At 43.6% G+C, this 288,358-nt stretch overlaps 1 protein-coding gene across 1 annotated transcript; it reads right to left on the bottom strand.

The window, feature by feature from the left end:
• Positions 1-94,912: 94,912 nt before the first annotated feature.
• LOC126262525 (UDP-glucosyltransferase 2-like) lies at positions 94,913-221,708 on the bottom strand. Its single transcript, XM_049959198.1, has 7 exons — positions 221,596-221,708; positions 170,062-170,340; positions 161,905-162,156; positions 151,063-151,383; positions 117,257-117,479; positions 107,605-107,824; positions 94,913-95,694 (listed from the first exon to the last, which is right to left on the bottom strand). The coding sequence occupies exons 2-7, from the start codon at positions 170,338-170,340 to the stop codon at positions 95,397-95,399; spliced, it is 1,593 nt and encodes a 530-aa protein (XP_049815155.1). The 5' UTR covers positions 221,596-221,708; the 3' UTR covers positions 94,913-95,396.
• Between the last annotated feature and the right edge of the window lie 66,650 nt (positions 221,709-288,358).

Raw genomic sequence — 288,358 nt, 5'->3', positions numbered from 1 at the left:
GACGGTTGAGCGACGCTCAGCCGTAGGCACATTTGAAGGCATGTGTTTTCGGAGCTCAAGTCGAACTTGGCGCACTCTGTCGAGTAGCGGATACTTCTCAAAAGTTTTTCTTCAACATCTTTAAGAACTGTGCCATACAGCCATAAAGCGTCTATAACCAGAGCGACGGGGACTTCAAAGGCGAGCTCGGAAAAGCGCACCGTTCCAACTCTCAGAGCAGCGTGATCAACTGCCACCACACTCGCGTTCCTGTCAGAAAGGCAAAAGAGGAATCCATCGACAGATCCGCGTAGCAGCCTGTTACGCACCGTTTCATCTATGAGCTCTGGGTAATCCATGCTGCAGACAATGGACAGATGAATACCTAGCAGATCTTGTGAGTGTAAGTGCACCACGTCATGCAGAGAACCTTCAGTTTCATAAGTTTTGGGTCGCGTGTACTGTGCGTTGAGCCTAAGCACGAGCCGGCCGCTGGTGGCCGAGCGGTTCTGGCGCTAGAGTCTGGAACCGCGCGACCGCAACGGTCGCAGGTTCGAATCCTGCCTCGGGCATGGATGTGTGTGTTGTCCTTAGGTTAGTTGGGTTTAAGTAGATCTAAGTTCTAGGGGACTTATGACCTCAGCAGTTGAGTCCCATAGTGCTCAGAGCCATTTGAACCTAAGCACGGTCGTCTCATTTCGGTACGAGAAGAGCCATCGTGCTTCGAGTCGATTTAAATAACACTACTACATAACGCCGCGCACAAGTAAACAAAACACTCGCTAGCGGAGCGCCGCTACACAATCCAAGGCCGACTCCGAACCCGGCCTCCGAGGCGGGTATTTTGTGGGGCTTGTCAGCGAGTAGCGGTTTCGTAAAAGTTCTAAATCGTGTGTAAAGTTGGTCGGAAGTCACTAGGTCCTCTCATTCTCAAATACTGGATGAGTAAAATACGAATATTCGCACGTCGTGGACTACAAATCTTTTACACCCGCATCCCTGTGATAGTTCAGTGGTTCTCACCCCCACAGAGATTGTTTCCAGACAGTAAGTGATATATCTACGAATTTAGATTGAAATCAGCCCATTGTTTTAGGAGAAAATACATATACACATACACACACACATATAGATATGTACATCCTTTTAAAAGCTGTGTGGATAAAGGGAGACGTCTTTTCTAGAAATCCCGAAAAATCTTGACCTGTTTACATTAAAATCGTACATGATACTCTAATAAACATTCAGGTGGACGTAGACTACTGTGTATAAACATTGAAACTCTCTTCGGGTTTGCTGCCGAATCCTAAAATCAACTCGATTCAATATTTCGGCGATCCAACTGTTCGCAATCTTCAGGAGAATGCTGCTTCTGCGGATGGAGTCTCGCTGAAAACTGACACCAGGCTGCAAATCGACGTCCTCTTTAGTCCTCCCTGCCGTACAAGGCACAAGCGACGAACTCCAAGACTGGGCAGATGGCACCGTCCTTGGTAGAACACCGGCGGCAAAGATATGCTGCACTCAGGGACGATTTTCGAACACTCGGACTGGCCGTCCTGAAGAACGTTCTATTTCGACGTGGGACAGTACAGGATTCCACGTCCTGATAAAAGGAAACCCATTGTTTCTGTTAATTAATATACATCTAAATGAAACACATATAAAATGTGATATTACTAAAGTTATTGTAAATGTTTAAGATCTAGACAGGAACAAATGAAACACCTCAATGTAAAGCAAAAGAAAGGATTAGTAGTTCCGATATTTATTTAAAGCCAGTGTTAACTTCAACTATGAATAGAAATTAAGAAGAAAGGGACTTTTTATCATGTAAATGATTATATCCCTTGTGATGTACGATAGTTCTTATGCTGGGAAAGTAAACTGAAAATATTGCCTACTTATGTACAATATATGTAGGGTAAAAGAGGGAAGGTAGATTTTTACTAAGAACATTGGCACTGCAAACTGTGTAAGGTATATTGGAATATCTAATGTAAAGAACATGTATTTTGAAGAACATTATGAGCGACCTTTACTAATTCCTCCTACAATTGCAAATGTATGGGAAATGTAGAAAGTTCAGCTTTTTTTGTTTCAAACACTGTAAGCAGCGTTAGTATTAAACAGAGAAAATATGCTTAATTATCAAGAATGAAAAGAAATAACTTACAAATGGAAGGAAAGAGCCAATCATCATATAAATGTCACTTCAAAACATTTTCAAAGAAGTGATTAAAAATAATAAATTATCATTAAATTAAACCAATACAAAAATTCATTTAAAGAAATAATGAATAAAGACTTTGGAGTTATTTTATGATTTATAATTTAATGACTGAAAAACCAAAGGAAGATTAATTTTGAATTGTAGATTTACACATGAAAATTAATCAAGCCATACATTATGTTAATTATAATAAGTTAATTGAATCTGTATCTTTAGTTCACCTGGAATGATTTAAGTATTTATTATCAAATCATTACTACCATAAAAAGAAAAATCAAATTACGTGAAGAATACTTTTGACTACTTTTGAATGACTTGGTTGAAAGTTGTTTACTGATGGCTTCAATTTTCATAAAATATAGAATGTAATAAATTGACATATTATACAAACACCCACAAAGATTTGATGAAGAGTGATAAAGGAACAACTCTGCAATAAATTTAATTAAAACGAGTGCTCTTGTAATGACTGAATGACTCCAAATATCTAAAAGCAATCATAAGAATCTTGTATCAAACGATATGCTTAAAATTATTATGAAAAGTTTTATAACAAATGAAAAAACTATATATATATATATATATATATATATATATATATATATATATATATATATATATATATGTGTGTGTGGGGGGGGATAATTTTTACAAATGTGCAAAATGTATTTTACAGAACAAGAAAGATACTTTGGGCAAATGGTAAAATAGCAAATATTGTGAAGAACTATATCTTGAAAATATTGTGATAACTTATATGACAGAAGATATCATAGCTGAGGCTAACTCAAAAATAACATAAGTACAATAACTGCTTTTACATTACAATATCAAGAAAGTCTAATGAAATTTACATAAATTGTTTGGAGAATATCTCTTTAAAATTAAACATCTTGTTAGTCACCAATGCTGCTCCAGTAAGTACTTATGAGATAGTTACAAAGTGATATTTTAATGAAGAACTAGCAAACCTGGTTAAATAAAGAAAATGTACAAGTTTTCCTCTCAGATTAATAATTGCCTCAAAAATAAATAATATGTGAGAAGTTGGATTCAGTCCAGCTCTAATGTATTTATGTGAGTTGCAAATGCTGTTAGTTTATTTGAATGCTTAAAAGAGTACCTGTTTCATAGTAATTTTATTGCAAACTGTGGAGGATGTATTTGTATAATAATGACCTTTCTAGTTAATAATGATTAATCAAAACAGATCTCTGTGTATTGCTTCACATTTGAGTGTAAACACATTTTTTTTAAATTTAATTATATTTCAACAATCAAATACCCATCAGTAACTTATTTTGGTGATGGAATCTGATGAAGTTTTGTTTATTTTTCAACTCTTGTGGTTTACACTCCTGCAATGATCTTCAAAAATAAAATCTTTTTTCTTGAAATGTTGGCAAATCATAGCAGCAATAGTGCAGCAGTCACCTTATGGAATGCTCAGAGATAGACATCTATTTCTTTCTAAATGACCCTGTTAGTCTTCGCATTTCCTCTCTTTCTACCTGCTATTAACCCTCTCACTACCATGGTGGTGGGATTACTTTATACTCACCATAGGAATGTATAGTAATCTAGTCAGTTAGTTGATATTTTGAAATTTTGGACAAAATGTTTATTGGTTTTAATGGTGACTTCTACTAAATTATATAAATGTTTCATTTACCAGTTAAACGTAATCCAAAAATGCATACAACATTCCATAATTTCACATTGAGCACCCAAGTTACTCAATATCTCGCTAAAAATGTTGTTGTCAGTAGAAGTCAACAACAATAAATGAAATTTTTATTTTAAAAATTTATGTTGTGGTCATAAAGCACTCTCCCTCCTTGTTATTAAACATTATTGAAAGTGTTATGGCTTTGCTAAGAGTGTGCTAAAAGATATTTTCAGGTTCAGCTCCCAACCTGTATATCAATAGCTCTTTAAAAGTATGTTGTGAATGTAACTCAACAACTGTTAACTAATTTTGTTTTCTAATTTTTTTAGGGGACACATGAAATACTACACTCCATATTGATAATGCAAGTCTTGGGAAAGGCTTTATACTGCCAGGGTTAAGCTATTCTTCTTTATAATTTCTTAAAAAATTAATCTACAGTTGCATCATGTTGTCTCAACGTAACCAGGTCCAGACAAGAACTACTGCCTTATCAAAAGTCTCCTCATAGGTCACAATTTTTTGTTAGAAAGATCAAATATTCTCTATTGGCCCGCTTGGAATAAAAGTAGAAAAATTGTGACATTTGCTGGACATTTAGAAAATTTCCAATAGAAACTGGGCTTGAAATCGTTCTTGGTAGGGTTACTTTGATTTTATGCAAACAGTGGTGGACACTGAAACCATTTGATGTTCATATTTTGATTATCTGTTGTGAGCCAAGAGCATGATAGCAGATAGAAAATTCCTGCATTGTTTCACAGACATACAGATCACATCTGCAACTTGTAATGTGCTATTATGGCCGCTCGTAGGGGCCGCCCTGTCTGAGGCGTCATCTCTCGTATTGCGCGGTCCTTCCCGCTGGAAGTTCGAGTCTTTCCTCGGGCATGGGTGTGTGGGTTGTTCTTAGGATAAGTTAGTTTAAGTAGAGTGTAAGTCTAGGGACCGATGACCTCAGCAGTTTGGTCCCTTAGGAAATCACACACATTTGAACATTTGTGCTGTTATGTTTTGTGTGAAAAATAAATTCAATGAACTTTCATAAACTATTTCTGTGAGAAACAATATGTGTCTCTTTATACTGGTGATATGCATCGTTGCTCCGAGATTTCATAAATTTGTCCGTTTTTCGGGAGGTGTAGAATATAAGAGAACAAATTCTCTGTTGGTTCGTTAGACACATGTAATATTAGAGCTACATACAATGCGAGATAAAGTCCCACAATAATAACGTCAGTTCGAAATGTGGCATGGCGTTCTCAGCCTCATGCAACACTGGCACCCAGGAATGACGATGATGTCGAAGTATTCTGGCGAAATTGTAGAGCTACACCTGTAATGTGTGCTTATCGTCATCGATGTGAGTTCCCTTGTGACTCCATGAAAGGTGAGCAGGACTGTAATTTTGTTTCACGGAATAGTATGTTAAGTGTTAAGTAATTATCGTTCATTGGTAGACATTCGTATTATAAAACGTGAGACAATTTGTAGATGGAGGGCTGTCCGTATTTTCTGCAAGAGCGATACGGGAAAAAAAATGTATGACTGTACGAAGAGCCGGTTCCCAGACACACATCCTGAATAGTGAATACCGCAGACGACTTCGTACAGAGTGATGGGACACGTTGTCCTGAAGTCGATCATTTGAGACAAGGCAATGAAACAAATGCAGTGTAGTGTAACGAGTTAATCCCGATAACTTTTCGTTTGGATGGACATTACAGCCATTAACAAGCACAAACTTGGTCGTCAGATGCTAACTGGGACCGGTGGGTGCAGATGCCTTCAAGCTACTAGGAAGAAGACGAGAGACAGAGAGCCGGCACACGTGTGTAGGCGCTCCCTGCATAGCGGTGAACAGCAGCGGCTGTCAGTCCCACGACAGGTTTGGGACATTTCCTAGCTGTAATCAAAGTAAGCTTGCATACGCTTCCCGTTGTGTCAAATCGCAATGGAGGGCTCAACTGCGGCCATAGAAACCAACTGAATCTCGTCCAGCCAGGGGAAATAGCGGTGGCCGGGGCGGGGTGCGACGCGACTGCGGGAGCCATCACGCGCCGACTGCAGGCCGCCTCGCGCATTCCTCTTCCCAGGGGGGAGGCGTCGCTCTCCATACAGGAGCCGCGGAAAGAGCGAGCGCCTCAAAATGCGCTCGGAGTGCGCATCTTACGGTTCCACGCAATTGCTTCCTGAGGCGGTTACTCCTTCACTTTTGCAGATGCCGTTATGTGCTTTCAGACGCACATCGACGCGAATTGACATAAAGGCGAAAGAAAGCTAGCGAACGTATCAATGAAGTTCGCTGCTCTATGAAATACCTTAAATCTATGGTCGAGTTCTTCAGGGGATTAGAAATAAATCGCAAAAAAGTTATGGACGAAACAAAAGGCTTAGGGCTGTTGGACGAAGGCTTTGCGCAGCATTTATAATTAGCACTTGTATGACGTAATTTGGAGGTCGAAGTGAAACATCGCAAGGCGCTGCCCGGGTATGGAGCTTCCCCTGAGGCGTTATACTAAGATACCTGAGTTGTAGTCCCTAAAGCGGCAAGTTTCGAAAGTCCCTTTTCTCTTTCACACGCCCTGAGCACATGGGCGTTTTTCACGATACTTTTAGTTTTAGCGTCAGAAAGAATCTTACTGTGTACGTGGCGTGGACTGTTAAGGAAAGTTCTTGTCAGAAACTTTGTAGGTAAGTCATTCCGGCTGCTTTTCATAACGTGAATTTGTGTTGCTGGAAGTGAATAAGGTTTGTGTAACGTGGCGAAACCTGAACCTGTGCTCATTTTCTCAGTTTCGTACCACACACTGACAGACAGAAAATGCAATATGAAACGTAAAAAGCTGTTTGAACTACAAGAATTTATCAGCAATGAAGAGAAACATTATTAGACCTTGTGAGCAACTCACCGAAAGAGAAAACACGCAAGCCGACAGTTAATGATCCAATAATGGAAATGCCGTGTGGCCAGGGCCTCCCGTCGGTTAGACCGTTCGCCTGGTGGAAGTCTTTCGAGCTGACACCACTTCGGCGACTTACGTGTCGATGGGAATGAAATGTTGATGATAAGGACAACAGAGCACCCACTCCCTGAGTGCAGAAAATGTCCGACCCCGCCGGGAATCGAACCCGGGCTATTAGGCATGACGTTTCGTCGAGCTGACCACTCAGCTACCAGGGACGTACATCGTCTAATAATGGTGAACAGAGACAATTATGTAGTGGTGGGTAAGACAGCCATGCTCAGTTGGTTAGCGTACAGACTATTTTAGCCAGCTATCTTTTAACAGACAACACGCGTGAAAAACACTTTCTTTATCACAGTTACACTTGCCTTGTACGAAGTGATGCTGCTGTAGTCAGGGCGTACTGCTGATGCAACATGAGTCAGGAAATATAAAACACGTTGATGATTTGTAATTTGTTACAGCGGTACACCAGGTGGACCACGGTGATCACTAACACAGGCAATCAAAGAACACAATCTGTTTATGAAGAACAGGTGTGTAGAAACTTGCTAATACTGTAGACCACGAACCCATCAGTGTGGCTGCGTCAAGTTCGAAAGCAAATAAAGAAAATTGTTTGACACAGTTTTTGTAGTAGACAGTCACAAAATTGACTCTGAATTGTCATTCCAATTTTTTGAATTGTTAATGTTTACTATGGATAACGTTTCTTCACATATTGGTATATAAGTTAGCCCAAAAATGTTAGCACATTTTAATACACTATCTACCATGAACCATGGACCTTGCCGTTGGTGGGGAGGCTTGCGTGCCTCAGCGATACAGATGGCCGTACCGTAGGTGCAACCACAACGGAGGGGTATCTGTTGAGAGACCAGACAAACGTGTGGTTCCTGAAGAGGGGAAGCAGCCTTTTCAGTAGTTGCAGGGACAACAGTCTGGATGATTGACTGATCTGGCCTTGCAACACTAACCGAAACGGCCTTGCTGTGCTGGTAATGCGAACGGCTGAAAGCAAGGGGAAACTACAGCCGTAATTTTTCCAGAGGGTATGCAGCTTTACTGTATGGTTAAATGATGATGGCGTCAAAAATGGCTCTGAGCACTATGGGACTCAACTGCTGTGGTCATAAGTCCCCTAGAACTTAGAACTACTTAAACCTAACTAACCTAAGGACAGCACACAACACCCAGCCATCACGAGGCAGAGAAAATCCCTGACCCCGCCGGGAATCGAACCCGGAAACCCGGTCGTGGGAAGCGACCACGACATGCGGGCGATGATGGCGTCCACTTGGGTAAAATATTCCGGAGGTAAAATAGTCCCCCATTCGGATCTCCGGGCGGGGACTACTCAGAAGGACGTCATTATCAGGGGAAACAAAACTGGCGTTCTACGAATCGGAGCGTGGAATGTCAGGTAGGTTAGAAAATTTAAAAATCGAAATGGATAGGTTGAAGTTAGATATAGTGGGAATTAGTGAAGTTGGGTGGCAGGAGGAATAAGACTTTTGCGCAGGTGAATACAGGGTTATAAATACAAAATCAAATAGGGGTAATGCAGGAGTAGGTTTAATAATGAATAAAAAAAATAGGAGTGCGGGTAAGCTGCTACCAACAGCGTAGTGAACGCATTATTGTGGCCAAGATAGACACGAAGCCCACGCCTACTACAGTAGTACAAGTTTATATGCAAACTAGCTCTGCAGATGATGAAGAAATTGATGAAATGTATGATCAGATAAACAAATTATTCAGGTAGTTAAGGGAGACGAAAATTTAATAGTAATGGGCGACTGGAATTCGAGAGTAGGAAAAGGGAGAGAAGGAAACATAGTGGGTGAATATGGATTGGGGGAGAGAAATGAAAGAGGAAGCCGTCTGGTAGAATTTTGCACAGAGCATAACTTAATCATAGCTAACACTTGGTTCAAGAATTATAAAAGAAGGTTGTATACATTGAAGAAACCTGGAGATACTAGAAGGTATCAGATAGATTATATAATGGTAAGACAGAGATTTAGGAACCAGGTTTTAAATTGTAAGGCATTTCCAGGGGCAGATGTGGACTCTGACCACAATCTATTGGTTATGAACTGTAGACAAAAACTGAAGAAACTGCAAAAAGGTGGGAATTTAAGGAGATGGGACCTGGATAAACTGAAAGAACCAGAGGTTGTACAGAGTTTCAAGGAGAGCATAAGGGAACAATTGACAGGAATGGGGGAAAGAAATACAGTAGAAGAGGAATGGGTAGCTCTGAGGGATGAAGTAGTGAAGGCAGCAGAGGATCAAGTAGGTAAAAAGACGAGGGCTAGTAGAAATCCTTGGGTAACAGAAGAAATCATAGCTAACACTTGGTTCAAGAATTATAAAAGAAGGTTGTATACATTGAAGAAACCTGGAGATACTAGAAGGTATCAGATAGATTATATAATGGTAAGACAGAGATTTAGGAACCAGGTTTTAAATTGTAAGGCATTTCCAGGGGCAGATGTGGACTCTGACCACAATTAATTGATGAAAGGAGAAAATATAAAAATGCAGTAAATGAAGCAGGCAAAAAGGAATACAAACGTCTCAAAAATGAGATAGACAGGAAGTGGAAAATGGCTAAGCAGGGATGGCTAGAGGACAAATGTAAGGATGTAGAGGCTTATCTCACTAGGGGTAAGATAGATACTGCTTACAGGAAAATTAAAGAGACCTTTGGAGAAAAAGAGAGCCACTTGTATGAATATTAAGAGCTCAGATGGGAACCCAGTTCTAAGCAAAGAAGTGAAAGCAGAAAGGTGGAAGGAGTATTTAGAGGGTCTATACAAGGGCGATGTACTTGAGGACAATATTATGAAAATGGAAGAGGATGTAGATGAAGATAAAATGGGAGATACGATACTGCGTGAAGAGTTTGACAGAGCACTGAAAGACCTGAGTCGAAACAAGGCCCCAGGAGTAGACAACATTCCATTAGAACTACTGACGGCCTTGGGAGAGCCAGTCCTGACAAAACTCTACCATCTGGTGAGCAATATATGAGACAGGCGAAATACCCTCAGACTTCAAGAAGAATATAATAATTCCAATCCCAAAGAAAGCAGGTGTTGACAGATGTGAAAATTACCGAACTATCAGTTTAATCAGTCACAGCTGCAAAATACTAACGCGAATTATTTACAGACGAATGGAAAAAGTGGTAGAAGACGACCTCGGCGAAGAGCAGTTTGGATTCCGCAGAAATGTTGGAACACGTGAGGCAATACTGACCCTACGACTTATGTTAGAAAATAGATTAACGAAGGGCAAACCTACATTTCTGGCATTTGTAGACTTAGAGAAAGCTTTTGACAATGTTGACTGGAATACTCTCTTTCAAATTCTAAAGGTGGCAGGGGTCAAATACAGAGAGCGAAAAGCTATTTACAATTTGTACAGAAACCAGATGGCAGTTATAAGAGTCGAGGGGCATGAAAGGGAAGCAGCGGTTGGGAAGGGAGTGAGACAGGGTTGTAGCCTGCCCCGACGTTATTCAATCTGGATATTGAGAAAGCAGTAAAGGAAACAAAAGAAATATCCGGAGTAGGTATTAAAGTCCATGGAGAAGAAATAAAAACGTCGAGGTTCGCAGATGACAGACAGCAAAGGACTTGGAAGAGCTGTTGAACGGAATGGACAGTGTCTTGAAAGGAGGATATAAGATGAACATCAACAAAAGCAAAACGAGGATAATGGAATGTAGTCGATTTAAGTCGGGTGATGCTGAGGGAATTAGATTAGGAAATGAGACACTTAAAGTAGTAAAGGAGTTTTGTTATTTGGGGAGCAAAATAATTGATGATGGTCGAAGTAGAGAGGATATAAAATGTAGACTGGCAATGGCAAGAAAAGCGTTTCTGAAGAAGAGAAATTTGTTAACATCGGGTATAGATTTAAGTGTCAGGAAGTCGTTTCTGAAAGTATTTGTATGGAGTGTAGCCATGTATGGAAGTGAAACATGGACGATAAACAGTTAGACAAGAAGAGAATAGAAGCTTTCGTAATGTTGTGCTACAGAAGAATGCTGAAAATTAGATGGATAGATCACATAACTAATGAGGAGGTATTGAATAGAATTGGGGAGAAGAGGACCGGTTGGTAGGACATGTTCTGAGGCATCAAGAGATCACAAATTTAGCATTGGATGGCAGCGTGGAGGGTAAAAATCGTAGAGGGAGACCAAGAGATGAATACACTAAGCAGATTCAGAAGGATGTAGGTTGCAGTAAGTACTGGGAGATGAAGAAGCTTGCACAGGATAGAGTAGTATGGAGAGCTGTATCAAACCAGTCTCAGGTCTGAAGACAACAACAACAACAACAACCAGTAACAAATAATTCTGTTACATTCAACGTGTCTTGCAGCCTTCATATAATTGATAAATTATATTTTTATTAATATATGTAAAGATAAGAACGTTTTCTCCTCATAATTTATCGAACCAGTACAGTTATAGGGCACACTTTCATCATCAGTGGTCTTGTCTTTTATCAGTGGTCTTGTCTTTTATTCCTAGCCTTTTACATCAGTTTTTGTGGCCGCTCTATTACTTTTCATGGTCTATAACGACTATACTATTAATATACATGAGGCTAATCATGTTTTCAAGGACTAATGATATATAAATGCACAGTCCATTCCCTAAAATACAGCTTCATATTTAGCGATGCTTCCAAAATCTCGCTCCATGACCACAGCCATTGCACTTACAGGACCTCCACCGGAGGTCATATATATATATATATATATATATATGTGTGTGTGTGTGTGTGTGTGTGTGTGTGTGTGTGTGTGTGTGTGTGTGTGTGTTTGTGGGGGGTTGGGGGTGACGTGTTAGTGTCATGGACAACTCCCCAAGTGTCCAGGGTAGAGACCTCGGTAAGGTCCAGGTGTGGATCACTGGGAGGTGCACTATGTGATCAAAAGTATCCAGGCACCCACAAAAACATACGTTTTTTATATTAGGTGCATTGTGCTGCCACGTACTGCCAGGGCGTATGATTCGGAGGTGGATACGTCAGTGTTAGGTTGCAGGTGGAGCTGCCTGCTTTAGAGTCAGGATACTGTTGACATTTGGCGTTTCTAACAGTTATCTAGTGATAAATTCTCCCCAAGTTCAGTTCTGTGAGACACAGTGACATCTGTGGCATGACCGTATAATGAAACTCGACTTGATAACTGCACAGTGGTAGTCACTTACCTGTTAGACCACCACACACCTGTGAAGAGAAAATGCGCTCGTAAAGGTGGTAAACATGTGTGGAAGCTATAGTTCCGTCAGTAAGATGTCAGGATCTAAGAAAAATATTTGTTGTCTCCATTACCGTACCACAATGGAAGAAAATAGATTTCAATGCATTAATACAAAAAATAGGACACTATTCCCCTAACCAGCTAGGCAGTAGGAATTACACACAGTTTGCCTACATTAGTCTCCATAACACAAATTAGCGTCTAACGTCATGGCAAGGTGTGCATGATGTGGCGTTACTTATCACAGTTTTGCCGGCCGAAGTGGCCGTGCGGTTCTGGGCGCTGCAGTCTGGAACCGCGAGACCGCTACGGTCGCAGGTTCGAATCCTGCCTAGGGCATGGATGTGTGTGATGTCCTTAGGTTAGTTAGGTTTAACTTGTTCTAAGTTCTAGGGGACTAATGACCGCAGAAGTTGAGTCCCATAGCGCTCAGAGCCATTTGAGCCATTTATCACAGTTTTACTCATTTTGTCGTTTGTTGTCTTCAGCAGTACTAGTAGCGACGAATTTGCTGGTTTCAACACAAAACTGACTGATCTCAACATTAAGTTAACTGCAAAAATTGACTGATTTTGATAGAGTCTCGACTGATTTCGGTGCAAAATTAGCAGATTTTGACACAAAATTAACTGATTTAGGTACGAAATTCGTTGATTTCGACACAAAATTCACTAATTTCGACATAAAACCGACTGATTACGGAGGAGGATTATTGATTAGTAGTGGCGGGAATTGCTGGATGGATGTTGGTACGCCAGGAAATAATAGGCTTAGTCATGGAGTCTAATTTTGGAAGTTTTCCCTTGGTAATGCGGAAGACGACCCAACGACAGGCAGTGCCAAGATGTAGGTGTGGTGTCACCGCCAGACACCACACTTGCTAGGTGGTAGCCTTTAAATCGGCTGCGGTCCGTTAGTATACGTCGGACACGCGTGTCGCCACTATCAGTGATTGCAGACCGAGCGCTGCCACACGGCAGGTCTAGTCTAGAGAGACTCCCTAGCACTCGCCCCAGATGTACAGCTGACTTTACTAGCGATGGTTCATTGTCTACATACGCTCTCATTTGCAGAGACGACAGTTTAGCATAGCCTTCAGCTACGTCATTTGCTACGACCTAGCAAGGCGCCATATTCAGTTACTATTCTGAACAGATAATATTGTGAATCATGTACCGTCAAGAGCGACGTTCATCATTAATGGATTAAAGTTAAGTATCAAACTAATTACGTCCGCTTTCTGAATTCTCATTTCTTGTCATGTTCCAGACCTCACGTCACTATAGTTCTTCCCTCCTCACGCCAGCCTGCGTGAGCTAAAACGCGTGCATTTCGGCCTCCACTCGTAAAACGGTGTTGGCTCTTCTGCTAACACAAAGTAGGGACTCCTGATGTTACATGTAATGTGTCAACAAGACGGAGGTAACTGCTACACACCGTACCAGCTGGGTATCCAAAGCGCCAATACAACAGAATTTCATAGGGAGAGGAACAAGCTGTCAATGTGTTGATCAGACTAAATGAAGTAATAAGCCATACAGCAGACGTAGTCTCGATTATTCAGAGTACGAACACTTGTAAAATACGTCAACAACTACTTGTCAAAGGTGAAGGTAAGAAACGTTTCAGTTACAGCTGAAGCGGCTACAAGGCTGACCTGTCAGGAAAAATGTGCCATGTAAAGTCTTCATCGCCTCGTAATAGCAGTGCATGCATGACATTTTTTTATATAAATGTTACTCTTATCCAGAGGTTCCATCTGCCTGCCGTTAGTTTGCAGCCAACCAACACCTGTGTCAGTCTGTCCTCAGTTTATGGAGACTGTCTTCGACCTCTGATGGATCAGCGAGTCCTGCCAAGGGACTTCAGCTGGTGCAAGGCTATGTGTGGGGCCAGTGGGTGTTTTCTGGGGCACAGTCTTCGATGTCCATGAAAGCACTCTTCTAACTCACTGGCCTGCGCTGCTAACAACGGAGGAAGTGCAAACAATAATGGCCGAGCTATGGGCAATGTGCCATGATGTTGTCAGGTTTTGAGTACGTGCCTCCACCGCTTCACCTGCAGAAGCGGTGTGGTGCACAGGAATGTCGATGCAATCGATCAAGGCTATGTCCCGACTGCCCGCCGCCAATGCTGGCCGCCTTAAATTACGGCACAGTGTATTTGGGAACAAAGGATTCTGTGGCGCACAGTGGGCCACCACCCACTGAGCCACAGCTTAGCCCTCCGTCAGAAGTGACGGTCTGTGTGGCCTGATCGTGACCTCCACGACCCACTACTGTCACCTAACGAAAGGGGCGAACGGCTCTGTTATTCCTATTTTTTCCTTTCTTGTTTGCTTTTATATCAATGGTAAGGCGTCGTGACTGTCTCACGAACTTGGAAGAGTCACTTGTTAAGTCGCAGAAGTAGGTGGATTTGTCTCACTTTGGTGATAATTGCAGAGAGGTTGCAACCAATGAGGTGCCCGGATTGTGATTTGGATGAACAGGTGTCGCGTGTTTGCAGGAAGTTGAGCTATATGTAACGCATATAGGAGAGTTGGGCACAAGGCACATTACACTACACAACAATGAATTTGCTAACGGGTTAAAATAAAGCGAGTGTTATCTAATAGGGTGCGCTGATTCCCGATTTTCCAATCAGAAATGTTATAGATCGTCTGGATTTGAAGTTGTAGCTGAAAGGCATATAATATTAAAAGCCTGTGACGGGTTAATATGTAGCTGCATCAGCGAGCCGTGTCTGATGTGCGACTGTGTGAGTGTGCGTGTATGTATGTGTATTCTCGAGGTTGCTTTATGCGTTTGTGGAAAGGTAAGTATGCAGTAGTAAAAACAAACAGGCACACTTGGACAAGTTCTGACTAGTCCACGACAAGTCCTAACTTCTCTGCGAGCTGTAGCATGCAGGCAGGTTTCAACATGTTTTATAAAATTAGTTTCTATGCAGTTTCTCCTGTTCGTCTATCACTTTCATTCCGATGTGACCAGAGAATAGTTTGTCCTATTGTGGTTTTGTGTTCAGTTAATCAGCAGACGCTGTATAATGCATTTAAGTGATTTTGTATAAGACGCTCCGGTAATTCGGTGAATTGTTGGACTGCTTTTGCTGCATTTGTGGCAAGTATACGAGGTACGACCAGCTCAAGAACGTGACCAGAAAGCTACGTATAGCTTACAGACGTTAGTTCGGATGAGAAATCGTAGATCAGACAAAATCCTGGGCTCCCCATCTCTGTTGCACCGTTACCCCAGCCTAACCCACTGGTTAAACAGTAGGCGAAGTCGAATGCCTCTTGCTGTTCCCATGATTTGGCGGTAGCAGAGAGATCATCATTCGAATTGCAGTTTCTGTTTGACCAAAACATCTGAGTATAGCATTAAGAACCAGTCAAAAATCGTGTACCCGGGTTGTCAGTCTTCTCTATAGCCTGTGGCGCATGGTGCAAATTAAACAATAGCAATTCCTCCTTGACCCGATAGAATGAACAACGAAGCAAGTGATACTGAAGGTAATGACAGTGACACTGGAGCTATGGAATACACCCCTGATCCCGACAATGACACTAAAAAGCCACATCATAAACAGCCAAGCCGTACAGACGACCTGGTTTGCGATATGCCCCTGTCGCAAGAAAAGTCTGAACTGTTGGGTTCCAGACCGGAGGGGTGGAACTAACTCGAAAGAGGTGCTACAGTTACGCGTTTTCGAGATCGCCATATGAAATTCGTAGCAAACTGTGGTGTTGGGTGCGGTGTTCGCTTTTATCGTGACGTGGCAGGACTCAGGAAGAAACTGGATAACAAATACTTAGCAGAAAAATGGAGACTTTTTATTGACTCTAGCTCAAGCAGTCTCAAAAGCTGCGCTACTACACAATGGCAACCAGAAATCATCAATTCCTATTGCTCATGCCGTGGGAATGAAGGGAACCTACGAAACAACGAGCACTCTCTTGATGCTGCTTAGGTATTCTGACCATAATTGGAATATCTGCGGTGATTTGAATGATGCAGCTCTTCTGTTAGGAATGCAGTCTGCGTACACAAAGCACATGTGCTTTCTTGCCTGTGGAATAGACGAGATGAAAAGAATCACTGCACAGTGAAAAATTGGCCACCCAGAAATTTACGTCTAGTCGCACGGCACAACGTTCAACGTGTACTTCTTGTGGATCGTAATAAGATTTACCTACTTCTACTTCGTATCAAACTGGGTCTTATGAAACAGTTTGTTCGAGCGATTGATAACACAAATCATGGTTCTCGGTACCAAAGTGCAAGTTTTAAAAGATGAAAACTGACGCAAAATTGGAAGCAGGAGTCTTCTTTGGACCAGAAATATGAAAGTTGATTCGAAATCCACAATTCAGATTGGAGCTCACGGATCGAGAACTAGCAGCTTGGCACTCATTAGTGCTTGTCCTCACAACTTGCCGGGGGTCCAAAGAGCAGAGAACCATGCACAAACTGTGAACAACTTCCTAACTGCCCTCCAGCACCTCGGCTGCCGAATGTCACTAAGGATACATTTGTTGCAATCGCATCTCACCTTCTTTTCGTCAAATATGGAATCCACCAGGAAGTGTCCACCATGGAAACAACATATCAAGGCCGCTTCAGTCCGGAAACGATGGCAGATTAGTATGGGTTTTTGCAGAGCAACAGAAGATGTTCATAGGCGGAAAGCAAGAAGCTCTACACACTTTAAAACCAAGACTATGTCAATCTTAGTGTAACTAGGGGTCCCTAACTCATTTCAGAGGTAAACAACTCTATAATTCACTTCTTAGTTATGTTTAGTGTTTTCATTCCAAAGTATGGACGTTAATTTCCCTAAAATTCCTCCCATTCGTGATTCAACGTAGTTAATAGCATTATCCTTGATAACCTTTACACGTACATAGCTTTTTTCTTGAGATGTGAGAGCAAATCCGACCGCAGTTCTGTATTCAGCGGATGTAAATTTCTATAATGAACGTATCTTCAACCCAGTAGCAGTGATTAGAGTACATCGTGTAAAAATTGTGTGTTGTGGTGTAATTTTGCTGTTTTATTGCACGGAGACTACACAAATGCTGGCAATACGAACAGCTACTATGCAGGAGGAATTACAGAGGAATGCGAAGGCTGATACAGTCATTTTGTAGTAAGATGAAAACAAGATGCTGGATATGTTCTTCAGAGGACTGACAGTAGATATTTCAGGGAAAGTGAGGAAAGAAAACCCGAATCACTTAGCTTCTGCTTTGGTGGTGGCTACACTACTTGAGGATGTAGGTATCGTAACATGAGCACGGGATAATAGGGATATTTTTTCGTCCCAGGTGAAATGATGTAACTGTTACAGACATGGGTGCACAAGCCACCTTAAAAAGCAGTGTCGGCAACCCCGGTATAGTGATTGTAGCCGGCCGAAGTGGCCGTGCGGTTAAAGGCGCTGCAGTCTGGAACCGCGAGACCGCTACGGTCGCAGGTTCGAATCCTGCCTCGGGCATGGATGTTTGTGATGTCCTTAGGTTAGTTAGGTTTAACTAGTTCTAAGTTCTAGGGGACTAATGACCTCAGCAGTTGAGTCCCATAGTGCTCAGAGCCATTTGAACCATAGTGATTGTATGTCAGTACAGGAGCAAGGAATTTTCGCGGGTACATACAGGTATTGCCACATGTCATTGACGGATGCTACACCAATCTGGAACTTTACTTTCTGAACGCACGTAACGAAAAACTGGGCTTTTGCAGTACTCAGCGTAACATTATATCAGCTGGGAACGACCACTGCTAGTGCTACCTCACCACGAAGTCCATCTGTCATGAAGGTGGTACGAAGTGCACTGCAGACGTATGCACCAAATGTGAATTCAAGTGATAAAGTGCCGAAAGGCACTGTGCAATTACTCTAGATTAGTGTAATTATCGAGATCCTGATTGTCATAAGAAGTTGTATGTGTCACACTGGTGGTGATGGTTTGGATAAGGCACTCAACAGTGAGTTTATCAGCGCCCGTACTCAGCTAATAAAAAAATGGGATTCGCAGCCACCCTGAGAATCTCTCACTCACACTGTCATACAAAATAGCAAAAAGCGGATGCCTGAGGATAGTGTGTTAGTAAAAACATTGACTATAACAACACATCTAAAATAGTGGACCAAGATAGTGCCTAATTGGGAAATACAAGATGAAGCAACCACGCTAGAAACACATTAAAAACTTCTGCCAAAGACACCGTTCAGAAACGGAGAAATAGGAGTCGCATTGATTTGTGCACAGAAGTGTAGCACACGAAAGGGAAGCAGATAGGCATAAAATGATTCCGATGAGTACAGAGAATTTTTGGATGTATGACATGGAGTTTACCAAATTGGTTATTATTGCTGCCATGTTACAAACGAAGTCATAGCCTCATACAAAATGTACTGCCGATTTCTTTTTTCAAAAGACGTTCTTTAACATGTCGTAAGCTAGACTGGAGACAGCACACTGGAAAGCTGTATTACATCAACTTGGCGCAATATGGCGTTGATCTCAAAGACTGAAACATACCACGACATCACGTTTACAATATCCAAAACTTCTAAGACCACGTAACTAATGAGGAGGTATTGAATAGGATTGGGGAGAAGAGAAGTTTGTGGCACAACTTGACTAGAAGAAGGGATCGGTTGGTAGGACATGTTTTGAGGCATCAAGGGATCACAAATTTAGCATTGGAGGGCAGCGTGGAGGGTAAAAATCGTAGAGGGAGACCAAGAGATCAATACACTAAGCAGATTCAGAAGGATGTAGGTTGCAATAGGTACTGGGAGATGAAGAAGCTTGCACAGGATAGAGTAGCATGGAGAGCTGCATCAAACCAGTCTCAGGACTGAAGACCACAACAACAACAAGACGTAACATCTGTTTCTTACAATGTGCATCATATCGTTAATGTAGAAATATAACAACATAGCAAACGTTATGAATAAATGCATTATGAATGTACAAAAAGAATGTAGCCGCGTGGTTTGAGGCGTCACGTCACAGACTGCGCGGCCCCTCCCGGAGGTTCGAGTCCTCCCTCGGGCATGGGTGTGTGTGTTGTTCTTAGCATTAGTTAGATTAAGTAGAGTGTAAGTCTAGGGACCGATGACCTTAGCAGTTTGGCCGGCCAGAGTGGCCGAGCGGTTTTAGGAATTACAGTCTGGAACCGCGCGACCGCTACGGTCGTAGGTTCGAATCCTGCCTCGAGCATGGATGTTTGTGACGTCCTTAGGTTAGTTAGGTTTAAGTAGTTCTAAGTTCTAGGGGACTGATGACCTCAGAAGTTAAGTCCCATAGTGTTCAGAGCCATTTGAACCTTAGCAGTTTGCTCCCTTAGGAATTCGCACACATTTCAACATTTCAACATTTTAACAAAAAGAACGTATAGCACGCTAAGCACAATGTCCAAATATTCCATCTAGTGACTCGAGTGTGAATACCGTCATTAAAAATAAAGACATTCTGCATTTTTTGCAAGTCACACTAATAAAAAATGCTTATTTACTTGGAAAAATGCGATGTATCGAAATACGCTAATGATATTTTTACGTATTGGTACCTGTAGGTCAGTTAGATAAAAAAATATATTTATATACCTGGGGAGTTGTGCACGAAAAAAGAAGAAAAAGAACATGGCTATTATATTTTAGCATAATTTACAATATTTTAATGTGTGTTACAAAATTCATTTAAAATGCACCATTCGTGTAACATTCTCACCCATTCGTTCTTTGTTCCCCTGCATCCTTCCAGTTCTTCATTCCTCCACCTCTTGCCTATCTAGTACTCACCTCTCCCCCCCCCCCCCCCCAACTACATCCTCATCTTACCTTTCCCTGCCCTCATTGTCCCCACTTACCCCTTTTCCTGTGTCTGTCTCTCCCAGTCCATCGTAGCACAGTTTGAAAATTTGTTATTTATGATGAGGTTTTGTTATTTCGACATGGCCTACGTAGGTGGTAAGTTGCTTGATTTGTTTGAAAAATAATTTAAAAAATGGATATCCTCTTCCTTTATAACGATGGCCTTCTATTGCTATCTCTCCATGGAATATTTGGACATTGCTTCTAGTGCGCAGTAAGTTCTTTGTTTATGTCCCTTAATAGGTATTATTCATAATGTATGCTGTGTTACTGTATTTCTTCAAAAAATGGTTCAAATGGCTCTGAGCACTATGTGTCTTAACATCTGAGGTCATCAGTCCCCTAGAACTACTTAAACCTAACTAACCTAAGGACGTCACACACATCCATGCCCGAGGCAGGATTCGAACCTGCGACCGTAGCGGTCTCGCGGTTCCAGACTAAAGCGCCTAGAACCGCTCGGCCACTTCGGCCGGCTGTATTTCTTCACTGACGATATGACGCTTACTATGAGATCTCTGTCATCCGGCGCCAAATTGAAATGGTACGCTTGTCAGGTCGTATAAAGGTAATTTCTTTTGAAAGGAACAGTCCAGCAGTTCGGCTCGATCACTCAGTGAATTTGAATCAGAAACAGGCTTGATAGCCACCAGCTGTGAGATGAGGCAGGATGAATATCAGTGAATAATGCGCCAATCGCTAATGCATATGGTGCGACTGGTCAGAAGCTCTGACTCACTCCCTCATTCTCCACAGTAAGAGCTAAGTGTCGAGTCTCAGAGTCCAAGTGGTAAAATACCTCAGCGTTTGCATCAGCTCAGCAGCGCACCTGGGCCATCAGACGCACCACCTCAACTACTCGTACAACGATGTTAACCAGTATCACACAGTGTCTTCATTTATGATAGCCATCGGTGGCGGCAGGCAATAGGGTGGTAACCTTGCTAGACTACACTGGCATCACGTCATTAAGCAGTCATCATTTGGAGTACGCCAGAGCGACGACAAGGATGAAGATCACGTTTTTTAAGATTTTTCGTTTTTCAGTGTACTTGAGTGTACCTCATTTGGTGACGTTCTTGTGATGTTTATTATGTTGTTTCCTCCAACAATTTCTTTTATAAATGTATGTTAATCAATTAGACAGAGTCATATATTTAGGAGAAATATCGAGATGTTTACAGTCTTCGCCAATTGCATTTTATTTTAGCCTGCTCTGTCGACGGCATTTTCAAGAGCGAATGAACCTTGTGTTTGCTGAGTTCACTTCGCCTCTGACAGTTTTCCACGGAAATTGTTTCCCTCAAATTAACAAAGAAGCCAACTTGTACAGAAACAAAGATGAGAACTGCCTGTGGGCAGAGCAGAGCAGAGATGCTGGAGGCCCCTAGGGGGGGGGGGGGGGACGCCGTTTCCGCCGCACTGCCTCTCGCCGCTGCGAGTCGGCCGAGTCTTTTAATTTAATTAGAGAGCTAGGCGCGTGCTCTTTCTAAGTAAACATATGTTTTTACTGCGGCCGTCGCAGCAGCCGTCCAAATGGAACACCAAGTTTGCTTTACAGTCTCCTCGAGAGAACAGCTTTGTTTCCAGGATGGTGTTGGGAGGCCTGGAAAGGGAAAGATGGTGCCAAGGACCGCAGTTTGAAGGGCGCAGGCGCGTGCACCCGCAGCCATGCGCCGACTGCGTGACCCGCAGCGTCTCGCGGGCCGGGCCTCGGTGCCTTTGACTACGCTGTTACCCAACTGCGCTTCGTCTGGTTGTCCTCGTAACTTCGCAAAGATCATACGATGAACTCTCCACACTTCTGAGAACTGCAAGAATTGAAACAGTCTCGTCCAGATATATAAAAAATCTACATTTAGGGGTGAGAGTTGCTGACCGAGCCCAGAAAGTGGATTAGTGACTGGTACATTATTCATAGACCTTCTTCCTGCCTCATATTACATTTGGTGGCTATTGCTTCACACGAGCAACATTGCAGTCAAAATCGGCTACTCGTCTTGCGCGTCCGTGAAATTTCACCCACACAGCTGTATACTTATTTCTTATCAGCTAGCAGAGGGAAAATAGGGAAGCAAAACACTTTGAGATCTTAAGACAATGTAAACGCAGACATTAAAAATTTGAGCACTGTCAGTAATATACATACGTCACAGTTCTTAGTTCAGATCAAGTAAGCTCCCCATCAGTTTTAAATAAAACAAAAAACATTTAATATACCATACATAACTTCTTACACGATATCATCCTCATTCCTAATGACGTCGAGAGAATTCAACAAGGGGCTTGCGTAAGACTTCTGGGATTGAGGAAATCAGGAATCTCTCAATGAAAGTATATTTCACTAACTCCTGCAGAAGAAAAAACTCTGCCTTTACGATCAGCACATGCGATGAATACACGATACACTTTGTGTGCTTCATTTCTTTACGTAGTGAGATATACTGCAGTGTTAAAACACTTGACTCTCAACCAGGAGGGCATTCGTTCAAATCACCGTCCGGCCATGGCGATTTGGACTTTCCACAGACAAAAGCTATCTGTTGGACATGAAATGAAGTGCACCATAATACTACCCATCACAGTGATACCGCGTAAGCGAAGGATTTAGGTTTGACGTCCCATTAGAGACAGAGATTGAAATTCTGTTGTCGAAGGACAGGTAGGCAAAGTGTGGATCTCTTTTTGGAAGAAATAAGCAATTTACCTCAATCAGCTTTGGGATTATTGATCAGAAACAGGGTTCATATCCGGCAACAGAGGATTGAGACAGGAAGAATATGAGCGAATAATGCACCAGTCACTAACGCACTTCGTGGCATTAGTCAGAAACTCTGACTTGCACTACGCCGGGGCGACAAAAAGACACGAACGAAATCAGGTGTTTAAAATGTTTGAGTACGCTCTTTTATGGGCACGTATGGCAACATGAAATGATCTGATATACATGCTATTCCTCGATTCCTGTAACACAATGTGTACAGCTTGCTGCGGTGAAGTAATGAACTAAGATTAAGACACGGACGTGCGTTCGGAAAAGATCTGTTTGCTGATGTTACGAACTCGAAGTCACCTGATGTTTCCAGTTCCGCCGCGCGGGATTAGCCGAGCGGTCATGGACTGTGCGGTTGGTCCCGGTGGAGGCTCGAGTCCTCCCTCGCGCATTGGGGGTCTGTGTTTATCCTTGGGATAATTTAGGTTAAGTAGTGTGTAAGCTTAGGCACTGATGACATTATCAATTAACTCCCATAAGATTTCACACACATTTGAAAATTTTTTTGTTTCCAGTTCCCTCTCCATCAGTTGCTGTGAGAATTACGCTTCTAACGAATGGAATGCCATTCACAGTGTCAAGTGGCATCGCTACATTTGATATTGCACACATTTTGGATTTAACTGGTGCCAATATCGTGTAGACTTCTTTAAACTGTAGAGGTATGTATTTTTCGTCTTATGAACGAATCGTGGCTTTGCAGACCTCGGCTACAGTTTCAGTGATGGCAGAGCTATCTCAAGAACGTGGGACATGGCATATCCTACGTGTTCACAATCTTGTCACCTCCAACTTTTCTCCACTTACTGGGCACATCCATGTCACTGATATCACAATCCAAGATAGTAATCCAGTTAGTCAGCGATAGCAGCAGAATCCAAGATGGGTGGCGTAGGGCATAAGTAAGCCTGCAGCAGTGCTAATCCAAAATAGCTGGCTTACCTAATACTTACAAAACTCCAACCTTTCTCCTTGAGGTATCAGCATTGCTATGCTTTTTGGAGCTTTATGTTCCACCTCGTGGTCAAATTCGCTCAACCACATACCCACTGTGTCAGCCTGCCCCATTAACTACACTCCTGGAAATGGAAAAAAGAACACATTGACACCAGTGTGTCAGACCCACCATACTTGCTCCGGACACTGCGAGAGGGCTGTACAAGCAATGATCACACGCACGGCACAGCGGACACACCAGGAACCGCGGTGTTGGCCGTCGAATGGCGCTAGCTGCGCAGCATTTGTGCACCGCCGCCGTCAGTGTCAGCCAGTTTGCCGAGGCATACGGAGCTCCATCGCAGTCTTTAACACTGGTAGCATGCCGCGACAACGTGGACGTGAACCGTATGTGCAGTTGACGGACTTTGAGCGAGGGCGTATAGTGGGCATGCGGGAGGCCGGGTGGACGTACCGCCGAATTGCTCAACACGTGGGGCGTGAGGTCTCCACAGTACATCGATGTTGTCGTCAGTGGTCGGCGGAAGGTGCACGTGCCCGTCGACCTGGGACCGAACCGCAGCGACGCACCGATGCACGCCAAGACCGTAGGATCCTACGCAGTGCCGTAGGGGACCGCACCGCCACTTCCCAGCAAATTAGGGACACTGTTGCTCTTGGGGTATCGGCGAGGACCATTCGCAACCGTCTCCATGAAGCTGGGATACGGTCCCGCACACCGTTAGGCCGTCTTCCGCTCACGCCCCAACATCGTGCAGCCCGCCTCCAGTGGTGTCGCGACAGGCGTGAATGGAGGGACGAATGGAGACGTGTCGTCTTCAGCGATGAGAGTCGCTTCTGCCTTGGTGCCAATGATGGTCGTATGCGTGTTTGGCGCCGTGCAGGTGAGCGCCACAATCAGGACTGCATACGACCGAGGCACACAGGGCCAACACCCAGCATCATGGTGTGGGGAGCGATCTCCTACACTGGCCGTACACCACTGGTGATCGTCGAGGGGACACTGAATAGTGCACGGTACATCCAAACCGTCATCGAACCCATCGTTCTACCATTCCTAGACCGGCAAGGGAACTTGCTGTTGCAACAGGACAATGCACGTCCGCATGTATCCCGTGCCACCCAACGTGCTCTAGAAGGTGTAAGTCAACTACCCTGGCCAGCAAGATCTCCGGATCTGTCCCCCATTGTGCATGTTTGGGACTGGATGAAGCGTCGTCTGACGCGGTCTGCACGTCCAGCACGAACGCTGGTCCAACTGAGGCGCCAGGTGGAAATGGCATGGCAAGCCGTTCCACAGGACTACATCCAGCATCTCTACGATCGTGTCCATGGGAGAATAGCAGCCTGCATTGCTGCGAAAGGTGGATATACACTGTACTAGTGCCGACATTGTGCATGCTCTGTTGCCTGTGTCTATGTGCCTGTGGTTCTGTCAGTGTGATCATGTGATGTATCTGACCCCAGGAATGTGTCAATAAAGTTTCCCCTTCCTGGGACAATGAATTCACGGTGTTCTTATTTCAATTTCCAGGAGTGTATTTTAATGCAGTGTGGTTTGTATTCACTTTATTCTTTTCTGCCATACAAGTAACAACAGCAGCTCATCACCCAATAAATAACAGCCAGCATCTTTTTCTCTGTGGCCCAACAGTTCTGTTCAGCTGCCCTGACATGCCGTTGATGGTTCTTTACCACCCATATCTTGAATAGGAACACATCGAGCTGCTACATTATTGCCTCACACAATAAAATAAATTTCTTACTACTAACTACTAAAACCTGTAAACACAAGTGCCTAACTAGATGTTGACGTCTGTTACAGATTTTGAAATACTTCTTCACAGTTGGTTAACCACCCAAATTTCACCCCTTTTCTGAGCAGTCTATTCAATGGTTCGGCAATTTCAGGAAATCCCCTCAAGAATTTCTTATAAGAACTACCGAGCCTGAGAGAAGACTGAATCTGATTTCTTGTCTGCAGCGACAGAAAATTACGGACTGTAGATATCAAACACGGATCAGTTCTGACTCACTCCAGAGTATTCACATGACATAAGTAACCCACATTTTGTTCCTTTAAAGTGATAGCAGTTACGTTGTTGTCTGTTGATGGAATATTTGTACGTTGTGCCTAGTGTGCTGTGTGTTTTTGTATATGTCCCATAATAAGTTTTATTCATAAGGTAAGCTATTTTGATACATTCCTTCACTAACGATATGTCTCTTATTATAAAAAACAGATGAATGTGGTAAAGGATATTTACAATGTTTTGTACATTGTAAACGCCATGTCTTGGTATATTTTGATTTTTGAGATCATCGCAATCTCGCGCCATGTTGAGGTATTACGGTTCTCAAGTTTACTGGCTCCATTCCGGCGCGCAACTCCTCAAAGTAACACCTTTTGCAAATACACTTAACGGCAGTTCCTCATGAGAGTGTACATTTTTCTAGTATTGCTCACTTGCACGGGCTTTCCCAAGTATATTGTAAGTACTTGTGGTATTTATATATAAGCTTCCCTAATTTTGTCTTTTGGGTTAATTTTGGCCACACTAATCTGATGTAATTACTCGAAACGGATCACAAATAAAGCATTTAGAGATAAAGATGTTTCCAAGGAATCACTACATGGTGGATTACAATTTGCCACTTTGGATGTTCTGAATGAGGGCAGGTCACAAGATGCTTCTGGCCACAAACAAGCCATCGATATATCTGATTTTTATGAGAAACATTTAATTGGAAAATATAAGTCTGCTGGGGAAGCTCTGTTGCTACGAGTTGCAGATCTATTCAACACAGAAGGACATATCCCTGCAATGCCAGTGATGTACCATAGAATACTAATGGGCAGTAATACTACAGTGTATTGAAAACCTTATAGAATACTGAGGAATTTGCAACCAGTAGTGGATGAGTATGTTGTCCAGCAGTTGACTAATGGTATCATCAAGCATAATGACAGCTGATGGAGTGTAAACTGTCCTGAAAAAATTGTGCAAATGGCTCCGAGTACTATGGGACTTACAGCTGAGGTCATCAGCCCCTAGAACTTAGAACTATTTAAACCTAACTAACTTAAGGACATCACACACATCAATGCCCGAGGCAGGATTCGAACCTGCGACCATAGCGGTCGCGTGGTTCCAGACTGAAGCGCCTAGAATCGCTCGGCCACCACAGCTGGCTAAAAAAAAATTTGCGAGTATGTCCGAAAGAACAGATACCATCTTCATATATCTTTGATATTTGATACCTGTATTGGACAGTTTTTACTTGCTTCCTATTGAGGCATACTAGGACTGGAATATTTGCAGGGATTCAATCCTGCAGCCACCTTGATTCCAAACCCTATTGGACTTTTTCCTTATTGTATCCTATTGGTGGATACTGACAAAGTTAGGTCGTTGGGCAGGAAACCCATCACGCTGGAGATACCTGAAAAATTAGAATTTCAGCTTAGTTGAATGCTATGTCATAAACGATTGACAGAGGGATTGGTCTGGTGCGAGCAATAGCAGTATTGGAAACAATAAACTGATCAGTCGGGCATTTGAGTTTTAAAACACTACATAACATCTAAGTTCGTTCTCTCAGCAAGAGCAGAATGAAGAATAAGCAGACGGAGGAGAAGGAAGGTTCTACCACTTGATGTAATAGTAACAATAACAGATACCACCACCACCATTCTGCTTCAAGGCAGAGTCCATTTGACTGTACTGAGCAGCAGTAAACACCACACACTTAAACCAGGCTCCAGTCCGTAGTAGAAGTTGTCATGGATAGATGTTCGCTGAAACATTCGTGCGGCCCATGTGCTCATGTCCTGATGTCCACACGCAGCTTCTCAGGCCAGAGAGTCAGACAGCACCGGTTGCCACAGTGTATGTATTTCTCAGGGACCACGCCAGGCCATCAGCCAGACTCAATCCACCAAAGAGGGCTGCCTGGCCGAGAAAGCGTCGCCCTACGAAACCAGCCACATATTTGTCACTGTAATTACAATTAAATATTACTATTGCAGCCCCAACCTGGTGATATTCAACAATGAGGAAAGTACTGGAAATACCTCGTCCTGATGTGGCTGTTTGTGAACATAATTTTCCACGTAAAATGCTTCATCCCCTTTAAGGCTATCAGTGCATTGAAATCACAGTCCCCCACGTTAAATCCATACCTCCCTTATGACCGGACAAAATCATTTAATTGCGCCCACCGGAACAACGCCCACAGTAGCATTACACCCCAACACAAACTTTATAAGTCTGCCAGTCACAGCGAATCTATCACAAATCCTTTGCTAAGCTCAATACTTCGCCAGTAACTGCAATAACTGAATGCTTGTTATACCAAACAATACTGAGCGAAAATCTGTTTTTCTTGCGAGTGGTGGCAGAGTGTCTTACAAAGAGATACCAGCTGTTACAAACACAATCGCAACGACCATGTTACATTGATCCTGCATAAAAATCAATCTTTGTTCTACACGAACACACAAGCGTCACTAATGATACCCAAGTTAAAAACTATATATGCTTTATATATTGAGGTAAGGTATTGCTTCCGGATGAAGTGATATTCCACACAAATACTGTGGCATTGAATATATATGACGATCGCGTCGTGTGATTAACAGACCAAACGTGAGGGTACACATCGCCAGCGTTATGGGTTCATAATAAAATCAGCCTCATCACCGAATTTAGAAAGTGATTCGGCTAAGGAACTTGGTATTAAGCCGGTATTTACAACTCCCTCATGCCACTGCTACAATTTCCCAAGCTACCACACAATGTTTGAAATGCATTTTATCTTTATAGCATACAGACAGTGAAGCAGAAGTTCTACAATATATCCGTGGGGTTATAGGCAAAGGAGTATTGTGGCTGACTGAGAATGATCACATATATTACATTGTATGCTATGCTACGTGAGGAATCACTTAAAAACGCGATGCTGGATTGAACTTGAAATGTACAAAATAGTATGACCAATATACAGGCACTTCAAATCAATAGTGTTACGCTTTCGGGTAGAAATGCTGTCTGCAGTTTGGAGTCAAGTCTCTCCATTCAACCATATACTTGGTTTCATCCTATGGAGATGCCGTTTAATAATTACAGACACTGGTGAATCATATTCGTGGCACTCTCGTATCTCTAAATGAGTCACCTTTCTCGAACTTATGTGCTAAATATCAAACACAGCAAAGCTCAAACGTAATCTGAGACAGTCCCTCTGCTTCTTGAGACTTTTCCTCAGTCTCTTCCCCCACCCCTACCTCCTGTCTCTGCAGCTTTGTCCATATGATCATAAAAATTTAAGTTTGAACTGAGTGGAAGTCGATGTCTGCTATACCTACCACGTTCTGCATCCTGTGGAGAAACAGTCCGAGCTGGGTTAATGCAACAGGACCGTGTTTTGACTGCTTGTTGGCAATGCGAACATTTTGTCTGAGCTCCAGCTGTTGTGTATAGTGTGTAAAGCCAGTGCCAACAGAAGCTTTCTTCCTAAATATGAGCTAGTAGAAAATACAATACATTCTGTTATTGTGGTGTTTCTTATCGGGAAAAACAGGAAGACTCCACATCATATGAGAACAGGAAGAAGTACGTGGATTTTACTGCTGCATTGCAATCCATTTCCACACTACATGCAGGTACTGCAGTCTGAAGGAGATCTGCATCCTTAGTGTGCGATCATGTCTGTCACGCAAACATTCCCTCTATCCTCGTTATTTTGTACCATTCAACAGAAAGAACTACGAAATATAAGGCCTCCACTAACATAACGCAATACAGAACTCACTAAGATGTTACCAAGTCCTTCTCTTCAGATATGTCGCTAACAAATATTGTCCGTGTGCTGACATCGAGCATATGTGGCTGTCATATTAGAATTTACAGGTATTGGTCCATTGTGGCAGGTGACCAGCGATCGAAGTCATTTCATTGCCTGTATGGTAGGAGGACCATAACCCACAAACTATCAAATGTATATTGAGCAATCAGTAAAGGAAACAAAAGAAAAATTCGGAGTAGGTATTAAAATCCATGGAGAAGAAACAAAAACTTTGAGGTTCGCCGATGACTTTGTAATTCTATCAGAGACATCAAAGGACTTGGAAGAGCAGTTGAGCGGAATGGACAGTGTCTTGAAAGGAGGATATAAGATGAACATCAACAAAAGCAAAACTAGGATAATGGACTGTAGTCGAATTAAGTCGGGTGATGCTGAGGGAATTAGATTAGGAAATGAGACGCTTAAAGTAGTAAAGGAGTTTTGCTATTTGGGGAGCAAAATAACTGATGATGGTCGAAGTGGAGAGGATATAAAATGTAGACTGGCAATGGCAAGAAAAGCGTTTCTGAAGAAGAGGAATTTGTTAACATCAAGTATAGATTTAAGTGTCAGGAAGTCGTTTCTGAAAGTTTTTGTATGGAGTGTAGCCATGTATGAAAGTGAAACATGGACAATAAATACACTCCTGGAAATTGAAATAAGAACACCGTGAATTCATTGTCCCAGGAAGGGGAAACTTTATTGACACATTCCTGGGGTCAGATACATCACATGATCACACTGACAGAACCACAGGCACATAGACACAGGCAACAGAGCATGCACAATGTCGGCACTAGTACAGTGTATATCCACCTTTCGCAGCAATGCAGGCTGCTATTCTCCCATGGACACGATCGTAGAGATGCTGGATGTAGTCCTGTGGAACGGCTTGCCATGCCATTTCCACCTGGCGCCTCAGTTGGACCAGCGTTCGTGCTGGACGTGCAGACCGCGTGAGACGACGCTTCATCCAGTCCCAAACATGCACAATGGGGGACAGATCCGGAGATCTTGCTGGCCAGGGTAGTTGACTTACACCTTCTAGAGCACGTTGGGTGGCACGGGATACATGCGGACGTGCATTGTCCTGTTGGAACAGCAAGTTCCCTTGCCGGTCTAGGAATGGTAGAACGATGGGTTCGATGACGGTTTGGATGTACCGTGCACTATTCAGTGTCCCCTCGACGATCACCAGTGGTGTACGGCCAGTGTAGGAGATCGCTCCCCACACCATGATGCCGGGTGTTGGCCCTGTGTGCCTCGGTCGTATGCAGTCCTGATTGTGGCGCTCACCTGCACGGCGCCAAACACGCATACGACCATCATTGGCACCAAGGCAGAAGCGACTCTCATCGCTGAAGACGACACGTCTCCATTCGTCCCTCCATTCACGCCTGTCGCGACACCACTGGAGGCGGGCTGCACGATGTTGGGGCGTGAGCGGAAGACGGCCTAACGGTGTGCGGGACCGTAGCCCAGCTTCATGGAGACGGTTGCGAATGGTCCTCGCCGATACCCCAGGAGCAACAGTGTCCCTAATTTGCTGGGAAGTGGCGGTGCGGTCCCCTACGGCACTGCGTAGGATCCTACGGTCTTGGCGTGCATCCGTGCGTCGCTGCGGTTCGGTCCCAGGTCGACGGGCACGTGCACCTTCCGCCGACCATTGGCGACAACATCGATGTACTGTGGAGACCTCACGCCCCACGTGTTGAGCAATTCGGCGGTACGTCCACCCGGCCTCCCGCATGCCCACTATACGCCCTCGCTCAAAGTCCGTCAACTGCACATACGGTTCACGTCCACGCTGTCGCGACATGCTACCAGTGTTAAAGACTGCGATGGAGCTCCGTATGCCACGGCAAACTGGCTGACACTGACGGCGGCGGTGCACAAATGCTGCGCAGCTAGCGCCATTCGACGGCCAACACCGCGGTTCCTGGTGTGTCCGCTGTGCCGTGCGTGTGATCATTGCTTGTACAGCCCTCTCGCAGTGTCCGGAGCAAGTATGGTGGGTCTGACACACCGGTGTCAATGTGTTCTTTTTTCCATTTCCAGGAGTGTAGTTTGGACAAAAAGAGAATAGAAGCTTTCGAAATGTGGTGCTACAGAAGTATGCTGAAGATTAGATGGGTAGATCACATAACTAATGATGAAGTATTGAATAGAACTGGGGAGAAGAGGAGTGGCACAACGTGACAAAAAGAAGGGACCGGTTAGTAGGACATGTTCTGAGGCATCAAGGGATCACAAATTTAGCATTGGAGGGTAACGTGGAGGGTAAAAATCGTAGAGGGAGACCAAGAGATGAATACACTAAGCAGATTCAGAAGGATGTAGGTTGCAGTAAGTAGAGTAAGTAGAGATGAAGCAGTTTGCACAGGATAGGGTAGCATGGAGAGCTGCATCAAACCAGTCTCAGGACTGAAGACCACAACAACATCAAATGCAAGAATGTGTCTCTGTGTTATTTTTTCGTAAGCAGTTTGACACATTTTTTTTTTTTTTTTTTTGCTCTAACACTTCCAAGCAGTGTATGATAATGGTTTGAAGACTTCCAAACATTTTGTTTTTCCACCATGACTTCTAGGTCAGGTGCTAAACCAACATTAATAGGTTTCGATCCATTAGCTCTTACAGTAAGGTGGACATCACATAGCGTAAACCATGCTGCTCCCTCAACATACTGGATGGTTGAAATAAAAGAAAGAGGCAGTGTTTCTTATTGACAGAAATGTGGAAGATGTTACAACATATGGAAACTGGAAGAATTTTTAGCACTGATGATCGTTTCAAAACAGTTGCCTGAAGGTGATGACCTCTAAATTTAATCTCATCTTTCACAATGATAGGGTAGCAGATGTCTACGTGTTCCATTTTGAAGAGATGAAGAGCATTGATTCATTGTATTGCAGGCATGTACGTGATCACTGTTTCGGTGCTGCCCATCCCCAGAATGTCTTGGTCCCACAAGACTCTCATCATCTCAGACAAGTGGTATTAGCCATTACGTGGTAATCAGCAGCATACCAGTGGAAGGATGGGGTGGAAAAGTCGCCATCAAGATGAGACAATGTACTGTAATAAGCACTATAGTAGATACTGCGATCAGTTGTAGCAATTTTACCAGTATTCCCGTGATTTCAGCATTGAACAATGACACAGCAGCATGCTTTCCAATTTGTGTAACATTGCTACACAGCCCCTCCACTACTTTGTATGTACCATATGCTAGATTGTGAATGTCGACAGGTGACTCTTCAGTCCATCCATTCATGTTTAATTCATGAACTTATATACCAAAGTATACCAGAGAGAGTGCTACAGCGATTCAGTAAGGTTGTCTATATATTTCTGGCTCTTAGATTATAGTGCATAATTTACATTTACGATTGCCCATCTTTCCCTCTGTGGGTAGGAGTCACAGAGCATTCTTGCATTCTTAGAATAAAGTTGGAGACTGAAAGATCTCTATGCATTGTCTCTCACCACCCATCTCTCAACAGTCACTGATTTAATTTACAGCTGACCACAAGTAGGAGGGTATTATATCCACTACATTCCATGTCTGATGAATAAACAGATTGAGGTGAGTCCACAACTGCTGTTCAGTGAATTTCTCGTCTCACACGTGGCACCCATCGAAGTGCACAAGATCTCTCCAGATTCATGAATGTCGAGGAGTAGGCACCCATTACCTTTGTTTGGTAAATATGAGAATGATGTAATAATATGGCGTATGGTGAAGAATAAACGTGTTGTTTATCCATGATGGAGCTCTGGACACGCATAGTTGAAGCATTTTACGTTAATCAACAGTGCTATCAATTCTAAGTCTTGTTCTAGTGTCTGGGGTCAGTACCAAGAAGATACTGGCAAGAGAGAAATCATTGTAGAACACAAACACATGCAGTCCGAAGGCTACACTGTTCTGCTTTTAAACATGCTATAATGTGGTTTCTGAAACATTAGTCATGTGGAGTGCAATGCTCTTAATCCTCTAGTGTAGGACATGTATGTCCATCACCTGACATACAACCCCCCCTGCAAGTTTCTAATCCACTCACTATGGTGATAACTTTCAGATGATAAAAACACTTCCTTCTACACCAAAGACAAATCCATAGAGTCTTTGTGATGCATGCACAATAAAACTTTATGGAGGCATATAGTGCCCACTGTTCACATCTGATTATGCTTCAGAAATTATAATGTGCCCACATCAGCCCTCTAAAATAATCACCAGCACTGGAAAATGCGTCTTATGAGGATGCAGTAACGTACATAGTAGTGGTGTTTGGCATGTGAAACCACACACAATGCTGCACTAATTCCTTAAACAAGACAACTGTCAAGTAAAAGTACACATAGGGTTTGCAGTAACTCACAAACAACTGTCACTAACTTAGAATCACTTCAGTTATTAAACTGAAGACTCCATTTATGTTAAGATTTGACAGAGAAATGGAGTATTTTGCACACATCTTCGTCCATCTAGAGGAGGGTGCTCAATTAGGTTTTCCATCAATGGATGTGATTCATCACATGTGCATTGGTAGCCCTCTGCTGACTGTGATATAGAGATGTTTGCTGTGAATGACTGCAAGTACATATATTTTATACAAGTCGACTGCAAGTTATACAACACAACTGATGGACCTCGAGAGAATAACGGAAAAAAGGGTTTAAATGCGTGATAAATGACCTGTTCCAACATCTCCCTCTCTTTAGAACGCACCATAAACCTACCATTAAATCTTTACAAACCTCTCAATTGATCACTCCATTCACTTTCTATGTTCCTTTAATGCAGATCCATGTACGTTTAGAACCAGATGGTTGTCTTTAAGCACAAAGCAGTCAATTCGCACATATCACTACTAGTTCGACAGACATACTATACAATGTTGTCAAAAATCATACACAACTGTTCTGTAAATTATTTATTAGCTGACAATGTGTGGCTGTCAATGGAAGAGAGTATAGCGAAGCACATTGCAAATACTGTTTGTTAGGGTAATATACCTAAACAGTCCCTCACAGTGTCAAACATGTGACCCATTCTGTAGTTGTATATTGCAATCAGCCAACTGATAATACGATGCTCTTTCACTTAGGATACTTTATAAAAATCTATAACGTGGTTGCCAATAACTTTGGGGTCAAACCTGGCCTTTGATCTGGCATATATAAATATATTACTCTATATGTGGTGGTCATCCACGTTAAACATTATATTCTAGCCGTCTTATTGCTTTTGACAAAAGATAACTGTTTCGTGGTTCCCAATGCTTCGATGTCAGCTTTTTCTCTTATTCCTCTTGCTGTCACAGACTGTTTCCCATGTACAACAACTTCCCTGCACTGAGCAAAGTACATGCATGTACGCTCTCATTCATCCTCAATTTCAAACCATTTTCCCTCAGTACTGTCCGATGAAACCACCAGCATTTGCTAAATACACTACTGGCCATTAACATTGCTACACGACGAAGATGACGTGCTACAGACGCGAAATTTAACCGACAGGAAGAAGATGCTGTGATATGCAAATTATTTGCTTTTCAGAGCATTCACACAAGGTTGGCGCCGGTGGTGACATCTACAATGTGCTGACATGAGGAAAGTTTCCAATCGATTTCTCATACACAAACAGCAGTTGACCGGCGTTGCCTGGTGAAACGTTGTTGTGATGCCTCGTGTAAGGAGGAGAAATGCGTACCACCACGTACCCAACTTTGATAAAGGTCGGATTGTAGCCTATCGCGATAGCGGTTTATCGTATCGCGACATTGCTGCTCGCGTTTGTCGAGATCCAATGACTGTTAGCAGAATATGGAATCGGTGGTTTCAGGAGGGTAATACAGAACGCCGTGCTGGAACCGAACGGCCTCGTATCACTAGCAGTCGACATGACAGGCATGTTATCCGTACGGCTGTAACGGATCGTGCAGCCACGTCTCGATCCCTGAGTCAACAGATGGAGACGTTTGCAAGACAACAACCATCTGCACGAATAGTTCGAAGACGTTTGGAGCAGGATGGGCTATCAGCTCGGAGACCATGGCTGCGGTTACCGTTGACGCTGCATCACAGACAGGAGCGCCTGCGATGGTGCACTCGACGACGAACCTAGGTGCACGAATGGCAAAATGTCGTTTTTTTCGGATGAATCCAGGTTCTGTTTACAGCATCATGATGGTCGCATCCGTGTTTGGCGACATCGCGGTGAACACACATCGGAAGCGTGTATTCGACATCGCCATACTGGTGTATCACCCGGCTTGATGGTATGGGGTGCCATTGGTTACACGTCTCGGTCACCTCTTGTTCGCATTGACGGCACTTTAAACAGTGGACGTTACATTTCAGATGTGTTATGACTCGTGGCTCTACCCCTCATTCGATCCCTGCGAAACCCAACATTTCAGCAGGATAATGCACGACCGCATGTTGCAGGTCCTGTACGGGCCTCTCTGGGTACAGAAAATGTTCGACTGCTGCTCTCGCCAGCACATTCTCCAGATCTCTCACCAACTGAAAACGTCTGGTCAATGGTGGCCGAGCAACTGGCTCGTCGCAATACGCCAGTTACTACTCTTGATGAACTGTGGTAACGTGTTGAAGCTGCACATGCCATCCAAGCTCTGTTTGACTCAATGCTCACGCGTATCAAGGCCGTTATTATGGCCAGAGGTGGTTGTTCTACGTACTGATTTCTCAGGATCTATGCACCCTGATTGCGTGAAAACGTAATCACGTGTCAGTTCTTGTATAATATATTTGTCCAATGGAAACCCGTTTATCATCTGTATTTCTTCTTGGTGTAGCAATTTTAATGGCCAGTAGCGTATTTTACTTAGTAGGGGATGTGTGACAGATTCACTGTGATTGGCAGACTTCTAAAGTTTGAGTTGGGGTGTAGTGTTACTGTGGGCATTGTTCTGGTGTGTGCAATGAAAATGACTATGTACGGTCGTAATAGGGGTATGCATTTGACACGGAAGACTACGATTTCATTGCACCGATAGCCATAAAGGGGATTAAGGATTTCACGTGGAAAATTAATTCCAGTCATAAGAAGGATATAGGTTGTGGTGTCACCGCCAGACACCACACTTGCTAGGTGGTAGCCTTTAAATCGGCCACGGTCCATTAGTATACGTCGGACCCGCGTGTCGCCACTGCCAGTGATAGCAGACCGAGCGCCACCACACGGCAGGTCTAGAGAGACGTCCTAGCACTCGCCCCAGTTGTACAGCCGACGTTGCTAGCAATGGTTCACTGACAAATTACGCTCTCATTTGCCGAGACGATAGCATAGCCTTCAGCTACGTCATTTGCTACGACCTAGCAAGGCGCCATTATCAATAGATATGTAACTTGTGATGCCTGTACCGTCAGACCGATGTTCTACAATTATGGATTAAAGTTAAGTATTACATCAACTACGTACTTTATTTGCTACTAAAAATTCCCTTAACTGTTCCAGACCTCACGCCTGTCTGTGTGAGCTTAACGCGTGCCTTTCGGCTTCCTCCAAACCCCGTGAATTGGCTCCTGCGAATTCACAACATTGGCGACGAGCTAAATGTTGTACCAATTGATCTTGCCTAAATTCATTGTGTCATGGCTTCGCCACAATCTCCAGATGTACTGTCCGAATTTTATCGCTTGCAGAATCAGCAGACGCAGGCCTTATTGGATGCCCTTGGACAGCTTGTCCAGGGTCAACGTGCCATGCAAAACGATGCGGCAGCCGCCGCTCCACTGCTACCGCAGCCACAACATGCAGTTGCACCACCTTGTCGTCCTTTTGATGCGGCACTGGAAAGCTGGACAGAGTGGTCATGCCAACTTGGATTCCATCTCGCTGACTACAGAATTCAAGGTAACGAGCGGCAGCCTTTTTTGTTGGCCTAACGTGTGATAGTGAAATTATTTCCCCGACGCGACGTGGCAACACTGTCCTACGGTGAAATTTTGTCGGCATTAGATGCACATTTCAAAGAATCAGTCAATGTAGTTGCAAAAAGGTATACGTTCTTTCGTACAAAACGTATGGCAGGTCAAACTAATCGGGAGTGGATTGCAACTTTGCAAGGCCTTACTTGGGATTGTGCTTTTGAGTGTGAATGTGGACTCCCTTATTCAGATACTATGGTACGTGATGCAATTGCACAGAACGTTTCTGATGTTCGTATAAGGGAACAGATTTTGAAACTAGTCTCTCCCTCCCTTCAACAAGTGATGGACATATTGGATCGGCAAGACACACTTGACTTTGCTCAGGAATCATTTGAACCTTCACCAGTTGTGTGTCACATAAACTGGCCCCCCGGGCGAGCTGCACGGAACAGTAAACAGCCCTCGCGCCCGTCCGCGCAGCTGCTGCCAAGCTCTCCGCTACGTGTGCTGCGCAAGCACGCAAATACAGTGCTAAAATCATGTCCGCGGTGTGCTACTAGACATTCGCGTGAGAATTGCCTGTCACGCCAAGCTATTTGCTTTTTCTGTAATAAAAAAGGACATGTTCAGAGTGTTTGCCAGAAAAAGCTCAGAACGGACATTCGCAACCATTCCAGGCCCTTTGCTTCGCGCCGGAATCGAACCAAGAATACTCAGGCTTGTGAACCTTCGCCCATAGAAATTAATGTAGTTAATTCCACTCCGCCCAGTGCCACTCTCTCTAACAGTGACTGTGTTCGTCCCACAAATAGTGTGTGTCGACATCGACGGAAATCACGTCAAGTCGCAAGTGATTCTGTACCGGTGTTAGTTCACGTTGCACGAGACAGTCGCTCTTGTCGTCAGCAGGACAATAAACTTTTTGTAGATTTGGTCATAAATGGCACCGTGATACCATTCCAGCTCGATATCGGAGTTGCAGTTTCTCTGATCAATCACGACACGTACAAACAGCTGAGCACACCTCCGTTGCGTGCCGCAAATGTTCAGTTAACTAGCTATTCCGGTCAGAATATCCCTGTGTTAGGACAGTGCAGCCTTCTTGCAACATACAAGGGACAAACAAGACTTGTGTCATTTTACGTCCTTCGTTCTTCTTCTGCAGTGAACTTGTTTGGTTTGGATTTATTTCAGTTGTTTAACTTGTCTATAGTCAATCAGGTCCTATCAGTGAACCAGACTGTGCCTTAAGACAGTGTTTCTCGTCTATGTGAAGAATTTGCAGACATTTTTGCACCGGGCCTTGGTTGCGCTAAGAACTATGAAGCACATTTGGAACTGAAAGTATACGCGCAACCAAAATTTTTCAGAGCACGCAATGTCCCCACGCATTGCGTGATGAGGTCGCAAGAACATTACACGATTTGGAATTACAAGGTGTGATTGAACGTGTGCAGGCTTCTCTCTGGGCATCACCCTTAGTAATTTTGCCAAAACCTTCCGGAAAATTGAGACTTTGTGTGGACTTCAAGGCAACGGTGAATCTGTGGTGTCACCGCCAGACACCACACTTGCTAGGTGGTAGCTTTAAATCGGCCGCGGTCCATTAGTGCATGTCGGACCTGCGTGTCGCCACTGGCAGTGATCGCAGACCGAGCGCCACCACACGGCAGGTCTCGAGAGACGGACTAGCACTCGCCCCAGTTGTATGACGACGTTACTAGCGACTACACTGACGAAGCCTTTCTCTCATTTGCCGAGAGACAGTTAGAATAGCCTTTTGCTAAGTTAATGGCTACGACCTAGCAAGGCGCCATTTGTAACATTGCTTGTATCTAAAGAGCCTCACTTGTATCGCCACAATCTCCAGATATCTCATCAAGAACGATGTATACAAAGGATGGATTAAAGTTAAGTATTCGAGAAACTACGTACTTTTCTTTATAGCATTCATTACGGATCCTGTTTCAGACCTCACTCCATCCTTCGTGAGTTAGCGCGTGCATCTTGGCCGCCTCTTTCAATTAGTGTGCGTAGTGTTGGCAAGTCTGCCGACACAACATTTTTGACGACGAGTCAAAAAGGGTCTTGTTCTTTCTAATTGCTTACATTTCCTTGTGTCATGGCTTCGCCAGATGTACTGTCCGAATTTCATCGCTTGCAGAATCAGCAGACGCAGGCGTTATTGGATGCCCTTGGACAGCTCGTCCAGGGTCAACGTGCACTGCAAAACGATGCGGCCGCCGCCACTTCATCGCTACCGCAGCCACAACATGCTGTTGCACCCCAGTTTCGTCCGTTTCAAGCGGACGAGGAAACATGGACGGAGTGGTCACGACAGTTTGGCTTCCATCTCGCCGCCTACAGAATTCAAGGTAATGAGCGGCAGCCGTTTTTGCTTTCGTGTGTAGGTGTGTCCACCTACCGTGTGATAGTGAAATTGTTTCCCCGACGCGACGTAGCAACTCTGTCCTACGAAGAAATTTTGTCAGCGTTAGATGCCTATTTCAAACAAACAGTCAATGTCGTTGCAAAAAGGTATACGTTCTTTCGTACAAAACGCATGGCCGGTCAGACTAATAGGGAGTGGGTTGCAACATTGCAAGGACTTACTAAGGATTGTGCTTTTGAGTGTGAATGGACTCCCTTATTCAGATACAATGGTGCGTGATGCAATTGCACAGAACGTTTCAGATGTTCGTATAAGGGAACGGATTTTAAAACTAGTTAATCCCTCCCTTCAACAAGCTCAGATCTGCCAATCACAACCATTCCAGACCCTTTGCTTCGCGCTGGGATCGAACCAAGGACAATCAGGCTCGTGAACCTTCGCCCATGGACATTCATGTAGTTAATTCCACCCCGTCCAGTGCCACTATCTCAAACAGTGACTGTGTTCGTCACACAAACAGTGTGCGTCGACGTCGCCAGAAATCTCGTCAGGTCGCAAGTGCTTCGGTACCTGTATCAGTTCAAATTACACGAGAAAGTCGCTCATGTCGTCAGCAGGACAATAAAATTTTTGTAGACTTGGACTTTGAAGGCAAAGTGATACCATTCCAGCTCGATACCGGAGCTGCAGTTTCCTTGATCAATCACGACATGTACAAACAACTGGGCAAACATCCGTTGCGTGCCGCAAATGTTCAGCTCACTAGTTATTCAGGACAGCAGATCCCTGTGTTAGGACAGTGCTCTCTTCTTGCAACATACAAGGGACAAACAAAACTTGTGTCATTTTACGTCCTTCGTTCTTCTACTGCTGTGAACTTGTTTGGTTCAGATTTATTTCAGTTGTTTAACTTGTCAATAGTCAATCAGGTCCTATCAGTGAACGAGACTGTGCCTTCCGCCAGTGTTTCTCGTCTATGTGAAGAATTTGCAGACATTTTTGCACCGGGCCTTGGTTGCGCTAAGAACTATGCAGCACATTTGGAACTGAAAGTAAACGCGCAACCGAAATTTTTCAGAGCGCGCAATGTTCCCCACGCATTGCGTGATGAGGTCGCAAGAACATTACACGATTTCGAATCACATGGTGTAATTGAACGTGTGCAGGCTTCTCTCTGGGCCTCACCCTTAGTAATTTTGCCTGTTGCTGAGGATACAGCATTCGATTCTTCCGAACTTGCTTGCATGTTTATTGATGCGGAAACCGATGACGTGGTCGAATCGTTTCCGATTCATTTTCGTCGTGTAGCTACAGCCACAGCTTCTGACCCTGTCCTTGCTACTGTTTTGCGTTTTGTTGCTACGCAATGGCCCTTGTCAAAGTTGCGGATCGAGGATCCGTTGGTTCGCCGATTTTTTGCTCACAAGGAGAGACTTTTTGTACGTCGTGGTGTTTTGTTGTTGCGTTCTGATAATGATCAGTCTAGGGTTGTGGTCCCACGTTCGTTACAGTCCTCTGTCTTATGGCTTCTTCACCAAGGACAGTGGGGTATAGTTCGAACGAAACAACTTGCTCGTTAGCACTGTACTTGGTTCGGAATCGATGCTGCCATTACGAATATGTGCTCTTCTCGCATGCCGTGTGCCGAACAACAATCCGCCCCGCCACGGAAATTCTTTGCATGGCCGAAAGCCACTTCCCCTTGGCAACGCTTGCACATCGATTTTGCTGGTCCATTCTGAAATGCTAGATGGTTGGTTGTGGTCGATTCTTTCAGTAATGTTCCTTTTGTTGTCCGGATGTCTTCCACGACGTCATCTGCCACCATCCAGGCGTTATCGGCTATCTTTTGCATTGAAGGTCTTCCACAGACTATTGTTTCCGACAATGGCCCACAGTTCATGTCCGCAGAATTTCAGTCATTCTGCAAGGCCAATGGTATTCCACATCTGACATCCGCGCCGTTTTCGCCTCAGTCAAAAGGTGCCACTGAACGACTGGTCCGGACTTTCAAGTCACAGATGTTCAAGTTGAAAGAGTCGCATTCTCGGGAGGACGCGTTCTTGCTCTTTTTGTCCTCGTATCGCTCTCAGCCCCGCGATGGTCGCTCGCCGGCTGAGTTGCTCCACGTTCGTCCTCATCGAACCTTGATGTCTTTGCTGCATCCGCCGCATCAGGTTCCTGTGCAGCGGCAGACGCCTGTTTTTGCTCCTGGCGACGTTGTATATTATCGCAACTATCGCGGTTCACGGCGTTGGCTCGCAGGGCGCATTCTTCGCTGCCTCTGCCGCGCGATGTATTTGGTTTTGGGGGCCTCTGGTGAGGTGCGTCGGCATCTCAATCAGCTGCGCCTCTGTCGTCGCACGGGTTCTGCCGCTCCCCGTCTGCTTTCAGCGACGGTGCCGTCAGGTCAGCGCCCTGGGGACCCACCTACTGACTCGCCTCATCCCCAGGTGTTGCCGACGCTGCCTTCCATTTTGCCCCATGGCGACGCGCCGCCGCCGGTCCTCCCGCCGGCGCCACCCGCAGTGGACGCGTCGCTGCAGCCGCCGGGCGCCTCCCTGGGTCACGCCGATGACAATGGGCGATCGCATACACCACAACGGCCCCCAATCGCCAGACAACTGAATGTCTTAAATGTCATTTGCCTTCTACTCACTGAGCTGCATAAAATTGATTGCATTTTCATTAATTTTCCTTACTGGAAATTAGTACTACTTCTTGCTCTAAACGTTTTTGTAATACACTTCCACAATTTTCTGTCATGTGTAACTTATATCTGCTGACTGGCAGGAGGCGCACACCTACTGGTATTGTTAGCTGGAGTCAGCTATTACAGTGATGGCAGGTCTGCCCCAGTGATACGTGAAGTTAATTAGTTACGCGCTAATGGCACTGTGAATAGTTTAACCCCCAACAGTATATGAATAAGTTTTAAATGATGAGAAGAAAAACCACTCCATTCAGTTCATAATTAAATGAAAATGTATACTACCTATGTTAACTTCGGCGTACCCATGAGATACATCTTCAAGTAGGACCACGTACAGTCAGTATAATATTCACTGCTTTATTTCACATAACTAAAATATTACAAGCTGGTTTCACTCAGAAGAATAAATGGATAACTTGCTCAGCTGAAACACTAAAGAGATGATTCAGTTAAAAGAACGAGTACATGGTTCAACTGACAGAAAAACTATTGACTTATTTTACTTGAAAAGAGAGAACGAATAATCCAGTCTACATGCGAAGCTACAACGGTGTCGAATCTTTTCATTCAATTTCTGCCACCGACTACTCTCACTCGAAAAACCTAAATGCATAATAATCTGACAGATAAAACTACACCGACTGACGCGATGGATTTTTTTTATTGCTTCCACATACTAGTTTCATTCAAAACAACGAATGAGTAGTGTGGCCATCAAACGATTGTTTTCATTCAGTTGCTCCCACAGACTGGATTCACTCAAAACAATGAATGAGTAGTGGAACCAACTGAATCAGTTGTTTTCATTCGGTTGCTCCCATAGATTAGTTTCACTCAAATGAATAAATAAGTAATTCAACTGATATGTATAACTACAACCAAATGAGTGGATTGTTTTTCAACAACCGAATGAATCAACTATTTCCATTCGGTTGTTCCCGTCACTACTGTGGCCTTTAGGGTCAACAACTCCTAACTTTGATTGCCTTCTAGTATAGAGTTTTACTGATGAATAACTTGTACGGTTGGGTTATCAGACACATTTCAACATTTTCAAATTATTATCTGCACAGAAAATCAGAGGACCGTGCAGTAGTAAGATGGTGAGATTCTACTTTCCAGGAATGCAAAGAAATATTCGTGACCACTTCCAGGATTTCTGAAGATGATGGCTTAGAAGTGACAAGGCATACAGAGAATAGGCACACGTCAGTGGAGAGAGTCTGCTACCGCGCGCCATGGAATTTGAATCCGCGCCAGACGTCATGGACGTCGAAGACCCCTAGAGGTCTCTGCACCATCGCGCCGTAAGCTGTGGCGGCGCGCGCCTCCTGGCCCGCATTTAGAGTGAGAGCGCCACAGCAGAACACGTGGTCCCAGCGGCCAATAGCGGCGCCCCCGATAGAATACTTAAGCGCCTGCCTCTCGCTCAGCCAGCCCCAGGGCTCTGTCCTCTCCCCTCTCCTGTACACGGCAGATATGCCCCAACCCCCCCCCCCCTCCAGTACACCTCTTGCAATATGCTGATGACACCGCGTTCCTCGCCCTCGCTCCTACCCTCCAACAGTCCCAACGCCTTCTCCAGAATCACCTTGACCTTTTTGCTGCATGGTGCAACCAGTGGCTCCTGAAAATCAATCCTTCCAAGACCCAGGCAATCATTGTAGGTCGTACCACTCTCTCCTTCCTTACTGTCTGCGCCCGTCCTGTCCGCCTCACCCCCACCCTCACCTACCTTGGCCTCACCATTGACCGTCACCTCACCTGGATCCCTCATCTCCGCTCCATCCAATCCAAAGCCCACAACCGCCTCCGTCTCCTCAAACTCCTCTCTGGCCAGACTTGGGGGTTGCACCCCTCTACCATCCTCCACACCTACAAATCCTTAATCCATCCCATCCTCTGTTATGCCAGTCCTGCCTGGATATCGGCCCCCCCCCCCAAATTCTATAAGTCCCTCCAGATCCTTGAGCGTCATGCACTCCGCCTCGCCTTCCGTATACGCCTCCCGTCCCCCACACGGATCCTCTATGATCTCTTTCCTTTCCCCCATCTGCTCCTCTTCCTCGAACATATCCGCATCCTCTACACCTCCCGCAGCCTTGAACCCCCTGACCCCCTGGTTGCTCCTCTCCTCTCCCATCTCCACCCCCTGCCACGTCTTCACTGTTGTATCCCCCCTACCCTCCATCTCTACACCCTACATCTCCTTTCCCAAGGTGGCTTCCATCAACTCCCCCTCCCGGATGGTGCCTTCTCTCCCTCCATTTATCCCTCCTATCAACTCTGATCCTCACCCCCCTCCTTTCCTCCGTCCTTTCCCTGGCCTCTCTCTTCCTCCCCCCTTCCATCCTGTGTTTTATCCCCACCTACCCTCTCCCTATCTCCTTTCTCCCCCCCCCCCCCGAGTCCTTTTGTACTCCCCTCCTCTGCCTTCCCCACTCCCTGGCACGTCTGCTCAGCACCCCCACCCCTCTTATGGATCCTCATCTTCCATTGGCTCCTTTCCCCTCTCCACTTTTCCTCTCCTTCCCCCCCTTTTTTTCCCGTCATCTGACCACTTTCCCCCCACCTGCTCTCAGGTGTGGTATGTCATATTTGTGCCAACTTTTTAGTGTAATGTTTAAGTGAGTGTTCAGTGTTTTGCGTCTTTCCACAGTGTTGCGAACAGAAATCATGCTGTCGTTGGGTGTGCATTTTATATCTTTTGCGAACAGAACCCAGACTGTCACCGTGTTTTTTAATTGACTGTCTATTATTTTTCTGCTTCCTGTGTATTTTATTAGCATTATCAACCCTGTGTTTTATGTTTTAAGCTCCAGAATTTTCTGCCATTTTACCTTTAAGTCACCGATTTTATCGCCAACTGTTATTATTTTTTATTATCTTCATCTTTTTACAACGGCGTAGTAAGCTGCTGCCAGCCCGCCCCCTTTAGGGGGAATCGAAACTCAATAAAGGAAAAAAAAAAAAGAAAAAGGCTCAGCCAGTCAGTCTAACATTGCGTACGTCTCTGGACATATCGCCTCGCCTTAGACAGTGTATTTACTTTCGTGTTTTGTTTACGAGTGGACGTGGTTGTCTAGTTAGGTTTTCTTGACTCTGTTGCTTCGTTTTGTTGTTGTCGTAAGGTCCTTAATTGGTCGTGTTCGTCCTATTCCATTGTGTTTTTGTTCGCGGGCCGCTTCGCTGGTCACGCCGCGTTTCCGCGTTTTCCGTCACTTCAACTCCGCGACTGTTCTGGTCGCCGTTTCAACAGAGAGAAATTCTGCAATCTTCAGCTCATATTACACTTGCCCAATATTGACACTGCAACACAGGAAATGTCAGTATAGATGGAGAAGAAAGTGTGTGAAATTCATCATTGAAATTGCTGCAGTTGTTGCCCAGAAATGTGCAACGACCGCTGCCCTCTTTGAGTTGTCCATCTTCCGGTGTAAACTGCTTTGTTGCGACTTTACAGAGTGGATGAACTGTCTACATGTTCAAATACGGCTGCTTCTTTGTGGTGCTCTGCAGCTACACCGTGGCACATATCATGAATCGAAATTTGTAGAAACGCTCCAGCTGCTGATACGCGGCATGTTGTGTGCACCTTGCAGTTTTCATAAAGTAGTCTTCCGAAAACTATAAGGTACTTATGTTTCACCATGTGTGTGATATGCTGGGGGGAGGCCGCTGGCGTTTTTCCCTGACCGTAGTCAGGGATGAGGCGTTTTAGTACCTCATGAAAAAGTGGTCTGAAGTCACAAGAGGGACTGTGACAGTGGTCTGCCCAGCAGCAGAACCAGCTGCGCCTGGCTGCTAAGCTCACTTCAAGTGGCCATTCACAGGACGACCGGACGGTCTATGCCCCCTGGTGAGCAGGTCTCCCCCACAAACTCGCCTTTGTGGTGTAAGATTTTGTAGCGACCGGTTCCCGGTCCCAGTGCATTGGCTCCGCCAGTGCGCCACTGCCTGTTAGCCGAGCCAGCTACTGGGCACCTCAAACTTCGGTTTTTTGCTATGGTGAAAGCTGCCACGTGAGTGATGGCCCACCACATAGTCATGGTGCGCCCACACGCTGTCAGACGCCCGGTGGACGGGTTGCCGGACTCGTCAGCCTATGAATGGGCAGCTCTGCATGGGGAAGGACGCAGGACCGAGGGCGCACCCGCCACCTCACTGTGGAGCCGCCCTAATGAAAGCGGGCGGCGCCTAGGATTCGCGGCGACGCTGATTTAGTGACCCTCTGGTCAGGCTAATTTACAAGCGTTAACTGCCGCTGGTGGCGGCGGCGGCGGCGACCGTCACAACAACAGAGCCGGCGCCGTTGCTCGCCCCCCAACTGCGCGCTGATTAATGGCGGGCCGTCTTCCCCCTAATGAGCGGTCTGTGCAAGATGGCTCCAGGAGGCAGAGCCGCCGCGGGCCGTCAGGGCGGCCAACTTGCAAAACGCTGCGCATTAAATTTAATAGGACACGCAGCCTGCCGTGAATCGTCCCCGTTAGCTAACGATTCTGTGCCTCGTAAACTGTAATCAGTTTCATTTTCTTCCCGAGTTCATTTAACGTCTAATTATGTCTCCGAAATAAGCCTTTGCTGTTATGCCGTGATTTCGGAAATAGACTGCTGCCATCATTAGCACCACTACGCAAGACTTTTTCTGCGCTTCTTATGTCTTGTCATTTAGTTTCAGTTCCGGCATATATTCCACCCTCAATCACACCCCTATTCTGGAGGTACTTTGCGAAATATTGGCGCATAGAAGGAATGACTTGCGGTCTTCACTCCTGTGCGAATCGTATTTTATCTCTACTCATCTACATGTCTTCTTAGCCAAGGGCAGTAATGCACGCTCCACTCGTTGGTATCTGTTGCGTACGACTTCACACACGACGGTACTGACAGGGGCGCTACAGAGTGTTGCAGAGACTGTCGACGTAGGAAAGCTGGACAGCAGCGGAAATGATTAGCGAACAAGAAAACACGGTGAACAATAGATTTACACCCGGTCGCAGTGGCCGAGCGGTTCTACGCGCTTCAGTCTGTAACCGCGCTACCGCTACGGTCGCAGGTTTGAATCCTGCCTTGGGCATGGATGTTTGTGATGTCCTTAGGTTAGTTAGGTTTAAGTAGTTCTATGTTCTAGGAGACTGATGACGGCAGCAGTCCCATAGTGCTCAGAGCCATTTGAACCAGCCAATAGATTTACTTCATTTGTATTTCGCCAAGCATAAGAAAGGTCGCTACAAACGATGGAGTGATAAATTTAGTGCAACTCATGCAATAGGAAAGGATGAGGTTGTCTGAAGTAAGGCGTGAACGATGCTAACGGATTACTTTTGAATACATCGTGGGAGCAGACAGTGATCAATGTTATTACTAATAGTTACTATTAAAATCAGTCTTGATCACAAATTTATTTATTCTGGTGACCGGTTTCTACCACGACTGTGGTCATCTTCAGACCTACAAGTCAAATACAAAGTCTAATCAGAGGGCTATAAACATTAAAGAAAATCACATAAAACTACAAAATTATAAATCGGTAAATTACCAAAATGCTGTATGAGCAGAAGCCTCCTTCTGGTGGTAAATCGCTGCTAGATAGAGCAGTGCACGTCTTACTTATCTACTGGGGGCTCCGCCCACTTTTGACATAATGATGTCATCGCTAGCCAATGGCTTAAATAACAACGTAAAATTTCGTAACTAAAAGAACAATGAAACAATGAAAATTAAAAATACATGGGAGATAGCTGGTTCATTAGTTATTGTCGGATAAAATATGTAAAAATATTAAACAAATGAGATAAATAAAAATCGTTTCGTCAGTAAATGGGTTGCCCTCTCTGGGCCTGTTGGAGAACCATGTAGAAGCTTATGGTTGCCACGGTAAGTACAGACGCCATTCCAAAGATGTGGCAGCAGGCTACTCTCCAACGAGGTTGTCGTAATACAGATAGGCAAACACTGTCGCATCAGACGACCGTGTACCATGAACAGCAGCATGTTGTTATTGAAACGATAGACGCTGTACCAGCCCGCATTACATTAAGGAGGCTGCAAAAATCGTTGACTGACATGTTGTAGTAAATACTGCACGATGTAATATCTGGGTGTAACAAGAGGCATCCATTTTTATAGATTATTCGATGGATAATAATTAGTTCTTGCAGATGACAACTGAGAAAGAAAGTAATCGAGAGGGCACAGTACTTATGCATATTCTTAAAATACTGCCTATGACGCTCCTATACAAACCGCAAATTTTACATGTCACAATATTAACCGGCATTGCAATGTCTTATTTTACATGCCAGTCTTATAAACAAATGTATAGTTAAAGTATAAATATAGTAGTAGAAGACTAAGAATAAAACAATGACAGTGGAAGGTATGGAATTAACAGGTATCTGTGACAAAGACTGAAGCAGTTGACATACATTATTGGTCAATAAAATATATACAAAAAGTATATATATAATAACAGATTATATTAACTTTTGATTCTTTGTAAAAAGTAAAGGAAAGGAAAAACTGAACAGTGGCTAAAACTTATGAGACAGCCTATGTTATCAAGAATAAGATCACTTACACGTAAGTATATAAAAAATTTATGAAAAAATATAGAAACATAAATCGTGTATATACCAATAAGTCAGAAAGTAGAGTGAATTTATAATACAGTACTACAAGCCTTAGCATCAGAATATGAAAAAGGATTTGATCCCCCTCTCTCAAAAAATCATAGAATGTTTACTATCCAGTACGTTACCGCAGATTTACAAACTTGGATGTGCAACACCGTCAAACTAAATATTGACAAGGACTCTTCACAAAGGCCTATCGGACATACGAGGTGCATTCAAGTTCTAAGGCCTCCGATTTTCTTTCTAATTAACTACTCACCCGAAATAGATGAAACTGGCGTTACTTCTCGACGTAATCGCCCTGCAGACGTACACATTTTTCACAACGCTGACGCATGATTCCATGGCAGCGGCGAAGGCGTCTTTAGGAGTCTGTTTTGACCACTGGAAAATCGCTGAGGCAATAGCAGCACAGCTGGTGAATGTGCGGCCACGGAGAGTGTCTTTCATTGTTGGAAAAAGCCAAAAGTCACTAGGAGCCAGGTCAGGTGAGTAGGGAGCACCAGCAGCAGCGAGTACTGTTTGTATAAAGCGTTTATTTTGCATTTTGTTTACGACCTTCCACTAAGGAAGGGATTCTATTTGTGTTTATCTGCTCTGCATAGAAACTAACAGTTCTTGATCGTTAGGAGAGAAATTTATTTTGTACTTATTTGCTGCGCTTAGCTTTTAAATAGTTTTTCTGGGAAAACCTAGCGTAGTTTTCGCGTCTCGTATTTCAGTGAGTGTTTCTTGATTATCAGAGCAGCTCATCAGAAGATTATCTTGGGAATTTGTCACCGTATAGAGTAGGGTAAACATAGTCATGTGTAAGGACTGTGGTTGTTGTGAGCGGACGCAAGGAGAATTGGCCACTCTTCGGGGGCAGGTGGAGGCTTTGTCTGTTAGGCTCATCGAGCTCGAGGCGCAGGCGTCGGCTCGTAGTGGCGTTGGGGCAACTGTGGTGAGACCTATGCCTACTTCGGTGGCCTTGGAATCACATGGAACCCCTGATGTCGCTGCGTCTTCCGGCAGTGAGCATCTTACCGGTCAGCCATCACTCCAGGGTGGATGGCGGACAGTGGTGGGCTCGCGCGTGCCTGGCCGAAAGGCGAAGGTGGGATCTGGCCGCGTGGCAGCTGCCTTACCCCTTTCCAACAGGTACGGGGTGCTTCCTAGTGGTGATGAGATCGTTTCCGAGCCACCACAGGATGCCTCGCCTGTTGGGCCAGTGGCCGATTCTCCGGCAAGGTCCCGACAGAGGGCGGGCCTATTACTTATAGGGAGCTCCAACGTTAGGCGGGTTATGGAGCCCCTCAGGAAAATAGCGGGTAGGTCGGGGAAGAATGCCAGTGTGCACTCGGTGTGCTTGGCGGGGGGTCTCGTCCGTAATGTGGAGGAGGCCCTTCCGGCAGCTATTGAACGCACTGGGTGTGACCGGCTGCAGATAGTAGCACATGTCGGAACGAATGACGCCTGCCGCTTGGGTTCTGAGGCCATCCTTGGTTCCTTCCGGCGGCTGGCTGATTTGGTGAAGACAACCAGCATCGCACGCGGAGTGCAAGCTGAGCTTAATATCTGCAGCATAGTGCCCAGAGTCGATCGCGGTCCTCTGGTTTGGAGCCGTGTGGAGGGTCTAAACCAGAGGCTCAGACGACTCTGCGACTATAATGGTTGCAAATTCATCGACCTCCGTTATTGGGTGGAGAACTGTAGGGCCCCCCTAGACAGGTCAGGCGTGCACTACACACCGGAAGCAGCTACTAGGGTAGCAGAGTACGTGTGGCGTGCACACGGGGGTTTTGTAGGTTAGAGGGACCCCCCCTTGGGCGAAACGATAAAATACCTGACGGCTTACCAGAGAGAACATCAGCATCGTTGATAAAGAACGTCCGTCCTCAGAGACCAAAAACAGGAAAAGTTAACATAATATTGGTAAACTGCAGGAGTATCCAGGGCAAGGTTCCTGAATTAGTATCGCTTATTGAAGGAAATAGTGCGCATATAGTATTAGGAACGGAAAGTTGGTTAAAACCGGAAGTGAACAGTAACGAAATCCTAGACACAGAATGGAATATATACCGCAAGGATAGGATAAACGCCAATGGTGGAGGAGTATTTGTAGCAGTAAAGAATTCAATAATATCCAGTGAAGTTATTAGCGAATGCGAATGTGAAATAATCTGGGTTAAGTTAAGTATCAAAGGTGGGTCAGATATGATAGTCGGATGCTTCTATAGACCACCTGCATCAGCAACCGTAGTAGTTGAGCGCCTCAGAGAGAACCTGCAGAACGTCGTGAAGAAGTTTCGTGATCATACTATTGTAATAGGGGGAGACTTCAATCTACCAGGTATAGAATGGGATAGTCATACAATCAGAACTGGAGCCAGGGACAGAGACTCTTGTGACATTATCCTGACTGCCTTGTCCGAGAATTACTTCGAGCAGATAGTTAGAGAACCAACTCGTGAAGCTAACGTTTTAGACCTCATAGCAACAAATAGACCGGAACTTTTCGACTCCGTGAATGTAGAAGAGGGTATCAGTGATCATAAGTCAGTGGTTGCATCAATGACTACAAGTGTAATAAGAAATGCCAAGAAAGGAAGGAAAATATATTTGCTTAACAAGAGTGATAGGGCACAAATCGCAGAATATCTGAGTGACCACCATCAAACGTTCATTTCTGAGGAAGAGGATGTGGAACAAAAATGGAAAAAATTCAGAAACATCGTCCAGTACGCCTTAGATAAGTTCGTACCGACTAAGATCCAAAGCGAGGGGAAAGATCCACCGTGGTATAACAATCATGTACGAAAGGTACTACGGAAACAAAGAAAGCTTCATCATAGGTTTAAGAGTAGTCGAATCATAGCTGATAAGGAAAAGCTGAACGAAGCGAAAAAGAGCGTAAAGAGAGCAATGAGAGAAGCATTCAACGAATTCGAACATAAAACATTGGCAAACAATCTAAACAAGAACCCTAAAAAGTTTTGGTCATATGTAAAATCGGTAAGCGGATCTAAATCCCCTATTCAGTCACTCGTTGACCACGATGGCACCGAAACAGAGGACGACCGAAGAAAGGCAGAAATACTGAATTCAGTGTTCCGAAACTGTTTCACTGCGGAAAATCGTAACACGGTCCCTGACTTCAGCCGTCGCACGGACGCCAAAATGGAAAATATTGAAATAAACGATATCGGAATTGAAAAACAACTGCTATCACTTAGTAGCGGAAAAGCATCCGGACCAGACGAGATACCCGTAAGATTCTACAGTGATTATGCTAAAGAACTTGCCCCCTTTCTATCAGCAATTTATCGTAGATCTCTGGAAGAACGTAAAGTACCTAGCGACTGGAAGAAAGCGCAGGTCGTTCCCATTTTCAAGAAGGGTCATAAATCAGATGCGAATAATTATAGGCCTATTTCGCTTACGTCAATCTGTTGTAGAATAATGGAACATGTTTTATGTTCTCGTATTATGACGTTCTTAGATAATACAAATCTCCTTCATCATAACCAACATGGATTCCGCAAACAGAGATCATGTGAAACTCAGCTCGCCCTATTTGTCCAAGAAATTCACAGTGCCGTAGACACTGGCGAGCAGATTGATGCCGTATTGCTGGACTTCAGGAAGGCATTTGATACGGTTCCGCACTTACGTTTAGTGAAAAAAATACGAGCTTACGGAATATCGGACCAGGTTTGTGATTGGATTCAGGATTTCCTAGAAGAAAGAACACAACATGTCATTCTTAACGGTTCAAAATCTGCAGATGTAGAGGTAATTTCGGGAGTACCGCAAGGAAGCGTGATAGGACCTTTATTGTTTACAATATACATAAATGACTTAGTTGACAACATCGGTAGCTCCGTGAGGCTATTTGCAGATGACACGGTTGTCTACAAGAAAGTAGCAACATCAGAAGACTCGTACGTACTCCAGGAAGACCTGCAGAGGATTAATGAATGGTGCGACAGCTGGCAGCTTTCACTAAACGTAGATAAATGTAATATAATGCGCATACATAGGGGCAGAAATCCATTCCAGTACGATTATGCCATAGGTGGTAAATCATTGGAAGCGGTAACGACTGTAAAATACTTAGGAGTTACTATCCGGAGCGATCTGAAGTGGAATGATCACATAAAACAAATAGTGGGAAAAGCAGGCGCCAGGTTGAGATTCATAGGAAGAATTCTAAGATAATGTGACTCATCGACGAAAGAAGTAGCTTACAAAACGCTTGTTCGTCCGATTCTTGAGTGTTGCTCATCAGTATGGGACCCTTACCAGGTTGGATTAATAGAAGAGATAGACATGATCCAGCGAAAAGCAGCGCGATTCGTCATGGGGACATTTAGTCAGCGCGAGAGCGTTACGGAGATGCTGAACAAGCTCCAGTGGCGGACACTTCAAGAAAGGCGTTACGCAATACGGAGAGGTTTATTATCGAAATTACGAGAGAGCACATTCCGGGAAGAGATGGGCAACATATTACTACCGCCCACATATATCTCGCGTAATGATCACAACGAAAAGATCCGAGAAATTAGAGCAAATACGGAGACTTACAAGCAGTCGTTCTTCCCACGCACAATTCGTGAATGGAACAGGGAAGGGGGGATCAGATAGTGGTACAATAAGTACCCTCCGCCACACACCGTAAGGTGGCTCGCGGAGTATAGATGTAGATGTAGATGTAGAATCACTTCAAAGTTGTTATCACGAAGAAACTGTTGCGTAACGTTAGCTCGAAATGCGGGTGCGTTGTCTTGGTGAAACACCACACGCGCAGCCCTTCCCGGATGTTTTTGTTGCAGTGCAGGAAGGAATTTGTTCTTCAAAACATTTTCGTAGGATGCACCTGTTACCGTAGTGCCATTTGGAACGCAATGGGTAAGGATTACGCCCTCGCTGTCCCAGAACATGGACACCATCATTTTTTCAGCACTGGCGGCTACCCGAAATTTTTTTGGTGGCGGTGAATCTGTGTGCTTCCATTGAGCTGACTGGCGCTTTGTTTCTGGATTGAAAAATGGCATCCACGTCTCATCCATTGTCACAACCGACGAAAAGAAAGTCCCATTCATGCTGTCGTTGCATGTCAACATTGCTTGGCAACATGCCACACGGGCAGGCATGTGATCGTGGTCGTCTGTCAGCATTCGTGGCACCCACCTGGATGACACTTTTCGCATTTTCAGGTCGTCATGCAGGATTGTGTGCACAGAACCCACAGAAATGCCAACTCTGGAGGCGATCTGTTCAACTGTCATTCGGCGATCCCCCAAAACAATTCTCTCCACTTTCTCGATAATGTCGTCAGACCGGCTTGTGTGAGCCCGAGGTTGTTTCGGGTTGTTGTCACACGATGTTCTGCCTTCATTAAACTGTCGCACCCATGAACGCATTTTCGACACATCCATAACTCCATCACCACATGTCTCCTTCAACTATCGATGAATTTCAATTGGTTTCACACCACGCAAATTCAGAAAACGAATGATTACACGCTGTTCAAGTAAGGAAAACGTCGCCATTTTAAGTATTTAAAACAGTTCTCATTCTCGCTGCTGGCTGTAAAATTCCATCTGCCGTACGGTGCTGTCATCTCTGGGATGTATTGACAGTGAACGCGTCCTCATTTTAAAACAATGCGCATGTTTCTATCTCTTTCCAGTCCGGAGAAAAAAAATCGGAGGCCTTAGAACTTGAATGCACCTCGTAAAACGATGATGAATGTAACTGCAACAGGTATGCTGACGCTGACCTAGAAATCAACGCCAACATCCAGCGGCAACGGCCGAGTAACACCACAGCACAACGACAAAGGTTGAAATGGCTCTGAGCACTATGGAACTCAACATCTGAGGTCATCAGTCCTCTAGGACTTAGAACTACTTAAACCTAACTAACCTATGGACATGACACACATCCATGCCCGAGGCAGGATTCGAACCTGCGACCGTAGCGGTCGCGCGGTTCCAGACTGAAGCGCCTAGAACCGCTCGGCAACCCCACATCGACAAAGGTATCGACCTGCATGATACCCACTACTAACAAAGCCTACCATTGCACGACCTGTCGTAGCAGCAAGAAAACCGCTAGTGGTCATACAACCCGAATCAACTATCACAGAGATTTTTTTCCATGGCTCGACCTCGGCACTTTTTTTCCTCTGCCCTTCAAACCGCTAGATTTCGTTCCACTTCCGACCCAATCTATCTCCAGATGAGCGCGTATTGAAACTAGTAATAAGTAAGACTGTTAGTGGATGTGCAACTGGCGTTCCAATAGGTTTGAGCAACTTACAGATTCAATTAAAAGGAACTGCTGAATACTAAATCCAACTCTGAATTAATACAAATACGATGCAATTTTCAAGTTAAAGGGTACACAGGTTGCAAGTTGCTGAGATGTAAAAGTGCTGTGCCGCTGTGAAACGGCGGCACTCACTCAAATAGCAAACCGGTCCAAGGCCGCCCCTGCAGGCCAGCGTCCCGGAGGTCGGAGGTCTGACCTCGCGCACCCACGTGCCGCTCTCCACACTCTCTACAGCCACACCCGCGTGGGAAGACTGTATCACAGTTGCCAGCCCGACAACCGACGATTTCTCTTTCCACTACAAATCGCTGGGAAGAAAGTGTTACAACTCTCGAATAACGCCCACTGCGTATTTCGTAGCTGTCTGAAGGTTGGAACACCGATTGCTATCTCGCTGCTTGTTGGGCAAACCAAAAATATGGTGAGCCGCCGCTGGAGTTCTCATAGTATGAAAATTTCTCACGCTGTGGAAGCACAAACTGGCGGAGTCACATGCTTTAGTGCCCTGTAGGAGGAGAGGATATGTCACGCTTGCGAACACTTCCGGGACTCAACGGAGCTTCCTGACTCTGTTCTGCTGACAAACTAGAACGGTCACAGGCATCCTGTGAGTTCTTAAAATTTAGCGGCCATTCAGAAGCTTAGGGAAAGACCGCTGTAAATACTCACGAAGATCATGCTTTGTAACAAAAATTCTTGAAGCCGACAAGATGACAGCCATATCTTCCAATCCAACGTCCTGGAATGGTGCCATTGAGGTAACGTCGGCCAAGATTAGAGAAATTCCTTGAACACGTCCTACGTTACCTGAATGACACCGTTCGAGGACTTTGGATTGGAAGAGAAGGAACAGAAGAGGAACTTCGTCGCCGGTGGCCTTCCACGACTCCAGACGCGTTACGTAAAAGACTGTCTTTTTAGGTCCTATATGTCTGACCCTCTTGGAAGTTTTCGGCATCTCATTGTTGAAGCTGAGAATTCGTTAACGAGCGAACAGACGCTTCGTGTGTGGCAGGATATGATTCACCGTTTTGATATTTGTCGCATAACACGTGGTGCTCACAATGAATGCATAAAAATGCGAAATTTTCTCTGTCCAGGGACGCTGGAATTGCGTTTCTATCTTTTGTAGTTTGGAACCAATAAATGTTTGCAATCTGTTCCTTCTTTCTGAGTAGTCCTTTATTTCACACAAGCTAGATTTTTTTGCGCAATATTAGATTTGCAGAGAAGTATAACCGACTACCGTCGATGATAGCATTTAACATTGTATGTTTGAGCATTTTAAGATAATGGAATAGGCATGTGGATGTATATAAATATTATAATAATACATTATAAATATTATAATATTATAATTTTACATTAATTTTGCATTGACGGATAATGTCCTGCATGTTGTCAGGTTTTCTACATTTCTTACCTTTGTGTTGTACACTCCTATAAAATCATCTCGTTACCCTATTACTACAAGTGTAAATGTACGTGTGTGTGTGTGTGTGCGTGAGAGAGAGAGAGAGAGAGAGAGAGAGAGAGAGAGAGAGAGAGAGAGGGAGGGACACCGAGAATGAGAGTGTGTGCCCGGTTAGGACTTTATAGTAACACTACCAAATTTTAACATTCTACCTCTTTTCACTAGACTCGTCTCCATGTTGTTTAGTAAGTCAACGATGTCTGCATCTGACTGTCATCGTGTCTAAGTTTCTGAAGACAATTTGTGAACCGCTGATTAATGGGAAAATACGTCATGTATCACGTCTTTGCCACCAACCTTAGTGCAACAGCAAATTGCTTTCGGATTCTGGAACAACAACGTATTCCAGAAAGGTGGATCTCCGCGTGTCTTCTGCGATCTTCACATCACTCGGATGAAGGACACTGTAAGCAGACGGATTTGTTTTGTATGGCTGGGACAAAATTATCGAATTCGGTAAACAACAAAAGAGCAGGTTAAGCATGCATTTTAATATATCAGAAATGTAGAGACAATCTACATTGATCAGGTGTGTCCTATGAACACAGGCGTCCTTGAAAAGGTTGAACTTGATACAGGTCAAGTTGAGAAGACATCAATTAGTAACTGAAAGATTGTAAAATATGGTGGTGAACACTTGAGCGAGAATACACGTCTGGAAACTATGGTAGGGGAACACGGAAATAAACAGAAAGGTCAAACATTATAATCAGATCAAGATACATGTTGTCGCGTAGAATCAAGAACCAGGTACAAGTTACGAGAGCGTGTCCATGAAAACGAGTTAGCACTTGACTCTGAAAGAACGGTTATTGAGCACACAGTACAGGTGTTTTTTGTTTTTTTTTTTAACTTGGAGAAACTAAATATCTCGAAAAAATGCACATCATAAGGAAAAAAAAAACTGTCCCAGATGAAGAGTTAGTATTATCAAATGTGACATCTACATGTGCTGTAACTGGCTGTCCCCTACCCTCCTCCCCCTCCGCCAAAATGGTGGGTCAGCTTCTTGTTTTCAAATTGGTTACTTTGTTCCCCGGCCCCCGCCCCATCCCCCACACTAGTTCCATCGCAGTTACGAATTTTACTGCAAAATATGGCTAGGGTGTTACCGAAACACTTCTTTGCATTCGTGATACATGACGTTGTAATCGACAAAATTCAATTTTTCCGACTTTTGCAATTAAGAACCGACTCATTTGATTTTCTCTCTTAGAGATAAAACATCCATTACTTCAAATTGGGGTATTTTGCTCACAGAGGCTCCGGCGCTGTTCTGAGAACGGCCGTGTCGCGCGTTGGCGGGCTTTGCGGGGGGAGGGGGGGGGGCGTGTTGTGTGTGTGTGTGTGTGTGTGTGTGTGTGCGTGCGTGCGTGCGTGCGCGCGAGGGGTCACCGGCTACCCTAGTGTGTGCACCCCGGCAAGGGCGGCTGTCACTATTACTGGGAACATTTGTCCCTACAATGCTTGTGGGTTGTATTCTATCGGTAGCCGAACTCACTGAAGTCGAACTCCTCGATGCTGTCCGCACTCACCATAATCAAAGTACTCGCCGGCCGCGGTGGTCTCGCGGTTCTAGGCGCGCAGTCCGGAACCGTGCGACTGCTACGGTCGCAGGTTCGAATCCTGCCTCGGGCATGGATGTGTGTGATGTCCTTAGGTTAGTTAGGTTTAACTAGTTCTAAGTTCTAGGGGACTGATGACCACAGCAGTTGAGTCCCATAGTGCTCAGAGCCGAGCCAACAAAATATTTCTTCACGGTGAATGTAGCTTATCTACCTGATTTTCGGAGGTTTGAATGTAATAATTTCGGTGTGCAATCAAATTCGCAAAACTAAACTAAATTTTGAGAAAACATACAACTGCTAGAAAAAAAGTTGTATTTACATCGTAAATATAATGTAGTATCAAACGACTTGGTTTTTCATTACAAAAACCGGAAAAATTGGATTTTATAGATTACAGAGCCATTTATCACGAATGGGAGCAGGAAATGGGTAAACCCTAGGTATCTTTTGCATAGAATCCGAATCTGTAATAAAAACGGGACGTTCGTATTTCCAAGTAAATATGTGAGCCACCGCATTGGCGGAGGAGGGTGTTAGGTGTTGGCCGGTTTTAACACAGACAGATGTCCGCTTCGAATATTTTACTCTTCGAGTGGAACAACAGTTCCTTACCTGTACATTGCGTATTTTTGGGGATATTTTCTTGGTGGAAGATAAAACAAATGCTCTGGATAATGCAGACGAGGCGATGTATGTGCCTCAGCTGGGAGTCCTCCTGCCTGAATGTTGTGACAAGTTGTGTTGTGGTTGCCGTCCTGGCGGTGGTCTTGAGTAGGGTGAGTGGTTTGATGCGGCTGTCCACGCTAGCCTGTCTTGTGCAGGAGTCTTCATATCTGCACAAGTAGTGCAAAAAAATGGTTCAAATGGCTCTGAGCACTATGGGACTCAACTGCTGAGGTTATTAGTCCCCTAGAACTTAGAACTAGTTAAACCTAACTAACCTAAGGACATCACAAACATCCATGCCCGAGGCAGGATTCGAACCTGCGACCGTAGCGGTCTTGCGGTTCCAGACTGCAGCGCCTTTAACCGCACGGCCACTTCGGCCGGCACAAGTAGTGCAACCGGCACCCATATCAACCCACTTCTTTTGTACAAGGCCTGGTCTCCTACAATTTTTCAACCCGCAGCTTGCCATCCATCAACGAATTAACTTTTCCTCGTTGCCTGATCCTGTGTCCCACTGACCGATCCGCTCTTTCAGGCTAGCTGCCCGCATCTCGTGGTCGTGCGGTAGCGTTCTCGCTTCCCACGCCCGGGTTCCCGGGTTCGATTCCCGGCGGGGTCAGGGATTTTCTCTGCCTCGTGATGGCTGGGTGTTGTGTGCTGTCCTTAGGTTAGTTAGGTTTAAGTAGTTCTAAGTTCTAGGGGACTTATGACCATAGCAGTTGAGTCCCATAGTGCTCAGAGCCATTTTTTTTGGCTAGCTGTACCATAATATTTCCCTGCATTTCCACTTAATCTCCTCACCAGTTATTCGATCCACTCATATTAACTTCAGCATTTTCGTGTGGCACCACTTCAAAAGGCCTCTGTTCACTTCTTGTGCACGAATTCAGACAAACAGGTTCATAAAAGGACACTTTTAAATTGATTTTCAATCAGATCATTCGCTGTGGCCAATTTGCATTTTATAGCTTGTCCACTTCGGTCATCATCAGTTATTTTGCTCTAGAAGTAGTAATTCTGGTTAGCTAGTTTTAGTGTTCCATTTCCTACTTCATTTCCCTTAGCGCCGTCTTGTTTGATTCTAATACAATCTATTGTCTTTGTTTAACTCTTTTTACTTGTAGGTAAGTGTTCTCTCCCTGTATTTCATCTCTGACACCTCCTGAAATTGAAAGACAATGTCCTAGGCACGATTGTCCTACGCTTTTCTAAGTCTACTTATCCTACAAACACGTTTTTCTTTCTTTAGTTTTTTTTCTAAGGTGATTTGTAAGGTCAGTACCGCCTCGTGTAGTCCAAAATTTCTACGGAACACAAACTGATCGTCCCTAAGGACGCCTTCTACGATACTGGCCATTCATTAGTAAAAAATTCGTGTGGATGTTTTGCAGTAACCATGACTTATTGCACTGATGGTTCCATTATTTTCACATCCGTGAACGGCTGTCATCTTTCGAATGAACATTTCTCAAATAGCGAAGCTGGTCGGCTATTTGCGTCTTACTGCCCTGAACCTCTGTGGAGAGTGGTTTAGGGACAGGGAATTCACGAGGAGGCGACAAGATGTTAGACGCCCATGCCTTATCACAAAAGCTAGTGGTGGACATATTACGTGCTCCGTGAAACACGATAAGTGGCGATCCGATGATACAGAGCAATGCTGGTGCAAGCACAAGTTTTTCTGATCACAACGTTCAGCGCACATTGTTGAACATGGGACTTGGCAGCAGACGCTCCTATGTGTTTCCGTGATGAGAGCGTCAGTTTTGTTTGCTGCAAGCACGTGATGTTCAAGGTGGGACCGTGGATGCATGGAAACCCGTCGCCCTGCCTGATGCATGACGTCTCTTGTCACAACGGGCCAGTGGTCGAGTCCAGATATGAGACCGTGTCACGGTCGCAGGCCTGCGGGGGCAGTGGCACGCTACGGTAATCATTGACCTGGGGTTCCATGCCGCCTGTGGCAGCGATCGATGGCACGATGACAGCTGTGGACCATGTGAGCATTACTGCACACGGCCTGCGCCCCTTCAAGCTTGATATCTTCCGCGACGGCAATTGAATCTCCCAGCAGCTTCACTATCCGTATTACAAACGCATAATAGTGCTACGATGATTTCGGGGTATTTGATTAATATACTAGTCTGATCTGACACCAATGGAACACAAGTGGGACATTATAAGGTGCAAGCTATGCACGCAAAGACCACTCTGTAGCAATTTTCCTGAATTGCTTGACATCTGCTGCGACATGCCTCTGGAAACCTATGGAGGACTTCTCGAATCCATGCCATGCCGGATAACTGTTGTATTGCGTTCCAAAGGTGGACCGACATGCCGTGTAGGGATGGTCACGATGAGTAGACCATTCACATTTTTAATACAAACTTCTTCTGGCGGAAATACATGCACAAGATGCAAATAATGTACAGTTCGTACTTGGGTTTCTGCTCCTGACGTCTTCTGTTCTAAGCCCAGTGCGTCGCGCCGGCCACGGCCGCTTCCGCTTTCCCGTCGGTGCACCGCCTGCCAGGCCACGCAGCGCGGGCGGTGACGTCACGGCCAGGGTGACGACTCGCGGTACCTGTGCGGTGTCACTACACGCCTGCCAAAGCTCAGAATATTATTTCCGAGCCGTACTGCGTTAACAGCCAATGAAAAGCAACCCTGTGCACTTTCCAGTAGATTGCACAATTTTATTAACAATTAGTTCCCTCCGATAAAATTTCAATTAATCTAAGTTCGAATACTGCCTCAAATACAAATACGTTTACCTAAAAGCAATGTAGTTGCCAGTTCCCGTTATATGTCTTGTGTACGCAATTAGTTTTTACAGATTTAACAACAGTTACCACACTCGAGTCCACAGTTTAATTAGAAATGAGCGTATGGGTCACTGGATCGGAGGCTCCGACCGGGAAAGATCGGGTGCCAAGTGCGAGTTTTATTTCATTCGACGCCACATTCTGCGACTTGCACGCCGTTGATGAGGATGAAATGATGATGAGGACAACACCGAGTCTCCAAGCGAAGAAAATCTCCAACCCGGCCGGGGGCTGAACCCAGGCCCGCTTGCATGGGGGCGACCACGTTGGCACCCAGCTAAGCAGGCGGACACTGTCTACATGATAAATATCTAATTTCTCGGATTCACTTACTATCCAGTCAAATGCACCATCGCTCCACTTCACAACATCTACGTCAGCAGCCACTCTTTCTGGTACATTACGAGGTAAGTCTCATACGTTACCAGCTCGTAACCAATTTATTAACAACAGACTATATTTGAGGTGTGCCTTCGGTCTTGGTTTCCAGATAAGGGTTCAAATGGCTCTGAGCACTACGGGACTTAACATCTGAGGTCATAAGTACCCTAGAACTCAGAACTACTTAAACCTAACTAACCTAAGGACATGACACACATCCATGCCCAAGGTAGGATTCGAACCTGCGACCGTAGCGGGTTTCCAGATAAGGGTAGCATCGCTCACCATAATCAGTGTCAATATAATTCTTCAGGCTGCGACTTGCCATTTGACCTTCTTTTTCTAGTCTCGAGTTTTAGTTTCTCATTGGTTAACATATCTGGTACACCACTGTCCTCGAAAACGAACTTATTTAAATTGAAAAGTACCACTTAAGCAAGACCTCCTAAACCGTGAATGGTTATTGAGATAACACAGAGATCGAGTAGATAACAAAGAAACAAAAGTCAATAATAATTATAATAATATTTAAACATCAACCTTTTTACAAAACAACTTCCTATGTTTCTTACTTCTTTTCTTTTCTTCTTTTTTTGTTCTTCAAGAGATTACTCCCAAAACTATGCAATAACACGAACTTCTCACTTTCTTTCTGAGTCCAGCATCTCACTCTCAAATTTTCAGGCGAAGAAAAGGATAAGTCGTGGTACACAGAATGGAAAGTAAACATCGACACCATGGTCGTGATGTCAACTGATAATGTTTGCAGTGTTACGGTATGAAACAGTATGTGTATAGGGTGCGTAGTGTGTGCCGTGGCTGGGAATTAGAAATCAATGAGGAACTTTCTACATTATTCAGTAAATTCTTTCAAAACGTTATTGTACACTAGGCATAAACTGAATGAGGTATCACTGCTTTACACAGTCTGGCCTTGTATTCGGGAAGATGTAGTCTTCACTCTTTATTCGACCATCCCCATTCATGCTATCGTTGTTCCCCAAACTTTTTTTTATCAGTCTTCTGACTGGTTTGATGTGGCCCGCCACGAATTCCTCTCCTGTGCAAACCACGTCATCTCAGGGTAGCACTTGTGACCTATGTCCTCAATTATTTGCTAGATGTATTCCAACCTCTGTGTTCCTCTACAGTTCTTTCCCTCTACAGCTCCCTCTGGTGCCATGGAAGTCATTCCCTGATGTCTTAACAGATGTCCTATCATCCTGCCTCTTCTCCTTATCCATGTTTTCCACATATTCCTTTCCTCTCCAGTTCTACGCAGAACCTCCTCATTTCTTACCTTATAAGTCCACCTAATTTTCAACATTCGTCTATAGCACCACATCCCAAATGCTTCGATCTGTTCCGGTTTTCCCACAGTCCATGTTTCACTACCATACAATGCTGTCCTCCAGATGTACATTATCAGAAATTTCTTCCTCAAATTCACGCTTATGTTTGATACTAGTAGACTTCTGCCCTTTTTGCCTGTTCTAGCCCGCTTTTGATGTCCTCCTTGCTTCGTCCATCGTTGGTTATTTTTCTGCCTCGGTAGCACAATTCCTTAACTTTGCCTACTTCGTGACCATAAAGCCTGATGTTAAGTTTCTCGCTGTTCTCGTTTCTGCTACCTCTCATTACTTTCGTCTTTCGTCGATTTACTCTCAGTCCATATTATGCGCTCATTAGACTGTTTATTCCATTCAGCGTCTGATGTAATTCTTCTTCACTTTCGCTCAGGATAGCAACGTGATTAGCGACTCGTATCACTGCAATCCTTTCACCTTCAATTTTAATTCCCCTCCTCAACCGTTCATTTGTTTCCATCATTGCTTCTTCGATGTGCAGATTGAACAGTAGAGGGAAAGATTACATCCCTGTCTTACTACCTTTTTAATCCGAGCACTCTGTTCTTGGTCGTCAATTCTCATTATTCCATCTTGGCTCTAGTACATATTATATATTACCCGTCTGTCCTTATAGCTTACCCTATTTTCCTCCTTGCACCATTTTACATTATCGAACGCTTTCTCCAGGTCTACAAATCCTATTAATGTGTCTTGAACGCTTTCTCCAGGTCTACAAATCCTATTAATGTGTCTTGATTTTTCTGTAGTCTTGCTTTCATTGTCAACTGCACCGTCAAAATTACCTCTGTGGTGCCTTCACATTTTGTAAAGCCAAACTGATCGTCATCTAGTGTATCCTCAATTTTCTTTTCATCCTTCTGCATATTATTCTTGTCAGCAACTTGGATGCATGACCTGTTAAGCTGATTGTACATTAATTCTCGCACTTGTCAGCTCTTGGATTCTTCGGAATCGTGTGGATGATATTTTTCCGAAAGTCAGATGGTATGTCGCCAGACTCACACATTCGGCACACCAACGTGAACAGTCGTTTTGTTGCCACTTCTCCCAGTGATTTTAGAAATCCTGATTCTTAGAAATTCTGATTCTTCAGCAGCATCTTTTAAATTCTGTTTATAATACTGGATCCCTAATCTATTCTAAATCGACTCCTGTTTCTTCTTCTATCACATCAGACAAATCTTCCCCCTCATAGAGGCTTTCAATGTACTCTTTCCACCCATCCGCTCTCTGCTCTGCATTTAACAGTGGAAATCCCGTTGCGGTCTAATTGTTACCACCCTTGTTTTTAATGTCACCAAAGGTTACTTGAACGTTCATTCATGCCGAGTCAGTCCTTCCGACAATCATTTCTTTTTCGATTTAATCACGTTTTTCATGCAGCCATTTAGCCTTAGCTTCCTTGCACGTCCTATTTATTTTATTCCTCAATGATTTGTATTTCTGTATTCCTCAATTTCCCTGAAGATTTGTTTCTTCACAGCCACCTTCTTTGTACCTATGTATTTTTTCCGACTTCCGTGGCTGCCCTTTTTAGGCATGTCCATTCCTCTTCAACTGTACTCCGTACTGAGCTATCAAATCTGAAAAATCTGCTGCTAAATGTCGCAGTAACAAAAGTGATGTTCTTACAGGAAAGATAAATGTGATCGTCTCTCTAAATTTCGAGCACACCACCGTTTGAGCCATGGTGCATAAAGCACAACTATGGTCGGGTCAAGAAGACGAGAACCAGTCCAACGGCCAGAATCGAGAACTTCAGTGACAGTGACGGGAACGGCGTCACTATAAAATATAGCAGTACCCGTCGAATCTTGAGGCGCTACATTAAAAAAGGTCTGAAACACTGGGGAGAGAAAAGGGTGGTAAACGATACTTTCTGCAATAATATAACGTCTGCACTAGAATCATAATAAAGTGACATAGCTAAGATTCAATGAGACTGACAGACTAACAAGGGTGTATGCCTGATTCATCTACCAAAGCGCTACAAAAGTAAAGTCCATCCATGCCTCATTCCGTCAATCAATCTATTACTGAGCCCATAGACGAATGCGACGGAGTGGGACTAGTCATAAGCCCTGCAGAACCCTTTAGTCGTAATTAGTTGCGCGAGACAGCGCCATTCGGTTGGATCCGCTGTGATCCGCTGTGTACACCTGCCGTAAAGCAAGTGTGACTCCGCAGCAGGGTGAGTATGTGGATGAAGCACAAGATCTGAATCTGCCCGCGCTGGACCTCGAAAATAAACCGGCGTGACCGACAGTGAGGTAAGAACAGGCGCAGCAGGTGACAAGACTGGAACAGCGTGGGGCGACTCCTGCACTACGACATTCAGCGGTGGGAGCTCCGGAGCGCGATCCTTGGAGACAGGGAGGCGACAGTGTTCGTCAGATTGCGATATCATGGGGGGGGGGGGGCGAAGGGGACGGACCAGACACAGTCATCCCTGACGCGACTCCATAAGGTCCACGTCAGCGGCCTGTAGAACGTCCGAAACCTTCGCCCCCACAGCCACCTCAGGATGACTGGAAGCCACTGTGCAGTTTTTGTCACCAGGACAGACACTTGAAGCAGTACAAGTTAACATGGCAGATTCCCACATTGGAAGCAATAACATCCTCGGTACGCCGTCGCTTATGTTGCAGCACTTGAGCTTTGGTACGAGGAGTAGGGATGTACCCGTGGTCTAGGGGCAGCCGGCACGGTAGCTCAGCGTGTTCGGTCAGAGGGTTAGCAGCCCTCTGTAATAAAAAAACTGAGCTAATCGATCAACAACGAACTTAAACGGATGTCTTACGATGTCCGCCCCGAGCAGATGCAACGAACAAAAGTGAACAAAATGAGAATTAAAAAAAAAAAAAAAAAAAAAAAAAAAAAAAAAAAGGTAGCGTCTTTGATTCATAATCAAAAACGTCTTCGGTCCCGGGTTCGATCCCCGCCACTGCTTAAATTTTGATAAATAATCAGCATTGGCGGCCGAAGACTTCCGGCATAAGAAGTCAGCCTCATTCTGCCAACGGCCTTGTCAAAGAGGGCGGACGAGCGGATAGAGGTTCAGGGCACTCTCTTGTCCTAGGGGTGGGAAATTGCCCCTAAAGGCCGAAGAATCAGCAATGATCAACGACATGAGGATGCAGAAGGCAATGGAAACCACTGCATTAAAGACACACACGTAACGTGCATCCACAGGACATGTGGCCTGTAATTGAAGAAGTGTCATGATGATCCCTCCATTGGCAAAAGATTCCGGAATAGTCCCCCATTCGGATCTCTGGGAGGGGACTGCCAAGGGGGAGGTTACATTGACAAAAAGATTGAATAATCAACGAAAGGATAACGTTCTATGAGTCGGGGGGTGGAATGTCAGAAGCTTGAACGTGGTAGGGAAACTAGAAAATCTGAAAAGGGAAATGCAAAGGCTCACTCTAGATATAGTAGGGGTCAGTGAAGTGAAGTGGAAGGAAGACGAGGATTTCTGGTCAGATGAGTATCGGGTAATATCGACAGCAGCAGAAAATGGTATAACAGGTGTAGGATTCGTTATGAATAGGAGGGTAGGGCAGAGGGTGTGTTACTGTGAACAGTTCAGTGACCGGGTTGTTCTAATCAGAATCGACAGCAGACCAACACCGACAACGATAGTTCAGGTATACATGCCGACGTTGCAAGCTGAAGATGAACAGATAGAGGAAGTGTATGAGGATATTGAAAGGGTAATGCAGTATGTAAAGGGGGACGAAAATCTAAGTCATGGGCGACTGGAATGCAGTTGTAGGGGAAGGAGTAGAAGAAAAGGTTACAGGAGAATATTTGCTCGGGACAAGGAATGAAAGAGGAGAAAGACTAATTGAGTTCTGTAACAAGTTTCAGCTAGTAATAGCGAATACCCTGTTCAAGAATCACAAAAGGAGGAGGTATACTTGGAAAAGGCCGGGAGATACGGGAAGATTTCAATTATAGTACATCATGGTCAGACAGAGATTCCGAAATCAAATACTGGATTGTAAGGCGTACCCAGGAGCAGATCTAGACTCAGATCACAATATAGTAGTGATGAAGAGTAGGCTGAAGTTCAAGACATTAGTCAGGAAGAATCAATACGCAAAGAAGTGGGATACGGAAGTACTAAGGAACGACGAGATACGTTTGAAGTTCTCTAACGCTATAAATACAGCAATAAGGAATAGCGCAGTAGGCAGTACAGTTGAAGAGGAATGGACATCTCTGAAAAGGGCCATCACAGAAGTTGGGATGGAAAACATAGGTACAAAGAAGGTAGCTGCGAAGAAACCATGGATAACAGAAGAAATACTTCAGTTGATTGATGAAAGGAGGAAGTACAAACATGTTCCGGGAAAATCAGGAATACAGAAATACAAGTCGCTGAGGCATGAAATAAATAGTAAGTGCAGGGAAGCTAAGACGAAATGGCTGCAGGAAAAATGTGAAGACATCGAAAAAGATATGATTGTCGGAAGGACAGACTCAGCATACAGGAAAGTCAAAACAACCTATGGTGACATTAAAAGCAACGGTGGTAACATTAAGAGTGCAACGGGAATTCCACTGTTAAATGCAGAGGAGAGAGCAGATAGGTGGAAAGAATACATTGAAAGCCTCTATGAGGGTGAAGATTTGTCTGATGTGATAGAAGAAGAAACAGGTGTCGATTTAGAAGAGATAGGGGATCCAGTATTAGAATCGGAATTTAAAAGAGCTTTGGAGGGCTTACGGTCAAATAAGGCAGAAGGGATAGATAACATTCCATCAGAATTTCTAAAATCATTGGGGGAAGTGGCAACAAAACGACTATTCACGTTGGTGTGTAGAATATATGAGTCTGGCGACATACCATCTGACTTTCGGAAAAGCATCATCCACACAATTCCGAAGACGGCAAGAGCTGACAAGTGCGAGAATTATCGCACAATCAGCTTAACAGCTCACGCATCGAAGCTGCTTACAAGAATAATATACAGAAGAATGGAAAAGAAAATTGTGAATGCGCTAGGTGACGATCAGTTTGGCTTTAGGAAAAGTAAAGGGACGAGAGAGGCAATTCTGACGTTACGGCTAATAATGGAAGCAAGGCTAAAGAAAAATCAAGACACTTTCATAAGATTTGTCGACCTGGAAAAAGCGTTCGACAATATAAAATGGTGCAAGCTGTTCGAGATTCTGAAAAAAGTAGGGGTAAGCTATAGGGAGAGACGGGTCATATACAATATGTACAACAACCAAGAGGAATAATAAGAGTGGACGATCAAGAAAGAAGTGCTCGTATTAAGAAGGGTGTAAAACAAGGCTGTAGCCTTTCGCCCCTACTCTTCAATCTGTACATCGAGGAAGCAATGATGGAAATAAAAGAAAAGTTTAGGACTGAAATTAAAATACAAGGTGAAAGGATATCAATGATACGATTCGCTGATGTCATTGCTATCCTGAGTGAAAGTGAAGAAGAATTAAATGATCTGCTGAACGGAATGAACAGTCTAATGAGTACACAGTATGGTTTGAGAGTAAATCGGAGAAAGACGAAGGTAATGAGAAGTAGTAGAAATGAGAACAGCGAGAAACTTAACATCAAGATTGAAGTTAAGGAATTCTGCTACCTAGGCAGTAAAATAACCAATGACGGATGGAGCAAAGAGGACATCAAAAGCAGACTCGCTATGGCAAAAAAGGCATTTCTGGCCAAGAGCAGTCTACCAATATCAAATTCCGGCCTTAATTTGAGGAAGAAATTTTTGAGGATGTACGTCTGGAGTACAGCATTGTATGGTAGTTAAACATGGACTGTGGCAAAACCGGAACAGAAGAGAATCGAAGCATTTGAGATGTGGTGCTATAGACGAATGTTGTAAATTAGCTGGACTGATAAGGTAAGGATTGAGGAGGTTCTACGCAGAATCGGAGAGGAAAGGAATATGTGGAAAACACTGATAAGGAGAAGGGACAGGATGATAGGACATCTGCTAAGACATGAGGGAATGACTTCCATGGTACTAGAGGGAGCTGTAGAGGACAAAAACTGTAGAGGAAGACATAGATTGGAATACGTCAAGCAAATAATTGAGGACGTAGGTTGCAAGTGCTACTCTGAGATGAAGAGGTTAGCACAGGAGAGGAATTCGTGGCGGGCCGCATCAAACCAGTCGGTAGACTGATGATAAAAAAAAAAAAAAAAAAAAAAAAAACCGAGGAGTAGAAGGGGCAGAAACTGCGTGCGGTTTTAACGGGTGGAAATGGTCCTCAGATAAACTCAGATGGGGCTGTGGATTGCCACTAGAGTCAGCACCAGATGGAACGAGATCTGTTACCGTCAGTTTACGTCGATATTGAAGAGAATTTTTGAGAACAAACATCCCCTTCGGACAACTGAGACCTTGGTGATCACTCTCATTACATAAGGAGTGTTTCCCCACCTGACCACTGTGAGTAAGACAGACCCGATAACCACAAACCTGAATATAAACTGGACACACATTTCTGGAAGCCAAGGACACCACAATTTAGTATTATCCTGCTGAATCGCGCCCAATCATCGAACCACGTGTGGCTGAGGCTGAAGACCACGTGAATGCGTCCCAAGTATTCATGTTTTCTTTTGTGATGCTCTAAATGTAGCATAGATAACAGAGCTTGATTCCAGCTATTTTTGCAAAACGCCGTAAGTTACAGTTTCGTGGCACAAACAGGTTTCAGAATCGACGCCTGACTGACCGCCTCGGCAGACTTGAGGCCGCAGTTCCACCTGAAGCGCTGTACAGGCGGGACGTGTTTTCTCTTCGGCTCCGCCGCAGCATTTCAAGTCGTAGCAGTTGATTGTTCACGTGGCGTGTTGTGACTTTTGTGAGTGGTCATTCGTCGTTGCAAACGTAATTTTGTTGATTTACGTGTGTTTCTGCTAGGGGTTCCGAACGCATTGCTGTTAACATGTCGTCCACGTTAATCCCACGTAATGGTACTGTTCGTTTCGATTTTGACAAGTCTGCCCGTGATGTGCAGCCCAGTCGCTCGAACGACTGGTTACTGGAAACGTCTGCATTACAATCATAATAAACTGACATATCTAAGATTCAGAGTAACAGTGGTGTACACCTGATCCATCTACCAAAAAGCGACGAAAGTAAAGTCCATCTACCAAAAAGCGACGAAAGTAAAGTCCATCTACGCCACATTTCGGCCATCGATCCACTGTCGGCTGCAGCACAGCGACCACTCTGGTGCTTCGAGGACAAAATTTGGCAAAAGAAAAAAACTTGTATTCCGTACTAATTTTTATTTTAATTTTCAGTAACAAATAATACGAACAGCAATAGGTAGGCATAACTGTAATCAAGTATTTGCGGTCTTGAGCCAGATTTTCAAAGTGTTAGGTTTACGTGCGGAGCAGCTTGTGGGAAAAGTGTCTTCATTTGCGCTTTTACTCGCTCTGAAGTATTGGGTACCCTAGCTCCGCCCTCCTCCATCATCCAGCCTCTGGAATTCCCCTCGACAGCGTCCAGGCACTTCTGGTTTTACCTTCAACGAGAGATAACGCCACACTGGTGGAAACACAAGCCCTTATGCTGACATTGTCTTTAAAATTCCTAGTGTGATCATCAATATGGAAATTATTACGACGACCAAAGGCAGGCCTTCTCCTACTTACAGTTGTTACACGTATTATAAAGTAAAGGAATCTAAGGAACCGTTGATACCAGGATGTGTTTACGCCAAGAATAGGATCGCTGCAAAGGAAGCATACATTCAAAGAATGGAGAAGAGTTTAACATACAATATATCCCTGTGAATCAGCCACTGATGGTACAGCTCGAGAAGTGAAGAAGCAAGTTGAGTGGATGAAAAGGAGAGCTCATGAGCTACCTGAAACACACATCGATGCAATGGGAAATCTACAAAATAAAGGTTATGACTCTCACAATGATGTCTGTCTGAAAACGTCTGAAGAGGTGCTTGTGATTTCAGTTGAGTCAAGCGCGGGGGAACCAACAAAAGCTCAAGAATTCTTATGCGACCAATATTCGTGAAGTTCACATAAGAATGGGAGATGGCAGCATTTTTCGTCTAGAAGACGATATATTCTAAGTGAGGATAATCTTTTTAGTGTAAACAAAGGAAAAGAAAGGTTAAAAACATCTTCCCATTTTTTTAAAGATGGAACGCTTAAGATTTGTAGCAAGAGATGCACGTGTGCATACATACTCGCACTCTTAGGAGGCCCGAGTGGCGATACAAAATTTCGTTCTGCTATATTTACACTGCTCCCTAATAAAAACAAAGACACATATCTTCGACTATTTTGTCTGATTAGACAACAAGTTCATCACTGGTTTCCTAGAGAAGTCAACGGTGATTTTTAGGCAGCTGCGATATAGATCCTTCAAGGGAATTAATTGGATGTTATTTCCATGTGAAGAAGAATTTATGGTGAAGTCTAACTGGGGATTAATGTCAGACCGAATACTTACGACTTCACGTCAGCGTGTGTGCAACTCGGACATTTATAAAATCACAGGATGTACCTAACCGACGGCTTGAGATTCATTTACAAGTTCCTGCTAACGAAAGGCTGCCTCAATGTTTTGACTATGTCATGGACAAATGGCTACAGCATGAGAATATTCCCACAGAAACGTGGAATTGCTATGGAAAAAGGCACCGAACGACGAATTCTGTTGAAGGGTGGCACAAGAAAATAAATAATATTATTAGAAACACTTACTGCAGAACGAAATAGTTGGTGGACTCCTTGAAGAAGGAAACGGAGTTCACAAACTGCATGTACGTGCAGTTCGAGATGAATCTTGAAGGGAAGAAGAGAAAGAAAAATACTACAAAGGAATTTGTTTCTGTGCTGACCATGATATTGCCTTCACGTGTATCATTTCTTTGATGATGATAATGAAACTTGCCACATTTCATAAAGGCTGTTTACACTGAAATAACTGTGAACGCTGCCCTACACTCTGAGACACCATTATAAATTCTGCTTCAGTTTTGACCAATTTCTCATCCACAAAATTATTATATGCCGGTTATTTCTGTCGAAACGACTCACACGTTTTCTCCTCAGTGTCTAGTTTATGATTCATCCCTGCCACACTGATTACTAGATTAGTTTATGCATGACAGTATCGGTTTATTCAGACAATTCTTTACATACAGCGTCCTTACGACGGATTGCTTTCACCGTACCTGTTTAATGAATATGTGATAATCGATTTGTTTCCAAGCTTTTCGCAGTCTGTAGCTCTGATGTTTGTGTGGGTGTTTCAAATCTTTTGTGTGCAGTACGGAGTTATGAGATTACCTTTGAATACTGTTTTTCAACAGCGAATTATTGTATTCTTCTAGATAAAGTCAATATTGGGCAAGTTGGTTTTCAGTGTCTCGTTTCACTTCCGATTTCAGTTTAGAAATTTCTTCTGAAACATAGTGTTGCACGCTACCAATCTAAGGTTTTACATTTTTAACCTCAATTTTACACACCGTTTGTAAACTAAAGCTTAGATTGTCGTTGCCCTTTTCTAATTCAGACTTTAAGTCACTTAATGTCTCATTTCCCACCTGATTTGGCATCTGAAGACAGTTTCTTCTGTACTTATTCTGACATTATGTGCCACCAGTACCACTAAGTACCGACTCACTCGGCTTCAGTACAGCTGGTTGCAGTTTATCGTGAGATTCAGCACCAGTTTAGTCACAGTGCTGCACATGACAGAGTACAAACCTGGATAGTTCACATCCATTCTAACTCCTACACAGAACCTACTGTGTCCCAACCATCGACCATTCTACTGTGAAGTTCTAGAAAATCGCCCTGTAGTTGCAACATTACTTGGAAACATAGCTTATGATGTCTTGCATGCCTCGTTCGTCTCCAGTGCGTCACCAGCAGTCACTGCTGGTGCAGGATTTCGTCTCGCTGCGTGTTCACGGGTGCCAGAATTTCCAGCAGGGCTCACCGCACTTACAAGTACACGACCGAACGGTGATTTGATGTGCCACTTGCTATACTGCACTGACTGTCGTCAACCTCCCTTTCTGGCTTTAAAAATAGGAGCTAAAATCCAGCTGTGCCTTCTCACAAGGGGACCGCGCCAACTCGTCATCATCGATTTCATACAAATTCGTGGCATATACTTGTACACGTCTTGGCCAGAAATGAAAGTGAGAGAAGTGAGATCTCCAGGTGGCCAAACGCTTGGAAAGAGTACAAAACCTTAATCCAAGGATCATGTGCTGTAATCCGTCTGAGGGAACCACTTTTTTTACATTCCTTCTTTACATCACACTGCAAATCAACTGACATTATGCTCAGTATTTATTAATATTTTCACAAAAGTCAAGCGAATAAAATGCAAAGCAAAATGCGACATTGCAAATAAATTTCCAGGAATTCATATATAAAATTAATTTCCTCATTTTGCAAGTTGCTTATACGTGCGTTGGTGACGTTTATCGTAAAAAACTTAGGGAAGAGGTAATTTTCTCAGCATCTTGAACACGCCGCATTTCTTACAGTTACGTGGTCGTTTTAAATTTCTTGTAGAAGCAAAAACGTGGTTTACATTCATGAAAGGTTCTCTCTTATTACACAGTTTGGCAGAAAACCACGCTAATTATTGGCAAAGATAGCTGCTGATGTAAAGTAGACTGTATTTTGATGCAGTCTTCAGGGGGATCTACATCTACATGGATACTCTGAAAATCACATTTAAGTGCCTGGCAGAGGGTTCTTCGAACCACCTTCACAATTGTCTATCATTCAAATCTCGTATAGCGCGCGCAAAGAATGAACACCTATATCTTTCCATACGAGCTCTGATTTCCCTTATTTTATCGTATGGTGATCGTTCCTCCCTATGTAGGTCGGGGTCAACAAAATATTTTCGCATTCGGAGGAGAAAGTTTGTGATTGGATTTTCGTGAGAAGATTCCGCCGCAACGCAAAACGCCCTTCTTTTAATGATTTCCAGCCCAAATCCTGTATCATTTCTGTGACACTCTCCCTCATATTTCGAGATAATACAAAACGCGCTGCCTTCTTTTAAACTTTTTCGATGTAATCTGTCCTACCTGGTAAGGATCCCACACCACGCAGCAGTATTCTAAAAGAGGACGGACAAGCGTTGATTAGGCAGTCTCCTTAGTAGGTCTATTACATTTTCTAAGTGTCCTGCCAATAAAATGCAGCCTTTGGTTAACCTTCCGCATAACATGTTCTATGTGTTCGTTCCAATTTAAGTAGTTCGTAATTGTAATAACTAGGTATTTAGTTGGATTTACGGCTTTTAGATTACACTGATTTATCGTCTAACCGAAGTGTAACGAGTTCCTTTTAGCACTCGTGTGGATAACCTCACACTTTTCGTTAATTAGGGTCAACTGCCACATTTCACACCATTCAGATATTTTTTTCTAAATCGTTTTGCAGAAGACGGCTGCTCAGATTGTCTCCCAAATCACTTATATAGATAAGGAACAGCAAAGGGCCTTGGGGAGCGCCAGGAATCACTTCTGTTTTACTCTATGACTTTCCGTGAATTACTACGAACTATGATATCTCTGACAGGAAATAATAAATCCAGTAACATAACTGAGACGATATTCCATAAGCACGCAATTTCACTACGAGCACTTGTGTGGTACAGTGTCAAAAGCCTTCCGGAAATACAGAAGTACGGAATTGATCTGAAATCCCTTGTCAATAGCACTCAACACTTCGTGAGAATAAAGAGCTAGTTGTGTTTCACAGGAACGATGTTTTCTAAACCCCTGTCGACTGTGTGTCAATAGACCGTTTTCTTCGAGGTAATTCATAATTTTCGAACACAATAAACACAATATACGTTCCAAAATCCTGCTGCATATCGACGTCAACGATATGAGCCTGTAATTTAGTGGATTACTCCTACTACTTTTCTTGAATACTGGTGGGAACTGTGCTACTTTCCGTTCTTTGGGTACTGATTTTCCGTCGAGCGATCGGTTGTACATGATTGTTAAGTATGGAGCTAATGCATCAGCATACTCCGAAAGGAACCTAATTGATATACAGTCTGGACCAGAAGACTTGCTTTTATTAAGTGATTTAAGTTGGTTCATAACTCCGAGGATATTTACTTCTACGTTACTCAAGTTGGCAGCGGTTCTCGATTCGAATTCTGGAATATTTATTTCGTCTTCTTTTGTGAATACATTTCGGCAGGCTGTGTTTAGTAACTCTGCTTTGGCAGCACTGTCTTCGATAGTATCTCCATTGCTATCGCGCAGAGAAGGCATTGATTGTTTCTTGCCGCTATCATACTTCACATACGACCAGAATCTCTTTGAATTTTCTGCCAGGATTCGTTGTGGAAACTTTTATAGGCATCTCGCATTGAAGTCCGGGCTAAATTTCGAGCTTCTGTAAAAGATCGCCAATCTTGGGGATTTTGTGGCTGTTTAAATTTGGTATGTTTGTTTCGTTGCTTCTGCAACAGTGCTCTAACCCGTTTTGTGTACCAAGGAGGATCAGCTCCGTCGTCTGTTAATTTATTTGGTATAAATCTCTCAATTTCTGCCGATACTATTTCTTTGAATTTAAGCCACATCTGGTCCACACTTATATTATTAATTGAGAATGAGTGGAGATTGTCTCTCAGGAAGAAGTCAAGTGAATTTTTATCTGATTTTTTGAATAGGTATAATTTAAGCTTATTTTTCGAGGATTAGGGGATTACAATATTCAATCTCGCTAAGACAACTCTGTGTTCACTAATTCCTGAATCGGTTTTGATGCTCATTATTAACTCAGGATTATTTGTTGCTAAGAGGTCAAGTGTGTTTTCACAACCGTTTACTATACGCGTGGGCTCATCAACTAACTGCTCGAAATAATTTTCAGAGGATGCGTTTAGCACAATTTCGGATGATGTTTTGTGCGTACCTCCGGAATTAAACATATCGAAGGTAAATTAAAGTCACCACCAACTATAATCGTATGAGTCGGGTAAGTGTTTGAAATCAAACTCAAGTTTTCTTTGAACCTTTCAGCAACTGTATCATTTGAATGGGGAGGTCGGTAAAAGAATCCAATTATTATTTTATTCTGTTTGCCGACAATGACTTCTGCCCATACTAACTCACTGGAAGTATTTACTTCAATTTCGCGACAAGTTAAACTACTTCTAACAGCAACAAACACGCCACCGCCAACCGTGTTTAGCCTATCCTTTCGGAACACCGTTAGGTTCTTCGCAAAAATTTCGGCTGAGCTTATATCCGGCATTAGTCAGCTTTCAGTGCCTATAATGATTTGAGAATCAGTGCTTTCTATTAGTGCTTGGAGCTCTGGTAGTTTCCCAACACACTTACGACAATTTACAACTGTTATACCAATGGTTCCTGTATCTACGTTCTTCCTTTGTTCAGCCTGCACTCTTTGTGACTGAAGCTCTTCTTGTGTTTTCCCGAGACCATCCAACCTAAAAAACCATCCAGTCGACGCCACACAGCCCCTGCTACCCGTGCAGCGACCTCCTGCGTATAGTGGACACCTGACCTATTCAGCGGCACCCGAAACCCAACCGCCCTTTGGCGCAAGTCAAGGACTCTGTAGCCTACACGGTCGCAGAACCGTCTGAGCCTCTGATTCAGACCGTCCAGTCGGCTCTGTACCAGAGGTCCGCAATCGGTCCTGTCGACTAAGCTGCAAATCGTCAGCTGTGGTTTCATCTTGCAAGCAAGACTAGCAGCCTTTACCACTTCTGTTAGCCGCTAGAAACCAGAGAGATTCCCTTCTGATCCAAATCGGCACACATCATTGGTACGGATGTGAGCAACCACCTGCAGTTGGCTGCACCCTGTGCTCTTCATGGCATCCGTGAGGAAACTTTCCACACCTGAAATGACTTCGCCCGGTATGCACACGGAGTGCACATTGGTTTTCTTACCCTTTTGTCTTTCTCTCTCTCGATGAAATAAGAGCAATTCTGAATATCTTTGATGACGTTGTTTATCTGAGCATAAAAATAGACTTTTCGTGGTTTCATTAGTGGAGTGCATTTGGGGGAATCACTTTAATAGTGTACCATGGAAATCCTCAATCCTGAAATACGTCATCGTGTTGTGGATCTGTTTCTCGTCCCCATGAGTCAGTTCTTACAAACAATTTGTTCTCGTTGTGGGGCGGCGGATTTTTTGTAAATATTGTTGTTGCTGTATAAATGTTTGAATGTTGAATCAGTTCCTATTATTTAGAATGTTATTAATGCTGTCTTTCGCCGTTCTCAACACTGGCTCTCTAATTACTTTTAGCACCCAGAAAGCGATTTAACAAAACGTGAAGCCTGTAATTAGAATTCCTAGTGCCCACTTCATCTGAGAATACAATTATAGCTGCAGCTTATAGCTCTGAGGAATTAGGAGATTGTCCGGGATTTATAATCAAAAACGATTTTCCAAAATAGTTGAGTATATTCTGAAAGTCACTGATACAAACACAAGTATCCCTACAACCTAACTAACAGAGCAGTTCAGAGTCTAATGCGCTGGTGCAAATATAAATGTCCGAATTAAATGTTTAAATGAATGCTCGCCATAATTTGATGAGAATACTTCATCAAACGCCACGCTAAATAATGGTAGAATGTCTGTCCCGCGACGGCACGTGAAAATACAATACGCAAACTGAAGCTAGAAAATGAAAATCATCCCAGAATTAACACTTCACTTGAAATGATTTCATGGTTACGCGTATCTCTCGTAACTTAATACGGCACCCGAGGCTGTTTGTAGCAGTGATACCGATGCGACGCGACTCCCGACACAGATGGCGTGTTATTCAGCGTCTGGAGAGAACTGGGGCCTTCCTTCCTCGCGCAGCGTTCTTATATATAAAACCGCGGTGCGGACGGCTAAGGGAACGCCAGATCAAATCGGTTCTCCCGACTAGCCGCTGGGCTAGTAACGCACCACTTCAAGTTACATAATAAATTATAGCTTCTTTTGCTGATGGCCGATGAAGCTCTTAATTTAAATGTGCATTCAGCACGCAGGTAAGTATTGATAATAAAATTTTGACGTGGCTAAGTAAAATATTTTGGGCGAGAGAATTAATTTAATTACACTGCACGCAGTAGATGAGCTCTGAACTGGCCCTTTTGAGATCCGCTATCGCTATAATTTTATAGGTATTCAAAAGAAACTTTTCACATCTTCATAGTCATAGCGGACCTCCAACCTATTTAAATCTAAACATCCTAGCCTTATTTATTAGCCTACTTAATCTATCTTGCTTCCTTCAGTTTTGAGACGAAAACCACAAAATCATGAATTTCCACTAAAATCTTAATTTGTGAAATCCAAAGTACGGTTTTTATTAAATCATTATGAAAGATGAATCTAAATATAAATTTTTAAGTCTCTAGCTCTTTTCTGTTGCGCCAATGATTTTTACAGAAAAACGCTGATATTTAACACACATTAATTTAGTATTACTTCTGACATGCTAGAAAAGTTTTAGGTTATTTGCTTGATTTTTAAAGTATTGCGCAACATTTATGATGTCAGAGCTAGTTACAACGGACTGGCTGGCACACAATGGAAAGACTGATGTGAGTTTATTACGGCGTGAGTAGGCTGCTTCCCTACATCGTGCATACAGGGCTTCACGGCATTAGTCAAAACGTTTTCGTGTAAGGCTCTAGTACGTTACTCAGATTTTGATGAGGTAATGACGACTTTAGTGCATTTTACCGCGTAGTCACCCAGTGTTTCTTGAATCGTCGTTCTAAAGAGACCCTACTCTCTTATAGGGATACCGAGCGAGGTGGCGCAGTGGTTAGCACACTGGACTCGCATTCGGGAGGACGACAGTTCAATCCCGTCTCCAACCATCCTGATTTAGGTTTTCCGTGATTTCCCTAAATCGTTTCAGGCAAATGCCGGGATGGTTCCTTTGAAATGGCACGGCCTATTTCCTTCCCAATCCTTCCCCAACCCGAGCTTGCGCTCCGTCTCTAATGACCTCGTTGTCGACGGGACGTTAAACAGTAACCACCACCACCACCTTATAGGGATACGTGGACTGTTGACAATAATTTGTCAAAAAGGTTTATAGCATCTTGTGCTGTATCGAGGGCGGGGTGGGGGGGGTTGTCTACATTGTTGCACGAGAACTACTGTTGCCCTTCTCTGGTCCATGTTTCGGTTATAAATCGAATGTTAGCAGCAACCTGCGAGTAGAATGTAAGAGACTGGTATCGATCGATGAATGAGAATTCATCAGACGCTTTGACTACAATGACTTCTGGAAAAATTATTCGCAGAGTCCTCCTGAACTCTGTAAGTACAATCAATTCTTTTATTTTCATTCGTTTTCTGAAAATATTAATAAATAGAATGTATTGAGCACTATTCGTTTTGTTTACAGTGTAAGTGACGTAAAAAAGAAGAGAACAAAGTGGTTCTCTCAGACGTCCTGGAACCCAAGACCCTCTGATTCTTCTATGCTGCTGCAGCCTTATCACTTTTTTTAAAAAATGTGAATTTGGAACCAGGGTGGAATCGTGATGTTCATTTTGCGTAACCAGGGATAAATAGGATTTACCGATGCCTGCTGAAAACCTGTTCCTGAAGTGGGATCGAACCTAGCACCAAGTTCCCAGACAACTTTTTTTTAACCATTTTCTTTCCTCGCGATTCTATCAACCTAACTACGGCGCTTTCTATTTACTGAAAATGCACCAACAAACAGCTAAAGGATAAAACGGTGCCCAAACTTGGTTTTTCCCCTATGTATAACGGAGAACAGGCGAAACACCCCTCCGTGATAGAGAAGAGAAATGATAGAGGTCATTATACCACAAAGGGCAGCTCGAGCTCTCTGTCTGATAAGGTTCACACCAAGCGACCACCTTTACCAACATTCTGTCCCGCAAACGAGAGATTTATCGTCTTAGCAAAAGTGTCTGATATTTTCAAAATTGCGTACCGTCCCTATATGTAGCAATCACGTATTGCTGAAACGTGGAAAAGACATCAAAAATGGCTCTGAGCACTATGGGACTCAACTGCTGTGGTTATCAGTCCCCTAGAACTTAGAACTACTTAAACCTAACTAACCTAAGGACATCACACACATTCATGCCCGAGGCAGGATTCGAACCTGCGACCGTAGCAGTCGCACGGTTCCGGACTGCGCGCCTAGAACCGCGAGACCACCGCGGCCGGCGAAAAGACATCCCCTCACACGAACTACAAAAACATGTACAAAATGAACAATTAACCACACCATGGAATTTGTCTTCGATTTCGGAAAGGAGACGGTATCCTGCCACAGGGTAATGTCTTTAGTGTAAGCAGAGGCAGAAGTCCTGGTGGGAAAACCAGGTTGATTCTGCAACCAGAGCCAGTTCGCCAGCTTACCACTGCAGGTACGTAAATGCAGATGCGTGTTCAAGGAACCAAATCAACAGCATGTAGCTGTGTCACTAAGTCCATTGGTAGGTAATAAGTTATTAATTACTTGGTACCAAGAGGAAGCCACTTACATTCTGTGAATCGGGAGACTAATGTTGTTCAATACAACCTTCGAATGCACACGCGGTGAGAACAGTTCAGGGGGATTGAACTAGACCATCCTGTCCCCATGAACAAGCAGGAATTGTAGCGTGACTATTTTCCGTGTCAAGATACCACATAGAAATATAAAATTCTGAAATGTGACGGAATTTGAAATGATTATGTCAACAGCCGAAAAAAGAATCACTGGCTGTACGAGGGTGAAGTCTTGTCGTGGTAGTGGGTAATTTACAGGTAAAGACCAGTATCCTGCCTCCGACATACAATGCAGCCCCCTTCAGTGCACGGCGTCGTCAGAATCTCGTAACTATATGGTCTGTCCACATAAAGCAGCAAGACAGGTACCTCAGTCTCCTCGCTACCATTTTGGGAAGGAGGCAGATCTCCGAGATATGCCTTACACAAAATATAAGTACCCACTATCCGTATTTTCTTCAAAATGATAAGCGAGCGTCGCTCACATTTCAGTACAGCACCCTAAATTTTATCAGTAACAAATTTCCAATTCAAACTCCCCATCTTCAGTGGACAACGCCCAACGACGACCCCCAGAGATGTATGCCGATTCACAAAGCGTGCCGAAGAAAGGACTGAGTCCTCGAAGCAGCGTAGGTTCAGGATTTTGGTTCAAATGGCACTGAGCACTATGGGACTCAACATCTGAGGTCATCAGTCCCCTAGAACTTAGAACTACTTAAACCTAACTAACCTAAGGAGATCACACACATCCATGTCCGAGGCAGGATTCGAACCTGCGACCGTAGCGGTCACGCGGTTCCAAACTGAAGCGCCTAGAACCGCACGGCCACACCGGCCGACTCAGGATTTTGAATTTGTCTTCATTTACCGAAGTATTACAGAAACAACCAAATGTGACTTTTAACAAGGGAACTTCCTCACTTCGACGAAGAAGGACGACCATGTCATTGGCATACGCCGTAACTGTGAGGCCCCTCCTGAGAGTTTTCAACCTGACAGCCCATCAGCAAATTGCCGCCACAACGGTTCAAGATAGCACGACAAATAAAGAGATAGAGAACGACTGACCTGAGGTATTCCACGACGGAGAATAACCGGCGGCGTCAGATGTCCAATGACCAACACTGACGCTGCAATTTTCTCGTAGAAGTTCAAAAGAACTGCATGTGCAGAAGAGGTAAAGGCAACACGCTACAACAGCCTATTGAGATACGCTGCCTGACGCGATCAAACGTTTTAGCAAAATATGAGAAGGCAAAACCACAATAAATAGACGTAACGGTTGCCATCGAAACCACATAAACACATAATGCCACCAAAGTCAAAATTGTACTGCCTGGGAGGGCAACATCGATGTTTACCAATCACACAGCCAAGCGATAAGGACACACTGCTATTCGCAGCTTGTGCTAAACTTTTGTGGCCAAAACCGAGTAGCACGAGGGAAAGAAATCAGTTGCTGTTAAACGCCCATGATGCTTCAGAACGAGAACAGGTATCTGTACCTTGAAGCTCACAGGATTTCCACCACAAAATCTCGTTTTAAAAGGAAATAAGACCAGAACTCAAGTGACGCCCAAAATTTAAATAAAATTCTTTCTAAAGGCCGTCCAGACCAGGGTATTTATGTTAGGAGGGATGAGCAACCGAGTAAAAAACTTCATGCTCCTGAAAATCCGCTAAAATCTTAATATTCTAATCATGCGTAGTCAGTTCACAGGGAGTCGCAAAACTAGTATCGGAAGAGCTGGCCTCGGTGTCATCTGCTGCATACATATGTGTATACTATTGATCTAAAGTTCGAGGCAACTCGCATTGTGCAGTGAGGGAGGCAATACGAGACCGACGCTGGAGACTTTGATGGCGAAACAGATCGGACAAGCATGTCAGATTATTGTTAACTGGAGAACGTGGCATATCCATCAAGTCTTTAATCTGTTGCTTAATAACCACCAGCAGCTTAGCTGAGTGTCATCGACCCTCAAAGGGGCATCACCTGTTCATTCACAAAGAACGATGTAATAAATCTCATAAGTGTTCCGAAGGTCTCTCGCACTTTCAGCACAGCAGCATCTAATCGTTTCATGGATTCTCAGCTTTGCATATTGAGACCATCATCGCAATAAGGATGGGTAATGCTCTACCGAGCATAGTCAAACTCTAATCAGCAGCAATCATGGCATCAACGGACCCATCAGCAAGACGGGAAATGAGCATTCACTGAGCACGGAAATATTTAAAGGGCTTTGAGGTGTCACTGATAGGCGCTGCAACAGTACAGTGGTCAGTTACAGACGCAGAAAGAATCTGATGACGGACAACATCGGACAAATAAAACTTGTCAATTCTGCTACCATACGAAGCAGTGAAAAATGTGAATGCCACCAGCGTTGTAAATTTATGTTCCAAACACTCTTAAAACGCATCGTATGAACCAATTCACAGAGATCGCGACTAAAATTAGAATGAGGCTACTGGTCAATGCGATGCAACACGCAGTTGAAGTTACTAACCAGGAGAAGGTTCCGAGGATACTTATGGAAAAGGTAAGGGAACTCCTCTCCGTAAAATTTCGAACACGCCACCGTTTAACCTGTGGCAGAAGGTGCATAGTCCATAATCAGGGTACGGTGTAGAATATAGGGTGCGTAGATAAAGTTTCAACACTAGTCTCAGAACACAAAGTTTATTGAATACTTTGATACATCGGACTAAAATTCTTCGAAATAGGTGCGAGAATCCACACACCGCTGCCAACAAGATTTCCATTGCTGGTAAGCTCAAATGGCTCTGAGCACTATGGGACTTAACTACTGAGGTCATCAGTCCCCTAGAACTTAGAACTACTTAAACCTAACTAACCTAAGGCCATCACACACATCCATGCCCGAGGCAGGATTCGAACCTCCGACCGTAGCGGTCACGCGGTTCCAAACTGACGCGCTTAGAACCGCACGGCCACACCGGCCGGCTCATTGCTGGTAAGCTCCCTGACAATGCTTAACCACATTGCTGTTCAAAACTGTCGTCGAAGCCTTATGGACGGCTGCGATGCTGTCAAACCACTTCCCTTTCAGGCCTCTCATCGCCCGGGGGAACAAAACGAAGTCACTGGCGGCGAGGTCGGGGCTACAGGGTAGCTGCGGCAGCGTTACCTCGTTGAACCGTGTCAAAACTTCAGTGACGGCGAAGCAGGTGTGAACGGTCGGACTGTCATGGTGGAGCAACCAGTCGTCTTTCTTCTCCGGCCAGAATCGATCCCTCAAACGGCGGATCACTCCAGTCTGACCACTGACAGTCTGTCTGACAGGCACAAACTCTTCGTGCAACATGCCTTTCGCGTCAAAGAAAACAATGAGCATGCTTTTCACACGTGACGCTCATGCGGGCTTTCATCGACTTTGGTAATGCTGAGGTGTGCCACTCCAAACTTTGCCTCTTCGATTCTGGATCGTATTCGAAGACCTAGGTCTCATCACCACTGACCATTTTGTCCAAAAAATGTTCAGTTTGTAAACGATCAAACCTTTCAAGCGAAAGACCCAGGCGCCATCCCTTCTGTTCATCCGGGAGCGCTTTAGGGACAACTTTCGCGCACCCTTTTCTCACCATTAGATCTTCCGTCACTAGCTGAAACACTGTTTGGTGATTCAAACCCACCTCATCTGCAATTACTCTGATGCTGAGATATCAGTCACTGTTTAAAACGTGACGCACGTTGGCCAGATTTTGGCCGTTCTGCTCGTTGAAGGTCTTCCAAGGTGTTCATCATCCTCCAAGTCTTCACGGCCACCTTTGAACCTCTTGTGCCACATGAAAATCATGGCACGTGGCTTGGCGTAAACTTTATAGGCCTCTTGAATAACCTGTAATGTTTCTGTACCAGTGTTGTTGTGTTTTACCTAGAATTTGATCGAACACCGCTGCTCAAAGAGGCGCTGCGTTTTGATAGCTCCGATTTCTCGACGACGTTTCGAAACAAACGCTCCCTGCACTCGGATGTTTTCATACTAACGTTTCACCAGCGAATGCCGATGTTTGGCTTGCTTAGCCAACACCCCCTACCACCTGGCGCAGGTGCTGAGACCAGTCTGAGCAAGCAGCGCTACTCAGAAAATAATCAATCTTGAAACTTTATTTAGACACCTTGTACAACTGATCCCGCGACTTCAAGGTCTGTGACAGGAATGCCTTCACGATAGGACAGAATAGTGCCCGTTGAATCCTCAGGCGCTACATTATAAAAGGCCACCAAGCGACTGCTGAGAACATAAGGGAGTGCGAGTGAGGCGAACTAGTTCCACTCCGTGCAAAACACTTACACCATAATTTCTTGCGCGATCCGCTGCGACGTGCTGTGTACGCCAGCAGTGAGGTAGAATAGCCTCAGCAACCGAAAGGGTAGAGGGGTCAAACACAAGATTGGAATCTGCCCGCCCTGGACAAGGAAAAGTAAACTGCTCCGCTGGATAATCCAGCATGGCAGACATGGACAGAACATCAGGCTCACCAGGTGCCAAGACTGAAACAAACTGTGGTGACTCTCGCAGTACAAGATTCAATGACAGAAACTCCGGAGGTTGGATAACCCGTCGATGGTGGCAGAGACGAAGACATGAAGACGTCGTTACGTCGTTGCTCGTCAGACTGTGATGTCTAAGGTGGTTTAGTGTGGGGAGGGGAGGTGGGGGGGGGGGAGGCGGCAGCGATGATGACTGTCAGACATACCCTATCCCTGCTGCGACTCTGTAAGATCCGCTCCACAGCACAAGAAACGCCTGTACTTGCCGCTCACAGAGTCTTCACTGGATGACACAAGTGTACTAGGGAATTTGTGCACCGAGAGAGATACTTCACACAGGAGCGGGTAAAATAGGGGACTCCACATCGGAAATGACTGCATCCTGTGTACGATGTGGCTTATGTTCCATGCCTGCAAATGGTTTCCTGCCTGCCAGACATAACCATTTGCAGTCAATGATCGACTTAGTTGGTCCACATCACTGTGGAGCCCCCACCAGCTCGCACAATGCCTTGTTGACAACTCTGGTCCACTGTTTCGTGGGGTCTGTGCCACGCTCACCAATTGAAATCGACACTCATCTGACCAGACCACGATTCTCCAGCCGTGTAAGATCCAACACATATGGTCACGAGCCCAGGAGAAGCGCTGCAGTCGACGTCGAGCTGTTACATACTCTGCGTTTATACTAATACTAATTATCAGAGACTGGGATATTTGTGAGAATATGGAAGGGAGCGATAATCCGACGAAGGGTGAATTTGGAGGTGAGCTCTACATCACTTCTTCCAAGTGTCATAAACAAATATATTACAACTTCTCACATTCGCCTTGCAAAGTGACTGCAGTGAGAAAATTAGGAGCTAATATAAAGATTTTTGCCAAGAGTCTGTTGTTTCCCTGATAAATAAGAGACAACATTCTTCACTGTCACGTGGTGTGTGGCGGAGGGTATCCTGTACCTTTGCTAGCAATTCCCTTTCCTAGTCCATTCGAAAATACAGGGGGGGGGGGGGGGGGGACAAACTGAAAATGTGTCTCCTTATGAGAGCGAATTTCTCTTAGTTGTCTTCGTGGTTCTTCCGCGAAATGTATGTTGGCGCCAGTAGAATCCTTCTGCTGTCAGCTTCAGATGTCACTTCTCAACAGCGTTTCTCGAAACGAACATCGCCTTCCTCCACGGGTTCCCATTGAAGCTACATGGCAAGTGTGGTTAAACAGGTGGAAAAAAATTACTCATGATGCAAAGTAACTCTCATGATAAATTTAATTAACCAGCCCATCATTTTAATATCAATGGTGTGCTACCTGGTGGGTGGAAGTGATGGCTAGTGTGCCTTGGATGTCACTTTGAATTGGAGCGGTAATCAGTTGTTTTTTTCGTTGCAACGATATCTCTTAACGAAATTTCAAATCCCATCTACACAGGGAGACATAACCATCGTAATAAAATCCAATATATTACAAAATTTATAAAATTATACGTAGTATACACCTCATATTTAAAACTTCTCTGTACTGTTAGCATAAGAGAAGTCATATGTGATAAAGTGTTCGAGAGTTCGAAAGTGATGAAGCTACCTGTGGTAGAGGTAGATCATAGCACTCCACCATAAGCCAAAAATGACTTTAACATACGAGTCCTGTGAGGCCGGACATAACATATATTTTGCTAATTACAACAAATGTTTTACCTGATGAGAGAATACTTAGACAAAATACAATCTAGGCCATACCGTTATAGGATTTTCACAACAAGTGAAAATGCGTGCATGCCAAGATTTATTCTGTACTCGGAAACAACTCATATAAAATTGATAAATCATCATGTTTTGCGAGAAGTTCTAGGTCTATGTTCAACAACATCCACGTCTCAGATTGGGTAAAGTGGGTTTTTCAAACTGAGGAGTCTGTGTCGGGGATAAAACTGCTGTATACATCTAAGCCGCTTCTGCTTGTCTGGCAGTCCACCGCGACCGCGGCATGAGTGGTCTCGAGGCTTCGGTGACTGGAAGTCACGGATTGACTTGCTCTCCGTCGACCACTGGGTGTAAAGAATGCTCCAACCTGTTGGCGCTTGCTCGTGGCAGAGAGGGCTAGTGAAGCGACCAGTATGCCGGGCTACCGGTGACAGAAGCAGACGTGTGTGTTGTGTGTGAAGATACGTGACGAGTGTTTGTGCAGGACGATTATTCCTCCCATGTAAATTGATTGTTTTGTTTTGTTTAAGGGCACAAAAATAATTAGGGTCACAACTTTAGACTATTAATATAAAAACGAAGTTATAACTTGATCTGATGGTTAAATATTCTTCGCCGTATTGCTAAGACGTAAAAAGTAAAATGCAATTTACAGTCCGCAAATCGTTCGCTGAAGCAGCTCATAACTCAGGCAGCAAACATTTAGCCATGGCTAAAACGACACTGCCCGAGACGCAAGTTAGCTGAAATTATCTCCTCGCTGCGAGAGGGCCCAGAGGAGGTCGGCCGAGCTGTTGGGAGTTGTTTAATTCCCTGGAAGAGAGAACCAGTAGTGATGCCAAAGCGACATCACTGGCTGACAGACGGCAACACGGAGGTCATCGGAAGGGCAGGACGACTGCGGCCTTGGCAACAGCGTCAGCAGCCTCGTTTCCCTTCAGATCGCAATGACCAGGAACCCACATAAAGATCACAGTGGCTCCCTCAACAACGAGCAAGTGGAAGCTTTCTTGGCTCCTTTGCACTAAGGAAAGGACTGTGAACAGTACACAAAGGCTATAAAGGAAACTGAAAAAAAAATCGGTGCGTATGACAGTGAAAGACGTCCTAACTGAGCGCTGGAAAGCATCTAGACATAACATTACTATAAATTTCGGAGGCACCACCAGCCCAATCCGTTCTAAAAATTTAAGATAAGACTGACCTGGAAGGTTTTGAATATTAAGCTTTTTATGATAGTAAATAGATTATGCACTTTAGCAAGAACAATTATTTACAAATGTATAAATGAGCCACTTCATAGTCCTTAAGGAGAATCTGAAATCAAATGAACTTTTAACGAATGAAGGCATCAAATATTAATATTTAAAAACAAAATAACAAGCACGGTACTAAATTAGATTGTGGTAAATAATGTACAAGAGGCACAATGTTATCATTTATGAAACAATTTTTTCCATTCGTCAAACAACATGTATATTAAGGTTAGAAATTATTTAACTACAATTAACGGATGCGTGATCAACAAATTAAATTACTGCATCTTGCATCAGTGAGATCTTATAACATGACTCAGTACGAAATGGATGAAAAAAAAGCACAAAGCAACAGGAAAGCATATGCTCTATCATTGACACTGGATTGATGCAACACAAAAACAAGGATTTAGAATAACAGCTCACTACCAGTCCTGACGTGCGCTACCGTGCCGTGCCACTCAAGGAGACAAACTGTGGGAGGCAGGCCACGGTGGGTTCAAATGGCTCTGACCACTATGGGACTTAACTTCCAGGGTCATCAGTCCCCAGAACTTAGAACTACTTAAACCTTACTAACCTAAGGACATCACACACACCCATGCCCGAGGCAGGATTCGAATTTGCGACCGTAGCGATCGTGCGGTTCCAGAGTGAAGCGCCTAGACCCGCTGGGTCACTGCGGCCGGCTAGGCCACGATGGGGCTATAGCAAAGAGATCGAAGCTTAGGATGGAGCCCAGAGGCACCCCGATTTCCTGGATAAATGTGCCTCACAATTGAAAACCCACACGTAAATTGAAAACTCGGTCTCTTAAAAAACTCCTGAAGGAAATGGGACAGGTGGCCTTTCAAGCGCCCCTTGTGTAGCGTACAGGGGATACATCCTCCAGCGGGTTTCGTAGGCTTTCTCAAAATCAAAAAACACGGCCATTGTCTGCTATTTCCGCAGAAAATCGTTCATTATATAGATTGCAAAGTCACGAGATGGTCCACTGCAGAACGGCGCGCTCAGAATCCACACTGTGCAGTGATTAGTAAATTGCGAGACTCGCTTCAAAACGAATTTGATGAAAGAAATGGGGTAGTGGCTAGATGTTTTTCCTTACCGAGGCTAGGTATGGATATGACTGTAGCTTCGCTCCAGCGCCTGGGATACATGCCATCTGCCCAAACGCGAATGTACACATGAAAGGGAAACTGCCTGTCCGCAAGAGAAGCGTGCTGTAACACCTCAATGCGACCATCGTCCGACCTTGGGGCGGAAGATCGGCCTGTCTCTGTCATAGCAAAGGCAGCTTTGCAGTATTTACGATTCTGGGATGAGAAGGGCATCACTTCAAGCCCCTCCACTCGTTTCCGATGGAGGAAGGCGTTATGATGGTGGGTAGAGCTCTAAACAGAATAGCAGCCTAAGGTATTGAAAATAGCAATGGGGACCACAGTGGCATCACCTACTACGCTCAGGCCACAAACTGGGGAATGGGCCTTGGTCTCAGAAACCTGTCGGAAGTTGCACCGCGTGACAGAAGAGAAGAATAAGTAAATGAAATGCAGCTAGCTTTTTTGCTGTCCCAAAGAATACAACACTGCGCGTGTAACTGTTTATAACAAACAGAGTTCGCCATCGCAGCATGAGAGTTAATAACGCAGAGATCTCATCTCCATCTGTGAATTGCATCGTGAAACACCAGTACACAAAGAGATAAAGATGATCTGTGAGGAATGGAACATTCTGCGGCGGTAAGGATAATTTTTGTACGGTAATCTACCTGGTCATCACAAATGGGGAAATATTGTTCACGTAAGATCGCCAGGGAGCAGTAAAGCCTCCGATGGGCCTTAGAAAGCTGCCAATGGGGTTTAGACGTAGGTGGAGCAGTAGTCAGCAAATGGATAGCACACACAAAATGGTCGCTTGAGTACATGTCAGGGAGAATGCACTACTCGAGACGACAAGCAACTGCAGAACGAGAAGTCCATATGGGAATAGGTGTGCATGGAGTCTGAAACGGGCGTGGGTGCTGCAGTGTTGAGACAAATGAGATTCAGTTGATAGAGAAGGTCAGCCAAGAGGCACCTCTGCGTTACAACAATACTAATATGTCATGTCAAAACACAGCCAAATGTGTTACTTGTGGTATGGATGCTAACAAATGCTATTGCCCACCTCCTTCAATGCAATGGCGTCCATGCAGTGCCATTCCGAGAATGTCCCATGTACCTCCGATGAGCAGGTCATCCAAAAGATATGGCTGAAAGGAAAAGTACGTTACCCTGTCGGACGCAGGTTGTGGGATAGTCGAAAGCCCTGCATTTTATCATTTATTGTACCTTTCTTGCTATGCCTCACTCCATGATGGACATGGCTGTGCAGACTTTCGACCTCAAATTCGGCATTACAGTTGTAAAATCACCCAGAATCGTGGGAGCATTTCTGTCTCCTTCTCTTCCAAATGTGCAACAAACCACCGAATCATCGTCTCACCATGCTTCACGATAAGGAGGATGGAGAGGAAAAAATGAACACTCCCACAAAGACCTTACGTACCTTCAGCCAAACTAAATCTGAGTTTTCAACCGCAAAGGCTCTAAAAAGTCAAACGAAGACAAACGGTCTTCTTCTTCACCAACTCAGAGATCCTCTTCAACACTGTCATCACGTGATACCCTCACCCAGTCGACCTCCATTTTGCCAGTGACCACCGCCAACCATTTTTCTGCCATACAATCCGCAAGCTGACCAAGAGAGAATGCCGACGCCTCTGTAGATTACATAGAACAGGGTCCTTCAGGCTCTGCGTCCTGCAGCAGTGAGTCCTTAAGGCTAGCACTTGGCAGCTGCCGCAGTGACGGCCCTTCATTATTCCCCTTCTCCTCCTTCTCCACCATGACTCTCGTCTGTGGCATTAGATCCAACAACGAGTAATTATGGTTGCTCTTGGAATCACAGTGTCCACTTGTTTTCTGCCTCTAAGAATCAAAACTGCATCCTCGTGACTGCTTTAACCTCCCGCATTTCCTTTCAGTCCACTTTGACCTTCTGCCTGAGAATGGCATTCCATTTCATGCAGCTGTCATGCTGATCACCAGGATGATATTCATAGTCAAACCTTCTACTGAACACGATGCTCAAAGCTGTTTTAGTCCACATTTTCCTTCCTTACTTCGCCTTTTTTCTTTACAGAGTCTACACCTGTCCGTCATTTGGTGTCACCAGGGTTGACTTCGTCCAGCTTATTGGTCAACTCCCTCACCCCTTTTTGTTGCGTGTTCACTTTAATGCACACCATACCCTTTGGGGCTCTTCCGGAACCTGCCTTAGGCACTGGTAGCAACGCATTTGGTTTGGAATGTACGGTCACACTGTGACGACTTCATAACCAACTTTGACGTTTGATAGAAACACTACTCTACGAAACGTGACAAAAAGTGTGTGTGTAGGCACTTAGGTTTCATCAATCTCTTCCATTAAGCGACAGACTGTTTGACTCCTGTAAATTGTTAACAACTAATATGATAGGGTAGTGTAAATGGAATATTTCCCACTATTTCTGATATCCAAATTGCCTCAGCCCCCCCTTTGTCTCCAGCATTATCGGATAGGAACATAGCATTCCGAGGCGAGATGAAAATGGCCATGTGTTTGTTAGGAGACGTTTTTTCACCACACAAAAAGATAGTAACCACTTGAGGAAGACTGAGACAGGAAGCGTGTCTCGACTTTCACGATCAACAGCATACCTCCACTTGATGCTTTACTTCAGGTCGCAAGATTATAGGAGGCCGACAGTGGTATTTAGTATCATGATCTCTAATTAGGACACTGTGATCTTTTATGACCTCCGTGGCGGCCCCCGCAAGCCAGAGAGACGTGCAGGAGATCCCACACGGCGGCTACTATACGGTGCTTCATTCTGTACCTTTGTGGTTATAGTTATTACGTCATGGGAAGCGGACTAGGAAGTCAGGTTGATACGTGAAGTCTAACCAAGTGGGGGAGCCCCCTCTCTTGGAAAATGTATCAATAAAGAATACACATCAGTGTCTTACTAACCTTCATTTGAATTTCGTGTTGTGAGATCATTCCTCTCCAGCACTGCCTGAATCTTCTTCCCGCCATTTTTGTCAGCGTGTTGTGGGGAGGGTGGGAGCGAGGGTTGGGGATGGGGCATCTTCTGGTGGGTGGCGTTGTGCACCAGCTCAGTGGATCCCTGCACGTCAAGGTGAGCACACACACGGAAATCTCCCAACAAGACAACAGCCCATTCTGCAGCTGTGTAATTATGTAATTAGGAAATGTAGCTGCTGGATGTGTGCATTTCCAGCCAAATAAAAAGATCCAGCCCCTGAAAATCGAATTTTATGAATAAACAGTATATCCTCTGCTGTGTAATTGATATTGACTTCAATATCGTATCATGAGATCGTTCCTCTCCAGCACAGACTAAATCATTTTCCCGCCAGTTTCCAGATGTGGGAGAGTGAGGGGAATGGGGGATGGCTGGGGGATTTTCAAGTGGGGGATGGGTTAGTTTACTGATCAATTTATTTAATTAGTCAATTATTTGTTATCAAATGTGTGCCTGTATTAGCGAGGCGGAGGATGAGGGATTGGAGATTTCCAGAGGAGGGGGCGAGATGGATGGAGCAGGACTGATTACCCTAAGGCGGTCTTAAATCAACCCTCAGGGGATCATGAAGCACTTAGCAGAGCTGTAGGTTAAGGGGAAGGGAAGAGGTTGCATGAAGAGCACTAAGCAGAACAAGATCATACATCAATCAGCTGTCACAATTTAATTAATTTGCTGATAAATCTGATATCAAAAGTGGCGCACAACGTAGTTTACCCCACTGCTGACTATCAGTTGGTCAACAAGGGATTCATCCGACATCCAGAGCGAAAACGAATAGCGCGGATGATTTACCGACTCACGACCACGCCACATACTACTGCCCATAGGTTTAATCCACACTCTTCTACCGACTTGCCTACAACTATGAGACGAACCAAGAACTGGACAGGCTTAAATTGAAACGGTAAGTCGGTTGGAATCAGTCGTATTGTTGTACTCAGAGCATCCTCGCTTTTGAACTTTCCTATAATTATCGTTTCTTCAGTCACGTTGTTCGTCAGCTTTTAACAGCGAGTCTTGTTCCACTGCATAGTTTTGGTCGCAACACAGGAAATTACCACCAACTCACATCAGTTCAATCTTTACAACACGCCGAAGATGTGATCACTACCGATAACGCACTGAATTATCGTTTTCGATTATTCGGCATACAAGTTTTCTGGGTAGGGTACCGCGTCATAATGTAAAAATTACTGCTGCTGTAGAAAAACCAACGTTTCGGCCACGATTGCAGCGGCCTTCTTCTGGGTCACTGGCCGCTGCAACCGTGGTCGAAACGTTGGTTTTTCTCTAGTAGCAGTAGTTTTATACATTATAACGCGGTACCATACCCCGAAAACTTTTATGTCGACTGACTCTGGCCGCGGAAGCCTAAGCAATTATTTTTTCACTTATATTTTTCCTTTCACAAAATATCAATATTCAATACGCAATTTGTTGCTGTTATGAAAACATAGTAAAAGTAGTAAAGATAGTAGAACTGTCAAACTTAAAGTCACATTTTTTCTGAATAAATGTGGCAGCAGAACTGTCTTTTGTTGAGAGTTTCGTGCATAAATACCATATAGATCCCCGACCTTTTCGGTGAATTTACCAAAAATTTTCGTTCGCACACTCTTTGCCCTGACATTACAGGAAAAAAATTTCCAAGGTGCACTGGTTAAGGATATTCAGTTTGACGTTACAATATCACATTCACTAGAAACTACGTTAAATATTTTACATGTTTCATATAAGTTTCATTGTGTGTTTCAACACATAAAATTTCAGACATTTCTGTTTCTCAATTTATTACGCAGATTTCTTGGACAGGAACCTTTCTGCAGTCCATGGAAGAGATTTTTTTTCTAATTCGCAGAAAACTGAAATCTTGTCAGGGGCATAAAGTGTGTTTCAGTCTTTACTTAGAGATGTTACGCTTACACAACATTTGCAGACGAACAGACAGATCACTCTGAATTAGATTAAAGATTCTATTTTTAAAAATTCATTTGTCGTGGTAATGATTTTATTTCCTGGGCAAAACAATTAAAAACAGAAAGTGTGAAGCTTGATGCTGCGTCGAAAAGTCTTGCATAATACATTTGACGGGCTGCATTTCCAAGTTTCATTTACTTATCGGTGGAAGTTGGTGAGTCAGTATTACAAAGTGTTTCCTAGGCAAATGCAGCCACCCGTCCGAAAACATGACTGTTCTTGGGAACTGCTGTTGAAAATATCTCAGGTGATAACTCAGGAACTGTAGCTTCAACTCTCTACCAGAACAAGTCCAACCAGCAAGTAACACTGCACATAGAATGCAAGGCATCTCCTCTGGATGTTTTAGCCGCGACTTTAGCCGGGCCGGAGGACCAGCGCTGCCTCCTGTCGCTCAGTCACTCTTGACCTCCTTCCGCCGCGCCGCGCCGCCTCTCCAGAGAGCCCCCAGCAGGCAGCGCAGGCCGGCGTAGGCGGCCGCCAGCGCGAGCAGCAGCGTGGCCAGGGCGAGGGCGGCGACGTCGAGCAGCAGGTGCTGGTGCCAGGGCAGGGCCAGGGAGGCAGCGGCCGATCTCAGGTGCGGCGCCCCGCGGTGCCTCAGCACGTACTCCACCCAGTAGACTGCCTCCTCCAGAGGCGGCCGCGGCCGGTCCCGGAAGAGCGCAGACAGCTCCCTCATGCGCTCTCGGTAGCTGAAACAGCGCCAGTACAAGTGACGGCGTTCTACGAAAGAGAGGAGGCAAATAACTTTATATCTACATCTACATGTACATGGTTACTCTGCAAATCGCACTTAAGTTTCTGGCAAATGACTCACCTAAGCACCTTCACAATAATTCCCTATTACTCCACGCAGGCTGTTTAAAATGAACCAACGGCCTTGCCGCAGTGGATACACCGGCTCCCGTGAGATCACCTAAGTTAAGCTCTGTTCGGCGTGGCCGGCACTTGGATGGGTGACCATGCAGCCGCCATGCGCTGTTCCCATTTTTCGGGGTGCAATCAGCCTCGTGATGCCAATTGAGGAGCTACTCGACCGAATAGTAGCGGCTTCGGTCTAGAATACCATCATAACGACCGGGAGAGCGGTGTGCTGACCCCACGCCCCTCCTATCCGCATCCTCCCCTGAGGATTGACACGGCGGTCGGATGGTCCCGGTAGACCACTGGTGGCCGGAAAACGGGGTGCTATAGATCTCTACGTGCGAGTTCCGATTCTCCTTTTATTATGATGATCGTTTCTGCCTGCATAGGCTGGCGTTAACAAATCATTTCTCCATTCAGATGAGAAAGTTACTGACTAAAATTTGATGAGAATATTCCGTCACAGCGAAAAACGCCTTTATTTAAATGCTGTGCACCCCAGTTCCTGTATTATGCCAGTGATACTCTCTCCCCTATTTCTCGATAAAGCAAAACGTACTGCTCTTCGTTGAACTTTCTCGATGTGCGCCGTTAATCTTATTTGGAAAGGATCCCACACACTGCATCAGTACTCCAAAAGAGGACGGCCAAGCGTAGCGAAGGCAGTCTCTTCAGTAGAGGTGTTGCATCTTCTGTTCTGCCAATAAAACGCAGTCTTTGGTTTGCCTTCCCCACAGCAGTTCCTATGTGTCCTTCACAGTTTAAGTTGTTCGTAACTGTAATTCCTCGATATTTAGTTGAATTTACAGCCTTTAGATTCCTTTTATCACTCATGCTGATGGTCTAAGACTTTTATTATTTAGGGACAACTGCCAACATCCGCAACATAGAAAATTCTTTTGTAAATCCTTTTGCAATTTCTTTTGATCTTCTGATGATTTCGATAAACCATAAACCACACCACCATGTGTAAACAACATAAGTCGGCTGTTCAGATTGTCTCCTAAATCGTTTATATTGATGAGGGACAGCGGAGGGCGTACAACACTACTTTGGGGACCGCTATAAATCATTCCCATTTTATTCGATGACTTTCCGTCCGCTACTACAGACTGTGATGTCTCTGACAGGAAATCACGAAACAAGTCGCATAACACAGACGATATTCCACCACCACGCAATTTGATTACGAGCCGCTTGTGATGCACGGTGTCAAAAGCCTTCTGGAAATCTAGAAATATTGCCCGCATCTCGTGGTCGTGCGGTAGCGTTCTCGCTTCCCACGCCCGGGTTCCCGGGTTCGATTCCCGGCGGGGTCAGGGATTTTCTCTGCCTCGTGATGGCTGGGTGTTGTGTGCTGTCCTTAGGTTAGTTAGGTTTAAGTAGTTCTAAGTTCTAGGGGACTTATGACCACAGCAGTTGAGTCCCATAGTGCTCAGAGCCATTTGAACCCATCTAGAAATATTGTCGACAGCACTCAACACTTCGTATGAGTAAATAGCTAGTCGTGTTTCACGAGAATGATGTTTTCTAAATCCGTGTTGACTGAGTGCCAATAGACCGTTCTCTTAGAGATAACTCACAGTGTTCGAAGACAATACATGTTTCAAAATCCTGCTCCATTTCGACGTTAATGGTTGTTGTTGTGGTCTTCAGTCCAGAGACTGGTTTGATGCAGCTCGCCATGCTACTCTATTCTTTGCAAGCTGCTTCATTTCCCAGTATGTACTGCAGCCTACATCCTTCTGAATCTGCTTAGTGTATTCATCTCTTGGTCTCCCTCTACGATTTTTACGCCCCACGCTGCCCTCCAATACTAAATTCGTGATCCCTTGATGCCTCAGAATATGCCTTACCAACCGATACCGTCTTGTAGTCAAGATGCGCCACAAATTTCTCTTGTTTCCAATTCTATTCAATACCTCCTCATTAGTTATGTGATGCACCCATCTAATTTTCAGCATTCGTCTGCAGCACCACATTTCGAAAGCTTCTATTCTCTTCTTGTCTAAACTATTTATCGTCCACGTTTCACTTCCATACATGGCTACAGTCCATACAAATACTTTCAGAAACGACTTCCTGACGCATAAATCTATACTCGATGTTAACAAATTTCCTTTCTTCAGAAACGCTTTCCTTGCCATTGCCAGTCTACATTTTATATCCTCTCTTCTTCGATCATCAGTTATTTTGCTCCCCAAATAGCAAAATTCATTTACTACTTTAAGCGTCTCATTTCCTAATCTAATTCCCTCACCATCACCATTCCGTTATCCTCGTTTTGCCTTTGTTGATGTTCATCTTATATCCTCCTTTCGAGACACTGTTCATTCCATTCAGCTGCTCTTGCAGGACCTCTGACAGAATTAAAATGTCATCGGCGAACGTTAATGGTATGCATCTGTAATTTGAAGTGCATTAGGCCTTCTACCTTTCTTCGATATTGGTGTGACCTGTTCAACTTTCCAGCCTTTGTGTAAGAATCTTTCGTCGAGCGAGAGATTCTGTATGATAGTTTAGTATGGAGCTATTGTATCAGCATACCCTGAAAGGAATCTAACTGGTGTACAGTATGGATTGGGAGACTTGATTTATTAAATTTTCTAATGCGTACTGTTACACTGTACTGTGTATTTTCCTTTAGTTATTTAGCGTTGTAAGGGAAATTGCAGTTTCCACTAGTACAGTGGAAGCTGCAGCTTCCGCTAGAACGCTGGAACGAACAGTTTCTGCTAATATGACGAAACCAGCGGTTTATACTAGTATGTTGAAGCCTACTGATTTTACCAGTACATTCCAAACCGCAGTTTCTGCGAGTCAGACTGAATCAACATATTCTTCAAATGGTTCTGAGCATTATGGGACTTAACTTCTGAGGTCATCAGTCCCCTATAACTTAGAACTACTTAACCTTAACTAACCTAAGGACATCACACACATCCATGCAGGAGGCAGGATTCGAACCTGCGATCGTAGCGGTCGCGCGGTTCCAGACTGAAGAGCCTAGAACCGCTCGGCCGCACCGGCTGGCAACACATTCTCCAAAGGCAGTGGAACCCACAGTTACTGATAGCAGCATGGAACCATCCGTTTCTACTAGGTTGTTGGAACAGGCAGTTTCTGATATTATACTTGGTGATGGAGTTTCTGCTAACATGTCGGAACCCACAGTTTGTGTTAGTACATTGGAACAACACTGCCTTCCTGTACAACCTGAGCCGTGTGCGAGGTCAGCGCTTGCTACTTGGCCTGCTGCCTGTGGCTGTGTGGAGAGCCAAGATGCTGTGATGGAGGGACGGTAGAGGTGAGTGTCGGGCGGAGCCCTGGGGACCACGGAACCCGGGGCAGAGCGCAATCGTTTGTGCGCCAGCGTGGCCGGCTTCCCCCGCGTGCGCACGTTCCAGCAGCGGGCCCCGTGCGCTGGTGCACGACTCTGGGGCGGCCGTCTGACGAGCAGTCGGGGCGAGAATCTGCCCGGCTCGCTTGCCACACTCGGTCGAAGTCTGGGATCTGCCGCCATCTGTTTTGATAGTGAGCGTTCTTTGACATTTCTATGCCACTCGTTCCGGCCGGTGCCTTTTGTGTGATTACTGGCTGCTTCGTGTTCAGTTCCGCCACCCGTTTTGTAGCCCTGCTTTGATAATGCCTGTTTCTGAACTTTTGTCACGTATGATCAACCCTCTTCCTCGTAGGCAAACTACTGGACCTATTATAGCTGATCACTCTTAAACTAAAACGGCAAATACTGCAGGGAGATAATTCTTTTAGTGTTATTCACTTTTTAATATTTTAAAGGGTGTTGTGACCTGTATGTGTTCTCTTATTTTAACTGTTCAGCTTTTGTATATCAAGAAGAGAGTTCTGGTACCGCGCGCCGCGGAATTTGAACCCGCGCCAGACGTCATGGACATCGAAGAACCATAGCGGTCGCTGCACCGTAACCTGTGGCGGCGCGCGCCTCCTGGCCCTCTTTTAGTGTGGGGCCGCCACAGCGGAACACGTGGTCCCAGCGGCCAATAGCGGCGACCCCGATAGCGTACTTAAGCGCCGGCCACTCGTTCATCCAGTTCTCTTTGCCCCCTTCTCTCCCCCGCGTCCTTTTACGTTTCCCTCCTCTGCCTCCTCTCATTCCCTCTCGCGTCTGCCCTTCTCCCCCTTTATTAGTCCTCTCCCTCCTTGGTTCCCCCCCCCCCTTTTCGTTTTTTTTCCTCTCCTCCCTCCTTGTTTTTCCCCCTCCTGCAGGTCACCCCCTCCCCCCCCCCCATCTGCCTTTGGCTCGGGAGTGTCGTCTTTGTGCTGCCACTTTCGTGCAGTGTTCTACAGTGAGTGTTCTACAGTGCGTGTTTTACAGTGAATGTTCCGTGTTGTGTTTTTTGGGACTTGTTGCGAACGGCCATCATACTGTCGCTGGGTGTGCCTTTTATCTCTTGCGAACAGAAACCAGACTGTCGCCATGTGTTTTAATTGTGTGTCTACTATGTTACTTGTCTGATTCCCGTGTCTTTTATCTACATTGCCAACCCCTTTTGCTTTCTGTTTTAACTTTCCGCAATTTTACGCCATTTTACACTTTAAATCATCATTTTATCGCCTGTTTTTCCTTGTCTCTTTCTTCTTCCTTTATTTAAAAAAAGTCTGTAGGCTGTAGAGCAGCGTAGTAAGCTGCTGCCAGCCCGCCCCCTTCGGGGGGAATTGAAAATCAATAATGAAAAAAAAAAAGTTCATCCAGTCAGTCTAATCTCGCTTACGTCGGTTTACAACTCGCTTGCGCTAGACTGCTTTCTTCCTGGTTCGTGTACGAGTTTGTTTCCTTGTGACTCTGTTGTTCGGTCTTGTTGTATTCTTTCTGTCCTACGTTGGTCGTGTCCGTTGTTTTCCGTTGTGTTGTTGTTCGCGGGCCTCTCCGCGGGTCCCGCCGCGCCTTACGTCAGTGCTACCTCGCGACCGTCCTGGTCGCAGTTACAACAACCGTTGTGCGGAACCATTAGTGATTTTTAACTCTTGTGAAGTTTTAGTTAATAACTGCGAGAGTGATCCTTTGGACGTACTAAAGTTCTCGATACCTGTTAGCGTATTTAACTCAGATTCTCTAGCAGAACATTTGTTCACGGTTAGTAATCGGTAGCAGTTGCATTGCTCCCTGGATGGAGGTTTACATTGTCCGGCATGCCTGATTAATATGAAATTTTTTGGAGATCACGGTTTAGGTTTGGATGCTGTTAAATTTCTCCTGCCAGCTTCTGCTCTAGCCTTGAGTAGCTGTTTTCTGACATGAACCAGTTTCATCCCAGCTTTATTTGATCCTAAAATTGTCGGGCTTGGTCTGTAAGACCCACTATTATTTCATTCACTGAATTTATTTTCGTATGGTTGCCGGTTTGACTCGAGCGCTTTGTTAGCTTCCTGTAATATCCGAGAGAAAGCGTTCACTTCCTCAATGAGGTGTTATTTGCTTCCAAAAAGCGCACGGGTCTGCTAGACCCAGCCCGACCGTTGACCTTATTGATTTCTGCCAGTGCTGTCTCATTTTTATTTTGGTGTAATCTGTCATTTCATTACTTTTCGAACTATTTGTGAAGTCCCAAAACCGAATTATCATTATAATTAGTTCACAGTTTGAAATGGCAAGACAAAATTTTAATACGGTGAAATGTACAAAATTTCATATGAGTGTGAAATAGACGATTCTGACAAGAACCCAGACTGCGAAATAAACAGTGAGCATGACAGTAATAGTGAAATAAGTGGTGGTGAAGAGGAAGATGTTCAGTTATATTCCCCAGCATCGATGCACCTACTGTTGTTGAATCAGGTACACCTCCCATAACTGACTCAGATGCATCACCTATGCGATTTTATAAAGGAAGGAACGGACCAACTAGCTGGAGAAAAAGTTTTTTCCAACAAAGTGTTCGAACAAGACGTCAGAACATAGTTATCATCCATTTTCTTGGAAGCCTTCGAGCTGTGATGGATCTACATTCACCGTTCGAATCAATCTACTGGTTGATTTAGTTCTTGGATCAACTAATATCTATCGTCATTCAGTTCGAAACAAATCTTCAAGTGTCTCAAATATGCGTAGGCCTAGAAGTTTTGATGAATTGAAGTCCTATTTGGGCCTACTTTACTTAGCTGGAACATTGCATGGGGATAAAATGAATATCGAAGGCTTTTGCAGTACAGATGAGAACGGATTACAAATCTTTCCAGCAAGTATGTCATTGAAAAGGTTCAGATTTTTGACTCGTTGTATTCAGACGAGGAAAGAAAAAGCACCAGATAATCTTGCTGCCATAGGATTCGTTCTTGATATACCTGTCTCTAACTTCAACGCGTATTTTGCTTCATCAGAAAACGAAATGCACGTTCCGTACAGAGGTAGGTGCAGGTGGTTCACATTATATATGCCAAGTAAACGTAACAGTTGTGGGATCAAGGTTTTCATCCTGGCTTGGAAGTGTGTGCGGGTGCACAGCCACGTGGACCGTAGAAAAACAGTATAAGGCAGATGATGTTGTTTTGCGTCTTTTAAACTCAATAAAAGGGTCTGGAAGGAACCTGACAATAGATAATTGGTTTACTGCTTACTCAGTCATCAAAAAAGTACTACAAGAAAAGAATATTACTATTGTTGGTATGTTAAGAAGATAAGTCGGAAATTGCAGCTGATCTTTTATCCAAAAAATCTAAAAAAGTGTACTCAAGTAACTTTAGATTTTAGGAAGACCTCACATTACTCCCATATGCACCAAAACGAAACGACTCAGTACTGATTATTTCCTCAATGCATCATTCTGACACACTGGTAGTGTCAGCGGCGAAAAGAAGAAAACCAAGTATAATAATGTACTACAAAGGGCGACTTAGATGTCGTTGATGCTACGTTTGGTGAATATACTGTTGCTAGAATGACTAGACGGTGGCCTCTCCGTCTCTTTTTTCAGTCGTAGAGCATTGCATCTCTCGGCTACAGTATATTCAAAACAAACAAAAACATTTGAGTTAGAAGAGCATACCTCACAACCCTAGTAAATTGAATCAAATTTACTTTTATTTCCAGTTTACATAGATTTAGTACAACATAGAAGTATGTTCTTCGGCTTTTTTACAATTATTTTATGATTCAGAAAGTTAAAATAATGTCAATATAGGGTTAAGTAGTACCTGAACAAAATAAAAATATACTGTTTGTCACTTCTTATACGTGTTTTATTTAATGGGTCCCACAGACCCACTCCGACCATTGTTGAAACTATTTGTCGCCCGACCGCTCTAGGGTTAAAAGAGGTTTTATGTATGTCGCAGTTGATCTCAGGCCTTGTCGCTGTGGATCGGGTGCCCTAGGCCCACCACGGAGTGATGTGTGCCACCCGCAGGCCACATACACGTGATTTACTGTCGCATAACAAACCTCTTTCCGTACATTATTTTGCCTGAAATTTTGGAAGGATGAAGAGAATATATATATTGCACTGTTTAATAAGGAAATATGTAATACTGGAAGTGAGTAAATTTCGTTAAGAAGATTAGATTCCTTAATGTAAATGAACTTTGTTTTAGAGTTGCACTCTTTTAGTAAGAATAGATCTAATGCCTTAAATTAGTAAATTGCTTCTTACACAACTTTTCGAACATGATGCAAATTGGTTTCTTGGTGTAAATGAGCCTAATTGTAGAGTCACACTATTTTAACAAGAAAATATTTAATGCTTGAAATTGGTAAACGTCTTCTTGTATTTCTTCTTGTAATACTTTTGGAACCTAAGACACAATTTGGATTTAGGCCTACACTGTGGGTTAACTTTTCCTAATGTTGCACTCTTTCAATATGAAAAGAAACAAAGTTTGATTCTTGCAGCTAGTAAATGATTTTTGCCAGAAGAAAGTAACCAAAATTTGTAGTACATATATTTGCAGAATTGTAGTAATAAATTTGTGAAGATGTTATTTTGAAGAATCCAACGATGTTCAACTTGTTATCCAGTGCTTACATTGAGACCTGTGTCCTCTCATTAATTAACGTCCTTGTTAAACCCATACCACCATGGAAAGCACAGTATCTGCTAGTGTATTGGAATCTGCAGTTTTTACTGGCACAAAGAAACTTGCAGTTTCAACTAGCGCAATGGAACCCTTAGTTCCTGCTAGTGCATTACAGCACGCAGTTTCTCATAACACAGTGTCTTCCAGCACCCTGAATCTCGCTGTTTCTGCTAGCCCACTGGAAACACAACATTCTGATACTATATAATGGAACATACAGCTTCTGCTAGGTTGTTGGAACCCACAGTTTCTGTTGAAATATTTGAGATTCAGTTTCTTTTAATACGTTGAAACCCACAGATCCTCTTAGTACACTGGAATCTGCGGTTTCTTTCAGTAAGATGGAACCCACAGAAGCTGCTAAGACTCTGAATCTGCTGCTTCTGCTAACAGAATGGAATCTTCAGATTTTTATAGTACAGCCGAAATTTCAGCTGCTGTAATGGAAGCTTCAGTTTGTGCTAGTACATTGGAAAGTGTAACTTCTGCGAATACAGTGGATCCTGCAGTTTCTTCTTGTATGATGAAACCCACAGCTTCTGCTAGTACGATAGAACCCGCAGGTTTTATCTACATCCACAGTACTGAGTTTCTTCAAACGAGTAAGTGCAACTGTGTTGGTTGTATCATTTCCAGAGACAATCCCAGAACATGATGACAGGTGTGGGAACACTTCAACAACGCATGCGATCTTGAATTTCAACAGAAGACACAGGAGCGACATCATCAAGGTCATACTACTCCTTTTTACGTCCCACAACAGACTAAGAATTTTCATTACTTCCTTCACACAAGCCGCACAAATTTTCTTTTCATTTTTTTAATGAGAGATACGGAAGTGCAGCATAGCCTGAGTTTTTAAAGAGAATGTTTTTGTGCCATCAAGTTATCCAAAATTCACCGTTGCTACAAAACAATGTCGTACGAATCGCCTGAGAAGGTTAACCAATCTGAATACCACCGGCACCGCCCCAGGTCGGAAACGTTGGACCACAAAGCTGATGGTATGCAGATAAGAAAATAGTGTTACGTGTAAATTTACGTCATATTTAGATGCCAGTCTTACATTGTGTAGCGGAGGGTACTTCTGGAGCTAATACCATCTGTCGCCTTCCCTGCATTCGTAAATAGTCAGTGCAATGCACAGCTGTCGATAAGGGTCTGTGCTAGCCCTGACTTATCCGATTTTCTCGTTGGGTCCACAACGCGAGATGTGCTTGTGTGGGAAGAATCAACAGGTTTCCACATTCTTAGCGGATTTCTGAATTTCAAAGGTAAGAGTTTCTGTGTTGCATAGTAACATTCTCTGCACGACGCCTCTCGTTTAGCACCAGCCAGCGGAGTATGTTGAGCAACTTGTTAATGCTCTTGTCCCTACTAAACGGACCTGTGACGTAAGTCTCGGTCCTTCGTTGAATCTTCTTCCTCTGTTAGTCCAACCTGGTAGGGCTCCACGAACGGTGAGCACCACTCAAGAATCTGTCGAACCAGTGCCTCGTGAGGCATTTGTTTGGTGGACGCATCACACTTCCTGCCGATTCTTCCCACCAATCGCAGCTTGCACCTGCTTTTCACACAATCAGTTTTATGTGAGTGTTCCAGTTTAGATGGTTCCTAGATGTTTTATGGTTGGTTTCAGTGGCTTATATGCAGTAGTGTAATCGGACAGTAACATACCTATTTGTCTTCAAATGATCAGTTTGCCACATTTATTTACCCTCAGCGTCAACTGCCAGTATCCTTTACAGTAATCTGTACAGTCATCTGCAGCTGCCTACACTGTTCTGGCTTTGTAGCCCATAGACAACACAATTGTCTGCAAACAGTTTAATGGAGTTTCTGATATTATTAACACGATCATTTATATACAATATAATGAATTATGGTCCCATAGCCGGCGGGGTAGCTGCGCAGTCTGAGGCGCCTTATGACGGTTAGTGTGGCTTCCCGCGTCGGACGTTCGAGTCCTCCCTCGGGCATGGGTGTGTGTATTGTCATTAGCGTAAGTTAATTAAAGTTAGATTACGTAGTGTGTAAGTTTAGGGACCGAGGACCTCAGCAGTTGGGTCCCGTAGAACCTGTCATATTTTTTTAATGGTCCCATAGAATAGCGCGGTGTTACCACGTACTTTCTTTCCAGTTTGTCAGTTCCGTACTGTGGAGAACGATGTTTAGAGTTTCGTTTGCTAGGAAGTCCTGAATTCAGTCAAAAATCTCGTCCGATACGAATTGCACCGTATTTTGTTATATCTGCCAGACACTTGAGCGTGAATAGCAGTGTATTCTTGTAGATAGGCTGTTGGCGCCTGTCTCGGGATCTTCAGCTGACTGTCATTTACAGATTTTCTAGTCGTTTCGCCTGCATGAGTGACTGGCATCGCCAGAGGTTCATCCTCTAATTCTGGTGGCTGACCAGTTTCGAACCCGCTGCCAGAGGTAATACGTACAACGACATCTGAGAGCTTTTCGCTGATCATTACCGCTGTGCTTCTCGCCCTGCTACCTGCAACGATCGTTCGCTGTGGCACATTCCTTTGCCCAGAGACTTTCTTACACCTCTTGAAACTATTGCTATGTTTTTGAATTTCTACTGCTTCCGTAAACGAGTGGGCGTTTAACTCTTGTCCACAGTGGGAACCCCTGTGTCAGTAAATTTTATTGTGCGTTCGGCCTCAATCAGTGGATGCTCTGCAGTAGCTTGTTTCCTCGCCTGCCCCAACCTTTAATACTGTTTATTTTCGGTGAACCTGGTTCTAATGGATCTTCCAGGCATTGCATTACAAACTTTCCCACATGCACTCGGTATGTGGTATCTTCCCAACATTCCCCTTTTACTGATTTGAAGCACTCTTTGATCTTCTCGTTCTTTATAGCACGTTTGCGAAACATACGACCGATTATTTGTCTCACTCTGGGAGCGTGTGGTAGAATTGCCACCCCTGACCAGTAGCACGCCTCAGTGTAAATAGGCCCTGGGGCCTCATTCTGCAATGCCGTGTCATTGCAAGAAACAAAGGAAGAGCAACAGCTGTAATGATCAGGAAAAAGCCCTGAGACAATGTCAGCCAGTCGATGCAGCGAAATGACAGGAAAATCGTTAAACAAATGTTGGCAGAATGTCCTGAGACCGAAACTAACAGGCAGCAGGTTAACAAGTAATCAATAAACTATCAACAATTTCGTAGTATCATATCAGCAAACTGCAAAATCATCAAACGTTAGCGTCACTGTGATGGCAGCCTTATGAGTTAGCGATGGTGCCCCAAACACAGAGTGAAGTAATCTGGAGTCGTCGTCGAACTTGGCCACAGATTCATGAACTCGGTGCTCTGTCAGCTGTTACGAGGGCAGGGTGGAGGCCACACGAGGTCGCCGTTAATAGTGCCGTCACACTGTGTCACTGGCGAGACAGCCCAGAACTTCGAGCACACTCACGTGTCACGCGGCCAGATTTAGTAGAACGCGCCAGCTCGTCACGCGTGCTAGCCGCGGTGGCCGAGCGGTTCTAGGCGCTTCAGTCTGGAATCGCGTGACTGCTACGGTCAGAGGTTCGAATCCTGCCTGGGGCATGGATGTGTGTGATGTCCTTAGGTTAGTTAGGTTTAAGTAGTCCTAAGTTCTAGGGGACTGATGACCTCAGCTGTTAAGTCCCATAGTGCTGAGAGCCATTTTTCGTCACGCGTGCTCACCTGGTGTCGTTGATGAGGCTGTCCAGAGCGTCGCGCAGGCTGTGCTCCGTCAGCTGGCCCACGGTCAGGGTGAGGGCGACGCCGCGGCGGCTCATGGCGGCGGCGTTGTGGCGCTGGTCGGACCTGACAGGCACCACCAGCAGGGGCACCCCCGCCCACACCGCCTCCTGCAGGCCCAGCTGCCCGCCGTGCGTGATGAACGCCACCGTCTTGGGGTGGTCTGCCACACAAGTACAGTCACAGGGTATCATCGTCTCTCACTCTTGACTCGAAGGTGCCGAATACTGTCGACATGCGTACTAGCATTTCAACGCTGGACTCAAGTGATATTTGTGATAGACACCATCGGGGCTGAGAACGAAGTGCACGGATTGAAAAGGGTGTAAGACTGGGAAAGCAAAAGAGAGCCTAAAACTGAGGGTGAAAAGATATCAATAAGACTCTTTGATGACATTGTTACCGTCAGTGAAAGCGAAATTGAACTATAAGACCTGTGGAATGGAATGGACAAGTTAATGAATATAGAATTCAGCTTAAGAGAGAATGAAGAAAGAGGAAGTCATGAGAGGTAGCAGAAATGAGCTTATTATTCTAGTGATAAACTTCGTATTTACATAGAGATCATGAAGTGCAAGAAGTGAAGGAATTCTGTTACATTAGAAGCAAAATAACATGATGTACGAAGCAAGCGGGACATAGGAAGAAGGCTTGCCCAGGAAAGAAGGGAATTCTTGCTTGTAAGAAGTATATTAATAACAAGCATTGGCCTTAATTTGAACAAGAAATCACCCATTTCGTGGGCAGGTATTAGCGTACCTCTAACGAGCCGATCATCGGAGTATTTCCGCACCCCTCAGTTACAGTATTGTAAAATTAAGTGCAACAGAACCTAAATACGAATGAAAAAAGATTTTGGCCGTGAGCAGTCACACCGAGGTTGACATCATGTACTCTACTCGAAGAGCATTCCTACTACTCCCCAAATAGATTACTGAAATTTATAATATTTACGAAAGGAATGCTAGCTAGTTGAAAAACATGTGACATTTATGACAACGACATTTTTATTTCCAAAAGACATGAACGACATGGGACATAGCTCAACATGACATGTCGATTATATTTAAGCTCCCGTTTAATAAAATGAAGAGTGTATCGATGCGCTGTTGACAAAAATTCGAAGAGGGTGGTAAATTGAATCTACTTCTCACTTTAACTGTGGATAATGGGCTAGTACTGCAACTAATTCATTTGAAGTGTCTGTGAACTGCCAATCGGAAAGCTACCACCATATCTTTAAGACAGTGATTGCTGCTGTTGTAAGGGCACGTTGCAGTTGTAAAATTCGCTACTGCGAACTGCTCGCCATAAGCATCTAGAGGTCCAGAATGTGGTGACTGTAGTGAACCTCTGCGTCGGCTCCAAAAGCGAGTCTCCACCTCTTTCTCTCATGTGAATCTACCTTCGCGCCCTGAGTCTCGATCGAACTCTCCATGTTCAAGGCCACCGCCCGAATCCACTCACCGATTCTCCGACTATCCTTGACACTCCTCACACTCCTCTCAAGTCCGAAGAACAATCCACACGAGGCATGCACAAAGAGCTAAAAATCACCAGTCGAAAACGGTAGCGCACCAGTCGGCTATGTCTTTATGGATCGTGCAGTCTCCCTCGAGAAGATGTGCAAAAGCCGTTCCTCCAATCCTAACACATCTCATGGCGTTGAACAGGCAGTCACAGGTATGATTTCGGGCATAACAACCAGCGGCCCAATTAAAACACTGCTGTTATGTGCACTAGGGAAGGAGCGTGGCTTGGGTGCCTAATTGACCCCGAAAAAACGCAATGGGTATCCCGGCAACGTAGTGTTGGCCGTCATGCAATGCTGGCCCATTTCTGCCACTGAGGCGAAATCTTTTCACGAGCCTAGCTATGTTAATGGCATCTTGAGAATACCCGCAGAATTGGAGGACTGTACTCTCCCTGTTCGAAAACAGGTGGCCGGGTGTCGGGCCGTCGTCGTAAAACGTTCCGTTGCTGACCTCTGGGACAGTGTGACGTAGCCTGCTACAAAAGTGAAGGAAAGGCGAATCCAAAGGACTTCCAGTATTTCTAAGACTATATTCCGGGAGCACAATATTGTTTGGTGGTGAATAATGGACTGTGGGAAAACTTGAAAAAGAGGAGAATCGAAGCATTTGTTAATGACTGGTATTGAAAGATACTGAAACTCAGGAGGACCAATAAAATAGAGAATCGGCGAAGAGAGGAACATATGGGAACCATTGACTAGGAGAAGGGGAAGGATGATCGGACATGTGTTAAGACATCATGGAGTAACCCTCATAGCACTAGGTAAGCTGTAGAGGGTAAAAACTGTAGGGAGAAACAGATATTGCAATACATACAACAAATGATTGAGGATGTAGGTTGCCAGTGCCACTCTGACGGCACAGGAAAGGAATGTGCGGCGAGCTGCATCAAACCATTCAGAACACTGGTGTCTCAAGAAACAATCGCTACCAAACATTTTATAGATAGTCTCTTAAGGAAAGTAGCGCTATCAATAGTATCACAAGATAGTGGTTACTTCTTTATGGATATTTTAGCTTTCTTTTCATTGTTACATCACACACGATATATCTCTCTTGCCTTCATGCCCTCCAAAATTATGGAAAAAATATTTCCATCTCAAATTAAACAAAAAGTAATCGAATCATTAGTCCTGCCAAATTTTTATTACTGTGATGCAGCTCAACATGGTACATGTAGTGGAAGACGAATCGAGGGAGCTACGAACGCTTATGTAATATACGTGTGCAACATTCGTACTTTGATCAAATCAGCCCTTCCTAAAGTCAGGTTCGATGCGACTGGATATGCAATATGATTTTCGCATGCAATACCATAACGGATAAAAGAGGAATCTTGGCTATATTTCCGCATAATATGAAATCTTCCTTCGTCTCCTTCTCTATTCACCCATACGACTAATAGAACCAACTACCCTGTGACATTTATCCTGATTGAAACTAGTCTGCATTCAAAGGGAGATTAGAGCTTTCCCTCTTATCATCGCCGTAGCATCTCTTTCTGCACATGCAGGCTGTTTCCTTTCTGTCAAACATGATACCAGTACCCTTTCCGCAGTATACAGTACATATATATGCTTTCCTCAACCTATCTATTTCTGTTTTGCTTTCTCCATCTCATCCAATAATCCCATTATTTATCGCCCTTTGTCTGATCCGTCAACTCTCCACCATTTACTTCTTCTCCATTGTTACCTCACATTTCTGTTAGATGTTACTATTCATATTCCATTAGAAAGTAATGAGGTAATTACTTCATCTTAATAAGATAGACATTCCGGCCATAAGTTGACAACAGCGTGCTACAAGACACATCTAGCCAAATAACTTTCTTACATAGGCCTGTAGGCCATGTCCTATGGCTTTGTCATCTAATTTTCCTATTGCAGTCATTTGCATCTCTGATCTGTGGTTTTGGAATTCGATACCGCCCTGAAATTCGATGCTTATGGAGCGCCCTTCGTGTTGTTTTGGTGCTGACAGTGTTCGCGAGTGCGACTTACAGACCTGCAATCCTGCATGACTGTCTGTCACGATCACTCAGCTTACAGTTTCGTCCGTCTTGTGACACAGAGGATTACCTTTTCTCCTCGCTCACTGTTGTTGTTGTTGTTGTTGTGGTGGTCTTCAGTCCTGAGACTGGTTTGATGCAGCTCTCCATGCTACTCTATCCTGTGCAATCTTCTTCATCTCCCAGTACCTACTGCAGCCTACATCCTTCTGAATCTGCTTAGTGTATTCATCTCTTGGTCTACCTCTACGATTTTTACCCTCCACACTGCCCTCCAATGCTAAATTTGTGATCCCTTGATGCCTCAAAACATGTCCTACCAACCGATCCCTTCTTCTAGTCAAGTTGTGCCACAAACTTCTCTTCTCCCCAATCCTATTCAATACCTCATCATTAGTTACGTGATCTACCCACCTTATCTTCAGCATTCTTCTGTAGCACCACATTTCGAAAGCTTCTATTCTCTTCTTGTCCAAACTAGTTATCGTCCATGTTTCACTTCCATACATGGCTACACTCCATACAAATACTTTCAGAAACGACTTCCTGACACTTAAATCTATACCCGATGTTAACTAATTTCTCTTCTTCAGAAACGATTTCCTTGCCATTGCCAGTCTACATTTTATATACTCTCTACTTCGACCATCATCAGTTATTTTACTCCATAAATAGCAAAACTCCTTTACTGCTTCAAGTGTCTCATTTCCTAATCTAATTCCCTCAGCATCACCCGATTTAATTTGACTACATTCCATTATCCTCGTTTTGCTTTTGTTGATGTTCATCTTATATCCTTCTTTCAAGACACTGTCCATTCCGTTCAACTGTTCTTCCAAGTCCTTTGCTGTCCGTGACAGAATTACAATGTCATCGGCAAACCTCAAATTTTTTACTTCTTCTCCATGAATTTTAATACCTACTCCGAATTTTTCTTTTGTTTCCTTTACTGCTTGTTCAGTATACAGATTGAATAACATCGGGGAGAGGCTACAACCCTGTCTCACTCCTTTCCCAACCACTGCTTCCCTTTCATGCCCCTCGACTCTTATAACTGCCATCTGGTTTCTGTACAAATTGTAAATAGCCTTTCGCTCCCTGTATTTTACCCCTGCCACCTTCAGAATTTGAAAGAGAGTATTCCAGTTAACATTGTCAAAAGCTTTCTCTAGGTCTACAAATGCTAGAAACGTAGGTTTGCCTTTTCTTAATCTTTCTTCTAAGATAAGTCGTAAGGTTTGTATTGCCTCACGTGTTCCAACATTTCTACGGAATCCAAACTGATCTTCCCCGAGGTCCGCTTCTACCAATTTTTCCATTCGTCTGTAAAGAATTCGCGTTAGTATTTTGCAGCTGTGACTTATTAAACTGATAGTTCGGTAATTTTCACATCTGTCAACACCTGCTTTCTTTGGGATTGGAACTATTATATTCAAGTCTGAGGGTATTTCGCCTGTCTCATACATCTTGCTCACCAGATGGTAGAGTTTTGTCATGACTGGCTCTCCCAAGGCCATCAGTAGTTCTAATGGAATGTTGTCTACTCCCGGGGCCTTGTTTCGACTCAGGTCTTTCAGTGCTCTGTCAAACTCTTCACGCAGTATCTTATCTCTCATTTCGTCTTCGTCTACATCCTCTTCCATTTCCATAATATTGTCCTCAAGTACATCGCCCTTGTATAAACCCTCTATATACTCTTTCCACCTTTCTGCCTTCCCTTCTTTGCTTAGAACTGGGTTGCCATCTGAGCTCTTGATATTAATACAAGTGGTTCTCTTCTCTCCAAAGGTCTCTTTAATTTTCCTGTAGGCAGTATCTATCTTACCCCTAGTGAGACAAGCCTCTATATCTTTACATTTGTCCTCTAGCCATCCCTGCTTAGCCATTTTGCACTTCCTGTCGATCTCATTTTTGAGACGTTTGTATTCCTTTTTGCCTGCTTCATTCACTGCATTTTTATATTTTCTCCTTTCATCAATTAAATTCAATATTTCTTCTGTTACCCAAGGATTTCTATTAGCCCTCGCCTTTTTACCTACTTGATCGTTTGCTACCTTCACTACTTCATCCCTCAGAGCTACCCATTCTTCTTCTACTGTATTTCTTTCCCCCAATCCTGTCAATTGTTCCCTTATGCTCTCCCTGAAACTTTCTACAACCTCTGGTTCTTTCAGTTTATCCAGGTCCCATCTCCTTAAATTCCCACCTTTTTGCAGTTTCTTGTTTCAATCTGCAGTTCATAACCAATAGATTGTGGTCAGAATCCACATCTGCCCCTGGAAATGTCTTACAATTTAAAACCTGGTTCCTAAATCTCTGTCTTACCATTATATAATCTATCTGATACCTTTTAGTATCTCCAGGATTCTTCCAGGTATACAACCTTCTTTTATGATTCTTGAACCAAGTGTTAGCTATGATTAAGTTATGCTCTGTGCAAAATTCTACAAGGCGGCTTCCTCTTCCATTTCTTCCCCCCAATCCATATTCACCTACTATGTTTCCTTCTCTCCCTTTTCCTACTGACGAATTCCAGTCACCCATGACTATTAAATTTTCGTCTCCCTTCACCACCTGAATAATTTCTATTATCTCGTCATACATTTCTTCAATTTCTTCATCATCTGCAGAGCTAGTTGGCATATAAACTTGTAATACTGTAGTAGGCATGGGCTTTGTGTCTATCTTGGCCACAATAATGCGTTCACTATGCTGCTTGTAGTAGCTAACCCGCACTCCTATTATTTTATTCATTATGAAACCTACTCCTGCATTACCCCTATTTGATTTTGTATTTATAACCCTGTATTCACCTGACCAAAAGCCTTGTTCCTCCTGTCACCGAACTTCACTAATTCCCACTATATCTAACTTTAACCTATCCATTTCCCTTTTTAAATTTTCTAACCTACGTGCCCGATTAAGGGATCTGACATTCCACGCTCCGATCCGTAGAACGCCAGTTTTCTTTCTCCTGATAATGACGTCCCCTTGAGTAGTCCCCGCCCGGAGATCCGAATGGGGGACTATTTTACCTCCGGAATATTTTACCCAAGAGGACACCATCATCACTTAATCATACAGTAAAGCTGCATGTCCTCGGGAAAAATTACGGCTGTAGTTTCCCCTTGCTTTCAGCCGTTCGCAGTACCAGCACAAGAAGGCCGTTTTGGTTAATGTTACAAGGCCAGATCAGTCAATCATCCAGACTGTTGCCCCTGCAACTACTGAAAAGGCTGCTGCCCCTCTTCAGGAACCACATGTTTGTCTGGCCTCTCAACAGATACCCCTCCGTTGTGGTTGCACCTACGGTACGGCCATCTGTATCGCTGAGGCACGCAAGCCTCCCCACCGACGGCAAGGTCCATGGTTCACTGTATACGGTATAAATTTTCGTAAGATGCTTCTTGAAGTAACGAACACTCCGTTCTTGGTCACGGAGATATGCAACATGGAGCACCGATAACTTGATCGTATTCGATTTTTCTTAGCTTCCACATAATGTACTCGCAACTACACAGAAGACTGTTCTTATCATGGCTGACACACTGCACAGATGTCGTTCACAGTCACACACAACAGCGTAGCTTCATCTGCATTTACGTTGTAGGATGCCTTTCTGCTGATATTTCCGTGTTCCCTCCCCACTGTCGCAGCAGTTCTACACATCATCTCACCTACTCCTACCGCTAGACTGTCTTCTGGACTGTCATGAATGGTCGTACAAACCCTGATGTTTCCATATACATTCTGCAAGGTGCTTATGGTGTCTGGTGTGGGGTTCTGCGTGTACCACTGTCAGTTCCTCCATTTGCGTCGCTCCCACGAATGGTGCGTGGGAGGAAGAACTGTTACTAAGTCTCGTATTGTGCACTAAGTAGTAAAAATATATCTATATGGTCCCCTCGCGAGGTATAGGTATGAGGAAGCAGTAAACTGACTCTTCTAAAAGTTCGCTTTCGGAATTTGAAAGTAAACCACAAAGTGACGCGCAATGCCTTTCTTGTAGCATCCGCCACTGGACCTGGACGAGCACTTAAAAAACGCTTTCGGGTTTATTATACGAATCCGTGGGTCTCTACTTTGCCTAACAATTCTGTCTGGTTAATATCCTATACCGAGGAGAAATATTTGAGCACTAATAACATTTGTTTCCTATACGTTTTGCATGCCACCCCACTAGTGCTATGAGGGTACTTGGATGTCTTACCAAAAAGCTTTCTTTCCGTACACTAACTTTTATATGCATGGAGTTTGGTTTAAGTTTCCCTCGGTGCTCCAAAGCTGTGTAGCAACATACACACATAACATATATACTGATAAGGCAGAACATAACGACCACAGCCCACCGCGAGGGTGAATACCTACTGGTGGTGGTGTGAGTAGCTGACGCAGTAACCGAACAGTGTTACCGGACGAGACGCGAATGAGTAATCATTATAGTAAAGGTACTGGCCGCGATAGCAGAAATCCACTCATATAAGCAGTTTCGTCGAAGGACACAATGTTGTGGTTCTGAGGCTGGGAACGAATATCTCTGAAACGGCGAAACAGGTCGCCTGTTGGAGTACTATTGTCGTGAGCACCTATGGAAAGAGATCGAAGGAAAGTGGAATAACGAATGGGCTGGACGACCACGTCTCATCACAGAACATGATGTCGGAGGGTAGGCAGAGATCTGTGGCGTATCTGACCAGTACACTGCTGATGCAGGCGCAAGTGTTACGGAACACCGTTCAAAGGCCATTGTTGAACATGGGGCTCCACATCACACGACCCCTGTGTGTTCCCGAGTTGACTCAACGACATCGTCACTTTCGACTGCAGTGGGCAGAGCATCACTGAGTTTTCACCATGGATCAATAGAAATGTGTCGCCTGTCGCATGAGTCGAATTTCTTGCTGTACGAGGTCGACGGCTGAGTACTTATACGCTGTCGTTCAGGCGAATGGCTGCACGAAACGTGCACAGTGTCACAGATGCAGATTGGTGAGGGTAGAATTGCGCTGTGGGACACCTTGAGTTGGGGTTTCATAGGATCTGTGGTGATAACTGAAGGCACCATGACAGCGCTGAACTACCTGGAGACTATTGCGGACTGCCTGAAGTATCTTCCAGGAGGATAACTGTCTGTGTTGCAAGGTCAGGACTGAGCAACACTGATTTAAGGGGCATTACGATGAACTCGCATTGATGTCGTGGTCAGAAAATGTGACTGAACTGTACCCATTTGAACATAACACGTATCAGTTGTGGGCCGGTAAACAACTATCCCATAATTTGCAGGAATAGCTTTACCTATGTCTATTGTCTTCGCACAGTGGACCAGCACACAAACAGATGTTCATAATACTTCGGCTCATCGGTGTACGTACATCGATTTTTAAATAGAACTTGTAATCCTGGCTGCTACGAGCTGACAGGTCCCTGTATGCACAGGGGGACAGGGGTGAGAAAACAGCTGATGCACAAAACTGGGCTATATCTGTGGTATCATACAGAGATCGCATTGCCACACCAAAGTTGGCACCGTCAGTGGGTGTGACACACAGCAATGAGGGCCCACTGCAGTCTGCAGCGATGTATGAGAAGGGCTAGTGAGCTGCGCCCTCACACAGAGGTCAATGTAGTGTCCAGCTAGCAAAGGCTCTGCCAAGTTCGAGATGTCAGCTAAAGCTATCGACATCTTCATCTAGGACTAACAAGTAGTTAAAGCTTCAGATGATACTGTATGGTTGTTAATGTCGAATATTGTAGAAGAGTCTGTTAATAAGTGGGTCAAGTGATAGATTGCTAGTCCGTGAGTGTGGTGAATTGTGGAGTACTGCTGTGGCAAAGAAGTTTGTCGAAGGAAATCTTTTACATACTTGTGTAATGAAGTGATCTAATATTTCACGTGTTCTGGTCTGACGACCATTGTCCCAGAGAAATCAAAGAACCCACAATTGTGTCTGGACGAATGTACTCGTAGTTCCGCCTGGTAACAACAATATCCTGTACAGGCCTGTGAGCAGGGCCGGCACACGCGCAGCGCAGCTGTCGGACTCACGGAGGACGTCGTTCTGCGGCAGCCAGTCGGAAGTGCGCACGTTGGGCGGCAGCGGCGGCAGCAGCGCGTGGTCGGCCCTCCAGAGCACCTGCTGCGGCAGCGACGCGAACGCCCGCAGTATTCCGCGCAGCTGCTCCCCGGGCAGGCTGTCCACGCGCAGCAGCGTGCCCATGCTGAAGTACACCACGCCGCGATCGCTCGAGTCGAAGAACTGCTGCAGCTCCTGTTACCACCACAACACTGAGACTGCACCAACCACACCCCACGTAACGAAGATACAACAATTATCTACATTAGCATTGTTTCTCTTGAGACACATGACGGGATATAATCTCGAAACTTTCTGTTTACCTGGAAATGAGGCGGCGAAAATTTCGAGAATTTGTTACTCTTTCGCGACACATTCAGTTACAGGCAGCTGTTCTAAGAGTCCAAGTACATGAAAGGGACGCAGTAACTGGGAATGAAGTTTGAAAGGATCGCAGGCTATCCCAAATGTTTCTGTATAGCAGCCAGAGGTTAAAGAGAGAAAACAACCAACGAGGAATTTGGAAACACTCTAAAGTTCAGATAGGAGAAATAAAACATTTGAGCTTTGGAGATGAAATCGTAATTCTGTCAGAGATTGCAAACCACTTGGAAGGTTAGTTCAGTGGAACACATAATGGCTTGGAAAGAGATGGGAAGATGGATGGCAGCAAAAGTTAAAAAAGAGTATAAGAGTGTAGTTCAATTAAATCAGGTGGTGTTGACGAAATCAGATTTGGAAATGGGTCACTAAAACTAGCAGATCAGCTTTGTTTTGTGGAAGACAACAACGTAAAATGGGACAAGTACAGACATTACAATATGTAACCTGTCAAAAGAAAGAAAAACTTTCCTCAGAAAAATAACACATTTGCGAAAACTTATTACATAAAAGTGAATGACGAACAGTGGAGAAGTGTGACATAGTTATCTCTAAGCGTTTGTCTCCAGTGTCGTCTTGTGTTGGAGTGAAACATAACCTTTTGAAGGCATACTGAATCGAGATAGAGGGGAAAAGACCCTTACGGCAAAAACTGACTTGTAGATCCTGCACTGAGGTACAAGGAAAAAATAAATTTATTATGGAGAGACGAGAATGGGGCGAAGAATTTTAGGAGACCAACACTTCACTACAGTAAACACGCTTATATGGTGTAAGTGGTTGTAGATACCCAGATATGAAGGAATCTACTCAGGATGGACTAGCATGGCCAACTTCATTAAACTAGTCTTCGAAACTGAAGACCCAAACAACAACAATTTTGTTACAACTATCAGAGGCATCAAATGCAACAAGCTCATCCAAAGAGCTTCGAATAAGCGATAGACGGTGTTGACATGCTACTTAAAGATCACACCAAGAAAATTTTATACAAATTTGATTTGCGCAGAATAGTTACGTTTAATGCTAAAACACTTTATACAACGAGTTCTACGAGGTGCATTCAAGTTCTAAGGCCTCCGATTTTTTTTTTCTAATTAACTACTCACCCGAGATCGATGAAACTGGCGTTACTTCTCGACGTAATCGCCCTGCAGACGTACACATTCTTCACAACGCTGACGCCATGATTCCATGGCAGCGGCGAAGGCTTCTTTAGGAGTCTGTTTTGACCACTGGAAAATCGCGGAGGCAATAGCAGCACGGCTGGTGAATGTGCGGCCACGGAGAGTGTCGTTCATTGTTGGAAAAAGCCAAAAGTCACTAGGAGCCAGGTCAGGTGAGTAGGGAGCATGAGGAGTCACTTCAAAGTTGTTATCACGAAGAAACTGTTGCGTAACGTTAGCTCGATGTGCGGATGCGTTGTCTTGGTGAAACACCACACGCGCAGCCCTTCCCGGAAGTTTTTGTTGCAGTGCAGGAAGGAATTTGTTCTTCAAAACATTTTCGTAGGATGCACCTGTTACCGTAGTGCCCTTTGGAACGCAATGGGTAAGGATTGCGCCCTCGCTGTCCCAGAACATGGACACCATCATTTTTTCAGCACTGGCGGTTACACGAAATTTTTTTGATGGCAGTGAAACTGTGTGCTTCCATTGAGCTGACTGGCGCTTTGTTTCTGGATTGAAAAATGGCACCCACGTCTTATCCATTGTCACAACCGACGAAAAGAAAGTCCCATTCATGCTGTCGTTGCGTGTCAACATTGCTTGGCAACGTGCCACACGGGCAGCCATGTGGTCGTCCGTCAGCATTCGTGGCATCCACCTGGATGACACTTTTCGCATTTTCAGGTCGTCATGCAGGATTGTGTGCACAGAACCCACAGAAATGCCAACACTGGAGGCGATCTATTCAACAGTCGTTCGGCGATCCCCCAAAACAATTCTCTCCACTTTCTCGATCATGTCATCAGACCGGCTTGTGCGAGCCAGAGGTTGTTTCGGTTTCTTGTCACACGATGTTCTGCCTTCGTTAAACTGTCGCACCCACAAACGCACTTTCAACATATCCATAACTCCATCACCACATGTCTCCTTCAACTGTCGATGAATTTCAATTGGTTTCACACCACGCAAATTCAGAAAACGAATGATTGCACGCTGTTCATGTAAGGAAAACGTCGCCATTTTAAGTATTTAAAACAGTTCTCATTCTCGCCGCTGGCGGTAAAATTCCATCTGCCGTACGGTGCTGCCATCTCTGGGACGTATTGACAATGAACGAGGCCTCATTTTAAAACAATGCGCATGTTTCTATCTCTTTCCAGTCCGGAGAAAAAAAATCGGAGGCCTTAGAACTTGAATGCACCTCGTACATAAATATGTGACGTTAACGAACAAAACCACGGCACACACTACTGCAATAAAAGGTAATTCCGGGGAGCTATAACATCAAAATTAATGGAACTCGTACATCAGTAAAAATGGAAATGAGTGAATACTGCAATAAGTCCCAAATTCAGATCTTAAAGAAATATTTATCTGGAAATCCTGGTCTTCTGTAAATTCAATGTGTGCAACACAAGTCCTCAGTTCAGTCTATCACAGTTCAGTCCGGCATTGATACTAACGAGAACAGACAGAACGTCGAAATACTGAATTCTATATTCAAGAAAACAGTGTTGTACAAGAGAGTCGTACTACTACACTATGTGATCAAAAGTATCCGGACATGCTGGAATTCAATATGCTGTTGGCCCACCCTTAGCCTTCATGACAGCTTCCACTCTCGCAGGCGTACGTTCAGTCAGGTGCAGGAAGGTTTCTTGGGGAATAGCAGCCCATTCTTCACGGATTGCTGCGCTGAGGAGAGTTATCGATATCAGTCAGTGAGGCCTGGCACGAAGTCAGGGTTCCAAAACATCCCAGTGGTATTCTATAGGTTTCAGGTCAGGACTCTGATTAGGCCAGTTCGTTACAGGGACGTTGTCGTGTAACCACTCTGCCACAAGCCGTTCATTATGCACAGGTGCTCGTTCATGTTGAAAGATGCAGTCGCCATCCCCGAATTGCTCTTCAACAGCGGGAAGCAAGAAGGTGCTTAAAACACCAATGCAGGCCTGTGCTGTGATAGTGTCACGCAAAACAAGAAGGGGTGTAAGCAACCTCCATGAGAAACACGACCACACCATAACACCACCGCCTCCGAATTTTAATGTTGGCACTACACACGCTGGCAGATGATTTTCACAGGGCATTCTCCATACCCATACCCTGCCATTGCATCGCCACATTCTATACCGTGATTCGTCACTTCACACAACGCGTTTCCACTGTTCAGTCGTCCAATGTTCACGCTCCTTACGCCAAGCGAGGCATCGTTTGGCGTGATGTGTGGCTTATGATTAGCCTCTCGAGCATAAAATCCAAGTTTTATCACCTCCCACCTAACTGTCATAGTACTTAAATGGATCCTGATGCAATTTGGAATTTCTTTGTGATTGTCTGGATAGATGTCTGCCTATTACACATTACGACCCTCTTCAACTGTCGGCAGCCTCTGTCAGTCAACAGAGGAGGTCGGTCTGTACGCCTTTGTACTGTACGTGTTCCTCCACGTTTCCACTTCACTATCACATCAGAAACAAAGCACCTACGGATGTTTAGGAGTGTGGAAATCTCGCGTACAGACGTATGACACAAGTGGCGCCTAATCACTTGACCACGCTCGAGCCGGCCGCGGTGGCCGAGTGGTTCTAGGCGCTTCAGTTCGTAACCGCGCAACTGCTACGGTCGCAGGTTCAAATCCTGCCTCGGGCATGGATGTGTGTGATGTCCTTAGGTTTGTTAAGTTTAAGTAGTTCTAAATTCTAGGGGACTGATAACCTCAGATGTTAAGTTCCATAGTGCTCAGAGCCATTTGAACCACGCTCAAAGTCCGTGAGTCCCGCGGAGCGCTCCATTCTGCTCTCTCACGATGTCTGACCATTGAGGCAGCAGCAGGTGGCAGCACAATGCACCTAACATGAGAAAGTATGTTTTTGTGGATATCTGGGTACTTTTTGTCACATAGTGTGTATGGCTGTATAACTGGTAAAACAAATAATAGACACTGAAGCACTGCATCTAATGAAAAATAGTTAAGCATTCTTAAATTTCATTCTACAGAAGCACCCATGGAATCCATTCGACATTTTAAATTACTCTCTTACGTAGCTGAAATCCAAATTCCAAGCCGTCTGTGCCATCATTAGCAGAACAATGGGCCATAAAGTACAAAAAGAAACCATCTTGAAATTCTACAAAGGAATGGCGGTTCCGGTGTTATCCTACGAAAGCAAAAGCTGGATTAGGACAGAAAAAAAAAAATCGAACAGCAGAGATGAGGTTCCTAAGACGAAGGGCTGCACAAGAAGGGATCTGATTAGAAACGATGATATTACAACAGAATTAAACATTTTCAGCATGGATGAAAAAATTCAAAAATACCGTGAAGATTGGAAACAGGACGTCATGAGATTATCCAGTCACAGAATTCCTCAGAAGATCTTGAACTATAACATGAATGGGAAAAGAGATATTGGAAGGCCTAGAAAAATATGGGAATGATTCTGTTTGTGAATTCGTAACAGGCAACAGTCTAATTCTTGAAGGGAAAATGATGATGATGATGGTGTGATGGCCTAGCTCATATTAGTCAGGTATATCTCAGAAATCTAAAACATTGGTATGACGGGCAAAGAGCGCACGTTCCTTCTCTCTGAAGTCAGGTGAAATGACGCTTGTACAGCACTTCAGTGTAGTATCATAACCTTCATACGTTTATGCGAGCTTTCAGTATATTCTACACTTGGCTTTACAGTGTTCTTGGAGGAGAGTATACTTCTCTCAGAGAATCATTAATGCTTCTTTTTCTTATTTTTTCTCATATATGTTTTTATAAACAGTACATACAGGTAAAGAAATAAATTTCGTTTTCATAGATCTCTGAAAGGGTTTCGAAACTGATTTTTTTAGGAAAAGTAGCGTATCTTTTAATATTCTTAATATATTACCTTGTATATTTTTACATTTGCTTGATGAATTTTCTTACGTTTCGAAAGCACGAGTGACTGGAACTATCAGACCTCATCCGCCATTGCTGGTGGTGGACTGTCCAAGAATGGCGGGCGAAGCTTTGACAACTCCAGCCACTTGTGCTGGCAAAATATCAGAAAAATCATCAAACAATCGTCGGCCGGAAACCCGAGACAGACGCCAACAAGCAGCTTGTCAACAAGTGGTCACGAAAGCCTTAACAATTTCGTTCTTACTATACATAATTGATTTATCGTGTAGTATATCACCACACTGACACTGGCAGTGCTGTGAGCTGGGAAGTGCCGTTGTAGAGGGCCATAAGGAAAGGCAGAGTTGCTCACATAGTAATCTCGCTTAGTGTGCTAAATGTCAGTTCTCTTTGAATGTGGATAAACGAAATATAACGTCCATAACAAAGAGAAACAACCAGAGAGTGTACTATCACATCTTTAGCGGTAACATTCCAGAGCCTCATTGCAATAATTAGGGTTAATGAAGAATGGAAGAATTAGGTTCATTGGGAAGGTTGTGAGGAAGTGAGATGCATCTGTTAAATGAACGACATAGCAGATGTGTACTCTAAGGTTTCGAATCTTCAGCAAGTAGTCACAACATCACTCATAAGGACCACATACGAGATGGTGGAGTGAGAAATTCTGGATATATACTTCAACATTTCGGGTCTTCAGCAAGTATTCACGACAGCACACGTGAAATTAATTCAGAAATTCTTGGTTGTATTGTAACGGGGCGGTACAATCCATACAAAAATGCAAAGCAGATATCAGGAAACCTAAACCAAATGGGCCTCTCTGGAACAAAGAAGTTGCTCTGGCGAAACAGAAAGAGATATTTCGGTCGGGCACAGATGGTGACGCGAATCTGTTGTTGTTGTGGTTTTGAGTCTGAAGACTGGTTTGGTGGAGCTCTACATGACAACTTATTTTGCACAAACCTCTTAATCTCTGAATATATGCTCTCAACTCCATCCATATGCAACTACTTACTGTAATTGAGCCTTCACCACACTGCAGTTTGTACTGCACACACACATCTATCCATTACCAAAGTGACAACTTCTTCATGCCTCAGGATATATGTATAGTGGCTGTGCTGGTGTGAGCCCAATGATTTAGGAGTACCATCCTGCTTGTCACCTCCAAGGTTAACCTACTCCCTCTCACCCAATCGTCCAGACCTATTGCGTTACATATAGAGAGCTGTTATTCTACTGGTCGAAGAACAGATAAGGCTGTTTATTTAGGGTCTTTATCGATATAATTTATTGCCCAAGTTATTATCGTTATTTCTATAATTTATTCCACAGTTAAGGTGGGCTATTAGCCAGTCGACTGGGTGTGATGTATATTTAGGATACCTATGACTATAATTTATTACCACTCTCTTACACACCCCACTCCCCCTCTCTCACCCCTTTATACTACTGATTGCCTCACTTGTACATGCAAGAAAATTTTTTAAACAAAGTACACTCATTAAAGATAACAATTATGCTTTGTACATGTTGTGGTTCATTTTTTATTGAAATTACACTTTTGCTGCTTTAGAAATTACACTGTGGAAGTGTAGTAAAGCACACTTTTGCTACATAAAAATTACACTATGGAAATGTTGGGATTTATTTGTTCTAACTAAAGTACAACTAGTTAAGTAACATTCTTTTAAAACATATTACATAATAGCTCTAGACTCCACATTTAAGAATTACCACTGGTGCTTTTTATTTGGTCGTGGTGTATCACTCAATGTTGTAGAAGGGAAGGATATGATTACAAGCCTTTTATTATATGAACATTCGCTTGGTCTTACCTGCCACTGACAATCAGTGAGAGCAAACACTTGCCGGACTGTCCTCTCCCATGCTGTGGTCACTACGAGTGATGCTATATGTTTGCCGTGCAAGTGTTGCACCAGGTGTTGAGCCCATTTCAGTGCACACCACACCACCTTGCCACAAGATCACAACACATATACCACCCTGCAGTGTCTGTGAGACATCACGACACAGTCTTCGGGAGCTATGACATCGCAGAAATTCGCGCACCCTGAAGTGCATGCTGTGATGCGATTATTGTCTTGTTATACACTGAAGAGGCAAAGAAACTGGTACACCTGTCTAACATCATGTAGGGGCCCTACGAGACACGGAAGTGCCGCATCACGACGTGGCATGGACTGAAATACTGTCTGAAGTAGTGCTGACACCACGAATCAGTAAGAGTACGAAGGGACGGAGATCTTTTCTGAACAGCACGTTGCAATGAATCCTAAATATGCTCAATAATGTTCATATCTGGGGAGTCTGATGGCCAGAGGAAGTGTTTAAACCCAGAGGAATGTTCCTGGGGCCTCTCTCTAGCAATTCCGGACGTTTGAGGTGTCGCGTTGTCCTGCTGGAATTGCCCAAGTCCGTCGGAATGCACAACGGGCATAAATGGATGCAGGTGATCAGACAAGATGCTTATGCACGTGTCACCTGTCAAGAGTCGTATCTAGACTTATCATGGGTCCTACATCACGCCAACTGCACACGCCCCACACCATTACAAAGCCTCCACCAACTTGAATAATCCAGTGCTAACATGCAGGGTCCATGTATTCATGAGGTTGTCTCCATACCTGTAGACGTCCATCCGTTCCGTACAATTTGAATCGACGTTCGTCCGACCAGGCAACATGTTTCCAGTCATCAACAGTCCAATGTCGGTGATGACGGCCCCAGGCGAGATGTAAAGCTTTGTGTCGTGCAGTCATCAAGGGTACACGAGTGGGATTTCGGCTTCGAAAGCCCATATCGGTGATTTTTCGTTGAATGATTCGCACGCTCGCAGTTTTTGATGGCCCAGCATTGAAATCTGCAGCAATTTGTGGAAGGGTTGCTTTTCTGTCACGTGGAACGATTCTCTTCAGTAGTCGTTGGTCCCGTTCTCTCAGGATCTTTTCACAGCCGCAGAGATTTGATGTTTCACTGGATTCCTAATATTCACAGTTCAGTCGTGAAATGGTCATACAGGAAAATCCCTATTTCATCGCTACCTCGGAGGTGCTGTGTCCTATCGCTCGTGCGTAGACTATAACACTACGTTCAAACTCACTTAAATCATGATAACCTGTCAATGTAGCAGCAGTAACGGATCTAAGAATTGCGCCAGACACTTGTTGTCTTATAAAGGAGTTGCTGACCGCAGCGCCGTATTCTGCCTGTTTACACGCCTCTGTATTTGAATACGCGTTCCTATACCGGTTTGTTTGGCGCTTCAGCGTAGTGTGCTTTTACATAAAGAGGGTGTTGTTACGTTTATACTCTACTTCAGCACAGTACACTCTTCAGCAGTTTCCACGCAGGGTGACGTATCACACCATCAATTGTAATTGAATTATAATTTCCATTGTATCCAACGGCTAACAACGGCGGTCAGGTGGAAAATGGGATCAGGTGAATAGCATAGATTTCTTGTATTTCACTAAGAGTATATCCTTTTGTCATTAGTGATAACTTTCCTCATTTAAGTTAGTAATAAATAAATATAGATTGCTTAGTGTGTTTCATGTCGTAAATAAGATCTGTAATTACACAGAAATGGGGCAGAACATCATGATGATCTTGTACAACAGTGTTTAGGTCGAGGGAAAGAGACAGCGGAAGACGAATTTTTGTTGCCTGAACACTTAAAAGATGCAGGAAATTTGCTGAAAGAGATTGTCTATACGACATACATCAGTTATCGTTTACTGTACTGCTGCATTGTAAGGAATCCTTACGAGATAGCACTGATAGATATTTGTAGGACAAGACAGATTTTCCACCTACCTATTACTTATCTGCGCTTGCACTCCCTCTACTGCTTGCTGCAGATAAACAGCGTATGCTCTATAAAGCCTTCCCCACAGGATTCCATCGTCAATGCGAAGAATGTTCTGAAAATCTGATGCCGAACACCCACACGTCAAGTTAAGGTCTGTCGAGATGAGTATTTCTCGTGTCTCCATTATTTAACTCCCATTGCTCCTTCCTTCAATAATGGCTTGAGGAAGAGATTATCGTCAGTAAAGTTATGTATCGCCTCTAATTTCTCGATGTGGTTAAATTTGCAACTCGTGTGTTGGATAAAGTAATACGTTTTCGAACTCTTCCTGGAACGTTCTCTTTTCTTTCAACAGTAAAACCTCTACCTGACGTACAACAACTCTCATATAGCGTCGCTCAGTGTTGGGTCTCATACAGCTATTCTTATACGGCTCGCTAGAAGTCTGAGACTGACGAGTAATACTCAAGGTCGGTCGAAGAAGTGTTTTGTAAACCGCTTCTTTCATGGATGAAATGCTTTTCCATCAATGTATCTAGCCTGTCATCTGTTTTCCCCCACTTTGTGGTGACTGTGGTCATTCCACTTTAGTTCGCTCCATACTGTTACTCTCAGATATTTTACAATTGTTACTGTTTCTAATGATATTTGTCAATAATCTAAACGTACAGAACTGGATTTGTGTTCCTATTTACGTGCTCTACGCCAGATTTAGTTACATTCACAGTCACTCCATATCTTCATGCAAATCTTAGATTCTGCGCAAGTTTCCATGTGATTCCATACGGACTTCTGGCGTTGTTGTGTCCTTATGGACAAACACATCATTTGTGACCAACATCAAGCAGCTGCCGACATTGTCCACCGGATCATTTATGTTGGTGCGGCCTCTTCGTGGCGATTTTATCAGCGGTGGCAGTTGATCTGTGTGTACCCTTTTACTGCTGTATAACAATCAAGTTGCAATAGTAAATTCACGCGTGTTTTTTGCCATGTATTATGTATTTTGACAAATAATTTAATAGTTATTATAATAATTATACTTCATTAATCAATAATTTTATTTTAACACAAGAAGCATTTTTATAGTTTGCGATCTGTGATCCGTAAACATGCTTCAGTAGTTACATATAGCAATATGTCACCTGCAGATGTTTTGTTCATATGCAGTTAATCTCTACCCGAAAATACTTACTTAAGTAGGTGTATATTCGCCAGTGTATATTTGTTAAAGTGACATCACCCTCCACTTATACACAGCATATCTCTCAAACTTCCCACATTTCAAATACCAGGAACGATAATTACTGTATATATGATATGACACCATATGGCAGGGCATCTCAAAGATCTTACACTCGTATTCTGGCATCGGACGTCAACTACCGTCGCCGGAGGGCAGTACGATCACATGAAGTGGAAGTGTTGACTCCAGAGCTATGCCTATGCGCACTAGCAGTGGTTTGATTAGCGGAAGCAAAATCGCCGAATACAGTTCAAAGAAATCATCGTAGGTTGGATGTATGTGAGCCTAATGTGAGAGCAATTAAGGAATGGTCTTGTACGTTTCTGGCAAGTGAAAGGGTTTTGAAACATTCTGGCAGTGCACATCGTTGTGTTTCAGAAGAGACAATGGACAAGCATTTTTCAGTAACTTGCGTAAGTCAATTCGGCAGGCGTCTAGGGAGTTTAATGTACCCCGAGCAACATTTCATCATGTATTACACCAGCGTCTTCGATTGTATGCTTGAAAAGTGCCAATTCTACAACATCTGATGCTAAATGACAAACCATGCCGACAACCATTTGCTACAGATAAGTGGTAGCTTTTTGGAAATAAGTTTCTTCTCAGATGGAGCAATCTTTCACGTATGAAGAACTGTTAATCGGCATAATGTTCCGATTTGCGGCTTGTAGCATCCACACACCGTTATTGAACACGCTTGTGGTAGGCTTATACTGAACGTGTGGTGTGCACCAAGGCACCACAGGATTGTGGGACCGTTCTTCTTTGCGGGAAATACAGTGAATGGGTCAGTGTACCTGGAAATGTCGTAAAAGTCTGTATATCCTGAGATGCAAGACTGGCAACCCAACAACTTCTTTCGACAAGATGCAGTTGTGCAATATTGATTAACCGCTGATCGGAAGCACAGGATACGAAATTACCCATTCGCTGGATCAGACCCACAGCGTAGCCACCACGTTCCCCCGATGTTACCCGACTAGATCCATTCTTGTGAGAATTCGTGAAGGACTGTTTGTACGAGACAAAAGTGGACAATATTTCTATGTTAAGATATCGTATCACTGACGCGAATGCAACAGTAACAGAGGACATGTAACAAAGAATACTGCAAGAAACTGAACAGACTTAATATATTTTGTGCTACAAATCATTCACATGTTGAGGTTTACTGCTGATTATTAAATAAATTATTTGAGATGCTCAAGCATGTGGTGCAATTTCGTTATCTTAACTGTTGGGATTTTTGTCCTGCGCCTCTCAAATTTGGGAATTTTGAAAGATACACTCTTTATTGCAGCTTGACAGCTACTTTGTATCATTCAGTAAAGTGATTCCTACTGGATAGCTGTATGTACGAGGCCTTTTCGGGAAATATGTTCCGATCGGTCGCGAAATGGAGACCCCTGTGTAAATCTGATGTAACTTCGCACATGTGTGTTGGGTAGTGTTTCTAGCACGACTGTCTATCGCGGCACGTCGCTCTTTTCAATTCTGAGCGCACAGTGAACACGTCAAAATTCCTACATAATTGCGCCTCCCGCCATGTATGAGAGCCTGGTGAAACATTTCGCCTAATGCCGTGCACCCCACGTAACATAACCCTCATGCGTTTCGTCCTTCATGAAAATTCTTGTCTGCACTCTTCAGGGCGCGTTGAAGATGCTCCTGCAGCGTTCCCGATGGAAGGTGTTTGATCACCCATAACACAGCCCTTAACTGACTCGTCCTGAGTGTCATCTCGGCACACATGAGCCGCTGGCTATGAAGACAACATTTTGGCACAGACAACGAGCTGGATGAAGGGTATCAGACGGATGCCATATTCCTTGACTTCCGGAAAGCGTTTGACTCGGTGCCCCACGGCAGACTCCTAAGGTACGAGCATATGGGATTGGTTCCCAAGTATGTGAGTGGCTCGAAGACTTCTGAAGTAATAGAACCCAGTACGTTGTCCTCGTTGGTGAGTGTTCATCTGAGGTGAGGGTATCATCTGGAGTGCCCCAGGGAAGTGTGGTAGGTCCGCTGTTGTTTTCTACCTACATAAATGATCTTTTAGATAGGGTGGATATCAATGTGCGGCTGTTTGCTGATGATGCTGTGGTGTACGGGAAGGTGTCGTCGTTGAGTGACTGTAGGAGGATACAAGATGACTTGGACAGGATTTGTGATTGGTGTAAAGAATGGCAGCTAACTGTGATATAGATAAATGTAAATTAATGCAGATGAATAGGAAAAGGAATCCTGTAATATTTGAATACTCCATTAGTAGTGTAGCGCTTGACACAGTCACGTCGATTAAATACTTGGGCGTAACAGTGCAGAGCGATATGAAGTGGGACAAGCATGTAATGGCAGTTGTGGGGAAGGCGGATAGTCGTCTTCGGTTCATTGGTAGAATTTTGGTAAGATGTGGTTCATCTATAAAGGAGGCCACTTATAAAACACTAATACGACCTATTATTGAGTACTTCTCGAGCGTTTGGGATCCCTATCTGGTCGGATCGAGGGAGGACATAGAAGCAATTCAGAGGCGGGCTGCTAGATTTGTTACTGGTAGGTTTGATCATCACGCGAGTGTTACGGAAAAGCTTCAGGAACTCGGGTGGGAGTCTCTAGAGGAAAGGAGGCGTTCTTTTCGTGAATCGCTACTGAGGAAATTTAGAGAACCAGCATTTGAGGCTGACTGCAGTACAATTTTACTGCCGCCAACTTACATTTCGCGGAAAGACCACAAAGATAAGAGAGATTAGGGCTCGTACAGAGCCATATAGGCAGACATTTTTCCCTCGTTCTGTTTGGGAGTGGAACAAGGAGAGAAGATGCTAGTTGTGGTACGAGGTACCCTTCTCCACGCACCGTATGGTGGATTGTGGAGTATGTATGTAGATGCAGATGTAGCTGTAAATCAGCGTAGAGATTTGGTAGAAACCACGGGCGGCTCACTTCTATGAGAGGGTACTGGGAAGTTGATACAATGTTACTACAAATGTGATATCGGAACTGCGACTATGAAGAGCAGTAACTGTAAGGTATAGCTTACTATTGCAAATAAAATGTTTTCGATTTTTGCAGTAGTTTCCATTTACGACCGATCGGAACTTACTTTTCGATTAGCACTCGTATTTTCAAAGTTCTTTGATAATTGTGATTTGCCTTGTTATGTGATACCATCATGTGGCACCCTACCAAATGTATCAGTATCAGCTGTAAAATGTCTCATCAGTGTTACATATTTCATGGCAGAAGTTTGACAGCTACATTGCATCCTTGTGCAGTAAAATGATACATACTCTTAAAGCTCAAATCAGTTTGCAACTTTGCTAATAGTTGTGATCTGCAATCGGTGAACTGTAATCAACGCTGTGTATTACAAGCAAATGTGTTTTTTATATACTTACTAATACATTACGTACCAAAGCACCGGCTTAAGGAGAAAATTTACAGCTGTGTATGTATTAAAGCGTCAGCCTCAGTGCCTTATTCATGCAAGATGACACAGCCACACAACCTAGGATACGTCAGACAACAGTTAACTGTCGAGTAGGCGCGCCGTCGTTCACAACACGAGTGTGCGCACTGCGTGCTTTGTACACACGTAGAGAATACCTGTCTGTATGTTATCAGGATAACAGTTAAGTGCAAAATAACAGTTTAATCTTACTTTATTTAAACAAAGCTTAGGCGAACTTACTTATCATGAGCTAAAGCACTGTTTAATCAAACAATAATAACATTATCTTACCGTCTGGAGTTGCTAGGCTCCCATTGGGCCATGTGCCAGACAGGGAAATCCTCACCGGATATGATGGTAATTATGGAAAGAAAACACCCGCGATGCACCAAAATTAGCGGCTGCTGCTTTGTAGCGCGATATTGGCAAATCAAAGGATAAAGGAGGAAAACCTTGAGAATAATTTACCTGGTCCTCCAGGTTGGAGGTTGTGCAATGGGCCAGCATCTAATTCACGTGAAGAAATGAAAGCCCTAATAATACACCTTCGAAAAAATGGAATCTTGCACAGCAAACCGGCGAAGAAAGAATCAAAATTACATTTGGTTGCTGGAATGTGCAAATTATCTCCATAAAACTGAATACATTACCAACAGGAGTTGACAGGTTAAAAATGCATGTTGCCAAACTCTTTGAGACCAAGAGAACGGTCAAAGGAGAAAAAGAACTTGGTAATTATGTACATGTTTTTGAGTGGGGTGGCCAAAGCGGTAAAAACCAAACCAGGATTCTCCATTATGATAAAGAAAGCATGGAAAAATAGAATCACAAATTGGAAATTTATTAATGAACGTATTACTGTGCCAGGGAAGTTGCAATTATTGGTGTACATTCACCCACGAATGATGGAAGAGGCCAGGAGAAAGATTTCTCACTTGTGTGGCCACAGTGTCCGTAGTTGCTTTACAATTCTTGAGGATATTTTTGTTCTGCGCTGCAGCTCCAGAAGCGCGTGATGTATTTTACCAGACTCCTTCCGCTTTATTGAGGTAAAACATCATCAGTGGTCTGTGATTAAGGGGGTGGGGATGTAATGGATTTTGGTCCAAAAAATCGATCTTTCTAAAATATTATTTTCTTGATGTACATAGTTTAATCTATGTTGGTGTGAATTTTATCGTGATAGCAGCTTTAGAAATGCCTTTAAATTGTTAAACTGATTAACTCTGCACTGCCGGCCACTCCCACCTTTCCCGACATTTGGCAAACTACTTGCTTCAGAGGAATTTTTGTCTGTTTGAACGTTATTTGCTTTCCATATCTTTGGCTGACATCTAAATCTCTAGCTGACATCTATATCTTTGCCTGAAAACTTTCTTGCATGTAGTTTATTTAAGTTTTGAAAATAGTGACACATATTAGTAGGTTGAATTCGCAAACCTTTAAGTGTAAGACAAGATTTATGAATAATGGTGTTGGAAAATTGTGTTTACGAAACGGCAAGAAACGTATGCAGTAGGATGCTCTAAAAATTATAGTGGCTCAAGTGGCGGCATGGAGGCTGCTGCAATTGTGAGGATGTTCTCCAGATCTGAGGACCAGTAAGGAGTTAAATACACTAAATACCTTGGTGATGGGGACTCCTCTTCGTTAGGAGCTGTAACAGATAAAAATCCCTAGAATACAAAAATACAAATGTTGGAATGTGTTCGCCACATCCAAAAGAGGCTTTATGGTAGGTTTTGTCGCTTGCTGAAACAGAAGAAAGCTGAAGTACTTGATGCAAAACCACTAGGAGGAAAAGGCAGGCTTACTCTGAAAGAAGCTGACTCTCTTCAGTTATTTTATGGGAGAGCTATCAGGAAAAACACACATAATTTAGAGGCAAAGAGGCCTGCTGTGTGGGCAGTTTTTTTCCGCAAACTATCCACTGACCAAACACCAATGTACAATCTGTGTCCGAAAGATAATTGTTGTAAGTTCAACAACAGAAATGAGACGTATACACATAAACACTCATTACCGCTACCTGTTACGAATGCAATTAAGCCCACATTCAGGTTTCTTGCAAATCCTGATTTATTGAGGAGGTGTCTTCACGGAAAGACACAAAATGCAAATGAAAGCCTCAACAATTTAATTTGGATTAGATGCTCAAAAAGGACATTCTGTGGACTTGAAGTACTCATTATAGGTGTCTACGATGCACTTTTATGTTACAATAACGGAAAAATGGCAAAATTGAAGTGCTGAAGAGTGTTGGTATAGATCATGGTGTGCTTACAACAAAAGCATTTTACACCATCGACGAGAGCAGGGTCAAGAAAGCTAACAAATCAGTGTCTTACCTGCGTACACATGCCAGGCAGATCCAAAGAGGAGACAAGATAAACCTGGAGGATGAGGAGTATCAGTATGGAGGATTTTAAGTAAGCTTATTACACGCAGAAGTATGAGAAGAAAATCTTGAGCCTCATTTTCTCTGTCTTACATTTTTTACGTTATTAGAAGCCTTTTCTCAGAAAGTATATATACTAATGCTATGCAATTTTTAGGAACTGTTCGCAACGTGTTGCTGTCTTCCTAGAACTAAAAAATACGACATCCTGCAATTACATTCCGATTTTTAGATGATTGTATATAGAAATAAAGTTCATTTTTGATGTGCAAAATTAAAAACTCTCTTAATGATATAAATTGTGCCATAAATTAATAACTTTAGTTCAGTGGGTTTATAGTCTTCTCAGAACACTACAATAAAATTTTCACCTGAATTGCATGATTAGACTTTGAGTTATGGCTTTTTATAGAAAAAGACAATAAAAAACAGTAAAAATTCAAATTTCTGGCAAAATATTAATCCTGCATATTTTATTACAGTGTGCCGTTAAAACACAGTTCTTTTGCTTTACACATGCAAAATTTTAGATTTGTAAATTTATAAATATGGCTGTAATGATTTTTAAATGAATGTTTGCATTTTCCGTTTCATTCCCCCTTAAGCTATTTACTTTTTGGTTAAGTACAAATTAACATATTCTTAACGACCTGTTATCGATCTAAAAGCAAATCAAAATTTAAATAACTTAATTACATACCAATGATGATCCTTTACCTCAATAAAGCGAAATGCGTCTATTAAAGAAATCACACATTTTTGTAGTTGAGATGACAGGAGGAGAAAAATATGCTGGATAACTCTTAGGGCGACCATAGAAAAAATTCCAGAGAGGAGGGTACTGATTATCATAGGGTATATGAACGGAACTGTAGGAACTAGAGAATCATGTCCGATAGCAGAAAACATGAACAGACACAATATAATCACAATGGAGAGCGATTGATTGAAATTTGTGAACAGTTTGATATCAGAATTACCGACACATTTTTTAAATACACAGATATTCGTAAATATACTTGTCAACAGAATACTAGATAATTTCGTTCTGTAATATATTATATTACCATTAGATAGACAGGTAGTTTCAAGGAAGCAGATGTTAGATCTTACAGATGAAACCAGTGTGGATCACACCATTATCTAGTAAAAAATGAAGAGTTTTTGGCCATGGAGGAATGCAAAGAATGACCTTAACAATATTAAAACGAATTGTGCTTGGAACGCTCAAAATCTACACGTTAATATTGACAGCTTACAATATGAAAGTATACAAACATCCTTTGCTGGCAGAATGGAAAGAACATTGGAAAAAAACATTTGAAGAAAGTAGAGAGGAAATATATGGGTACATAAAATCCATTACTATAAATGTATCAAGAGTTGTGCTGGACATAAGCTGATACAACCACAGCCTTTCAGCAGAATAGCAGTTGGAAAAAAATAGAGGTGACAGTTAAAGAAAAGAAGAATGCATTCAACCAGTGATTAAGTGGTAGCCGGCCGCGGTGGCCGAGCGGTTCTAGGCGCTTCAGTCCGGAACCACGCGCCCTCCCGAGAGTTAATGTCAGTCTAATGTTTGGTTGAATGTAATGTATGGACGACTTTCATCCTGGTTTGAGAAGAAGGCGAGACTTTTTGACAAAATAATACAGACAATTTAGATGTGAAAACGTAATTGTTTACTTTGGTACAATGATCAAGTATACGTTTTTCTTTCTAAATCACCCACCTGTAAACACGCTCTTGTATTATGATAAACATCCTTTATGTTTTTTTTATACATGCTCTTACGCTGTACTCTAAAACAACTGCTTGAGGGAAACTTCAGGATTGTACAGATACTAAGATTCACATACAAAATATAATATTTTTTTTAAATTATTGCTTTTCCATGTATTATGCCTACACATACACGATTTTCTATCATTGTGGAACTAGAGGACAGCATCCCTCTTCTAAACGTATGAGCTAGACTGGAAGTTGCGAAATGTTCATGTGACTGCGAGTGTCTACATCTTCGATGTTTACATTGTATAATAAAGCTCGATAATCACAATTGTTTAGTCATTTGTTGTAGCAGAAAGTGTCAACACGTCTCAGTCCAAAGTGCAAACCTCCCGCAGCTATTAGGGAATAAGGTGAGACCAACTGACGAATGCTTTGGTTTGCGTCTGTCATTGGAGAACCTGGACAATTTTTCTACTGACGCTGGTTACATAAATTACACAGAAAATGGCACACTTCTTAGAAAGAAAAGTTTAAATACGTTTCCCTCCATTACCGAACTTCTTTGTGGTAACACCACGGAGGTTAAAATACGTGATCAGGCGCTTTGTCAAGAACAATTAGAAAAGGGAAGATATTTAATATTAAAGAAGGATATTTATCGTATGTTTCATAATTATCTATGCGGTAAGTCTCCAAGTCTATCTTGATGAGACTCGGTGTCAAGGCAAAACCGCCATTTTTCCTGCATGGTAACAGTAATGTGACAGCAAGTGGCGTATTGGAAAGAAATTGGCAACGAAGCACTTGAAATCATTTCGAGAAAATATAAAAGTCCTTTTTCTGTACCGTACAATATGATGTTGGCCAACATTAAAGGAGGTGTCCTAACAGATCAAAAGACAGGAATATTGCAACAATTATATGTACCAGGATATAACGCAATATTTTACTGGAATTTTTAAGAAATTGGATTTGCATGACTACCTAACACCAACCCACGATTTGTGTTTGCCAGAAGACTACTCAATGACAACAACGTGATTCTAAACAATGGTAAGAAAATTAAAATAAACATTTTGATGTGAATGAGCTCCAATTATAAAACAAATCTATATAACGAATTTATATATCGTATTATAAGCCCAGGAGTGAATAAAGTTATCAGTAACCAAATCGTAGATTTTATAAAGTGTCCTGATAAGTGTCTATGAGAAAGGTTTTCATCTTCGTTAGCTAAGCTACATAGCATTACAAGGCCAGAAGCTATTATTCATGACCATGGTATGAATGGTGTGTTAGAGGCTGTGGAAAAACATCTAGGTGTATCAAATGTTAACAAGCAGTCTTTACAGTATTCACCACTGTAGTCTGTTCCACTGACTTCTATGCTGTGTAAATTATCAGAGAGCTTACCAAACACCTATTGCATTGTATTGAATAGTGTTATGCAACTTGTCTACTGAGGCCACAAGAACACGCAGAAGTTGGCTGGTGTGTAGGTGAAGTTTCTGGACAATGGAGATTGAGAAATTTATTATAAAGTACCCGTATGTTCCGTCTGCGTAAAGTTTCAATTATTTACCTGTAAACTACGTGGATATTGATAATACAGGCTCTGAGAAAGACAATGTCACATTCAAGTTGAAGAAACCTATGTCTCTCAACCTTGGCCCCTGATCTGCACAATACTATGAAATATATGTATATGTCGTCAGGTTAGAACTAGTGTCCATCAATAATGTTCCTCCATGGGCCTTAGGAAACAGGATCAGTGTACTGAACGGACTGAAACCATTACCTACCGTATAGATTATTCCGTACAGTACAGGTCATATATTATGTGTACGGAAACGAAAACAAGAAAAAGAGCGGATCAAGTCAAAAAACGAAAAGTGGAGTATATGTCGAAAACTGCAGCCATGAAGGAAAGTCATAAACAGTTACTGGAGAAAAGGCAGGCCGCGGCAGGTGAAGTAGGGCTTACAAATCACTTTAAATACATTGCATGGAAAAACCTAGATACAACTCAGGAATACGACATACCCGTATTTATAGTAAAGAGCAGTAGGAAGCACTTATATGTGGTTATATGATAAATTCGATGACGTTTATTATGTTAAACAATACACGAAAAATGTATTTATAAACCTGGATTCCTATCTGGATCTGCTTAACGTCACTTGCTAGTGAGTCTGCTTCTAAAATTCGAATTTTTTTCCGTCTTAAATAAATATTTAGAGTTTTGTGAACAAAATGGTAGTTAAGTGAATCGATTCGGACATCGGGAACATCTTTAAAAACAAATTTAAATATATGTCGGTATGCGGCAACGACCGTGTTTCCGCTGCGGTCGGATGTCAAATGGCGTCATTATTATTTTGCCACCTCGAAAAGATACACTGCGTAATCGTTTTTTGAGTTTACAGACCTGTTAGCACACACGTTTTCCGATGCTCCTTTGTTTTCCTTTGTATACCTATGCTTCTCGGGGATTGTTTGTGTTCAGACTTCTGTACGTTCTTGAGTTGTTGGTGCTTTGTCATTCTCGGCATTAGTTATGCCTCGAAAAAGTGTTTTCGAACGGGAAAACGTAAATTTTATGGTAATAGGTTTACTTCGTTGTAAAGCAGAGACTGTGTAATTACATCCATAAACCAACTGGATGTTATGTCGACTCCGCCAAGTGCCTCAAGACAGAAGCTAAAATATTTGAGTACCCAGAGTGATATTTGTATAAAATATGATCAACACACTATAACGGAATGTGTTTCCATAATTGCTGAATTGAGTGCTTTATGTTCGCTTCTAAAGAATGCTGTTGTGTGTGCGCTTTGTGGAAAAGGTGGTATTAAAATTGTCTAAGATTTTGAAGGCAGGAAAGGTGTGGCTAGTAAGTTAAAAGTGTTTTGTGATTTATATGGGGTAACTAAAACGGGATTGTGCAAAGAAAGAGTTTATAACACAAATGTCTGACTTTCATATGGAATGAGATGTATTGGGAAGGGTAGAAAGGCAGCTCAAACATTTTGTGCTATCATGAATTTGCCGCCACCTAAAATATTTGAGAAGTACACACAGTTACTTCTTGAAAGTCTTGGTCAAGTGAGTGCCGTGTCAATCAAGATAGCATTAGAAGAAACTGTGATATGCAATGAAGGTGACACTGATATAGCTGCAGCCTTTGATGGCACACGGCAGAAGCGTGGTTACCTATCACCGAATAGTGTTGTCAGCGAAACATCCCTAGAAAATAGAAAGATGATTGACATAGAATGTATGACAAAGTACTGCCATGGTCACAAAGGAAATCACCAGGCTCATATTTGTGTTCAGAATTTTTCTGGGTACAGTGGTGGAATGGAATCACAGAGAGTTCTCAGAAGGTCAGAAGAGAATTATGGTGTACGGTATGTGAAGTACCTTGGAGATGGAGACTCGAAAGGGTTTGCAAAAGTGTTGGAAAATATGCCTTATGGAAGAACTGTAAAAATTGAAAAGTCAGAGTGTGTTAGTCATGTACAAAAGAGGATGGGCACACGTTTACGTAATCTAATAAAAGATGTGTAGGGGATGGTGATGGCAAACCAATTGGTGGGCGGGGTCGTCTTACTAAGAAAGAGTTATAAAAACTGCAGCTCCATTGTCGTTTAGCCATATGAAGAAATTGAGACAATAATGAGTCGACGAAGAAAGCAGTAGGGGCTACCTTTTTCTATAAAGCTTCCACGGATGACCAGCCACAGCATGCTCCCTGTGACAGTGGCGTAGACACATGGTGTGGATACAAAAAAGCAATAGGAAATAGTGAGACTTATGCACTCCATTACTCCCTGCCATTTGAGGTATTGGAAGCAATTAAGCCCGTATACAGGGCTCTAAATGACACTAAAGTATTTTCACGATGCTTACATGGAAAGACACACAATGTTAATGAATGTTTCAACCACTTGATATGGGAACGAATGCCTAAAACTGTGTTTGTTGGTTTCAGTACCACGAGATTAGGTGTATTAGATGCAGCTATTTGCTTTAATGATGAGGCAGTTAGCAGATGTGATGTTTTAGACCTTTTGGCACTAACTCCTGGTTTCAATATGAGACAAGTACTGATGGCAATTGATTCCTTGAGAGTGGCCGAAGGTGAAAAATGGGCTCTTGAGGCAGCTAAAGAGGCCAGAATAGCAAAGAGGAGCAAGAAAAGAAAGAGAGAAGATGAGAAACACACAAACCAAGAATATTATGCAACTTGAGGGGTTTAAGAATAACAGAGGTGAGTAACAGATGAAATAAACCTTTAAATCGAAATTCCCAAGAATCAAATTTTGTGACATGTTTATTTTATGCAAAAAGAAACTATTTGAGCTAGCGGTCTGAAATTTATTGTGATATTACAGGCTACCATTTAGAGAAAAGTAGACTACAGACACCAGCTTACTGTCACCAGGAGGGAAAATATACCCTTATTAATTACAAAAAATTACCTTAGTTTTGATTGACTAATATATGTATTTATTGTATAAAAACTATTGATTTAAATCATTTTATTGTACTCTACGTTTCAGATAACAATGTCATAAATGTGTGCACAGAGTTTTAAGCATCTACGAAAAGTAGTTAATAAGTCTACAGACTTCAAACATAGACTGGCAGGAAAAATTTTAAATTACTGACCGACATAAATGGTTATATAATAAAGTTTATATCAAAGCTATTTTGATTATTATTATGCCAAAAACTTCATCCTTAAAACACTTTCATTGTCCTAAAATTTCTTTGTATTCAGAGTCCACATTATGTAGTTGGACCCTCATAAACTTTATGAAAATTCTTACTGTTTTCCAGCCGTTCATTGGCAAGTTAGCTTAACAACATCTACATCTATGTTCACTGCACAAGCCACCATATGGTGTATGACAAAGAGTACCCTGTACGCCTAACAGTCATTTCCTTTCCTGTTAAAATAGTAAATAAAGTGAGGGACAAAGAATTGTCTATACGGCGGGTTACATTGTCTCTAAATGTGGTGGACTGGATATTGTGCATTTAGAAGCAGAAAATTCGTTTGTGGAACATGTAATTGAGGGAATGACGACATTTAATGACAGCTCTTCGCAGAAGTCGTAAACTTAAAGGTGTACAGGGAAACTGCACAGGAATGTGAGGGAGAAGAGTTGCCAACGTACACCCAAGGGAATGTAGAATGCTTTAACGACAGTGTAATGTAGGAAAGAAAACGAAAGTTAAAATTGCCGAACACTGTCGGCTTGAAGAATCGCAAGAATAAACAGAGCTAACAAAAATGGTTCACATGGCTCTGAGCACTATGGGACTCAACTGCTGAGGTCATTAGTCCCCTAGAACTTAGAACTAGTTAAACCTAACTAACCTAAGGACATCACAAACATCCATGCCCGAGGCAGGATTCGAACCCGCGACCGTAGCGGTCTTGCGGTTCCAGACTGCAGCGCCTTTAACCGCACGGCCACTTCGGCCGGCACAGAGCTAACAGTTAAGGTGGTAAGTTAGATAGTTTACAGGAAAGAATTAATACATGTCAGCAGTCGAGAACATACATTTTACGTATGCATCAAATTACTGGTTAGAAAGAGAATTAGATGATTGTGATATAGATTTAAATTATAGGCTAATATAGTCAAACTACGCGGAACAACCATTTGCCCTACACAGATTGCAAGATGACACTGACTGTAACCAAATATAATGTAGTGTACATAGACTGGCCGAGAAATGCAATTCTGTACGATAGCGCACTAAAAAGAAGTGGGAGTAACCATATGGAGCAAACTAATGTGGAATGAGCACATAAACTGAAAGGTTGGAAAGAAATAGATAACAGCAGAGATTCAGTGCAGGAATCCTGGGGGAATTTAATTCATCCATCAAAGAAGGGGATTACAAAATGTTTCCTTGATCGACTTTATTGTATTGCTCATCAGTCACAGACTCATACTAGGCCACACTTACAGAATAAGTACACGATATCCAACACAGAGCAGCAAGCATGCGATCGTTTAGTTTGGAGTGATAGTGTCACAGAGATATTAAACAGCTCCAATGGGAAACGCCACAAGAGAGGCGATGCGCATCACGGAGAGGTATACCGTTGAAAATCCGAGAGGTACGTTCTGGACATGCATCACAGCAAGTGACCACAACGGGGAAATACGGCAAGTTAGAGCTTACGGACAATCTTTCATTCCCTGTGCCATTCTGAGTTGGAAGGGGAATGAGATATGTTGGGGCTACCAGACTTACTCTCCATCACACACCATAAGCTGGCAAGCAGTTGCTACACATCTCATTCTCAATACAGTCTACATACAGACAATATAACCGTGTAAGAATAGCTTTATTGAGTATACAATGTTGTCTGTTGTAAACAGCTGGAGCCCAACTGCAGGGTGCTGAGGAAAATTAGCTGTGTCATTGTCAATGGGTCCATCAATCAACTACATGTACAACTACATGATTATTCTGCAATTTACAATTAAATCCCTGGCAGTGGGTTCATCGAATCACTTTTAAGCTACATCGCTACCATTCCACGCTCGAACACCCCACGGCAAAAACAAACACATCTTTCCCTGCGAGGCCTCCTATGTTATTTCTCCTATTTTATTATGATGATCATCTCCCCCTACGTATGAGGGCGCTAAAAAAAATATATTTTCACTCTCTGAGGAGAAAGTTGTTGATTGAAATTTCGCGAGACGTACTGCAGCAGCGAGAAACATCTTTGGTTTAATGGCTGCCACCCCAGTTCGTGTATCATATCCGTGACACTCTCTCCCATATTTCGCGACAATACAACAGGAGCTGCCTTCCTTGGACATTTTCGTTGTCCTCCGTCAATTCCTATCTGATGTGGATCCCACAAAGCACAGGAATACCCCCAAAGAGGGCGGACAAGTGTGGTGTAAGCAGTCTCTTTAATAGGCCTGTTACATTTTCTAAGTGTTCTGCCAATAAATTGTAATCTTTGGTTTGCTTTCCCCACAACATGATCTATGTGATCATTCCAGTTTAAATTCTACGTAATTTTAGCTCCAAATAATTTAGTTGAGTTTAGACCCTAGATATTTGAATAGTTTATCGTGTAACCAAAATTGCCGCTCGGAGTGGCCGAGTGGTTCTAAGTGCTACAGTCTGGAACCGCGCGACCGCTTCGGTCGCAGGTTCGAATCCTGCCTCGGGCATGGATGTGTGTGATGTCGTTAGTTAGGTTTAAGTGGCTCTAAGTTCTAGGGGACTGATGACCACAGCAGTTAAGTCCCATAGTGCTCAGAGCCATTTGAACCATTTTTGAACTAAAATTTAGCGAATTCGTTTTACGAAAAAAATATGTGTTAGGCTCTATGGCACCAAACTGCTGAGGTCATCGGTCCCTAAGTTTACACACTATGTAATCTAACTTAAACTAAGTTACTCTAAGAATGACACACACGCCCATGCCCGAGGGAGGACTCGAACCTCCGACGGGGGAAGCCGCACGGACGGTGACAAGGCGCCTCAGACCGCACGCCTACCACACGTGGCGAATTCCTTTTAGTACCCTTTCTGATAACTTCACAATTTTTCATTATTTACAGCCAACTGCCACTTTCTACACCATACATACACTCCTGGAAATTGAAATAAGAACACCGTGAATTCATTGTCCCAGGAAGGGGAAACTTTATTGACACATTCCTGGGGTCAGATACATCACATGATCACACTGACAGAACCACAGGCACATAGACACAGGCAACAGAGCATGCACAATGTCGGCACTAGTACAGTGTATATCCACCTTTCGCAGCAATGCAGGCTGCTATTCTCCCATGGAGACGATCGTAGAGATGCTGGATGTAGTCCTGTGGAACGGCTTGCCATGCCATTTCCACCTGGCGCCTCAGTTGGACCAGCGTTCGTGCTGGACGTGCAGACCGCGTGAGACGACGCTTCATCCAGTCCCAAACATGCTCAATGGGGGACAGATCCGGAGATCTTGCTGGCCAGGGTAGTTGACTTACACCTTCTAGAGCACGTTGGGTGGCACGGGATACATGCGGACGTGCATTGTCCTGTTGGAACAGCAAGTTCCCTTGCCGGTCTAGGAATGGTAGAACGATGGGTTCGATGACGGTTTGGATGTACCGTGCACTATTCAGTGTCCCCTCGACGATCACCAGTGGTGTACGGCCAGTGTAGGAGATCGCTCCCCACACCATGATGCCGGGTGTTGGCCCTGTGTGCCTCGGTCGTATGCAGTCCTGATTGTGGCGCTCACCTGCACGGCTCCAAACACGCATACGACCATCATTGGCACCAAGGCAGAAGCGACTCTCATCGCTGAAGACGACACGTCTCCATTCGTCCCTCCATTCACGCCTCTCGCGACACCACTGGAGGCGGGCTGCACGATGTTGGGGCGTGAGCGGAAGACGGCCTAACGGTGTGCGGGACCGTAGCCCAGCTTCATGGAGACGGTTGCGAATGGTCCTCGCCGATACCCCAGGAGCAACAGTGTCCCTAATTTGCTGGGAAGTGGCGGTGCGGTCCCCTACGGCACTGCGTAGGATCCTACGGTCTTGGCGTGCATCCGTGCGTCGCTGCGGTCCGGTCCCAGGTCGACGGGCACGTGCACCTTCCGCCGACCACTGGCGACAACATCGATGTACTGTGGAGACCTCACGCCCCACGTGTTGAGCAATTCGGCGGTACGTCCACCCGGCCTCCCGCATGCCCACTATACGCCCTCGCTCAAAGTCCGTCAACTGCACATACGGTTCACGTCCACGCTGTCGCGGCATGCTACCAGTGTTAAAGACTGCGATGGAGCTCCGTATGCCACGGCAAACTGGCTGACACTGACGGCGGCGGTGCACAAATGCTGCGCAGCTAGCGCCATTCGACGGCCAACACCGCGGTTCCTGGTGTGTCCGCTGTGCCGTGCATGTGATCATTGCTTGTACAGCCCTCTCGCAGTGTCCGGAGCAAGTATGGTGGGTCTGACACACCGGTGTCAATGTGTTCTTTTTTCCATTTCCAGGAGTGTATATCTCGTCTATACAACTTTGCAATTGGTTTTGATCATCTGACGACTTAACTAGACGGTAAATGGTAGCATCATCTGCTCTGATTGACTCGTAAATCGTTTATGTACATCAGGAACAACAGAGGGCCTAAAAACTTCCCTGGTGAACTTCAGATATTACTTCTGTTTTACTCGATGACTTTCCGTCAGTTATTACAAACCGTGATCTTTCTCACAGAAAATCACAAACCCAGTCAAACAACTGAGACCATACTCAACAGGAACACAGTTTAATTAGAAGTCACTTGTGAGGAACGATGTGAAAAGCATTCAGGAAACATAAAAATATAGAATCAGTTTGATCTCCCGTGTCAATAGCACTCATTACTTTGTGAAATTGAGGACCTAGTTGAGTTTCACAAGAACGATATTTTTGAATCCGTGTTGGCTATTTGTCAACGAATCTTTTTCTTGTAGGTGATTCATAATGTTCGAACGCAGTATATGTTCCAAAATCCTACCGCAAATCGACGTTTGTAATATATATCTATAGTTCAGCGGATTATTCCTATTTCATTTTTTGTGTATTGGTGTGACGTCTACAACTTTCCAGTCTTGATTACTAAGTCTGGAGCTATTGAATTAGCATTCTGTGAAAGGAACCTGACTGGCATACATTTTGGACCGGAGGCCCCTGCCTTGTAAGCTATTTCTGAGTTACTGATGTTGGCAGTTGTTCTTGATTCGAAATCTGGATACTGACTTATGCTTTAATGGCACTGTCGTGAATAGCATCACCATTGTCATCACGCTGTGAAGATATTGATTGTGTTCCCGTACAACCAGAATCACGTTCGGTTTCCTGCCCGATTTCGAGACGGAGTTTCATTGTGGAAATTATTAAAATCATCTCGCACTGAAGTTTGCACTAAATTTCGTGCTTCATTAAAACTTCACCATTCTCGGGAGTTTTAGGTTATTTTAAATTTGACATGCTTTTCTCGTTGCTTCTGCAACAGTTTTCTTAACCGTCTTGTGTACCAGAGAGGATTGGTACCATCTATTACTAATTTATTTGGTACGTATCTCTCAAATGACGTCGATATTATTTCTTTAAACGTAAACACATACATAGTTTGGAAGGAGAAGAGAGTGTCTTTTAGGGAGGTGTCAAAAGAATTTTTATTTTCTTTTCAAATAGACGTATTTCGCGTTTATTTTTGGTGGTTTCTTATGATACGGCACTCAGTGGAGCTGCAGCAACGTTGTAAACACTGACCTCTGTGTCTGTCATGATTCCCCTGTCTGCTCAGGATTATTTATTGCTAACAGGTCATGTATGTTTACGCAACCATTTACTGTATGGGTGGGCTTCTGAACTAGTTGTTCAAAACAATTTTCTGAGAAAATGTTCAGCACGATTTTGGATGACATTTTATGTCGACAGCCGACTTTTAAAAAGTATTTTTGCCAACTTATCAAATATAGACTGAAGCCACCACCGACTATAATTGTATGGGTGGGCTACATATTTGGAAAGAATTTGAAGCTGTCCTTTTAACTGTTGAGCAACTGTCTGAGTCGGGAGGTCAGTAAAATGAACAAATCATAATTTCTTTTCCATTTGACAAACATAACCTTTACCCATACTCACAGGAACTATCTACTTCAGTGTCGCTATAAGGTAAACTACTTCTGATAGCAATAAACACTCCACCACCAAGAGTATATAATCTATCCTTTCGACGGAGCTCATTTTCGGCTCTAGCCGGCTTTCCGTACCTATTTTGTGCTATTTTGTTAGCTCTTTGAGCTCTGGTTCTTTTGCATCACAGCTTCCACAATTTATAGTTACAATATTGATTGTTTCCATGTCTGCTCACTGTCTAGTAATGATTCTCTACCGTTCAGTAATAGTCAAAACAGAGAGTTACAGGTGTTGTGTATCAAATGTCTTTTAGTAGATCTGATGCATGTAATACGTACTCTAGTAATAAAATGCACTCTTCCCCCTTCCACACGACTTAGACTTTGTTGTAGAGGATAATCACGATAGTTTGCCAAATTTATGTGTATGTACAGATCTTATTTAGACCACGAAACGCATTAAGCTTTACATAGTTATTACTAACTTAAGCGAGAGAAGTGACAGTAAGTTGTACTAGTGACAACAGGATATGCTCTTAATGGAATCGGAGAAGTCAGTGTCATGCCGCTGATACCATTTGCCAACTCACCATTGGTGTCAGCTGATAGATGCAATAAAAATATTGTTACAGCTGAGAAAATAGTCTGAAAAATGGTTCAAATGGCTCTGCGCACTATGGGACTTAACATCTATGGTCATCAGTCCCCTAGAACTTAGAACTACTTAAACCTAACTAACCTAAGGACATCACACAACACCCAGCCATCACGAGGCAGAGAAAATCCCTGACCCCTCCGGGAATCGAACCCGGGAACCAGGGCGTGGGAAGCGAGAACGCTACAGCACGACCACGAGATGTGGGCAAAACAAAATAGTCTGAATCTGTGGATTAAAAACCAGATGACATTGATTCTAGTTACCACTAGGTGTTCTGCCTAAGCCTGTGTGGCAACTGGTGTAGGCTGTTCAGAGTTTAAGTAAAGTGTAGACAGAACACCCATTCATTTTATTTCTCACATTTGGTTTTAACTACGGTAGAACCACACTTAAACATTAAACAGACTGTTTCTACCATGTGCATTCTTTATCCTGTTATCTAATTTTAAACAAAAATTGTATGAAGAATTATGTACTGTTTTGTACTCTTTCCCACAGTCTGTTTTAACAGAAAAAGGAACGTTATATTACTTGCAGATTGGAACTATGGGAGAGACTGGTCACTAAAGCTAATATCCTCACAAACCCTGCAGCAGGAGCAGTCTCTCATACTCCGTATACTAATGACCTCAACCAGTTTACCCATTCAATTTAAGGGACTTCAATTCCCAGTCGAGGTTTCATTGGCAATAATAACATACAAGCCTCAAGGGAAGTGGAAGCAGAAATGGCCAGAGAGGGGAAAGGGGGAAAGGACATAGAAAGATTCTGGAGGATTAGGAGGAGGAGCAGCTAAGTAGGAGGTGGAGAGATATAAAGTGGATGAGGATGTGGACAGAAATAGGGCGTGGAGGCCATAGACAGAGAGAGCAGGGAGAAAGACATGAGCACTTACATCCGACTCACATATATATTTGGCGATTGTGAAACACTGCCAGCTTTGTTAATTACGTGATAAATTATAGCTATAAGGTTCCTAAATAATTTCTTGTCTGCCCTCTAGCCAGTTGCATAGCACCTCACCATTTGTATGTACAGCTATGTCTGGAGGGTAGGGAGAGAAGGAAGGGGTTGAACTGGAGGGTAACAGGTGGGAGAGGGCGTCAGAGACAATTTGGGCTTATACCTGTACAGCAATCATACTGATGTGTTCTATCAGCCAAACCCTTCTTTTAGTCAGGTTGTGCCATAAATTTCTTCTTTCCCCGGTTATTGTGTATCTCCTCATTTGATCTTCCAATCTTATCTTCATCAGTCTTCTATAACACGAATTTTTCAGAACCTTCTATTCTCTTCTTGTCTGTGCTATTCATCATCCATATTTTACTTTTTTTAGAAGGCTACATTGTATACAATTATTTTAGAACGGACTTCTTAACATTGAAGTTTATATTTTATATTAGAAACTTCTCTTTACCAGAAAAGCTATTCTTGCAACTGCTATGCTGTTTCCGTACTCTCTCTACTTAAGCCATTGTCACTTATTTTGCCACCCAAATAGATAAACATATTAACAATTTTAAGTGTTTCGTTTCTCAGTATAATTCTATCAGCATCACCTGATTTAATTCACCTACATTCCATTACCAATTTTTACAGTTTCTGGTGTTCATCTTGTAATCTCTTTTCTATATACACATATTTTTAATGTTCTTGCAAGTTTTTTGCCACCTCTAATGTCGTTACCAAAAATCTTCAAAATTACTCGATGGGTTTACTTTTGATTTTTACTTGATACTCTAATAAACATTTGGGATGATATACACTGTATATTTGTGAAGTATATACATCGTGTATAAACATTTACATAATATATAAAGGAGAAACTCAGTTAACAGAAATCTTGAAGTTCCTAACCTAATGCTTGCAGTGTTTAAACAATACTCTAATAAACATGTGGACTGATATACAGGGTGTTACAAAAAGGTACGGCCAAACTTTCAGGAAACATTCCTCACACACAAAGAAAGAAAATATGTTATGTGGACGTGTGTCCGGAAACGCTTACTTTCCATGTTAGAGCTCATTTTATTACTTCTCTTCATATCACATTAATCATGGAATGGAAACACACAGCAACAGAACGTACCAGCGTGACTGCAAACACTTTGTTACAGGAAATGTTCAAAATGTCCTCCGTTAGCGAGGACACATGCACCCACCCTCCGTCGCATGGAATCCCTGATGCGCTGATGCAGCCCTGGAGAATGGCGTATTGTATCACAGCCGTCCACAATACGAGCACGAAGATTCTCTACATTTGGAACCGGGGTTGCGAAGACAAGAGCTTTCAAATGCCCCCATAAATGAAAGTCAAGAGGGTTGAGGTCAGGAGAGCGTGGAGGCCATGGAATTGGTCCGCCTCTACCAATCCATCGGTCACCGAATCTGTTGTTGAGAAGCGTACGAACACTTCGACTGAAATGTGCAGGAACTCCATCGTGCATGAACCACATGTTGTGTCGTACTTGTAAAGGCACATGTTATAGCAGCACAGGTAGAGTATCACGTATGAAATCATGACAACCTTCTCCATTGAGCGTAGGTGGAAGAACATGGGGCCCAATCAAGACATCACCAACAATGCCTGCCCAAACGTTCACAGAAAATCTGTGTTGACGACGTGATTGCACAATTGCGTGCGGATTCTCGTCAGCCCAGACATGTTGACTGTAAAAATTTACAATTTGATCACGTTGGAAAGAAGCCTCATCCGTAAAGAGAACATTTGCACTGAAATGAGGATTGACACATTGTTGGATGAACCATTCGCAGAAGTGTACCCGTGGAGGTCAATGAGCTGCTGGTAGTGCCTGCACACGCTGTACATGGTACGGAAACAACTGGTTCTCCCGTAGCATTCTCCATACAGTGACGTGGTCAACGTTACCTTGTACAGCAGCAACTTCTCTGACGCTGACATTAGGTTTATCGTCAACTGCACGAAGAATTGTCTCGTCCATTGGAGGTGTGCTCGTCGTTCTAGGTCATCCCCAGTCGCGAGTCATACGCTGAAATGTTCCGTGTTCCCTAAGACGCCGATCAATTGCTTCGAACGTCTTCCTGTCGGGACACCTTCGTTCTGGAAATCTGTCTCGATAAAAACGTACCGCGCCACGGCTATTGCCCCGTGCTAATCCATACATCAAATGGGCATCTGCCAACTCCGCATTTGTAAACATTGCACTGACTGCAAAACCACGTTCGTGATGAACACTAACCTGTTGATGCTACGTACTAATGTACTTGATGCTAGTACTGTAGAGCAATGAGTGCATGTCAACACAAGCACCGAAGTCGACATTACCTTCCTTCAGTTGGGCCAACTGGCGGTGAATCGAGGAAGTACAGTACATACTGACGAAACTAAAATGAGCTCTAACATGGGAATTAAGCGTTTCCGGAGACATGTCCACATAACATCTTTTCTTTATTTGTTTGTGAGGAATGTTTCCTGAAAGTTTGGCCGTACCTTTTTGTAACACCCTGTAATGGAGAAAAACTGTTGGCAACAGTCTTCAAATTTTTTGACCAACTAATTTAAGCTATTAAGCTTTTTACATGATAGCTGAATAAACATTCAGATAACAGTATATTTTTTGAACAACAGTCTACAAGTTTTCTGTTAAAACCGACTGTATTATGCTGTGCTGAAAAAAAAAGTATGGTTTCATTTTCTTTCTCACCGTCCACTTTAACTACAATAACAGCACATTTAAACATTTTACAGATTATTTCTTCAATATATATTCTTTCTCCTTATATGTAATTAAAAGAAAAATGTATATACAACACGCCAGTGGCAGTCTTAAATATTTGATTTGTTAACATATACCAAAATATCCATTCGAAAGCTTTTTCTGTTTTTCGTTTACTTATTTCTATGTTTCCTTTACTGCTATCTCAATATACAGGTTACAACCCTGTCTCCCTTCCTTCTCAGCTGCAGCTTCTCTATCATGTCATATGATTCCTATACTTGCAGTCTGTTGTGAATAACTATTCAATGCATGTAGTTTAAACCTGACAATGCTCAAGTCTATATTGTCAAATGTTTTCTCTAATACTGGAAGTGTATATTTGTCTTTCCTTGTTCCATCTTTTAAGACAAGAGATTGCTAAAAGCTGTAATTAATGGGATGGTGAAAGAAGAGAACGACAGGAACAAGCCTCAATATGAGTGTGTGAGCCAGCAGTCGATGGTAGTGGAAGTACCAGTCGTGATGAAGTAAAGACGATAATGGATAAAAGAAATCTCACACGTATCGAGTGGCACAATAGCCTGTTACTCCGGAGGTGAGACAGTGGCACAGACCTCTGGCAGGGGCTTAGCCTCTTGTATGTGGAGACCCCCAACCTCGACCACGCCAGGCGAGAGGGGCACGGGCTGGTTGACGCTGGAGTGGCTGTTGAGCAGCAGCAGGCTGGTGCTGTGGACCAGCTGGCTGGTGGGCGGCGCCCCGCTGCCCAGCGCAGCCCGCTCCACGGCGTCGATCACCCGCTCAGACAGCCACCAGTTGGACAGTCTCGCCAGCAGGTAGAACGCCGTGTTGGCCGTCCTCTCCCAGAAACCCAGTGGTGCCACCAGCGGCAGGAAGAAGTTCTCCATGTAAGCTGGATGGTCAGGGTCCCCCATCTGCAACACACAGCTGCCCAATAATGCCACCAGCATGTCTCCTGACGTTTATTATCCAGCAACATTCATTTGAATTCCAACATTTTTAATCTAGGTCTAACTGTGACTGTTGTGAATGTCAGTAACTGAAATATCCATACAGATGTAACAAGACTCCTTTACTGAATTTTACGCAGTGAGACTCATGAGATTTTTTTCCAAGAACGATTTTGTTTTCAGTTAGTAAAATCTAGTTGATTTATTAACACTATTTTGCTGGGTAACATTTGGAACTATCTGGCGGCGGAACACAAAACATAAACTGTTTTAGTTAATTTTGCTTTGATTGGATAGGATGCTACCAATATAAATAATTTTAATGGTCATGAGCTGCTTTCCCAATCACAGACTTGAATGATACTGGCATACATTACATGCCACGAAGTGACGAGTATAAAGAATAGATAGCTGTGCTGAAAAAAGTGGATGATTATAAGCACACTAGACACAAAATTAGCCACCCCCTACCACCCCGATCCCCAGCGTTTAACACACACTCTATGCATTACAATGACCTCCAATCGGCGAAAAAGACATTCGACAGTCTTATTAATATGTTACATATTATTTCTTTTAATTCAGAACGCAAAGTAAACCAATGATCAAATATCCCCATTGAATTTATTATTGATTTAAGCAGAAAAACACTTTTAGAATATGAAAAACCACTTTAAAAATATATTGTCTCATATCCTACAGAAAATGGGAGTTGCTGATGATGATTATGTAGATAACCTTCTTTTAGATAATATAATATTCTTGAAACAGAATGCCCAAAGTGGTAAGAAACATTTCCTGATAGAAGAACATGAAAAGAGTTCCAATCCAGCACAAAGAAAAAGACAGCTGAATATCTAGCCCAGTCCATTATTACAAAAGCAAGAACGCAGAGAGGTACAATAAGACACTGATGAGGAAACTTTTTTGGTGAAAAATACCGAAAACATTTTGCTAAACCGAAAACATTGTTTCTCCAGACTCAAAGAGAAGGAAAGTTGATTCTGCGATACAGCCTACAGATGTTATGGAAGAGCAGGAAGAAAATGCTATAGGAGACCAGAGTGAAGTACTGGACGATAATGACGGTATCCTTGAATTTCCTGAACTTGCAAATTTCAACTACGGAATGGCGTCTAGAGAGACGTGAATCAGTTTTGCGTACTCCTTTTGATCGACATTGAGTATAGCGGAGAAATGCTAATGCCAATCGACATTTTCTCTTACAAAACAAACCTCAAAATGCTTATAACTGATATTACAATTCCTGGTAGAATTTAACGTACTGAACAAAAAGGAACTGTGTTCACTACTGACGAGACCGACATGAAAGCTTATATTTGCATGAATCCTGATATGGGGCACGACATTCTGCCAACATTCAGAAGGAACTAGTCTACAGAACTGTTCCTAGCAGTTCCATATCTTGCACAAGTAATATATCTTGTTAGGTTTGAGGTCATTCGGAAATACTAGGATTTTGCTAATAATGCAATCCAGTCTGCACAGATGATGCTGCCTTCAAAATTAGACCTGTCATATATTTTTAAATAAAAACTTTCATGCATCTCTGACTAACACAATGTTTCAGTTTGTTGACGAACATGTGGGACTATTCATTCAAAATAAACCCATAAGTTGGGATTTAAACTGTGCTGTGAACGTACTCTTAAACTCTTAAACAGGAAAAATAGTGTCGGGAGTAACCGAGTTTGCAACTCTTCAGCTAACTAAAACCTCATTAGGACTCATCCCGACAACTTTTTTGACTCTCTGACTGTGCTATTTAATGTGGCTGAGAAGATTAAATAACTCGGAGCAGCACGCACCAAAAGTAAATTTATGCCAAAATCATTGCCTCTCGATGAAGGTATGTAAAGAGGAGAAATATGGTCTCAGGAGTAGTAGTTTGACAGCCTTGATGTGGGTGGGTAATAAAGCTCCGTTTCTTCTGAGTAATTTTATATCGCCAATCCCAACAGAATCAGCGAAATGCGCTTCTCTTTTCTGGCAAAATTAGTGTTTCTTGTCCAGCGAAGGTACACCTTTACAGTCGGCACACGGGGTCATGTCTCACAAGGAGGTTAGATACGAGATTGATAAGAAAACAAGAGTATGTACTACTTGAAGTTCCTTTTTGACCTTCTTTATATTATAGTGCACAAATCGTATGTCATACTTTAAAAATTACAGTCTAGTGATGTGAATATCTAGGAGACTATAAATTAATTGGAATTCAGGCATTGTGTTGCTCGAAGTCTATTGGGAAACTTCTCAAGCCGGATCGTGAAACGTTGTACTGCACTAGACAGGTAGGCGAACGAATATATGAGACAAGTACTGCATATACTAAAGACTAAATAATGAACTGCAGGAATAAGGAGAAAACGGAAACTCCATAGGCAGCTAGTGTGAATCTGTAGTCACCAGATAGAGGATAAATCGACGTGCGAAGCACCAATCGGCCGTCACCGAGTTTCTGAAGTGCAGTTCAAAGACACCTCTTTGTGATAAGTAAACATTCACGGCCGGAAATGTCACAATTAATAAAATTTACAGGGTTATTATGCCGTGGTCGAATGTATTTCACCTTAAAACCTGACGTTTCGTCGCCGTCTGTGAAGTATACCTTTTCTAAATGTCCGATTCGCACCCGGGATCGCTACTGACAATAACAGAATTCCGCTTCTGCGAGCTTCCACGCAGGGGGGCGTCATCACGTGTTTGAAATACGCTCGCGCATTTGGCTTTTGTCGACTGCCGTCGTTCGCTGTTGCTCTCATCCCACGGTGAAAGATGTGTACCAGTCTTCTAATGGAATTGGTGTAATTAATCTCTGTACCAAGTTTCACTGGTATAGACGTATTACTTTCGGAGGAAACTGTACTTGAAACTAAAAATTTTAAAGTTTTCATATATTTTTTCAACCTACATTGACAATTAAAACTGTCGTCACTGCGGGTTTCTGTGTGCTGGAGATTACGTTAGGAGGCCCTCTTTTGAAATCTGTCCTCTTCTATCATTTGTAGGGCACTTTCCTCTGCGTGCCACACCCTCAGCTGGGCAGTTGACATACGCACATTCTTCGTGTTCTTTGGAGGCACCATGGGTATCACTGAAAACTTTCAGATTGCTGGATAATCCATGACTGAAACACAATACTCCAACCATGACACCAGCCTTTAGGGGTTTGAGACACACAAATCCTGTTTCATCCAAGCTATGCCACATATAGTTACTGAAACTTTCCTTGGGATTTTGAGGTTTCCCATGGACGAATTAAGCAAGCAAGTCTCTGTAGATAGCTTTTAAAACATATGCATTGGTAGGGGATGGTTACGTCTATATTCGTCACCAGCGGCACTAGTGTGGACTACATCATGACTCAGGGTTCTTGGGCAGAGAGAATTGTAGGGATGTTCTGTTACCTTTACACCTATTCCTTCTGTTAAAAATGCTTATTTCGCCCATATTTACGATCTGCACGAATAAAATATAACTATAAGAACAATAAGATTATCTCCTAAAATCATTGCGAAAAGTAAAACGAAAACACGGTGCTGAAGTGATATTCAGCTGATACCTGCTTTCGCTTAGCACCTGGTTGGTCAACTTGCAAAACAGTATTCAAAGAATAAATAAAGACAAAGAAAATCTGTAGCAGCCAGTATAAACAGCTTAGTTGACAGCAGACAGAAAGGAGAGTGACGCTGTTTAGAAAATGCTCTTTCTTTCCCTTTAATATACACCAATACACGAAACATCCAAAAACCACACATATTCTGGTTCAGGAAGGACTATAGTGTATGTTAACACAATAACAAAATCGTTATTCTGACGGATTTTCACTTCATGATTCCCTTAAGGTGTCCTGAATGATTCAACCCTTTGAGCGCTGCAGACGTGGATTCCCGCCGCGCACCACCCTTTCGCAGGGGCTGCAAACGTCGCTAGCAGCTGCTGTGGTATTTCTAATGGGCGCTGCAGACGGCATTCACCGTCACGGTGTGGCCGTGCCTAAGTCCTAATGACGGCTTTTACTGCCATACCGTTCTGCTACCTGAGGAGCTTGTAATGTGACAATGTGCCTTTTAGTGAAGGCCAGACATAGTCAAGGCGCAACTGTAAGGAAAGTGGACGCTCTTGCCATCTGTGGGCCAAAATCGAAGGCAAAGCGGAAGTGTTTCCGCCTGGTGGCAGCTAAATTAAAGAACGCTATGCAGGAGACAGTGTTGGCTTGTGCTGCATTCTGACAGCAAAATAACAAAAGAATTAAACTAAATAATATTGTTATGTGTAGTAATAATATAAAATTACTTTAATATATGAAAATGACTGTAATTGAATATTGTAATGCTTTGGTACGTTTAATCGTAAATAAAGAACTTGGCGTAATGTAAAATAATGTTTAGCTGTGGAGGGAATCCCCGAGAATGAGAACAGTGTACAGGTTGGCGCGTAATATTGGCGGTAGAAGTAAGTTGGCATAGCTGTGAGGCAGGACAAGTGTTAAGTGACGTAAAAGTGTCTGCCGGTGTGTGCTACGGTAACGTTGCTAACAGACTATTTAGAAGTGAGCTGAAAACAGATATGGTCTATGTTTATCGTATGGCTACAAGCTAAATGGGCACTAAGGCTTGTAAGACGCGGTATTTCGACGGAGATGGACTGTGAGCGCCAAAATAGTACGGTTTCCCGCTCTGGGGTACATGGCACTGCATGGTGCAATGCTGCGTTAATTGCGACGAGTTGCTTGTGCCAACGGCGAGGTGTGAAGTGACCAGTAGCCGCATGCAATGGCGTATTGTGATCTCAATAACTGATGAGGTGCATTGGTGAGCTCACTTCGGTAGCAACAAACTAGAAGTTATCGTACAAGAGTATTATTATAAACTGGTGGTTATACCGACGCCATTACCAGTACATTTATATTCTGTGAATCAGTTTCTGTAATCGTCAAACCAAGTTCTCTACAGTGTGTAAAGTTTGGAGACAATAATAATTTTGTAGTTTAAATTGTATTCCCCGAGTGTAATCAATTATATAAAGGAAATAGCTCCAGTGATTCCTATGTGCTGCAACATCAGTGAAAAGTTATGGTGCGTGAGTATCGGCGTAGCTATACTGCAAGGGAAAATAGTCGGAATTAACGCCGAAATGGCTAGCAGATGGAACATGCCAGGTACTGTGCCACCTTAATTACTGTCCAGCTCGATGTGGTGGCTCTTCAGTACATTGCCATAGTCAAAAGTTACTCGGTTCCGTCCGAGCAACGTGATTCTCAATTAGTGTTTTCAGTAACTATATTGACAAGCAGATCTATATTGTTCTTTAATTAAGCGTTCAAGGAAATTGCTGCCACCACAGTACACATTGTGCCTTCAGCACAATGCAAGGTCAATAACATTAAATTCAGTAATTATAATTTGTGTAGTTTACATTAACCTAAAACAAGTTCAAGTGTTTATCATGTGTTTTTATGTATTGTGAAACGATTTCAGGCTGTGGTAGTGTTTTAAATGAATAATGTCATCCTGCTAGGCAATATCAAACATACAGAATTAACTGCTCCCTGTTCAGTCACTTCAAGGGAGATTATCAGTGCTATTAATAATCAAATATAGACGTAAAAATAAGTTGGTCACGTGCCATTATCATTATTTATTCCAAAAATTCCTTGTTATAGTTGGATCACCATAGGGTGTCGATCCAAACCTATGACACGTGAGAGCCGCTTTCCAGAAGTCCGATGCCGCATGGTCTAATCATAATACAGTAAATTCGGGTAGTGGCAGCGCAAGCTGCGGACGTCTATAGCCGCTCAGCGGAATTTCTGTCGGATTTCACATTTGCTGTTCAACATTCATGGTAGCTGGTCCCTGTGATCAACTGCATTCTGCTTCCGTGGTGCCGTTTATCTTTCTGCCTATTGATCAGGATTTTTAGAATGCTGTCACTTTTGAGTTAGACAGAGCAACGGCTCGTCGGCGTGGTTGCACTGACGGATACTGGAGATACTCCCAAGAAGTGAAAGTGATACTGGGTGTGGCATCTTCAATTACTGCAGTGATGATGATGGCTCTTCAGAGAAAGCTTCACCGAGTAGAGCTCATCAGGATAGTTCTTCTTCAGATCCTGAAGGTGAAGACGAATCGATCTGTAAAATGTCACACCTCAGTGGCAAATTTGATCGGTAAAAGAGTGATATCAGTTCAGCACTGTGTGCATTTGATGACTCAATGCCAACTAGTGCCTGATTCAAGAGTTTCATTATTTTTCATGCTATTTCAATCAGAAAATCTGATGAAATTTATAGCACTTGAAACGCACTGATTTTACACTTTTGCCATGGCAAATACGTCAGAATAAGCTCGTCCTCGACTGTCCACCTGGAAAAATACTAGTTCTGAGGAACTGTATATCTTCGTTGGTATTGGGCTTTTCATGCTCCGTGTTAAAATGTTGGGAATAAGGGAATGTTGGTCCAGAGATGTATTTCTGAACATTCCAATTTTCGGCGCAGATATGTCCCGTGACCGTTGTATGTTGCTTTTGAGAATGTTGCATTTTAGTGACAACTCTGCCAAACGTGCAGATGACAGTTTGTTTAAGATTAGAAAAATAATTGATACAGTTTGTATGGCATTCCACAGTCCGTTCAATCCATATAAAAAGCTATGTGTTGATGAAAGCCTAGGTCACTTATCCTTTAAAAAATTCATTCCTTCGAAACGAAGTAGATTTGGAATCAAGACATTTGTGTTTTGCGACTGTAAAACTGGATACATCTTGGATTTCATTGTATACACATGCACAGCATCAGAAATTGAAGTCCATAATTTGGGGAAACCCGGCGATACAGTGGCAACATAATGAAGCCATACTGTGAACGTAGACATGCTTAGTGTGTCGAGAGTTGGTATAGAAGTGCAGACTTCTTCCTTTGGCTTCACAACCATTACAGCAGCATGCGGTTCTGTATGTAGCAACAGGCGCAATTTGCCGAACTACAGAAGAAATTGAAACGAGGAGAAACTGAATATATGTCAACTGATACAATGCTTACCATCAAGTGGTGCGACAAGAGAGAAGTGTTGATGTTGACTACCTGTAACACTACAGGAATGCGTGACACGGGAAAGAGAAACAGGAGGCGCGAAGTCATGAAGCCGCAATGTGTCGTCGACTATACTGCAAGTATCCGCGCAGTAGACCTCTCTGACATTCTATTAAATTCAGTTGAATCTGTGGGTGGATAGGTTAAATGGTACAAAAAGCTTCTTTTCATATTGTGGGCGTTTGTGCGTTGAATGCTCACACTTTTCACAGATCGGTCACAGGCAGAAAAATACCATTAGAAGTCTTTCATTTGTGTCTGGTACGAGAACTCGTGGAAGAATTTGCTACAGAACAAATAAGAGGCAGGAAAGGAAGACCTCTGATCACGAGAATTGTCTGCGCTTTAATGGAAGGCACGTTTCAAATGTCATCCCAAGTGAACAGCATAAGAATCGCGTACTATTCCTAGGACGTGCAGTCTGCTCGAAACAGTATGTGTTACACAAAACGAAATATGAATACCAACCATGCAGCGTTCCGTTACGTGTTGTAACACGTTTTGAATCATACCACACAACAAAGAACTTTTAGCTGAGTTGCTACATCTGAAAGATGAAATAAAAGCCTTCCTTCTGAAATAAGTATTTAAAACTTAAAAAAATAAAAAATAAAATGAGAAATAATTACGAAATCACTCCCATTGCCTGTCCACAGCCCGGAGGAGGGAGAATGATGGGAGATATAACAAGAGCAAAATAAATAAATATGAATAAATAAAAATAAAAATTCACACATTAAAAATATCGTTTTGCGTCTTCCCAATTCCTAGAACTCCTGAAGATAGACGTTCACTGCGGACATTGTGTCACAGACACAGTCCCTTTGACTGTTCAGAGATGTCACTACTAAACCCAACCAAATATGTAAAAAGCATGTATGAGCAGCGCCTACTAGATGGAGGGGGTCCGACAGCCGATTATTTCTAGTCATTCCGGGAAGCAGGTACACGGCTCATGTTGTCTGTAGTTCAACCGTGCCTAGACGGTCAATAACGCGGTTCGATCATGTCAGCATTGTTACTTTGTCCCAGGAAGGGCTCTAAATAAGGCAAGTGTCCAGGCATCTCGGAGGGAACCAAAGCGATGTTGTTCAGACATGGAAGAGAGACAGTAACTGTCGATGACATGCCTTGCTCAGGCTGCCAAAGGGCGACTATTGCAGCGGATGACCGCTACCGACACCTTGTAGCGCACTACAGATGGGCCCAACAACATGCCGAATGGACCGCTCAGTATTGGCATTACCTTCTCTTCATCGATGAGTGTCGCATATGACAGACAATCTTTGGAGAGGTGTTTGTAGGCAACCCCATCAGGCTGAACGCCTTAGACACACTGTCCAGTGACTGCAGCAAGGTGGAGGTTCCCTGCTGTTTTCGGGTGGCATTATATGGGGCCGATGTACGCCGCTAGTGGTCATGGACAGCGCCGTAATGGATGTACGATACGTGAATGCCATCCTCCGACCGATAGTGCAACGCGATCGGCAGCATATTGGCGAGGAATTCGTCTTCATGGACGACAATTCGCGTCCCTATCATGCACATCTTGTGAATGACTTCCTTCAGGATAACGACATCAGTCAACTAGAGTGGCCAGTATCTTCTCCAGACCCGAACCCTGTCTAACATGCATGGAATAGACTAAAAAGGGCTGTTTGTGGATGACGTGTCCCACCAACTACTCCAAGGGATCCACGCCGAATTGCCATTGAGGAGTGGGACAATCTGGACCAATAGTGCCTCGATGCACTTGTGGATAGTATGCCATGACGAATCGAGGCATGCATCAGTGCTAGAGGACGTGCTACTGGGTATTAGAGGTACCGGTGTGTACAGCAATCTGGACCTCCACCTCTGATGGTCTCGCCGTGTGGAGGTACAACATGCAATGTCTGGTTTCCATGAGCAATAAAAGGGGCGGAAATAATGTTTATGTTCATCTCTATTCCAAATTTCTGTAAATCTTCCGGAACTCTCGGTACCGAGACGATGCATAACATATTTTGATGTGTGAAAATAAATGAAAACACAGAAATATCTGAGATTGTAGAGTCTGCCCAGATGAGTTACTGTGCTGACAAACATGTGAAACATTCAGTCTGTGCTGACATAAGACATTTATGGACAAAACAAAAAAAGAATTACTCATATCGATCATTTGAGCTCGTGAATAACGAAAATCTTGAAAATTCTGTAGAAGAAAGCTCTTTCAGTATTTCCACAATTTTCCAGTTCTCTAGGCAACTTTTCCAAGCTTTTCTGTCGTTTAAACCATTCCTTAATAATTACGAATGCAACGAAAACAGAATCATCCAAATCGGTTCAGACGTTTTTGGGTTTTAGTGAGACAAACGCACAGCAGTTCATTTTTACGTACAGAGATGTTATATACAGTATGAAGATTAACTTTATTAGATGATGGTCAGTTGTACACGCTCGCCTGTCTCTGAGACACAAATGTTCATTAGGAATTAAACGTGACATTAGATAGTGTAGAAAGTTTAGTATTTCCTTATCGAATTCATAAACATTAGTTATATATCATCGTTTATTTCTAATGCATGATAAAAATTGCTGCCCATATAAAAAGAATTCGGAAGCACTGGCTTCTTGGCATTGAAGTTACCCTGGGGATAATTTATTGGGTTAATGAGTTCAAAATACATAGTGATTAGCTTCGAAAGAGTATCTTGGCATCCAGACGCTTATCTCGAAAGTTTTCTGCGGGCGAATTATTGCACTAGCACAGACGAGCGTCAGTGTTTGTTCGTTGTGGGTTCTCCTCCATTTGCGTCTAGGTTAAATAGTAAAAGCTGATAATGAAGTATCAGTATGTCAAATAAAACTCCGTATGATCTTATTATGTTTCGAAAGAACTTATTGCAGATGAAAGAAAGCCTTTGATGGGTAGTTACATGTTATCAGCATAGGCTGTTTCAGTGTACATTATGTCTGTTGAGCAGTTCATCTCCAGATTCAAAGCTATGGAATAAATGTCCAGATACACTGTGTATACTTGTAACGTCGGTGACGAGACTAAGACTTCCAGACAGTCGCGTCTGCCCTGTCTCCAGAAACACTCGGCACAGGGCGAGGTCAGCCGAGCGAAGAGCTCAGGCACAGACGACAGTCCTCGGAGACAGCTATCGGCGCAGGTACGCGAATCAGGTGGCCTCGAGTGTGCGCTGGACACGGCCAGCCAGACACACAGCTGCAGCAGCCAAAGTGTAACCAGCGATATGTGGTTAACCAACTTTTAACTATAACTAACCGTATAAAAAACGCGTTTTCGAGCTCTTATGAGTTTGCTGGTGCTTTGTAATGACATATATTCACACGCCGGCTCGCTTCGCGGCTGTACTCACCCTGTCGCGGGCCCATGGCGGGGCGACGCAGGAGGCGATGGCGACCAGCGGGGCGCGGAAGCGGTGGGCGAGGCCGGCCATGCAGTCCCCGGAGAAGACCTCGACCAGCAGCAGGTCGAACTGGGCGGCCGAGGCGAGCAGCCGACGCACCGCTGGCGAGGCGTACGCGGCGCGGCAGTAGTCGGCCGTGAGCGACCACAACTGCACCCAGTCCCGCACCCCAGATACCAGGGTGGCCTCCTCCACCGGCAGCTGCGCAGGAACCGCGGCGACACTGTACTCGAGCGCGGCGTGGTACCAGAGCTACTCCAGCACATTCGACGAACAGCACATTCCGTGACAAAGACAAAATTCATCATGCCATACTGTGATGCAGGATGAGCAAAGTAAAACAGGCCCAGAAGACATTTGTAAGACTGTCTTGCAATTGACCCTTTTCAATGTTTAAAATGGCAGTGCCCACGAATTGCCTATATTTATAATTTGCTTGTAACCAATAATGTCTGCAACTGTGGTAAAAGTCAAATCTTGCAACATAGCTACACTGATTAGCCAAAACATTGTGACCACTGACCATCGAGACATTCGATGCAGCTTGGCAGCGTCGTGTCAACCTAGCAAAGATAAGTGCTGCAAATGCGGAAATCAATTGACAGCTTGGACAAAGGGAAGATTTTCATTAAGCAGAGCCTGTAAACGAGTATCTCGTAAATGGTGAAGCTGGCCAACTGTTCGTGCGCTACTGTCGTGAGCATCTACAGGAAGACATGGAAGGACAGCGAAACTGCTACTAGGTTCTAAATGGTTGGACGTCCACGACTCTTCACAGAATGTGTTGTTCAGAGGTTTGTCTGCTCTGTAAAATAGGATACATGCTGATCCGTGACGTCTCTGCCGAAGGAGCACAGGTGTTTCAGAGCACACTAGTTCAAAATGGTTCAAATGACTCTAAGCACTATGGGACTTAACATGTGAGGTCATCAGTCCCCTAAACTACTTGAACCTAAATAACCGAAGGACATCACACACATCCATGCCTGAGGCAGGATTTGAAGCTGCGACCATAGCGGCAGCACGGTTCCGGACTGAAGGGCCTAGAATCGCTCGGCCACAGCGGCCGGCAGCACACTAGTCATCGTACGTTGTTGAACACGGAACTCCGCAACAGACCACACCTACATGTTCATGCATTGATCAACAACATCGTCAGTTATGATTGCAGAGGGCATGGGTCCATCGAGATTCGATCATCGATCAATGGAAATGTGTTGCCATAATAATCGAAGACACACTTAAAGCTGCGAACCACCTGCAACCCTTGATGCTTGACGTCGGCAAAGACGTCAAGCATCTTTCATCAGTATAATTGTCTGTGTCTCGGTGCCAGAACCGTGCTACGGTAGTTTGAGGAGCATGATAGTGAACTCATGTTGATGCCTCGGCATCCAGATTCACTTTATGTAAATCCTATTGGAACACATTTGAGTCGCCATCAGGCGCCATTACCACTTACGTAAATCAGCGGTCCGTTATTTACGTGAATTACATGGCCTGTGCGTAGAGATCTTATGCCACATAGCTCCAAAAACTGCCGGGTCCCTGATCAGCGAAATCAGTCATGTATTTCGTTCTAAAGATGGACAAACAAGCTATAAAGCAAGAGGTCATAATGATTTCGCTCATCAGTCTACATCCTTCTCTGTATATTATAATTGTTTCTTCAATCCTGTTATCTTTATTACGGATGTAATTATGTAATTCTGTCAGCACTCTTGGTAGCTCTACGGAGCGTCTGTAACACGTTGTTCAGTTTGTTATATTGCATCATCTTCAGTCCATTGCGTGTCAGAATCAAACAGGTGTTGTGTTTACTTGCAGATTGTCCTTATATTCTTTGATTAAATGTTTCATTATTTTGTGTGCTTTGTCTTGTGTTCTACTTGCATAATCTTCGAACTCTGTAATATACCCCCCCCCCCCCCCCCCCCACGGTTTCTTAAATTTATCTGTTCATCTTCCTTCATTCTGGAGCTTTTGAGTAATATTAAGATTCCTCACCCCCCACAATTACACGACACCGGCCAGTAGCCATGGCAGCTGGGTAGAGGGGCTCACACCTTCAGGTATCCCGTACAGAGAGTATGAACCTTACAATGAGAGTTTGTTGTCAATTACTCCCTTTTGAACTTGAAATACTTTACGATTATTCGTCAGCACCAATTTGATCTGGAATTTCAAAAGGTAGGATGTAAACACGAGTAGTGTGTAAACCCAGTCCCGAACTTGACACAGTCACTTTAATCACCTCTCCCAACAACTTCTGAAATCCTTCAACGTGTTATTTCGGAGCTCAGCTTTGCAAACATTGCATTTTGCCAGAATAAAAAGGTAATGCCGTTACATCTTCAGAGGCAACAGTAATAAACGTCAAAACTAGTCACTGTCTTACAAATTCTAGGTTCACTTCTATCAAAGGGAAACCCAAACCTCAAACTGTTCCACCACATGTCTGACTCCTTGAGGAGTTGAAGTGCTTACAAGCTGTTGGGTCCTGCCACTGCACTCGTGCCTCTTGATTCAGTACGATAGCTTTCTTCCGCTAGCTGCTGACTGAATTCGATAGAAACAATAGTACGCCATCCGTTTTGCACAGTGACTCAACGTTCACGACGGCCATTGCGTAGAGAATAGCCATATTGCTTTAACACATGAACTTTCCTTTTTAATTAGTAATTTTAAGAAAAAGTGTATATTCCTGATAAAATGGAAGTTCGTGCAAGGTAGGGAAACATCATATAAAAAAACCAAATGTACTTTTATTCTATATATTTCTACTACATACAAATCTAATATTAAAAATACAAATATGATATTCAAAAGTTAATAGCAAAATGAAAATTTTGAGCAGGATATGTTCCCTCAGAACTCCCATTTCCTTTACTTTTGTATACCTTTCTTTTATTCATAATTAACATAAGATTTAAAAACAATAATCAATCTTCAACAAATATGGATCATGAATTCCAACTAATGGGCTAATAATACATGATGAAATAAAAGGATAACATAGCTGAAAAGTGTTGTTAATGTAGATTATTTGTTAATTCCCTATAATGTTCTTATATTTTTATACTAGATTCTGATTTGTTATATGAAGTTGCTTTATTTACTGATTAAACACGAAAACATGACTCTCTAAAAATTATGAACAGTATTTGCGCATTTTCTTTAATGTTGGATAGCAAAAATGTTGAATTTCAACGAAAGTTGAAAGAAATGCCTATGGCGAAAATCGAAGAATAGCCTATTGATTACAAGACTAGAAAACTTCATGTTAAGCTTTTTATTGAAATATTTTATTCTGCTGAAATACAATGAACTACAACATTGTGGAAATGCTAATATGAGACTTGTTCACAATCAATACATCCTTGAAATTGTATATGATAAACAAAAACATTTTTTGTATAAAGAAATAGAAAAGTAACGATACCACACTATGGTTTGTATAGGCAACTGTGTAATTTTGTTATGGTCAGTCTGGGTGAATAGACTGAAACATTTCGTTCTTAACAACACTTGGAAAGCCTCAAAGTCGATTATGTCGAGTATGTTTAGTAATTGCATTGCACTGTAGCAGTGCAGACAGCGAGGTACTTCTGAGCGAGAAGGGGAGGAGGGGGGTTAGAACAGTAGCGCTGGGCCACTTTGGATGCTAGGGTAGGTGTGGTTCAACAGCTGAAATGAAATGATCGTACAGCATTGTTGGCCAGGAGACCCCATGCGAGGTGTTCGTCTGCCGAGATAGCAAGTCCTTTTTAGCTGACACCACTTCGGCGACTTACGAATCAGTGATGATGAAATGATGATGAAAGACACACAACACCAAGTCATCTCGAGGCAGAGAAAATCCCTGACCCCGCCGGGAATCCAACCCAGGACCCTGTGTGCGGGAAGCGAGAACGCTACCGCAAGACCACAAGCTGCGGACGGTTCAACATCTGAAACCTACACATGAATGCAGATCTGTCCTAACTTGTAAGCTACAGCTAGCAGGTGCACATATGATGGTATTAACAAGTAATGACACTACTATGACATATTGATCAATAGTTACTCACTAAGAACACTGAAAAAGAAATATACGCATAAAGAAAGGATCAAACAAAGATAGACAAGATCGCCCAGGTACTACCAGAAGCAAATCTCACACAACTAAAAGGGGTAAAAATTTAGTGTAGCAGACAGTACCACATATTATGATACTAACAGTGTAAAATAAACGACATGTGTCATGTGGAAGCTATTTCAGCTCTGTAATAAGGTGCTCAGCAGTATTACATAAAAATTAAATTTTCCTTCTCCTGCACCTTTATGAAGTAGTGAAACCTCTGGTTATACTTGTACAAGTAGCTACATTTCCGCCCTTCCTCTTTACTTTGTTAATGGTTCACTAGAATAGCTACCGGTTCCTGTACTCTCCATAACAAAATTTTTAGATTTTGGCTTCTTGGTCTGTTTCTTCCGACAATAATTTAATGGCATTGCATACTGAGCCATGGCTGCCTCATGCTATGCGCTGAATTAAACCTTCGTTGCGATTCTGTACCACAGTTATCACGATTATGCTGTTATCGTCTCCTTTCGCAGGTGGCAGCAGCAGTGTGTATCGATGTTCGCACATTGGTCTATCTTTGACCTGGCGCTTATAGTTTCCAGCTGGGTGGTGTGTGACCAGTCGGTCGGTTGGCGTGGAGCAGCGAGTAATTCTCCATGGGACATACTTCGGCCGGGGCCGCTGGCAGTCTCTGTGCAGTGTCGGAGTGTGTGGGGCTGTTCACATTGCTATGAGGACTGTGGCTTACCGACCCTGGACACGAAAGTTGAGTTTTGATTAAATCTACCAGCAAGTGAAGACTGTTCACAATGTGCCGTTTGGTTCTCATTGCTGGGACATTCCCGCGAGCAATAACGTGTGTGTTCGAGTTGGCGAAGGTTTAGCCACTGTCCGGAAGAGTCTAACTGTATTTGGTTATTTGCAATTGAAGTGCACCAACGGAATTTTCTGCCTTGTGGTCGTTGACGTTTCGATTACCTGCCCTGACAGTTGACGTAAATTTAGGCATTGTCCTTTCCTCACTGTATGGTCGCTGTCCAGCACAGTGTGTGGTGCGACAGCTTAATGTATGCTGTCTTGGGGGCGTCCATTCCTTTTACGTTTCTATTGAACTTCCAGTTGTGTGCTGGTCGAGTGGAGCACAAGACACCTTGTCTGTGGGTCTGTTGACTGTCTGTTGCCTGGGTTGTTGTCGAATCGAGAATGGTTGGGCCGACTGCTTGTCTCACCTAAGTGAACATTAGTATTTCAAGTTCTGGCCGACCCCAGAAACTTCTGAGCGCCGCTGGATGCACTGCCTTTTCTTATTTTCTGTTGTGTGTATTTTTATGGCTCATAGGCGATGGTTTTGAATTAAAGTTAAATTGTTTGTTAGTGTTTTTTAACTCATGGGCCTTCAGCCCATTTAAAATTAAAATCCCTTGTTCGTCAAATGTTAGATTGCTTGTGCCTGCAGCCTGATTAAAATATTGTTCAAAGATAAAGCCTCAGGCCTTCTGCCTACTAAAAATTATTTTAGTTGTGTTTTAAGTCATGGGCCTTAAGCCGCTTTAAAATTAAAATTCCTTGCTGGTCAAGTTTTCGATTGTTTGGGCTTTCAGTCTGATGAATATATTGTTTAAATAAAAAGGCTTGGGCATTCTGCCTAATAAAAATTATTTTAGTTCTGTTTTAAGCCATGGGCCTTCATCAGTGCAGATTGTTTGGGGCCTTCAGCCTAATTTAAGATAAGGCCTTGTTGTTTACATTTATTGTACTTTGAGTTTTAAGTCATGGGGCCTTCAGCCGTTTTTAAATTAAGGATCTTTGTCTTTCGTCCATCAGACTGTTTGGGGCCTTCAGCCTAATTGAAGATAAGGCCTTCTGCCTTGTGTTCTTTTATTTAATTTTACCTTGAGTCTTAAATCATCGGCCTTCAGCTGTCTTTAAATTAAGGTTGCTGATTTTCAAGTGTTAGATTTTGGGCCTTCAGCCAAATTGTAGAGCTTACATAACATGAAGCCTTCTGCCCTATAAATAGCTTCTGAATTTTAATGGCTTTCAGCCTTTTTTTTATTAATATGGTTGTGCCCTTAAGGCATACGATAGTGTGGCGTATTCAGCTGATAACCAAGTTCAGGAATTTGTACTGTAATGTTTGTTCAAATAAATAAAGTTATAAGTGTGCGAGTGTAACTGACAGGCGGTCACTTTGGCCCCTTTCCGCAATTCCAACTACCTTTCCTGTCCTGCTGATTTAGCAGGACGTTTCAGTACCTGTCCTGTCCTGCGGCTTCAGCAGGGCGTCGCACATACAACCGTAGGTGCCTGATTATAAAGAACTTTCCCTGACTCTACAGTGCATGAAGACTGCAGAGGCATGCTTCGTAGTAAGGAGAGAGCAACGAGATAGCTCGATGTGTGCAGGTAAGCAGATCTGTACGCCACAGTCAGCTGAGATAGCCACCACTTCGGGACGACATGGTGGACTCGCCCAGTACTCATGACGGGAAAGAGTTTCTGAGTCAGTGTCATCTGATTTTGTGCGAGTGGTAGGAAAGAGGGCCGCCTGGCAGGCCACCTTACTAGAGGGAGTGTGTCGTGCAAATGGAGCTGACAAGAAATACGGTTCACTCAGTGAAACTGTGGTGTCACAATAGCTGGCTTACCTGCCACACATTACGAATGCTCGGCTCCATGCAGGACCCATGGGAAATCCATATGCAGTTGAAAAAGTACCTGCTACATGTTTTAACTTGGTCATATGATACCGTGAGCTTCCATGCATTTAAATGTGTGGTTATGAATTATTAAAACCGGCTGAAATACCCTGATCAGCCAGAACATTACGACTACCTACGTAATAAACGGTATATGTAAATTTTGAATGGCTAACAGTGGCGAAGCATAGTGGCATGGAAGCCATGAAGCCTTGGTAGGTTGCTGGAGGGATTTGGCACCACATCTGCACACATGCCACTGTCAGTCACATCCCAGAATAATGTGTTCGATCGGGTCACCTCTGGCGAGTTTGTAAGGCTGTACATCAACTGGAACTCGCCACTGAGTTTTTACAACCACTCGATCATCTTCTGATCTTGTGCTATGGGAAAACATAATCATCATGAAGTAGAGTATGTGGTATTCAACTATCTTTTGATACTCCTTGGATATCATGGTGTCTTGTACAGTCTCTAGTGGTCCCATGGATGCTCACATGAATGTTCCCCAGAGCTTAATGGAGCTGCCACAAATTTTTCTCCATCCCACATTACAGGTGTCAATGAGCTGTTTCTCCAGACGACTGATTCGCGCCCTCACATCACCATGATGAAGAAGATATCACGATTGAGAAGATCATTCAACGCTCTGCCACTGTGCCAACATCCAGTGCCAATGGCCACACGACCTTATAAGTTCTGTTTGCCAATGTCATTGTGGTAAGATTAGCATATGCCTGGGTTGTCGGCTGAGAATATCCATTGTTAGGAGTGTTCAGTATGCTGTGTGTTGAGACACACTTGTGGGATACAAAGCATTAAAGCCTGATGTTCGTTCTACCACAGTTCACCAACTATCCTGTTTCACCAGTTTGCCCAGCCTAAGACGTCCATCATCTGCAATGAGGGGTTGCCGCCAAACCGCATGACGTCTGGACATGGTTTCACCTTGGTTTCACCATGTGTTGAAGAAACTCAGCACAGGACTCCTAAAAAGTCATGCAGTTTCCGAAATTCTCGTGGCGAGCCTCTAGACAATCACAGTCTGCCCTCAGTAAACTCAGATAGATCGCGACCGTTCCCCATTCTACATACGGATAGTGCACTCACTGTTACTACGTGCACCATGCGTGTGTGTGAGAAGCAGTCGTTCCTCTCCAGGTGACGCTAATATCGCCTGGTCTGGTTTATGGCGATATTAGGTCGGCGGTCGTAACGTTCTGGCCGATCAGTGTACCCCAGCCAGAAATTGTACTGACTCTCGTAAGACCTGTAGTGTGACACGCTGAGGTGTAGGTACTACGGCCTCTCTTGCTCGTGCTTCGCGTGCAGAAAACTTACGAAAGGCGGTGGAACGTGGCCTTGGTAGTCGCCGCGATTGAGGCTGACGTCGGTGTAGTTGGGCAGCGGCGGCTGCTGGGGGAAATGTGAGATGACGGTGAGCTGGTGACCCCTGGCGGCCAGCGCGTGCAGCATCGGCTGCAGCAGCCGGAAGTGGCTGGCTGTGCGCAGCGGCAACGCCACTAAGATGCGCGCGCCCTCCACCGGCGCGCCCGCAGGGCACAGTAGCAGGACCAGCGCCAGGCGCAGTAAGGCGGGGCCGGCGGGAGCCAGCGGCATCTGTAACAAGTGATGGCGCCTATAGTACCAGGCCGCCTGGCTGCAAGCAAGTATTACCGTTGCTGTGCACACATTCGCTATTTGCAAGTTCCTTTTAGGGCCAACAAGACTCTGGTGCGTTGCGGAAGCTCCTTAATCTCGCTTGCTCCATCTGGGTGATGCTCTTTGCACAGAACTGAAGGCTTGTACACAAAGTTATTTACCTCCAGGATATCAAATACGTCACCTCGAAATGTGCGAGACATACAGAAAAAGTCACATGTCACTGAATAGAGCATCTCTCCGAGTTTAAATCCGTTGTATGTTCCTGGACGCACATCTACATCTACATCTACATAGATACTCCGCAAGCCACCGTACAGTGCTTGGCGGAGGGTACACTTTACTACTAGTATCAGTTTCTTTCTCGTTCCACCTGCAAATACAGTGAGGGAAAACTGACCATCTATATGGTTCCATACGAGCCCTAATGTCTCGTCTCTTCATGATCCTTATGCATAATGTATGTTGGCGGCAGTAGAACCGTTCTGCAGTCACCTTCAAGTGCCAGATCTCTAAATTTTCTCAGTAGTGTTCCTCGAAAAGAGCACTTATGTGTTTCCCATTTAAGTTCGCCAAGCATATCTGTAACACTTACGAATTATGTGAACCTACCGGATACAAATCTATCAACCTGCCTTTGAACTCCTGTGATGTCGTCCTTTAATACGACCTGGTACAGTCCCAAACACTCTATCAGTACTCAAGGGTAAGTCACCCTTGTGTCCAATATGCAGTTTCCTTTTCAGATGAATGACACTTTCAAAAAAAGTCCTCCAAATAAACTGAAGTGGACCACTCGCTTTCCTACGCTACAGTCCTCACATGCTCATTCCATTTCATGTCGCTTTCCACCTTTACACCTAGACATTTAGGGGGACTTTGAACGCCCTATTCCAACAATGTTAAATTTAGTGGCATCGCTTCCTTCTGTTTCAGGAATCACTGTAGCCATTGGCATGAAACTCTTACAGGACATTTAACTCCGTCTTCTGAGTCTACTGAACTACAATAATTGCATTAAAGCCACTGCTTTCGGAAATACTGTTTTTTAGCTACAAACTTAAAATTTTGTGTACTTTTTGTATGTTATCCTAAATAATTTTAATTAAACATAACATTATGTTCTTCTTTTAATTCAGTAGACTCAGGATATGTATGTTATTACTCCCATAAAATTTGAATACTGTACTCGAAGTGGTTTCTGAGGTTTAGGGAAAAATCCAACAGAAAATGTAAATTTTTATGAACGGCTTCTAAAGTTTCAAAGGACTGCAACTCAATATATGCTTTTTTTTTTTTTACTCACTTGGAAGCACCTTGCATCATACTGCATATCATTCTCTTGATCTTTCTCCAAGTTTTTTCTTCTTTTCTCCTTTCTGGACTCCTTAGTGGTTCTCTGATGCAGATTGCTCCAGGATTAATTCTCATATGATGTAGCACTTTCACCCTACCACTGTTTCCATCATTAAAAGCAATAACAGCATCACTGACCCCACACTTTAGTGTCTTCATTCCAACAAAAACGTTTTTTGGTAATCTAGTCCATATAAGATTACTGAACGACTCATTGGGATTTTGAGTCTGACACTTCTTCAGAAATTCAGGATTTGCCAGGTCTCTGTATATAGGTTTTATGATATCCATGACTGCTGCTAGGATGAAATGTTTATGGCTGTATAAAGTACTAATTTTTCATCAGTTGATTGTGGAAGAAGGTAGCCCATACTGTCTCCTTCATTTTCAATAAATCTTCAGTATTATTTCTAGTTGCCATCCTATAATACTGCTGCAGTTCATCAATCATTTTGTCTGTCAGCCTGCGTCTTATGGTTTTATTATCAGAAAGTTTATTGTCTTTCAAACTTTGTTTCAATTTCCTCAATCTGGTGCCCATCCTCTTCTGGACCTGACCAATACAAACATGTAATTTAAATTTTATAACGTCCGCCCCTGGAAGCTGAGTAGTCAGCGTGATGGAATGTCATACCTAACGGCCCGGGTTAGATTCCCAGCTAGGTTGGAGATTTTTCTCTGCTCAAGGACTGGGTTTTGTGTTGTCCTTATTATCATCATCCCCATGGCCATGCAAGTCACTTAAGTGGCGTCAACTCGAAAGACTTGGACCAGGCGAACGGTCTACTCGATGGGAGGCCCTAGCTACATGGCATTCTACCTTTATAACACAGCAAAAATTACAGATTTTATTAGATCTTGAAGTAACGCGTATAAAAATTTTGGCATTTGCATATGGTGTAGATTATATTTAAAAAAATAAAATAAAATACTTCCCATGTGCGTTTTATATATATATATATATATATATTTGCAATTTTCTGAATAAAATTATGTATATATATATGTATATATAATTTTATTCAGAAAATTGCAAATTTTATAATAAGATAAAAATTGGAAAATGTGAAAAAATATTTTTTCCATTCTAACTCTCCTTAAACGATGTCACAGTGACAAGCAGGACACTTGTAATGTTGTATCCAAACATTATGTCCTACTCATCTGCATTTACTTACATGTTTCTGCGTTTAGTACTAGCTGGCATTCTTCACATCAACTACAGATTTTGTCTAAGTCATCTTTTATCCTCCTTCAGTAATTCCACTTCATACCTTCCCATACACCATAACATCATCAACAGCTATTGCAGATTGTTGCTTACCTGGTTCAGCAGATCTTTTATGTATATAGAGAATAATGGCGGTCTTATCACAATACACATATCTGAGAACCTATTCCATATGGTCTTACCTTTATTAACAGTCTACAGTGCACACCATGTCAAATGCTCTCTGGAAATATATCAATATGGAACCTGTCTGTGACGTTCATCTATAGTTCACAGTATTACTATTAGTATTATTCACCTATGGGCCCAATAGGACCATGCGAGATGCAATCCGTCAATGTCACATTAGTTGGTTGGCCTTCATTCGTATCCAGATTTATCTCATCCTTTCAGAATGAAGTCTCTTTCTTTTATCAGACCACCGTATTCAAGTCCATTTTCTAATTTCCCTCTGACCACCTTTCCAAGCAAATACCTTTTGCCTGAATGTTTTTTTTTTATCTGTAACCTGTGCCTTAGTTACAACTGCTGCTTTAAGATCGTCCTTAATTGCAGCAATCCATTTAATTGGTTGAGTTTTGGTCTTACTTCTGTTTCTGTAGAATTCTACTATTTGTTTTGCGAAGCTAGTGGATGTCATTCTTTTAATGTGCCCATAAAGTTTAAGTCTTCGTTTTCTCATGTCATCATCTATGTCTATGTATACTCCTATTTCCTTATTACTTCTCAGCCTATAAGTTTCTCCATTAGTAATTTTGGGGCCTAATATTTTTCTAATAAACTTTCTTTTCTTTTCTTTTGAATTTCTCTGATATCCCTCTTTCCATTTAAAATTAAAGTTTCTGCTCCAGGAAAACTTTCAGTTTTGTTGTAATGGCTAAGTTTACTGAATTTAGAAAGTGATTTTTTGCTATAAATATTTTGTGTTAATCGGAATTCAGTTGCCATTTTTTCACTGCAATCTCCATTTTCAGCTTTTCCAGTACATTCTCTTGTGTGATTTCCCCCATGTATTTAACCTGAGAACCCCTTTTTATTCTTCCATTTTTTGTGATCAAAAACTTTGGTGCTTGTTTGTTGGATGTCATATATTCCGTTTTTTCGAATGATACTTGTGGTCCTACTTTTCCCGCAACTTCTTTTAGAATTTCAATTTGTTTCTGAGCTATGGTAATATCACTTGTTAAAATTGCCAGATCACCTGCAAAGACGAGGCAGGCTACTCTAATATTACTTCTGCCTAGCTTGATTCATTGATCTATAATCTGAATCGACCTTTGCTCTCGCCATTCTGTAATCACCTTTTTCAAAATACAGTCAACTAATAATGGGAAGAGTCCATTTCCCTGTATATTACCAGTCTTTATATCAAATGGTTCAGAAATTTCTCCAATGAATTTAATTAGAGATTCCTTAATCAGTGTTAGAGTTTTATTATCTAGCTTTTGTGCATTTAAAATTTGGACAAGAGATTCATGATCAACTGAGTCATAGGTCTTTTTAAAATCCACAAATGTGCAAAAATATTATTCCTAGCAATTCTTTGGTGCCAAAGGATTAGTTTTAAATTAAGAATTTGCTCCAGACAGGATCTGCTTGGTATTCACTAATCTTAGTTTCTAACTGTTCTTGGGCTGCATCAAGAAAAACAATGTGAGAGCATTTTGTGTGTGACTAAGAGAAGAGAGGTTCCTCAGTAATTATGAGCATCAGTTCTGACCCTTTTTTCAAACAATGGATGATTTAGCGTCGTTTTCCAGTCATCAGATATTTTCTCTGTTTGCCAGGTATGTCCTATTAGTTGAGTGAACTTCTTTATAGTGTAAGGGCCAGCTGATTTTAGTAGTTCTGCAGTTATACCATCTTCTCTAGATGCTTTATTGGTTTTAAGTCTTTTAATTTGTTTAATTATTTCGATTTCGTCAGGTTCTTTAGAGGCAGAGTTGGTGTTATTAGTATGCTGCCGTTGGAATTTACTGCTGGTTCTGGACAGTTAAACACTTTTTCAAAATAATTAACAAGTACCTTACAATTTTCATTGTTATTAAGAGCCAAAGAGCCATTTTCATTTTGGAAGGAAAGACTTTGTGGTTCGTAACCAGTTAGTTTTGCTTTGAATGTCTTATAAAAGCTTCTTGTGTTGTACTTTTGGGAGTCTCTTTCGATGTCTAAAAGTTCGGCATTTTTGTAGTTTCTTTTAGTCTGTTGGGTTAATTTAGATGTTTCTTTTCTTTCAGTTAGAAAAGTGTATGTATTTTCAGTTTTTTTTCTATTCCAATTCTTGAATGCCTCTTGCCTTGACTTAACTGCTCTTTCACAATCAGCTTTTCACCAAGAACGTTTTTCCTTCTGTCGAAGTGGAATTAAATTTTGTACTGTTGTGATGAACATATCGTTTAGACTTTGCCAATTGTTGGATGGTTTGTTGTCAATTTGGCTTGTTAGACATGGGGTTATTTTAGCAATGTCTAATTTTGGGATAACTTTTTTTGTTTTGAAGAGTTTTTGAGGTTGAAGTTTTACTTTTATTCACATTAAATAACGGTCAGAATCTATAATAGCCCCTTTTCTAAATTAGACATTTGAAATTTTTTTGTAGTTATGGTATTAAATTGTTACATGATCGATTTGAAATTCCCCAATAAATGTATTGAATACCCACCATGTTTTGTTTAGAAGGGTTCTTTTTAAAATGTGTTGACACGATTTTAAGTTAAAATTTTTGCGTGTTTCAACAAATCTTTGGCCAATTTAGTTTGTCCGTTTATGTGCATTAAATCCACCCACACTTTTTTTAATAGTTTTTCTCTTAACTAATTGGGCATTAAAATCACCCATTAAAATTTTGTTGTGGTTTGAGGAAATTTTCGAGATGATTCTTTCTAACGTTTCCCATTCTCATTAACTTCTTCAGGTTTTTTTACGATTATCCTCATTGACTGGCATATGGATATTAATTAAATCGAATGCCGAATTTGTGCATTTAAGAGAAATTGTCAATAGTCTGTTATTAATGCGTGTTTCCTCTGTCATCGAATTCAAAACATTTTGCCTTCTGAGAAAGCAGATCCCAGATGTGGTATATGATTAAGTATTCTTTTATCAAATTCACTTTTATAAAGACGATAATTACCAAATTCCATGGTGTTATTGTCCATCATTTGTGTTTCTTGAAGTGCCAAAATTTGAATCTTCTGTTTTTTTGATGTATCTTCCAATTTATGAAGTTCACCTCGTCCCAAAAGTGTAGCTAAAAATATGTTTGTTTTGCTTTTAAGCTGCTCAGAGGACTCCAACTATTGAATCACACTGCATTTGAACCTGGTCGCCCCAGAATCCGAAAGACAAGTAGCACCAGGAATACTGCCTGTGGACTGACCACCTGGGGTAATATTGTGATTATTAACATGCTCCATGATGATTTTACCTGGAGTCAGGTGGGGTTGAGAAGATTCATTGACGCTTAGTTACAAAGTCCTTAAGCCTGGAGGTTCATAGTAAGTTATGCGAGAAAAGTGCATGCTGGGTTTCGGCCAAACGACGTTTTCTAAAACCGTGCTGATATGAGGACATAAGCTTCTCGGTCCGAAGAAAATTTATTACACTCGAATTGAGAACATGTTCAAGGATTGTGCAGCAAATCAACGAAAGGAGTATTGCTCTGTAACTTTGGAGGTCCTTTCTTGTACCCTTCTTGCATAGAAGAGTCATTTGCGTTTTTTCAAGTCGGTTGGGACTTTACGCTGCACGAGTGATTCGCGATGAATGTATGGGAAGTAATGAGCCATTGCTGTTGAGTACACTTTGTAAAAACCGGATTGGGATTCCAGCCAAACCTTACGACTTATTTGTTTTTAGCTCCTTCAGTTGCTTCTCTGGTCCATCGATGCTTATTACTGTGTCTTCCATATGGTAGTCTATTCGATGGTCGAAGAACAGTATGTTCGTACTAATTTCCTCTATGAATGATTTCTTAAACACGAAATTTAATACTTTGGATTTCGTTTTGCTATCTTCAACTGCCATCCCAGACTGAACAACGAGCAACTAGATGGAAGCGTTAGATCCTCAGAAATTTCACGTTGGACCAGTATTTCCTTGGGTCCTCAGCCAGGACTTTTTCTAAGCTTATGACGGTGGTCCTCCCCCCATGAACCATGGACCTTACCGTTGGTGGGGAGGCTTCCGTGCCTCAGTGATACAGATGGCCGTACTGTAGGTGCAACCACAATGGAGGGGTATCTGTTGACAGGCCAGACAAACGTGTGGTTCCTGAAGAGTGGCAGCAGCCTTTTCAATAGTTGCAGGAGCAACAGTCTGGATGATTGACTGATCTGCCCTTGTAACACTAACCAAAACGGCCTTGCTGTGCTGGTACTGCGAATGGCTGAAAGCAAGGGGAAACTACAGCTGTAATTTTTCCCGAGGGCATGCAGCTTTACTGCATGATTAAATGATGATGGCGTCCCCTTGGGTAAAATATTCCGGAAGTAAAATAGTCCCCCATTCGGACCTCCTGGTGGGAACTACTCAAGATGACGTCGTTATCAGGAGCAAGAAAACTGGCGTTCTAGGGATCGGAGCGTGGAATGTCAGACCCCTTAATCTGGCAGGTAGGTTAGAAATTTAAAAAGGGAAAAGGATAGGTTAAAGTTAGATATAGTGGGAAATAGTGAAGTTCGGTGGCAGGAGGAACAAGACTTTCGGTCAGGTGAATACAGGGTTATAAATACAAAATCAAATAGGGGTAATGCTGGAGTAGCTTTAATAATGAATAAAACGTAGGAGTGCGGGTAAGCTACTACAAACAGCATAGTGAACGCATTATTATGGCCAAGATAGACACGAAGCCCACGCCTACTACCGTAGTACAAGTTTATATGCCAACTAGTTCGGCAGATGACGAAGAAATTGAAGGAATGCATGAGGAGATAAATGAAATTATTCTAATAGTGAAGCGAGACGAAAATTTAATAGTCATGAGTGACTGGAATTCGTGGTGGTTAGGTTAGTGTTTAACGTCCCGTCGACAACGAGGTCATTGGAGCGCAAGCTCGGGTTAGGGAAGGAGTGGGAAGGAAATCGGCCGTGCCCTTTCAAAGGAACCATCCCGGCATTTGCCTGAAACGATTTAGGGAAATCACGGAAAACCTAAATCAGGATGGTTGGAGACGGGATTGAACCATCGTCCTCCCGAATGCGAGTCCAGTGTGCTAACCACTGCGCCACCTCCCTCGGTACTGCAATTCGGTAGTAGGAAAAGGAAGAGAAGGAAACGTAGTATGTGATTATGGATTGGGGGGAAGAAATGAAAGAGTAAGCCGCCTGGTAGAATTTTGCACAGAGCATAACATAATCATAGCTAACACTTGGTTCAACAATCACAAAAGAAGGTTGTATACATGGAAGAAGCCTTGAGATACTGACAGGTTTCAGATAGATTATATAATGGTGGGACAGAGATTTAGGAACCAGGTTTTAATTTGTAAGACATTCGCAGGGACAGACGTGGACTCTGACCACTATCTATTGGTTATGAACAGTACATTAAAACTGGAGAGACTTCAAAAACGTGGGAATTTATGGAGATGGGACCTGGATAATCTGACCGAACCAGAGGTTGTAGAGAGTTTCAGGAAGAGTATTAGAGAACAACTGACAAGAATGGGGGAAAGAAATACAGTAGAAGAAGAATGAGTAGCTTTGATAGATGAAATAGTGAAGGCAGCAGAGGATCAAGTAGGTAAAAAGACGAGGGCTAGTAGAAATACTTGGGCAACAGAAGACATATTTAATTGATGAAAGAAGAAAATTCAAAAATGCAGTAAATGAAGCAGGCAAAAAGGAAAACAAACGTCTCAAAAATGAGATCGACAGAAGTGCAGAATGGCTAAGCCAGGATAGATAGACGGCAAATGTAGGGATGTAAAGGCGTTTAACACTAGGGGTACGATAGATACGGCCTACAGGAAAATTGAAGAGACCTTTGGAGATAAGAGAACCACTTGTATGAATATCAAGAGCTCAGATGGAAACCCAGTTCTAAGCAAAAAAGGGAAAGCAGAAAGGTGGAAGGAGTATATAGAGGGTCTATACAAGGGCGATGTACTTGAGGACAATATTATGGAAATGGAAGAGGATGTACATGAAGATGAAATGGGAGGTATGATACTGTGTGAAGAGTTTGACAGAGCACTGAGAGACCTAAGTCGAAACAAGGCCCTGGGAGTAGACAACATTCCATTAGAACATCTGACGGCCTTGGGAGAGCCAGTCCTGACAAAACTCTACCATCTGGTGAGCAAGATGTATGAGACAGGCGAAATACTCTCAGACTTCAAGAAGAATATAATAATTCCAATCCCAAGGAAAGCAGGTGTCACAGATGTGAAAATTAGCGAACTATCAGTTTAATAAGTCACAGCTGCAAAATACTAACGCGAATTCTTTTCAGAGGAATGGAAAAACTGGTCGAAGCCGACCTCAGGGAATATGAGTTTGGATTCTGTAGAAATATTGGAACATGTGAGGCAATACTGACCTTACGACTCACCTTAGAAGAACGATTAAGGAAAGGCAAACCTACGTTCCTAGCATTTGTAGACTTAGAGAAAGCTTTTGACTATGTTGACTGGAATACTCTCTTTCAAATTCTAAGGGTGGCAGGGGTAAAATACAGGGAGCGAAAGGCTATTTACAATTTGTACAGAAACTATATGGCGGTTATAAGAGTCGAGGGACATGAAAGGGAAGCGGTGGTTGGGAAGGGAGTGAGACAGGTTTGTAGCTTCTCCCCGATATTATTCAATCTGTATATTGAGCAAGCAGTAAAGGAAACAAAAGACAAATTCGGAGTAGGAATTAAAATCCATGGAGAAGAAATAAAAACTTTGAGGTTCCCCGATGATATTGTAATTCTGTTAGAGACAGCAAAGGACTTGGAAGAGCAGTTGAACGGAATGGACAGTGTCTTGAAAGGAGGATATAAGATGAACATCAACAAAAGCAAAACGAGGATACTGGAATGTAGTAGAATTAAGTGTGGTGATGCTGAGGGAATGAGATTAGGAAATGAGACACTTAAAGTAGTAAAGGATATTTTGCTATTTGGGGAGCAAAATAACTGATGATGGTCGTAGTAGAGAGAATATAAAACGTAGACTGGCAATGGCAAGGAAAGCGTTTCTGAAGATGAGGAATTTGTTAACATCTTGTATAGATTTAAGTGTTAGGAAGTCATTTCTGAAAGTATTTGTATGGAGTGTAGCCATGTATGGTAGTGAAACGTGGACTATAAATAGTTTAGACAAGAAGAGAATAGAAGCTTTCGAAATGTGATGCTACAGAAGAATGCTGAAGGTTAGATGGGTAGATCATATAACTAAAGAGGAGGTATTGAATAGGACTGGGGGGAAGAGGAGTTTGTGGCACAACTTGAGTAGAAGAAGGGATCGGTTGGTAGTACATGTTCTGAGGCATCAAGGGATCACCAATTTAGTATTGGAGGGCAGCGTGGAGGGTAAAAATCGTAGAGGGAGACCAAGAGATGAATACACTAAGCAGATTGAGAAGGATGTCGGCTGTAGTAAGTACTGGGAGATGAAGAAGCTTGCACAGGATAGAGTAGCATGGAGAGCTGCATCAGACCAGTCTCAGGACTGAAGACCACAACAACAACAACAACAACAACAACATGTCGGTGGTAGTTGTATGCTTCGCCAATAGATCTTTTGAGAGACGCACGAACCTGCACTAACCTTTGCTTTCTAGTTTAAAACAATACTATTAGAGGACATGAACACATGTAATGCTCCCTGATTGTCGAGCCGAATTAGTTCACTCGTGCTCGCTGGACAGAACTCCGGAGCAGGCTCAGGCTGTTGCGCCCTGCTGGGCAGCAGCGACAGCGGCGACTTGACGCTCTCTTTCATTCGCATTGACGATCGCCTCATAACAGACGATTCTCATATTCAGCACCTAGAAATGTCACTTAAAAATTTCCCCAGATGCTCTCTCCACTGATGTGAGTCATTTGTCTGAAAGTCTTGTAGCTCTTGTTAGTCGTCTTCTGGAACCCCAGAGGTAGTTATGAATATATACATCACAGTGCCAAAATACATAGAATACACACTCACAAGTGTGCTTCCAAACACTGAAGGCATCAGCAGCCGTACACTTCACAGCTCCCCTGGTGCCCTGGAAAAATGATTCCCGTAATAAAGAAGTTTCAATATGGCAACTTGGTGCAGCGACCACGCAAGTGTTTCAGTTTTAATATGAATTGGAGCCGTATCTATTTGACTTCAGAAATACAGATTACCACAACAGGAAAAAACATGAGTCTGAATAAGAAGAGATATGCTGTAAGCAAGAAAATGTCGGCCGCAGACAACAGTGGAGGGGATCAGAAAGAAAGTAAAAGCTGTACGTCCACTGCCGAAAAAGGGGCGACACTGAGACATCGAAGATAAGTAGTGCTGGCACTAGTGATGTTTCTATTCCAAAAATGTAGCTCTTGACAGAATTAGATTAAGCTGTGGCACAAAATCATAGAATAGTCCATATTTTCTTGAAGGATGTAATTCATTTCCTCATCACAATGGTTTGCTTCGTTAATGTCTGTTGTACAAGTACCAATAAGAACACACGATTTTACTCCCCAACCGTCAACTAATTTCCAAACAAATATTCATTCTCTAAAAGAAGTTTAAGGAAATGTCAAACTTGCCCTCATCTCCCGTCTGCTCACTCATTATAACCGTTTTCTGCTTTTCGTGATCACTGTCGCAGCATCCAATGAAAAGTCTGCAGAGAAAGCAAGAGCTTCTGATTTCCTCAGAGCGCATTATGCCATGATATTTTGTTCTCTATGTGTACAGTAGCAATGGGTATTTTGTGGCTCATCTATTCACTCGTGACATTCCGCCTTCGCTTGAGTGCACGCTTTCTTTTGACATGTAAATGAATACCAACACAGTATTCCTTTTCCTCTGCACATCATGCCCCCTTCTTCTCATTTACCATCTGACCATAGATTTTTCCATATTGGCTGCCACGGGCACAAACCTATTAAACGACGTTTCCATCTTCTGCCTTGTCTGTTTTATGATAACAGTCATCTACATTCACATTGTCAGCTGATTTCAGCGATGTGCTAATTTCAAGTGCTTATACTGAAACCAACGTATGACACATATTACACACATAATGAAATGAAATGATCGTATGGCTTTTCCTGGAAGACCCTGTCTGGGGTTGTTCAGGCACAAGGTGTGATTCTGCGAATCTCCATTTGACGCCATTTTGACGACTAAGGAGGATGAGATGAATGATGACCACAGTACGCAGACCGATTCCCAATCAACGAAAATTATTAACAGTGTTGGGAACCTATCGACGACCATCTAGAGGCAGCGACGGTAAGCACTGTACTACCAGCTGCTGTCGTGTACTTATGAATCAACTGTGCAACATGAATCTCATGATACTTCACACAGAACACCAAGGCTGATGTGATACTAATAACAATAAAACGACCGCAGCCTCTTTATATCTAATAATTAGGCACTATATCTTTCCCACACATTAATAGGTTCGATCAGTGCTGGTTATTGTGCTCTGCGCAATGTACACTGCTGGCCACCGTAAATGCAACACCAAGAAAGACAAGAGGTAGCACAACAAAATTTATTTTGTAGATAACATGTTGACCAAGTATGAAATGATTATGTTTACAGACGTCTGTGACATGTGGTTCCCGCCAGAATCAGTAGCCAGAGTAGCCGCCATTGTTGGAGATCACCGCTGCCACACGTCTCGGCATTGAGTCAAAGAGGCATTGGATGTGTTCCTGGGGTACAGCAGCCCAAGCAGCTTCCACACGTTGCCAAAGATCATCTGGTGTGGCATCTGGGGATGTAATCTGGGTCACTCGTTGAGCAACCATGGACCACATGTTTTCTACCGGCGAAAGATCCGGAGAGCGAGCCGGCCAGGGAAGCAATTCAATCTGGTTATTGACGAAGAACCTTTGGACAATGCGTGCCACGTGTGGTCGCGCATTATCCTGTTGAAATATGGCTGTGGCCGAGCCCTGAAAGTAAGGAAGGACAACTGGCTCCAGCACCTCGGATATGTAGCGCCGGCTATTTAAAGTACCGGCAATGCGTACTAGAGGCGTGCGAGAGTAATATCCAATACCGGCCCATACCATAATACCCGGTGCAAGACCAGTGTGGCGGTGCATAATGCAGCTGTCCAGCATCCTCTCTCCACGGTGTCTCCACACTCGAATCCGACCATCGTGGTGCTGCAGACAGAAGCGTGCCTCGTCAGTAAAGACAACGTCATTCCATTCTGCCGTCCACATCCGTCTGTCATCACACCATTGGCGACGGAGACGTCTGTGGTTCTGCGTCAATGGTAGACGAAGCAATGGACGTCTTGCGGACAGACCACTCTGCTGTAAACGGCGTTGAATGGTACGCGCAGACACTGGATGATTCGTTACAGACGCAATGTGCTGTGCTATGGTTCGGGATGTCACTGAGCGATCCGTCACTGCCATGCGCAAAATTTGCCTATCAGCACGTGCAGTGATGCACCGAGGTGAATGCGATCGACCACGTCGGTCCGTCGTACCCTCCTGCATCCAACGGTCACATATCCGCATTACAGTTGTTTGGTTTCGTCCAACACGACTAGCGATTTCTCTCTATGATAATCCACAATCTCGGTAAGCCACTATCCTTCCTCTGTCGAACTCGGATACTTGATCAAACGATGTTCGCTGTTGTCTACGAGGCATAACTGATCGTCTTGTGAAACAACCACAAGGTAAACACACGTGCCGAACGTACAATCGTCGAAATCGCCAAGCCTTAAATGGCGCTATGAGGTGGCGCCACAGGCGCGCGTGATGTGCGTCTGCGCTGAAATTCTAATCAGTTGCATATCTCATCGCTGCAAACCCATGGTGTAAATTTCACTTGATTCGGAGGCTTCCTTCAGGGTGTTGCATTTACGGTGGCCAGCAGTGCATCATCAGTTTTATATTTGCTTGTGCTTACTGCTAAGGAGTAGTGTTGTTCAAATGGTAAACGAGTGAAGGAATTTATTCTCATTTGAGTGTACTATGCTATGAACTATGATGTATATTCATAAATATAAAACATGGCCGCCGCCAGCCACCTGAAAGAGTAAGTCCGAGTCGCTCACTGAAGACTCCAATGACACCAGCCCTGCTTCATCATTCTGACCTTAGCCGTTTGCAAGATGTGGCAACATTGTAGGATGAGTAAGTTCTAGAGAATGTGTTGTCTTTCACTGAACTGTTACACATCCGTGTCTCCCAGTCGTCTAGCGATATATGCTGCTCAGTACAAACTGGAAGGCAAGAATTCGAGTCCACTCTTTTACTCTGTTTTCTAACCAAATTTCGGGTGTCTGTTATTGGTAGTAATCTGATGGAGCCTCGAACGTAATTAACTTCACATTCTAACCCATCAGCGCTAGCAAAAACTTGCAGAAGGAATTCCAAAAACCCTCTGGTGGCTGCTTCGAGATCAGAACAGAGTTTTTTGGCCTCACATTGGTCGCTGGCTGCCAGCCACAAGCCTCCAGTCACTTGGCGGAAGGTGCCTTCTGATCAGGAGAAGATGGCGGTGCGTAACGTCAGCGCATTCTGCTCTCGCATTGCTAATTTAAAATTGTTATTACGCTCTGAAGTGTCAAGAGTCATGGCATAGCGACATAGAGTTATACGAATGGCGGAAGTGTAGCGGACACGAGGTATAAAAGGGCAGTGCATTGGCGGAATTCTCGTTTGTACTCAGATGATTCACATGGAAAGGTTTCCGACATGACTGTGGCCGCACCACAGCAATTAACAGACTTTAAACGCGGAATGGTAGTTGGAGCTAGACGCAAGGGACATTCTACGTCGGAAACCGTTAGAGAATTGAATATTCTTCGATCCACAGTGTCAAGAGTGTGTCGAGAATAACAAATTTCATGTACTACCTTTCACCACGGACAACCGAGTGGCTAACGGGCTTCAATTAACGACCGAGAGCAGCTGCGTTTCTCGTAGAGGTATCAGTGCTGGCGGACAAACAACACTGAGTGAAATAACAGCAGAAAAGAATGTGGCACATAAGGTGGAACGTATACGCCACGACAGTGTGGCGAAATACGCCGTTAATTTGATGGCAGCAGGTGACTGAAACGAGTGAGTGCCTTTGCTACCAGCACGACATTACCTGCAGTACTGAGTACATCAGCTGAACCCCAGATGACTGGAGAAACGTGGCCTGGCCAGATGAGTCCCGATTTCAGCTAGTAAGAGCTGACGGTTGGCTTCGAGTTTCGCACAGACCCCACGAAACCGAGGGGCCGAAGTTGTCGACTAGGCACTGTACGAGTTCCACAGTGGCTTTGTTTAGATGGAATGGACGGGATCCTGGTTATGTTCGGCTACTTCGGGACCATTTGCGGCCATTCGTGGTCTTCACGTACCCAGATAACGATGCAGTGTTTGTGGCTGAAAGTGCACCATGTCACTGGGCCACAGTTGTTCGCGACTGGTTTGAAGGACATTCTGCACGATTCAAGCCAATGGTTTGGAAACTCACATCACCTAACACGGACCGCATTGAACATTGTAATCGAGGGTTCAATTAATGCACAAAACCCTGCACGGGCAATACTTTCGCAGCTATGGACTGCTATAGAGGCGGCACGACTCAGTTTCTCCGCAGGACATTTCCAACGACTTGTTGAGGCTGGTCGAAAGCAGGTCCAGCATGATATTAGGAGGTATCCCGTGACTTTTGTCAACCCAGTGTAATTTGATATTCCGTGTGAGATAACGACGATAAAACGAGTAAACGCTGTGCAGTAACACAAAATGCGTAGATTGCTGCAAGTGTGTATATCAACTGTCATTTTCTTATTCGTAGTTCTAGTAGTCCTCCTGCATCTATATGTTTAATTTTGCATACTTGAAACATATGAACGTTTCTTTACGGCTATAAAAAGGAGTAGCAAGTGGAATAAGATCTAACATCAGGGTCATCTTGTTTGCCTTCAGTTTAAAAGAGGGGTGAATGCAGTGCAGGCACCTCGAAACATGGTAGGTGCATTTGCTTTTAGGCAGCTAACATCAGATAATTATTTCAGAAAAGATAGCTCTCGCATGAATGATTTTCCACACTCAGAAAGTCTCGAAAATTGATATATGTTATAAACTGCCAGCATTTAACCTTCATGTGACATCTGCATTCAGTCGGCGAGATTCACAAGTCTGGTGTGTGGGTACTGTATGCCCTATTTTCAAAGCAACAAGGATGAAAGGGGTTATTGTTACTACATTTTTACCTGAACTTAATTAGTTCCCTCACAAGTAGTATTACCTTGGAGAAATTCAGAGTGACTGATAAAAGAAGTGAATCAGGCACTTGTCAGAAGACATGGTCGGATGCCAGTGTAACTTTGTACACATGCACACTGTTAGGGGTGTGAAAAGGATCAGAATTGCAGCTCATTAAGACAATCAGAACGGCCAACACATTGCGCTAACTTTATTCATGTTTAATGTTGCTATTGAGCATAGTATGGTATAAAATGGGCTTTAACAATGTAAGATACTGAGTGATCATTGTGAGTGACCTGGAAATGCTGTGTATTCATGTGAGACGGTGTTGCCAGCACGTGACAGAGTATGGAAAGAGCCTCATGCTGGGTCTCCATTTGGCCCATAGGTCGAATAGTTCAATATTCAGATTTGTGGGGCCGTTAGAGCAACAGGCATACCCGTCCTGAAGGCTCCAGCTGACTAACCACCACATACTCCATCGCCGCCATCTTGTCTCCTTTGCCATTGGGTTAGTGCATAAGTCTGCAGAGTTTTTACATAAGTTTAATAAACACAACAGATCTCATAACACAGCCTTTTAGTCGTCAATAATATATGCCATTTCACTGTTTACAACAGTCTACCAATGCTGGGAGTAGACAGAATTCGTAGGTTCAGACTCACTTGGCTCAATGGCTCATCCTGAACCTACAAATTACGTTTACTATCCATTTCCTGATTTCTGATCACAAGTAGATACAGTGACTGGATGACTGTGAAATACGACATAATAGTCATTTTGGGCAGTTGTACCCTACCAGAAAAATAAAATTATTCACGTTTCCCTAAAATTGAACCAAAGGTAAAAAGGAAGCACTTTACATCGATTACAGCACTCTGTTATTGCCATTAATATTTTAGATTATATACGTTTTGGTGTAGCATATGTTGTCAATAATATCAATCGCCCATGAGCTTATCATGAATTAACAAAGGTTATGAAATAATTTTAAATATTAACTAGAAATTCTAGGACATGAAATTCATTGTCATTATTTTTAATTTTTTCACTCCCCTGTATCTCAATCTAATATTACTATCATCAAAAAACTGAAAAACCCAGCAACTAATATCTGTAACATAAAGTAATTTTAAATTCCTTATTCAGTTACAAGTATATTTTCTCTCCTTTTCTAGTATTAAAATATTCAGAACCAGTAATATAATATGAAACATTTATTTGCAGCTCACTAATCTTTTGTTTAAATTAGAACTGCTACTCTCACCATATTTTGTTACTATAACTCTGTAATGAAGATCATGCATCAGTACTTTACATTAATCAAGTATACTCATTCCAACATAAACTGGTATTAAGAACAATATTTTTATTCAAATGGATAGCAGCAAGATTTTCATTAAATATTGTTCTCCCCTTAAAGTCTGGATTTGCTATGAGTTTATCACACCTTTCTACATCTGGAAATAATTTTACATTTGCTATGTTACTTATATTTTCCATCTTTTCTCCAAATACTGAATTTCCCATCAATTTGTAGAAACCTTTTTCAAAATCATTCTTTTCCTTAGTCGTTATTTCTGTGTCCAGTCCATATATTTCTTTCACCAATCAGACTGTTTAAACTGTAACATTTCCTGTATTTTTGTTATCTTCATTCCTGGAGACAGATACTGTTTAAGATTTCTGTAGTGAACTACATAATTACGCTTGTTTTCCAGAGTAGTTAACAATTTGATTTCTTTAGCTCCAGGCACAATTTTATGTTAAGGAGCAAATGATAAATCTTATGCAAACCATTTAATTTTTCAGGATATTGTAGATCTAATTCAGATATGTATCCAAGTGATGATGCACTAGAACTTTCACTTATTTCTGTAGAATTAATTGAATTTCGATCATCCCATTCAAATCCTCCATCTTGTAACTATTGACTTATAGCTCATCTACATAAACTATTTGCATCAAAATATGCTTATCATTCAACATCTTTATACCTCATAATTTTTCATATAGTTATTATTTGCTTTCACAAATGTACTCACTTTTATTCCTATTCTAATAATTAAAATCATACTTAATCATCTGTTATTGGAAGATATTTGTCCAGTCATCTTAGCACACTATCAAAATAAAAATCAGGTGCAGTAAAATACAAATATGGATTTAAATGATAAGCTTTTAAACAAGTTTCTCCAAAATTTTCGAATACTTTAGCCAATAACAACATCACTTTTAAGATATAAATCATGGTATTCACCAAATTTTGATATTCAGTTTTTCCAAACTAATTGTGCATGTTTATAATCTTCATCACTTATTTCAATATCATTCAGTTTACTGAAAATTTTTTCTTGATGAAAGCTCTGATTCTTCAAATTTCTTCCAACTATTCATGTAATCATAATGACAGTAACCTCTCTAGATTACTTGATTTACTAGAGATTCTGGAAAAAAACATTTCCATGTTTTTATTTGATCCTTTCTCAAATCTGATGGAAGTTTATCATCACTTGAAGCCATAAACTAAGCATGTCAATATACCCAATCTTTAAATTTTCTGTTTCTTCATAAACAAGTTCTCTTAGAAACAAATATGGAGCATATGCAGATAAATTACGTAAATTAATAGCTACAAACATTTCATTGTAAATTAAAACGATTATCTAGTAGATTTATAGATTTTCCAGTCAAATGTACATGATGATAAAATATTTTGTTGATGAATAATGACAATTACATAATACACAAGTTTCTGATCATGTATGTCTTGATTGTTCTTCAGATGTTAACAGTCTCTTTTCTTCAGTTTCAGAGTACATTTTTCCAAGTCCATAAATCTCTTTTTTCATATATTTGAGAAATTATTTATGACGGCTTGGCCCACGATAAAGAACTGGATCTTTATAATGGCCATTTATACGAGGACTATTCAGAAATTGGGGAACATTTCTGTCTGACTCCGCTAGGTGCGCGCCGATCGTTTATATTTTGGTATGTGCGTGCTCAGCAGCTCAGTTGGCATCCATCCATGACAGTGGGAATGTCTCTGTGCGTCTGGTTATTTTCGATGTTTGAATTTGACATGTGCGCTGCAATCGAAAATCCCGCTAGTTGTGAGGTACAGTCTGTGTGAAAAGGTTTTTGTTGACAAAAAACCTAAAACCTGCAGAAATTTATCGTGAGCTCTGCGAAGTGTATGGAAACAACGTAATGAGTGAGTGTTCCGTCCAGAAATGGTGCATTCGGTTTTAAAAAAAGGCAGAACCAACGTTAATGATGAAGAGAAGCGTGGACGCCTGAGCATTGTGACTGACGATCTTGTCACTTCACAATAACGGAGCTTTCGCTTTCTTTTCCACAAGTTTCACGCCTTTGTTGTGTGAAATTGTCACTCAAAAGCTAGGCTACCACAAACTTTGTACACGATGGGTGCCCAAAATGCTTATAGAGCACCATAAAGAACAGCGAATGAGGGCAACGTTGACATTTCTCGAGGCCTACCACAAACATTCATTACTGGATCGTCCGCTCCCGGTAGCTGAGTGGTCAGCACGACAGAATGTCAATCCTAAGGGCCTGGGTTCGATTCCCGGCTGGGTCGGAGATTTTCTCCGCTCAGGGACTGGGTGTTGTGTTATTATCATCATCATTTCATCCCCATCGACGAGCAAGTCATCGATGTGGTGTCAAATGGAAATACTTGCACCCAGCGAACGGTCTACCCGACGGGAGGCGCTAGTCACACGACATTTACATTACTGGATCGAATCGTAACCGGTGACGAGACTTATGTGAAATACGTCAGTTGCGAGACACAATTACAGTCCGTGGAGTGGGGGCACACAAAACTCCCCCAAAAAGCAAGAAAATGTTTTCAACCCTTGTCAACGAGAAAGTTGATGGCGACAGTGTTTCGGGATGTGCTTCTTAGATATTTTCTCGAATGTGAAGCAACCATAAATTCTGCCCAGTACTGTCAAACTTTGCACAACCTTAGAAGAGCAGTTCTAAACAAACTCTAAGGAAAGCTGACGTCCAAAATTTTGTTTTTACACGACAATGCCCAACCTCACACGGCAAACCGCACTACAGAACTCCTTAATTCATTGAAATGGGAAATTTTCTCCCGTCCGCCCTACAGCCCCGATCTTGTACCAAATGACTTCCGCTTGTTTCCAGGGATGAAAAACTGGCTTGCAACGCAGCTCTTTGATGACGACGCGGAACTGGCTGAAGGCTCAGGCGGCTTAATTTTACGACGAAGGTCTTTCAAAGCTTGTCCACCTCTATGATGAGTTTGGTGACTATTTGAAAAGTAGTATGTCAGTCGCTCTTTCAAATGTATATAATAAAATGTATTTCTTGCACTTAGATTTTTTTAATTTACCTTCTGGATAGCCGTCCTATATTTAATATAATAACAGAAACCTCATGATTCATGTATTTGATACTTCATTGTATATGAATTTCATAGATCAGGTTGTGTATTACCCATTTTAAGCAGCGATTTCAAAATCAACATAAGTACGAAAGGAACTTTCTGTGTGAGCTGATGATTTTTAAAACTTATGTATTTACCCTTCTTTAGCAATTCAACTTTTAATCGTTTGCTAACTAAGCAGCTTGCCGTGTGACTATCTAATTTTTCTTTACATTGAACTATAGTAAATGCAAATGAAATGCATATTAAAGAAACACCGAGTCAAAACAGTCTTTTGCTGCCCGATAAAACACGAGCATTATTGGGAAGTCTGAAACATGATCTTGGCTTGCGGAAGGCCGGCGTGTGCCAGATTCCCTGTCGGCGTGGTAACACTTACATTGGACAGACAGCGTGCACCATCGAAGATAGTTGCTGAGAACATCGAAGGCAAACACGACTGAAGTATTCTAACAAGTCCCCTGTCGAAGAGCACTGTTTGTTTGGAAAATACGAGATGTATTATGAGCGTACCCAGATCTCGGCCCAGACTTCTAAATACTGGGACAGCGTTGTCAGAGAGGCCACCGAAATTCGCACCAGGGACGAGCTCATCAACCGAGACTGCGGTTATAATCTTAGCAAGGCATGGGAACAGGCACTGAGTATAACTAAGAAGACTCTCAGCAACGAAACGATCTGGTGAGCCGCGCAGACACACGAACTACACCTACGCTGCCACAGTAGCTGACCCCTGCGTCTGCGCGGCTGCGGCCGCGGACCTAGGAGAGAACGGCCCGTGGCGGCAGGGGTATAGGGCGGCCACCCGCCCTCAGGAGTTCAGTTCGTCAGCGCGCCTGACGATGGCGACGTGTCTGATCGCCGAAATATTGTGCCCGTTGGACACTATGAACCAGCAGTACACCTGTCGAGTCATCGATCTACACAGAATTTGTCCCTGCATAGTAACAGAACCCATGCTGCCAGTCAGAATGTATTCTTAATTGTGAAACGGAAAGACGGCAGTTTCGACAAAATTTCACCTTTCTGTATTCAAAAGGGCTTGCAGGGCATAGCAGGCTCCCTGACAGTAGTCAAATGACTGCATAATGGCATCCTGTTGGTTGAAACTGCTAATTCCCAACAAGCAACGAACCTCCAGGAGGCTAAACGCCTTGGAGAACATGCCATAGAAACGGTGCACAACACCTTGAACTATAGCAAAGGTGCTGTGACCTGCCGAGATGTTGTCGACGTTCCCGAGGAGGAATTGAAGCAGGAGTGGGCTCAGGAGGGCATCCTTGATATGCAGAACATATTGAAACAGATTAACATGTATCTGGTGATTCATTCTTACCTTCAATAGCACTAAACTCCCAGGGCACAAGGTGGGTTTTCTTCATCTCAACGAAGGGCCAAATGTTCCAAACTCAATGAGCTGTATAAGCGCAGCGCTTTGGGCACACGACCTTAGGATGAAAGGCACATATGGCATGGCCTACCATGATGGTGTTGACTGCTCCTCCTCTCCAAAATGTATAAATTACTCTGTGAGTCACCCTGTCTAGTGTAGGGCTTGCAGTATCTTCCATGAAGAGCGGAAGATGCAGGAGATTAAGACTTTAAAAAGCATCCCATATGGAGAGGCCGAGAAGATTCATAAGGCAACGCAGCCTTCCGCAGAAAATAGGAAGCTTCCGACACTGTGGAAAACAGGCGATCAACCGTCACACCATGTCGATGTCATTAGTCTTAATGGGTCTGCTGCCTCTCCTTGGGAGCCAGTGAATTTTTCTAAGGCCTACAGCCCTCCTTTCCCCATGTGGGAGCTCGAATTGGCACTGCCTGAGGTCCTGACACTGCACCCGGTCATGATCAAATCCGGTATAGCATGTTTCGACGATGGCCAGCGGCGTCAAAGGAAATTCTCCTCCAATGTTATAATCTTATACGGGAGACAGGCCGTTTCCCCAACTCGTGGAGGGAAACGGTTGTGATCACTCTTCTGGCACTGGAAAAGGACCGTACATCTCCCAGTAGTTACAGGAGTATCATCTTAAAGAGGAAATTCTCTGGAGGGAATGGTTGTTAGACACCAGACAACTCCTTAGCCGTTCCCAGTGTGGATTCCGGGGATTTCGGTACACTGTTTACACTGCTGGAGGCGTCTGGCTATTCAGCAGTCTTCCCTGCGCCACCATCGCTGTATCAGTATATTCTTTGATATCAGTAAAGCATACGACACTACTTGAGGACACTGCAATCTTGCACAACGGTATGAATGTAGCTTACGTGGCCACCTCCCCATCCTCATATGGTATTTCCTGTCTCAACGATTTTTTCGTACCTGGGTTGGTGACTCGTTGTCAGATCGTTTTGAGCAGAAGAATAGTGTTCCTCATGGCAGTGTTTTAAGTGTTACCCTCTGTGATAGCCATAGACAGTGTCATGTCTATGGTAAGGAGCCCTGAACGATTTTCTGTTTTCTATACCTCTCCCAGTGTTGCAACAGCAAGCCGTCACTTGCAACTTACAGTGCCGAGGTGGGAGGAGTGGGCTGTAAAGACGGATTTTCAATTTTCTGCGGATAAGTGTGTGTGTGTGTGTGTGTGTGTGCGTGTGTGTGTGTGTGTGTGTGTGTGTGTGTTCATTTAAATCGTTTTGTCGTATTTTTAATTTACCTGTCTTGCACATGGGGGACACCATCCTACATTTTAGACACTGAGTGTGCTTTCAAAAAAATGTTCAAATGTGTGTGAAATCTTATGGGAATTAACTGCTAAGGTCATCATTCCCTAAGCTTACACACTATTTAACCTAAATTATCCTAAGGACAAACACACACACACACATTCCCGAGGGAGGACTCGAACCTCCGCTGTGACCAGCCGCACAGTCCATGACTGCAGCGCCCTAGACCGCTCGCCCAATCCTCCGCGACGTGTGGTTTCCGAGCCACATTTTTGAGTTGAAGTTGTCGTGGTTGCCATAACTGAGAGACTTGGAAGCCAGAACCCTGAGAGCATTGAATCTCTTAAAGTCCCTCAGCCACAGGTCTTGGGGAGCGAACAGGGTGCGTGTCCTCCAGTTTTATAGGGTTTTCGCGCGTTTGCGGCTGGACTATGGGTGCACAGTGCATAGGTTGCGAGGCCTTCTTATTTGAACATCTTTGACGCTATCAACCGTGAGGGGTGTCAGCTGGTCACGGGTACTCATTGGACCTGTTCGAAATGCAGCCTCTGTGCTGAGGCCGAGGAACCACCACTTACCATCCAGCGGCAGCTCCTCATGGTGCATCAGGCATATGAGATCTTTGCAGCTCCATCTTCACCCGCACACCGTACTGTTGTTCGTCCACCTCTCGACTGCCTTTTTCCAACTGTCCACAGGCCACAATACCGTTTGGGATCCGCGTGCAGCGTGTGCTGCAGTCACTCAGTCTGGAGGAAGTAAACCGTGACGAAACGTCACGGTTGGATCTCTGCGTTTCCTCCTTGTCTGTAGCGCGTTCCTTTTGAAATTTCCGCTTCGCGCTCTGCTGTTTTCTTACTCTAGCCAGAGGGCGCTGTGGCGTTGCTGCGAATGGCTGCCTGTCGTGTTTGCGGGAGAGCGTCGGTCGGGAGGAAGAGCTCTGACTGCGGACGGCTGGGAGCGTACAGGAGGCCACGCCGTTTTGCTGATGGTTTGGCGTGACTCGTGTCAGGTGTGACGCATCGTTAAAGCCACGATAGCAGCCAATGTTACCTCTTGGTAGCATGTGGATCCAAGGGGATGAGGCCCGGTTGTCCATTGAAACTCCTGTCCTACGGATGTCATCGGACGTAAAGTAAGATATTTCGACCATTATTTGCGTCATTTGCAAGCAACTGGGGATTCCGGCGTCTGCAGTAATTCGGCGAAGATTATTTGTTTCGTCGGTGTGTAAATGAATGAAGAAGGAGCAGTTTATTTAATGTTCACCTTATGCTCATGTTCTGCGTGTGCTGCTTACGAGTGTAAACTTGACTCTCACCTTGGTCCGTTGATTTTGAGCTCATCGTGAAATACTTAATCCAAGCAGTGACTTATCAGTTAATTATCTGGATTCTTTCTTTCCTCGTCACGACGCGTGTTAAATAGCAAAGTAGAATTGTGGACCTTAACTTGCTACCTAATTTGCATGGCATCAATAACAGAGCTTAACCTGTTAACTAATTAAGGCTTCTGATAAACAAAGGTATTTAGTATGTTGTTTTAAATTATTATCTGAAATGTATCAATGATTTATGTTGCGCTAGTAATTCTGGGGTATGAACGCAAGTGTTGACACTTCTGCCCTGTAAGGGAATCCTGCTACTTTTGATTGTTTTATAAACTTTAGTTTAGAGAGAAAATACTATGCTTTAGTCCTGCCTTGGGTAAGGTTATATCCGGGATCTGTCACGTGTACTGCAAGCTGCAATAGCAACTTGTAGTTTTATGGTTGTTTTGTTCTCAAACTAGGTGTTTGCGCTAAATATGCTTTGGGCGGGCGTTTCGCCCCTCAGCATTATACACTACTGGCCATTAAAATTGCTACACCAAGAAGAAATGCAGATGATAAACGGGTATTCATTGGACAAATATATTATACTAGAACTGACATGTGATTACATTTTCACGCAAATTGGGTGCATATATCCTGAGAAATCAGTACCCAGAACAACCACGTCTGGCCGTAATAACGGCCTTGATACGCCGGGGCATTGAGTCAAACAGAGCTTGGATGGCGTGTACACGTACAGCTGCCCGTGCAGCGTCAACACAGTACCACAGTTCATCAAGAGTAGTGACTGGCGTATTGTGACGAGCCAGTTGCTCGGCCACCATTGAGCAGACGTTTTCAGTTGGTGAGAGATGTGGAGAATGTGCTGGCCAGGGCAGCAGTCGAACATTTTCTGTATCCAGAAAGGCCCGTACAGGACCTGCAACATGCGATCGTGCATTATCCTGCTGAAAGGGTTTCGCAGGGATCGAATGAATGGTAGAGCCACATGTCGTAACACATCTGAAATGTAACGTCCACTGATCAAAGTGCCGTCAATGCGAACAAGAGGTGACCGAGACGTGTAACCAATGGCACCCCATACCATCACGCCGGGTAATACGCCAGTATGGCAATGACGAATACACGCTTCCAATGTGCGTTCACCGCAATTTCGCCAAACACGGATGCGACCACCATGATGCTGTAAACAGAACCTGGATTCATCAGAAAAAATGACGATTTGCCATTCATGCACCCAGGTTCGTCGTTGAGTACACCACCGCAGGCGCTCCTGTCTGTGATACATAGCGATTTTAATGGCCAGTAGTGTAGGAATCCGCTTTTTCTTTTGGTGCATTTTGTTTTCTTTGTACTTCTCTTTGACTCCTATAAACTTCGCACAAGTCGCGTTCACACAGCTTTTACCGTGCTGTCAATTTGTTTTGAACTGACTACCGCGCGTTTATTTGTCGTGTGTGTAGCGAGTACTTTCAATAGTGGGAATACAGTATTTTTAAGCACATTTTCGTGCTGGTGTGTATGTGTTCTTACGTGCTGTTGGCGCGCGGGCGCGCGCTCGCGCGCGTGCGATTGTGTGCGTGTGTGTGTGTGTGTGTTTGGATCTTATGGACGCCTAATAGCGAGCTCATCAACGCCCTTACGCTTATGAAAACGAAAGAATGTGGAGATGAAGTAAAAGTGTTTTAGACTCATGCACTCGAAAAGACCACACAGTTGCTCTGTCCCACATCGACTAGAACCAATTAGGAGGGAAAATAGCTATACGTGAAATCAAAACACAGAGGAATCAAAACACAGAAGAACTAAAAGAAAGTAAAGCACAAGTAAATGTGACTCCCTGACCACTAAAAAAAAAAGAAAAAAGAAAGAAAAAAACCTTTAGTGAGCCAGTCACTCTATTGACACATTAAAAACATCACCCTAAAAACTTATTAAAAATGTTGGACAATTCAAAAAAGTGTAAAACTTGAACCACATTCCTTTGAAGACTGCTTAAAATAGAGGGAAGATTCGCCAGAAAATTGCCCGCAGTCCACAGGTAGGCAAATAAAACGCAGTCCAATAAAATGTTGAGCGCAGTGATCTGCACCCAACAAACACCACACATTGGGAGGTCCTATCGCCGGAGTAAGAGTCCATGTGTGATGGGGCTGAGGCCTATGCGGACGAGTAAGAAGGAGTTCGCGCCGTCGATGTGGCTGGAAGGAAGTTCGCCACGGCCGAGTTGCGTCCTTTACGACATGTAGCTTGATGTTGGTCTCTTCCAGCCACTCGTTTTCCCATCGACGCATTACTTTGTATCTCAACAGCGAGGTGATAGCGTGCAGGCGGATGGCGCACTGAAACACCTCGGCTGCTCGGACCGCCTTTCGCTCCTCGCAGTTGCCATGTGCGCAGGCACCCAGCAGGCAGAAACCTCTTTTTGCAGTCGTTGGAGTTGGAGGGCATCCCGGATGACTTTGTTTGCTGAGGAGAGTAAAGCGCGCTCAGAGAATCTGAACAGACAAGAAATTTAGCACGGGAAGGTCGTGTTATATGCTCCAGTGTCCTAAAGATTGCATATAATTCTGCATCGAAGACAGTAAATTCTTGAGGCAGTCGGACCTTGAGGACAAGATCCAGGAAAATGACGGACCATCCAGCGGAGTACCCCTGCTTAGACGCATCTGTAAAGACGGCACATAGTTGTGGTGCTCATACAAAGTGTCTGAGGACATCGAATTAGAAGCAGGAGTGCAATCTCTCCTGTACTGCACTAAATCTGAAGAACGCTGGCCATCTGCAGTAACCAGGGAAGCATACGATTAAATTCCTTGACTTGGAGTTGTACTTCCAGACACGCGCACCTCCCTCCAATATTTCAACAAAGGCTTAATCAGTCTTATATCAAATAATTAAATATTATATGAGGAGATAGGAAATCACAGGAACAACTGAAATAGAGTATCACTTCACTCCAATTTGCATTTATTGTAACACTTGATAACATACCAAGAAAAGGTCGCGTGTTACACATGAAAGATAATAGCACTAGAAGAACAATAAACCTCTTATTCAGTTTTCTGGTCTTTAGTTAAAGTTCAACAGGCGAACACATTTTAAGTTCTCCTATTAATATAAATATGCGCGTAGGCGCGTAAGAGAAGTTGTTATGAAACAGTCACTTATAACATCAAGGCAGGCACACTCCATTTAAAGGGAAAATAATTACCAAGTTTACACATTGGTGAACATTAAGGTGAGTAACAGGCAAGTGCGCCGTCGACAACACCTTACGGCCTGGGTGAACCTCCAATAAGTTCCTTTGTTTACAATATGACATTAATTACAGCTCAACAGTAATAAAACATATAATTCCACCGATTAAAATATGGTGGAACAACAATAAGTTGGAAATTGACAAATCTATACTGAAAGGAGCCGCACTGCATCTAAACACCCCAAAAATGGCAACTTAATGGCTACCCAGAGTAACAAAATTAAGAAGACAATGCTTATAGATTGAGTAGAATAAAGGAATAAATAACACGTTCACGGCTTCTGACGGCCGACAAACTGTGTTGGGCTATTGAGCAGTGGTTAATTTAAGCTAGCCACAACATTCGCTAACAAGGTTAGTGGCGTATTTAAAGACAAGCGTCGAGCAAGAGCCCTGGTCAGAAGGTAAAGGAACCAGTACTAATTTACAAATAACTAGACCATTGGAATCAACTGATGACAGGTTGACCATTACCGATGTAGTTCACTATGGACAGTCAATAGACTGAACACTCCGTAGAAACCCAAGTACACTACTGGCCATTAAAATTGATAGACCACGAAGATAACGTGCTACAGACGCGAAATTTAACCGACAGGAAGAAGATGCTGTGATATGCAAATTATTAGTTTTTCAGAGCATTGACACAAGGTTGGCGCCGGTGGCGACACCTTCAACGTGCTGACATGAGGAAAGTTTCCAACCGATTTCTCAAAGACAAACAGCAGTTGATCGGCGCTGCATCGTGAAACGTTGTTGTGATGCCTCGTGTAAAGAGCAGAAATACGTACCATCACGTTTCCGACTTTGATAAAGGTCGGAGTGTAGCCTATCGCGATTGCGGTTATGGTGGAGATCCAGAGACTGTTAGCAGAATATGGAATCGGTGGGTTCAGGAGGGTAATACGGAACGCCGTGCTGCATCCCAACGGCCTCGTATCACTAGCAGTCGAGACGACAGGCATCTTATCCGCAGCCACGGATCGTGCAGCCTCGTCTCGATCCCTGAGTCAACAGATGGGGACGTTTGCAAGACAACAACCATCTTCACGAACAGTTCGACGACGTTTGCAGCAGCATCGACCATCATCTCGGAGACCTTGACGCTGCATCACACACAGGAGCGCCTGCGATGGTGTACTCAACGACGAACCAGGGTGCACGAATAGCAAAACGTCATGTTTTCGGCTGAATCCAGGTTCCGTTTACAGCATCATGATGGTCGCATAAGTGTTTGGCGAAATCGCGGTGAACGCACATTGCAAGCGTGCATTCGGCATCGCCATACTGGCGTATCACCCGGCTTGATGGTATGGGGTACCATTGGTTACACGTCTCGGTCACCTGATGTTCGCATTGACGGCACTTTGATCAGTGGACGTTACATTTCAGATGTGTTACGACATGTGGTTCTACCCTTCATTCGATCCCTGTGAAACCCTACATTTTAGCAGGATAATGCACGACCGCATGTTGCAGGTCCTGTACGGGCCTTTCTGGATACAGAAAATGTTCGACTGCTGCCCTGGCCAGCACATTCTCCAGATCTCTCACCAATTGAAAACGTCTGCTCAGTGGTGGCCGAGCAGCTGGCTCGTCGCAATACGCCAGTCACTACTCTTGATGAACTGTGGTACTGTGTTGACGCTGCATGGGCAGTTGTATTTCCACATGCCATCCAAGCTCTGTTTGACTCAATGGTTCAAATGGCTCTGAGCACTATGGGACTTAACATCTATGGTTATCAGTCCCATAGAACTTAGAACTACTTAAACCTAACTAACCTAAGGACAGCACACAACACCCAGTCATCACGAGGCAGAGAAAATCCCTGACCTCGCCGGGAATCGAACCCGGGAACCCGGGCGTGGGAAGCGAGAACGCTTCCGCACGACCACTAGCTGCGGACTGTTTGACGCAATGCCCAGGCATATCAAGGCCGTTATTACGGCCACAGGTGGTTGTTCTGGGTGCTGATTTCTCAGGATCTATGCACCCATATTGCGTGAAAACGTAATCACATGCCAGTCCTAGTATAATATATTTCTCCAATGAATACCCGTTTATCATCTGCATTTCTTCTTGGTGTAGCAATTTTAATGGCCAGTAGTGTAGAAACTACGCGATCGCACTCCTTTCTTTACTACAGAGGGAAAAGTCTCGTCTACAATACGTGTAGAATGGAGCCTTACACAGTCTTAGTTGGCTCTGAGCACTATGGGACTCAACTGCTGAGGTCATTAGTCCCCTAGAACTTAGAACTAGTTAAACCTAACTAACCTAAGGACATCACAAACATCCATGCCCGAGGCAGGATTCGAACCTGCGACCGTAGCGGTCTTGCGGTTCCAGACTGCAGCGCCTTTAACCGCACGGCCACTTCGGCCGGCTACACAGTGTTAGTTGATTGTGTACCACGTTCATAAGCAATTCTGTTTCCTACTCTGTTATAATAAAATGTTGAAACATATTATGTAAGTGGTATTTACTGATGACGCTTCGTCAATAAAAACAAGTCTGGTGTAACTCTCTTATGAAAATCAGTATGGTTTAGGCTGGAGAAAGAATAATAAGTTCCACGTTGCTGTTGTGGTCTTTGGTCTGATGCAGTTCTTCGCTCTGCACTTCCGTGGGCCAGTCTGTTCACCTCTCTGTAGCTACCACAACCTACACCCACTCGAAACTTCTTACTGTCATCAAACAATCTCCCTCTTCTTCTCTGAACTTTTTATCCTTCACGTCTCACTTTCCTATAAGGCTACACTCCAGAAAAAAACACTTTAAGAAAGATTTCGTAACATTTAAATTTAAGTTCGATAGTAACAAATTCCTTTTTTTTTCAAAAATTCTTTTCCTGGAATTCTACATTTGATATCCTCTCTCCTTTGGATGTAATCATTATTTTGCAGCCCAAGTAGCGAAACTCATCTACCAATTTTAATAGACTGTAAGATAAAAGAAGTTACAGCCACTCTGCCCTGGATCCATGTACTGACACAGTGGAAGAACGTCATAACGCCGTTGCATCTCCTCCTGAGGTAAGCTGGAACACAACTGGTTCTTGACATCCTTGCTATTGGCACCAGGATTATGCTGAAGTCCGAGATGGTGCAGTACGCGTTCTGTCGCGGACAGATCGGGGATCTATCTAGCCACAGGAGTACTCTGACATCACGCAAACTGTTCATGGAGGCACATGCGATTTGAGGAAGAGCACTAAACTGTTGAAAAATGGCACCTCGGTATTGTCACGTGTGAGCTACCACATGGGTATGCAGGGTGCCCACGACGCGCCGTTTTGCCGCAGTTCTCGCAGTCACTATAAGCCTCGAACTGAAGTCATACCCGATGATTATGCACACCTTGATGCCAGGAGTAACACCGCTCTGCCTCCCCAAAAAGCTGGAATAATCGGACTTCTGCGCGGGCCGCCAATATGCTCGCCGATGATAGTCATTCTGGGCACTTCAGAACAGCGATTCATAAGTGAACACAATGCAGTTCCAATCATCACGTGTTTACACTTCTTGGTCTAACACCGCTGTGCCTCCCCAAAAAGCTGGAATAATCGGACTTCTGCGCGGGCCGCCAATATGCTCGCCGATGATAGTCATTCTGGGTACTTCAGAACAGCGATTCATAAGTGAACGCAATGCATTTCCAATCATCACGTGTTTACACTTCTTGGTCATGGCATGACTCCAAACGAAGAGGTTTGTGCTGTACTGTTGACGCCAGTCTATGCATGGGAGCCGTCCGCGGTGGCCGAGAGGTTCTAGGCGCTTCAGTTCCGAATCCTGCCTCGGGCATGGACGTGTGTGATGTCCTTAGTTGGGTTTAAGTACTTCTAAGTTCTAGGTGACTGATGACCTCAGATGTTAAGTCCCATAGTGCTCAGAGCCATTTGAACCATTTTATGCATGGGACGGTCATTTCCTCGTTCAGCTGCTGCTAGTCTGCAGAGCTTTGCACTGAGTCCATTAAATGGTTCAGGTTGCGTGCGTCACGTTCCGATGCAGTCCGCCATCGGGCCATTACCTCATTTGAATGCCCCAAAAATCTGGATACTGCACGATTCCGGTAACCGGCCAAATGCAGACAAGTGATGAGGCCCCTTTCAAACACTGTCAGGTGCTGATAACTCTGTCTCACTCAAGAATACGACGCCTCAATGAACAGTTAACACTCATTATATAACCTGCCACATGTGATGACAATACTAAAAACGAACAACATTAATGTAATCTCGCTCCCATTCTACGTCTCAAAGATAATTTTAATTCTAATCATTTACATTCCGCCGTAGATGTGTAAATGTAAGAAGTTGCATGTACATCCGATCATGTCTTGTGCATGCTTTTCTTTTTTTATCAGGCAGTGTAGTGTTGTGTCATGACTCACATCATGTGACTTGGCACTGCAGCACTGTCGGCGTAAGAAAGAGGAAACCAGCATGACTCTAAAACATTTATATAAAGGGGCAGAGGTAGATATTACCCGGCCGTTCGTAAATTCTCCATCTTTGGCACACGAGACCAGCAACACGTAAGCCATATCTGAGCGATCACCTGCAACGGTCTACACTATCAACAGTACTGCCCAGAAATGCTGCCATCAATTGTAGCCACTTTGCGGCACTTTGCGAGCACACATTTGTGGTCCGTGTGAACGCAGCAGCTTAACACGTACCTGTGAATGTGGAGGGACAGCCGCGTCCGTCTTACGTTGGTCGAGCTTCAGCGGTATGGATCGTGGTCTGGCTACCTGCTCACCAAAACGTGTAAGAGGATGAGCTCGTGGACCTCTTCCCGAAGCACGCAGCGCAGAAAGGGATCTTTCTTGTACCTGATCTCGATGCACCCATCTCCGTCTCAGAACTGAACGGGAATATATGACGTGTTAAAAGAATAATGCGGAAAAACACAGAGTCGCTTAATATCGCAATTAGCAGCCTCTCCTCTACCGGCCCCCTATCATATCGTGCTTTACAGGTTTTGCATGCCCCCCTGCTGGTTCGGGGCTTAGAATAGGCCCGCTGTATTCCTGCCTGTCGTAAGAGGCGACTAAAAGGAGTCTCAAACGTTTCGGCCTTAATGTGATGGTCCCCATTAGGGTTTGGTCTCCATTTTTCCAAATTCAACAGAAGTACGAGCCTTTTGGGGAAGGACATCTTACGTGGTGCACCATCAGTCCTCTGTGCCTTAGAGCCTTGGCACTCTTTATGGTCTTGGCGTCGTATCTGCACCCTCCATCCCTCATTTTGGGCATACACACCTGATGGATTGTAACGCCCTTAGTGCGTCACCATCTGCACCCACGATCACTATGGACTACCCATGGCACCAAAAATCCAGCACGGTAGCCAGCCCGTTGTGGTGGGGTCGTCATGTACCCTCTAGGTTGTAGCCCCCTGACAACACAGGGATCGTACTGCCGATGCCTGAGCTGACACCCCCCCCCCCCCACGTAAGCCAAGGAGTAGATTCCCGTCTCTCTGGGGCATCGGGACTCCCGGCAACGGCCATCCTGCCAGGTGGCCTTTGCTGTGGCTGGGTGGCACCCGTTGGGAGAGCCCCTGCTCGGAGTGGGTGGCATCGTGGCGGATGCCCCGCAATGAAGCGGGTGAAATCTCAATCTGGTGGTCGCCCGACCACCAATGTCTCTAAGCATGGTAAGGTGGAATTTAACGCTGTGACATATAACCCGAAATCGTTCCCTTCCCTAGCCACACCATGGGAGGAACGTCGGGCTGCAGACAGACAGGAGCCGTATTCGCCGCGATACCTTGTATGCAGCAGAACTAATGGGGATTCGTTTTTGGGGACTAAGCCCCTTTTCTTTGTGCACAATCTCGAAGATAAGTTTGGGGAAGTGGCGTCTCTTTCCAAAATGAGGAGCGGGGCCATTCTGATACAAGCAGCTTCTTCTGCACAGTCCCAGGCATTGCTCGTCTGTGAGAAGCTTGGTGACATCCCCATTACTGTCACTCCCCATAAGTCCTTAAATCTGGTCCAGGGGATTATTTTTCATAAAGATCTTCTGCTACAGTCTGATGACGAGCTACGTGAGAACCTGGCACGACAAGGTGTCAACTTTGTCTGTCGTGTCTTTAGGGGGCCGAAGGATGATAGGGTCGCTACCGGTGCCTTCATCCTGGCCTTTGAGGGCGACTGCTTGCCTGAGAAAGTCAAGGTTATGATCTACCGGTGCGATGTCAAGCCCTATGTCCCGCCCCCTATGCGATGCTTCCAGTGCTGGAAATTCGGACACATGTCCTCCAGGTGCACTGCCAGCCCCACGTGTCGTGATTGTGGACGACCTCCGCATCCTCATGCTCCATGTGCTCCGCCTCCCACCTGCGTTACCTGTGGGGAGCATCATTCTCCCTGCTCACCAGACTGTGCAGTCTATCAACGAGAGCGGAAGATACAAGAAATTAAGACCTTGGACCGTTTAACTTACCAAGAGGCAAAGAAGAAGCTAGAACGACTCAACCCCACACCTATGTTGAGGAGTTATGCTACCGTCACACTGCCGCCACCAGCTCCTGCAAAGACTCCCTTCTCCGTTGGCACACAGAGAAATCAAGTAACGTCTGCCCCACCGCTGGGACAGACCATTCTCTCTTCCACTACTCCCAAAACACCCAGTGTGGGAGCAGTGCGCCCCAAGCAACCAGGGACGTCAGTCCCCACCTCTTACCCGGAGCGACGACAGCCCTCTCAGGCTTCTCAGCCGGGGAAGCGACAGCTCTCTCCAGCTGCTCAGCCTCCTACAGCCTCACTTGTTCGGAAGGGATCCCTTGGGGGAGTCCCTTCCAAGGACTTCCCCAGTGTCTCACAAGACACTAGCCAGTGGCTGAAGAAGCCACCAGTGCTGGTTGAAGGGCTTCACGCTCTTCCTCTGTTCCTGATAATGCGTCAGGAAAGCCCTCCCAGCATGCCAACCCTCCTCCCAAAGACAAGAGAGAGAAGAGGAAGCTCTCCAAGAAGGATAAGGACCCAGTGGTTCCCGCACCACCGCTTCCTGTCAGCTCAGCTTCTGAGGATGAGGTCGAGCTCTTTGCGTCCCCTGATGACCTCGATCTCGCCGTCTCCTCAGAAACGATGGCCGTAGCGACGTCCGTTACTCAGTCGGTGGCAGCATGTGACCCTGCGAAGTAATTGGTCTTTTCAGTGCCTGAATGCCCCTACAGGACACGGTTTGTACAATCCTCCAGTGGAATTGTGGCGGTTATTTTAGCCATCTACCTGAGCTAAGGCAGCTTCTAAGCATGACACCTGCTTTATGCATTGCCCTCCAGGAAACCTGGTTCCCGGCAATGCGGACCCCTGTCCTCTGTGGATACAGGGGTTATTACTGCAACCATAGCAAATACAATAGTGTGTCAGGTGGAGCCTGCGTGTATATCCTTACCTCTGTATATAGTGCTCCTGTGCCCCTTCGAACATCATTGGAAGCTGTGGCTGTCCGCGTAAGGACTACCCAGGACATAACCGTCTGCAGTGTCTATCTCCCTCCAGGTGGTACAGTCTCCCTGACCGAATTGGCTGCACTTGTCACCCAACTTTCCACGCCTTTTCTTCTCCTTGGGGATTTTAACGCCCACAATCCCATGTGGGGTGGATCGAAGATTACTGGCCGAGGCAGAGATGTCGGGAATCTCCCAACTCGACTTCCGCCTCTTAAACACTAGCGCTGCCACGCATTTCAGTGTGGCGCATGACACGTTCTCGGCCATAGATCTGTCGTTGTGCAGCCCAGGGCTTGTACCATTGGTCCACTGGAGAGTCCATGATGACTTGTGTGGTAGTGACCATTTTCCCATCTTCCTTTCACTACCCCAGCGTCGATCCCATGTACGCCTGCCTAAATGGGCATTTAGCAAGGCAAACTGGGAAACGTTCTCCTCTGCTGCCACTGTTGAATCTCTCCCCCACGGTCCCATCGATATGGCGGTTGAGACACTGACTGCAGCGATTGTTTCCGCTGCGGAACGTACACTTCCTCGTTCGTTAGGGTGCCCCCGGCGAAAGGCAGTGCCTTGGTGGTCTCCGGAGGTCACTGAAGCCATTAAAGAACGTCGGCGGGCTCTTCAGCGACATAAGCGGCACCCGTCTTTGGAGAACCTCATTTTCTTCAAACGTCTCCGTGCTAAGGCACGGCGGCTCATCAAGAGGCGGAAACAGGAGTGCTGGGAGAGGTACGTTTCCACCATTGGTTCCCGTACTTCACCCTCCCAGGTGTGGATGAAGATTCGGCGCATCTTTGGATTGCAGCACTCTACAGGTGTCGCAGGGCTTACCATCAACGGGGCGGTATCCACCGATGCCGATGCAATCGCCGAACATTTCGCACAGCACTATGTTCGGGCCTCTGCGTCGGGGAATTACCCGCCTGCGTTTCGCGCGCTCAAACGCCGGGAGGAAGGCAAACGGCTTTCTTTTGCTTCTCGCCACCCTGAGGCGTATAACGCCCCATTTAGTTTGTGGGAACTCCAAAGCGCCCTGGCACAGTGCACCGATACAGCCTCTGGACCAGATGGCGTCCACAATCAGATGCTCAAACACCTGTCCCCGGACTGTCAGCATTGTGTTCTGGCCATCTTCAACCGCATATGGGGCGATGGTGTCTTTCCGTCGCAGTGCCGAGAAAGTACCATCATTCCGGTGCTGAAGCCTGGTAAGGACCCGCTTAATGTGGATAACTATCGGCCCATCAGCTTGACAAATACTCTGTGCAAGCTACTGGAACGTATGGTGAGTCGACGGCTGTGTTGGCTGCTCGAGTCTCGGGGTCTTCTGGCTCCGTGCCAGAGCGGCTTCTCAGGGCCGTTCCACCGCCAATACTTTGGTCTTCCTTGAGTCTGCAATCCGCACTGCTTTTTCCAGGCGCCAACACCTCGTCTCCGTCTTTTTCGACCTCTCCAGAGCATATGACACGACGTGGCGGCACCACATTCTCGCCACGTTGCACGGGTGGGGTCTCCGGGGCTCTCTCCCCATTTTTGTTCAGAATTTTTTATCTGTTCGGACATTCCGCGTTTTAATTGGCACATCCCATAGTTCACTTCATATCGAGGAGAACGGCGTTCCACAGGGCTCTGTATTGATCGTGCCCCTTTTCCTTGTGGCCATTAATGGCCTTGCAGCAGCAGTAGGGTCGTCTGTCTCACCCACGTTATATGCTGATGATTTCTGCACCTTTTTCAGCTCCTCCACCATTAGTGTTGCAGAACGTAGGTTGCAGGGAGCCATCCGCAAGGCGCAGGCGTGGGCCCTAGCCCATGGGTTTCAATTTTCTCCTGCGAAGACTTGTGTTATGCACTTTTGTCGGCGTCGAACTGTCCATCCCCACCATGAGCTCTATCTTCAGGATGCCATGCTCGGGGTTGTTGACACTTACCGTTTTCTGGGATTGCTGTTCGATGCCCGGCTTACTTGGCTTCCACATATTCGTCAGCTCAAGCGTCAGTGCTGGCTGCATCTGGATGCCCTCCGCTGCCTCTGCAACACAACTTGGGGTGCAGATCGTCACACCATGCTGCAGCTCTACAAAGCCCGTGTGCTGTCCCGACTGGATTATGGGAGTGTGGCATATGGCTCAGCGTCGCCCTCAGCGTTGCAACTGCTGGACCCCGTCACCACTTTGGGGTTCGACAGGCGACAGCAGCATTCCGCACCAGTCCTGTTCATAGCCTACTTGCTGAGGCTGGCGTTCCTCCGCTTCGCGTTCGGTGTCAACAACTGTTAGCCCTCTATGCTGCTCACGTCCGTTGTTCGCCCCGTCACCCCAACTACCATCTCCTTTTCGCTAATGCAGCAGTCCATATCCCACACCGGCGGCCGCGGTCAGGCCATACAATTGGGATCCATGTTAGGTCACTCCTTAGTGAGCTCGAGTCTTTGCCTCTTCCATCTGCTTTTCAGGTCCACCCACATACACCACCTTGGTGAATTCGTCGGCCGCAACTTCGGCTGGACCTCTCACGCTGGCAAAAGGATTCAGTTCCTCCTGCAGTCTTGCGCTGCCAATTTCTTGCTCTCCTCGACGCATCCCGAGACTCGGAGGCTATCTATACAGTTGGCTCGATGGTTGATGGCCGTGTGGGGTACGCTTACGCTCATGCGGACTATGTAGACCAGCGCTCCTTGCCGGAAGGCTGCAGTGTTTACACCACAGAGCTAACAGCCATTTTTCGTGCCCTTGAGCGTATTCGTACCAGCACTGGAGAGACTTTTGTCATTTGCAGTGACTCTCTCAGTAGTCTCCAGGCTCTTGACCAGTGCTACCCACGCCATCCCATTGTTGTTGCCATCCAGGAGTCCGTTCATGCTCTTGAACACCAGGGTCGTTCGGTGGTGTTCGTATGGACCCCGGGACACGTTGGGATAGCGGGAAAGGAACTCGCCGACAAGTTAGCTAAAGACGCCACCCGCAAACTCGCCAACAAGCTGCGGCGAGTAAAGGAGACCACGACCGTGTGGGGTTCCTCCATGCGGGCCTCTCGCAGTGATTCTGTTATTCTCTGTAGGCTCCGCATTGGTCACTCTTGGCTGACGCATGGTCATCTGCTGCGTCGAGAGGACCCCCCTCATTGTCGCTGTGGTGCAACCATGACGGTGGCCCATCTGTTGTTGGAATGTCTTCTTTTAACCGCTCTCAGGCGTGCTTTTAATCTCCAGGGTGATTTCTCCTCTCTTTTAGGTGACAATGTCTCCATGGCAGATCGGGTTTTAAGTTTTATTCGCGCAAGCGGTTTTTGTAGGTCCATTAAATTTTTTTTAACATCACCCTCATTTGAGCTGTATCTTTTAATTAGTTTTGTGTTGTAATTCGACTCCATCCTAATCTTTTAGGCTGGAGGTTTTAACGTGTTGCAGAGTGGCTGGCTCATCCTCTTATTTTCGTGGTCAGCCAGCCACGATCCTCTGCTGAACAGTTTTAATTCTTTCTGCCTTTCTTCTCTTTGTTGTTTTTGTTGCTGTGCTCCGTTTTCCATGTTTCTTTATTATTGACCTTGGGGATTTTCTTCCCCTGGAATTTTTATCTTATGTTTCGAATGACTAATGGATGGTCTCACTATGCTCTGTGTGTTTATGAAACAAGGGACCGATGACCTCTGCAGTTTGGTCCCTTTAATCCTCAAACCAACCAACCAGGTTGTGCATGCGGTTCACGATACCTGACGTCCGTCAGAAGTCACTCTCCAGTTACCCCCATAAGAGGATCTGCAGCTTTTTTGCACAACATCAGAAGGGAAGTGAAATGACAATTGGCTTCATCCGAGTGTTATTGAGAGCAGAAGCGAACTTTATCCAAGAGATTACAACAATGCTATGGGAGAATGACACTTAATTCCAGCTTAAGGACAGCCACGAGGGTGATGCAGCCGTCAGTGGCAACACGTCCGCTCTCAGCCAGAGATTTAGTAATATAGAGAATACAGAGTAATAATAAGCAAGGCCATCCACAGCTTTAACAGAAGCCCATCTGCTGTTATAAAAAGCTGAAGGGCATCAAAGAGAAACAGTAGTTGAAAACTAAATGAGAGAGGGTTTCAGGCCCTCTCTGATGTTATTCAGTCTGTAAACTGACAAGCAGTAAAGGAAGTCAAAGAATAATTCGGAAAGGCAATTATAGATCATGGAGAAGAAATAAAATGTTTAAGATTTGGTGATGACTTTGCAGTTTGAGTCGAGCTGTCAAAGGATTTGTAAGTGTTGTTTAATGGAATGCATAGTATCTTACAGAGGTTATAAGACGAACACCAACAAAAGAAAAACAAGAATAACGGAATCTAGTCAAATCAAATCGGGCGATGCCGAGGGAATTCGATGAGGAAATGATATACACTCTAAAACACACCACGGCTTATGCAAATGAGACGCAAATCGGTAGATGTGATGTATACGTAAAGACAAACAAATTATTACAATTTCAGGAAAATCGAATGATTTATTGAAGAGAAAGAGCTTCACAAATCGAGCAAGACAACAACACGATGGCTGCCTTTGCCCATTTTGCAAGAAGTTATGGATGATTTATTAAAGAGGAAGAGTTTCACAAATTGAGCAAGTCAACAACACGTTGGTCCACCTTCGGGGCTTATGCAAGCAGTTATTCGAGATGGCACAGATTGATAGTATTGCTGGATGCCCACCTGGGGTATGTTGTGCCAAATTCTGTCCAGTTGGCACGTGACGTCGTCAAAATCTCGAGGTGCTAGGAGAGACCTGCCATAATGCTGCAAGCGTTCTCATCTGATGACATACGGCGACTTTATTGGTCAAGACAGGGTTTAGCAAGCGCGATGACTAGCAGTAGAAACTCTCCCCATGTGCTTGCGGGAATGCCTTGCTGAAATGTAAGCTCGGGATAGCTTGCACACGAAGTAGAAGAAAAGGGGTCCTGCTGTGAGAAGAAATGGCACGCCAGATCAACACTCATTGTTGTCGGTCCGTATGGCGTGCTATAATAAGTCTGGCATCCTGTCGTTGTGTGGGGCGCCTCCCGTCATGTCTTCGACCTGGAAACACTTGGACTGGAGTAGGACTGTCTCCAGTGGTGAGTCGCTCTTCGAGCTGAGCCCCGATAACCGGCGAAGACGTTTCATTTCCTTTCATTTCCTCCACCTATTTCAGATGTTTCATTTTTTTGTCAGACATTCTCACCAGTTCGAAAGACGGCACTCGACTTGTTTCTCGTCTACGAGGAAGTAGAAGTGGTAAGAAGAGAGAACTATGAATTCCAAAAAATGTGATGTGCAGATCCACCACGATATCTGTGGAACAGATATATATTGCAACCTGTAAAAGGACTTTGTCGCCCTTACGATTGTAGCACATCTGCAGTAGTAAGCAGTAACTGTATTCTACGTAGGCTCTCAACACTTTAATGATGCTCATGAGTGTTTGCATGTTCATGGGACGCAACGTACCAATTGTCTCTCTCTCTTTCGTTTTTTGTACAAGTTATTTATGGCTTCCTAAACGCGGGCGATAGATGCATCAAATTTACGATATCTGTAGTTATCTCACTGTACTGGTCACCCACTGTCAGGTAAGATAAACGCTTTGTTATTGTTATTATTATTGTTTCAAATTACCTTGAGTCCTTCCAACGAAAAGTGACAGAGTATAGTAAAGAGGTAGTCCGAACTTCTCTATGATTCACCAGTAGCCATACCCTGAAGGATTGTCACCTATTCGATTCTAACTGGTATACATTTTTTCGTATTCGTATTGGCTTTCCGATTTGTAGGACGTATTGATTTTACGAAATACCTCAAATCATTTTTCAAAACTGTGAAAAAATAAGTATCCACCATTAATTCACGAGCCAGATTCTCGGGTGTGATTCGCTTATTTAAACTACAAACCATCCACAAAGCACTTGTTCTCTTTTTGTTGCTAACGGTCTTCCTTGTGGAATACAAATCCAAGGGAGCTTCACTTACTTCTGCTGCCTCATTTACATTTAGTTCGACGCCATTCCATGGCCCATGTGAGCATTTCTGGCCCGGAAATTTACCGCCTTAAACATTGTCAGCGATATTGCTGAACATGTGGCTGCAAGTTGTGTGGATGACGATGATGCTGGGAACTTGACGAGTCGTGTTATTGGCGCCATGTAATTCCTATTATATGCCAGGGTGGCTGTCATATTGCTGGCAGCACTGCTGAAGAATATAAGAGAACAAACGAGTGCATTACTGTGCTGGTTTGAGGTGCTCCGTTATACAACACGTAGCCTCGACTCCTATGTATTGAGGGCAATGTCAACAGCAGTCGAAACGTGCGGACGATCTACCGTATGACCGAGCAGCTCTTGAGGTAATTTAGCACAGTGTATTTCAGATGAACAGTTACTGCTGTCATGTGGAGACATACGTCCGACACTCTTACAAAACATAACTACTTCCCTGGCAAGCGTGTTCGCTTAACATATCGCTCATGGATCATGCCTGGCAAATGGTTAGCCAGAAACTACTTTACTGGAGTCCTCAAGTAGCCGTTGGTGCTCCGCGGACTGTTACAGGAACAGCATGGAGGATCAATCTCCAGAATTGTGCCCATGTGCCCCGTAATCCCACGACACAAAGTTTCGAGCCCCTGGCCGCAGGCTGTAACAGCTGCAAGCAGAACTTAATTCTCAGAGTTCGGTACCTATGAATCTGTAACCCCAGCCCCTTCTACATTCTCTTGTAGAAAGCCTGCGATACTAAGTTTATTTATTTCTGGTGTATCCTTTTTGGAGCAGGCAATTTCACATATATTTATGTATGGGACTGACACCAAACACCAAAGTGTTTACCGTTATACGTTCAAATACGCGCCACCTTGTTTTCAGAGATGCCGTACATAGATGTCTCCCACTGTAATATGCTCAACCTAGAAGGGATTACAAACCAGTGCTTCACTAATCTCCACCATTCTAAACCCTAGAAGCTAAATGCTAAAACAAAGTATTTTACATAAAATAACTACATGATTTATGTTTATTTGCTCTCCGGTACAAATCAGACCTTTGGTCAAAAGTGTAAGCTATAAACATTTGGTCAAACTGACTCTTTAAAACGAACGACTTTCTGTCTATGGATGAAAGTGAAAGCTATTATCTTTCTATTTCTTTTAGACGCGAATCACAGATGATTTATCTTATATTTTACAAACAAGGCCTCTAGACCATACGATATGCCCTCAGAAATATTAAGATCGTTAGGAGACCCAGTCATGATAGAAATATTCTGCCCCGTGTGCAAGATATGAGACGCACAAAACACCCTTGGACATCAAGAAGATTGTAATAAATAAAATTCCCAAGAGAAGGAGTTGATAGCTGTGAATATTGCTCAGCTACCAGTTTAATAAGTTATTATTGCACAAGTAGACAGAAAATGTTTACAGAAGAATGGTGAAATAATTAGAAATCGACCATGGGGAAGATCACTATGGATTCGGGAGAAATGTAAGAACACGCGAGTCAATACTGACGCTACGACGTATCTTAACAGATAGGTTGCCGAAAGACAAACTTAAGTTCATAGTATTTGTAGATATAGGGAAATTTTTTGACAATGTTGACTGAACTACACTCTTTCGAGTTATTTGTGAAGGAAGCAGGGATAAAGCACAGGGAAGAAAAGGTTACCCGCAATTTGCATAGAAACCATCCTGCGGCCGTAGAAGAATATGGAAGGGAGGCAGAAGTTGAGAAAAAGAGTCGAACTGGGTTGTAACCTACTCTGATGTTATTGACTGCGTACACTGAGTAAGCGATAAACGAAACCCGTGACATTTTGGAAAGGGAAATGAAGTTCAAGGAAAAGTAACAAAAACTTTGTGGTTTGATGGCAGTTTCTATCGGGCATGGTAAAGAAGTGAAATAGCAGTTCAGTGGGATGGATTGTTTCTTGAAATGAGGTTAGAAGATGGTCACCAAGAAAAGTGAAACAGTTAGCTAATGCTTAGGGAATTAGATTTGGGGATGAATCACTCATATGTTTAGAGGACAGCAACCAAGTGATAATGGTCGCAGTAGAGAGGATTCAAAATATAAGCTTATAATATGAAGAAAAGCGTTTCTGAGAAAGAGAAACTACTTTAACATTGAAAATAGATTTAAATTTTAGAAAGTCTTTTCTGGGAGTATTTGTCAGGAGCATACTCTTGTACTGAAGTGGAACGTGTTCGGGAAACAGTTCAGATAAGGAACCAATAGAAGCTTCTGAAATGAGGTGCTGGAGAAGAATTCTGAAGGTCTAATAATTAATTAGGAGATTCTGAACCGAATTAGGAGAAAAGAAATATGTGGACTACAAAAATAAATTAGTCGATAATACACATCCTAGGGCATAAAGGATCGTCAATCTGGTAACCTACGGGAGCACAGAGGGTTAAAAATGGATGTAGGTTGCAGTACTTATAGAAAAATTAACAGAATTGCACATGGTAGGCTAGAGTATTTGGACTGAGGATTATAAAAGCAAAATTTTTCATATTTTGTCATTAACGTTAAAAAATAGCTATTATTGTTATCGATACACCAATGTCCTAATTTTATATTCAGAGTTATACGAACTTCTCCGTACGCCTGTCCTAGAAAAGTTTATAAGGAAATTGACCTTCCATGAATTCTGCATTTTTAACACACATTTACAATGACTGTTTTGTAGTTGTGCATAAAAGAAATAAAAATGGAGTGTGCGAATACTGATCGCGAAATGTGAGAAGTTCTGAGTAGCAAAAGTGGCAGAATGTTGGTGCTGCAATTACGGAACCTTCGTTCCCACTCTATCTCAGCTGACGCCAGGCGAAGGTGACCTAATTACTCATTACAAATGTGCTTGCCGACCAGTAGTGAGATATGAGACCGTAAACAACGCAACTCGTTATCTTCATGACGCTTCGAAGACTGGACACGTGGAAAACGGAAAGAAGGACGTTACGTACCCATGATATACGGTCTGCGAGAGAACAATGAAATGAGATATCAACAGGGAGAGGTACCCAAATATAGGTCTCTCAAAAGTAAAAACATTTACTGCTATCGATGGACGTTTAAGAACGAAAGAATTATTCGTACTATGTAAATTTAGGCCCACGAAGCATACAAACAACGAAAGAGAATGTGGTATATGAGGTAGATAAACGCCCCCGACAAGCGTTCACATCATTTCCTATACTGACATTGTTAAAGAAAATCAGTGACATGAGTGTGATACACAATATGTTCCAAAATGCAAGCCAAACGACCACCTAAAGAGTTGTAATGTCTTCAGTTGGGTACATTCCATACCTTGGCGAAGACAGTTCTCAAACAGATTACCAGTTTAAAAAAAAAACTTCACTGTATTGCGGCAAAAGGTTCTGTACCCTCTTCTTCATTTGTCGAATCCGGTCTCAGTCACCTATTATCTTCAGTCCACGATCTTCTGCTTTAGCAGCGAAGGCTAGAAGACAAAAACCATCGACGAAAAATTACAAAATATTAGTGGAGAGATTTCACCTTATAAGCTTCACTCCTAGAGGAAAGTTCGTCAATTGAAGCTGATCATCTGACTGGAACTAGTTTCGACGAATGACGTAGAAAATAATGCCGTTTTCCACGAAATTCAATGATTTTTTTTCAAGAACATTGAAGCAGTGGAGTACAACTCTCCTTAATTGTTCTGCACTTTCCATATTGTTGTGGAACTCAGACCATCGACTGCTTTGATGCAACTTTGGTATCTTCACTTCATCACAGCTAATGCAACCTATGTCAGTTGAACCTCCTTCCGTAGACAAGCGTAGGTCTCCCTTTATTATTCTGCAAAGAAAGAGAGAACCCCGGTCATCTTGCCTCTCGTCGCTGGTCACGTTCCTACCCTCTTTAATTTTTACTAGCTTTTCTTGTTTATGGCTCTGTACATCTTGAAGTCAGCCACATTTTAGCTATCGATAATGATATAGTATACAAACTGCATTCTAGAACAAGCAAGAAGCCTTCCGCGTCGTATTTTGCTATCAGTGTAGCTGTCGCTAGTTGAAACGTCACGAAATTAGGAATCGGCCCAGTATTTATAATAGACGCCTTCCGTGAATGAACCTTTTGTAACATAAAGCCGTAACATGTGGATTTAAATATAATATTTCACGGTTATCCTTTACAGATATTTTGACGAGTCTTAAGACATAGATTTATTCCATCTTACTGCAGCTAAATTTAAAGCGTAACATGAAGAAGAGAACATAGTATATTCATTCTGAAAATCGTAAAACAATTCTTAAAACGTAAAATATTATAAAGACATATTTCAACATCAATAACATCTAAATCTTATAATGTATCAAATATTGCGGCATCAAAATATTGGATATCCTGCACATGATGTTTATTGTTGAGAAATGACAACTAGAGATACAATTGGTGGTAACACACTTGGTTTCACTTTTCTAAACCTCATAACTTCTGAAATACGTGGCTTCTAAAGGATAGCAACGGCGCCACAGTTTCTTACGTGATGCATCACATGTAGTACTATGCTCAGACCAGGGGTTGCCTGCACTGGCGCCTGTATCCCGTCGTAAACATACCAATATCAGCACGGCATGCTCTACTTTCAGTGTACAAGTGTCTCCTAATCTGGTCTACTGAACTGCTCAGATACTGTAACGTCATTCACATACGTTGCCACATTAAAACCTGTTTTCTTGTGGCTTGTTACATTTGCCGTCGTCTAGTCGATATGCTGGCCTTCATTAATGAAGAAAAACTAGACATTAATTTAATTTGTGGCGAATGCCACAGAAATGCGACCACAGCTATGACACTGTATGCTGAAAGCTATCCAGCTCGGCGGTGTCCGTCACGTCGGACCATTGGCAACATCTGCAAGACACTCACGGAAATAGGAAGCTGGGCTCCCACAAAACGTCGACGTACAGCTTCAGCGATTGGCAATGGAAACGAAATTGCTGTTCTGGCTGCTGTAGCACACAATCCTCAGGTGGGTGTACGAGAAATAGCACGAGGTGTAGGAATAAGCCGCAGTAGTGTGCGCAGATTCTTGCATCGGCATCGGTTTCATTCGTTCAATATCTCACTGCACCAAGAATTGTAAGGGAATCACTTTGAATCCCGCATTGCATTCTGTCGTTTTGCACTTCAGCAGTTGCAAGGTAATCCAGTATTCCTAAGCAGTACTTTGTTTACGAACGAGGCTTCATCTACAAATCATGGTAATGTGAATCTGTGGAACATGCATTACTGGTCCGTGCAAAATCCCCACTGGATTCGCCAAGTTGCTCATCAACGACAGTGGAGTGTCAATGTCTGGTGCGGTATCATTGTTAACTGCATTGTAGGTCCCCGTTTTTACCGTGGAACATTGAATGGACAGCGATATCCATCATTTCTTCAACACACATTAGCGCACTTCATGGAACATCTAGCACTGGAAACTCGTTTATCAACGTGGTTCCAACATGATGGATGTCCCGCACACAATGCAAAAGTTGCCAGAGACGTTCTAGATGCGACATTTGCAAATAGGTGGATGGGGCGGGGAGGAACTGTGCGATGGCCAGCACGGTCCCCCGACTTGACGCCATTACACTTCTTTCTCTGGGGCGCACTGAGAGACAGAGTGTATCAAAAAACCCCAACGACAGTAGACGATATGCAACGTCGTATCACTGCGTCGTGTGCGGCAATAGAAACTCTACAATCTATGCAACACTTTCTCGTTACCCGTCTGCAAACGTGTACCATGCAAACGGAGGGCACTTTGAACATATGTTGACGTGACACAGTTTCCTTGGTCAAGATTTGGGTATACTTTCTATGCTGGATGGAATCCACAACAATACAGTTCCTGTGGGCTTCAGGGCACTAAAGTTTGTGTAGCTGTAGTTGTCATTTCTCTAGAATAAACATACATTTACAATTTGAAAAGCGTAACTTTGCGTTGGACGTGTTACTTGTTGATCTTTGTGGATTGTGCATAACTTTTCATTGTGTGAGCCCCTGACACAGGTAGAGTGAGATGCACGGTTGAGTCTCAGGACGTGCGCTTCATTTAATTCAAGAGTCAACTTCGCTTTGCAATTTCTCGGGATGTAATGAACGTAATGCGATGCAACCTACGGCATTATTTTTAAAAAATATCATGCTGTTGTTTTCATACGAAATAATATGGAGGTCTCCATTTAAAAATACACATGTTTGTGTTGAAAATAGTATTTGTTAACATTTTAAAATTTCATATAGTATTTGGTTTCCTAAGCTCCTGCCGTACGTTCATGTTGGTGAAAATCGTTTTTGAATATCTTTGTTGTTCCAGAGATGTTTGAGGTGGCAGAGTTAGGTGACACCCCCCGTGTATGTCTGGGTTGGTGTGAACTGAGTGGATTTGTTTCAGTTTATCCCTCATTTGGTAAGCGAATTTTGCTGTTGTATTTTTCAGTAATGCATTCCATTTATTAAATTCCTAGATACATCATCAGTATGAATGAGGTTTTATATTTCGTTGGTGGTCCTTCTACAAATTTTACGAACTTATGGAGTTCGTTGAGTGTGATTTTAGTGTGCTTCTCATAAAGTACCGTATGTGGGATGAAATAATTCTGTTGGGCTAGATATTGGGGTACTGCAATTTCTTTGTGTATGCCTGACTGACTGTCTGTTCTGACGGTGAATTGATCACCCTATTAATTACTGTGTGAAAATATTCATATTTATATGATTTAGGATGACAGAATAATCAGTGGAAATGTTATGTGTTGTTGTGGGTTTCCATTACATTTCAAATTTGCGAATGTTGTTGATGTTGCTTATCGACAGTTCGAGAAAGTTTATTGATTTGCTGATGTCATATTCCATTGTACATTTCATTTTTGGATGTAACTGATTTAGAATTTTGTGTATTTCTTTCACTAACGGTTTTGTGGCACTAAAAATCGTTCTTGTAAGGTATTTAAGAAGATGTCTGCTATTGCAAGGGCAATGCTGTATCCCATAGCTACTATATCATTATGTGTACAAACGTTACTGTCGAATTCGAACTGGTTTAGTGTTAGAACGAATTTCAGTAATTCTGTGACTTTCTGAGCAATTGTAATAGATATTTTTCTATATTAGGGTAGGTTATTTTCTGTAGTTAATATAAGAACTTGGACAAATATATTAGTGTACAGACTCATCATGTCTAATGACATGCATTTTTCGTTTCATGGTATTCATATATCCTTAATTTTGTTTGGCTATGTTTGTCAGTTTTTGGTTGTAAATTTGTGTTTAATATGTGTATAATTCTGTAAGTAGATTATTTAGTTTTTTAGTGATGAGATTTCTGGGTTAACACTGCAACTAACAAGACGGTGTATTGGGATACGTGTTTTGTGTATTTTGGGCTGGCCATTTAAGTGCTCTAGGGTTTCTGACACTGTATCTCTCCTTATTGTAATCAGTGAGTAATCTCTCGAAATTTTTTATAATTCTCTTAGTTCGTGCTGAATTTTTGTTAGTTGAATCCCTTGATATTTCTCTGATGTTGTTACCTGTGAAAAAGTCATTTACTTCTCTGACGTATCCGTTCTGGTTTGTTATGTATAGTTTATTCCCTGTGACTGATGTGTTGACTATTACATTACTTGTTACGATTATATGTTTTATGTCTTTTACAGTATTGTGATGAGTTTTAGCTTGTTCACTAAAGGTTTATTTATGGTATAATTCTTGCCTAATTGGTAGATTTTCTGTGTCAATAGCCACTTTTGTTGTCGCAGTTACGTTTTTAATAGATGAAATGTGTAATTTGGGTCCTGTATAAAATTTGATCCGGTATGTATAGTTTTGCTCTGGCTTTTTGTGTAAGTTTCCGGTACATCAGGTTTCGAAATTTCTTCTTGTTGGTGGTTCATCTTAGTTGACTAATGTGGCCATAATTTTTGTTTATTAACCTAATTATGTAATCATATATAAAACGATTAGCACTATTACTTATATTTAAACGAGCTACATACAATTCTTGGTTTATGTGAACTTTGTGGTTGAGTTTCTCTTTGATCTCTTGATACGTTCGTGATTTTCCTCTATACCTCAGAAGAAAAATCAGCTACTTATCAAAAAGGATTTTTATAACAGAATCTTAAAAAATAAGTCAGTAAACATTCTAGACCTGTTAGTTAGCAACAACCACAATATATAAAAATCTTAAATTTTCAGGAAACCACCTTGCGAGGTAACATTACCAATCCAAAATCCTCTCATCCTAAAGCGCACAGATATGCATATTTCCACACAATAATTAATAGAATGATGAATTTACCGCCATAAAAATCAACCATACACAAAGAAATTTCCATACTCCAATGTGTAGCCAAACAAACCAAGCATAGTAGCTCAAGTCTATGAAAACATAGTAAACCACACACAACGAAATCCATAAGGACATATAATTTTTAAGAGAATCACCAATGAAACGTAAAACCTCGTACATATCAAAGATATATGTAGAAAACATATCTAATATATTAAATGCATTACTAAAGAATACAACAGCAAAATTCGCTCACTAAACCAGCGATAAATTTCAATGAACCACTCAGTGAGAACGCTATTAGTAGTTCATAACAACCCACACATATATGAAATCGAATGTAAAATTTGTAAAAAGTAATGTACGAAGTTTTGACATTAGACGTCGAGAGCGAACGACGGATGATTAGATTAACGTTTCCATTTTTGCCTACAACTTAAAGACTGAGAGCCACAAAGCAGAACGTATAGGACAAGCGACGAAAATCCTCGACGTAATGCCGAAGGGATTAATGGTGAACGTTCTTGAAGAAATTGTGATATATATGCCCACCATTAAGTAACCAAAAACTGTACTAATCGGAGAAACAAATTTTAGAAGTAACAAATATGTTGAATATTTTAGTGAAATCATAAAGTAGGATAAACATGGACATTTCACAGTCAAACACAAATTTAGCAGCAAAAATTAAACGATTAACCAGCTTACTTCATTGCCTATACAAAGCAAGTCTGTAAACCTATATCATCGCTTGTTCAGCTGTCAAATATGCTGTCAGGAATTTGTTAACATATAATTATAAAGTACCTGTGACAGCATCCACTGATGTGAAAAAGGACCAACAAATTGTCAAAAACATAGATTACCAAATCATAGACAGCAATTTAACAGGCGACAGCGCCTACCGATGGGAAATGGGAGTCCAGAATAACTAGATGTAAGGGAACGTATACACACAATACATAGCCATAACACATAACTAAAACATGCGAAGGGGCTAATGATACAATTCTATATACTGACGGTGGTAGTTGTAGGCAGAATAGGCCAATTGGAATAAAGAAATAACACTGAAGCAGCGGACTTGGATTCATACACGTATAAAGTCACCAGCTACAAATTTCACGATGGAGGCCCAGAAGAATGTACATTACCTTCTGTTGATTTCATGAGATTTCTTTTTAGCCAGCCTCCTCTTTCCTCTACGGTTCCTGCTCATCGGTATATGAGATCTGCCTAGTGGTGGTAGAACGGTGGTTGTTCCATCGCTTTTCCAGTTCAGAATAGTATCAGCAAGAGTGGACTTAGGTAGCTTTAGAAGAGTTGAGAGGCCCCTGATGGAGCTGTTACTCGCCTGACACCGAATTCCTGATCCACGTTTGAAGTCGATAAGACCTCCTGACAGGCCCGTTCCGGTGCTGCAGCTGCTCCACTAACAACCCACTACTGCCCGCCTCCTTTAACACTGGCGGGTCCGCCTGCCGTGATGTCTAGTGGTCACTCCCGCATTACACAGTGGTGTGCGTATATTTGTGAACCGTTAGGGGTGCTACGTAGACACTGCAGCGTAATTCCAAGAAGTGACGTATTCATCGTATAGCTAAGCAGGGTAGTGGAACCTCAAGTAAACCTGTCCGGAGTGCTGTAAGAACCTGGGACTCTATAAAAGTTCCATAACTAGTTGATGCTGTAGCAAGTGACTGGAGGTGATGGGGAAGGACTTGGAACGCAGTACTCACGGTGAGTGGACAGCGGGTGAAGGCTCGCGGGCGGCGGGCGCGGGCGGAGTGAGGCAGTGAGGGGCCCCCTGTCTGCACAGTGGGCGCCGTCGCCGGCTGCGGGGCTGCCGCTATCTGGGCGAACACGACCGGTGGCGCTTGTCAGGGCCGGGAACAGGTTTTTCTGTCCGCGCAGTTAGAGGAGCGAAGGAACGTGCGTGCGTCCGAAAAGTGTGAGGTCATCCACGTGAGTGCTAAAAGGAACTCGTTAAACTTTGGTTACACGATAAATCAGTCTAGCCGAAAATCAGTAAATTCAACTAAATACCTAGGAATTGCCATTACGAACAACTTAAGTTGGATGGAAGACATAGAAAATATTGCGGGGAAGGCTAACCAAACACTGCGTTTTATTGGCAGGACACTCCGAAAATGTAAAAGACCTACTAAGGAAACTGCCTACTCTACGGTTCTCCGTCCTCTTTTAGAATACTGCTGCGCCGTGTGAAATTCTTACCAGATGGGACTGACGGAGTACATCGAGGAAGTTCAAAGAAGGGCAGCACGTTTTGTATTATCGCGAAATATGGGAGAGAGTGTCACAGAAATGATGCAGGATTTGGGCTGGAAATCATTAAAAGAAAGGCGTTTTTCGTTGCGACGGAGTTTTCTCACTAAATTCCAATCACCAACTTTCTCCTCCCAATGCTAAAATATTTTGTTGACACCGACCTACATAGGGAGGAACGATCACCACGATAAAATAAAGGAAATCAGAACTCGTACGGAAAGATATAGGTGTTCATTCTTTCCGTGCGTTATACGAGATTGGAATAATAGGGAGTTGTGGAGGTGGTTCGATGAACCCACTGCCAGGCGCTTGAATGTAATTTGCAGAGTATCCATGTAAATGTAGAAGGAGAACGGGACATGTTCAGTTCTGTGTGCTCAGCCAATTGAGGTGAGTGACAATTCAACCCCTGAAATGACCAGGAACAAAATACAAAGAGTCAGAGGCTATCTTCAGGAGAAAGCAGAGTGCCATTTTAAGAGCCGTAGCATATGAAAGGGAAGCAGTAGGAGAGAACGGGATATGGGTTCAGTCAATCCCCGTGTTGTTTAATCTGTACATGGAGCAAGAAATGACGAATCGAAGGGGAAATCTGGAAAGCGAAACTTTAGGGGAAGAAATAAAAACTTACACGTCTCCCGACGATACTGTAATACAGTCACAGCCAGCAAAGGACAAATTGGCAGTAGCGAATAATACTCACCTGAAATACGCTGTATTACACCGAAAGTAAAGTACCTGATAAAGGAGGAAGGAACGAAACAAAATTTAAAGGGTCGAGAGGGTAGGCTATGTACTTTTATTTCAGCGATTACAAAACCAGTCAAATCTACAAAAATACTTGGCTGTACGATTCTACTTATCAGCATGGCATTGCACCCTCTTCGACTCGGAAACCGGCTGTAAATCGGTTGTCTCCTCTCCGCAAGCAAGCAGGCTCGTAAATACTGTAACTGGTCATTCCTGTCCACGATGCTGCCACTGGAACGCAGTTGGCGTCCAAACCCGCAACACACAAGTTTTATCGGGTACAGATCTGGGGATCTTTCTGGCCACGAGTGTTCCTCAAAACCACATAAACATTTCATAGAGATACGTGTCGCACGTGCAAGAGCATTCTGGATTTGTAAAATAGCACCATGGTACTGTGGTATAAGAAGTAACGGATAAAGACGCAGATCACCGTGACGTACCGTTTTCCCGTCACTTTTCCCTCAGTCAATACCAGCTGTGAATTAAACTCATACCAGATGGTACATCATACGATGATGTCTGATAACACATGGTCAGTTATAGTAAATAGCCTTTTACATTTCACGAGACGCGTTCAATAAGTAATACAACACACTTTCATTTGAAATTAGGTTAGTTTTATGCAGGGTCCCAATACACCCTATTATTCCCCACTCTTTTGGCTACAAAACCCTATTTTTCAACATAATCTCCGTTCAATGCGACGGCCTTACGTCACCTGGGAGAGACTGTACGCCCGCACGCTACCACCCTATTGGTCGAATTCCGAGCCAACGTCTTCGTGCATCATCTACGTCCTGCTTCCTATGGAGTACATTCTACACTGGGTCAAACATATCGAAGTCGGAGGGCGTCAGAGACGGCTCTATGGTGGAGTTACACTTAGATTTATATGGATACTCCACATACCGGCCGGCCGAAGTGGCCGTGCGGTTAAAGGCGCTGCAGTCTGGAACCGCAAGACCGCTACGGTCGCAGGTTCGAATCCTGCCTCGGGCATGGATGTTTGTGATGTCCTTAGGTTAGTTAGGTTTAACTAGTTCTAAGTTCTAGGGGACTAATGACCTCAGCAGTTGAGTCCCATAGTGCTCAGAGCCATTTGAACCAACTCCACATATCACACTTAACTGCCTGTCAGAGGGTCATCGAACCAGCTTCACAATAGTTCTCTATTATTCCAATCTCGAACAGTGCGCGGAAAAAACGAACAATGTTTCCGTGAGGGCTCTGATTTTTTTATGATGATAGTTTCTTCCTATGCAGGTCGGCGTGAACAAAAAAATTTCCCATTCGTAGTATATAATTTGTTTTAATGATGTCCACCCCAAATCCTATATCACGTCAGTGACACTCTGTCCCGTACTTCTCGATAATACAAAACGTGCTGCTTTTCTTTGAACTTTTTCGATGTGCTCCGTCAATCCTATCTGGTAAGGATCCCAGACTCCCAAAGAGGACAGACAAGCGTAGCGTAGGCAGTCTCTTTAGTACATCTGTTACATTTTCTAATATTTGTGCCAATAAAACGCAGTCTTTTGTTAGCCTTCCAGACAACATTTTCTATATGTTATTTCCAATTTAAGTTGTTCGTAATTGTAATCCCTAGGTATTTAGTTGAATTTGCGGTCTTTATACGTGACTGTTTTATCGTGTAACCTAATTTTAACGGAATCCTTTTAGCACTCATGATGATGACCTCACACTTTTCATTATTTAGGGTCAACTGCCAACTTCCGCACCATATGGATACTTTTTTAAATCGTTTTACAATTTGTTTGGATGTTTTCATGAATTTACTAAACGATAACTGACAGCATCATCTGCAAAGAACCTGAGACGGCTGCTCAGATTGTCTCCTAAATCGTTTATATAGCTGAGGAAAAACAGAGACCCAATAGCGCTAACTTGGGGAACGCCAAAAATCACTTCTGTTTCACTCAGTGACATTCCGTTAATTACTACGAACTGTGACCTCTCTGCAGGAAATCACTAATCCAGTCACGTAACTAAAACGATATTCAATAAGCACACAATTTCACTACAAGCTGCTTGTGTAGTACACTGCCAAAAGCCTTGTGGATGAGAGAGAACATTGGAAGGTTTTTGAGGTCCTTTCGGGTGCTCAAACTTGTATCAACACTACCAACAGAGACGCTCAGTTCAGTAGCGAGGTGTTTCACTGTGATCTATCGATCACATCGAATGAGAGTGTCCGCACGTTCCAGTAATACAGCAGTGACAGCTGTGTTGGCGGCCGGCCAGCACGCGGGAGATCCGAGAGGTTTGCGCGACCTTGTTGCCATGATGACAGACGCCCCTCCCAACGACTCATCGTCCTTTTGTTCACTGTCATCTCTCCGTAGACTTTCTGCAAGTACCAATGAATATCTGCGGTGCTCCGGTTTTCCGCCAGAAGAAACTCAATGACAGCTCTCTGCTTGGAACGCACATCCGTTACAGACGCCGTTTTACGGGCTACGTATGGCGTCGCCACCCATCGGAACTTCATGAAACTACAGCGTCTGAAACGGGAAATTTCCACGATGTCCCAGCCGAAACTGGCCGAGAACAAAATATATTGCTATACTTCTTGCACCATACCTTAGGTGCAACCAAAACAGATGGGTATCTGTTGAGGGGCCAGGCAAACATGTGATTCCTGTAGAGGGGCAGCAGCCTTTCCGATAGTTGCACTGGCAGCAGTGAGGATGATTGACTGATCTGTCCTTGTAACATCAACCAAAACGGCCTTCCTGTGCTAGTACTGCAAACGGTTGAAACCAAAGGAAACTAAGTTCTCCCGAGGGCATGCAGCTCTACTGTATGCTTAAATTATGATGGCGTCCTCTTGGATAATACTTACATATATATCCCATGCCCACCAGAACGTTAATTAGAGCATCGTGTAAAAATTTGAAGTAGATCAGTCAAGAAATTTTCAGAGACTTTTACTAACAACATTATGTCTCTTATATGATGTATATACATTATTATCTTTAAAAAATACATATCCTACGTTCGTCCGAACTTTTTTTAGAGTTATGTGTAAATATTCTAATTTTTAGACGTAATAAGGTTGAATGAGATGGTGACAGACCAGTTTCGTTCGACAAGTTGCTTCAAAGATTTCGTGGGGCGAAATTCTTGTCACAACTGGACGTCACATGTAGTTATTGGAAACTAAGGTTGCCCCCACACTCCAAGAAGTACACTGCAAACACATCCTTCAACATTTTGTGGGTCTTGCTGAATACCCTTTCTGTCCTTAATGCAGCGGGCTTTTTATCAGAACCTGGCTTCTTTTTATGCATGGTTCGTACATTTATTTTCGATTGTTTTACCAACTGGCCGGCCGGAGCGGCCAGGCGGTTCTAGGCGCTACAGTCTGGAACCGCGCGAGCGCTATGGTCGCAGGTTCGAATCCTGCCTCGGACATGGATGTGTGTGATGTCCTTAGGTTAGTTAGATTTAAGTAGTTCTAGGTTCTAGGGGACTGATGACCTCAGAAGTTAAGTCCCATAGTGCTCAGAGCCATTTGAACCATTTTTTTTTCACCAACTGATTTCTTGAACAAATTGTTTCCGCTTTTGAGAATTGTCTGAAGTCTGTCTTTACCCGTGCATTTGTTTAATTCAAACCATAGTTAGCCTAACAAAGATAAACCTTGGAAGCTTTATTTCCTTTTCTTACATACATGTGTTTCGATGATTTAGATTACGCTGAGTGGGTTTCTCTCTGTTGCACCTGAACAGCACCGGATTCAATGAAAGAGGGAGTTGAGCGATGCCATGACCTCCTCCAAATACCAATTTTGTAAGAATATATATTTTTATGTGTATGGATTACTAAGTTTATGGGCTACCTCTAGAAAACTAAAGTAAGAAAGTAAACAACGGGTGTCAGAGGTTGTAAGGCCTTCTAGAAAATTACAAGATGTAAGTAGGCTGTTTAGGTTTTTTTATTGGTAACGCCACCTCTGTATGAAAATCACTGGCTGTGCTGTGTGCAGTCTGTGGCTGCTTTGCATTGTTGTAATACTCGCCATTGTAGTGCTAGGCAGCTGGCTGTGAACAGCACGTAGCGTTGCGCAGTTGGAGGTGAGCTGCCAGCAGTGGTGGATGTGGGGAGAGAGATGGCGGAGTTTTGAAATTTTATCATGAACTGCTATATATATATATATATATATATATATATATATATATATATATATATATATATATATATATATGATGATATCAAGGTAAATACATTGTTTGTTCTCTATTAATATCTTTCATTTGCTAACTATCCCTATCAGTAGTTAGTGCCTTCCATAGTTTGAATCTTTTATTTAGCTGGCAGTTGTGGCGCTCGCTGTATTGCAGTAGCTTGAGTATCGAAGATTTTTGTGAGGTAAGTGATTTGTGAAAGGTATAGTTTAATGTTAGTCAGGGCCATTCTTTTGTAGGGAATTCTGAAAGTCAGACTGCGTTGCGCTAACAAAATATTGTGTGTCAGTTTAAGCACAGTCTTGTATCAAATTTTTCTAAAGGGGACGTTTCATATGACGACCCTGCCAGGATACCTCACTGGAATCTTCTGATTTTTTCTTGTAGTTTGTGTAATTAGTGTAGATTTTGTTTATTGCTAGCGCGTAATTGTAGAGAGAATCTCCTTTGTAGTTGTAGTCTTTCATTGTTGTACAGTAAAACAGGTGTGGCACGCATGTAGATTTGCACCAAGTATTTCGCAGCTGCAATTAACTAGATATTATTTTCAGTGCTATGTTAATGTGTTCCCCTATTTTTGCTCTTCAAATTTGTGTTTTTCTGTGTTGTCGTGTGAAATATTGTGACAATAATGGCGTGTGAAAAACGTAACACTAGGATCCAAAGTAAATTGAGAAATGACAGCGAAGACGAAAGCAGTGTGTTAGCGCCACCATGTAATGAATTAACTAATATTCAAAGTAGTAATTTGGTAACTGTGCATAGGGAAATGGAGTGGGCGACAAACAATGGCGTGGACAGTGAAACAATTAGTGAAGAGGGAAGCATTATCGATCGATCGGTCGGCAACAGCTCGCCTCAGGAATCGGGAATGACAGGACACAATTTTGCAAATACTGTAGATTCAGGTTTTGGGTCCTCACCGTTTTCTCAAATAAGTCAAGACACAATTTCTGCTTGTCAAAATGTGAATGTTGCCGGTGCAAATGCACTGCCGAAAAGCATAGAGGAACAGATTCCAGACACTAATACATTATTATTGCAATTAATGCAACAAATGAAACAAAATCAGAGACAAACACAGCAACAGCTAGACACAGTGGAACAAAATCTTAAAAAGTTAGACACAATGGAACAACACCAGAGACAAACACAGCAACAGTTAGACGCAATGGAACAAAATCTTCACACCACGCTTGAACAAACACGTGAAGATTTAACTACTGAGTTACATAACATTGAATCGAAATGTCAAAAGGTCTGTAATGACGTAAAAACACAAATTTGTGAGCATTTCCAACCTATTTTTTCGCGGCATGAAAATGCACTACAGAATCACGAAGCAGCCATAAAAGAACTGCAAACTACTGTTCATGAAAATCATGAGACCCTGCAAGCTAAATTTGACTCAGTTGCATCTACCGATTCGGTTACGCAACTTGCAAAAACTCAGGAAAACTTAAAGGACACAGTAGATACTCTGAAACTTGGTTCAGAAAAACACACTGAGGAAATAAGTACACTATCGGATAAAGTAGCCGAACTTTCAGGTCAGTTCACTAACTTATCTACAAAGGTAGATGATGATCTGAATGACACAACACCTGTAGCCTTCACTGACACTGAAGAGTATGAACAAATTAGAAAATTCAAACAAAATCAAAATCAAATCAATACACAGTACAAAAGAGAAATCCGCGAAGTACAAGATCAGCTGACACAGGTAATACAAGAATTACGTATTTCAGAGGACACTCGCGCCCCAATACGGGAAGAGGGACATAGAAATACGGAACAACCACAAAATAATAACACAGGACACTTCGGAAATTATGAAAGAAATTGGCAAGACACACCGAATTTTGAGATGGAACCGCCGACACGACGTAACTATGACCGATATGCGACTCGCCGACATGATGATTTTGACTATAAGCTGTTCATTACTACACGTAAATTCAAAACATTTAAGAATTCTGCCAACGACATCCATCCACAGGCGTGGCTCCATCAATTCTCTCATTGTTTTCCTCCCAACTGGTCGTTAGAACACAGATTAGAATTTATGTGTGGCTATTTAGAGAATGAACCAGCAGTAAGAATGCGATCGGTCATTCACGATTGTCACAGTGAAGGAGAATTTTACCATGCCTTCCTCTCAGCATATTGGTCTCAAGCTACACAAGACCGAGTAAAACATAGCATCATAATGATGAAACATTTCGAACAATCTGAATTCTCCAGTCTTGTGAAATATTTTGAAGACATGTTGCACAAGAATCAGTACCTGTCAAACCCATACAGCCCCTCAGAAGTCATCCGCATGTGCTTAATCAAATTACCTGAACATTTACGACATATAATTTTGGCAGGACGTTGCAAAGACGACATTGAAGCTTTTCAGGGACTGTTACAAGAACTGGAAATTGACACTGACAATCGCGGAACGCAGGAGCACAACAATTACAGATCACATCCGTCGCAATTCCGCGATGAAAGAAATAATAACTGGACGCGACAAGGCTATTCTTACAACGCAAATCGTGACCAAAACAGACACCACCCGTATGACAACCGTTGGCAGAGTAAAAATAATTACAGAGAAAGATTGCATTTCCATAGTAATGACTATCACAGAGACAGCCAGAGACACAGACGATATGGAAACCAAAATAATTATTATCAAGGGAGGCAGAATAACTTCAGACGCAACAGTTCGGCGCACAGCTACGATTCAGGGAGAAATTCTCCACCACGTGACGGACAAACAAGAAACTATGTAAACTACCGACAAAACGACAGACCTGAATTCCATCAGAACTGGCGAGCTTCAAACAGGGCAGGGCCTTCTCGTCAAAGTGAATTTGTAGAAGTTAGGTCTCCTAACCGCAATAACGACGCGCGGCAACAAAGAGATAGCAGACAATGACTCGCACCACAGGCAGCCACGTGCGCCGGCTGGCTCCGAGAAAAATAACATACACGCCAACCTCGAGAAAAATTCCAGTATTCTTTACCGACGTATACCACTTGACAATTGCGTTAAAGTTGAAACTCTGCGTACTAGGAAGAGCAAAGGTTTACACCACATTTCACACGTAAAACCGTTTATTGAGAGATAATGTGCTTTTTTAACTTGAGATTTTAATGCAGCATTTTGGTTTACTTGAAAATACATTCTGGATTTAAAGTACTTTCCGTGAGATACCAGATGACACAGTGGTTAGTTTATTTGACAGCTACACGACTATATCACGACGCTACTAATGTGTGACACAATTTACCTTGTTGCTTTTGCGGTGTATCTGTTTTATATCTGTACAGTTTTTCTGAATTCTTCTGGAAAGTAAAACATGTTTTAGTAGCAACTTTTGTGGTATAGCTACAATGAGACAGCCTTTTCCGTGGCACAACAATACGTTACAGTACAGTAGTTTCTTCTTCATGGCAATAAGCGTAATAACTAAAGATATCTATACACAAAGCATTTCACTTTTGTTTATCATGAGGTAACTACATTGACTTCTGCAGAACTTAGCTTTCGGAGGACGAGAACTACGAGACTTCCACAGACATTATCTTACAACATGATGCACAGTTTAGCGCTACAGTACACGTATTTGAGTGATTAATTTCGCACTTAAAACATTTATTTTTTTAAGATATTAGAAGTACAATGATACAAGGGTTTTCCGTGATATATTTCATTCCATTGCTGTAATCTGTAACACCTGAGGGTATAATTACATTAATCCTCAGGGGGGTACACTCTTACTTTGTGTACCATGTGTGTGGCAAACACAAGGAGCCCTAGCTAATATGGTATTTGCTTACACAACTTTACACATCGGTACCATATTTCTCTAACACATAAATTACACAGCTATCTGATTATTTAACAAAGAAACAAACATTTTTTTTACTACTTCAGTGACAGATGTTTACGTAATTATACCGTTGGATAACTTCACACTTATGAAATTGCATTTTGGCAGTACTTTGTGAACTGTTCATATTTTTTCAGAACCATTGTGATACTATGAGAGCTTTGAATGATGTATTTGGTATGAGATCATGATTTTTAAGGTACGTTTGAGGTAGATGATACTATTGAAATGAGCAGAGATTAATTTTTAGGTTTTGAAATTATTGGAGGAAGCTACGACGTTTTTTGAGATTTGACTGAGGTTTTATGATGTTATTATTACGGCGACGATGTGTATTATGCTGCCGAGGTATGTTTATGGTCAAGAAGCTGATGCTATATGAGGAATTTGATTATGCTACATATTTCATATAATGAAATATTAAAGAAGCGTCGACGAATATATATATATGTGTAATAAGGTAAGGAGTAATGAGTAGCGGTTAGGGACACTGACTTGTGATAAAGGATGTTGGAAACCAAGAATCGTACTTTAAGAGGTAGGAAATGTGTGTAAATGCGTAAATGTATCACAATGCCGGCGAAAATTTTTTGGACACTGTTATATTCATACGATTTTGTTTCTACAGATTTGTAACGCAAATTCTTGACCTATGAAATTTTTATATGAGACTGTCGCTGTAGCGAAAACTGCTGTCGTAAATACGTGAAGTAATTCGTTGTGAGCGCCCAGGTGTGTCAGACGCCTGGAGAAAAAGCCATTATTGCGAGCCCTTTTCAGCGGCACAGGTAGAAAAAAAAAGGAAGGCCATTATCCTCGCTATTGACGTTCCTTTGTAGAGAGCATCGCAAAAACGACACGGTCAAACTTGAAAACATATGTTGACACTGTGGAGCTCTTAATTTATGATATTTACAGGAATGCCTAATGAAATGACGAGAAATATTTTTACATCTGCACACCTGATTATGACAAGCGTCTTTCTACGAGAGTTGAGAGAATGTCTACTAACTTATCAAATGTCACATGACTATTGAATGATATTTTTATGCTTTGGTTTGCGTAATTGCTTATTTCATTTGATATCTAGTTTCTAGCTGCACTGCAGCATTGGTTAAAATAAAATTTTATAGATGTACTAATATAAATATTTTCTATCTACAGATCGAGTAAATAATAATTTTTTCAAAAAAAATGAGGGAGCACAAAAAGACATTTACCTTCACAGGAACTGCAATCATAGTTTTCTTTTCAAGTACTTGTTAATTTCTTTTGTAGAATAAATTGTGATGCATCACTCTAGTGTTAAGATGTGACATAGGTATTAGACATGGCCATTTTTAGTGTAATACTTTTTCTGCTTGAACTTTGTCATGTTTAGGTATAAGTTATGCTGTTTGCCAGGCATAGTGCTACTGAATTTTAATTTGTGTTACTCTTCTAAGCCAGTTTACTACTGATTTATTTTTCTTGTTTGCTGCACATTGCCTTATATTAGTTGTAATATTGCAATTGCTTTGCTAATTTCTATAATGCTGCATTTTTTTCATTGCTGTTTGCGTTAATTGTTTTGTGCTGCTGCATTGCCTCGTCCCTTAGTTTAGCATCTGAGCTCAGTAGATTTAAGTTAGCTTAAGAGGGGGTAGACTATCTAAAAGAATGAGTTGCGATGAATTGGAAGAAATGCATTGAGAAGTTATACAAAAAAAAGTACAGAAAGCAGGTATAGATAGGACTTTTTGGAAATAATGAAGAACGAAGGCAGATCTCCGAGAAGTAAAGAAAGTTTTGTTTGCAAAATACTGCAGTAAAAGAAACCCTGTCCTTTCCTTTTGTGTTATCCCACTATGTGTTTGTGTACCCTTGTGTATTTGTTTTCTTCCTGGCTCTGTGTAGTTTCATAGAATTTTTTCTTCTTCTAATACTAAGCTACATTCACTATGATGAGGAATACTGTTATCCTCAAATATAATTGGCATTAATAATATGTTATTTACCTTGTAAATATGCTTAGACATTATTTATTCTGTTTTGTTTTAATGCTCATGTGTGAAGTTGATATTGCAAAAGTTATTCTGATCTTTCATGTATGTACTTACGTCATAATTCCTGTGACACTGATGTATATGTTATTTCGATTCTTATGTAAAGCCTGTATTACAAATGTTCTCTGTATTGTTATGTTCTTTAATGATGTATTTTGTACCTTTGTAATTGTATTCTCATGTTATAAAATTGTAATTGACACCAGTTCATCAAATTAAGTAACTTGTAAGTTACATTTCACTGCACACGTTTCTGTTGGTCATAGTATATGGACAATATGTGAGAAGTAGGGACTGTTAGTGTTTGCACGTGTGTTAATAATTCAGCAAGGGACTGGATGACAGCATTGCTGGTTCTAAGGACAATTCCAAAAACTTTGTGAGTGCACAAGTGGTGGTTATGGACTTGCTATATTATCTGCAAGACTCTTCAATGGTGATTGTGCACCTGCACAGTCACAACAGATGGCTGCTGGCCATCTCTACAAGGACTACAGTGGGTCTGCATCTTTGATGGCCCACCAATACCATAATCTCTACCAGGACTGCAATGGGTCTGCTCTGTGATGACCTACCAAACGATATTCTTCAAATCTTCGATTGACTCCGGTGGGTTTGCTCTGTTGTGGCCCATTACCTGTCAGCATATCAAGAGTCAGCACTGTCTTTCCGTTGGAAGGACACTACTTCTTCAAGACTGCATGGAAATCCACTACGTCTGTGTGCATTGTCTTTTACTGCTCAGACTTTGAGAAAAACACGGCAATTTTAGTGTGATCAACGATCAGGACTGTCTTTATGGACAGTGAGAAAATTTTAGCTTTTGACCAACATTGTATCAATAAGTGTGTGCATTCGATTTCTTTGTTATTGTAATTGTAAAAAAAATTTTAACAAATATGTATTGGCCAGTGCCCAAAAAAATTTGTAAAATTTTTTTTGGGGAGCATGGGGGCTATGTAAGTAGGCTGTTTAGGTCTTTTTATTGGTAACGCCACCTCTGTATGAAAATCACTGGCTGTGCTGTGTGCAGTCTGTGGCTGCTTTGCATTGTTGTAATACTCGCCATTGTAGTGTTAGGCAGCTGGCTGTGAACAGCGCGTAGCGTTGCGCAGTTGGAGGTGAGCCGCCAGCAGTGGTGGATGTGGGGAGAGAGATGGCGGAGTTTTGAAATTTTATCATGAACTGCTATATATATATATATGATGATATCAATGTAAATACATTGTTTGTTCTCTATTAATATCTTTCATTTGCTAACTATCCCTATCAGTAGTTAGTGCCTTCCATAGTTTGAATCTTTTATTTAGCTGGCAGTTGTGGCGCTCGCTGTATTGCAGTAGCTTGAGTATCGAAGATTTTTGTGAGGTAAGTGATTTGTGAAAGGTATAGTTTAATGTTAGTCAGGGCCATTCTTTTGTAGGGAATTCTGAAAGTCAGATTGCGTTGCGCTAACAAAATATTGTGTGACAGTTTAAGCACAGTCTTGTATCAAATTTTTCTAAAGGGGACGTTTCAAAGACAGAGGGAGGACACAATTGCGGATGGGTGGACTGCAACTCAGCGACCAATCTAGTGCTTCGAGAACAGAATTCGGCAAATAAATTTAGGCAGGGTCCGGATACTTTTGAAGACTGTTATGGAGGTCAAAAGAAAAAACTTGTATACCTTACTAATTTTTATTTTCACTAACAAATAATATGAACAGCAATAGGCGTAACTGTAATCAAGTATCAATGGAAGAAGTTACATTTGCGGTCTTGGGACAGATTTTTAAAGTTAGGTTTACGTGCGGAGCAGCTTATGGGAGAACTGTCTTCATTTGTGGTTGTACTCGCTCTGAAGTATTGGGTACCCTAGATCCGCCCTCCTCCAGCGTCCAGCCTCTGGAATTCCTCTGGACAGTGTCCAGGCACTTGTGGTTTTACCTACACCGAAGACATAACGCCACACTGGTGGAAACACAAGCCCTTATACTGACATTGTTTCTAAAATTCCTAGTGTTACCATCAATATGGAAATTATTACGACGACCAAGGGCAGGTCTTCTCCTCGTTACTGTTGTTCCACGTATTATAAAGGAATCTAAGGAACTGTTGATACCAGAATTTCCTTGCGCCAAAAATAGGATCGCTGCAAAGGAAGGATTCATTCGAAGAATGGCGAAGTGTTCAACATATAAAAACATCTCTTTGGACCAGCAAATGATGGTGCAGCTTGGGAAGTGAAGAAACAAGTTGAGAGGACGATCTACCTGAAACATACGTGGATGCAATGGTAAATCTACAAAGTAAAGGTTATGACATCATCACAGTGATTTCTGTCTGAAAACCTGTGAAGAGGACGTTGTGATGCAAGTAGAGTCAAGCGTGGGGCAACCAACAACAGCTCAAGAATTCTTAAGAGAACGATATTCATGAAGTTCACTTAAAATAGCGGGCAGCATTTTTCATCTAGAAGATGATATATTATAAGAGAGGATAATCTTTTCAGTGTACACAAATGGCAAGAAAGCTTAAAAACATCTTCCCATTTTTTTAAAGATGGAACGCTTGATAGGTGTAGCAACATTTTGCAAGTCTGGATACATACTCGCAGACTAAGGAGTCCCGAGTGGCGAAACAAAAATTCTTTCCGCTAAATTTACACTGCTCCCTAATAAGAACAAAGACACATGTCTTCCTTATGTCTTCGCCTATTTTGTCTGATTAAACAACTAGTTCCGCAGTGGTGTCCTAGAGAAGTGAAGGATGATTTTTAGGCCCTTCAAGGGAAGTAATTGGATGTTACTTCCATGTGAAGAAGAATTTATAGAGAAGTCTAATAGAGGATTCATGTCAGACCGAATATTTACTGTTGTGTCGACAAGTGGTGCCGACACAGTGTTTTGAGGGGGCCGAAATGCACGCTATAAGCGCAGGAAGGATGGCGTTAAGTCTGAAACAGGAGACGTAATGAATGCTATAAAGAAAAGTACGTAGCTGCGGAAATACTTAACTTTATTCCATCCTTGTGGTACATCGCTCTTGACGAATCAAGTGAGACTCTTAAGATACATGCAATGTTACAAATGGTGCCTTGCTAGGTCGTAGCCATTAACTTAGCTGAAGGCTATTCTAACTATCTGCTCTGCAAATGAGCGAGGCTTCGTCAGTGTGCATCGCTAGCGACGTCGTCCGTACAGCTGGGGCGAGTGCTAGTCAGTCTCTCGAGACCTGCCTTGTGGTGGCGCTCGGTCTGCGATCCTGACAGTGGCGACACACGGGTCCGACATGTACTAATGGACCGCGGCCGATTTAAGCTACCACATAGCAAGTGTGGTGTCTGGGGGTGACACCACATTCCTCCCCTGCAAATCGGCGAACGGTCGTGTTATAAGGCTTCCGCCCGCCGTGGGGAGGACCCCATGTTGACGTATGCGATGAGGTGGGGAGCCTAACAACAGGCGAGGCTGTGCCACCCGCACCCGGCCATTCGGTCCGAGGGGAGCTAGGAAACGCCTGAAAACCTAGTCCAGGGTGCACGTCAACATGCGTATGCGCCCGTAGAGAGACAGGAGGGGCCGAAGGGTCGACCTCCATTGCGTCGGGGGATCCGGCACGCGATGACGCCATGTGGTCCGGAGCGGGCAAGAGTGCCATGGCGGAGGACATCTGGTCATGGGAAGCGATCGGCGGCGCGCGACCCAGGGAGGCGCCAGGCGGTGGCAGTGACGCGTCCACTGCGGGCGGCGCCGGCGGGAGAACAGGCGGCGGCGGCGGCGCGTCGCCATGAGGCAAAATGGAAGGCAGCGTCGGTAACACCTGGGGATGAGGCGAGCCAGTAGATGGGTCCCCAGGGCGCTGACCGGACGGCACCGTCGCTGAAAGCAGACGGGGAGAAGCAGAACCCGGGCGACGACAGAGGTGCAGCTGATTGACATACCGACGCACCTCACCAGAGGCCCCCAAAACCAAATACATCGCGCGGCCGAGGCAGCGAAGAATGCGCCCTGCGAGCCAACGCCGTGAACCTCGATAGTTGCGATAGAAGACAACGTCGCCTGAAGCCAAAGCAGGTGGCTGCCGCTGCACAGGAACCTGATGCGGCGGATGCAGCAAAGACATCAAGGTTCGATGAGGACGACCATGGAGCAACTCAGCCGGCGAGCGACCATCGCGGGGCTGAGAGTGATACGAAGACAAAAAGAGCAATAACACGTCCTCCCGAGAATGCGACTCTTTCGACTTCAACATCTGGGACTTGAAAGTTCGGACCAATCGTTCAGCGGCACCGTTTGACTGTGGCGAAAACGGCGCGGATGTCAGATGTTGAATACCATTGGCCGTGCAGAATGACTGAAATTCTGCGGACATGAATTGTGGGCCATTGTCGGAAACAATCGTCTGTGGAAGACCTTCATTGCAAAAAATAGCGGATAACGCTTGGATGGTGGCAGATGACGTCGTGGAAGACATCCGGACAACAAAAGGAAAATTACTGAAAGAATCGACCACAACCAACCATTTAGCATTCCAGAACGGACCAGCAAAATCGATGTGCAAGCGTTGCCAAGGGGAAGTGGCGTTCGGCCATGCAAAGAATTTCCGCGGCGGGGCGGATTGTTGTTCGGCACACGCCATGCAAGAAGAGCACATATTCGTAATCGCAGCATCGATTCCGAACCAAGTACAGTGCTGACGAGCAAGTTGTTTCGTTCGCACTATACCCCAATGTCCTTGGTGAAGAAGCCGTAAGACAGAGGACTGTAACGAACGTGGGACCACGACTCTGGACTGATCATTATCAGAACGCAACAACAAAACACCACGTCGTACAAAAAGTCTCTCCTGGTGAGCAAAAAATCGGCGAACCAACGGATCCTCGATCCGCAACTTTGACAAGGGCCATTGCGTAGCAACAAAACGCAAAACGGTAGCAAGGACAGGGTCAGCAGCTGTGGCTGTAGCTACACGACGAAAATCAATCGGAAACGATTCGACCACGTCATCGGTTTCCGAGTCAATGAACATGCAAGCAAGTTCGGAAGAATCGAATGCTGTATCCTCAGCAACAGGCAAACGGGACAACGCATCAGCGTTTCCGTGCTTAGCAGTGGACCGATACAAGATATCGTAGCGGTACTGCGAGAGGAAAATAGACCAGCGAATGAATTTCTGCGCTGTACATGGAGGTACAGGCTTGTTCGGATGAAAAAGCGATGTCAAAGGTTTGTGGTCCGTGACGATGGTAAAGTGACGACCATAGAAGAAATCATGGAACTTAGTAACACCAAATACGAGAGCCAAAGCTTCTTTCTCAATCTGTGAATAATTTTTTTGCGCAGACGAGAGCAATTTGGACGCAAAGGCAATAGGGCGATCGTGCGAACCATCTTTGTGCGCAAGCACAGCTCCGATCCCAAAATCCGATGCATCTACCATCAACAAAAGGGGTTTCCGGGGATCGAATGGCGTAAGGCAAGTAGTTGAAAGCAACGCCGATGTCAACTGGCGAAAGGCGCGTTCGCATTCCGTCGTCCAGACGAACGGAACACCTTTACGGCGTAAGCGATGAAGCGGAGCTGAAATGGAAGAGGCATTGCGCAGAAAGTGATGATAATAGTTGATTTTTCCCAGCACACTCTGTAGCTGCTTCACAGTCTGCGGCGAAGGCAAGTCTTGTATGGCACGGAGGTGCTCGGGACTCGGATGTATGCCTTGGGCATTGATTACATGTCCCAGAGAGGGTAAGTCACGAGCAAAAAACACACATTTGTCCTTCCGCAAGCGAAGACCATTTTGTCGCAATACTTGAAATAATGTTCGTAGATTTTCTAAATGTTCGGCTGCTGTCCTTTCGGAGATCACAATATCGTCCAGATAGTTCGCAGCAGTAGGGACCGACGCACAAACAGTTTGTAGATACTGCTGCAACAATGCAGGGGCGGATGCACACCCGAATGGCAGTCTTTTGAAGCGGTACAAACCAAGATGCGTGTTAACCACCAAGACGCGCTGGGAATCTTCGTCCACAGGTATTTGCAAGTACGCATCTGCTAGGTCCAACTTAGAAAAATATTTACCCAGGCACAGTTTGTCAAAAAGATCTTCCGGGCGGGGTAAAGGAAAAGTGGCTATCACTAGTTGTGGATTCACAGTTGCCTTGAAGTCCACACAAAGTCTCAATTTTCCGGAAGGTTTTGGCAAAATTACTAAGGGTGAGGCCCAGAGAGAAGCCTGCACACGTTCAATTACACCTTGTGATTCGAAATCGTGTAAAGTTCTTGCGACCTCATCACGCAATGCGTGGGGAACATTGCGCGCTCTGAAAAATTTCGGTTGCGCGTTTACTTTCAGTTCCAAATGTGCTTCATAGTTCTTAGCGCAACCAAGGCCCGGTGCAAAAATGTCTGCAAATTCTTCACATAGACGAGAAACACTGGCGGAAGGCACAGTCTGGTTCACTGATAGGACCTGATTGACTATAGACAAGTTAAACAACTGAAATAAATCAAAACCAAACAAGTTCACTGCAGTAGAAAAACGAAGAACGTAAAACGACACAAGTTTTGTTTGTCCCTTGTACGTTGCAAGAAGAGTGCACTGTCCTAACACAGGGATCTGTTGTCCTCAATAACTAGTGAGCTGAACATGTGCGGCACGCAATGGAGGTTTGCCCAGTTGTTTGTACGTGTCGTGATTGATCATTGAAACTGCAGCTCCGGTATCGAGCTGGAATGGTATTACTTTGCCTTCAAAGTCCAAGTCTACAAAAAGTTTATTGTCCTGCCGACGACAAGAGCGACTTTCCCGTGCAATTTGAACTGATACAGGTAGAGAAGCACTTGCGACTTGACGGGATTGCCAGCGACGTCGACGCACACTTTTTGTGGGACGAACACAGTCACTGTGAGAGAAAGTGGCACTGGACGGGGTGGAATTAACTACATGAATGTCCATAGGCGAAGGTTCACGAGCCTGATTGTCCTTGGTTCGATTCCGGCGCGAAGCAAAGGACCTGGAATGGTAGTGATTGTCTGATCTGAGCTTTTTCTGTCAAACACTTTGAACATGTCCTTTCTTATGACAGTAAAAGCAAATAGCTTGGCGTGACGGGCAATTTTCACGCGAATGTCTAGTTGCACACCGCGGGCATGATTTCACTGCATTTGCTTGCTTGCGCGGGACACGCGGCTGCGCGGACGTGCGCGAGGGCTGTTTAGCGTTCCGTGCAGCGGGCCCGGCGGGCCGGTTAATGTGACACACGGCCGGCGAAGTTTCAAATGATTCCTGAGCAAAGTCAAGTGTGTCTTGCCTATCCAATATGTCTATCACTTGTTGAAGGGAGGGATTGACTAGTTTCAAAATCTGTTCCCGTATACGAACATCAGAAACGTTCTGTGCTATTGCATCACGCACCATAGTATCTGAATAAGGGAGTCCACATTCACACTCAAAAGCACAATCCCTAGTAAGTCCTTGCAATGTTGCAACCCACTCCGTATTAGTCTGACCGGCCATACGTTTTGTACGAAAGAACGTACACCTTTTTGCAACGACATTGACTGTTTCTTTGAAATAGGCATCTAACGCTGACAAAATTTCTTCATAGGACAGAGTTGCTACGTCGCGTCGGGGAAATAATTTCACTATCACATGGTACGTTTGCACCCCTACACATGATAATAAGTGAGGCTGCCGCTCGTTACCTTGAATTCTGTAGGCGGCGAGATGGAATCCAAATTGGCGTGACCACTCCGTCCAGGTTTCCTCGTCCGCGTGAAACGGACGAAACTGGGGTGTAACAGCATGTTGTGGCTGCGGTAGCGGTGAAGCGGCGGCGGCCGCATCGTGTTGGAGTGCACGTTGACCCTGGACGAGCTGTCCAAGGGCATCCAATAAAGCCTGCGTCTGCTGATTCTGCAAGCGATAAAATTCGGACAGTACATCTGGAGAATGTGGCGAAGCCATGACACAAGTAAATTAGGGCAAAGCAAGTATAAAGAACCAGATCCTTTTTGATCCTCGTCGCCACTTGTTGTGTCGACATGTGGTGCCGACACAGTGTTTTGAGGGGGCCGAAATGCACGCTATAAGCGCACGAAGGATGGCGTTAAGTCTGAAACAGGAGACGTAATGAATGCTATAAAGAAAAGTACGTAGCTGTGGAAATACTTAACTTTAATCCATCCTTGTGGTACATCGCTCTTGACGAATCAAGTGAGACTCTTAAGATACATGCAATGTTACAAATGGCGCCTTGCTAGGTCGTAGCCATTAACTTAGCTGAAGGCTATTCTAACTATCTGCTCTGCAAATGAGCGAGGCTTCGACAGTGTGCATCGCTAGCGACGTCGTCCGTACAACTGGGGCGAGTGCTAGTCAGTCTCTCTAGACCTGCCTTGTGGTGGCGCTCTGTCTGCAATTACTGACAGAGGCGACACGCGGGTCCGACCTGTACTAATGGACCGCGGCCGATTTAAGCTACCACCTAGCAAGTGTGGTGTCTGGCGGTGACACCACATTTACGACTTCACTTCAGCGCGTGTGCAACTCTGACATTTATAAAATCAGAGGACTTCCCTAATCGATGGCTTGAGATCATTTACAAGTTCCTGATAACGAAAGGTTGCCTCAGCGTTCTGGCACAAGAAAAGAAGTAATATTATTAGAAATAATAATATTACTATTATTATTATTTGGTGGGGTTCTTGAAGAAGGAAACGGAGTTCACAAACTGCATGTACGTTCAGTTGGAGATGAATCTTGAAGGGAAGAAGAGAAAGAAGAACCCTGCAAAGGAATTTGTTCCTGTCCTGACCATGATATTGCCTTCACGTGTATCACTTGTTTGGTGATCAGCTCTGGTGCACATTTCGTTACACACCAAAATAATGATCCTTGCCACATTCAATAAAGGCTGTTTACACTGAAATAACTGTGAACGCTGCCCTACACTCTGGGACATCATTATAACTTCTGGTTCAGTTTTGACCAATTTCTCATCCACAAAATTATTATACGCCAGTTATTTCTTTTGAGACGACTCACACGTTTTTTGCTCAGTGTCTAGTTTATGATTCATCCCTGCCACACTGATAACTAGATTAGTTTATGCATGACAGTATCGGTTTATTCATACAATTCTTTACATACAGCGTCCTTACGACGGATTGCTTTGACCGTACCTGTTCAGCGAAGATGTGATAATCCTTTTCATTTGATTCCAAGCTTTTCGAAGTCGGCAGCTCTGATGCTTCTGTGGGTGTTTCATATCTTTTGTGTACAGTACGGAGTTATGAGGTTACCTTTGAAAACTGTTTTTCAACAGCGAATTATTATTTTCTCCCAGATAAATTCGTTATTGGGTAATTTTCTTTTCAGCGTCTTGTTTCACTTCCGATTTCTATTTAGAAATTTCTTTTGAACCATAGTGTTGCACGCTACCAATCTCAGGTTTTACATTTTTAACCTAAATTTTAAACTCCAAACTAAAGCTTAGATTATCGTTGCCCTTTTGTAAATCAGACTAAGTCACTCAATGTCTCAGTCATACAAAACTTTTCCCACCTTATTTGGCATCTGAAGACAGTTTCCGCTGTACTGATTCTGACATTATGCGTCACCAGGTACTGACTCACTCAGCTTGGGTACTGCTGGTTGCAATTTATCGTGAGTTACTGAAACAACACTTGGAGATTCAGCACCAGTTTAGTCACTGTGCTGCACATGAACAGAGTACAAATCTGGACTGTTCACTTCCGTTCTAATTCCGTACATGGCAGCATCACCTTGTGTGTCACTGTGTGATATAGAACCTACTGTGTCCCTACCATCGACCATTATGCTGTGAAGTTCTAGAAAAGCGCCCTGCAGTTGCAACATAGCTTATGATGTCTTGCATGCCTCGTTCGTCTCCAGTGCGTCACCAGCAGTCACTGCTGGTGCAGGATTTCGTCTCGCTGCGTGTTCACGGGTGCCAGAATTTCCAGCAGGGCTCACCGCACTTACCAGCACACGAGCGAACGGTGATTTGATGTGCCACTTGCTAGAGTGCACTGACTGTCGTCACCCTCCCTTTCTGCCTTTAAAAATAGGACCTAAGATCCAGGTGTGCCTTCTCACAAGGGGACCGCGCCAACTCATCATCGATTTCATCCAAATTCGTAGTATATGCTTGTACACGTCTTGGCCAGAAATGAAAGTGAGAGAAGTGAGATCTCCAGGAGGCCAAAAGTTTGGAAAAAAAAAACATTTTTGGCGCGAGGCTGGAGGGAAATTTGCCATATTATATTAGCGGAGTTTTTAGGAAGCTATTCGCACCATGGAAAGAGTACAAAACCTTAGTCCTAGGATCGTGGGTTGTAATCCGTCTGAGGGAACCACTTTTTTTACATTCCTCCTTTACGTCACACTGCAAATCAACTGACATTATGCTTGGTATTTATTAACATTTTCACGAAAGTCATGATAATAAAATGCAAAGAAATATGTGACATTGCAAATAAATTTCCAGGAATTCATATATAAAATTAATTTAATTATTTTGCACGTTGCTTACACGTGCGGTGGTGACATTTATCGTAAGAACTTAATGAAAGCCGTAATTTTCCCGGCATCTTGAACACGCCGCATTTTTACAGTTAGATGGTTGTTATAAATTTCCTGTAGAAGCAAAAACATGGTTTACATTCATGGAATGTTCTCTCATTTCACACAGTTTGGCAGCAAACCACACTAAACATTGGCAAAGATAGCTGCTGATGTAAAATAGACTGTATTTTGTTGCAGTCTTCCTGGGATGTGATGTCTATATCTACATCTACATGGATACTCTGCAAATCATTTAAGTGCCTGGCAGAGGGTTCATCGATGCACCTTCACAATTCTCTATTATTCCAATCTCGTATAGCGCCGGAAACTAGAAGAAGGGATAGGTTGATAGTGCATATTCAAAGGCATCAAGGGATCACCAATTTAGTATTGGGGGGCACCGAGGATGGTAAAAATCGTAGAGGGAGACCAAGAGATGAATACTCTAAACAGATTCAGAAGGATGTAGGTTGCAGTAGGTACTGGGAGATGAAGAAGCTTGCACAGGATAGAGTAGCATGGAGAGCTGCATAAAACCAGTCTCAGGACTGAAGACCACAATTCTCTGCCTCGTGATAACTGGGTGTTGTGTGATGTCCTTAGGTTAGTTAGGTTTAAGTAGTTCTAAGTTCTAGGGGACTGATGACCATAGATGTTAAGTCCCATAGTGCTCAGAGCCATTTTTTTGAAGACCACAACAACAACAACATAGCGCCGGATAAAATGAACACCTATACCTTTCCGTACGAGCCCTCATTTCCCCTATTATATCGTAGTGATCATTCCTCTCTATGTAGATCGGTGTCAACAAAATATTTTAGCATTCAGAGGAGAAAGTTGGTGACTGGAATTTCGTGAGAAGATTCCGTCGCAACGAAAAACGCCTTTCTTTTAATGATTTCCAGCCCAAATCCTGTTTTATTTCTGTGACACTCTCTCCCATATTTCGCGATAATACAAAACGTACTGCCGTTCTTTGAATTTTTTCGATATACTCCGTCAGTCGTCAGTCCTATCCGGTAAGGATACCCCACCGCGCAGCAGTATTCTAAAAGAGGACGGAGAAGCGTAGTGTAGGCAGTCTCCTTAGTAGGTCTGTTACATTTTCTGCCAATAAACCGCAGTCTTTGCTTAGCCTTCCCCACAACATTTTCTATGTGTTCCTTCTAATTTAAGCGTTCTTAATTGTAGTACCCAGATATTTAGTTGAATTTACGGCTTTTAGATTAGACTGATTTATCGTGTGACCGAAGTTTAACGAGTTCCTTTTAGCACTCTTGTGGATTACCTCACACTTTTCGTTATTTAGGGTGAACTGCCACTTCTCGCACCATTCAGATATTTTTTCTAAATCGTTTTGCAGTTTGTTTTGATCTTTTGATGACTTTATTAGTCTATAAATGACAGCGTCATCTGCAAACAACCGAAGACGGCTGCTCAGATTGTCTCCCAAATTGTTTATATAGATAAGGATCAGCAAAGGGCCTATAACAATACCTTGTGGAACGCCAGAAATCACTTCTGTTTTACTCGCCGACTTTCCGTCAATTACTACGAACTGTGACCTCTGTGACAGTAAATCACAAATCCAGTCACATAACTGAGACGATATTCCATAAGCACGCAATTTCACTACGAGCCGCTTCTGTGGTGAGCCGTGGAAAAAACTGCTGTTTTGAAGAGCGCGCAACACGCGTTGTTTGAAGCAGTCGCCCTCCGTTTCTGGCGGTGGCGCCGCTGTGGCAATCGCAGCTTTGGTGTCTCCCTCTAGTGGGAAAGAGAAAAGGTTGCCTGTTCACGTGCATTTAAGGGGTGCTATAAGCTCACCAGTCTGTCAGTTGGTGAGTCGGAGTGATTCTGGGTCAGTCACTCGTCACGTTGTTGGCCTGTCTCTCGTTCGTATTTGTTCGGCTGTTGGTGTCTCTCTGTCGTTCGGAGTGCTAGTATGTCTGTCGTTTGGATCAACCTTTAAAGCCGGCAAATGAGAGTCTTGCCACTCCGCCAGTAACAGAATTCCGCTAGTGGTCGCCCGGTCGGGGCTGAGTTCCTGCATCCGAGTCTGCGCGTTAGGCCGCCAGTCTGCTCGAGTTGCTCGGGCAACGGTCATTGGCCGTTGGATCGATCGGTTGGTCGGCTGCGCACTGAGACACGAGATGACTTGTCCGCCTTGAGCGTCGGCGCATGTGAGGTCATCACGTGAGTCCAGTGGGCCGCGGCGTATAGCGAGGGGTAGTGACTTCGCGGTCGACACGAGAGCAACAGGAGTCAACCCACGACATCGGTTTGGCCGGTGCGAGCTGCGACGCCGTGAGACGGGAGATCGGCGCGCCTTCCTGCGTCCGTTGAAGCGGACGGTTCGGGAAAACGTTTTGGGGGTGCTGCGCCAGGTCTTCGCCAGAAATCGCAGTTTATTACAAGTGATTGCAGATATGTTGTTTCATTTACTTGTTAAATTCTACTTGTTTTCTTGGTGAGGTCACTAGCCGCTTTGTTTTGGGGTGGTCCCACCATTCTTATTCGTTTGCCCACCCGCGGGAAGGTGGTTATTTATGAATGGGGTGGTCCGTTTTTCCCTTGTGGAGTAGGGGCGGGTTAGAGCCACCAGCGGTTCGGGTTCTTCGGTAATCTCCCTGTCAATCTGCCGTACGTTAAAAGCTGCCTCTGCCATGTTTGTCGGATTCGGTGTTAACGAATTTATTGCTTGAAGTGTAACGGCCAAATTCCTGAAATATGTTTCTATCTTGCCTATATCATGTTGAGAGGCGGTATGTGTGTAATGTAGGGCATGTTTGGTCAACCTTGTATATTTTATGTAAGACTGCATTTCATGGGTTTTTATTTAAATGGCCATTTTAGTATATAAAGTTGCCACCCTTCCACCGTAAGATTTTAAAAAATTTTTTTAAATCAAGTTGCACCTTCGGTGGCAAGTTAATCTTTAATGTTAGTGTTTTGTAGCATTTCCATCCCTCCTACGGGGTGGATAGTAATGTGCTTGTGTGAGTTGCTAAAATTTTTATTTTAAAGTAATCTGGTGTGTTGCAGATTTAGACCTGTGTAATCTTTCAGAGGTTGTTGTGAGCGGTCGTGACTACGGTCGTGTCAAAAGGGAGCGGCAAGGTTCTCAGCCCGAAACCTCATACAGTCAAAAATTTGTTCTTTCTTCCTCTGAATAAATTGTAACTTCATATTTAAAGGGTACCTTCTGATTATAATTTTAAATCTGTTTCTTAAAAAAAAAGGCTTTTAGGAATAAAATTTCCATTGTTAAAAGAAATTTGATTTGTTTTCATCAGTTACCCACTGGCAACTACTTCCACGCTCACGTAGTGTGATTAAATGTGTTGATGTTCTTGATGAATAGCTAGTAAATAAATTCTTAAGGAAAGTTTTCGAAAGTAAATTCATGGTTCATGTGGTACAATGTTAAAAGCCTTCCGGAAATCCAGAAATAGGGAATCGATCTGAAATCCCTTGTCGGTAGCACTCATGTTAATAATGAGCTAGTTATGTGATGACTAACTGAAACCCTCAGCTGCCGACAGGTGTTGTTGATGTACCTCGATGTGGACAGCTGAAAATGTGTGCCCCGACCGGGACTCGAACCCGGGGTCTCCTGCTTACATGGCAGACGCTCTATCCATCTGAGCCACCGAGGACACAGATGAATAGCGCGACTGCATAGACTTATCTCTTGCACGCTTCCCGTGCTAGTTATGTTTCACAGGTACGATATTTTATAAACGAATGTTGACTGTGTATCAATAGACCGTTTTCTTCGAGGTAATTCATAATGTTCGAACACAATATATATTCTAAAATCCTGCTGCATATCGAGGTTAACGACATGGGCCTGTAATTTAGTGGATTACTTCTACTACCTTTCCTGAATATTGGTGTGACCCGTGCAACTTTCCAGTCTTTGGGTGCCGATCTTCCGTCGAGCGAACGGTTGAACAGATTGGTAAGTATGGAGCTAATGCATCAGCATACTCTGAGAGGAACCTAATTGATATGCATTTACGTTAGTCATGTTGGCAGCTGTTCTCGATTCGAATTCTGGAATATTTACTCCGTCTTCTTTTGTGAAACCATTTCGGAAGGCTGTGTTTAGTAACTCTGCTTTGGCAGCACTGCTTTCGATAGTATCCCCGTTGCTATCGCGCAGAGAGGGCATTGATTGTTTCTTACCGCTAACATACTTCACATACGACCAGAATCTCTTTGGATTTTATGCCAGGTTACGAAACAAAGTTTTGCTGTGGAAACTGTTATAGGCATCTCGCATTGAAGTCCGGGCTAAATTTCGAGCTTCTGTAAGTGACCGCCAATCTTGGGGATTTTGCGTGTGTTTAAATTTGGCATGTGTGTTTCGTTGTTTCTGAAACAGTGTTCCAATTGTTTTGTGTATGAAGGAGGATCAGCTCCGTCGTTTATTAATTTATTTAGCATAAATCTCTCAATTGCTGCCGGTACTATTTTTTTGAATTCAAGCCACATCTGGTCTACACTTATATTATTAATTTGGAATGAGTGGAGATTGTCTCTCAGGAAGGCGTCGAGTGAATTTTTATCTACTTTTTTGAATAGCTATATTTTTCGCTTATTTTTCGAGGATTTGGGGATTACAATATTCAGTCTCGCTACGACAACCCTGTGTTCACTAATCCATGAATCCGTTTTGATGCTCGTCATTAACTCAGCATTATTTGTTGCTAAGAGGTCAAATGTGTTTTCACAGGCGTTTACTATTCGCGTGGGCTCATGACTAACTGCTCGAAATAGTTTTCAGAGAATACGTTTAGCACAATTTCGGATGATATTTTATGCGTACCTCCGGAATTAAATATGTATTTTCGCCAACATATCGAGGGTAAATTAAAGTCACCACCAACTATTAACATATGACTCGGGTACGTGTTTGAAATCAAACTCAAGTTTTCTTTGAACCTTTCAGCAACTGTATCATCTGAATTGGGAGGTCGGTAAAAGGATCCAATTATTACTTTATTCCGGTTACCAACAATGACCTCTGTCCATACTAACTCAAAGAAAGCATCTAATTCAATTTCGCGACAAGTTAAACTACTTCTGACAGCAACAAACACGCCACCGCCAACGTGTTTAGCCTCTCCTTTCGGAACACCTTTAGGTTCTTCGCAAAAATTTCGGCTGAGCTTATATCCGGCTTTAGCCAGCTTTCAGTGCCTATAATGATTTGAGAATCAGTGCTTTCTATTAGCGCTTGGAGCTCTGCTACTTTCTCAACACAGCTACGACAACCGTTATACCAACGGTTCCTGTATCTACGTTCTTCCTGTGTTCAGCCTGCACCCTTTGTGACTGAAGCCCTTCTTGTGTTTTCCCGAGATACTCTAACCTAAAAACCAGCCCACTCCACGCCACACAGCCCCTGCTACCCGTGTAGCCGCCTCCTGCGATAAGTGGACACCACACCTATTCAGAGGAACACGAAAGCCAACCACCCTTTGGCGCAAGTCGAGGAGTCTGCTGCCTACACGGCAACAGAACCGTCCCAGCCTCTGACTCAGGCGCTTCACTCGGCTCTGATCCAGAGGTTCGCAATCGGTCCTGTCGACTAAGCTGCATATGGACAGCTCTGCTTTCATCTTGCAAGCAAGACTAGCAGCCTTTACCACTTCTGTTAGTCGCTCGGAACCAGAGAGAATCTCGTCTTTTCGAAAGTGACACAAATTATTGGTACCGACGTGAGCAACCGCCTGCAGTTGGCTGCACTCTGTACTCTTCATGACATCCGGGAGGACCCTTTCCACATCTGGAATGACTCACCCGGTAAGAACACAGAGTGCACATTCGTTTTCTTACTCTTCAGTTCTGAACATCCTTGATGACATTCTTTGTCTGACCATAAAAATAGACTTTTCGTGGTTCCATAAGTGGAGTGCATTTGGGCGAATCACCTTAATACTGCACCATGGAAATCCTTCTTAATCTTCAAAAACGTCATCGTGTTGTGGATTTTTTTCTCGCCCCCATGAGTCAGTTCATACAAGTAATTTGTTCTCGTGCATTTAGGGCTTCACGGCATCAGTCAAAAATTTTTTTGTGTAGGGCTCCAGTAAGTTACTCAGATTTTGATGAGGTAATGACGACTTTAGTGTATTTTACCGCGTAGTCACCCAGTATTCTCTGAATCGTCGTTCCAAAAGAGGCCCTAACCTCTTGTAGGCATAATTTTTCAAAAAGGTTTATAGCATCTTGTGCTGTATGGGAGGGGTCTACATTGTTCAGTCTGCTCTTTCACGAGATCTGCTGTTGCCCTTCTCTGGTCCATTTTTCGGTTATAAATCGAATGTTTCCAGCAACCTGCGAGGAGAATATAAGAGACTGGCATCTATGAATGGCAATTGATCAGATGCTTTGATTACAATGACTTCTGGAAAAATTATTCGCAGAGTCCTCCTGAAGACAATCCAGTCTTTTCTTTCCATTCGTTTTCTGAAAATATTAATTTGGGTTTGTTTCCAGTGCAAGTGACGTAAAAAAGAAGAGAACAAAGTGGTTCTCTCAGACATCCTGGAACCCAAGACCTTCGGATTATCGTTATGTACGCCTTTTTTCTATTCTGCGACCCCCATACAACTTTTTTTTAAATGTGAATTTGTAACTAGGGTGGAATCGTATGTTGTTCATTTTGCGTAACCAGGGGTAAATAGGATTTACTGATGTCTGCTGAAAACCTTCGCCTGAAGTGGGATCGATTTCTTTTTACTGAAAGTGCAGCAACGAATAGATAATGGATTAAACAGTGCCTTAACTTTTTTCCCGAAAGTTAACAGAGAATAGGCGAAACACCCCTCCGTGATAGAGAAGAGAAATGATGGAGATCATTATACCACATAGGGCAGCTCGAGAACTCTGTCAGATAAGGGTCACACCAAGCGACCACCTTTACCAACATTCTGTCCCGTAAACGAGAGATTTATCATCTTAGCAAAAGTGTCTGATATTTTCGCAATTGCGTACCGTCCCTATATGCAGTAATCACGTACTGCTGAAACGTAGAAAAGACATTACCCCACACAGGAAAACTTTACCAAATGAACAGTTAACCACACCATGGAATTTGTCTTCGATTTCGGAAAGCAGACGGAATCCAGCCACATGGCGATGTCGTTGGTGTAAGCAGTGACAGAAGTCCTGGTGCGAAAACCAAGTTGATTCTGCAGCTAGAGCCAGTTCGCCCGCTGACCACTGCAGGTACGTAAATGCAGAAGCGTGTTCAAGGAACCAAATCAACAGGATGTAGCTGTATCACTAAGTCCATTGGTAACTAATAAGTTATTAATTACTTTGTGCCAATAGGAAGCCACTTACATTCTGTGAATCGGGAGACTAATGTTGGTCTATACAACCTTCGAATGCACACGCGGTGAGAACAGTTGAGGGGGATTGAAGTAGACCACCCTGTCCCCATGAACAAGCAGGAACTGTAGCGTGACTATTTTCCGTGTCAAGATACCACATAGAAATATAAAATTCTGAAATGTGACGGAATTTGAAATGAGTATGTCAACAGCCGAAAAAAGAATCACTGGCTGTACGAGGGTGAAGTCTTGTCGTGGTAGTGGGTAATTCACAGGTAACGACCAGTATCCTGCCTCCGACATACAGTGCAGCCCTCTTTCGTGCCGGCGTCGTCAGAATCTCGTAACGTAGTTTAACTATATGGCCTGTCCACATAAAGCAGCAATACAGGTCCCTCAATTTCTTCGCTACCGTTTTGGGAAGGAGGGAGATCTGCGAGATATAATATAAACTCTCCGTCCGAACTGGCCATGAATGCCCAACGGTACCGATTGGCCGCCGTGTCATCCTCAGCCACAAGCGGCATTGGATGTGGATATGGAGTGCATGTGGTCAACACACCGATTTCCCAGCAGCATGTCAGTTTAACAGACCGGAGGAGCTACTTTCAAATCAAGTAGCTCCTCAGTTTGCCTCACAAGTGCTGAGTGCATCGCGCTTGTCAACAGCGTTCGGCAGACTGGATGGTCACCCAACCAAGTGTTAGACAGCGCTTAACTTCGGTGATCTGACGGGAACCTGGCCGCTGGTAGAGATATAATATGCTTTACACAAAATATAAGTACCCACTATCCGTATTTTCTTCAAAATGATAAGCGAGCTTCGTTCACATTTCATTACAACATCCTGAATTTTATGAGTAACAAATTTCCAACTGAAAACCCCCGTCTTCAGTGGACAACGCTCAATAACGACCCGCAGAGATGTATTCCGATTCACAAAACGTGCCCAAGAAAGGACTGAGTCCTCGAAGCAGCGTAGGTTGAGGAATTTGCATTTGTCGTCATTTACCGAAGTATGACAGACACCATCAACTGTCACTTTTAACAAGGCAATTTCCTCACTTCGGCGAAGAAGAACGACAATGTCATTGGCATATGCCGTAACTGTGAGGTTCCCTCCTGAGAGCTTTAAACCTGACAGACCATCAGCAACTTGCCGCCACAACGGTTCAAGATACAGCACGAGGAACATAGAGATAGAGAGCGGACTCACCCGAGGCATTCCACGACGGAGAATAACCGGCAGCGTCAGTTGTCCAGAGACGCTGCAATTTTCTCGTAGAACTTCAAAAGAACTTCATGTGCAGGAGAGGTAAATCCAACATTCTACAACAGCCGATTGAGATACGCTGACTGACACTATCAAACATTTAGCAAAATATGAGAAGATAAAAGCACAGTAAATAGACGTAACAGTTGCCATCGAAACCACATCAACACATAATGCCACCAAAGTCATCGATGTTTACCAATCACACAGCTAAGCGGTAAGGACACTCTGCTATTCGCAGCTTGTACAAAACTTTTGTGGTCAAAATCGAGTAGTACGAGGGAAAGAAATCAGTTGCTGTTAAACGGCCATGATGCTTCAGAACGAGAACAGATATCTCTACCTTGAAACTCACAGGCCTCACTCTCCACCACAAAATCTCGTTTTAAATGGAAATAAAACCAGAACCCTAGTGATGTAAAAAATTTAAATAAAATTCTTTCGAAAGGCCGTCCAGACCAGGGTATTTGTGTTAGGAGGGATGACCAACGAAGTAAAAAACTTCATCCTCCTGAAAATCCGCTAAAAACTCAATATTCTAATCAGACGTAGTCAATCCACAGGGAGTCGCAAAACTAGCATCGGAAGAGCTGACCTCGGTGTCATCCGCTGCGTACAGATGTGTATACTATTGATTTAAAGGCCGAGGCACCTCACATTGTGCAGTGGGGGAGGCAATGCGAGAGCGACGGAGAGTCTGATGGCGAATCATATCGGACAAGCATGTCAGATCATTGTTAATTGGAGAACGTGGCATATCCATCACCCTCAAGACTTTAATCTCTTGCTTAATAACCACCAGCAGCTTAGCTGAGTGTCATCGACCCTCAAAGGGGTATCACCTATTCATTCACAAACAACGATGTAATAAATCTCATAAGTGTTCCGAAGATCTCTCGCACTTTCAGCACAGCAGCATCTAATTGTTTGATGGATTCTCAGCTTTGCATATTCAGAGCATCATCGCAATAAGGATGGGTAATGCTCTACCGAGCCCAGTCAAAACACTAACTCAGCTGCAGTCACGGGATCAATGGACCCATCAGCAAGACGGGAAACGTTGAGCATTCACTGAGCACGACAATATTTAAAGGGCTGTGAGGTGTCACTGATAGCCGCTGCAACAGTACAATGATCAGTGAAAGACGCAGAAAGAATCTGACGGCGGAAAACATCGGACAAATGAAACTTGTCAATTCTGCTACCATACGAAGCAGTGAAAAATGTGAATGCCACCAGCGTTGTAAATTTATGTTCCAAACACTCTTAAAACGCATCGTATGAACCAATTCACAGAGATCGCGACTAAAATTAGAATGAGGCTACTGGTCAATGGAATGCACCACGCAGTTGAAGTCACCAACCAGAAGAAGGATCCGAGGATTCTTATGCAAAAGAGAAGGGAGCTCCTCTCCGTAAAATTTCGAGCACGCCACCGTTTAACCTGTGCCAGACGGTACATGAACCACAACCAGGGTACGGTGTAGAATATAGGGTGTGTAGATAAAATTTCAACACTAGTCTCAGAACACAAAGTTTATTGAATACTTTGATACATCGGACTAAAATTCTTCAAAATTGGTGCTTCGAGGATCCACACACCGCTGCCAACAAGATTTCCATTGCTGGTAAGCTCCCTGGAAATGCTTAACCACAATGCAACTCAAAACTGTCGTCGAAGCCTTATGGACGGCTGCGATGCTGTCAAACCACTTCCCTTTCAGGCCTCTCATCGCCCGGGGGAACAAAACGAAGTCACTGGCGGCGAGGCCGGGGCTACAGGGTAGCTGCGGCAGCGTTACTTCCTTGAACCGTGTCAAAACTTCAGTGACGGCGAAGCAGGTGTGAACGGCCGGACTGTCATGGTGGAGCACCCAGTCGTCTTTCTTCTCCGGGCAGACTCGATCCCTCAAACGGCGGATCACTCCAGTCTGACCACTGACAGTCTGTCTGGCAGGCACAAACTCTTCGTGGAACATTCCTTTCGCGTCAAAGAAAACAATGAGCATGCTTTTCACACGTGACTTGCTCATGCGGGCTTTCATCGACTTTGGTAATGCTGAGGTGTGCCATTCCAAACTTTGCCTCTTCGATTCTGGATCGTATTCGAAGACCTAGGTCTCATCACCACTGACCATTTTGTCCAAAAAATGAGGTTCAGTTTGTAAACGATTAAACCTTTCAAGCGAAACAGCCAGGCGCCATTCCTTCTGTTCATCCGATAGCGCACACTTTTGTCACCATTAGATCTTCCGTCACTAGCTGAAACACGATTTGGTGATTCAAACCCACCTCATCTGCAATCACTCTGATGCTGAGACGTCAGTCACTGTTTAAAACTTGACGAACTTTGGCCATATTTTGGCCGTTCTGCTCGTTGAAGGTCTTCCAAGGTGTTCATCATCCTCCAAGTCTTCACGGCCACCTTTGAACCTCTTGTGTCACATGAAAACCATGGCACGTGGCTTGGTGTATACTTTATAGGCCTCTTGAATCATTTCTAATGTTTCCGTGCCAGTCTTACTGTGTTTTACACAGAATTTGATCTAACACCGCTGCTCCAAGAGGCGCTGCGTTTTGGAAACTCCGATTTCTCGACGACGTTTTGAAACAGACGCTCCCAACACTCGCGATGATTTCACACCAACGTTTCGTCAGCGAATGCCGATGCTTGGCTTGCTTAGCCAACACCCCCTACCACCTGGCGCAGATGGTGAGACCTGTCTGCGCACGCACCGCTGCTGAGAAATCAATCTCGAAACTTTATTTACACACCCCGTAAGACAACTGATCCCGTGACCAGAAGCGGGAACTTCAGTGTCTGTGACAGGAATACCTTCACGATAGAATAGATAGTGCGCGTCGAATCCTCAGGCGCTACATTATAAAAGGCCACTAAGCGACTGCTGAGAACACAAGGGAGTGCGAGTGAGGCGAACTAGTTCCACTCCGTGCAAAACACTTACACCATAATTTCTTGCGCGATCCGGTTCGACGTGCTGTGTACGCCAGCCGTGACGTAGAATCGCCTCAGAAACCGAAAGGGTAGAGGGATCAAACACAAGGTTTGAATCTGCCCTCGCTGGACAGGGAAAACTGCTCCACTGGATCATCCAGCATGGCAGACAGGAGCAGAACATCAGGCTCACCAGGGGGAAAGACTGTAACAACCTGGGGTAACTCTTGCAGTACCAGATTCAATGGCAGGAACTCCGAAGGTTGCGTAACCCGTCGATGGTGGCAGACACGAAGACATGAAGACGTCGTTGCTCGTCAGGCTGTAATATCCGGGGTGGTTTAGTGGTGGTAGGGATGGAGGGAGGGGGAGAGGCGGCAGCGATGATGACTGTCAGACGTACCCGATCCCTGCTGCGGCCCTATCAAATCCGCTCCACAGGCACAAAAAACTCCAGTATTTGCCGCTGACAGAGTCTTCACCGAGAGAGTTACTTGACACAGGAGCGGGTGAAATGGGGGACTCCACATCAGAAATAACTGCATCCTATATACGAAGTCGCTTCTGTTTCATGGCTGCAAATGGTTTCCAGGCTGCCAGACGTAACCATTTGCAGTCAATGATTGACTTAGTTGGTCCACAGGACACAGTCCATTCCATGTAAATACACTCCACATCATTGTGGTGCCCCCACCAGCTTGTACAATGCCTTGTTGACAACTTTGGTCCATGGTTTTGTTTGCCTCTGCCACGATCGCCAATTTGAATCGGTACTCATATCACCAGCTCACGATTTTCCAGTCGTCTAAGATCCAACACATATAATCACGAGTCCAGGAGAGGCGCTGCAGTCGATGTCGTGCTGTTAGGAAACGCAGTCGCTTCGATCGTCTGCTGACGTGGCCCACTACGCCGAATTTTGCCGCAATGTCCTAGAACATAAGCTCGTCGTACGCTCCACATTAATTTCTGTCATTATTTCACACAGTGTTGCCTGTTTGTTAGCACTGACACTCGATCGTTAAGTGAAGGCCGCCGGCCACTACATTGTCAGTGGTGAGAGGTAATGCCTCAAATCTGCCAATTCTCGGCACCCTCTTGACACTGTGGATCTCGGATTATTGAATTCCCTAACTGTTTCCGAAACGGAATGTCCCATGCGTCTAGCTCCCAATGTCGCATTCAGTCTGTTATTTTCCGGAGTGCAGCCATAATCAAGCCAAAACCTTTTCATGTGAATTTCCTGAGTACAAATGAGTTCTCCGACGATGAACTGACCTTTTCTATATTGTCTACGTGATACTATAGCCATCTGTATATGTGTATGCCACCACCCCATAACGTTTTGTTATCTCAGTGTACTGCGACATACAAGAAAGAGTGATGTGGATTTTATGGATGGAATACCCTGAGATACACCCACCTAACTGAAAAGGATGTCCTTCCCCTGTGCACAATGGCAACTTTCCTCGCTCTGTATAGCAGATGAGTACAGGCGGCTGTAATGGGTGTGTCTGGGGTGGTATCCTGTCAGTGTTGTGTGATGCTGAGAGAAGAGAGAGGGGGAAACTCGTTGCTGACACACAGGCAAAAGGGGACCGCAGAGCTTAATATTCCCTTGCAATGCATGGGTCGCCAAAACCGCCGTTGTACACCCGTGGAATCTAATCCAGGACGTTTCCACAATGTCTCGTCATCTGGCACGTTACGCCACCTTCCTCCCCATGTTGGGCAAATTCTACAAGTTAAAATTTCAGCGCACGTCAGGATGACAACCGCAACCTCCAGGCCAAGTGCCACCACACAGGCGTGCTTAGCTACCATCTCTGTGGCAGCGGTTCACATACATTTTGAGCAGTGGCATTCATGTGCTCCAGGAATGTATCCTACACTGCTGTTTTCCAGGAAACACTGTTCAGTAGGAGTTACGTGACAGAGTTCTTTCTATGTTACGAAGATGTGCTCTTTTAGTTGGACAGTGAATATGCACACTCATCACAACTTACCTACGTGAATGTCTCCTTCTTTCCCAATTCCAACACACTTACGAGATCTGTCTAAATGATGAGGCGATGCCTGGTCTCATGTGCACTGCCAGTAATATCCCATATGTTGAATTGGACAGGATGAGAGTACACTGTCACTATGGAGCTAGGGCATCGACAGTGACTTGCTGAAAATCATAGAAAGAAAACAACAGGGGTGGAGGAACAACAAAGACAAGACTGCAAAATGACAAGTCCTGAGACTGAACCTAATCGACAACGTAGACCTTCCCCGTTCCAAATCTCGTGGACATGTGGCAGCCAGGTGATGTGCTCATCGAGTTTAATCCCACAGTAAGTTGCAGTCTTGGTCCATGGTGATTGGTAGGAGAGCCAGCTGCACCTCTTGTCACATAAAGCCGATCACTTGGCTCTTGATGGGGTTGAACTTGAGCAGCCGTTCGGTAGCCAAAGCGCTGCAGCCAAGCTGGAGCTGGCGACCCAGTTTGTCGACGTGCACACTGTGGGTGAAACATCGTGCCATCGGCGTAAGGAACCTGTTCATCATGTGCCATCTGTGGTGCATCAGCAGTGTACAGAGAGTGCAACAAGGGACTGAGAATCAACTCCTGTGGGGCCCCTAGACACGGTAACCTCATGGTAGACTGCCCTTTCCAGCCCATAAGTGGAACGTCCTGCCGGAAATGTAGGACTGCACGAGGATCTCATGTACAAAGGCCTTGTAAATGAGATTATCATTCCATACCAAGTCAAATAAATACAGGGAGCGAAAGGCTATTTACAATTTGTACAGAAACCAGATGGCAGTTATAAGAGTCGAGGGGCATGAAAGGGAAGCAGTGGTTGGGAAGGGAGTAAGACAGGGTTGTGGCCTCTCCCCGATGTTGTTCAATCTGTATATTGAGCAAGCAGTAAAGGAAACAAAAATTCGAAGTAGGTATTAAAATTCATGGAGAAGAAATAAAAACTTTGAGGTTCGCTGATGACATTGTAATTCTGTCAGAGACAGCAAAGGACTTGGAAGAGCAGCTGAATGGAATGGACAGTGTCTTGAAAGCAGGATATAAGATGAACATCAACAAAAGCAAAACGAGGATAATGGAATGTAGTCGAATTAAGTCGGGTGATGTTGAGGGAATTAGATTAGGAAATGAGACACTTAAAGTAGTAAAGGAGTTTTGCTATTTGGGGAGCAAAATAACTGATGATGGTCGAAGTAGAGAGGATATAAAATGTAGACTGGCAATGCAAGGAAAGCGTTTCTGAAGAACAGAAATTTGTTAACATCGAGTATAGATTTAGGTGTCAGGAAGTCATTTCTGAAAGTATTTGTATGGAGTGTAGCCATGTATGGAAGTGAAACATGGACGATAAATAGTTTGGACAAGAAGAGAATATAAGCTTTCGAAATGTGGTGCTACAGAAGAATGCTGAAGATTAGATGGGTAGATCACATAACTAATGAGGAAGTATTGAATAGGATTGGGGAGAAGAGAAGTATGTGGCACAACTTGCCCAGAAGAAGGGATCGGTTGGTAGGACATGTTCTGAGGCATCAAGGGATCACCAATTTAGTATTGGAGGGCAGCGTGGAGGGTAAAAATCGTAGAGGGAGACCAAGAGATGAATACACTAAGCAGATTCAGAAGGATGTAGGTTGCAGTAGGTACTGGGAGATGAAAAAGCTTGCACAGGGTGGAGTAGCATGGAGAGCTGCATCAAACCAGTCTCAGGACTGAAGACCACAACAACAACAACTGGGGAGAGGAGAAGTTTGTGGCACAGCTTGACCAGAAGGAGGGATCATTTGGTAGGACATGTTCTGAGGCATCAAGGGATCACAAATTTAGTATTGGAGGGCAGCGTGGAGGGTAAAAATCGTAGAGGGAGACCAAGAGATGAATACACTAAGCAGATTCAGAAGGATGTAGGTTGTAGTAGGTACTGGGAGATGAAGAAGCTTGCACAGGATAGAGTAGCATGGAGAGCTGCATCAAACCAGTCTCAGGACTGAAGACCACAACAACAACAACTGGGGAGAGGAGAAGTTTGTGGCACAGCTTGACCAGAAGGAGGGATCATTTGGTAGGAAATGTTCTGAGGCATCAAGGGATCACAAATTTAGTATTGGAGGGCAGCGTGGAGGGTAAAAATCGTAGAGGGAGACCAAGAGATGAATACACTAAGCAGATTCAGAAGGATGCAGGTTGCAGTAGGTACTGGGAGATGAAGAAGCTTGCACAGGATAGAGTAGCATGGAGAGCTGCATCAAACCAGTCTCAGGACTGAAGACCACAACAACAACATCAACCAAGTCAAAGGCCCTAGACATGTTCAGGAGTAAGGCCCAAGGTACACACGCCTCTCTGATGCCCTCATTGTAGTTTCAACCAGGTTTAGCAGTTGATGAAAGGTGGTGTGGTCAATGCTGAAGGACTTGTCGTCAGGAATGAGGCGTTCAAAATTGACATGCCCCTATTGGCGTCACAGGTAAAGCATCTGGAAGCCCTTTGAAGGACAGGAGGAGACTGATGAGCGGTAAGTCCATGCCAGCTGTGGACCCATCTTTGGGATGGCGACCAATTCTGCATGTTTCCACACAGAACGGTAGAACCCTGAATGTAGAATCTGCATAAAGATATCAGTCCGATGTTGATGGTAGCCGGGTCTTAAGGAGAATGTTGGTGATCCCACCACCTCCTCCTACTCACCTGGTGTCTTGGAATCGAATATGCGCTACAAATTCCTCCTCAGAGATTGGGTGGCTGGCATCGATCTCGTCATGGGTGGCCAGGAAGGTAGGCAGCCGTTCATTGAAAAGTTCATGAACCATGTGCGGCTCGCGTTGATACCGTTCATAGCTTGGCATCTTATAATAGCGACAGTGGCGTCTCGTTTTCTTAGTGTGTTCACTGGAGCCACTACGTTTGCCTTGTCTGTCCGTGAGTGGCAACACCAGCGCTTATCGATAGCGCGCATTATGGTACCATCTTTGGAGCAGCCTCTAGTATCTCCGGGTCGTCGTGTGTCGAGCTAGTTGAGTTGGGACGGAGCAGCGTGAGGGTTAGACAGCCAGTACTCGGCCAACCGCTGGCGACACACATGCATGACGAAGGATGTGCTCGCGAGAGTGCACGACCACGTCAAGGACCGGGTTCAACGAGTTTTAGTTGAAGGACCGTGATATTTGAGTAGTGCAATTTTCACTTGTGTGTGTGTCTCCGCCCGTCGATGTGACCTCATGGCAATAAGTAGTCAGTCGACGATTTATACTGGGATCTTTCCCGTGCCTGAACTGAATGGGGCCGACCGTTGGTCGGTCGTTCGGTCTGTCGTCGCAGCGGATGACATGCATTTGTTCTTCCGACCGCTTCTGGCCGTTCTGTGTTTGTGCCGACTTGTAATTCATCCGTGTTGTTTCACAGTGACTGTGAGTTGTTGGTGGAATTGTTTCTCCAGATCCGTGTGTATCTTATGGTTTTGAATGAGCAGTTATTTCAATGCTTTCGGCATACTGGATTTGAAGAGAGTTGTGAAAGGAGATCAGTTCTGTTAGGGCGCAGCAGCGAGCAGGTCCGTGCACCGCGAGGGCAAGCCGGTGCCGCTGGCGGCGTGCTGCCACTGAGCAATCGAGGAGGGGTAGCTGGACGACTTCGTTGCAAACTGTATCCTGGACGTTCAGCTTGAGTGAAGAGTTAACTGCTTATGCAACCTCAACTATTCCGAGACCTCGCCTTTGGTGGATTGTTGCTCCGAGGGCCATTAAGCCTGGCGGCAACGAGTCAAGTGTTTGGAGGCGATGAAATATTGCAGCTATCTTTCCCTTTTGTTATTCATCATTGAATTTAGTATTATTCTTATTAGTGAAGTGCAACCAGCGATATTTTCCGCCTTGTGGCCGCTAACGCCCCCGTTACCTGCCCTGGAGGTTAGCGTACTTTCCTGGCAGTGTACCTTTCCTCGTAGTGTTGGTGCTGTCCTACACAGCGTGTAGTTCGATAGCCTCTTCTATTGTACTGTGCATTTTTTTGGGTGGTTTACCGTGGTTCTAGTGTTTCCTTCGTCCTTGGGTGTTTTCTTATGACGTGTCTGTACCTTCACCCTTGCCTAAAAATATTCCATCGTTGTACTGGTGATCGGACGTTAGGTGGATTTGTTAGTTGGTCGGTCGGCGATTAAGCTGCCCCTAGTTTCAGTTGTCATCGTGTTACGAAAGTACAATGCCTGGCTTCCTGTCTCACCTTCTGTTTGAGTTACCTTCCCAGGACGACCCTTGGAAAACATGCTGAGAACTGCTTGTCCTGATTCCTTACATTGTGATGTTAGTTTTAAGGATATTAGTAATTTTCTAATTATTGTTGGTGTGGCCTTCAGCCGAGCAATAATTTCACTTCTGTTGTGATAAGGCTTTCAGCCGTGATACAGTAAGTTTTTTTAAGCAAACTTGTTCTAAAAGCAAGGTATTTATTTTAATATCTGCTATTGGGAACTGGTCTTCAGAATTCTAATTCAGGCCTTCAGCCGTTTGCGACTTGAAGTTGTGTGTGGCCTTCAGCCGGGCAATAATTTCAGCTCTTTGATGACAAGGCCTTCAGCCGTTTTACAATAAGTTTTTTTAAAGCAAACTTGTTTTAAAAGCAAAGTATTTGTTGAAATGTGTGCTATTTGGAATTGCTCTTCTGACTTATAATTCAGGCCTTCAGCTGTATGTTGTTTGAGGTTATTGTTGGTGGCCTTTGGCCTCAAAATTGTGGAATTTTTTCTCCCTGTGATAAGGCCTTCAGCCGTCATACAGTCAACTGTGTGTGTGAGTGTTTTTTTTTATTTTAATTTCTTTAAGTAAAGTTTAAGTAATTCTTGGGCAACCGAGAGTAACTGATTACTGCCCCATCCACAATCGTAACGTTATCCTGCCCCATTCTGAGAAACCAGCTATCAGTTGGATTTGGTCGTCATAGTCAACATTCGGTAACAGGGTTAAATTGGCCTCTAAAGCGTCAGCCAGGACACTGGCCTTCGTGTGTGTTTCACAGACGACGTCCTGGCCGTCCTAGAGCAGCAGGACGAGTTGCTGGCGTCGCAGAAGGCTCTGAATGACGTGCCAGGCGCTGCCATCATTGAGCGTGCAGATGAGGTCCACCCAGTCACTGTTGCGGCGCTCCTCGGCAGCGAACTTGACCTCCCTGCACAACCTTTGAAACTATTCTTGGTGGCCGGCTGGGTGAGTGAACTGCTATTCATGAAACAGCTAGTTTTTCTCCCATTTTTCTGCCTGGAGATAAGGACAGAAGCAATGGAGGCTGTCCTTTAGGCTAACGGCCGACCAAGAGTGGCAACAGCCGCTGCTCAAAGTGGCCCCTTGGTGAGAGGAACGAGATCCACCAAATCTCACACCAAGTCCGGGATTGGTGCATTGCGTCTAGGCCGAGAACTTCCACACAATAGCACTAGCCATCAACTTGCTGGTACGATGGGTGCCAGGTGGCGTCCCTGCGCTGACCACATCCATTTCAAAGATCACCTAGAGGTGGTTAGAGGACATGATAGTGACTGTGTTGAAGTGGACGTGTGCTTCCTTATCCCCTTGAGAATTATGACATTGTGCACATTTAGCTGGCCTCTGGCAGGGAAGATAGTAGGGTAGAAGGGTCCTACAATGATGGCGTCATGCCTCTGCGTTGCTCACTGATGTTGGTGAGGTGGGAATTCCAATGCGTGCTCTTCACACTTAAGTCACCTGCAATGAGAATCTGCCCCTCATAGCCAGCAGGGCGTCGACGTCAGCCTCGTTCAACAGTTGTCTAGGCGGCTGGCACGGCACAATGAAAGTAATATTACTGGTCGATGTGGTAACCCCCACACCTGTCGCCTCTAGAAGCACCAGCTGCGGCAAGTGGGACTGATAGTGGTGTAGCAACGTACAATAAATAAAATCTGCTTTTAAAAATTCAAAATAATATTTCATAAAACAATTACATTACCAATAAACTATAATCTAAAAAATCAATTCTACAAAATATACTAAGACAAAATTCGACAAAATTATTCTTATTAAATAATTAAATAAACAAAAAATAAATATAATAAATTAAATCATGACAGAGATAGCCATCCTGTTGCCTGCAGTAGGCCTGTCTTTAGAGTAGTTGCTGAAGCTGGCCTCTCACATGGAGCTTCCCGCCTTGAGGTGAGTTTTTCAGATGAGGAAGGCGTCAGTGGCCACATCATTATATCATGGAGAAACTAGCGAAACTAAACGTTGTGCTGGAGACTTATGGCGTTGAAAATGCAGATAGTAAGGCCACAAATATGATTGTTGTCCATTGTCTTACAGTGTGGTAGCAATGGCGACCTGGAGGCGACACATGACAGAAGTGATGAGGTACAGGAGTTGGCTCAGGGGAGTGGTAGAAGAATGCAGCAGCGAATGCAGCTCGATTGTGCCGACCTTTGGGGTCAGATCAGCAGCGACCATGGGTGCCTCTGAGACCAAGATGGTAGGCTGTGCCTGAGCAGCAGGCGCTGCGTAGCAAGAGACACTGCTGGCAGGCTGCTGAGTAGTGGTGGGTGGGGTGGAGGCGGTCCAGACAATGGCCATGCCCACAAGAAGTCCTCGGGGCAGATGATGACACTGGGTAGCTGACAGTTACCTCCACTGATGAAGTGGAAATTGGTGGATGTGGCAGGACCAATACAGTGGCGCTAGGTGCTGGTGAGGGTCGTAGGGGGCCGATCCCCACCCACTGGCATTGTCGGCAAAACTAGTTCTTGGCTGCAACCTGACGTCACAGTGGCGATGTTTCAAGGCTGTGCAGCCGCGTTAACTGGCCGCATGCTGCTCACTGCAATTACAACACTATAGCGGGTCCTTCCTCTTCTTCATTTACTTATAGTTCTAATCTGACCCAGTTTACATAACACAACAGTATCATGGCATATGGTCAAGGCCGAGACAGAAGAAGCAGCTACGTCGACTGTGATGTCAGCAACATGCATAGCCTGGAAGATGTTCTGGTTGTCAGCACTGTCCACCAGGATGACAAGTAACATTGGCATCTTACTGTGTGTCCTATGTGACCATATGATTTCAGTATCGCTGGCACCATAGCCCATGGCCACCAGTTTTTCTTTGAGAGGGTCCATCTTGAGTGAGATGTGGCAGCAGCTGCAGAGGCTCTGTATTTGCAGATGTAGGTCATGAGCGTGGTGTGGTCGCCAGGTAGATCTTATAAAAGTCATCACTGGCGACACAGATCAATTAGATGTTTGCCAACCTCTGGATCATCAACCGTAAATCTTCGAGTTCCCACCACTGGATGACAACCGGAGGATGGCACGAATTTGTCTCACCATCGGCGTCACATCATCTGTTCTCTTCTTTGGCTGCCATGTGGCAGAGGTGGATGGAGACAAAAGTCGTCTTCAACTGACGCTGCTGACTACTTGCACCAGACCTGTGAAAATTCCATGTCGTCGACTTCGTGGGACGCACATGTCAGAACAAAACCCATCAGGATCATCAGATTTGTTTCAGGCAGGTCCGTGGCGTCTTCCTTTACCACGACTGGCTGGGCAGCAGCCAGAAGTGCTCTTGTGGGTCCGGAGCTCGTGGTCGTGCCGTAGCGTTCTCGCTTCCCGCGCCCGGGTTCCCGGCTTCGATTCCCGGCGGCGTCAGGTATTTTCTCCGCCTCGTGATGACTGGGTGTTGTGTGATGTCCTTAGGTTAGTTAGGTTTAAGTAGTTCTAAGTTCTAGGGGACTGATGACCATAGACGTTAAGTCCCATAGTGCTCAGAGCCATTTGAACCAATTGTTTTGCTCTTGTGGAGGTAGGGCTGGCAGGGTTCAAAAATGGTTCAAATGGCTCTGAGCACTATGGGACTTAACGTCTATGGTCATCAGTCCCCTAGAACTTAGAACTACTTAAACCTAACTAACCTAAGGACATCACACACATCCATGCCCGAGGCAGGATTCGAACCTGTGACCGTAGCAGCCGCGTGGTTCCGGACTGAGCGCCTACAGCCGCTAGACCACCGCGGCCGGCTGGCTGGCAGGGCTGATTGCGGCAGTACACTGGCTTCTTCACAGCGAGCCACCACTGGCAGAGTGTGCCCGAGCAGGACAGGGACTGCTTGAGTGACTGTCACTATCTGTGCCTTTCCTGGCAGTACTGTGACGTCCTGCATCGTCGCACCTGCCAGCGCCGCTCCAGTGCAACGACCTCTTAGGAAGTGTTTACTGGAGGCGCAGCAGAACGCTGCATCCACTGTACAGCAAGTGATTTGAGCTCATTGTCCTCTCTATGGTATAGTGAACCGCCGGTAGCAAGTTTCTGCGGACCGAGATATTCTCGGTCACGACATCGCGAGAGAGCTTGAGTGGGTGTCATTCCGTCGTTCTAGTCGGATGCCACTTGGTCGTAAGTGGGGGACCAGATGCGGCTGCGGGACCACACCAGCCTGACCAGCATGGTCTTTCTTCATCGACATCTAACTATTCCATATTTTGCTTTCTCGATAAATAAGAGACAACATTCTTCTGTAAGTTTTGTGTGCCTATACACGGATGGAGTGATATCTCAATAGATAGACTACATTTACGTTTACGTCTATACGCTTACTTCGCAAGCCTCCATACGATGTGCAGTGGAAGGTACCTGTACCTCTACCAGGCTTACTCACATCACCTATCCAATTACACATGATCTCTCTGGATGCTTCCATGTTGAGGAGTTTAGTACTCCTTATTTGTGTATAGTAGATATGAGCCTAATTAATTTGAAAGTCGATTAAGAGGAAGAAGGAACGTATAATTTATGCTTTATGAAGCTCGAACAGGAAGGAGTTCGAGACGTTTTACGTAAGTGTCTTGTGCTATAAATTCTGTAGAATTGTTGTAGTGTTTGGATTCCATTCCAAAGAGGTACTGGGAAGAGAGAAATGATTGTAGAACGTAACCACTCACCAGTAAGGCTGCACAGTTCAGCAGTTAAAGCAGTGTGGTTTCTGGTATATTACTCATGTGGAATGAAACACTGTTAATACTCCAATACAGGGAACATATATGTACTGCATGACATACATTCACCCTGCAAGTTTTCTATCACACTCAGTACTATGAGAAAATTTAAGATCACAAAACTACTACCTACTGCACCAAAGGACATAAAAAAGAAAAATAGAATAACAGAAAATATAGATTCTTCATGATGCATGCAATATAATGTTTCCATAGGCATACTGCACCCACTTTTCACACCCGATTACGGTTCAGAAATTGTGCTATGCTCGCTTCAGTCCTATAAAATTATCGTCAGCAACGGAAAATACATGAAACGACGATAAGTTATGAGGGAATTAACAAACGCATAGCAGCGGTATCTGGCACGTGAAATTAAATGCTATGCTCCTCTGAGTGCAATATTTACCACCAATATGAGGAATCAATGCTCTGGGTCTCTAAGAAAAGCAAAAGTAATTGTCAATGCTTCACTATTAAAGCCGACCGGGACATCGCTGAAGACGCCGCTCAAGGAGACAAGTCTGTTGAGAACAGAAATAAATCCGAAGTCTCCGGCGAGAAGGGAGCCGGAGTGGCCCTGCGGGAGACAGGCCACAATGGGGTTGATGGCTACAGCAAAAAGGGCGACGCTCAGGACGGAGCCCTGAGGCACCCCGCTTTCCTGGATAAATGTGTCCAGCAATTCAACACCCCTTGAAAACTAGGTCTCTTAAAAAGTCCTGAAGGAAATGGGACAGGTGGCCTTGGAAGCTCCATTTGAATAGCATACAGCGGATTTCGTAGGCATTCTCAAAAAAAAAAAAAAAAAAAAAAAAAAAAAAAAAAAGAACACGACCATTGTCTGCTATTTCCGCAGAAAATCGTTCATTATGTAGATTGCAAAGTGACGAGATGATCCACTGCAGAACGGCGCGCTCAAAATCCACATTGTGCAGTGGTTAGTAAATTGCGAGACTCAAACCACCATACCAGCTGGCCATGAATCATACGCTCCACCAGCTTTAAAACGCGTTTGATGAAAGGAATGGGGTAGTAGCTACATGTTTTTCCTTACCGAGGCTAGGTATGGACATGACTGTGGCTTCGCTCCAGAGCCTGGGAAACATGCCATCTGTCCAAACGCGAATGTACATATGTAAGGGAAAGTGCTTGTCCGCAAGAGAAGCGTGCTGCAACACCTGAATGCGAACACCGTCCGACATTGGGGCGGAAGATCGGGATGGAGTAAGAGCATTACCTAGCTCTGTCATAGCAAAGGCACCTTTGCAGTATTTACGATTCCGGGATGAGAAGGGCATCACTTCAAGCCCCTCCACTCGTTTCCGATGGCGGAAGGCGTTATGATGGTGGGTAGAGCTCTAAACAGAATAGCAGCCTAAGGTATTGAATATAGCAATGGGAACCACAGTGGCATCACCTACTACGCTCAGGCCACAAATTGGGGAATGGACCTTGGTCTCAGAGACCTGTCGGAAGTTGGACCGCGTGACAGAAGAGAAGAATAAGTAAATGAAATGCAGCTAGCTTTTTTGCTGTCCCAAAGAATACAACACTGCGCATGTAACTGTTTTTAACAAACAGAGTTCGCCATCGCAGCATGACAGTTAATAACGCAGAGATCTCATCTCCATCTGTGAATTGCATCGTGAAACACCAGTACACCAAGCGATAAAGATGAACTGTGACGAATGGAACATTCTGCGCCGGTAAGGATAATTTTTGTACGGTATTCTACCTGGTCATCACAACTGTTCGTTTAAGGTCGCCAGGGAGAAGTAAAGCCTCCAATCGGCCTTAGAAAGCTGCCAATGGGGTTTAAACGCAGGTGAGGCAGTAATCAGCAAATGGATAGCACCCAGTAAATGGTCGCTTGAGTACATGTCAGGGAGAATGGACTACTCGCGACGTCAAGCAAGTGCAGAACGAGAAGTCTATATTGGAACAGGTGTCCATGGAGTCTGAAAGGGACGTGGGTGCTGCAGTGTTAAGAAAAATGGGGTTGAGTGGATTGAGAAGGTCAGCCAAGCGGTGCCTCGCCGTTACGATAATACTTATATGTCACGTCAAAACACAGCGAAATATTTTACTTGTGGTGTGGATGATCACTAAAGCGATTGCCCACCTCCTTCTCCTCACTGTATCAATTTCAATGGCGACCATGTACCTCGATGCGCAGGCCATCCAGAAAAGTACGATGCCCTGTCACTCGCAAGCTGTGGGCTAGTCGAAAGCCCTGCGTTTTCTCATTTACTGTACCTTTCTTTCTATGCCTCACTCCATGATGGACATGGCTATGCAGACTTTCGACCTCAAATTCGGCACTGCAGTTGTAAAATCACCCAGTGTCATAGGAACATTCCTGTCTCCTTCTGTTCCACACGGGCAACAAACCACCAAATCTTCGCCTGAGCAGCGAAATCCCATGCTTCACGACAAGGAGGCTGGAGAGGAAATAATGAACACTCCTACAAAGACTTCTTACGTACCTTCAGCTAATCTACATCTCAGTCTTCAACCACATAGGCCTTAAAAAAAACAAACAAAGACCAACGGTCTTCTTCTTCACCAACTACTCTTCAACACTTTCATGTGATACCGTGACCTGTTCGACCACCGCCAACCGGTTTTCTGCTCTGGAATCCGCAGCATGACCCAGAGAGAATGCTGTAGATCTCATGGAGCAGGATCCTCCAGGCCCTGTGCCCTGCAGCAGTGAGTCCTTTGCAGCTGCCGTGGTGATGGCCCTTCATTTTTCCGCTTCTCCTCTTTCCCCATCATATCTCTCCTGCAATGAAAAGTCTGTGGTATGAGATTCAACAACGAGGAACTATGGTTGCTCTCGGAATCACTTGTTTTCTGCGTCCAAGAAACAAAATTACATCCTCGTGACTGCTTCGACCTCTCGCATTTCCTTCCGGTCCACTTTGACCTTCTGCCTGACGATGGCATTCCATTTCATACAGCTGTCATGCTGATCAGCAGGATGATGTTCATAATCAAACCGTCTACTGATCACGTTGCTCCAAGTCGTTTTAGTCCACATTTGCCTTCCTCACTACACCTTTTCTCTTTACATCTGTCCGTCATTTGGTGCCACCAGGGCTGACTTCCTCCAACTTATTGATCCACTCCCTCACCCCTTTTTGTTGCTTGGTCACTTTAATGCACACCATGCCATTTGCGGCTGTTCCAGATCCTGACTTAGACACTGGTAGCAACGCATTGGGTTTGGAATGTACAGTCAGAACGTGACGACTTCATAACCAACTTTGACCTTTGATAGAAACACTATGAAACGTGAGAAAAAGTGTGTGTGTAGGCACTAAGGTTTCATAAATCTTTTCCATTAGGCGACGGAGTGCTGCGACTCCCTGATCAGGTCCTTAAAATCACAATTAGTCTCGAAAAGCAAAGTACCATTACGTAAATGAGAACAGAGTTTCACAGGCCCTGCAGCTGCAACAAAACCTTTCTGAATAATAAACGGTTTAACAGTAACAAATGGTTGACCTTTTTCAGCACACCACGGGGAACTGAGGTACAGCTGGGAGAGCCTCATTTCGTTTAGTAGACGTAGACTGTGATGGTGGCTGGTTCATTCCGAGAAAATCCCACATGACTGTCAGAGTCTCCTATGGTGTGCGCTTACAACCTCGGCGTCTCACCCAGAGTGGATCTCACCTGCCTTAGGTGATCGTTCACACCTTAGGTCACACCTGAAATCCTGAGGGACCATTTAGCAATTTGGGAGGGTAACAGCTCAAGCAGTCACCCCCCGCCCCCTAGGGCCTGGCCTGCGACAAGGGGGTGCTTACAAACCCTTCCTGTCGACCTGGGGCTAGAAATGACACGCCATTCAGTCACCTGTTACGCATCAAACGCGTGGGCCACACTTCGTGAACGCGCAAGGAGGAAGAAGAAACACTGAAGACTCCCAGATGCTGAAGCAGAGGAAGGGTGTGAGATGGAGAATTAAGAAACGAAGAAATAGGATGAGAGGCATTTCTGAAATCAGGCTATTAAAACCTCAGAACACATTCCCAAAAATATCCCAGACATGTTCGCCAATGAAGGGGAAAAAGAATAGCAGAAGGATAGACATGCACCACACAAATGGAAGTGGTGCTTCAGAGGCTGGGGCCTCATGGTAGTCAAGCAAAGAGCAGTGAGCCCCCTGGGAAAATTGATCGGACGACTGCTTGACCCCTGAGAGTTCGGTACGGCAGGCGTGGGAATACTGAGAGATTGGTGATTAACGTTCGATGCGCACAGTTGTTCCTTTGTGGTGTGGTGAACGGTGGTCGGCGCGCTCTTCGCGATCGCAAGTGTGTGTTCAGTAGGATCCTTCTCACTGGATACGTTTACTGGAAACGTTGTGGTGAAGCAGAGTGCTTGTGTTGTCAAACGTCTGCACATACAAGAGCTCAGATATATTTATCACTATGATCTGTTTGTGGCGCTAATTTAATTACTTGATTTGCATAACGTGTGTGAGTGATATTCAGGGGTTGAAAGCATCTTTCATTATCAAGAAGGATCATCCTGAGCTGGTGATGATTGCTTTAAGCGATCGTTTTGACTCCTGTAAATTGTTAACAATTAATTTGATAGGGTAGTGTAATTAGAATATTTCCCACTATTTCTGATATTCAAATTTCGTCAGCTACCCCTTTGTATCCAGCATTATCGGATAGGAGGCGAGATGATAATGGCCATGTGTTTGTTAGGACACGTTTTTTCACCACACTAAGAGAGAGTAACTACTTGAGGAAGACAGAGACAGGAAGCGTGTCTGGAATTTCCCGATCAACAGCATGCTTCGTTTCAGGTCTCAAGATTATAGGAGGCCGACATCCGGCCCATGGTCAGTGGTATATAGTACCATGATCTCTAATTAAGGTAGTGCGCTGTTTATGACCTCCGTGGCGGCTTCTGAACGACAGACAGAAGTACAGGAGGTCCCATACGGGGGCTTCTATACTGCGCTTCATTCTGTACCTTTGTGGTTATAGTTATCACGTCATGGGAAGCGTGGCTGGGAAGCCAGGGTCATACGTGAAGTCTAAGTAGGGGAGCCCGATCTCTTGGAAGATGTTTAAATAAATAATATGCGCAGTATCTTACTAACCTTGATTTGAATTTCTTGTTGTGAGATCCTTCCTCTCCAGCACTGCCTGAATCTTCTTCCCGCCATTTTTGTCTGGGTGTTGTGGGGAGGGTGGGAGCGAACGTTGGGGATGGGGCATCTTCTGGTGGTGGCGTTGTGCACCGGCTCAGTCGATCCCTGCACGTCAAGGCGAGCACACACACGGAAAGCGTCTAACAAGACAACAACCCAATCTGCAGCTGTGTAATTATGTAATTAGGATATGTAGTTGCTGGATGGGTGCTTTTCCAGCCAAATAAAAAGATCCAGCCCAGGAAAACCGAATTTTTTAAATAAATAGTATATCGTCTTCTATGTAATTGCCATTGACTTTAATGTATATCATGAGATCCTTCCTCTCCAGCACAATCATTTTGACTTTAATTTCCATATATGGGAGAGTGAGGGTACTGGGGGATGGCTAGGGCATTTTCAAGAGGGGGTTAGATTAGTTAACTGATCAATTTATTTAATTAGTCAATTATTTGATATCAAATGTGTGCCTGTACTAGCGAGGTGGAGGGTGAGGGATTGGAGATTTCCCAGAAGAGGGGGCGAGATGGATGGGGCAGGACTGATTACCCTAAGGCGGTCTTAAATCAACCCTCAGGGGATCATGAAGCACTTAGCAGAACTGTAGGTTAAGGTGAAGGGTAGAGGTTGCATGAAAAGCACTAAGGAGAACAATTGGTTAAGATCATAAACCAATCAGCTGTCGCAATTTAATTAATTCGCTGATAAATTTGATATCAAAAGTGGCGCAGGACATAATTTACCCCAGTGCTGACAGTGAGTTGGTCGAGAAGGGATTCAGGCAACATCCAGGGAGAAAACGAATCCCAGTGCTGACAGTGAGTTGGTCGAGAAGGGATTCAGGCAACATCCAGGGAGAAAACGAATGGCGACGATGATTTAACGACTGACGACTACGCCGCATACTACTGCCCATAGGAAAAAACACTTCAATTCAAGGTATAAAATACGCTCTTCCAACGAGTGGCCTGAGGATTTATTAATGATCATTACAAATATGAGACGAACCAGGAACTGGACATGCTTAAATTGAAACGGCAAGTCGGTTGGAATCAGTAGTATTGGACGCAGAAAAAATACGCTTTTGAACTTACCTACAATTATCGTTTCTTCAGTCACGTTGTTCATCAGCTTTTGATAGCGAGTCTCGTTCCACTGCATATTTTCGGCCGCAACACAGGAAATTACAACGAACTCACATCATTTTAATCTTTACAAAGTTGTGATCACCACAGCTAACACACTGAATTATCGTTTTCAATTATATTTTCCCTTTCGCAAAAATCAATATTCAATGCGTAATTTGTTGTTGCTATGAAAACATGAGATAGCAAAACTGTCAAACTTAAAGTAAGTTTTTTTCTGAATAAATGTGGCAGCAGAACTCCCTTTTGTTGAGATTTTCATTCATAAATACCATCCAGATCCCCGACCTTTTCGGTGAATTTTCCAAAAAATTTTCTTTCATACAATCTTTACCCTGACAAATAACCATTACAGGAAAACAATTACGAGGGTGCACAGGTTCAGGATGCTCATTTTGACGTTAGAATATCGTATACATTCACTAGAAACTACGTTGAATATTTTACATTTTTGATATAAGTTTCACTGTGTGTTTGAACGCATAAAATTTCAGACATTTCTGTTTCTCAATTTATTACGCAGCTTTCTTGGATAGGATAATTTGTACAGTCCACGGAATAGATTTGTTTTTTAATTCGCAGAAAACTGAAATCAAATCAGGGGCATAAAGTGTGTTTCAGTCTTTGCTTAGACATGTTACGGTTACACAACATTTGCAGACGAACATAAAGATCATTCTGAATTAGATTAAAGATGCTATTAAAAGAAATTCATTTGTGGTAATGATTTTATTTTCTGAGCAAAACAATTAAAAACAGAAAGTGTGAAGCTTGATGCTGCATGGAAAAGTCTTGCATAATACATTTACTTATCGGTGGAAGTTGGTCAGTCAGTATTACAAAGTGTTTCCTAGGCAAATGCAGCCACCCGTCCGAAAACATGACTGTTCTTGGGAACTGCTGTTGAAAATATCTCAGGTGATAACTCAGGAACTGTAGCTTCAACTCTCTACCAGAACAAGTCCAACCAGCAAGTAACACTGCTCATATAACGCAAGGCATCTCCTCTGGATGTTTTAGCCGCGACTTTAACCGGGCCGGAGGACCAGCGCTGCCTCCTGTCGCTCAGTCACTCTTGACCTCCTTCCGCCGCGCTGCGCCGCCTCTCCAGAGAGCCCCCAGCAGGCAGCGCAGGCCGGCGTAGGCGGCCGCCAGCGCGAGCAGCAGCGTGGCCAGGGCGAGGGCGGCGACGTCGAGCAGCAGGTGCTGGTGCCAGGGCAGGGCCAGGGAGGCAGCGGCCGATCTCAGGTGCGGCGCCCCGCGGTGCCTCAGCACGTACTCCACCCAGTAGACTGCCTCCTCCAGAGGCGGCCGCGGCCGGTCCCGGAAGAGCGCAGACAGCTCTCTCGTGCGCTTTCGGTAGCTGAAACAGCGCCAGTACAAGTGACGGCGAATTGCTCGCTTTACGTTCTACGAAAGACAGGAGGCAAATAATTCTACATCTACATCTACACCTACATTTTTACTCTCCAAATCACACTTAAGTGCCTGGCAAATGACTCAACGAAGCACCTTCACAATAATTCCGTTATTCCACGCAGGCGGTAAAGACGAACACCTACAATCTCTACGTGCGAGCTCTGATTCTCCTTTTATTACGATGATCGTTTCTCCCAATGTAGGTAGGCGTCAAAAAAATATTTTCGCATTCAGAGGAGAAAATTGGTGATTGATATTTCGTGACAAGGATCCCGCCTGCCAAACTGGCCGAGAGGTTCTAGGCACTACAGTCTGGAACCGCGCCACCGCTACGTGTAAAATTATGGCTGTAGTTTCCCCTTGCTTTCAGCCGTTCGCAGTACCACTACAGCAAGGTCGTTTTGGTTAGTGTTACAAGGCCAGATCAGACAATCATCCAGACTGTTGCCCCTGTAACTACTGAAAAGGCTGGTGCCCTCTTGAGGAACCACACGTTTGTCTGGCCTCGCAGCAGATACCCTCCCCCCCTCCCCCCCCACCTACCAATTGTGGTTGTACCTACGGTACGGCTATCTGGCTATCTGTATCACTTAGGCACGCAAGCGTCTTCACCAGCGGCAAGTCGAGGTCCATGGCTCATGGGGGGTGGGGGAGCCGGCAGGGATGACCGAGCGGTTCTAGGCGCTACAGATTGGAATCGCGCGACCGCTACGGTCGCAGGCTCGATTCCTCCCTCGGGCATGGATGTGTGTGAAGTCCTTAGGTTAGTTAGGTTTAAGTAGTTCTAAGTTCTATGGGACTGATGACCTCAGATGTCAAGTCCCATAGTGCTCAGACCCATTTGAACAATTTTTGAACAAGGCCCGCCGTAACATGAAACGCATTTGTTTCAACGGTGTTCACCCAAATCCTGTATCATGTCTGTGAGACTCTCTCCCCTATTTCTCGGTAACACGAAACGTGCTGCCCTTCTTTGAACTATCTCGATGTACTCCTTTAATTCCCCCACCCCAAAAATGATTCAAATGGCTCTGACCACTATGGAACTTAACATCTGAGGTCATCAGTCCCTTAGAACTACTTAAACCTAACTAAACTAAGGACATCACACACATCCATGCCCGAGGCATGAATCGAGCCTGCGACCGTAGCGGTCGCACGATTCCAGTCTGTAGCGCCTAGAACCTCTCGGTCACCCCTGCCGGCTCCCCCACCCCCCATCCCCCATGAGCCATTGACCTTGCCTTGCCGCTGGTGAAGACGCTTGCGTGCCTAAGTGATACAGATAGCCAGATAGCCGTACCGTAGGTACAACCACAATTGGTAGGTGGGGGGGAGGGGGGGAGGGTATCTGCTGCGAGGCCAGACAAACGTGTGGTTCCTCAAGAGGGCACCAGCCTTTTCAGTAGTTACAGGGGCAACAGTCTGGATGATTGTCTGATCTGGCCTTGTAACACTAACCAAAACGACCTTGCTGTAGTGGTACTGCGAACGGCTGAAAGCAAGGGGGAACTACAGACATAATTTTTCCCGAGGGCATGCAGCTTTACTGTGTGATTAAATGATGATGGAGTCCTCTTGGGTAAAATATTCCGGAGGTAAAATAGTCCCCCATTCGGATCTCCGGGCGGGGACTACTCAAGAGGACGTCGTTATCAGGAGAAAGAAAACTGGCGTACTACGGATTGCAGAGTGTAATGTCAGAGCCCTTAATCGGGCAGGTAGGTTAGAAAATCTAAAAAGGGAAATGGATAGGTTAAAGTCAGATATAGTGGGAATTAGTGAAGTTCGGTGTCAGGAGGAACAAGACTTCTGGTTAGGTGCACACAGGGTTATAAATACAGAATCAAATAGGGGTAATGCAGGAGTAGGTTTAATAATGATTAGGAAAATAGGAACGACGGTAATATACTACAAACAGCATAGTGAACGCATCATTGTGGCCAAGATAGATACGAATACCACGCCTACCACAGTAGTACAAATTTATATGACAACTAGCTCGGCAGATGCCGAAGAGATTGATGAAATGTATGATGAGATAAAAGAAATTATTCAGGTAGTGAAGGAAGACAAAAATTTAATCGTCATGGGTGACTGGAACTCCATAGTAGCAAAAGAAAGAGAAGGAAACGTAGTACGTGAACACGGAATGGGGGTGAGGAATGAAAGAGGAAGCCACCTGGTAGAATTTTTACAGACCATAACTTAACCATAGCTAACACTTGGTTCAAGAATCATGAAAGAAAGTTGTGTTCTTAGAAGAAGCCTGGAGATACTTGACGGTCTCAGACAAATAATATAACGGTAAGACAGAGGTTCAGGAACAAGGTTTTGAACTGTAAGACATTTCCAGGGGCAGATGTGGACTCTGACCACAATCTATTCGTTATGAACTTTAGATTAAAACTGAAGAAACTGCAAAAGGGTGGGAATTTGAGAACATGGGACCCGGATAATCTGAAAGAATCAGAGGTTGTCGATAGCTTCAGGAAGAGTTTTAGGGAACGATTAAGAAGAATGGGGGAAAGAAATACAGTAGAAGAAGAATGGGTAGCTTTGAGAGATGAAGTAGTGAAGGCAGCAGAGAATCAAGTAGGTAAAAAGATGAGGGCTAATAGAAATCCTTGGGTAACAGAAGAGATACTGAATTTAACTGATGAAAGGAGAAAATACAAAAATGCACTAAATGAAGCGGGCAAAAAAGAATACAAACGTCTCAAAAATGAGATCGACAGTAAGTGCAAAATGTCTAAGCAAGGATGGCTAGAGGACAAATGTAAGGATGTAGAGGCGCATATCACTAGGGGTAAGAGAGATACTGCCTACAGGAAAATTAAAGAGAGCTTTGCAAGAAAGAGAACCACTTGCATGAATATCAGGAGCTCAGATGGAAACCCAGTTTTAAGCAAAGAAAGGAAAGCAGAAAGACAGAAGGAGCATATAGAGGGTCTATACAAGGGCGATGTTCTTGAGAACAATATTATGGAAATGGAAGAGAATGTAGATGAAGGTTAAATAGGAGATATAATACAGCGTGAAGAGTTTGACAGATCTAAGTCGAAACAAGGCCCCGGGAGTAGACAACATTCTATTAGAATTACTCACACCTTTGGGAGAGCCAGGTCTAACAAAGTCTACCATCTAGTGAGCAAGATGTATGAGAAAGGCGAAATACCCTCAGACTTCAAAAAGAATATAATAATTTCAATCCCAAAGAAATCAGGTGTTGACAGAAGTGAAAATTACCGAACTAACAGAGAAATAAGCCACGGCTGCAAAATACAAACACGAATTCTTTACAGACGAATGGAAAAACTGGTTGAAGCCGACCTCGGGGAAGATCAGTTTGGATTCCGTAGAAATGTTGGAACACGTGAGGCAATAATGACCATAAAACTTATCTTAGAAAATAGATTAAGGAAAGGCAAACCTACGTTTCTATCATTTCTAGACTTAGAGAAAGCTTTTGACAACGTTGACTGGAATACTCTCTTTCAAAGTCTGAAGGCGGCAGGGGTAAAATACAGGGAGCGATAGCTCTCACTAAAGCACTCTGTAGTCAGGCCACGAGTGGCCTACCGGGTCGATCCGACCGCCGTGTCATCCTCAGTGGAGGATGCCGATAGGAGGGTCGTGGGGTCACCACACCGAGGGAGGGAAAGGCTATTTACACTTTGTACAGAAACCAGATGGCAGTTATAAGAGTGGAGGGGCATGAAAGGTAAGCAGTGGTTGAAAAGCGAGTGAGACAGGGTTGTAGCCTATCCACAATGTTATTCAATCTGTATATTGAGCAAGCAGTAAAGGAAACGGAAGAAAAATTCGGAGTAGGAATTGAAATCCATGGAGAAGAAATAAAAACTTTGAGGTATGTCCATGACATTGTAAGTCTGTCAGAGACAGTAAAGGACCTGGAAGAGCAGCTGAACGGAATGGACAGTGTCTCGAAAGGATGTTATAAGATGAACATCAACAAAAGCAAAACGAGGGTAATGGAATGTAGTCGAAGTAAATCGGGTGACGCTGCGGGAATTAGATTAAGAAATGAGACGCTTAAAGTAGTAACTATGTTTTGCTATCAGCGGAGCAAAATAACTGATGATGGTCGAAGTAGAGAGGATACAAAATGTAGACTGGCAATGGCAAGGAAAGCGTTTCTGAAGAAGAAAAATCTGTTAACATCAAGTACAGATTTAAGTGTCAGGAAGTATGGAAGTGAAACGTGGACGATAAATAGTTTAGACAAGAAGAGAATAGAAGCTTTCGAAATGTGGTGCTACAGAGGAATGCTGAAGATTAGATGGGAGATCACATAACTAATGAGGAGGTATTGAATAGAATTGGAGAGAAGAGAAATTTGTGCCACAACTTGACTAGAAGAAGGGATCGGTTGGTAGGGCATACCCTGAGGCATCAAAGCATCACTAATTTAGTATTGGAGGGCAGCGTGGAGGGTAAAAATCGTAGGGGGAGACCAAGAGATGAATACACTAAACAGATTCAGAAGGATGTATGTTGCAGTAGGTACTGGGAGATGAAGAAGCTTGCACAGGATAGAATAGCATGGGGGGGGGGGGGCTGCATCAAACCAATATCTGGACTGTAGACGACAACAACAAGAACAAGTACCCCACACAGCGCAGCTGTACCGCGAAAGAGGACGGACAAGCGTTGCGTAGGCAGTCTGTTTAGTAGAGCTGTTGCATCTGCTAAATGTTCGGCCAATAAAACTCAGTCTTTGGTTCGCTTTCCGCACTACACTTTCTATGTGTTCTTTTCAATTTTAGTCGTTCGTAACTGTAACTCCTGGATTCACGGCCTTTAGGTTTGACTCGTTTATCGTGTACATGAAGATTAACGTATACCTTTCGGCACTCATGTCGATGGCTTCACACTTTTCATTATTTAGGCTGAAGTGCCAATTTTCGCACCGGAGACATACCTTTTCTAAATCGTTTTGAATTTTTTTTTATCTTCTGACGACTTTACTAGACGATAAATGACAGCACAATCTACAAACATCCTATGACGGCTGCTCAGATGGTCTTATAAATCGTTTATATTGATAAGGGACAGCAGAGAGGTTGCAACACTACTTAGGGGACTCCAGAAATCATTTATGTTCTTTGACTTTCATTCAATTTCTACGAACTGTGATGTCTCTGACAGGAAACCGCAAATCCAATCATATGACTGAGACGATATTCCTCAAGCACGCAATTTGATTACAAGCCGCTTGTGAGGTACAATGTCAATAGGTTTCTGGAAATATAGAAATACAGAATCAATTTGAAAGCCCTTTTCAATAACACTCAACACTTCGTATGAGAAGGAGCTAGTTGTGTTCCACAAGAACATTGTTTTCTTAATACGTGTTGACTGTGTGCCAATAAAGGCAACTGACAATGTTTGACCACAAGATACGTTCCAAATTTCTGCTGCATCTCGACGTTAATGATATGGGCCTGTAATTTAGTGGATTAATACTATCGCCTTTCGTGGTGTGACTCGTGCAACTTTGCAGTATTTTGGTACGGATCGTTCGTCGAGCAAACGGTTGTATTAAATACAGAGCTATTGCATCAGCGTACTCTGAAAGGAATCTAGTTGGTATACAGTATGGAACTAAGGCTTGATTTATTGAATGTTCTAACGCATATTGTGACACTGTGCTGTGTCTTTTCATTATTTTTCGTTGTAAGGGCATCTGTAGTTTCTGCTTGTACAAGCGCAACTGCGGCTTCCGCTAGTACGTTAGAACTTTTAATAAGACGAAACCCGCGGTTTATACTAGTACGTTGAATCCTATTGCTTTTGGTAGTACATTTCAAACTCCAGTTTATGTTAACACCATTGGACCAATAGTTACTGTAAAGGCACTGGAACTCACAGTTTCTGATATACCGTGGAACCAACAGTTTCTACCTGGATGTTGGTACCGGCAGTTTCTGATAATATATTTGACCATGGAGTTTCTGCTAATATATCGGAACCCACAATTTCTGTCAGTACATTGGAAACTAGTGTTCCTTCCTGTACAATGTCAACCGTGTGCGAGACCAATACCTCCTGCCTGGCGAACTTGAGCACTGATTCAGGGTATGTGCAGAGCTATAGGACTCTCTGGCGGAGGGATGATGGAAGCGACAGACGGGCGAAGGCTCGTGCACAGCCTTGTGGAGGACGGCGCACGAGGCAGCCTGCCCGGTGTGATCACGTTCCAGCAGCGGGTCCCTCCCGCTGGCGCTGCCGGTACACACCTCTGCGGCGGATCCTGCGCCGTGGCGGCCGTTTGATCAGCAGTCAAAGCGGGTGTTTGCCCTACTTGCTTGCCGTACTCGGTCGAAGACAGAGTTTGGGATCTGCCGCTACCTGTTTTGATGGTGGGCGTTATTTTGACATTTCTACGACACTCGTTTCGGCCGGTGGCTTTTGAGTGATTGTTGGCAGCTTCGTGCTTAATTCTACGCTACCCGTTTTGCTGCCCTGCTTTCATAAAGTCTATCTCTGAACTTTTGTCACGTATGTTCAACCTTCATTCTCGCAGGCAACCTACTGGACCTATTATAGCTGATCACTCTTAAACTAAACAGGCAAATACTGCAGGGAGATTAGTCTTTTAGTGTTATTCGTTATTATTCTTTTAAAGGATGTTGCGACCTGTATGTGTTGTCTTACGTTAACTGTTTAGCTTTAGTTTATCAAGAAGGCAACAGTAAACAAAAAAATGGTTCAAATGGCTATGAGCACTATAGGACTTAACTTCTGAGGTCATCAGTCCCCTAGAACTTAGAACTACTTAAACCTAACTAACCTAAGGACATCATACACACGCATGCACGAGGCAGGATTCGAACCTGCGACCATAGCAGTCGCGCGGTTCCAGACTGTTGCGCCTAGAAACGCTCGGCCACCACGGCCGGCACAATGACAACAGTTGTGCGAAAGTATGAGTGATATGTAATGCTTGTCAAGTTTTAGTTAATAGTTGCGTGAGTGATTCTTCGGACGTACTGAATTGCTCGATACTTGTTAGCGTGTTTAACTCAAATTGTCTATCCGTACACTTGTTCACGGTTGAGGTAACCGGTAGCAGTTGCGCTGCACCCTGGATAGAGACTTACATTGTTTGGCACGCCTGATTAATTTCAATATGAAATTTTTTCGAGATTAAGGTTTGTGTTTTGATGCTATTAAATTTCTCGTGCCAGCTTCTGCTCTACCCTTGAGAACATGTTTTCTGACATGGGCCAGTAAACTACTGTTTAATGCCTGCTTTATTTGACCCTAAAATTGTTGGGCTGAGTGTGTGAGGCCCACTAGTTTTTGTTTCACTGAACGTATTTTCTTATAGCTGCCGATTTGACTCGAGCACTCTGGTAGCTTCTTGTAATATCCGAGAGAAATCATTCACGTCGTGAATGAGGCTATTCTTCTGTTTAGTCATTGTTTGGCAGTCTTCCAAAAAGCGCATGGGTCTGTCAGATCCGTCCCGACCGTTTACGTTATTTATTTCTGCCAGTACTATCCGATTCTTTTTGGTGTAATCTGTCATTTCGTTAGTTTGCGAACTATTTCTGATGTTCTAAAACCGAATTATCATTGTCAATAGTTTACAGATTAAAATCACAAGACAGAATTTTCATGCAGTGAAATTTCCGAATTTTGTATGATGCTGAGAGTGAAGTAGACGATCCTGACAAGGACCCAGAGTTCGAAATAAACAGTGATCAGGACAGTAATAGCGAAATAAGTGGTGGTGAAGTGGAGGATGTTCAGTCTTCCGCCAGCACCGATGCACCCACCGTTGTTGATTCAGGTACATCTACTGTAACTGACTCAAGTACATCACCAATGCGATTTTATAAAGGAAGAAACGAATCAACTGTCTGGAGAAAAAGTTGTTTCCCACAAATTGTTCGAACAAGACGTCACAACATAGTTACCATGCATTTTCCTTGAAGAATTCGAGCTGCGATACATGTACAGTCACCGTTGGATTCATGGCACTTACTTTTTAGCAATCTATTGATTGATTTAGTTCCTGAATCAAACATTATTTATACTCAGTCAGTACGAAACCATTATACGAGTACAAGTGGCCCAAATATGGCTATACGTACAAGTTTTGATGAATAGCAGACATATTTTTGCCTACTTTACTTGGCTGGAACATTGCATGGCGGTAAAATGAATATCGAAGACTTTTGGAATACAGATGCGACCGGAGTAGAAACCTTTCGAGCAAGTATGTCATTGGAGTGGTTCAGATTTTTTACTCGTTGTATCAGATTTGACAACATCCAAACGAGGAAAGAAAGAAAAGCACAAGATATTCTTGCTGCCATAAGATTCATTCTTGATGTATCTGTATCTAACTTCAGTGTATATTTTTCACCAGCAGAAAACGTTTCTTTGGACGAAATGCTCGTATATCCCAAATAAACCGGCCAAGTATGGGATCAAGGTTTTCATTCTGGCTTCTTCTAAAACATGCTATGCAAAATGTTTTGAAGTCTATGGATGTGCACAGCCACAAGGACAATAAAAAATCAGTAATAAGGCAGATGATGTTGTGTTGCATCTTGTAGATTCAGTAAAAGGTGTGGAAAAAACGTGATAATAGGTAATTGGTTTACTGCCTACCCAGTCGTCAGAATAAAGACTATTACTGTTCTTGGTACGTTAAAAAGATAAGCCCTAAATTCCGGGTGAGTTTTTAACCCAAAAATGTGAAAAAGAGTACTCAGGTATGTTTAGATGTTAGGCAGATGTCACATTACTCTCATATGCACCAAAACGAAACATCTCAGTACTGCTTTTTCGTCAATGTATCGTTGTGGTGAAATTGACAGTGACAGCTGTGAAAAGAAAAACCCAATCATAATAATGTACTACAAATGGCGGTGTAGACGCCGTTGATGCTACGTGTGGTGAATATACTGTTGCTGGAGGGACAAGACGGTGGACTTTCACTATTTTTTCAGCTACTGAACGCTGCAGATCTCAATGGCTACATTGTATTCACAGAAAACAAAAACATTTGAGTTACAAGAGAATATCTCAGAAACCAAGGAAAGTCTCTCATAACACCATGTTTGACAATGCGTGCAACCCAACCAAACTTCCTGCGCTAAATTCGCAGGCTTGCCTCTAACCACTCTGGCACCAAAGAACAAAAATTAGTTGAAGATCCACAACCAGAGGAAAGGCGAAGAGGCAAAACCAAACACTTCTTCAAAGTTTGAAAGGAGTGGTTATGCGTGACGCATGCTGAAGTGGTCTGCGGCGACTGTTTTGAAAAATGATAGTTTGGAGGAAGATATCTCACAAACTATTCATTATACTCACAATTTCCATTTATATGGTGAGAAATCAACATTTCTGCTTCTTAGTTCTACAACTTATTCTCATTTACAGTCCTATATGAATCAAATTTACTTGTATTTCCAGTAGACATACATCTTGTAGTACAAAGAAGTATGTTTTTGAGTTGCTTTTTTACAGTTATTGTGTAATTCAGAAGGTTAAAATAATGTCAATATAGCATTAAGTAGTACTTGAACAAAATAAAAATTTGCCATTTCATGGAAATATACTGTTCCTCACTTGTTTTGTTTTATTTAGTGGGTCCCACAGACCCACTCCGACCGTTCTTGAAACTATTTGCCAGCCCGACCGTTCTAGGGTTAAGAGAGGTTTTATGTATGTCTTAGTTGATCCAATGCTAACTCCGTGCCTTGTCGCTGCGGATCGGGTGTACTAGGTCTACCTCGGAGTGGTATGTGTCGTTCGCTGGCCAGATCCACGTGATTTATTGTCGCCTAAGGAACCTCTTTGAGTAAATTGTTTTGCTTGAAATTCTGGAAGGATAAAGAGAATATACATATTGTACTGTTTAATAAGAAAATATTTAATACCTGAAGTGACTAAATTACCTTTGTAATCCTTGGGAACTTTACACAAATTCGGTTTCTCAATGTAAATGAACTGTGTTTTAGAGTTGAACTCTTTTAATAAGAATTGATTTAATGCTTTAAATTAGTAAATTGATTCTTGTACAACTTTTGGAACATGATGAAAATTGGTTTCTTGACGTAAATGAACCTTATCCTAGAGTTACACTGTTGTAGAAAGAGAAAATTTAATGTTTTAAATTAGTAAACTTCTTCTTGCATTTCTTCTTGTAATACTTTTGGAACCTAAGGCAAAATTTGGATTCTCAGTGTGGGTTAACCTTTTCTAATGTTGCACTGTTTCAATAGGAAAAGAAACAAAGTTTAATTCTTGCAGCTAGTAAATGTTTTTTGTCAAAAGAAAGCAATTTAAGAAAATTTGTAGTATTCTAGTAATTTCTAGTCTTGTAATAATTTGTAGTATTCTAGTAATTTGTAATAGTCAAGTAATAAATTTATGAAGCTGTTATTTTGAATAATCCAAGGATATTCAAGTTGTTACCCAGTCGTTACATTAAGACCTGTTGACTGTGTCCTCTGATTAATTAACGTCCTTGTTAAAGTCATATCAGAACGGAAAGTACAGTGTCTGATAGTATACTAGAATATGCAGTTTTTGTTAGCACAAAGGAACTTGCAGATTCTGATAGTACAGCCGCAGTTTCAGTTAGTGCAATTGATCCCTTAGTTTCTGTGCATTACCACAGGCAGTTTCCCATAACACAGTGGAACACACAGTTTCTGTCAGCATGCTGAACTTCGCTGTTTCTGTTAGCCCACTGCAAAGAGAAATTTCTGCTACTACTATGGAACATACAGTTGCCGCTAGGTTGTTGGAACCCATAGGTTTTGTTAATATATTTGAGATACAGTCTCCTCTAATACGTTGAAACCCACAGATTCTCTTAGTATGCTGGAATCTAAGATTACTTTCAGCATGATGCAATCCACAGCATCTGGTAATACTTTGGAACCCCCAATTTCTACTGGCAGAATGGAACCTACAGATTTTTATATTATACCGAAATTTCAGCTAGTGTGGTGGAACCTTCAGTTCCTGCTACTTAATTTGGAAAGTGCAACTTCTACGATTGACAAAACCCACCGTCTCTGCTAGTGCGATAGAACCTTCAGGTTCTGCTAGTGTTTTGGAAACAGCAATTTCTGCAAGTGAGATAGAATCACAGTTTTTGCTAGGTCATTGGAACTCACAGTTTCTGCTACCTTATGTAACACTGCAGTTTTATTAGTATGTTTGAAACCACAGTTTCTGGTACAATGTTAGATCCTGAAGTTTCTGCCAGTACAGTCAATGTCGAGGATTAACACGATGAAGTGACATTATTTGCCCCGTTCACGCAAATTAAACTTATACTACATTAAACCCCATGAGCCAGTATTATACCAGAGAACTCAAACTAGATGTAACCAAACCAAGGCCAGGTATCGGTCATCAGTCAGGGAACCCACGTTAAACTGACATTAAAATTCATGTACCTATTAATTACTCTATTGCAGTCTTATTTAATTACCACATGCAAATCACATATCAGTTGGGTTCTGCTGATTTCCTACTCTGAGTAATAACATTTCGGAATGATCAGCCAAATGCACAGTTTTTTGTTTTTTTTAATAAAGGAAAATAAAACATTGGTATTTCCAGTATTCCAGCCAGGAATCTGCAAACCCTAGTCAGGTGCGAGGATACTTATACTATCCGAATGCAGCCAAAAATTCGTTGCAAAATAACGAAAATTCAGAATGACAGTGTAGCAGAGGGTACTTTTGGCGCTAACATCACCTCTAGCTTTCCCTGTTCCGTTCGCGAGTAGTCCCTGATGTGCACGACTGTCGATAAGGCTCCGTGCGACCTCTGACTTGTCCGATTTTCTCATTGTGGCCACAGAGCGAGATGTACTTCTGTGGGAGGAAGCAATAGGTTTCGAAAATCTCAGCGGGAGCTTACTTTCGGAATTGCAACGGTAAACTATTCTGGGTTGCTTAAAAACATTCTCTGCACGACGCCTCTCGTTTAGTCTCTGCCAGTGGAGTTTGTTGAGTAACTCCGTAATGCTCTTATGCCTACTAAACGAACCTGTGACGAGATGCTCCGCCCTTCGTTGGATTTTCTTCATCCGTTAGCCCAGCCTATAGGGCTCCACCACTGGTAAGCAGCATTCAAGAATCGGTCAAACAAGTGCGTCGTGCGCCATTCATTTAGTGGACGAATCACACTTCCTGCCTATTCTTCCCATCAATCGCAGCTTGCATCTGCTTTACACACAGTTTTACGAGAGTATTCCAGGTTAGGTCGCTCCTAGCTATTTTATGGTTCGTTTCAGTTACTTATGTGCAATAGTGTAATCGAACAGTAACAGACCATTTCGTCTCTAAATGATCAGTTTGTCACATCTATTTACCCTCAGTACAAAGTGGCAGTCATCTGTACAGCCATTTTCAGTTCCCTACACTCTTCTGACATTGCAGCCCATAGACAACAACATCGTCTACAAACAGCCTCATGGAGTTTCTACTGTTATTCGCATCCTAATTTATATACATTATAATGAATAATGGTCCCATAGAATAGCTCGTTTCTTTCACATTTGTCAATTTCGCCCTGTCAAGAACGATGTTTTGAGTTTTGTTTGCTAGGAAGTCCCGTATTCAGTCAGAAATCTCGTCCGATAGTAATTGCACTGTATTTTGTTCGCTAAATGATACTATCATACAATATATCTGCCAGGCACCTGAGTGTGAATTGCAGGGGATTCTTGTAGATAGTCTGTTGGTGCCAGCCTCGGGTTCTTCAAATGACTTTTATTTACAGATTTTGCTGTCGGTTCGCCAGCATAAGTGGCTGGCACCGCCAAAGGTTCACCCTCGACTTCCGGTGGCGGACTAGCGTCGAACTCGTGGCCAGAGACCATACGTATGCCAACGTCTGAGAGCTTCACGCTGCTCATTGTCGCGAATGATAGAAAACAGGGTTAAAAATCAAGTTCGATGTAGGCTTGGAAATTCTTGCTACCAGCGAGGCGGACGTGACCGGACGTAGCTTATGTGTAATGTTTACTCTGCTAACAAGAACGGACTATTCCGCATCAGGAAGCTCCAGAGCCGTTACAAGCTGCAACCCTTGGACACAGCGAACATAGCTGAGTAAGGACTGTTCGTCACGTAGGCATCACGTGCTGCCGCGTAACACACACGCAATGCTCGAGAGTACTGGAAATTTCTAGAAACAAGTGGTGCCAGGTGTACTACCACCTATAAAAAGGCTAGCCGCCATAGAGTGATGGCAGTGATGGAGCAGCTGGTCAGTTGGTCAGGTGTGGTTTAGCTGGAGTTGTGATGCTGTGAGATTGTAGTGCAGTGCTGCATAACCACGAGGGGCTTAGACTCGTTTCGATGTAGTTAACACTCAGTCTGGTGCGCCCACCTCTGCTATATTGTGACTTAGACTCAGGGAACTGTGAGAAGTTATACTACTAAGAAGGCAGACTTTGTATATAGAACTGTTTATAAAACGGATGCGCCAGGGGTGCTTCTAGTGTACATACCCTCATGCCATGATTTATGATTGCATCCAGTGTATCCTGAGATCCCAGCAGAGTTCCGTATTCTAACTCACCCTACAGCCCTCTTTTCAGTGGAGCAAGTGCACAGAAGACAGCCCACGAGCACGAGACCTTCTGCCAAGTAAGTTCTTTGACTCGCGTTCTTGCAGTCCTTCCACTTCCTCTCAGAACTTGTCAGTGGGACACGTCATCATTAGCACTGTGCTTCTCCCCTTGCTACTTGCAATGGTCGTTCACTGTAGCACAGGAATACAGTATCCCTTTGTCCAAGGGCTTTCTTGTATCTCGTTGAAACTATTGGCAGGTCTGTGAACTTCTATGGCTTCTGTTTCACAGTAGGAACCTAAGTGTCAGCTAGTTTTATTGTGCGATTGGCTTCAGACAGCGCATGCCCTGCAGTAGCTTGCTTCCTCACCTGGCCCAACCTGTAATATTGTTAGTATGCAATGATCCTGGATCTGGTGGGTTCTCAGACTTTCCCACATATACTCTGTATGTGATACATTCCCAACATTGTAAGTGGGTCTCTTTTGCTGATCTGTAGCACTCTTCTATTTTCTTGGTCATATTGTAAATTTATACCACGTTTGCGAAAGATACGGCCGATTATATGCACCACCCTGGGAATGTACGGTACAAACGCCACACTTACAAGTATAACGCCTCGTGGTAAACGGATCCTGAGGTCCCGTTCTGCAGCGATGGTTCGTTGCAAGTAACAAAGCGAGGGCACCAGCTGTAATGGGAAAAGCCTTCAGGCGTTGGTGTGACAGATACAGAAAATCTGTGGCCGCGAGATTGAATGTAGTACACCACCAGCAATAGGGCGTTTACCTTTGACAGGCACTCGATCCAG

Source organism: Schistocerca nitens, chromosome 6, assembly GCF_023898315.1.
Source record: "Schistocerca nitens isolate TAMUIC-IGC-003100 chromosome 6, iqSchNite1.1, whole genome shotgun sequence".
NCBI lineage: Eukaryota > Metazoa > Arthropoda > Insecta > Orthoptera > Acrididae > Schistocerca > Schistocerca nitens.
Note: the sequence above shows the minus strand (reverse complement) of the source record. Positions and strands in the feature narration are given on the sequence as shown.

Excerpts from the sequence above, each read along its gene's own strand:
- LOC126262525 (XM_049959198.1), bottom strand. The coding sequence starts at position 170,340 with ATGCCGCTGGCTCCCGCCGGCCCCGCCTTACTGCGCCTGGCGCTGGTC. Across the intron at positions 162,157-170,061 it reads GCCACGTTCCACCGCCTTTC|CTGCCGGTGGAGGAGGCCAC; the intron begins GTAAGTTTTCTG and ends GTTCCTGCGCAG. Across the intron at positions 95,695-107,604 it reads AGCCTCATCAACGACACCAG|CTACCGAGAGCGCATGAGGG; the intron begins GTGAGCACGCGT and ends GCGCTGTTTCAG.